Source organism: Lontra canadensis, unplaced genomic scaffold, assembly GCF_010015895.1.
Source record: "Lontra canadensis isolate GAN:19392208 unplaced genomic scaffold, GSC_riverotter_1.0 scaffold31, whole genome shotgun sequence".
Taxonomy (NCBI): Eukaryota; Metazoa; Chordata; class Mammalia; order Carnivora; family Mustelidae; genus Lontra; species Lontra canadensis.
In genome coordinates, this window is record NW_022631025.1 from 4330205 (window position 1) to 4615173 (window position 284969).

At 40.3% G+C, this 284969-nt stretch overlaps 3 protein-coding genes across 8 annotated transcripts; all 3 read right to left on the minus strand.

Annotated features, from left to right (window-relative positions):
• Nucleotides 1-4503: 4503 nt before the first annotated feature.
• On the minus strand, nucleotides 4504-155076 carry RIC1 (RIC1 homolog, RAB6A GEF complex partner 1). 5 transcript variants are annotated; one of them, XM_032866490.1, is made up of 26 exons: nucleotides 154702-155076; nucleotides 119931-120038; nucleotides 88879-88958; nucleotides 67097-67204; nucleotides 60186-60328; nucleotides 59760-59893; nucleotides 49236-49327; nucleotides 41993-42081; nucleotides 35317-35461; nucleotides 34620-34668; nucleotides 32198-32350; nucleotides 30340-30543; nucleotides 25418-25456; nucleotides 24971-25081; nucleotides 24112-24201; nucleotides 23306-23466; nucleotides 22192-22330; nucleotides 14494-14610; nucleotides 13298-14026; nucleotides 11714-11872; nucleotides 11489-11625; nucleotides 9406-9692; nucleotides 8592-8783; nucleotides 5959-6136; nucleotides 5623-5811; nucleotides 4504-4800 (listed from the first exon to the last, which is right to left on the minus strand). In XM_032866490.1, the coding sequence occupies exons 1-26, from the start codon at nucleotides 154843-154845 to the stop codon at nucleotides 4512-4514; spliced, it is 4266 nt and encodes a 1421-aa protein (XP_032722381.1). In that variant the 5' UTR covers nucleotides 154846-155076; the 3' UTR covers nucleotides 4504-4511. The 5 variants fall into 5 exon arrangements, with proteins under 5 accessions (XP_032722381.1, XP_032722380.1, XP_032722379.1 ...); XM_032866489.1 differs by having other exon boundaries at nucleotides 8592-8780; nucleotides 59760-59896; XM_032866488.1 differs by having other exon boundaries at nucleotides 59760-59896; nucleotides 154702-155075.
• LOC116872956 (heat shock cognate 71 kDa protein-like) lies at nucleotides 128244-130484 on the minus strand. The gene has a single exon (XM_032866493.1). It carries the CDS (start codon nucleotides 130432-130434, stop codon nucleotides 128602-128604), a length of 1833 nt encoding a protein of 610 aa, XP_032722384.1. The 5' UTR covers nucleotides 130435-130484; the 3' UTR covers nucleotides 128244-128601.
• A 46764-nt stretch (nucleotides 155077-201840) lies between the features above and the next one.
• Nucleotides 201841-256442, minus strand: PDCD1LG2 (programmed cell death 1 ligand 2). Of its 2 annotated transcripts, none has more exons than XM_032866495.1 (7): nucleotides 256256-256442; nucleotides 245322-245390; nucleotides 234044-234349; nucleotides 224906-225181; nucleotides 218359-218493; nucleotides 213021-213070; nucleotides 201841-202201 (listed from the first exon to the last, which is right to left on the minus strand). In XM_032866495.1, the coding sequence occupies exons 1-7, from the start codon at nucleotides 256278-256280 to the stop codon at nucleotides 202196-202198; spliced, it is 867 nt and encodes a 288-aa protein (XP_032722386.1). In that variant the 5' UTR covers nucleotides 256281-256442; the 3' UTR covers nucleotides 201841-202195. The 2 variants fall into 2 exon arrangements, with proteins under 2 accessions (XP_032722386.1, XP_032722385.1); XM_032866494.1 differs by lacking the exon at nucleotides 201841-202201 and adding an exon at nucleotides 211346-211909 and having other exon boundaries at nucleotides 224915-225181.
• Between the last annotated feature and the right edge of the window lie 28527 nt (nucleotides 256443-284969).

Below are 284969 nucleotides of genomic sequence, written 5' to 3' on the forward strand. Positions count from 1 at the left end.
AAGCCAAAATGCATTTAGGCCTCTTTATGCCTGGTTCTTTTCATCTGGAAAATATCTTAGGTAACTGAAGTATATTTTCTTATTCCTTATTTGATTTGTAAAAACCTTAATGTACTGATATATTCAAGTTTGGCTCTATACATGACCAGGTGGGATTTAGTCAAGGTGTGAGAAGCTGGTCTAACACCTGAAAAGTCGACGTAATACACCGTCTCAATTGACAGAGCAGCTTTACCAGGGTGAGGAAGTTCCCTCCTATGAAAACTCACAGCTAACCTCATCTGTGTTGAAAGCCTGCGAGCTTCCCTGTAAGGTCAGAAGAAGACCAGCAGGTCCACCACGGCCACTGCTACTGCGTACAGTACAGGGCAGTTTGACAAATGCATCCAGATGAGAAAGGACGGATTTATAGAGCAAATCCTAAGGAATCCACCAAAAAAAAAAATGTTAATACATGAATTCAGCAGTTACAGGAAGTGCTATCGATACACCGATAAGCAATTGTATTTCTACAACAAGAAGATAAATAAAATACTTAGGACTAAGCTTACAAAAGTACAGGACTTTGACACTAGAACTAAACCCTGCTGAAAGAAATCCCATGTTTGCGGATTGGCTTAATTAGGATGGCCGTATTCTCCAAACTGATCCGCAAATTGAACACAATCTCAGCTCGTATGTGCAGAAACGGACAAGCTGATCCTAACAGTCCTACGCAAATGCAAGGGACCCGCAACAGCAACTTACGAGTCACATATTCAGAACCTCCCACAAAGCAGGGACAGTAACCGAGACCACGTGGTACTGGCAGTAAGAGGAGAGATTGATACACAATCGAGAGTCCACAAATAAATCCCTGTTTACAGCCAAATGATCTTTTTTGGCAATTCAATGAGGGAAAAAAAAAAAAACCTTTTCAGTAAATGGTGCTGGGACAACTGAAGAGCCTCACACAGAGTGACCAAAGACCCCTCACTTCGCACCGAACGCAAAAAAAACCCCAAACCTCAAAATGGGTCAAAGACCTAAATAGCTAAAACTGTAAAAAATGAAAAGCTCTCAGAGGAAAACAGAGGCACAGGTCGCCAGTAACCCTAGGCAGTGGTTCCTCACATACACCAAAGCACAAGCAACCAGAGAAGAAGTTAGACTTCCCCCAAATGAAAAACACGTTTCAAAGGACCGTCCCAAAAGTCACAAGCCTTAGGAATGAGAAAACACTTGCAAATCCTATCCGATAAGGGTCTAATATCTTGCAAATCAACCATAAAAGGATAAATGACCCAACTGTGAAATGGGCAGATGATTCGGGCATATTTCTCTAAAGATACGCAAATGGCTAATAACTAACTATAAAGAGACTCGCCACCACGCAAACCCTCACCTACGCCATAATCACACCCGGCTTCCTCCACGACTCAGGCTGTAACCAAAACCACTGCCAGCAACCAGGGCTGAGGGGAGAACTCGGAGCCCGCCGCCTCCGCTAGTGCCAGCGTGGAACATGGCGCAGGCACTTGGGAATGTGCTTGGGCATTTCTTCAAAACATTAACCAGGTATGTGACCAAGCATTCTCCCTTCTAGAGAGAACTGAAAACTTCCACCTGCATGGAAACTTGTACGTGAATGTTCATGACTGTCAAACAGTAGTAACCACCCAAACAGCCCTCTACTGGTGAATGGATAGATAAAACCAGTCTATCTAGAAAGTGGAACTTAGGCTAGGAACGACTACTAATGTACAAAGATGAACCTTGAAAATGTCCTGCGAAGTGAAAGAAGCCACAGAAAAAGCCGCTGATCAAGGATTCCATTTACACGAGACGTCCCTAAGAAGGAAATCCACCGGGACAAAAACTTAGGGAACTGGGGAACTCAATCACTTTGAATCCCACCTGTTAGAGACAGGGCCCGGCCTCTGCTATACCTACACAGACCGTTTTGTTTGGTGGAAATCATTTTTATTATATTGTGAACATTTTCCATGTCCTCAAGATGGATTTCTCTTCCAGCTTCTACAGTCAGGCATAGAGGCTGCCGCCGATCCCTGATGCTCCTATTCTAAATAATACTGCATACGAGTTTGAAATCTGTTACTTCATAAGGAAAATTCTAAAAGGTGGAATTACATAATGAAAAGATTTCCATGGCTTTTAATAAACATACTTTTTGCTGTTAAAGCGGAGGTGTTGAATAAACAAAGTTCACGTAATGGTTTTATTGCCCTTCACCAAATTAGAAAAAAAAAATACACATTACAGAAGTAGCAGCAACTTTAATTACAAGCAGAGGTTGACTTCACTGCCCATAATGACTCTTGTTTTGGTGTCAGCAAATAATCTTCAAATAGTTATACTGAATACTTAAATTCATCGGTTAAAATTATGCTTCAACAGTTGATACATGAACCAAACAAGGCAAAATAAAATAAACAACAAATTACCAAAGAGAAACGTTCTGTAAACCAGCCAATTTTTCTTCCTTCAGGTCGCCCATTTCTATTACTTGGGAAACAAGTTCAGGGACAAAGACTCATTCGGGAGGTTAGCCCCAGGAGCTCAGTTAACCTGTGGGTGTCCTGCTGTGAGGCGAGATGAACCCAGCAGCACATGGAGACTGGAAAGGAGCACAGCTGTTTACAATGATAAATCATTTTATTGACTGTAAATTCACACCAAACACAAAAATAATGCTCGTTCTCCTCCTAATGGACTAGGGCAGGAGAAGTTTCAGGTTAGTTTCTGGGCTGCATGTACTCACATGGGACACATTTTTTTATAAGGTTCAGGGAAAGGTGGTTTAAAACAAAGGCTTAAATAAAGTAGCACCAGAAGGACCAGGTACCATCACCACATATCCCACCCAACCAGTTGTTCTAGTACGTGAAATTATTGCACTTGTAATGTAGAAAGTAAATGACAGTAAATTACCAAAAAATGATAGTAAATTACCAAACAATAATTTAAAAGTTTGATGAGTTTTGAACTAAGCAATTTCAAAATGGTTTTGAGTTTCCCTTCCAAGGAAACCCAGGCTAGGACAACTGTATCTAGCCATTTACTTTAAAAAGCAAGGGTAGAGGACCAAGTTTTATTTCTAAACTGTAATTGCACTATGAGAAGAGAGGCTGTTTTACATAGTGGTATGAATTTGGTCCACCTCAAGATAAACTGTTATTACAAAAATAAACAAGTTTGTTTTTGTAAAAAATAACATTGCATTCCTTTGTTTAAATTGCACAGTACAAACAAGCTATGTAAATTAATACTGATATAAGGTAACTGGAAGTACATACAGTGGGTATGTGTTTGATCTGAAGCCATTAAGGAGTATGCAGATAGGTTTTCATAATGTATGAAAACTAACATTAAGTCATATCTAGAAATACATAAAATATTTTAAAAGTTACAATGAAGAATGCATTCTTCACAGAGTGATTTTTAGTAGCCGTGATAGTACAGGATTCAGCAGTCTACTTACATAAAGGTCCATTTTTATTCAATTTACAAAAGCAATAAATAAGAAACTACATTAATTTGCACAAAACCTGTTTCATTCATGATCAGTGTGACCATTTCCATTACTATATGACCAAGCCAATAACCCTGCTTTTTCCTGTGAAGACTGCTCCCGTCTGGAAAGAAGAGCAGGCCCCATCTCCTTCCAAGAGTCAGTACTGCCGTGCAGAATCCAGCATCAAACCTTACCAATTATAATATAAGCCCTAAAAATATGGACAGTGCCCTTTGAGTCTATTTACACAAGAGTATTCACAAAAAGATACAGTTCTCTGATACAAAACAGTTTAGTGGTATCTAACAGCATAATCGAAAGAGCCCCCAGGCCTCTGCCGAGCTGATCCAGCGGGAACCAAGCCGCTAAGGGAAGCAGGCGCACGGACTCACAGGCCTGTAGCTCCCACCGAGTCGGGACTGGGATTTAATGGCTAAAGACAGCCAAGGATAGGTCCCCAACACGACAGCCACTGCTGGCCAGGGCAGGCCTCTGCCAGGAGGCCGGTGCAGAAGTCCAGCGCGCTCGATCCAAAGGGGCGCACGGGGAGCTCAGGGCCTAATGAGCTCCTGTAAGCGCCTCAGCATTTATCTTTCAGAAGCAGCCTGGACTCCCGCTGAACCAGGAAACGTAAGAAGCTACACGTCCCGAAAAGGGAGGCTCATCTAGGGCAAAACAATCCCTATGGTTTAGGAGCTACCACCCTTTAAGAATAAAACCAAAACATCCTCCTGTACAACTGTATAATACTTTTTATTCCCACTGCAGCTTAAAAAATTTTTTTATGAAAAATGATTTGATATCACGTTTTCACGGAGTCCGAGATTTCCTAGAGGAGAAAGAGTTAAAATTTAATACCACCTTACCAGAGTCTCTGAGTTCTCTCCCTGGTCCAATCGTCCAAGTAGGTCACAGTGTCCTCAGTGGACCACAGTGTCCACAGTGTCCTCAGCTGCCGCAAAGGAATACTGCCTGCGGTGACAGCCCGCCACCGTTGTTAGGACACAGAACAGTCGTAAGTCCCGTCCTGAAAAGATTCCTCCTCCTCCGCTCGGGTCGCGTCCTCCTCCTTCCGGCTGACCAGACTGCCACCTCCGACCTCGCCCTGGGGGACACTTCCGTGGCCCAAGGAGCCCCGGCTCTCCTCTGCACGGGGACCAGCGTGTTCGGGGGTCTTGCCCACGGTGACGGGCTGGAAGGCTTCGGGCTGGACCTGCTCCTCCGTGAGCTCGCTGAGCTTCTGCACTTGCGGCTTAATGATGTTTAAAAATGGCTTATATCCAGGACTAAGCAGAGGGAAAAGGAAATTAGCTCTCGACTGCCGCATTCACAGTGCTCCCTAGAGTGTTCTGGACAAACTCCTGACCACGGACACAGTGAGGGCGGAGTACTCACTGGGTACTGGTGTGTACCAGTGGTGTGGGGGGAGGGGGGGACGGGGTAGGGAGGAAACGCTTCTCAGGTGCCGTGGCCGGCGCAGGGCCGCGGCCAGCAGAGCTGCCTCACGTTTCTGAGCTCGGGCAGCAAGGCTGACGCACTTTCTCCTACTGCAGGACAGTGCGGCTCATACTGCACAGTCTGAGGACAGACGGGGTTTTTCACACTTGAAGCACCTGCATACAGGACATCTCTTCTAAGTGAATTTGGCAACTAAGGAAAAAACCAGAGCCAAGTACAGGAAACCCCAAATCCACACGTAGCTGGTGACAAGGGGCTAGAATCTGAGGCTCCTCACTTCTGTTAACTCTTAATTTGGGCTTCCTAGTAAGTGCTGTGGCCTGTTCAATTCACACATGCCTTAAGTTTTTATCTTTTCAAAGCAGGCATTTTCAGATTATTATTACCAGCAATTCCACAGAACCACAGACCTCAAGTTCCAGTCTAACAATTCTCAGAGCATCTGTACTGTGTCATTTATGTACCTGGCCGGGCTCAGAATGGTGATTTAAGAGAACAGCTTCAGAAAGGAACGTGTGAAAGCATTTTACTTCTCCCAACCTAAACAATTTCCAAATAAATGAACCAGAACTAAACCTCACTACTGTGAAAGGACAGGACCCCCCCCCGAGAACAGCCAAGGTAAGAAGCCTAAGGAGACGTGCACTTACCAGTCTGTAGAGGCCCATCGGTCTACGGCGTGCAGCCCCGTCTTTATGTTCTGCAACATCTCTCCGTCCACCTCTGAAGACTGGATGAGAACCACGATCTGGTTGATTATTGAGGACTCTCTAAGAATCAGGCCTATGACAACGCACCAGTCCAGACATCCTGCCTCCATGAAGATGTGCAGCAAGTACCTACAGGAGCCAAACAAAGTCCGAAGCTCAGAAGGCTCTACGGTGTAGAAAAGGGCGATTGTCATCAGGAAAGTAACCCCCGTAACCTATCTGCCCGAAGACCCGGAGCAGGCCCTCTGCTGCCTGGATGCTGAGGGAGGGACTCACCGAAGCTGGACCTGGGATTTGTGAGGCCCCTTACTCGCCAGCTCCATGGAGATGTGCTCCAGCTCTGACTGGGTCAGACTGAGTGTGGAGAAGTTTTCATCCACCATTGTCCAGTCTCCGTCCACCACGGAGCTACTTTCAGTCAAGTCTGTGGCTGAACCAATACTGCATTCGTCACCTGATGAAAAAGAGCCAAAACTTACAAATTAGCTTCATGCAGAAAGTATGTTTAAGAATTAGTGGTTTCTCACATGTTGATTTCTGCTCAAAATTCTGAAACCCAAATGTTGAATCAACTGCTAAAATTCCCATGTTACATTAACAGTAGTAGATATTTTTAAGAAAAAAAAGTTAGAGAGATAAGGCATTATGTGCCTTCAGATGGAAAAAGGCACTACCATCTATGTAGTAGTCTTGCTTGCCTCCAAAAAAAATCCAGCTATAACATGATCAGGCCTTTGGATTCAATTACTAATTTATGAGAAATACAGAGGAAAGTGGTAAACCATGAAGATGCAATCACCAAAATTCACATTTTGAGAAAATCATGGAAGCAAATCCAAACTGCAAGGGTTTAAAAAAAAAAAATAAAGATGGGGGGGCACCTGGGTGGCCCAGTTGATTAAGCACCTGACTTGGTTTTGGCTCAGGTCGTGATCTCGTGTCCATGAGATCAAGGCCTGCATTGGTTTCCACGCTCAGCCAAGAGCCTGCTTAAGATTCTCTCTCCCTCTCCCTCTGCCCCTCCTGCTTATGCTCTCTAAAATAAATAAATCTTTAAAAAAAAAAAAAAAAGGGTGGGGAGGGAAACTCATTTTTTAAAGAAAGAATTAACGACAATGCGTGAACCTTATCTGGATCTTGGTCCTAACCATAAAAAAAAAATTACATTATGAAATAACTGGAATTTGAATACTTACTAGATATTTGATATTAAGGAAATATTGTTAAATTCTGGAAGGATGGTAATGGAATTACTTTTTAAAGAGTTCTTTTAAAGTACATACTGAAAAAGCCACAAAATATATCATGTCTTGGATTTGGTTCAATAAGATAGGAAGGGATCAAACAAACGTGGTCATGTGTTGGTAACAGCTGAAGCTGGGTAACAGATACATGGGGGTGGGGGCAAGGCTTCCATGATACCATTATCTCTAATTTTAAAATATATTTGAAATCATCACTTCAAAGAGTTTTCTATTAAAAAAAAGTGAGCAATGGTATTACTTCACATCTCTTAGGATTGCTATTACAAAACAAAACAAAACAAAACATCCCCCCCCCAAGTCCCCAGCCAAATAAAGTACTGGCAAGAATGTCAAGAAACTGGAATCTTTGTCAATGTTGGTAGGTTGACAGTTCCTCAAAAAATTAAAGAATAATCTGGCATTTCTGCTTCTGGATATATATATACTCAAAAGAATTGGAAGCAGCATCCTGAAAAACAATCTGAATTCCTATGTTCATTGTAGCTTTATTCACAATAACCAAAAGGTGGAAGCAGCCAAGCGTTCACCAGCGGGTAGACGGATGGATACACAGAAATACGGTGTCTACACACAACGGTGCGCTGTACAGCTTTCGGAAGGAAGGAAGTTCCCCCCACACGCTGCAACAGGCATGAACTCTGAGAACACGATGCTAAGTGAAATAAGCCTGAGTCACAGAAAGACACAGACTGCACAATTCCACTTACGTGAGGTCTCTAGTCAAGTTCACAGAGACAGAAAGCAGAGTGGCGGCTGCCAGTGCCGGGGAGGGAGAAAAGGGAACTGTTCTGTGCTGGGTACGGAATCTTAGCTTGGCAAGTCAGAGTCCCGGAGGCCGGCTGCACAGCAACGTGAATGCACTCGACCCTACTGAACCACATACTTAAAAATGGTTTAAGTGGCACATATTATGTGTATCTTCTATAATTTGAACAAGAGTGACGAAAGCTGTAAGCTTCTCCATGTAGCAAAAGCTCAAGAAATGGTAAAGACAGCAAGCGAGGGCTTGGCCCCAAAGAAAACTGCAGCCGGCCTGACACTTAGAGCCCCATGACCGGACGAGCCTCGGCAACACGCATCACTCTGACGCTACTTCCGTCTGGAACTCTGCTAACCCCGTAGGAGCAGAGGCTGGCGCTCGCTTTTTGGTAAAGGGCCGGAGAGTAAATTAGGCTTTGAAGATAAAGAGGCAAAATGAAGGATATTACACAGGAACTTGCAAGAGATAAAGAAAACTTCTACAAATTTTTATCAGTAAAATAAAAAACAGAAGCAGTGAAGTAAAATTTTTTATGCTCCATGTCTACTTATGAGAAGAATAGTGTTCTTTATACAGAGAGAACATTTTACTTACTTGAAGTTCAAAGTTTGTGTTTCTGTATCATTAAAATCAAGCACACAGTTTCATCTGTTAGTGCTGGTCTGTAATGAGATTGTACCTATTTCGTTCATCTAAAATAAATATGGCAAAGTATAGTTCAGGCCAGCATGGCCTTGCTCTAGAAACTATCCTCCTCTCTAGCAGATTCTAATGACTAATTTCAAGGACATATCTGGAAAGAGTGGAGCTCTGGTTCTGAAGGGCTACAGCACAGAAACCTTCCAAAGGAACTAAGGAGAAGCGAGGTTTAAAATGACATTTACCTTTATTAGATAAAGGTGACAAGAAGGCGTCTTGCATCTGTGGTCCATGGGACGAGGCTGGGTCCATCTCATGAGGGGTGGGGCCGATGTTGCCAAGCCAGCTCTGACTTCGTTGTACATGAGAGATACCCGTGTCCATCTCAAGGCTTAAAAAAGGGTCCGCCGATTGGGACTTTAACAGCTGCTCTCCTACTGCAAGGCAGGCCCCAAAACAAGAAAGCGGAAATTCAGAAGATGCACGCACCACCATTCCCACCTCGGGAATTTTCAGCTTCTTTCCCTGCCACTCTCAAACACTGCAAGTTCAAAGCCGATTACCCCGCATCGTCCGCCCGCGAACCAGGGAAGCGGCGACGCAGCGCCATCTAACCGTCAGCCTACCTCAGCACGTCTCATCAGCACTAGACAGACGTCAGTCTGCTCATCTTGTAAGTGCTTTTCCTTGGTTCTTAAGACGAGATGCAGTTTCGAAATGCCACAGGAAAAGCTTTCTGTTTGAGTTTTCATGAGTCATAGTCGTTACAACAGTCTTCTTTGAAAGACCTCAACTAAAAATCTTTATCTTTTAAATTTTCCTCTCACCAAGAGTTTCACTTTGTCTTCTCCTAGATTAGAAGACGGCCCGAACTCCCTCCGATGCGTTTCTACCACTTCTCTGTTAATGTCTGTCAGGTAAGTCATACCTTAGCTCATCTGGAGGCTAGGACTAACCAGTTCTACAGCTCGCCACAGAAGGGAAGCGTGGCGGTTCCCACCGTCGGCCAACTTTCACCTTGTTGATAATCTGCGACCGAGTGACATGAGCCTACGTTACCTGTTCGGTATTTTCCGTTCTTGAAAGGGGAGCTGAGAGAAGAGGCTGGGATGATGGGAAGCGGCCACAGGAAGTCTCTGTGAAGTCTCTTCAGGGCCAGCACGAAGTTGTCCACCCGTGCGGCCCGAGTGCGCTCCTTGCACAGCCAACTAATGAGTTCGAAGCCCAGCTGGGCTGCAAAGCAGCCGAGGTCCTTCAGCCGAACTTCTTCCAAGAGACGCCGAGCGTGTCTCCAGAGCATCATGTCAATATACATGTTCTCGGCGCAGTCACTGTCCTTGCTCCACCTGTAAGCGGGACAAGAAAGCTGCAGAACCAGTGCTCCAGGACGTCACGTGCTTGTACGCAGCAGCGCTGCTAATGCTGAGAACGAGGGGAGCCGTCCCAGATCGAGCTCTGACCGAATGAAGACAAACCACCAGGGCGGCTGCTGAACACCACCCGGAGCATGGCAGGCTCTCAAAAGACCCTTCTAGAATGGAAATATGGAAGAAGCAAAGAGAGGAGATGGACAAAGCCAAACAAGGAGGAGGGTGGTGACGGGCTGAAGGACAGAAAGGGAGCTAGTAATGCTGTACTTGAAGAGCCCAATGGAAAGAGGTGAGGAGATCAAAGAAACGGAGAAGAGACACGCGGCAGAATGAAGTCGGCGCACGGTGGTGGGAGATGGGCAGGCGCACGAACACACGACCGGTGCTTAAAAACTTACTACGTGACGACACGTAGTCTGTCATCCCTTACTCATCTGGGCTGATACGGGCTGACTGGTTTGGTAACTGGGCCATGTGGTGCCTTCCGTGAGAGGCAGTCCTGGACGACTGTGTGGATCCAGATCTGGCTCTGCCAACTCAATACTTGTGCAAACATAACCAAGCTTACTTTCTGGGCCTCTGTTTCTACACCCACACAATGGGGTGAACAATGGTGCCGACCCTTGTAAGTCATAAGGATGAGAAGACGCGCTCCTGTACACGCTCCCAGCAGCGCCTGGCTCATACGGACGCTTCCTGCGCGTCAGTCCGCCATCGCGCTCTGCGAAGGCGCAGCCGAGAAGCTCCTGTTTGTAGTGAGCCGGGGCTGCATTTCACTCGTATACAGCCCGACTGTGTGTGTAGATGTTGGGAGTGAGGGTGGTATTTATGACTCTGATAAGAAAGTAGTAAAATGTCATAAAAGAAAATGTTCAGTAAGTTCTCATTATGTGTCAGGCATCGTAGTAACAATGAAAACAGAATATAAAAGAAGGGATTAAGGGAGAGAAAGATAAGAGCTTAGAACACCTAACGACACAGGAAGGACACAAGGACCTCACAAACTAGAGAAATTCTATTTTATAACGTTCAGCATGAATTCACGGTAACCGCTCAGGAGGCAATAACCCATCTACGGGTGATGTAGCTTTCGGTCTTCAGGATACACTTCCTCTTGGCTCTCCCACTGTTTAATGACTTCTCTAGTCAAAAGAGTCACAGGACAGTCAAGTACATGGGGACTTTTGCCATGAATTACAGTTGGAAAGAAAGATAAAACTATGGCTATAAGAAGGCTTTTGGATTACGTGCAGAATTATCTTTCCTTTTTATTCTCGTCCTCTATTAGCAGGGTAATTTGAAGTGAGCTTCTGTCAGAATGGGACACAAGAGGCATCTGGGTGGCGCAGTGGGTTAAGCCTCTGCTTTCAGCTCAGGTCATGATCTCAGGGTCCTGGGATCAAGCCCTGCATCGGGCTCTCTGCTCAGCGGGAAGCCTGCTTCTCCCTCTCGCACCCTTCCTGCTTGTGTTCCCTCTCTTGCTGTGTCTCTATCAAATAAATAAAAAAAAAAAAAAAAAAAAAAAAAAAGAATGGGTACACAAGACCTACACTAGGACAAGGGACGGAAACTATCCAAAGAATAACGAAGTGGACTCTGGAGGACAGAAGGAGAGAAGCAATTTGTGTGATCTTCAAGCCTTTTGGAAATGGAGAAAGGAGCTGTATTTGATCAAATGGTTGTTTTCCTAAGATCCAAGTTTACAAATGTCCTGAAATGCAATGTGTGTCACAGAATGCCCTCAAAGCAGTAATGGCTCATTATTCTTTTACCTTTTTCCAGAAGGACCAGACGGCATACTCAGTGTTTTCTGTAAGCTGAATTTACTAGCAGGAACATTTTCAGCGGACTGGGATAAACTGATGCTTCGATTTCTGAAGAACTCAAATCCGCCACTTGAACTGGGTTCCTAAGATTACACACGATGCGCAGAACCGTTAGAGAAAGATGCCGCGTAGGTGTCCGGCCCCGAGGGGCTGTGCAACTTCGCAACCAACCTGAGCAGTAGGTGTGGATGGAGGGGTCTCAGAGTCTCCAGAGCCAATGGCTTTAAGAAATCGCATCATGTGTCGACATAGGTCCCATTTGCCTTGTTCCAGGGCTGTGTTGAACAGAAGGGTGGCATGCTGCCTACTTACCGCTGGGACTTCCATATTCTACAAAAACAACCAAAGACAAGCATTCCTTTTACACGGCAAATGATTTGGGAAGTATGAGCAATTCTATATCTCTACGATTTCTATACCAGAGAAGGAATGCAGCTCTATCTCTATAGGGGAATGTTTGATAGTAAGAATGAAAGGATCAACAGAAAGTATCATGCAAGGAAAAGCGAGGCAAACACTCTGCCGGTGTACAATAAGGATTTTCTAAACTTTCTAAAAAAGTCAAATACCTCACATAAACCTGACCCATATTCTGTCTTCCCTGGCTCCTGGTGACCCTGCAAAGTGGTTATGTCATTCCTGTTTTACAGATGAGGAAATGGAGTTCAGTAACTTGCTGAAGACCAGCAAAAAAGCAAGAAACAAATCTACCTGATTTGCCTGACTCCCAGAAGCCCAGGTCTCCCTCTGGTGACAGTTTTTGAGGCTGTGACAAAAGCACTCTCAGCTCTGGCCAGCAGTTGGTAGGAATGCTACACAGAGTGTCCTTAAGAATCCTTTCGCAAACTTTACCACACAGCCTGCCTCTGCCCTTGGGGGGGCACAGGCAAGTTTAACTGTAATTATCTGACAATCCACGGCAAGGCTGGAATTCTGCTACAGAGAAAGTGGCCAATCCCATTGCTTGGCAGATCACTGGAAGTCCAAGTCCAAGACAAAACACAGCTGCATTTATTTTGTTTCTATTTTTATCATTCTGTGGTTTTTTTTTTAGATGAGCCAGGGAATCGGACTTTAAGGGCCATCCCACCTCTGCTGGACTCTTTCCTCTGGCTTCAGTCAGTTGTCCCGAAGCAAGTAAGCAGATGAGAAATGTGCTTCAGGCAGAGTTTAAACCAAGTTAATGGTCAGCTTCTTATATCAATGAAAACAACTTTGTGGTAATTTGAAAGTACCGCTAAGTGTACCTGTCAAATCTGTATCAGACTGAGAACAACTACAAGCCCTTCTGTCAGATATATATAATGACACAAATTTTCAGGAGTCTCAGAGAACCCATGATTTTGGCAAGAACCGCGCACTGTGAGGGTAATTACTGTGGCAGGCCCGCGCTTCCTCGGCTTGCTGTGGGGAGCCTAACATGAGGTGCTCTGCCAGGAGGACCCAGGCTTTAACCAGAGTCCCCTTGGGGATTCCTCACTAGAAGGAAACAAATCTGTTAACTGTGAGAGGCTCAAATAGTTCCAATTAGCTAACATTAGCTCAAACTCACTAATATTCAAAATAATTCTTCATTATTATATTTCCTGTGTAATATGTGCGTGTCAGTCTACGTTGTTACGCTGCATAGAACAGAAAACCAGACCGCAGAGTGCGTGAATCCTTGGAATACCATCAGCGTCAACATAGGACATTTCCTTCCCCCTCTCCTTTTGGCTCATTCATTCTCGTACTTTGTAAGAAAAGAACTGTTACCTGTAAGATAATAAGGTAAGAGGCAGCTGTGTCCAAATCCTGAGCCATCAGGCATTCCTCAAACAAGTCCTTGGGGTTTCCAACAGCTGCGAAAAGGTAATTCCACAGGGCGTATTCAGTCTTCCTGGCACAATGAACGACTGTCTGCAGGAAGAGGGGGAATTCGGTGATGAACTTGGCCACAGTGGGAAGCAGAGGGTCGGGGATGGGCTCCCGTGAGGTAGCTTCTTCTTCCAGCACTTCGTGGAGCATGAGCTCCAGCACATGAGGGAAGTAAGGTAAAGCGGCGCACGACTGGGCTAAGAGCAAGGCCTGCTCCCCAAGGTTCCTGACCAGCAGCTGCCGCAGAATGTGGTGGAGGTAGATCTGAGAGGTTCTCTCCACAACACAGTACGGGAAGAGCACCTCCAGCTGCTCCCTAGCGCTGCTCCGAGTGTACAAGGAATCATAGAGCAAAGTGTCATTGACAGCACCGAGGACTAACGCGTCTTCAAACAGAACAGCCAGTGGGTAGATATTGATGTGAAAAGGCAGCATGATCCGCTGGGACAAGAAGGAATGGGGCTTGCGGTGATCCCTGGGGAAGAGCGGGAGCCACACTTTCATCCCTGCGCCTCCGCAGCTCAGCCAGAGGGCCTCCAGGAGGTGACGCTTCTGTTTATTTGCGCGACACGTAGTCCAGACATTCTCAACAGACTGGGCGAGGACGACAGGAGGGCAGAATGGCAGCTGGAGAAGCAGAGACAAGAATCCATTTTTTCCCCTATTAAATTTGTACACTCTCAAGTTCCTTGGCATTAATTTCTTAAGTCTTTCAAATGATAGCACAACTTCTTTTGGGAAAATCAGGAGACTCTATCTAGAAACAGAATCCAGAACAGTACCCTGCCTTTCAAAGTATGTGTATTTAAATCTAAAAACAAGACAAAACAAAACCAAAGAAACCCCACAGACTTCACCAATTTATGCTACTTTCCAATTAGAATTAGCAAACAAGAATGCCTCAGCAGGAGCGCCTGGGGTATGGAACATATTATTGCTCCGGGATGTTCTTATTCACAAACAGTCTTACACCTGGAGGATTAAAGACTAAAATTATATACTCTCCCAGTTTCCAAGTCACAAGACGATACTCTCCTCTTAAGTTCTTTTATTCCTTCATCTCTGTTGCTCTACAGGACTTGCATTTTACTCACGAGTTTCCTCTGGTTGGGGTTACTGTCCTTCTCCCGGATCTGAGGGCCGGATCTGTCCCTCTGCATCATGATGAGCTGTCCTGCGAGATTCAGCATGATGCTCTCTGCATCACGAGCCTGAAAGAAAAATTGGACTCCAGCTAATGTAGATGTTTTCGGCATCTCCCCCCAACTCTGTATGGTTTACAGGTGAAACCACCACCACCGTCTCCCGAGTGTGCACCGTGTACAGCCGTATACAGCCGTTCTGTGGGGTGATGTGGACTACAAGCTGCTTTCTGGCTCGCGTGTAACAAGCTTTACCACAATGCAACTAATGAATAACGCAAGTGAACCTGAGTCAGGGCAGAGCTGAATTTTCCTGACATAACTAGGAGAGCTTCAGAAGTTCGCAGTAATGAGAGATCAGTTCGGTGACCGACCTGACATAGCTAGAGAAGGCTTACAGGGTGAGGCGGGCCTTGAAGGACGAGGACGACACATGGGAGGAAGGAAAAGGGTCGGCTCTCCAGCTGAACACCACCGCTGTGAATGACACTGAGATGGAACATTTCTTTAGGGAAAGTGAGAAAAACCTGACTAGATTAGGAATATCATGAGAAAAATGCTGGATGATAATGGGACTTCCAAGGAAGGCTTGGAAAGCCAGATTAAAAAACAAACAAAAGACAGGAAATAAGCTACTACTTACAATTCTTGAATAAGGGAGTTATTAAAAATTCTGGGTTATTCAGGATGGCTTACTCAGGAGAGACAGACATTACAGGTGTTGACGTCAGGAATGAATGAAACAGTCTGTCCTTTTGCTATGGAAAATTTCAATCCAATCCCAAAGTAGAGAGCCTAACACGTGACTGCCCATTATGCCCTCTCACCTGGCTGGAAGTTGAAAAGCTTTGTTCTAAAGCAAATCTCAGACATGAAGTCTTTTTCCACTTGTAAAGAAACAGAAACAAAACAAAAAACAAAAAACAACCTTAGGCATGAAAGGCAGGAAAAGAGAAGTAAACTAGCAGGATTTCAGGGGATGCACCTCGGTGGGTGCCAGAGGAGGTGAGGTTACCACGGGTAGAAGTTACAAGCAGAAGTTAAGGAAGGGGAAACCGAGCAGTTTCATTTCATTGACCATTAAATCTGAAGGAATCTTAAGACTTGCGAATAAAAATGTGAGCGATGACTGAAGTACGGACGAACACACCAGAATCTAAGCGTGGCTGGTCAACTGAAGGAGTCAGATGAACTTTCTGAAGCGAAGTATGCCGGGGAGGAGGCGAGCAGGGCACCAGGAGAGCACAGTGTCACATAAAGCAAGAAGGAAAACATTTCAGGAAGGAAAGGGTGACAACTCCGAAGCTACGGGATGGCGTCCCAGCGAGGCTTGCTGGCAGGCTGAATTTAAGCTGCTGTTATTATTTAGGGTTCAGTCAGGAAAACAGTAGCTACCCTACATATTCTATTTGCAAAAACAGTTACACAAAACACTTAGTCCTGCCTGCCAGACATTACTGGGACCGTGGAGAAGAAATGACAAGAGGGTCCAGAAGATTCATGGATTTTGTCATTCATTTTGGTGGTAGGCCATACCCAGGTAGGTACAGTGTAATAACTTACATTAATTTACAAAGAAGAGAAATAAAAAATAATAAAAATAACAAAATCTCCAAGCAACTGTCACAAAGCTCAAGAACTTTACTTGGAAAGAAATCTTTGGGTCCCCATTTTGCATGTAATGACACGAAAACTAAAGATATGATTACCTCTCCACAACACAAACTTCAAGGTAGGAGAAGGAAAAATGGAAATTATAAGGTGCGCACTATTCTAAGAGCTGGATGGCAGAGGGCAGAGGAGAAATGAACACACAAACCAAGAGTCAGACCAGAGAGCCCACAGACTGGCACAGAGAAAGTGGCACTTTGCAAAGACTTTCCGAGAAGCTACTGCAAGTCACCGCTATAGGACTCCTGTCCATACTGACCCCTGGGAAGTATGAAAATGGTGAATTTCACTACATTTGACATGATCTTATTACACAAACAAACCCACTTCTCTTTCCTTCAGCTGTATTCATGCATTCAACACTTACCACAACTATTACAGCACGAAGAACAGGGGAGTGCAACAGCACTTTCCAGCAAGTTTAATGAGCTTTCCAGAAACTTAACATTAAAGCAGGGACTACCTGTATCCCCGAAATGCCACATTTGAAAGAATCAAACACACCTTCTCTTACTCTAAAAATATCCTTAGTAGATGACTCTTAAACTTATGAGTTGCAGAGACAAGGAGCCCAGTCTTATGAGGGAGGCTCTCTTACTGATAAACAATTTTTACTGTTAGGGTTTTTAAAATTCTTAATATGAAATCAAGACTTGTCTTGCTGTAGCAATCCTGGTCTTCCCTCTGTGCAAGATGTAATCAATCTATTTCCTATTACATTTCAACTCACTTTTTTTTTTCTTAAATTTAAATTCAAGCTAGTTAACACGTAGTGTAGTTCTGGCTTCAGGAGTAGAATTTAGTGATTCATCACTTATATATCAGACCCGGTGCTCACTGTAAGTGTCCTCCTTAATGCTCGTCACCCGATTACCCCAGCCTCCCTCAGTGTGTTCTCTGTATTTAAGAGTCTCCTATGGTTTGCCTCCCTCTGTTTTTATTTTTCCTACCCTTTCCCTGTGTTCATCTGTTTTCTTAAATTCCATGTATGAGTGAAATTGTATTTGTCTTTCTCTGAGTTATTTTACTTAGCATAACCACCTCTAGTTCCATCCATGCTGGTACAAATGGCAAGATTTCATTCTTTCTGATGGCCGAGTAACACTCCATGACACACGCGTGTGGATGAAGTGTATGGGTGTGTATGCACACCCCACCTCTTCTTTATCCATTTATCAATTGATGGCCATCTGGGCTCTTTCTGTGCTTTGGCTATTGTTGATAATGCTGCTATAAACACTGGGATGTGTGTGCTCCTTTGAATCTGTATGTTTGTATCCTTTGGATAAAAACCTAGTAGTCCAATTATTGGGTCATAGAAGTGCATTTGCTATGTCTATTTTTAACTTTTTGAGGAACCTCCGAACTGTCTTCCAGAGTGGCTGCACTCTGCACCAGCTTGCATTCCCATCAGCAGCGTAAGAGGGTTCCCCTTTCTCCACATCCTCACCAACATCTGTTGTATCATGTGTTGTTAATTTCAGCCGTTCTGACAAGTGTGAGGTGGTATCTCACTGTGGATTTGATTTGCGTTTCCCTGGTGATGAGTGCTGTTGAGCATCTTTTCACCTGTCTGTTAGCCATCTGGATGTCTTCTTTGGAAAAGTGTCTCTTCATACCTTCTGTCCACTTCTTACCTGGATTATTTGTTTTTTGGGTACTGAGTTGGATAAGTTCTTTATAGATATTTTTTTATAATGTTCAGTTAGTCACTGTATAGTACATCATTAGTTTCTGATGTAGTGTTCAATGATTCGTTAGTTGTATAAAACATCCAGCTTTGGATACTAACCCCTTATCTGATATGTCGTTTGCAAATATATTCTCCCATTCCGTAGGTCGCCTTTCAGTTTTGTTGGCTGTCTCCTTCGCTGTGCAGTAGCTTTTTATCTTAATGAGGTCCCAATAGTTCATTCTTGCTTTCATTTCCCTTGCCTCCAGAGACTAGTCTAGCAAGAAGCCGCTGCACCCGAGCTTACAGAGGTTGCCGCCTGCTTTTCTCCTCTAGGATTTTGATGGTTTCACATTTAGGTCTTTCATCCATTTTGAGTTTATTCTTGCGTATGGTGTGAGAAGATGGTCTAGTTTCAGTCTTCTGAATGTGGCTGTCCAATTTTCCCAGAATCATTTGTTGAAGAGACTTTTTTCCACTGGATATTCTTTTCCACTTTGTCAAATGTTAGTTGACCAGAGCTGAGGGTCCATTTCTGGCCTCTCTATTCTGTTCCAGTGAGCTGTGTGTCTGCTTTTGTGCCAGTACCGTACTGTCTTGATGAGCACAGCTTTGTAATGTAGCTTCACGTCAGGAATCATGATGTCTCCTGCTTTGCTCTGCATCTTAAACATTGCTCTGGCTATTCGGGCTTTTTTTCCTGGTTCCACACGATTTCTAGAGTCATTCACTCCAGCTCTGTGAAAAATGCTGGTGGTATTTTGACAGGGACTGCACTTTATGCGTAGGTTGCCTTGAGTAGTACAGAGTCTTTTAAACAATATTTGTTCTTCCAATCCAAGAGCATGGAATGTTTTTCCATTTCTTTGTGTCCTCTTCAGTTTCTTTCATAAATGTTCTATAGTTTTCAGCATACACACCTTTCAGCTCTTTAGTTAGGTATTCCGAGGTATCTTATGGTTGGGGGCTACAGTAAATGGGACCGACTTCTCTCTGTGCTGCTTCATTAGTGGTGTATAGAAATTCAACAGCTTTCTCTACACTGACTTCATATCCTGTGCCTTTGCTGAATTCCTGTATCAGTTCTAGCTATTTTTTAATGGAGTTTTTCAGGTTTTCTACACTGAGTATTATCGAAGTCCTAGGCTCAGCAGTCCGACAACAAAAAGAAATAAAAGGCATCCAAAGTGGCAAGGAAGACGTCAGACTGTCACTCTTCACAGTCAACTCACTTCATCTGCTCTTTACCACATTAGATCTCTCCTCCGTGAAAGGCGCTCTTTTTTTTTTAACTTTTTAAATTCCAGTATACTTAACATGCAGTGTCATATTAGTTTCAGGTGGTGTATAATACAGTGATTCAGTATTTCCATACAACACCAACGCTCATCACGAGGGCATTCCTCGATCCCTACCCCCCCCCCCCACCTATCTACCTCCCTTCTGGTAACCATCAGTTTGTTCTCTACAGTTGAGAGTCCGTTTCTTGTTTTATCTTTTTCCTTTGCTCATTTGTTCGGTTTCTTAAATTCCACACATGAGTAAAATCATACGGTATTTGCCTTTCTCTTATTTCACTTAGCATTATACTCTCTAGATTCTTCTATGTCATTGCAAATGACAAGATTTCATTCTTTTTATGTATTTTTAAAGATTTTATATTTGAGAGAGAGAGTGCTTGTGAGCATGAGGTGGGGTGAGGCAGACAGAGGACGAGAGGCCGACTCCCGTTGAACAGGAAGTCTGACAGGGAACTGGATCCCAGGACCTCAGGATCATGACCTGAGTGGAAAGCAGACGCTTAATTGACTGAGACATCCAGGCGCCCCTTTTATGGCTGAGTAATACTCCATAGTGTATATATACCACATCTTCATCCATTCGTCTACCAATAGACACCTGGGCTGCTTCCATAATTTGGCAATTGTAAATAATGTTGCAATAAATATAGGGGTGCATGTATTCCTCTGAATTAGTGTTTTTGTATTTTGGGGCGTAAATACCCAGTAGTGTGATCACTGGATCACAGGGTAGCTCTATTTTTAACTTTGAAGCACCTCCATGCTGTTTTCCCCCATGGCTGCACCAGCTTGCATTCCCACCACCACTGCATGAGGGTTCCTTTTTCTCCCCATTTTTGCCAATGCTTGTTTCTTGTGTTTTTTATTTTAGCCATTCTGACAGGTGTGAGGTGACATCTCACTGCAGTTTTGATTTGCATTTCCCGGATAATGAGTGACAATGAGACACATTTTTCATGTGTCTGCCGGAAAGCCTTGCTTAAAATGAGCTACCCAGTACTACTGGTGCCACTGACTGCCCACTGTATCTGGGATATACAGGGAGTCCCTTTATTTCCCCTAATATGAAAACTTCAAACATGAGAGAGAAAACGTCAAAGTATAAAGAATAATACAATGAACCCCCATATTCTGATCATACAAATTCACAATTATTCAAGATTTTGCCACATTTGCTCCATCTACCCTTTTTTCATTTATTTTGCTCAAGTATTTTATTTTATTTTTAAATATTTTATTTTTTAAATAATCTCTACACCCAAGGTGGGGATTGAACTCACAACCCTGAGATCAAGAATCACCTGCCCCACCAACTGAGCAAGCCGGGTGCCCCTACACCAAAGTATTTTAAAGGGCGATATCGTGCCGTTTTACCCCTATACTGTGCAACTCTGAAGTACGTGGATATTTGCTTGTATAATCACAATACCAATATCACATCTAACAAAATCTACAATTATTCCTTAATGTCAGCTCTCAATGCATACTGAGTATCTCTAAGTGCTTTAATAGTGTCTTTTTATAGCCAGTTTGAATCAGGATACAAATGGGACTTGAGCACTGCATTTGGTTGGTATGGCTCTAAAGAATTATTTAGAAGAGTCTCCCCTTACCATCCCCAACCCCGCCACATTACTGACTTGTAGCTGTCCTACAGAAGGTTCTACATTGTGCTTCCTTGTGGTGTTAAACAAAACCTCTACCCCTGTATTTCCTATGAATGAAACTTGACTCTAGAAGCTTGATTTAATTCAGATTCAGTATTTTGGGCAGTAATTCCTCATGTGAACTCTAGGATGCATTTCCCCAGGAAGCATTCCACACCTGGTTTTCCTACTTGTAGTAATGCTAGTATTGATTAATAAGGCTTAGATCTGGCCACCTGATCCCCTCACTGTTAAGTTCCCCACCAACCTTTCATGTGATGGCTTCATCCGATCATGATCACTTTCTGACTCAGTTATTTCCTTAGGGGCAGCAAAATGGTGATTCTGTAATCTTACCTTCCTTCCACATCTTCTAGCTACAATTCTTTTGTCAAACAGAACTTTATCATCTGTGATTCTCTGGCTACCATGAAACATACTTTACAGAGGAAATGGGATCTAGATTTTGAAGATGAGTGGAAGTGCCTTAATAGGAAGTAAAAGACAGACTGGGAAGATAGAAATGATAGATAAATCTACATAGTTATAAATCCACATAGTTATCCTTTGAAAACAGGTTCCACACTGACACGAAACTTGGAAACCATCTGTGTAACAGAAGGAGCCTTGGAATAGGAAGTTACACAACTTCGTGGGTTTAATCAGAAACTACAGCATTATTTTCTTTCCTTATAGTTTAGTTGACTAATCATAGAGTTCTCTATATTTTATATTCAGTATTCCACTTTTTTCCTTCTCTTTCACTGCCAAGTTTAGGGTCACTAACACCCTTTATTCAGATTATTACAGTGGCCTCCCAGTTACCTTCCCTAAATCCAATTTTGTCCTACTCTGGTTCATTTTCCCTCTCATAGTTAGACTAGACATTACAAAGCTGAGATCTAGTAATACCCAGCTTAAAGCACTTTAGACTTTAAGATAAAGTCCAATCACCCTGAAGTTCTTCCATTTTTCTCTCTTACTGATAGGCCTCTGCACTACTGTTCCCACTGATCTGAGATTCCCGCTCTTTACACAGGTGACCACCTATCTTCGGGCTGTCACTTAAATGGTACAGAAATTTCTGACTGTTGGACTATTCCAGGTGTTCATTCTACACTCCGAGTGACCTATACGGCTTTCTGGCACACACATCCCAATTTTAACTATTTATGCATATAATTATTTCTTTATTGTCTGGGCAGAAACCAAGTTTGTTTAGTTTGCCACTGTAGCCCAGCATCTTCATGCAAAGCACATTTTAGACACTTGATATTTGCTGAACAAATGGTTCCCGTAGCAACTTAAAATGCTAAAAACTGAGATGAAGCTCTCCAGAGCCCCGATAACGGTAGGGTACCTGCTGTGGCATCTTCAGGGTGATTCCATTCTCTGTGCTCACGGAAGTGAGAGTGACTGAAACTACCAGGAAAGGGTGAGGAATGTAGCGTGACATGGACACTTCTTGAAGAACTTGAACGCCGGCAGTAGTACTCGGACTGCAAAAAAAAAAAAAAGAGACAGAAAGATACCACACACCTCAACATCAAGGCCAGCAAGTTTTTTTGTTTTTCTTTCTTTTCCACTACGAACAGTATAAATTTCATGCGTTTGGAGGATCCAGATGCCTTCTACCCATTATTCCCTCTGCTTCAGGTATCCTTCCAGCAGTAGACTGGTGAGGTTGAGATATCCAGAGAATACAAACGGAAATAAGGGAGAAAGAAAGGCAATACAATGTAGAAGGGAAGAAAAAAACCTAGGAAAACTAAGAAAGGAAACTAGGAAGGAAAAAATAGGAATAGTTAAGTTGGTTGAGAAAGGACATGGTTTCCATGAGAGGCTAGTAAAATTTCTTAATATCTATCTTTACAGTATTCCTTAATCACTAAGCTATTTCAGCAAATACACACTTCAGGGCTATTTACACACACGTACACACACACACACATCACAAGAGCAAAATAAAACTCAAGAGGCGTGGTCTAAATGCTACAAGCTGACCCGCCACTCAGGAGAATGCAGGCAGCACATAGCAGCACCGGGGCCGCCAGGCCCTCCCGAGCAGACCACAGCCACCTCGCTCAGAGGGAATCAAGAGAGTCTGCTAAGGACACATTGCCCAGGGCCGAAGGCCAGTGAACGCCTTCAAATTTCCCCAAGTGTCCAGAACATTAGGATAGTTAGTCACCACTTGTTTTCAAGGCTGTGAAAAAAATTAGTACCTAAGTTACCGCATCCCAAACCAGGTTTTCCCCCCAAACAAGTGCAGTAAGAGCAGCTGAAGAGGTTGGTGCAAACGATTTATTTAGGTAGCTAAAAATAACTGCGTGGACATCACTAAATACAAAGTTTACTTTTTTCACTTCTGAAACAAAGGAAACTAAACATAGGATAACTTTTGAGAAAATAAAAACGACGAGGAAGCACAATATACAGAAGCAAAAAGTGACAGTCGCACGCCACGCACTTACCCATCAGACTTCCTTTCAATGCTGTACAGGCAGATGGAACAGTCTGCTCTGAACACTACCACCACGTCCCGGAAGACACTAAGCAGCAGTGTTTCCGCTTGTGCTCTGGTGACGTGGGCGAAGGCGTTGTCCAGGTTTGATGTGCGCAGGTAGACTCTGAGCTGAAGAACAAAGAAAGAAAACTGTAAAAACAAGACACCTACACCTCAGGCAGCTAAATACTTTAGACATGCTGTTTTTTTATCTACGGACTTCCTTTCAAGTAAGAGAAGTTTAAAGATCAATCTGAGCTTTCCCAATAAATGGATAAATTTTATAATTTCACAGGGTAGCCTCATTCTACAAATAACCAAAAGATGAAGAAACTAAAATTGGGAATGTACAATTATGAGGTACTCCTTCTCAAGACCTGCATATCCAGACCTGATAAAAATAGACCAGCACTTTCTGAAAACATAAACATACAAACCAAGAAATTAATAAATCTCTAAGGGTAGCCATCCTTAGGAACATCTTTGCTTTGAACAACCTGCATTATTTACAAACTTCACAGACAATGTCTAACAGCTAAAAATCCTTAGAAAAAGTTGTCTCAGAAGTTCTGATTATCCCTTAAAAAAAACCTTCTTAAAAGCAGTAACCTGATATGAGGGTCTAATTTAGGTAAAAAAGCCAAATGCCAAATTCTTAATTAAAAAATAAAATGCTATATTCATTTCCCAAAAATTATATTTATTTAAACCAGATAGTGCTTAACATCTTTAAAGTATAAAAATCTGTTATCTCTGAGAGAAAACAAGCCTTACCTCTTCTTGACGGTCACTTATGTTATAACATGCCAGGACAATAAAATCATTCCACCAGGCTAAGCCACCTGTCACAATCATATTTTGCTCCTTAAAAGATAATTTAAAAAACATATTTACCTTCATTTATATGCTGCCAGAAATTACAATAAGTAACACACTTATAAAATATTCCTAAGCAAACAATGAGAGCTTAAATTATTTCTGCTCTATTCTTTATCCCCCTCCCAATTAAGTATCACTCTAGGCCTTTATGAATAATAATTTATATTCTATTTTGAAAAAATAAACATGTCTATCAATAATTGGGTACCGTGTAGCAGCATTATTCCCTTATTCAACAGACTTTGGTTTAAAATCCTGCTTTACAACTTATCAGCTGCTTGACTCTGAATCCTGGTTTCTCTCTTATAAAAGGGTAACAACTGTGCCCTCTCTGGGTGTTGAAGGTCGGTGAGGCCCCTGAAGCCCCGCAGGCTCCCACTACACCTTAATCCTTGTCTTTTCCTATTTGATTCTTGCAAAATCCAACTGCACATGTTTCTGTGCTTCCCACAACTTCACATCATATACAAACAAACAGGAAATGATCTCATATTCAGTGGAAGTTGATTCTGACATCTGATGAACTCAACATGGAAGTGTAAATCCTCCAGTTAAAAATAAACCAACTATGTCAATACAAAATCCTTTATCAAATATCAAGTACTTCATTAGAACTGACCTTAGATGTAATCCAACACCATTTTTCAATATTTGGTATTATTTTTTTAATGACTAGTGGCTTACTTTAGAGTTATTTCATATGTTAGTTCACTTATACTCTGAGAAATCAGTTTTTAATTTCAAAAAGACTAACCTGGGTAATGTTTCCAAAAAGTTTCCATTTTTTGGTGAGTAAAGAGTAATGTGCAAAACCAAACTTGCCAACCACAGCAATATTCTGTCCAAGTTTATCAATAGCTGAAAACTAATTCAAAGAAAAAATTAAGAACTCTTCCTTGCAAATGTATATACTTAAATTTATAAAGAACTTATTAGCATTATTGTGTCACACAAATAGACTGTTAATAAATGTTTGCTAAGTGAATTAAATGAAAGTGCTAAATTTAAAAATCTGAATATTTATACACAAGTTACATTTCACCAAATTACTGATGCTAATACGTTAACAATGTACAAGGGATCAAGTATCAAAATTTTATTATCAACACGCCCACTGAAAAAAGGCTCAATTCCCAGAATGCCTCCTGCAGCAAATACTATCCAATAAAAATTAACCCCAACAAAATAACAAGTAACTCACCCGTATAGGCCAATTGCTCTCTAGATAGGTGTTGGAAATCTACAGAAAATAATACATCAGTTTGGTAAGACTCCTGAAACATATTTAAACTTAAAGCACTTAAAGCATTAACATCACAATATAATATTCACTTTCCTGTACAACGTTTAAAGTGTTCCCGAATAGTGGGTATTACTAGCAGAGTATTTGGAATTTACTGTTGAAATACCAGTCCATATGTCACATCTCCTGTCTTCACCATTTCATTTTGAGTGGCTAGATCAGGCTTTCCTACATTGCTTTTTCTCTACACTGTTTTTGTTTATTTTAAATACTGAATATGCAATATAAACAGACTGAGAGAACCAGCCACGAGGGCAAGCAGGAACTGTAGAAATGAAGAGTTTGAGGGCCTCAGCAAGCGCTTTGTTTTTGCTTTTTAATGGAGGTATTTTTATTTCTTTTATATCTTCTGATCAAAATAGCAAAACACTGCTTATAAAATTTAAGCAATATAAAAATGTACAAAATAAAAAATGAAATTCTGTTCTATCCATTTCTCCAGGGGTAACTATTGGTTCGTCTTTACTCTCTCTCTAAACATCCATACACAGGTAAGCATCTGTCTAAGCTACTCTTTTTAACGGAGGTATTTAACCTATTCATCTGTAACAACTTTGAATTACAGATAGTAACTCTTAATCTGCAATGGAAGTAGGAAATATACCTTCCTCCTGTGTCATGTCTTACATCTCTGCACATGGTATCTTTGTATCACCCAACAAGAATTTTAAGTTGAAACATTCTTCCATAAGATATCAACATAGATAAAATTCTACCTTTACTGAGACTGACTTCTCCTCTAGCCTACTGATTAAGCAGTTTTTATGAGCACACGGTGAGTATGGCATGAAACTTATCAGAACAACAGAGAGAACAAGGAAAAAACTTCTATTCCTGGAATAAAAGAACCTCAATTTATTCGAATTCATTTTCATTGTACTCCACATATTACATATTTTTTAAAAAGGAAAGCCAAATTAAAAATCCAGTACAACGCAATCAAATCCAATAAGATTCTTTGTGTAATGTGAAGACAAAACTAAAATCGAGTTAAAAGTAATATGCTAAAAACATCTGTATTAACCTTGATAAAATTCACTCATAAAGCTATCTGTTAGACTTTACTTATTATCTAGTAAGTCAGCCTAAAATCCAAATAAAGTAACAGCTTTTGGTTCTGTTATTAGTTCTCAATCCTAGTGCCAGTTTGTAGAACCCCACCTTGCAGAATTAAGGGTAACGGTGCCATGATATGTGCTTGAAAAAGGCTTAACTCCTATCAACAGATTCACTGCATCACACAGGCCAGTTACCAAAGTCCCGGGATGGGTGGCGTCGGTTCAGAAGCCTGGTAATCTGAGGGAATGATCAGGCGGTGATAAAAGAGCTCAAAGTAGTTTTGTGTGAGCCTGTTAAGTGAATTCTCTGTTTGGATGAAGAAAATCAAAATAGTCACTTGAAGAAGGATGTCCCTGGAGTGTAACTGAGCCAGCCATCCAGAATGCTTCCTCTGACCCTGGTGCTTCCTAAGTATTTAAGAAATATGGGGCTGGGAAAAGTGTGAGCTGGGATCGCAATGCCAATGAGGATTCCAACTTGAAGGGTTCCTCAGCATAGCACCAAGGTAAAGTTTTATCAGACGGTCTACACTCTAATGAGTATCTGTAGAAAAAAAAAGTTTTTTATTCTTTTAACCCCCCAAATGTAGGAAGTGCCACAAACTTAAAATGATTTATTTTCAAAGCTTGAGTTTAAGTTTAAAACGAAGCTTTACTTCTGATACAGTTGTGTCTGAAGATGCTATGAAATGAAAAGTGAAAATGAAACATTCATGTTCCCTAGGAGGTCACATTTATGGATCTACGTGTCACCTGAGCTTTGAGCTCTACCCCTTACACTGAGAACAGGAAATGGCAGAAGTAAGGCAAGAAGCAGCTAATGAATCATGAAGACGTCAGGCCAGGACTGCATACTCAGTGCACAAAAATCACACCACGCCACGCCACTAGGAGCCTGAGTGCTAACGTACAGAATCTCCATTCTCAACATCTTAGGATTCCTCAGCCTCTTAAAAAACCTCAATCTACCTTTTTTCCTCCTTCAAGTCATTTTGCTAAAACCCTGTCTCCTACCTAGACAGACTGCTTTTGTCTGTCGCTGTGAGATTGTGAGAGCCACTCTCCCAGTACACCTGCCCTGTGCCAAACCCCGCATCCGATGCATCTGAGACGATCCTCAGAAGGCCTGCCAATCATTTATAAATGAAAGAGCCTTTACAATCCTCTGTTGACAGCCTTAGCATATTTTGTAAGCCTATATTTTTCCAAATGGTTAGCCAGTTTAACTACAAAACCAACATTTCCTAACTGTGGATGATAATGATTCATGCACCTTTCAGAAAGAAATGTTTGTATCATACGAAGTTCTGAGTGTTAAATGGCAGTCCAAGCAAGAGTGCACCCTAAAACCATGAGGGTGTTGTTTTAATTCCACATTATTTGTGCTCTGCTTGGCAACAAACTACTTTCGAAATTTTTAAAATCTGTAGCTAGGAAACTAAATTAAACACACACACACACACACACACACACACACACACAGCACCACTTCTACCAGCAGCTACCAACCCTGCTGCTGACAAGTACGTATATGTATTAAGTTAAAGGAAAGAAACATATTTAACATAGAATCTTCTGATCAGGAACCTAGTAAGTGTAAGGTAGAAGGTCTAAACGAACGAAAAATCCTGTTGTCTAGATGAGGAACGGACAAGAGAAGCAGAATTAGTTGGAGCTTATTTGATGAACTCTAAGCTGTGTAAGAATAGAAAATATAAATTGTGTAAACAAAGTCACTTTGATGGAGGATGTGGGCATTTATCCCAGACAAGAGTGTATGTTGAAGGAGAAATGAAACAGGCACCCATGTTACTTCAGGGAACCATTACTAATGGTTAAGGCCCAGAAGGTAAAGCATTAGCATTGCAGGGACACTGTAAACCACCAAACCAAAACACTCCCACGATGCTGCACTGATGCATTTGGTTGGCGTGCCAGCAAACCAAGTACAGGGCAAACTATAATGAAACGCTGTCTATTTCAATGGGCACATTCTAGGTCTTAGCTCAAGGTCAACAGTACATTACATGATTCAACACGTAATACCTAGAAGTCTTACAACAGGTTAGACTGTTACTTTACTTATAGTAAGGATAAGTCTGACACTCCTTAAGCAGGACACTGCTCTCCTATGTGCCCTTGGGCAAGTCACCTAACTTCTCTGAGCCTCAGTTTCCTCAATGTAACAAATCCAGTTGGACTACATGATCTCTATGGTCCTTCCAGCTCCAAAAATTCTATGAGTCTATTGTAACTTAACTGTTTTGGGAATACAGCTCTGACATTATTTTTATTAGTTTTAGGAAAAGGAAAAAAACTAGGTTAAGCTCGAGTCAAACAAGTTCATCCTTCTGAATAGTTCCAATATCTAAAGAACAAAATCACGAAAGAATCTTGCTCGTACCTACTTTGTCTAAGGTGGTAAACTCAGTGTGATACGCTACTAGTACAGGATACTTCAGCGATGGCTAAGAATCACAGAATCACGGAATTTTTGAGCTGGAAGGAAATTAGATTTTTGTTATTGCCTGATGGATTTTTGAGTTCCAGACCTACCTTCTTTGATCCTCTGCTCTACTTGGCTCTGGCAACACAGACCTGGCTAGGCAGAACTGGCATTGATGCTAGGTCAGTGTAGAATGAATAGTTCAAAGTATGGGGAAATGAAAATAGCAGAGGAATGGCTATAGGAGAGAAGGGAGCAGTGGAAAATTTTAGTCAAGGAGGCAGCCGATGCAGTTTTATTTCATAACTGTTACTACTTATCAAATGGTATGCACAGTTTGATTTTATGAATTTATTAATGTCAGATACGTTTTCTTTGGGTGTATACCACATGTCAGTGCGAGAGACACTCCTCCTTCAACGTTTCACATACTGACCATTCGTGTCTCTCATCATCTCCACTCAAAGTCAACTGAAAATAACATGGGAGCTGAGTGAGCTAATAAAGTAACAGCACAGAATGGAGAAGAGAGGGTCAAGAATTGTGGAGACAGAACCCAGTGAAAATAAACCAACGCAAGAGCAGGCTCAGACATACCTACAGCACTTGGGTATCAGCGGGGGAAGGAGGACACACTCAGAACTTCTGCAACTGTGTATGAAAGTTTCTCCCAAGAAACTTCAATTTATTGATTTACCCAAATTAGTTTTATTTGGTATCAAAATTCAGAATTGATGTCCACATTAAATGCCAATTTATCAGAATTATTAAAATAAACTGCTAATTTAAAAGTTATACCAGAATGAGTAAGTGACTTGGAATAAGATTTTTGTAATAATAAAATTATTAATAATAAGGTTCTAGAGTGTGAGTGCAAGTCTGCAATTTGGCTTTTAAGTCAGGCAGCTAACCTCAACATGTACCCACTAGGACTACAAGGTCAGCTGCTCGGGGTCCTAATTGGCACTGTCACTTTCCATGAAATCACTACACTTTTGCCTATGCCAATCCACAGAGCTAAATTTGTACCAAAACGGGGGCGGGGCGGGGGGCAACGGAAGTAGTACAAAGTTGTGCTCATTCAGAGGGAAAAGCATAAACTTGCAGTTTTTGGACTAGTAGGCTTAAAGCAGGTGGGGATCTGTGCTACGTCAGAGGCAAGAAGGGAACACAAGAAGACAGAAAAGCAGCAGAGAGAGGTGACAGTCAAAAAGGTTAAAGTTTCTCAGTTTTCTAAAGCAACCAAAGAAATTGGAACTCCGCTCCAGGTGCTATTCCCCCAAGGACTGAGTCAACAGTGAGCAGCTGAGACTTACCTGTACCACATGCCAATGCCGATGTCCAAGCAAAGTGCTTAAACCCTGAGACTCCAAACTGCTGTCTGCAAAGGGGCTCCTGCCCCCACCAGCCTTGCGCTCAGAGCGTGCTGAGGAACTCCTGGCACTCTGCGTTTGCGAGGCCTCGCCGCAGTTCAAGTACAATCGATCCTCCCCCTGAAGCAGCACTTGCTCCTGGTTACTCTACAGGAGGAAGAAAGGAAGCAGAGGACAAAGGAGGAAAAGCAAATAAAAAAAACCTGATATCAGATAATGGAACAAAAAGTAATACCCTGACTTGGGTTTATCATAGGAAATGCACCATGTATCTCAGCGTCGATTTTACTCGCAGACAAGACTACATAATGATCACGTGCACTGTTACATTTACAGGGAACAGGCAACAGTTTAATGATTACTTCCCAGGGCAATCAACATTTTTGTTAAAGTCTGTTTTATCACAGATGCCAAAATGCGACCCAGTTTACAATGACTACAGCAGTATCTTCATTATTACTCCAAAATGGCAATGCTATGAGAGATTTTCCATCTGAAACCTGAACAGAACTACTCATTATCTACAGGTTACAAATCAGTTTCACATAAAATACCTCACATTATGGCAAGAAAACATTATCTGGGCAAACTGTGTGTGTGTTTGCCCTGTGCCCATGGCAAGAAGCAGCGGAGGATTACGAATGGGGATACTGGACGCCAAGGATCTTTTAAACCATGGGGAGGGGGCAGAGTAGCCCCAGTCAGTGGTCCTGGATCAAAACAACTCAATACTCACTTGGGTAAATGCTTGGTTAGTGCCAAGGACTGCGCTGGGCTCTGAGAATATTCAGACAAATAAGACAATTTCTCCTCTTAGTGATGATGCCTTGGTTTTCAGTGAGAAGGTCAGCATTAACTGTGGGCACTCTACTCACTGACTATTCCATCAGACAGAAGGGCACCAAAGCCCCTCATTCTTCCATGGTAGCCCAAATGTTGTCTTGACAGAAAACTCCTAAAATCTGCCTTTAAATTATAATTTGGGATGGGGAGGGGAGAAAGAATTACTGTACTCTTGTTTTTCTGCAGATCCTTATTCTTCATCTAGAGTCATGAAGTCTCAGATCCAGGCTACTGTCATATTCTTTCTCGATGGATTGTAATTTAAATTTTAATTAGAAACTGGTTGTACCAAATATTTAAAAACCGATTGGTGGCAGATATTAAGGTATATGCTTCTGACATGTAACACATACTATTACATATTAACAATATATAATGTTAGCATATTGTTCCAGAATGATAAAACACGAGGAGTTTAAATTACAATTTGGGGCAGTGTTTCCCAAAGAAGGTTTCTAGGCATACTTTCTTTAAATCATTCTCTAAAAATTCATAATAAAATAAGCTTGGGACACTGTTTTTCATATACCAACTCCTGGGTTTTTATGATTCACATTAGGCATATTAAAGACCCTGGAGTCCTACAATAAGGAAATTTCTGCAGCCTTAGCTTCTTTATTTCGCTTATATGACAAGAGAACTTTCCCTTATCCTGTGTATATGCTACCGATTCTTCTAAGTAGTGCCTTGTGGAGCACACTTTGGGAAATTCTAGTTAAATAAAGACTAAGTTAGTCAAAGTAAATCTGTAAACACTGCTTTCCCTCAAAGTACTTGTGATCCTATTTAAAAAAACAAAAACCAAAAGCTGCTGAGAAGTAAAATTTTCTATAATTAAAAAGAAATAAAAAAATTAAAAAAATAAACAAGAAAGAAAATAGTCCACCAATTTTAGACGAATCTGATAGTCTACTATGAAGGCCACTAAAAATAAACAGTTGTAATTTAAAAAACTTACCATACAGGGGTTTACAGTGAGTACACTCTTGATAAACTGAAACAGCAGAATGCCAGGCTGTTTAACTATACTCTTGGAATCAGATTCAATTCCGGTGTTGTGAGCACCAAAGCCGCTGACCACCCAGAGGTGATAGCCTTCTGCACCCCAGCTCTTGGAGAGAACGGGAAGAAAAATCAGGGCAATGAAGTTTGTTATCCTTTCCTAGCTTCAAATATTCAAATCCTGAAACAACCAACAACAGCATTACCAATGACTTCTAAAGGTTGGAGAAACCATGAGAAGCTACACAGCCCTCTCCAGTGGAACCCACGATCACAGCTCTCTACCTGGAAGAGGGTGTGTGTGTGAGTGTGTGTGTGTGTGTGTGTGTGTGTGTGTGTGTTTTATGCAAAGCAAGTCTGTGGTGGTGAGGTCAGTGTTGTCATCACTTTGGTGAGCAATCAGAGGTTCTGAAGGATTAAACCACTTGCTAGGGGTGTCTGGGCCAGCTGGTGGGAGAGCCAGCACGTGCCCAGACAGCAGGAGCCTGGAAGTCACCAGCACCACCCCAACCTGCTCATCATGGTCCTGGATGGCTCAACCCGGCTTCCGGTCTGCAATCACTCAGATGCCCCTTTTCCTCTGTGTCCCAGGTCCCGCTTCCTCTCTCACAGTGCCTGTGCTGACATCTTGCCTTCTGGGCCATCCCAGCCGTCACCTGCCACTAATGTTACAGAAGGGGTGAGGACAAGAGTCAACCCAAAGAGCCCCATTCTGGGGCTCTTGAGTTTGGTCAGGAAGGCCTCCTCTGCCCTGCTGGACTTACTGGTTTCCTCAGATGGAATATGAGGCCCCGGGAGGGCATTTCTCATCAAAGTGCAAAAGAGCCCTTTCCTCTTGGCCTTCCTGTAAAGAGGGCAGCCCCTGCACAAGGACTCCCAAGTCTGCATCTACAGATTCTACATCTCAATCTTCACCTCAAATCCCACGAAATGCCCACTGCTCTCTGTAACTTCTCCATTAATTTAACTGCCTCTCAAATACAAAGAAATTCCTTACAGAGGAAGACCCCCCACCCTGTGTGACCCAGCTGAAACTTGACAAAGAAGCACCCAAAACAGATGCAGTCTTGTACAGAGCAAAGAACACGCCAATGGAAGTTACAAGACTAGGTTTTCATTCCAGCCTGGCCCCACTCTGCTGCAGAACCTTGGCTAAGTTATTTGGTTTTCTCTGGGTATATACGTCGACCTTTATAAAATGAGAAGGTTCAAATAAACTCTCCAGGGCCAAGTTTTTTTGTTTTTGTTTTAAAGGTTAGTAATTCACAATCTAAAAGGTCAAGAAAATAGTAGAGGGAAAATAAATTGTTGCTAAATTTCAAAAGCTTCATAGAGGTCTTGCTCTCCCACAATAAAAGTTGAACAGTTAACTGAAATGCTTACATTCTTAGTTTGTGATTAAAATACCAACTTAGTGAGGCTAATAACACTGGTTGTTATATGCCATTCAGAAGCACTGATGGGCAGTTATAGAAATAATTTATTCAAAAACTTATTTTAAAATATGGAGGTGGAGAGAGACAGCAAGTAGGGTCCTTGGTGGTGCTGAGAACCACTACCAAGACAACCATGGTGGTTTTAATTCTTCAAGAAACCCAAGATCAGAAAATGCCTTCCTCTGTGGAGCAAAGGAAGAAGGGCAATGAGTAAACCTCACAGCCACTAACTTCACAAAGATGACACACAGAAGGGCTACAATAAGAAAATGTTCTTATGTAAAGACAGGGATTATAATTCACTGTTTTCTACAGAAACTCTTAAAAATATGTAATAAAAATACTGTTACAACATTGACTTCAATTCTCCTGACAGGTATCTACAGAAAGTTTTAAAAATATGCTCAAATAATGTCCAAGCCCTCGCGGAAAAATACCCAATGAGCAGTTGACATCATGTTAAAAGAAAAAAGGCCATGAGAAGTAGATGCTTGTGAGTCACGTAAGGAACTGAAGTATGCTCTGGAAAACCAAAGGCCTGATTTGAATAATCACTATGTTCACAAAGATGACAGGGGCTTCCAAGACATATAAGCAAAACTAAAAGCAAGTAAGTACTGAAAATTGGACAGCCTGATTTTTAAACATACTTTTATCAAAGCAAGAACTGTGTAAGAGTCTGCTAAAATTAAAATAGTTTTGTAATTTTTATCAGGCCAAGAAGAGGAAAAAAAAAAAGGCAGAAGTAAAATCAAAGTTTCTCATACTATAGAAATACACACACACTTTTTTTAAGTAGGTCCATGCCAAGCATAGAGCCCATAGAGCTTGAACTCACAGACCCAGAGATCAAGACCCGAGCTGAGATCAAGGGCTGGATGCCCAACAACTGAGCCACCCAGGCGCCCCACACTATGCCAATATTTTATAGAAAGTACTTACCATAGAGTTGATCTTAAGGGGATCTTTTTTGGTACCATCAGACCTATAGCTGAAATAGAACAGAAGTGCAATTAAAAAAAAGTCTTCTATTACATATAATATTTGGCTTTAAGTTTTTAAAAACTCAAATTGATTTTGTTCCTTTAAAAACAAATAGATAATAATGCATGAAACATGAGACTGCTGGTTGATGTATCTAAGTATATCATCTACACAGAGTCTTTTAGGTCCATGATTCTCGACAGAATCATGCAGTTTGGGAAGGGGTATTCATTTTGTCAGGACTGAGGTTTACAGCACCATAAGGAGTGGGAAGAGATCTCAACCCAAAAAGATAATGCAATTTTTTATTTCCTACTAGTGACTCATGTACATGGCTTATTGCTCTTATTAGATTATAAGCTACTTGAAGGCAAAACCGTACATGATTTAGCCTCAAATCTAACATGTTACCATTTATACAGTAGGGATTCAACAAACAAATGCATTTTACGGAATGAACAATGAGTTTTAAAAGGATGTTTAGAGAATCAGCACATTCTGAATAAACTGATTCTGAACCTTACAAATTTCCTTGGGGTTAAGCATCAAATAAGGCAGAAGGATAGCTGTATGACACAAAATTTCTGTGTATGTGTATTTTCTGGGAGATAATGGAGTTAGTTATTTTATCTAAAACGTGTCTTTATTCACTCACGCAAAATCTCCTCCAAGTGTACAAATCAGCTGGGCTCCAAACACACTCCACAAAGAAAGGCCTCCGTTCTCCCAGGTCACTATTACAACACTATTGTCAGGGGACCATTTGACTAATTTAACAGCTCCTGTTTTGTTCCAAATATCTGTTAAGAAATTGTGAGAAGAGTTAAAAATAAATGATTCCTTCAGAAACAGTATTTTTACAGTCTGTATTTTTTCAAGTTGAAATGAATAGAAAGATATGTCTCCTTCAAATAATGAGATGAACCTACTCATTTAAGGTCACAGAAGGTCACATTAGCCTTGATTAAAGCAGAACAAACTCGGCTGCCAAGAAACTGAAAAGAAATGAGAACCACTTGGGGCCACTGTCAGCCTGGATAACTACAATTGTGTCATTTTACAAGTCTTTGGCTTTGGTCAGTTCAGTTTCTGTAAAATGTGGATAATGCTTCCCTTGAATAATCCAACATTAAATGTCAACGTAGTTTGCAAAGCTGGTGTTTTAAAATGTAAAATAATGTCCTACCATTATCTTCATGCTCCCCACTCAAGGAATCCAAGTTAAAATAAATTGAAGTTTAATCTTCTATTAGAATTATGTAGGTAAACTCCAGCTTGAGGACTCCAGGTGCTCATATCATCTTTTAATAATAGTAATTGTTCTTTCAATCCCATAATTTCATTGTGTAGGAAAACCCAAGTTTCCCTACTGCAGAGTTAAATGAAACATGCTAGTATTTCCTGTCAGCAATTCAAAACCAGCTATCATATCACTTTGCTTCAAATTCTTTTCATTTGCAGTATTAATACATTTCTGCTATAAAATACAGAAGATTTACTACAAAGGGGAAGCATATAGATTTTTGTCTACAGAAGACAACCTCACTTTGGCACTCCCCACCATAGTGAATAACCAGGTTATTCAGGCAGATGAAAAATAAATGAGAATATACATAAGAAACATCGTATCTTATTACTATACTTTATACTTGTCCAGGGGAGAAATTTAAAAACAAACCAAGGGGGCAACTGGAGGGGGAGCTCAGTCGGTGAAGCCTCTGCCTTCAGCTCAGGTCATGTTCCCAGGGTCCTGGGATCGAGCCCCACATCAGGCTCACTGCTTAGCCTGCTTTCCCTCCCCATTTGCCTCTCCCCCCAGCTCATGCACATGTGTTCTAATAAATAAAATTTTAAAATACATACATACACACATACCAAGAAGAAGCACAAAATCAAACTGAAGTTAAAAATGAATGCAATTCCATGTGCAAGGAAAAAAACATGGGTTTTCACTATCATAGAAGGATGTTAATGTTAACTGAAAAGGGGAGGTTATAAACAGTATACTTACTACCCCACATGAAATATACATATGTATGCACATATATGCATACCCACTTTCCAAGCATTATGCACATATTAAAATCTAGTTGCAGAGATCCATAATAAAATATCAGTGGTGGTAAACCTAATCTTCACGTGTCAGGACTACAGGAAATTTATCTAGGTGATAGCAACCTATAATGAACAGAGACTGTGATATAATCTGCGTACTGAGAAAAATATTAAAAAAGTAACCCAGACATTTAGTTATAGAGCTGAACTTGTAAGAAAGAAAAAGTTCCAGAAGCCAAAAGAAAGGGGAAAACCTACAGTGAGATTGGTTAGTACCTGGGCTGAGAGTAAAGGGCTGGAAGCAGGGAGGGGAGAAAGGCTGGAATTACAGGGATGGAAGGCTGGGATGAGCCCCAGCAATGACAAGGGAGTTGGGGACTGACATCCTCTAGGAAGACAAAGTGTCTGAGACCAGCATGAAGTCGGAGAGTCCAAAGGGAAGGTGCAGCGTGACGGAAGGACTTCCAGTCACCGTGGCTGGTTAAACTCAGCCGGTGCAGCCTGAAGGAAGCGAGCAAACTCATCCCTGCTTCAGATGTTCAGTCCTTCTACAAGCCTCCCGTAGTAAGCAGGTTTACGGCCTATGAAACTGAAGCTGGCAGAATTCTCTCACAACAAAGACCCCGGGAGTGAGAGTTGGCAGGTCACCAAAGGGAGAAACGGCATCCACGAGCCTGAGAAGGAAGAATGACCTCAAGAACCCCGCAGCGGGGGCACTTCCTGCGGTGACGACTTCCCACCTGCCCACCTGCTTGGTCTAAGAGGCAGCCCCCAGCTACATGTGACTACTAAACACGTAAACGTGACCATGCAACTAAAGAAATAAGGTGTTATTATTGTTTTTAAATTCCAATTAGTTTAATAAAAGTAGCCACATGTGGCTGCTGGCTACTGGGCAGGAAAACTAAGTATGGATTAAAAAAGAAACCATGGGGCACCTGGGTGGCTCAGTGGGTTAGAGCCTCTGCCTTTGGCTCAGGTCAGGATCCCGGGGTCCTGGGATCAAGCCCCGCATTGGCTCTCTGCTACGCGGGGAAGCCTGCTTCCCACCTCCCCCCATCCCCCCACCTGCCTCTCTGCCTACTTGTGATCTCTGTCAAAAAAAAAAAAAAATCTTAGAATACTTAAACACCTCAAACGACTAAAAATGCTGAGAGGTAAGTAAGTGTACAAAGTGCTTGTGCCCTGAATTTTTCTGCCAAACCCTGGAAGCCCTGACTTCTATTTCTGATGACTCCTAGTACGTGACAGACTGGAGAGCAAGCTCAGAGCTTGACCAAGGCAGGATACCTAAGAGAAGACACCACCTAATGGGTGGGGCTACAGAAGGCTACATTCATGGTGTAAGGAAGAATGAGAAATAAACTCTACCATGTGTAAGGTAAAGAAATAGCAAAGGATACTTTCATGTTTTTTCCATGAATGGAAAATAAAGTCCCCGGGAATCTGAAACAAGTCAGTCCTCACTCTCATATGTAATTTGTGCAACTTGTATGAGTCAAAGAAAATTGCAAATAGAGAATATAATGCAAAGGATTCCAGACTGATGTAGTACTCCCACATAATTTGCCCTAAACACACATAAATCCTCTTCGGAAGAACTCAAATTCAATTTAGGTCACAAAGCATTCAAATAAATCTGAAGGAAATTAAAAAGCTCTCAGTAAAAAAAAAAAAAAAAAAAAATCCCAAAATATATAAACAAATTCATGAGAACCCAAACTCAGAAAGAAAGGTTTCAAATACTGAGACTAACAAAGAATATAAAAACCATTTTTTAATACCTAAAGAAAAAAAAGAATACTGAAACTAGGAGCAGGATGCATACAAATTAGAAAGCTAAGTAAACACTCTGGAAATAAAAAATACAGTAATTAAAATGGACAGATGAAGAATACTAAACATAAATGAAGAGAGAACAAGCGTACCAGAAGACAGGGAAAAATTTTCTAGAATATAGTCCAGAGAAACAAAAAAATGAAAAATGTTAAAAGGCAGGTTAAGAAACCTGTAAACAGGGGCGCCTGAGTGGCTCAGGGGGTTACAGCCTCTGCCTTTAGCTCGGGTCACGATCCCAGGGTCCTGGGATGGAGCCCCACATCAGACTCTCTGCTCAGCAGGGAGCCAGCTTCCCCCTCTCTCTCTGCCTGCCTCTCTGCCTACTTGTGATCTCTGTCAAATAAATAAAATAAATAAATAAATAAATAAATAAATAAATAAAATCTTAAACAAACAAAAAAAACCCCCTCAAACGTGTAAATAGTACAATGCAAGTCTGATTAAACTTCCAGAGAAAGAGATTAAAGAAGAGGCAATATGCAGAGAGATAATGGTTGAGTATCTTCCAGAACAGCTGGACAATATGAATTCTCAGATCCAGAATGTCTGAATCTCAAACAAGATTAAAAAAAAAAAAAAAAGAAAGAAAAAAAATTAGAAAAGTCTCCACCTTCCAAATCACAGTGAAACTATCCCAAAGACAAAGAAAAAATCTTAAAAGTAAACAAAGAGAAAAAAACTCAATCTCCTGAAAAGGAAACACAACTTGACCAGAGATCCCAAGAGCAACAGTGAAACTGGATGGTACCTGAACACTTCAATGTACACACAGTAACTGTCCATCTAAAATGGTATAACAAGTTAAACCATAATTAAATTACAGGGGCAAAATAAATACATCTTCAGACCCCACCTCATCCCCCCCAAATTAAGTTTATCATCATAAAAAAACTTCACTAGAGAAAATTCTGAAGGACGTATTGCACACAGAAAATGGTCTCAAGTGGAAGATGTGAGGTATTAAAAGACATGATAGGGAAAAATACTGGTATAGATGTGGGTAATACTAAGTCAACATTAACAGTTATGTATTTAATGTTTCCTAAGATTCTGACATGAGATACCTTAGCTTCCTCCTTGAGGCTCATGAGAATTTTTATTATTGGATTAGATTTAGATGGGTGTCCTCAATTTTTTTCACATTTTTTTCTGACCCAAACACCAGAGAACTTTGTATAGTTATACAGCAATTATTCTTTTTTTTTCTTCATTTTTAATTAACATATAATGTATTATTTGCCCCAGGGGTACAGGTCTGTGAATCATCAGGCTTATACACTTCACAGAACTCACCATAGCACATACCCTCCCCACTGTCCATCACCCAGCCACCCCATCCCTTCCTCCCACCCCCCAGCAACCCTGTTTGTTTTGTGAGATTAAGAGTCTCTTATGGTTTGTCTCCCTCCCAATCCCATCGTTTCATTTTTTCCATCCCTATCCCCCGCATTTCCCTGCCCTGCCCCTCAAATTCCTCGTATCAGACAGAGCATATGATAATTGTCTTTCTTTGACTTATTTCACTTAGCATAATACCCTCGAATGAGCAATTATTCTTAATACAGGAGCATATCTAAATTTGGGAGAGGAATAGAACACAGTCTGAAAAGGGTCCCAATTATTAATGCACATACACAACGAAGTATAGTATCAAACTCATAAAACGTAGTAATGCGATTCTAACTGCCTGTTAAAACAATTGTGCAAAGGTCACTGGTTTAAAAACATACTGATGCATTCATCACGCTCATTAACTATGCCTCTCATTAAACTGAACTCACTCGGTACGAAGAGATAGAAAAATCCTACATTCCTACCCTGAAGCTAGCAGAAAATAAGACCTGTAAGTTGGTAAGTTCAATAAAACATTAACAATGATAAGAAAGATATTATATGCAAAATATACTGAGGCACAGGAGGGAAGAGCATTCTGTCTAGTTCATAAAACGAGATTTCATTTAAGCTGTATCTTGAAAGACCAATATATGTAGACCCTCTCTCAAGAATCTGCAGGTGGTTTGGTTAAGTCAGACTGCAGTTCCTAGGTCTGTGTGCAGGGTATCCGGGATACCATGAGACAATCTTCAAGAGACAATATCAAATATATACAATGATATATAGTATCTGTTAGACACAATGTAAGTTATTAGCTCAGGCAGTTCACAGCTATATTAGGCTGTGACTACATTTATTTTGATGATGTTACATCTTTGTGAAGGTGGCTTTTTAGGAGTTGTTGTAGAAAAAGTGTCATGTGAAAATCAATGTGGAACAGGAAATGTGGGTGACTTCCCAATCTGACTCCAAGGTCTGAGAAACTGTACAGTGTCCAATAAGCACAGACAATCTATTAGCAAAAAACAGTGTTTACAAATCAAAATAAAATACTATTTTTCTTTCCATTTATGTGTATTACTTTTTGAAAATGCTACTAGGATTTAGACCTAACTACCTAATAAACAGAACATCTGGTATTTCTTTTAACATAGAGGTGCTGTGGTAAAAGTATGGAGACAGTAAGAGCTGAGTAAACTAAGAAATAATGCCAGAAATATTCAGCAAAAGACCTACATGCCATCATGTGGTAGACGCCAGTGGCTGGTTAATGCCACATCTATTTCCATCCTCATTCTCCCTTGCCCACTTCTACCATAAAGGCTAGGAAAATCCTAAGGTAGCTAATGAGACATAAAGACGGCCAACCAGATGAAGTGGAAGATGGCTGGAACAGGTGGGGCTGCTGCTGAGAAACCTTTTGCTTTCCTGATCAAAAAACCAAATATGCCCTATTTCCTCCTTTCTTCTTGACTCAAACACAGGAGTAATGCTTGCAGCTCAGAAGCTACCTGAGGCCATGAAGGAAAGACCAAATGCCCGCAGCAACTCACCTTTGGATTTCTTGCTAGCAGAGAAAATAAATCCTATTTAAACCACAGTAACTTGGGTTTTCTGTTAGTTTTGGTCAAAAGCCTTTCAATGACAGACTTTGGAATTAATCCTATGAGGGTCTACTCAAGATTCACTACGGAGTTCAGAAAAAGACTGCTTTGTTTACCGATGTGTATCCACTAGTTAGAACAATGTCCGGCCTACAGCAGGTATTTCATAAGTATTTGCTGAATGAATAAACTGAATTAGAAGGCATAAAATAACAAAGGCAATGAAATCAGGTAAAAGACTAGAGCAGAGTCCAGAGAAAGACTATAAAGGCTAAAACTAGTGAGGACACAGAAGACTAATCAAACAATAAAAGGAGGATCCTTGGGAGCCTTTCTAGGTACCAGGAAATCCTAGTACGTGGGCCATGCAAAATAGTTATATGTTAACTGCATTTGACCGAGAGCATGCATCATTTAAAATCCCCAGTCGCTACCCATCCACACCATTACCTGTACATCAAAAATTAAAGAAGAAAAAAAAAAAAAAAAAGGACTCACCAGGATACTGTTTTGCTGTTAGCTCTAGTTTATGGGACAGCAGCATAGCTCCGGTGGTGTTATCTATTGTATAAACCTGTACAGAACCACTGCGAAAAACAAAAAAGCCTTTAATGAAAAAGAGAAATACAAATACAGAGAGCATTACTGTGGAACTGTTACGTTCTGCTGGTAAGAGCATAAACTAGGCTAAACCCATTTTGTAAAAGATTTGCAGTCTCATAAATCTGAACAAATGCATATTTGTAACCCAGTAAAAATTTCCCTCTAAATATATCCCAGGAATATTCTTGTCTATGTTATCAAAAGGCATGCACAATGTTCACTGTAGTACTGTGTATAAATGCCCAACAGCCGCAGCAACCTGAAGTGTCCAGCAAGAGAAAGGAAGCATAAACTGCTCTGCTCGTACAGCTGTCTAGTACAGCAGCGGCAGGCATTAAAACACACAGCCAGGATGTACACATGTAGTATAATTCTGCGTCTATTCAAAAACATTCAAAACACAGTAAATACATTTGTGGTAAAAATGCAATAAAGAACTAATGGACACACCACCTCTGGTGGAAAAGGAGGGACGTTAAATGAGGGGGACAGGGCACCTGGGTGGCTCAGTCGTTAAGTGTCTGCCTTCAGCTCAGGTCATGATCCCAGGGTCCTTGGATTGAGGCCCACATTGGCCTCCTTGCTCAGTGGGAAGCCTATTTCTCCCTCTTCCACTCCCACTGCTTGTGTTCCCACTCTCCCTGTCTCTCTTTGCCAAATAAATAAAATTTTCAAAAAAATTAAATAAATAAAGAAGAGGGGGAAGCTGGGGCTGCATCCGCCCTGGTAATGTGCTATTTCTCATCCTGGATAGTAATTTACAGATTTTCATTTATTATGTTTTCTACCCAATACCATTTTTGTATCTACACACATGGCATATGTTATTTTGTGAAAGTGGTATATACAATGATTTCATTTAAGAAATCTTAACAAGGGCCAATTTTAGGAAGGGCCAGAAACCAAAACAAAAACTTTATAATATTACTTCTAAGCTACATTTCAAAATTGACCTAATGATGATCATAAAAAATACCATTTTTGCTTATGGAACTATTTTCAGATCAAAATCTAACATTAATGTTCTGACCCACATCCAGCCAGGTCAGCTCTTCTCAAGGATCAGGACTGGGGCTCAGTAAAACACCTGCGCTAAGAGGCCACGTGAACTTACCGCACAGCTCACTGATGCTGTGGTTTTCAATCTGTTTCCTCTCTCTTTCATTCTGAATAATTTCTCTATGTTTTTCAGGTTTATTATTCTTTTCTCCTACAATGTTTGATTTGGATCTCTTTCTGGATCTTCCATACTGAATACTCAAGAGAGACCCTCTCCAGCACTCTGGAGTGCCTTCTTTGTGCCACTCTGTTGTCTCTGGCTGGCTGTCCCGAGTCCTAGCTGCTTTAGTCTCCCCAGATTTTCACTTCCCCGTAACTCAACCTAAGCAACCTGCCAGGTTCTGTCTCTCCAGCCTCGTGCCGCAGCCTAGAAACTCTCTCAAAGTAATTAAAGCTGAGGTATTCGTAGAGTTTTATTTCCTATCTTTCAGGGACCAGTGTCCTTTGTTGCCTGATGTTCTCAGACTCGAACTCATATTGTCTTACTCTTCCATATTTTTGTCCATTTTCTCCCCGACGTGGGAGAGAGAATCTGGTTTGTTATTCCAGCTTAGTCAGAAGCCAAATGCCTGGGAACAGGTATTGCTCCAGGCTACCTGCCCAATTCGACACTTTGCTGAAAGACAGCACTAAGTAGCCCACAGGTTTTACTTGTTTTTTTTTTTGCACCTGGCAACTGTCAAGAGGGAACTCTGGGTTGCTGAGCTCTAACGAGTCAGTGAGGAGAGTCCACGATTTCTAATACAAGAAACAGGAGCTAAGTCAACACTTAAAAAGACTGACAGCTAACCTTTTCCATATTCTTTAAGGCCTATATTGTTTTTTTTTTTTAATTTTTTATTTCTTTTCAGCGTAACAGTATTCATTGGTTTTGCACCACACCCAGTGCTCCATGCAACCCGTGCCCTCCCTAATACTTATTTGTGGAGCATAACAAATAACATGGAGGACAAGGGGAGATGGAGAGAAGAGAGTTGAGGGAAATTGGAGGGGAAGGTGAACCATGAGAAACTATGGACTCTGAAAAACAATCTGAGGGTTTCGAAGGCCTATATTGTTTAAATTATTTTTATTTCCACTTCTCGTTCACCCATTATAAGAGAAAAATATTTCTTCATGCGTAAGACACCACTCATTAATCTCAAAGCAAAACAAGCTCTCTCTATAATAGAGATATGGCTACAATCACAAATGACCAAATTTAGTATCACTAATACAAGGACAACTTAACCTTATTGCTACACGGTGCCACAGCAAGTATGTAACACCACATGATAAAAATGTTTAACCAGCATCTGGTCAAACCTCCCCACCCCTTTTCTTTTTTAAGATTTTACTTATTTATTTGAGAGATAGTGAGAGAGCATGAGCAGGGAGGAGAGGGAGCAGGAAACTCCCCGCTGAGCAGGGAGCCCAACGCAGGGCTCGATCCCAGGACAGGTAAGTTGTAAGACTGATCCCCTTGCAAACTGGCATCTTAGACGAAAGTCAGCTTCTTACAGAACTCGAAGGACAGCAGCTACAGTTGAGTGTTCAGGGCAATTAATCCTGATAAGAGCTGGAAGACCAGACCTAGAAGCCACTGTCTGTTCTGTCACACAACGACAATCACAAAACCTCCACCCCAACCCAGCGTCACTACCCGCCCACCAAAAAAAAAGGTCTGGTACTCTCCCAACTGATGAAAAGTGAGAGGACAGAGGCTGAAGGCTGAGATTCCACCTTCACTGCCCTGGGGAAGAAGCAGAGAACCTCTGGTGGGCTCTCCCATCCGGCCCTAGCAGCCCCGAGAGGCCGCCCTGACTGCAGGCCGTGTGGGACCACCACCCCACTGCTCCTGTCAGATGCTCACATGTCTGACTGGACTGGCTCGACAAGAACCAGCTTCAAGGTTCCAGTCATGGCTGGTTTAGAGGAACTAACTATGAGGAAACGAGACATTTAGAGTGCAGGACATTCTATAAACAACTGGCCTGAACTCTTAAAAAGTTGATGTCTAGGTCACCTGGGTGGCTCAGTCGTTAAGCATCTGCCTTCGGCTCAGGTCATGATCCCAGAGTCCTGGGATCAAGGCCCACATCGGGCTCCCTGCTCAGCAGGAAGCCTACTTCTTCTTCTCACATTCCCCTTGCTTGTGTTCTCTCTCTGTGTCTCTGTCAAATAAATAATATCTTTTCTCTTTTTAAAAGATTTTTATTTATTTATTTGACAGACAGAGATCACAAGTAGGCAGAGAGGAGGCAGAGAGATGGGGGAAGCAGGCTCCCCAGTGAGCAGAGAGCCTGATGTGGGGCTTGATCCCAGGACCCTGGGATCATAACCTGAGCTGAACAAAGGCAGAGGCTTTAACCCACTGAGCCACCAGGCGCCCCCAAATAAATAAAATCTTAAAAAAAAAAAAAAAAAAAAAGAATTGATGTTATGAAAATAAGAAAAAGGTGTATGGGTTGTTACAGGAAAAAGGCAACTACATGGAAACAATAACCAAACACAAATCATTAATTTTGATTGACTCTGGTTAAAACAAGGAGCTATAAATGAAATTTTGGTGACAACTGGCTTAGTCTGAGTATGGATTGAGAATTAGATCTTATTTGGGATGTATCATTAATTTTCTCATGTATGACAAAGACACTGAGTTATGTAAGAAAATGTTCCCCCTTTATTTATAATCCAAGAAACAATATAAATGTCCATTAAATAACAAATCAGATAAATTATGACATATTCATATACTGGAAAACCATAAATCAATCGAAAAATGATTTTTGCCACTGGCAAACAGCATGGATGAATTTAACAATGCTGACTCAAAGAAGCAAGAAGACCCAAAATGTATTCAGAATATGATTCTATTCCCATAAAGTTCAAAATCAGGTAAAACTGAATTACGCTCTTTAGGATCGCATGCAGGGGTGGTAAAACTATAAAGACAAGGAAACGATCATCACAAAGACAGAAAATTGGTTACTTTTAAGTGTGTCGGGAGATGGGAGTTGGGATTTAGGAAGTAGTGGGGCTGGCTCGCAACACTCTATTTCCTAACCCAGTTTGTGAACAGATGGGTGTTTGTAATATTTGTAAAACTGAGTATTTGGACTATGCACTTTCCTCTAAGTATGTTTTTACTTTATAATATGAAAGTTAAAAAGGATATTTTAAATCTTTAGCCAATTTATTTGACAGTAAAATGAAAGATACCAATTCCTGGAAAAATCTAACTTGTCAAAATGACTTAGGAAAAGAGAAAAATCTAAACCTTAAATTTACTTTTAAAACTGAATTGAATCAGTAATCAAAAAATTCCCACAAAGAAAATTCTAGGCTCAGATAGCTTCATTGACAAATTCAAGCAGACATTCAAACACAGAAAGAGAGGAATAGGTCTTCAATTTGCTTTGTGACACAAGCATAACTTCAATTAATTAGTGGAGTAAGAAAAAAATAACAGGCAAAATGTGCTAATAAACATAGATTTAAAAAATCTAAACAAAATGTGACCAAATCAAATCCACAAATAAGAAAAAAAATACACTTTTATTATACTGAGCTGAAATTACTTCTATTTCTGCATTTATCTCCTGAGAAGCAATATGTAGGATTCACCACTTCACAGATTATGGAGTATGATTTATAACATGTATTATTTACACTAATCAAAATATTGTGATACTCAATTTGATTTAGCTAGAAATAATACTAGAAGTATGTTCTATAGAACCACTAAGTCTCATTTTGAGGACAAAATAAAATTTCGTATTCAAGAGAGTTTTGTGGCTAAAAAAGCACTCTACATATTTTAAGGCATTACTATTAAGATTCTACTATAATCTTTTTATTTGAGCTGAAATATAAACTTGATAAAGTCAGTTATCTTATTCTTTTCTAACATATCCCAAGTGCTTAGAATTATGCCTGGTGCATGGGAGATGCAAAGATACTTGTTGAGTGAATAATCTGTACTCACTCAGTATTTTACTTCTAGAACCTGCACTGTCAGAATTAAAACAAGAAACTCATCCTATGTGTGAGCTTTAAATTTGTTCATTAAGGCACATCCACAAATTCAAAGGCAATGTCAACACTGATGTCTTAAAAAGGATTTTTATTTAAATTCTACTTAGTTAACATAGAGTATAATATTATTTTATTTAAATTTTATTTGTTATTTATTTACATTTTATTTTATAGATTTTATTTAAATTCTACTTACTTAACGTATAGTGTAGTATTAGTTTCAGGGGTAGAATTTAGTGATTCATCAGTTGCACACAACGCCCAGTGCTCATCAGAACTGCCCTCCTTAATGCCCATCGCCTGTCTAGCCCATCCCCCCACCAACTTCCCCTCCAGCAACCCTGTTTGTTCCCTACTGTTAAGAATCTCTTATGGTTTGCCTCCTTCTATTTTTATTTTATTTTTCCTTCTCTCCCCTATGTTCATCTGTTTTGTTTCTTAAATTCCACCTAAGTGAAATCAAATGATATTTGTTGGGGTACCTGGGTGGTTCTGTCAGTTAAGTATTTGACTTTGGCTCAGGTCATGGTCTCAGGGTCCTGGGATGGAGTCCTGTGCCTCCTCCAGCAGAGAGTCTACCTGTCCCTCTCCCTCTATCCCTCCTCCTGCTTATCTTCTTTCTCAAGTAAATAAAATCTTTTTTTTTTTTTAAGACTTCATATGGTATCTTTCTCTGACTGATTTTGCTTAGCATAGTATACGCCAGTTCCATCCATGTCATTGCAATTGCAAGATTTCATTCTTTTTGATGGCTGAGTAATATTCCATTGTACATGCATACCACCTCTTATTTAGCCATTCATCACTTAATAGACATTTGGGTTCTGTGTTTTGGGTACTGTGGATAATGCTGCTATAAACATTGGGGTGCATGTGCCCCCTTCAAATCAGCATTTTTGTATCCTTTGGATAAATACCCAGTAGTGCAATTGCGGGGTCATAGGGTAGTCTTATTTTTAACTTTTTGAGGAACTTCCATACTGTTTTCCAGAGTGGCCACACCAGTTTGCATTCCTAACAACAGTGTGAGAGGGTTCCCCTTTCTCCACATCCTCACCAACATCTACTGTTTCCTGAGCTGTTCATTTTAGCCATTCTAACTGGTGTGAGGTGATATCTCATTGTGACTCTGATTTGTATTTCCCTGATGAGTGATGTCGAGCATTTTCTCATGTGTCTGTAAGCTATCTGTTGTGTTCTTTGCAGAATTCTGTTGTTTTCTGCCAATTTAACTGATTTTTAATTTTTTGAGTGTTGAGTTTGAGTTCTTTATAGATTTTGGATACTAGCCAGAAAAAGGGATTTTTAATAAAGAAAAATAGGGGCACCTGGGTGGCTCAGTGGGTTAGGGCCTCTACCTTCAGCTCGGGTCGTGATCCCAGAGTCCTGGGATCGAGCCCTGCATCGGGCTCTCTGCTCAGCAGGGAGCCTGCTTCCCTTCCTCTCTCTCTGCCTGCCTCTCTGCCTACTGGTGATCTCTGTCAGATAAATAAATAAAATCTTAAAAAAAAAAAATTCTTCCTAATCCTCTTTTAAATAATAAGGAACTTAAATTTAGGCTGACTATATCTTTTCAACTTGTAACTCAAGTTATAAGTTCCTACCACTGAAGAAAAGCTCACCTTTAAAGCTCACCTTTAAAACACTCAATATCCTAAATCCTTAGATCTGTTTGCTTCAATCTAATAAAATGCATTCAGATTTTACATTAAGGCTGATTACTAAATTATGATAGGCATGAAAAAGTTTATAAGTATATTTAGAACACTTTATGTTTAAAAAATATGTAAAAATATATTTTTTAAAAAGCCCATTATTTTTGACAATGACTCTTAAAATGAAGTCATTTCAGGGTGCCTGGGTGGCTCAGTGAGTTAAGACTCTGCCTTCAGCTCAGGTCATGGTCTTAGGGTCCTGGGATTGAGCCCCGCGTCGGGCTCCCTGCTCAGCAGAGGGCCTGCTTTCCCCCTCCCCCTCTGCCTGCCTCTCTGCCTACTTGTGATCTCTCTGTCAAATAAATAAAATCTTTTAAAAAAAAAATGAAGAAGTCTCTATTAATTACCTTGCACAACCAAATGCCATGAGTCGATACTTGTTATTTACTGCTACACAAGTTCCATCAACAACATCTTGTGGCCAAACTCCATGAAGCTGCTATAATAAAGAAAAATAATGAAGGTTTTAAAAGTCCAAATAAACTGTAATCAGTATAATTTTCCTTCAATAAACAAACTGTTTCATTCAACAAGTATTCAGTAAGTGAATGAAACTATTAAGCTTATATGTTATTTTGTTTTGACTATAGAAAACAGAATAGATTCAGCTCTACCATCTGTTTTTTATTTGTCAAATCAAGGATGTCTTAGATTATAAATTCTAAGGCAAAGATCATCATGACTATTAGTTTAATAAGCACAAAAACACAGCACACTACAATATAGCACTTTATTTTTGGATGATTACAATAGTAAACACTATAAGATCCAATATAAGTACAGCTCTGTTTAAAATAAAATACTGTAGACTTTATTTAATTCCCAAATGAGCTATATAATCAATTATCTAAACATGGCATATTTATTACCTTTTTTGTAGGAATTTTGTTTTTCAGTAAAACTACAAACTATTTTAGGTGACAAAAAAAGTGGTAAAGGTAGCACTGAGCATTATTTCCCTGAACCACTGCTTAGATTAAAATTAACTGATTTCTGTAGCAAGTATTTTCCAGGTGCCCACTATTCACCCAGTTTTAGGTGCTAAGGATGTGGCAGGTATTCAAAAACGCCAAAATCTTTGCCTTCCATTTGTTAGGAGGCTGTCAAGTTAAAAAAAAAAAAAAAAGTTGTACAGTGTTGTAGAGACTGATAAGTACTACAGAAAAAAATAATAAAGCAATCATAGGAAACAGTATGGGAGAAGGATACAATATTAAACAGTTTTTCCCATGCAGGTGTATTTTGAGGAACTACTTAAGGAGATATACCAAGTACAAAGGCCCTACTGTGTAGCATTTCTGGCATATTCAGTGTAGATTGAAGAAGCCCATGCAGATGGAGTGGAGTGCAAGGAGGGAAGGAGAAGTAGAAGTAGATGAGGTAACAGATGTAAAACAAGGCCAAATTTACAGGGCTTTACAATACACAATAAAAACTTCCTTGGCTTTTCCTTTAATTTATATATAGGGAATCACTTAAGTATCTTCAATTTTTAATAAGTTTTCCATTATGAATAATACATTAGAGAAGAATACAAAAAGTCAAGACTGTACATCTCAGTAATATCCCAAAGTAGACACCTGTGGAATGAGCGAGCACTAAGGCCAAGAATTATCAGAATCTAAAAGCCCCCAACAGTGTTCCTCCTGATCAATATCCCCTCACCCTACAGAAGTAACCAATATCCAAACTAGACTGGTAATCACGTCCTTCTTTTCCTTTAGACCAAGAATATGCAATCATATGAACTCTAATTAAAATGGCCTATGTTTTTAATATTACATAAAATAAAATCATAGCACATATTCTTTCATGTCTAGCTGCTTTCCCTTAGGCACATCTGCGAGAGTCATCAAGTCACCATGTACAGCCCTGCTGTTCATGCTCACTGTAACCTCACACACGGGGCTTAGCTCACTGGGCCTCTGCCCCCCTTGCCAGGTGATTCTTTGCAGACTTGCTAGCTCTCCAAAGCCTTGAGGCACATTTAAAAAATTTTTTCTCCAGCTTTTCTAGTTGTCTTCAGTAGGTTTGTCCCAATTATTTAGTACTATAAGAGGGTTCTGAGCAGAAGAGTGGCATAATCTTACATACTTTAATACATCTGTTAAATGCATCAAAAATGCCGAACAAAATTTTTACAAAGCACCTAAATAATGCATATATATATATATATATATATACACACACACACACACACACACACACATATATATATGAAACATATAAATAGGTCATTATTTTATTTCCCAATTACCAATAGTAAACATACATATTCCCCTAATTTGTATTTTCTAACTTATTTGATAATGCCCATCTGCTTTTCATTATTTTTAAAAATTCTTAGTTTCCTGGAAAATTTTCTTTAACCAAATACTAATAAAAAATGATAAAAGCTATGGGGTGCCTGGATGGTTTAGCTGGTTAAGCAATTGCCAAAGGTCATGATCTCAGGGTCCTGGAATCAAGTTCTGCATTGGGCTCCTTGCCCAGCATGGAGCCTGCTTCTCCCTCCAACTGCAGTTTCCCCTGCTTGTGCGTGCTCTCTGACAAATAAAATTTTTTTAAAAAAATGATAAAAGCTGAGACTCAGAAATGAGTCACCTTTTCAGCTCTCAGACTTTTGTTTTCAATAAAAACATTTAAATCCCAAACATAATTACAAATATACCTTGTAAAAAAATTAAATTCTTCAAGTTTATTTTTGTTTTTATATATCGACATATTACCACAAATGTACTATTCAATACTTCATGATGTGAATAAAGATGATAATGAAAAACAGTTTTAGGAATACTAAAGCTGATACTACACAGAAAACAATATGCCCTTAAAAACTTAAAATCTAGGGCACCTGTGGGTGGCTCAGCAGGTTTAGCATCTGCCTTCAGCTCCAGTCATGATTTAGGGGTCCTTGGATTGAGCCCCATGTAGGGCTCCCTGCTCAGAAGGGAGAAGTCTCCCTCTTCCTCCCCGCCCCGCCATCCTCTCTCTTTCTCTTTCTAAAAACAAACAAACAAAAACTTAAAATCTTTTCCAGTTAAAGAGAGTACACTGAATGTGAATACTTAGCTTCTCTGACTCTTAAAGCCCCAACTTTTCAAACAGAGATTTTCTCAACAGCATAAACTGACAAGGACAATGAACGGGAGAGGAGGAAGTATGAGAAAACTTTAAAAGCCAGGTAGCATATGGATGAGTAGAATCCTTAACCTGCATTCAAGAATGTTGAGAAACAACTAAATTAACATCGTAGGATGCAAAAAAGGCTTGAGAATTGAGATTTCTCAGAAAGGCTGAACTAAAAGTAATAGGACTTTCAGACTTTTAAAGCCTCTTTAGGCAACAGCTGGGTTCCCATAATATCTTCCCAATCTGAGCAGCTAAGAAATACCTCACCTTCCCTCAAACAGAAAACTGGAGATTTTTCTTCAGAGAAAAACAAAATAGAAAACCCTAGTGGTCTCTGGACAGACCACACTGACAACACAGATAAGTGAATGCAGACCCTCTAATTTAACACCACCCTAACTTAAAACCCAGAATATTCGGCCAGCCAGATATATATTCTCTGAAAAAAATACAGGACTCAGAAGTAGCGGCTGAGACTACTTCAGGTAGCGGGAGATCAGCTAGATAGCTTATCTAACGATTGCAAACACCTACAAATCCAACGGGAGATCGAAGAGAAGAACAGCAATTCTAGAAACAGAAAATCAACCACTTTCTGAAAGGTAGGACCGGCGGAGAAGTGAATCCAAAGCGACGGGAAGATAGACCGCGGGGGGAGGGGCCGGCTCCCGGCAAGCGGCGGAGCAACGGAGCACAAAATCGCGACTTTTAAAAGTCTGTTCCGCTGAGGGACGTCGCTCCCCAGGCTAAACCGGGGTGAAGCCCACACGGGGTCAGCGTGGCCTCAGGTCCCGCAGGGTCACAGAAGGATCGGGGTGTCTGAGTGTCGCAGAGCTCGCAGGTATTAGAACGGGGAAGCCGGCTACAGAGACAGAGCCGAGGAGTGACTCTCAGCTCGGGGTTACCTTGGACCACTCGCAGTCTCGGTCAGCTCGGAGCGCGGCCGGAGGCCGGGGAGACGGGAGTAACTGGGCGCTGTTCTCTGACGGCGCACTGAGGAGTGGGGCCCCGGGCTCTCGGCTCCTCCGGGCCGGAGACTGGGAGGCCGCCATCTTCATTCCCGTCCTCCGGACTCTACGGAAAGCGCTCAGGGAACAAAAGCTCCCGAAAGCGAACCCGAGCGGATTACTCAGCCCGGCCCCTGGTAAGGGCGGTGCAACTCCGCCTGGGGCAAAGACACTTGAGAATCACTACAACAGGCCCCTCCCCCAGAAGATCAACAAGAAACCCAGCCGGGACCAAGTTCACCTACCAAGGAGTGCAGTTCCAATACCAAGGAGAGCGGCGGAATTCCAGAGGAGGAGAAAGCAAAGCATGGAACTCATGGCTTTCTCCCCATGATTCTTTAGTCTTGCAGTTAATTTTTTTTCAATCTTTTTCTCTCTTCTTCTGCCAAACTTTTTTAAACTTTTACCCTTTTCTTTATTAACGTTTTTTAACTAGTTTATCTAATATATATATATATATTTTTTTTTTCTTTATTCGTTTTCTTTTTTTAATTGTTTCTTTTTTTTTTTTTTTCTTTCTGAACCTCTTTTTATCCCCTTTCTCCCCCCTCACGATTTGGATCTCTTCTGATTTGGTTAAAGCATATTTTCCTGGGGTTGTTGCCACCCTTTTAGTATTTTACTTGCTCCTTCATATACTCTTATCTGGACAAAATGACAAGGCGGAAAAATTCACCACAAAAAAAAAAGAACAAGAGGCAGTACCAAAGGCTAGGGACCTAATCAATACAGACATTGGTAATATGTCAGATCTAGAGTTCAGAATGACGATTCTCAAGGTTCTAGCCGGGCTCGAAAAAGGCATGAAAGATATTAGAGAAACCCTCTCGGGAGATATAAAAGCCCTTTCTGGAGAAATAAAAGAACTAAAATCTAACCAAGTTGAAATCAAAAAAGCTATTAATGAGGTGCAATCAAAAATGGAGGCTCTCACTGCTAGGATAAATGAGGCAGAAGAAAGAATTAGCGATATAGAAGACAAAATGACAGAGAATAAAGAAGCTGAGCAAAAGAGGGACAAACAGGTACTGGACCACGAGGGGAGAATTCGAGAGATAAGGGACACCATAAGATGAAACAACATTAGAATAATTGGGATTCCAGAAGAAGAAAAAGAGAGGGGAGCAGAAGGTATATTGGAGAGAATTATTGGAGAGAATTTCCCCAATATGGCAAAGGGAACAAGCATCAAAATCCAGGAGGTGCAGAGAACCCCCCTCAAAATCAATAAGAATAGGTCCACACCCCGTCACCTAATAGTAAAATTTACAAGTCTTAGTGACAAAGAGAAAATCCTGAAAGCAGCCCAGGAAAAGAAGTCTGTAACATACAAGGTAAAAATATTAGATTGGCAGCGGACTTATCCACAGAGACCTGGCAGGCCAGAAAGAGCTGGCATGATATGTTCAGAGCACTAAACGAGAAAAACATGCAGCCAAAAATACTATAACCAGCTCAGCTATCATTGAAAATGGAATGAGAGATTAAAAGCTTCCAGGACAAACAAAAACTGAAAGAATTTGCAAACACCAAACCAGCTCTACAGGAAATATTGAAAGGGGTCCTCTAAGCAAAGAGAGACCCTAAAAGTAGTAGATCAAGAAAGGAACAGAGACAATATACAATAACAGTCACCTTACAGACAATACAATGGCACTAAATTCATATCTCTCAATAGTTACCCTGAATGTTAATGGGCTAAATGCCCCAATCAAAAGACACAGGGTATCAGAATGGATAAAAAAACAAAACCCATCTATATGTTGCCTACAAGAAACTCATTTTAAACCCGAAGACACCTCCAGATTTAAAGTGAGGGGGTGGAAAAGAATTTACCACGCTAATGGACATCAGAAGAAAGCAGGAGTGGCAATGCTTATATCAGATCAATTAGATTTTAAGCCAAAGACTATAATAAGAGATGAGGAAGGACACTATATCATACTCAAAGGATCTGTCCAACAAGAAGATCTAACAGTTTTAAATATCTATGCCCCTAATGTGGGAGCAGCCAACTATATAAACCAATTAATAACAAAATCAAAGAAACACATCAATAATAATACAATAATAGTAGGGGACTTTAACACTCCCCTCACTGAAATGGACAGATCACCCAAGCAAAAGATCAACAAGGAAATAAAGGCCTTAAATGACACACTGGACCAGATGGACAACACAGATATATTCAGAACATTTCATCCCAAAGCAACAGAATACACATTCTTCTCTAGTGCATATGGAACATTCATCCAGAATAGATCACATCCTCGGTCCTAAATCAGGTCTCAACCGGTATTGAAAGATTGGGATCATTCCCTGCATATTTTCAGACCACAATGCTCTGAAGCTAGAACTCAATCACAAGAGGAAATTTGGAAAGAACCCAAATACATGGAGACTAAACAGCATCCTTCTAAAGAATGAATGGGTCAACCAGGAAATTAAAGAAGAAATGAAAAAATTCATGGAAACAAATGACAATGAAAACACAATGGTTCAAAATCTGTGGGACACAACAAAGACAGTCCTGAGAAGAAAATATATAGCGGTACAAGCCTTTCTCAAGAAACAAGAAAGGTCTCAGGTACACAACCTAACCCTACACTTAAAGGAGCTGGAGAAAGAACAAGAAAGAAACCCTAAACCCAGCAGGAGAAGAGAAATCATAAAGATCAGAGCAGAAATCAAAGAAATAGAAACCAAAAAAACAATAGAACAAATCAACGAAACTAGGAGCTGGTTCTTTGAAAGAATTACTAAGATTGATAAACCCGTGGCCAGACTTATCAAAAAGAAAAGAGAAAGGACCCAAATAAATAAAATCATGAATGAAAGAGGAGAGATCACAACTAACACCAAAGAAATACAGACAATTTTAAGAACATACTATGAGCAACTCTACACCAACAAATTTGACAATCTGAAGAAATGGATGCATTCCTAGAGACATACAAACTACCACAACTGAACCAGGAAGAAATAGAAAGCCTGAACAGACCCATAACCAGTAAGGAGATTGAAACAGTCATCAAAAATCTCCAAACAAACAAAAGCCCAGGGCCAGACGGCTTCCTGGGGGAATTCTACCAAACATTTAAAGAAGAACTAATTCCTATTCTCTTGAAACTGTTCCAAAAAATAGAAATGGAAGGAAAACTTCCAAACTCATTTTATGAGGCCAGCATCACCTTGATTCCAAAACCAGACAAGGATCCCATCAAAAAAGAGAACTACAGATCAATATCCTTGATGAACACAGATGCACAAATTCTCACCAAAATACTAGCCAATAGGATTCAACAGTACATTAAAAAGATTATTCATCATGACCAAGTGGGATTTATTCCAGGGCTGCAAGGTTGGTTCAACATCCGCAAATCAATCAATGTGATACAACACATTAATAAAAGAAAGAACAAGAACCATATGATACTCTCAATAGATGCTGAAAAAGCATTTGACAAAATACAGCATCCCTTCCTGATCAAAACTCTTCAAAGTGTAGGGATAGGGGGCACATACCTCAATATTATCAAAGCCATTTATGAAAAACCCACCGCAAATATCATTCTCAATGGAGAAAAACTAAAAGCTTTTGCGCTAAGGTCAGGAACACGGCAGGGATGTCCATTATCACCACTGCTATTCAACACAGTACTGGAAGTCCTAACCTCAGCCATCAGACAACAAAAGGAAATTAAAGGCATCCAAATCGGCAAAGAAGTCAAACTATCACTCTTCGCAGATGATATGATACTATATGTGGAAAACCCAAAAGGCTCCACTCCAAAACTGCTAGAACTTGTACAGGAATTCAGTAAAGTGTCAGGATATAAAATCAATGCACAGAAATCAGTTGCATTTCTCTACACCAACAACAAGACAGAAGAAAGAGAAATTAAGGAGTCAATCCCATTTACAATTGCACCCAAAACTATAAGATACCTAGGAATAAACCTAACCAAAGAGGCTAAGAATCTATACACAGAAAACTATAAAGTACTCATGAAAGAAATTGAGGAAGACACAAAGAAATGGAAAAATGTTCCATGCTCCTGGATTGGAAGAATAAATATTGTGAAAATGTCTATGCTACCTAAAGTAATCTACACATTTAATGCAATTCCAATGAAAGTACCATCCATTTTTTTCAAAGAAATGGAACAAATAATCCTAAAATTTATATGGAACCAGAAAAGACCTCGAATAGCCAAAGTTGATGGCATCACAATTCCGGACTTCAAGCTCTATTACAAAGCTGTCGTCATCAAGACAGCATGGTACTGGCACAAAAACAGACACATAGATCAATGGAACAGAATAGAGAGCCCAGAAATAGACCCTCAACTCTATGGTCAACTAATCTTTGACAAAGCAGGAAAGAATGTCCAATGGAAAAAAGAGAGCCTCTTCAATAAATGGTGTTGGGAAAATTGGACAGCCACATGCAGAAAAATGAAATTGGATCATTTCCTTACACCACACATGAAAATAGACTCAAAATGGATGAAGGACCTCAATGTGAGAAAGGAATCCATCAACATCCTTGAGGAGAACACAGGCAGCAACCTCTTCGACCTCAGCCGCAGCAACATCTTCCTAGGAACATTGCCAAAGGCAAGGGAAGCAAGGGCAAAAATGAACTATTGGGATTTTATCAAGATCAAAAGCTTTTGCACAGCAAAGGAAACAGTTCACAAAACCAAAAGACAACTGACAGAATGGGAGAAGATATTTGCAAACGACATATCAGATAAAGGGCTAGTGTCCAAAATCTATAAAGAACTTAGCAAACTCAACACCCAAAGAACAAATAATCCAATCAAGAAATGGGCAGAAGACATGAACAGACATTTCTGCAAAGGAGACATCCAGATGGCCAACAGACACATGAAAAAGTGCTCCATATCACTCGGCATCAGGGAAATACAAATCAAAACCACAATGAGATATCACCTCACACCAGTCAGAATGGCTAAAATTAACAAGTCAGGAAATGACAGATGCTGGCGAGGATGCGGAGAAAGGGGAACCCTCCTACACTGTTGGTGGGAATGCAAGCTGGTGCAACCACTCTGCAAAACAGCATGGAGGTTCCTCAAAATGCTGAAAATAGAACTACCCTATGACCCAGCAATTGCACTACTGGGTATTTACCCTAAAGATACAAACGTAGTGATCCGAAGGGGCACGTGCACCCGAATGTTTATAGCAGCAATGTCTACAATAGCCAAACTACGGAAAGAACCTAGATGTCCATCAACAGATGAATGAAAAAGAAAATGTGGTATATATACACAATGGAATATTATGCAGCCATCAAAAGAAATGAAATCTTGCCATTTGCGACGACGCGGATGGAACTAGAGGGTATCATGCTTAACGAAATAAGTCAATCGGAGAAAGACAACTATCATATGATCTCCCTGATATGAGGGAGAGGAGATGCAACATGGGGGGTTAAGGGGTAGGAGAAGAGTAAATGAAACAAGATGGGATTGGGAGGGAAACAAACCATAAGTGACTCTTAATCTCATAAAAAAAACTGAGGGCTGATAGGGGGGAGGAGGGTTGGGAGAGGCGGGTGGGGTTATGGACATTGGGGAGAGTATGTGCTATGGTGAGTGCTGTGAAGTGTGTAAACCTGGCGATTCACAGACCTGTACCCCTGCGGATAAAAATATATGTTTATAAAAAATAAAAACAAACAAACAAACAAAACCTACAGGACTCTCTTCCAATGAGCACTGGACATAGGGGAGGAAAGGAAACAATCCAGTTAGCTCACCCTATGGTGAAGAACAGCGTCAACCAAACCCATCAAAATCCACACAGCTTTCAGTGAATCCAAATGTTTACTTTGGGTCTCTGTCACAGCAACCAAATTAATATATTAACTTATCATATATTAATCATTAACTATGAAAAGATCAAATACAACTAAAGGACAGAAGCAAATCCTCAAGTGATAGATGATGAAAACCTAAAAGTACAACTATGTTAAAGGTACAGTGAGCAAGCAGTCCAGTCTGGAGCAATCCAGAAGCTTCCAAAAGAAATTTCTTCAAGAAGATGAAACAAAGAGAACGCCTAATGTATCTGAAAGAATTGAGAAATCTACACAAACCACAGACAATTTGAGGTTGAGTTAGTGGTAAGTACATAAAAAATAAACAAAGAACAAACAATTATTAATTCCCAGTGGGAAGGGAAATGTGCAGGAAAGAAAAAATAATCAAAACGTATCACATGGCTCAGGATTTATAAAGCAATAATATAAATAATGAATAGTAATTGATCAAAATTACAGTAAGTGTACCAGGAAGATAGGAAGAATATATGAATGTGCTAGCAACAGGGAAGCAAATGGTCTTTTCCCGCAGCAGGAAGTCAATAAACCTCCTAAAAGCTAAAAATTAAAGAAAACACTCAGAGTGGTAAAGATAAATAAAATAACCAGTAAAGAAAAATAAAATGGTTGTCTCTGAGAATGGAAACTGGGGGTGAAGGGAGGGAAATAGCGAAGGGAACTATCATTTTTCTTCAATTTCTAATAAAATTTTCTACTTGTATTATTTTAAGTATTATATACATTACTTTGACTTAAAAAATTAGTTAACAATAACCCTAAAATCTTAAATAAGGAAAGTAGGAGAGGGACTTAAAAACAAAACTAAAATTAATAAATGTAAAATAAAAAAAATAAACATTCCAGAGTAAAAGTCTTACCTCTGCAGTAAATCTACTTGACACTGGTGTAATAAATCCAATTTTACCATCGTTAAACACAACAGCAAACCCATCAAGTGTGGCACAGTATTCCATGTCTCTGATGTGCACATCTGCAAAACCCAGGAATGAACCTGCTGATGAAAACACAAGTACATGAAACATGAATATAAATACAGTAAATAACGCTCTCACATTTGTGTTTGCAAACCCTGTAAGGACAGTTAAAAGGGCAAAAATAATGATCTAAGAACACCAAACTATTAAATCATTCCTTCCTACACACACACACACACACACACACACACTCCTCCTGTATAATTAATTTCAAAGTAGAAAAATCAATATTCACCTATAGCAAATATCTAAGCAGATTATATCAAACATTAAACATCAGGTTCTACCCCATGCAGAAGATATAACTACCTCTAGATGACTGCAGATCTACTGAAAAAGGTACTGTGCAAAGATTAATAGCCTTCCTTCCGTTTGTCATTCCTTCCCAGTGAATAAGATGAAGCAGTCCATCAGAAGTAGCAACGAGGAGATCTTCCAGCACAGATTGCAAACTGTAGGGAAATAAGCAATTTAGAACCAATTACCTGTTAAGCGAGCATACTGGAAAAGCAGTGAGTTATGAATATAATTGCTCTGGAGCCTATTCATAGAGAGAGGATCATGAACCAACTTACAAAACTTACAAAACTGTTATTCATCTGTAATTTAGCTGTCTAGTAGGTTCACCTATATGTAATTTGATCTAGAATCAGAAATTCTGGAAAAAATAAAAGACTGTGGGCATTCATTGTCACAAACTTGATCAACCAGTTTTCTAAAAAACTAGAAATACTGAAATAGCATATTCAAAGATGGAAGGATAAATGAAAAGCTGACAAGAAAGGACAAAGGCAAGAAAATCATAAAAAGAACAACTTATGGGGCGCCTGGGTGGCTCAGTGGGTTAAAGCCTCTGCCTTCAGCTCAGGTCATGATTCCAGGGTCCTGGGATCGAGCCCCACATCGGGCTCTCTGCTCGGCAGGGAGCTTGCTTCCTCCTCTCTCTCTCTGCCTGGCTCTCTGCCTACTTGTGATTTCTGTCAAATAAAATAAATAAAATCTTAAAAAAAAAACAACAAAACAACAACTTATGACAGGCTGACAATCTGGAGCTAAAAGCAGAGGTAGCAATCCTCTAGCCCTGGCCAACAGAACCTTCTGCAGTGATGGAAATGCTCTGTATCTGTGCTATCGAACATGGTAGCTAACAGCCCCATGTGCGGGCTGTACACCTGAAATATGACTACTGTAACCAAAGAATGTAACTGTTATATTTTTTCAGCGTTCCAAGATTCATTGTTTATGCACCACACCTAGTGCTCCACGCAATAGGTTAACTTTGTTTACTTTTAACTACTTCAAATTCAAGGAACTTCATTTGACTAGAGGCTACTTTATTGGCACCCACAGTTCTAGATCCCAGTATTTCTAGAGCATCACTGAGCCTCACGTTCATCTGCACAACAAGCATCTATAAAGCCCACACTCTATGACAGGCTCTATGCTCTGCATTAAAATTAGTAAATTATTTTTGAAATTTTGAGGTGAAAAAAAAGTTTCTCCTTTCAGAAATCTGCTTGGTTGATGAGAGGTAATTATCGAGTATGATCCCAGCACTTAACTTGTTTACAGAGATTTAACACATACTTACCTAATCGCAAATAAATGCTCACTTTGCTTACTCTTATGTGCCCAACCCTTAAGGCAGTGCTAGTTGTATTTGGTACTAAATGCTTGTGGGAGGCAGCAGAAAGGAGAAAGGGAAAGAGGAAAGGGGAATCCACGGATGACAGTGCAAAGGTACCGGCACAGAGAAAGAAAAGGGGAACCAGTGGAAACTGCTCTATCAAGGAAGCCAAGGGAGTAAGATGGACTGAAGAGTAGTCAAGAACATCAAATGCTTGGGGTGCCGAGGTGGCTCAGCTGTTTAAGCATCTGCTTTCCTCTCAAGTCATGATCCAAGGAGGCCAGCCTCAGGTTCCCAGTTTAGCGGGGAGCCTGCTTCTCCCCCTCTTTCTGCTGCTCCCTCTGCTTGTGCTCTCTCAACTGTCTCTCTCTCAAAGAAATAAAATCTTTAAAATATTAAAGTATCAAATGCTTGAATGAAAAAATGAAAAATGTGATGTGCCTATAATATATGCTATTATATACTATTAAGTATGAAGAGTATATTTCAGAAATATTGTAATCCATACTGTCAGGGGAAGGGGAAGTTTGCAATATTTTAATTCTTACAGTAAATCTTCAATCCTTTACAAATGGACTTCAATGACTCATTCCCCAAGGAGTTCAGACACTGGAGAACTGATTGTTTTCTTCTCTACTATAAAAATATTAAAAAGAATAGAATAAGATGTCCCCTTACCCAGCTCCCTTTCTTCAACTTCAGAGTATTTTGTAATCAATGAAGTTTATGAAGTTTCACCTCTGAAGTATTTATTTTTCCCCTTCAGATTATTTTAGTGTAAAATTTATATGTAGCATGTGGTGAATATAATATAAAAAATTTAGGTTTTAGATCTGCTACATGTCAAGAGAAGCAGTTGAGCGGGACAGTCACTGTTTTACCAGTGATCTTCAGTTTACAGGAGTCAGCCGAGGTTTTCTCCAACTATATCCTCCTTCTCTCCACTCCTACTTCCATAGCAGAATCACTGGATATGACAAGAACAAGATTGGGGTCACCCTGCAGTTAATTTAACTGCCTACCAGGCAAAACTCAGTACTCTTCTGACAAAGTTAACAGAATTCAGAAACTCCACATTGTCATCCACAGTGCTAGGATAAAGAAATTACTAGCTGTGAGAAGAAACAGCAAAATGTGACCCAGAGTCAAAAGAAAAATCTACCCATATAAACAGCCTCCATCAATCCCGACGTTGGAATTAAAAGATCGTAACTTTAAACTAACTATAATAAACATCATGAAGAATCCAGAGGAAACGAGAAGATCTTCCTCATTCAACTGAAAGTAAACAAACTTACTAAAACAAAGGCTGGTATGAATTGTTAAAATACTGAGTATTTCCATAAAGTTAGCAAAAAGGCCTCAGTCCATGCCACGAGAGTATGTGCCCAATGACTGCCAGTGTCACAAAGACCTAACAACTAAAGGATTAATTCCGGGCATAAGGGGATATATCAGGATTCTGTATTGATCATTAGTATCACATTTCTTCTCACGCTCCACTGGTTTTTAAGTATTTTGAAAATCACCCCTAAGTATAAATATACACAAAATATACATAAATGTATTCTAAGTTACACCTTCAGAGAGCCTCTCCAATCACTGACTTCATGGGCTTTTTAAGAGATAACCAATATGCCAGAGGTGCCTTTTTTCCCCCCTTAATTTAGGATCTTAGAAGCTAACACTAGGATCCTGAAAGCAGATTAGCATTTCTGATTAATCAAATATTATTAATGGGAAATATCTAATTCATAATTATCAATTTTGAAATACATAAATGTATTTAATGGCCTAACAAATATTAAAGGCTAACACCAGAGAAGTGGTGATTTTTTTTTTTTAAGATTTTTATTTATTTATTTGAGAGAGAGATAGTGAGAGAGAACATGAGAGGCGAGAAGGTCAGAGGGAGAAGCAGACTCCACGTGGAGCTGGGAGCCTGATGCAGGACTCGATCCCGGGACTCCAGGATTGTGACCTGAGCTGAAGGCATTTGTTTAACCAACTGAGCCACCCAGGCGCCCATAACAAATATTAAATACTATATACTACACAGGGCTTTTCTAAGTGCCAGGGAGGAGGATATGGAATAAACTGTGGTATTCACTAGTATGTGTTATGTAGAATTGGAGAAACAGATTAAGAGTTTTAATTATAAATTATATTAATACTTCTCACCTTCTAAACATTCTCGATCCTCAAATAATGACAAATGTTGGATGCTTACCACTAATCCTATTCTTTCTTCAAGCAAAAACTAAAATATGGCAAGTTATGCCTATAAGCAATAGTTTAATCATTAACTCTAATTCCATATGACTTCTATTTTTGGTTGTGGGCAGGAAAATAATTGGTCATAAAGTCCAAATAGCATGTCTTCTACCTCAATGCAGGATCACACAGCTGATCTCTAATCACATTTCCAAAAAGTATGTATTACAGGTGTTAATAATAATACTTCTCTAAAATGCAATTATTTTTCTCAAGTTTTGAGAAAAATCTTAGAGATTTCCAGTCATCTAAACTTGTATATTAAAAAGTAGCACCTGGGGGCGCCCGGGTGGCTCAGTGGGTTAAAGCCTCCGCTTTCGGCTCAGGTCATGATCCCAGGATCTTGGGATCGAGTCCCGCATCGGGCTCTCTGCTCAGCGGGGACCCTGTTCCCCCATCCCCCACCTGCCTCTCTGCCTACTTGTGATCTGTCAAATAAATAGGTAAAATCTTTTTTTTAAAAAAAGTAGCATCTGACTAAAACAAACAAAACTTAGTACCTGACAAGTTAAACTTGTACCAGAGGTCAGGATTTCTTTTTTTTAAAGCCTCTTTTTCTATCCCATCCCCATGAACTCTACAGTTTTCCAGCGGGTGGAGGCAGAAAGCCACGCTTGCGCAGTGCGGTCCACAGACATTCCATATTCCTTATGTTGCAAGTTATACTCCCGAATCTCTGTGCTGAAACTGCATCTGAGGTAAAGAGCAACCTTCTGACCAAAGTGATCACAACCCAAACGCAATCCTCTGTAAGCCTGACCACACTGAAGCAAATAACAAAACATTGTTTTTCTTTGAAGAGAATACATTAAAAGATAGACTAAATAAGGCAAGAGCCAGGCACTTGCACACAGTTTTGATATGTACCAGTAACTGTACTGTATTCTAACAAAAGAAATGGTGAAAAAAGGCTTTTCTTAGAACTGTGAATTAGAATTTAAAAAGGTGAGTATTACATTGATACAGTTCAATATATTCATATATGGCATCCATATAATTCAATATTTAATAAGACCCACGAAGTAAAAAGTCTTTTTCCCCATACCTGTGGCCTAGCCACTTAGTTCTCATGCCTGTTTCTTACACATTTTTCCAAAACAATACATATTCTAACACTACACCAAGCTCCCTTTTAATATTTGCATTATTATATAGAGTACACTTTGCTTTTTTCACAACATATTTGGGAAATTTCTTCAGCGAAGAGTGCCCTCAGGGCCCCTTGGTGGCTCAGTCGGTTAAGTGTCTAACTCTTGATTTTGGCTCAGGTCATGATCTCAATGTCGTTAGATCAAGCCCAATGGGGGGCTCTGCACTGCACTATTTAAGAACCTCTCTCTTGGGGCGCCTAGGTGGCTCAGTGGGTTAAGCTTCTGCCTTCAGCTCAGGTCATGATCTCAGGGTCCTGGGATCCAGCCCCGCATCGGGCTCTCTGCTTGGTGGGGAGTCTGTTTTCCCATCGGTCTCTGCCTGCCTCTCTGCCTACTTGTGATCTCTCTGTGTCAAATAAATAAATAGAATCTTTAAAAAAACAAACAAAAAAACCTCTCTCTACCTCTCCCTGTGTCCCTCCATCCCCATAAAAGAAAAAAAGTGCCATCATTTTTTTCTATAGATGCATGTTGTTCGCACTGTATAGAAGTAAGAAAATTTATTTAAACAGCTCCCTACTGATTGACATTTAGATAGTTTTTGATCTTTCGTTACTGTAAATAATGAAAAACCCTATAAGCATGTAATTTGAGATATTTGTAGGATTAATTCCTAGAAAGAGAAATGCTGGACAAGGACCATGAGCACATACAACTCTGACAGACCTTGCCTAATCAATTTCCATCCACACTGTATAAATTAACACTCCCACAACCAATGGATAAAGTTTTCCTCATCCTGATCTCCCCAACAGTATGTTACCTAACTGTTCATATGTATAAGTCATTTATTTAATCTCCTAATGGAGATGTACTATGTAATGTATTAACTGGAATATAGAAAATGAAAACTGTTTATATTGCGTCCATTTGTTCTATTGTCTTTTTCTCACCACAGGAAATCTTTATGTGTTGTGAAAACTGGCCTTTTGATATATTCACTGGAAGTTATTTCCTTGTTTTCACAGTTTATGCTGTTTTTTTTGATACTTCTGAAACACACTTACGGTGTTTTTTTCTCCCCCCCAGTTTCTTTTTTTTTAACTTTTATGTAATCTAATTTATCAATGTTCCCTTTCATAAGAAGTTATCTGTAGACATTTGGGAAGAAGATTTTAATGACTCCTAGCAAAATGAATTTTGAATTAGAATACCTCTTTTGGCTAGTATTTATCATTTTTTTAAAAGCAAGTGTTATCAATAAAGATAAATACTGGCCATTTTGATGCACAGAAGGCTGGAATATCACCATTATAATTTCATGATTATATATGACTGGAAACAAAAACAGTGAATGGTTCTTGGAGGTTCAATGCTAACTCTGGATTCGGTTAAAAAGAATTGTTAAAAAAAGAAAAGATACTGTAGTAAAAAACTTTAAGTTAAAAAATATACTTGTAATAAGATCTACACATCATAGACAACTAAAATGTCAAATGCAAAGCAATTAAGGAAATAAAGCCAAATTACACACACATTTATTTTTTCTACCAATGAATATAAAATAATTTTTTGTATTTGGTATTTCTGGGCTTCTTATCACAAAACCTTTATTCATACGGAGATCAGAAAGCTTAACTTTCAGGGCACCTGGGTGGCCCAGTGGGTTAAAGCCTCTGCCTTTGGCTCAGGTCATGATCCCAGAGTCCTGGGATCGAACCCCGCATCGGGCTCTCTGCTCAGCAGGGAGCCTGCTTCCCCTCCTCTCTCTGCCTGCCTCTCTGCCTACTTGTGCTCTCTCTCTCTGTCAAATAAATAAAATCTTAAAAGAAAAAAAGAAAGCTTAACTTTGATCCAAGTATCCACATATTTCCCAAAATCTTTGAAGGTTTTGGAAACAAAGGCACTTTTTCTTTTCCTCAACTTATGTGATTTTTATCAGTATCATTTCAAGTAATATGCACTATGTTGTGTCATTCAAACAATTTCAGATTTTACCAAAAACTATAAATTTCTTAATAAAATTATGGTTGGTATACTCAACTTATAGGCTTTATGAAATAACTGAAGTATAATAATGTATCATCTAAGGTTTAATCAAGAATTTAGAGCTAAAAAAAATTATCCTCAGTGGGAAAAAAAAAATCAACTTTCCTATTGGTCATGTGATTAACCAACTTTATTATATATTGTCAACACAAAATGCTAAATTTAACAAAGTACTATACCTCATGATGGGTGCTTGCAAATCCAGTATTTTCCTCATTTCTAAATTTAATGCTGGAGCACACTGTTCTTCCTTAAAATGGGGCGTCCCCTTCATCTGTGGACTTCCTCTAAAAAAATAAATAGCAAATATACCGTATTAAATAGAAAGATATTGAATTCTCCACTTTGTGACTCCTATATACCCAATCAGATAGAGTAAACATAAACAAACTTACAAATCAGGCATTATTAATCCTTTAGCTTCTCAAATGAAAAACAGACTTAAATTCCATTATAGCAGAGATATCAATTAGACAAATGAGTCTAACCAAGGTAATTTGTGTTGGGGAAGTAGGAGTAGAGGGAGAAGAGCAAAGAATCTTAGGAAACACACACACACAATAAAAGCAAATTCTTAGATAACCAAGAGACATTTTTTTCCCCCCCAAGAGACATTTTTAAGTGACTGATGGCTCTTTCTGAGGTGGGCAACTATGGGAGGTATATAACCTTCCTACCCAGGGCATGTCTTAAGTGATCCAAATCCTCACCTCCTCTTACCTTACACCACCCCTCATCCTTGATTCCCCTATCCTTTGGGAATATATCAGAATTAAGGTCAATTCCGGCATGCAACAGGAAATATTTCATATAAACCTTGGTAATAAACAGCAAAATGGCTAAATCTGGTAGCTCCCTCATATCAAATGGCTAACCAAGAGTGGTTATTACATCAATGGCAACATTGCTGAGCTGCCACACCCAACCCCTCCGAAGGACTATTCAATAGTTTTGGAATCTATCTCCACGTGATGTGGGACCATTCTTTCTCAACATCTGTGCTGGGGTTCAACGGCTGTCTCTTCCCTTATTATCACCAATTACTTACTCTTTGCAACAATGACTCTGACATTTCTCCCTCCCAGTCACCTATACTATTAAAATTAAGTGTCAACAGTCTAACATGTTCGACAGCCTTTTTTTTTTTTTTTTTTTGTTTTGATACTTGTCTGCTTACTTTCTGGTTTTAGATTATTTTCCATGTATAAGTTTGAGGCACTTTATCTTTTCTGCTACACCCATGACCTGGAATATTTGAGTCCCTCTGTACGCCTGAATGGCTAAACTGGTTAAAGTTAAACCGCACAGGTTCCTGTTCAATTAACGTGCTTGCTGTGAGAGCCGCCAAGGAGGACCCTGGGAGTCATTAGCTTACAGAACTCCTATCTGGACTGCTAATCTCACACACACACACACACACACACACACACACACACACACACACACTATAATGAATTTCCTGAGACATTCTTCTTACACGTCTAGTTTTCAAGTTATTTCTCAAAGTAATGCATATACATAATTTAAACAAATAGTGCTAGAAAGCTCATGACAAAGGAAAAAAACAGAAGTATTCTTCTATTAGGACACAACCAGCTTCAGTACTTTTACCATTACCTTCTTCTATTTACCCTGATGTTCTTCCATAGTACCTTCACACTGTTCTGGCATCATTATTTAGGTATTATCTACTAACTTCTCATTCTCATTCTCCTTCCCCCTCCATCCTCCTAACATAATTATACAAAAATTTTTTCACTATGATGGTTAAATAATTTTTACTTCAAGAAGTATTGAGTGATTAGGGGCACCTGGGTGGCTCAGTTAAGAGTGTGACTCTTGGTTTCAGTTCAGGTCAGGATCTCAGGGTCAGGAGATCAAGCCCCATGTCCAACCCCATGCTAGGTGTGGAGCCTGCTTGAGATTCTCTCTCCCACTCTGCTCCATTTGTAATCTATCTCTCTCTCCATACATACATACATACATACATACATACATAAATGTATTCAGTGATTATATTTCTTTTCTTACATAGCTTGTTAATTTTCCTGAACTTTTACTGCACGCTTTCATTTACTTGGTTTTCTTTAAACTTACACCGAAGTCTTCTCAGACTCCTTAACAGTTCTGACAAAAACAATATATAACATTCTACATAGTCAAACCTGTCACATAACCTATTATTTCCTTTTTCCCCCCAGGCATCCCTCCTTGGTGCCCACTGTCCTCCTAAGTGTAATGCACAGCTATCATCTCAATATTCTCCTTTGTCATTTCTTTGCTTCTCTCCTATGAGCCCTTATTTTATTTTTTGCATTCCTCTTACTTGGGTCATGTATTATGGCTTCCTGGAAGGGTGTATGTGGTATACATTTATAACTTTCAAGTCTAAAATGTCTTTATTTTGACACCTGAGTATTTCGGTATAAAATTTTAGGCTGCACATCCCAACACAAAACAATGCTCATGCAATGCAATTTACTACATCAGAAGATTATTATAATCAAAATATGCATTACAAGAAATAAAATATTATGCAGCCCCCCCCCAAAAAAAGGAAATGTGGAAGAACACTTTCAACTTCTTGGAATGATCTCCAGGATCTCTTGTGGAGTGAGAAAACTTAAAGTGCACAACACTATTTAATCTACTATATCTGGACTACAGCACAGGAAATACAAATGTTTAAGTGCATGTGCTCATATTTTTAAAAATGAAAAGGATGGCCAAAACTAGAATGAAAATGGTTATCTCCAATGGAAGACAGAATACAGGGTAAAGAATGCTACATTTTTTTAAACTTTGGGACATGAAAATATTTCATGTAATAAACCAAATTAAAATTAAAATCAACAAAAAAACCCCCAATCTCTAAAAACAGAAAAGAAACCTAATTGCATATCAAGCTAGCAGCACAAATAAGCAAACTTTATTCTGTACTGAGCAAACAGCATAAATAAGATTTCAAATAGTATTGTGTGCACTCTTGGTGGGAAATCTCCTAAGGATCCAAATCCTCAAAGAATCAAACTGTATTTAGTAGTAATATTGTTACAATAATAGTGATATTATTTTTGGAATTCCTATGTATACAACAGGATAAAGCAAATAAGAAATTATGTTTACATTATTAGGAACCAAGGTTATCAATAAAATATACAAATATAAAACTAGAGAACTAAAACGTTAACTTTTAAAATTTTTAAAAATTTCAAAGCTTTTAAAACCTTTGACTCTTAGCTTAATCTTTAATTTGCATTAAAGGTTTCAATATTAACTCACAATAAAATTTTCTCTTTGTAAAATTTACTTTCTATCTCTTTATGCTAAAAAGCCCTAAAAGTAAATACAACCAAATAACAATTAGCATCACGTCCTGGTCTTCAAAATGCCATTTTGCACGGAAAGAAACCAAAGCTCTTTGGAGGGCTGACTTACTCCGAGACAGGGTCAAGATATGTTAAGATGAGCCTTGGGTCTGACAGCAAGGATGTCATTTAAATACCACCATTTTTATGGGCTCCCCCACAAGATAAAGATGTGACAATCTGATTTGAAAGAATGACTGAAATTGATAAGAACTCAAAAATGTAAAAACTCCTGCAGCTACAGCAATACTAAAAACACTCATTAGCTGGTGACCTCTGGAAGTTCTGAGAACACAACTCATTACTGTAAGAAAAGGTAAAGTGGCATCTCTTCTGTTTTTCCTAAATGGACTACATTTCAGGGTAAACATCAAACAGATAATGAAAGAAAGTTCTTTTTTACATAATGACAGTTAAGGAATGCAGAAGGATTGGTAGAATTTTTTAAAAATCACAATTTTGTCATCCCCATCAAAACAACAAATCCAGGGAATTAATAAAATGAATAAATCCACATAAAACCATTACGTAAAAAGCACAAACTTAAGACATATCTACCAAATGCAAGAGATTCTGGTCTGAAGAAACCAATTCCTAAAAAGACAGCCTTGTGTTAAAATAAAGAAAACACAAAGTTTTGACGTTATTAATAAATTATTAATTTTGTTAGATATAATAAGATTGTAGCTTTATTTCTTTAAAATGTCTACTTGTTACTGATTAATCTATTTAGGGCTGAAATGATACGGTATCTGAAATTTGCTTCAAAATACCAAAAGCATACAAGCATTGGGAGAGACAGATATTGGTAACTTCTGAATGTGGGAGATGGATTTAGGGTTTACCACTGTACTACTCTCTCTAGTGTATGCTTGACAAATTCCTTAACAAAGTCTCAACCCAATGTATTTCTTTCAGCATTTTAAAGGCTTTCCACCGATGTCTTTTAGACTTTTAAATGTGTGGCTTGGAATTTGAGGACATTCTTATTCACAGACTATTTTTGATGTTTTTCCTATCTGGAAGATTTTAGTACTGATCTTTGATTTCTAGCAGGTTCTAAAATTTCAGAACATACTTTTTTATAAGGATGTGAACTTATCACTGCTTGCACGGAGCACCTACAAGCTGGTCTTTAGTTCGGGTCTGAGAAATTTATGTGTTTGTTTACTTAACATACTAATTTTCCACTTCTCTCATCTCTTTCTGGAACTCCTAATTCTCCCCTTTTTTCTCTCTTACTGGTGGAGTTCCTCAACTATTTCTTCCAAAAGCTTCACCGAATGTGAAATTTCTTCTTTTGTCCTTTTCCTTCCAGGAACTTTCTCACCTGCCTTCCCTTTCTTTGCACAGCACCATGTTTCTCCTTTTAATTAAACACCTGTCTGAGGTTGCAAATTATCATTTCCTCAAAGTGGCTTTGTTCCTGCATTGCCTGCTTCCTTTGAGCTTCCTTTTTTTCTGTTGTATGTCTCTTTTTTACACTGGAAGCTTTCCTAAGATGACGAACAATCCATCCCTGGCTGTTCGTTCATGTTGAACAGGTTAACAAAAAAGAGCCAATTATAAGCTCTGTGTTCAGGCTGGGCTTGTCAACTGGTAATGGCCAGCTGGTACTTTTCTTGAGGTCTTCAAATATCAGAGCCTGTTGGGTCAATTTTCTGGACCGATTTAATTACCCCAGGAAGGATTCCTCAATCCTGCCTGGGATATTTAAGCATGGAAGCTGGCAATTCTGGAACCAAGCAGGGGAAGAAAGCTTGACATCTTACTGTTCAGTATGACAACTTTCACCTAACCCCCACCTTTAGCTTAGCATCTCTCCTTGCCCTACTGTGTCTGGAATCCCTCTGGCTTAATTAAACAATATGTTTTCTGTCACCTGTGATGCAGAAACATAAAACTCCTTATTTTTTAATCAGTTTTTTAAACCAATCCCGTTTATGGCCCCAGGCTCACTGTTATGTTCTCCAGTACTACTGCATTTAATTCCTGAGTCTCTCCATGGTTTTGCAGATCAAACGAGTTGCTTTTCTTTTTCTTCATTCTTGTATTGTTCAAACTGAAGTACAGGTGATACACAATGTTAACATTAGTTTCAGGTGTACAAAACAGTGATTTGGTAAGCGTATACATTATGCTGTGTTCACGCCAAGTGTAGTTACCATCTGTCACTGTACAGTGCTAACCCAATGCCAATGACTATATTCCTGATGCCGTGCCTTTATCCCTATGGCTTATTCCCTCCATAACTGGAAGCCTGTATCTCCCACTTTCCTTCAACCCATTTAGCCCACCCACCCCCAGGTCCCCCATTCCTTGGTAACCATTAGTTCATTCTCCGTGTTTATAAAGCTTGCTTTTTATCAGCCTCATGTAAGTAACCCTAGGCTCTTTGGTTTGATATTCTTCCTCCTCCAATTTTTAGCCCAAGGGTTAAAGATGCTTCTAACTTTCATTAAAGAGGGAAACAGTATTTCAACTTTTTATTCTGTTGGTTATTTTCAAAAAGAAGGATGAAAAAACCTTATCATGACCTTCAAACTGGAAGCACTCTACTTTCCTTTATATAAATACTTTCATTTATTATAGAGCTAAAGTATTCTAAGAATTTTAAAAAAATTTAAGCAAATCCTGACTCCACAATGACTCCCTTATAAAATTAGAGATAAATTTCACATGGAAGTTTCCATGTCATCTTCCAAATATAATAAAATTTAGTAAAATGTTAAGAATTCATCAATTAAAAATCTAAATTTCTGACAGAAAATATCATTACTTAGCGTTCAACAATAATTTGAGAGTAGAGAATCAGACTTCTGGAAGGGAATCATGGAAGCTGAGACTGGAACAATTAAACCAGGTTATAAAAAGCCCTGTCAGGAAATATAGCAATAAACTGAGCATTTACTAAGTATGGTTTACAAAATGTTCTGCACACATTATCTCAACTGAATGTTTATAATCCTTTGAGACAGGCATGATTTTCCCCCCTTTTTCCAGAAAAGAAACTAAAGCTTAGACATATTAAGAATTTTGTTCATGGTCATAGAGTAAGTGAAGGAACTGACATATGAACCTACAGCTTCCACTCCAGATCCTAGGCCACTGAAAACTACTAGAGAGTCGAGGAGACTAATAATAACTTCATCTGCAGAAAGAAATAGACGGTGGATGGAGTGGGGAGAGGGAGGAGCATCTGTAGATTATAGGAGACTGTCAATAAGAGTACATGAGGGAGGCCTAAGATCGGACAGTAGCAGTAGAAATGACTTTTCAGACTTTACCCAAGTTATTTTTGAAAAGAGATAATAAAATCTCATGAGAATTACAGTTCTTGCTTAGTAACAGAGGCTTGTCAGAGACAGACAGGTACAATCACACTGTGCCCATATCTGGCCGTCATTCAAACTACTGACAAATAATATATTCTTCACTCCTGGGCCGAGAGAACTGTGCTTTTCTGTCCACTTAAAATTGTTTGGTCATGTGATTGACTTTAACCTAAATAACAAGGGGGAATTACTTGCTCCACTTCTAGGCAGATGCTTTAAGAACCAAAACTGGTACACAATGCGGTTTTATCCTCTGTAACAGGGACATGGTCTATGTCGATCATATAGTATACTACATCAAATAACTAACAGTTAAGACTATGGTCCAGTAAAACTCAACAAATTAATAGTTCTTGATTACTGTTTGTGTGTGATTTTTATTAACGATGTCATCTGAGGAGAAGAAAGAAAAAGAACGAAGAAAAATGAGCACACTTTAAAGAGACTTGTGGGACACTACAATCCAGACCAACAAAGATGTAATGTTTGTCCCAAACACAAGGCAAAAGAAAGGAGCAGGAAGAATATCTGAACAAATAATGATTGAAAAACAAACAAAACAAACAAACAAACCCCACAAAGATAAAAATCTAACCATCCAGTAAGTTCAGAAAACTCCAAGTAGAATTTGAACATTCTACTTGGTTCTCCTGCCCTACATGGTCATCTGGAGAGTGGCTTCTATCAGAGAATCTTTTTTTTTTTTTTTTTTTAAAGAAGAAGTACCTGAAACAGTGCCTTGTATGGTGCAAGGCACTATTTTTTTTTTTTTAAGATTTTATTTATTTATTTGAGACAAAGAGAGAGAGAGCAAGATCAGGGAGAGGGACAGAGAGAAGCAGACCCCCCAGTGGGCACGAGTCCAATGTGGGGCTCGATCCCAGGACACTGGGATCATGACCTGAGCAAAAGGCAGATGCTTAACCGACTGAGCCACCCAGGCACCCCGAGAGACAAAGAGAATCTTGAATGCAGCAAGAAAAGTGAGTCATACACAACAAGAGATCCTCAGTAAGATTAGAAGCCAGTTTCTCATCAAAAACCAAGAAAGCCAGAGGCAATGGGATGACATACCTCAACCAAAAATTCTATACCCAGAAAAATTATCCTTCAAAATAAAGGAGAAATATATTTTTCGTGAATTATGTTTCCCAGCTTTCATTCTAATGAATGCAAGGCATTCACGTCAACAGGTGGCCTTCAAAGGGCAATAAAAAATGAAATGCTTCCATAGGGTAGGTCAACTAATCAAACTTCCCACAGCCTTGAGGAGGAAGCAGCTTCCCATGAAACTGACAAAAATCAAAACTCAAACTACGTGTACTTAGAAATTTGTCACAAAAATTACAGAGAAGTCTTAAAAGAAAAAAATGCCTTTGATTTATGTCAAATAGGTTTTGGACGACTAAATAAGGTGATGCTGTCACTACACAATGAAACTCAACGGGCATTTATTTCAACAAACTCTATTATGCAGGATATTCTCAAATACTTTCAGTGCCAGCCAAAGAAAATAACAGTGTGGTACACAACCTCATGGGTTTGGGAGATGGAGGGGATGGACAGGAACTTTAAGAGTACAGCTAATTATACAGTGTTTCTCCTATCAATGTAACTACCTAAGTCTGATCTTTCAAGTATAGCTCAAATCCTAAGTACAAAACTTCCCCTCACAACCTAGCACTTTGCCTGAATGCTATTATCACTTTGGGGGACATTCATTCATTTGGCATTTGCTGCTATATATAGCCATTATCTCTAAATAGTTCTCTCGTCGCTTGCACCTTACACCTCTCTAGCACCCTGTACAAATAATAACCGGAGGCATACGACAAGTGTTTGATAATGACGATGAAGAGGAATCTCATTTCAGATTTTCAAATCCTTTTTCCCCTCATTTTATTGAGGTATAACTGACATAGAATCTGTGTAAGTTTAAGATACAAAACACAATAATTATAACCTATCACTTTGTGATGAGAACTTCTAAGATCTGCTCCCTTAGCAGCTCAGCTTTTTGAATCTTAAAATGATTTTGGAATGTGCTACACTTAATCTAGTAAATTCCAGCAATCCTAGATGAATTCTGGGACCAAGAAGCTTTGGTTCTCCAATCATAGTTATGGAAAGGCTCAACAAGATTTCTTTCCTCACACTCCTACCTCATGTGTTACCATTTGTAGTCAACACAATTCTTTACTAGAATATCAATAATCAAAGTATTTCTGGATGAAATAAAATAATGGTATCTAGATGTGGTAAAACACATTCCAATAAAGGAAACAAAATTGTTCGAGTTGATTCATGGGCAGGTGTCCACTTTATTATTTATTATAGTAATAGAGGAACTAGTACAAAGGTAGCCCTCCAGGAACAATAAAGAAAATTGGAGAAAATAGAGATAACAACTATACTGAGACACTGGATAACAGGAAACATAAGACTGTGAAGAAAAACAAAAACAAAAGTAACTTCTCTAATAGAAGCCACTCTCCAGATGACCACAGAGGGCAGGAGAACCCAAACACAACATGACAGTCTTGTTATGTTCAGGGAAGTAGAAGCAGCCATTTATGGAAAACAGTACCAGCAGCAGAAGATCCAGAAAAAGGCTCCCCTCAAGTCTTTGTGAATACGAAGCTGTGTAAATATATGGTGAGACCCCACACTGCCTGCCAATGAATAACCACCAGCGTTTTCAGCTGCAAAGCTCATGCAGGGTTGGGAGACATTCCAGTTCTGACCAGCCAGAGGCCAAAGACCTTGTTTAAGGACTAGGACATTCCATGGACAGCTCAGAAAGGCTCAGCTAAACTAGAGTAAAGGCTGAAGCCACCTTAAAAACATACAAATAACCCTCAAAAGGATCAAGGAGATCAACAACTTAACTGCCATTCAAAATAATCTCAACATTGCCTAGAGAAAAGAAAGAAAACTCAGACACTCGATAATGCCACACAGTTTACATCAACCAATCTAAAATCATCAGGAAAAAAAAAAAAAAAATAAAAATAAATAAATAAAATAAAATCATCAGGCATGTGGTATGACCCTGCAATTCTACTCCAAGGTTTTTATTTACCCAAGAGATACAAAGCTTACTGCCCAGCAAACTGGGATTGGAATCCAAAAAGGCAGATAAGGTTCAAAATTTCACTTTTCATTGTTTCTTTGTTTTCATAAGAACATAGTCATGGATTATCAGTGTAAATTTTTTTTAAGTGCTATGAGATTGTATATGAGGAATCAGTTATTTCTCGGGTACAAGGGAAAGTAAGGGAGTTGAGAGGAAAGCTTTATATGTTTGACTTTAGCTCCTCAACTACCTCAAAGTGCTCTGTTATGTAAACCACACAGTTGGGGAGGCACACCAAGTAAATAGCAAATGAACACAACCATTACACAGGAATTGTGCTTTCGGTGTGCTAAAGGTAGGGGAAAATTAGGTTTTAAACGCCAGGCCAGAGTTTGGCTTTTGTTTTGTGGTAACGGGACAGCAACAAACATTTTTTTTTTAAATTTTTTATTTTTTATTAACATATAATGCATTATTAGCCCCTGGGTTACAGGTCTGTGAATCGCTAGGTTTACACGCTTCACAGCCCTCACCATAGCACCTATCTTCCCCAATGTCCACAACCCAACCACCCTCTCCCTACCCTCCTCCCCCCCGGCAACCCTCAGTTTGTTTTGTGAGATTAAGAGTATCTTATGGTTGCAACAAACATTTATAAGGGATTAATATCCCAAACATGTAGAGAACTCTTAAAACTCCACAAAAAACAAAAACCAAACAGCCTCATTAAGGACTTCAACAAAGAGAAAAACTCATTATCACTAATCATTAGGGAAATACAAATCAAAACAAAAAACAAAAACTTAGAAAGTGTTGGCAAGGATGTGTAGGAATTAGAATCCTTGTGCTCTGTTGGGAATATAAAAAGATACAACACTGAGAAAAATGTTACAGCAGTTCCTCAAAAAATGAAAAATAAAATTATATATAATACAGAAATTCTACTCTGGGATATAAACCCAAATAAACTGAAATCCGGGTTTCAAAGACATGTGAACACACCTGTTCATAGCAGCATTATCCACAACAGATAAAATATGGAAGGAACCCGAATGTCCATCCACAGAGGAATAAGTAAGCACAATGTACTGCAGACATTCCTCAGAGACAGTGCGGCTTCAGTTCCAGACCCCCATAAGAAGCAAATTTTGCAAAAAGCAACTCAGATGATTTTTTTTGGTCTTCTAGCACGTATACAAGTTATATTTACACCATTCTGTTGATTTTTCGGTATGCAAGAGCATTATGTGTAAAAATACAACGAACGTACCTTAATTAAAAAATACCTGATTGCTAACAAAACGCTATCATCTCAGATTTCTGCAACTCAAAATCTTTTTGCCGGTCACGGCTGCTGACTGAACAGGGTGGCGGTTGCTGAAGGTCAGGGCGGCTGTGGCCACTTCTTAAATCAACAATGAAGTTTGGTGCATCGACGGACTCTTCCCTTCATGAAACCTTCTGGGCAGCCTGCAATGCTGATAGCTTTTACCCACAAAACTTTCACAATTGTGGGGTCAAACAAACCTCCCAAACCCACCTGTTGCTCTATCCACTAAGCTGATGCGACCTTCTAAACCCTTTGTTGTCATTTCAACAGTCTTCGCAGCACCTTCACCCAGAGTAGATCCCACCGCCACAAACCACTTTCTCTGCTCATTCGTCAGCAGCAACTCTTCATGCATTCAAGCTGTATCCGGAGTCTACAGCGGGTCCGCCCCATCCTCAGGCTCCACTTCTGATTCTGGCTCTCTTGCTATGCTATCTCCACCACTCCTGCAGTGACCTCTTCCTCTGAAATCCTGAACCCCTCAAAGTCATCCATGAAGACTGGAATCTACTTCTTCCAAATTCCTAATAACGCTGACATGTTGATCGCTCCCCATGAATCATGAATGCTCTCCAGGGCGTCTAGGACGGTGAATCTTTCCCAGAAGGTTTTCCATTGACCTTGCCCAGATCCATCCAAGGAATCACTACAAACAGCAGGTAGAGTCCTGCGAAATGGACTCCTTAAGGAAGAAGACTTGAGTAAGAAATAAAACAAAGAAAAACAGAGACAAAGACTCTTAAGGTGTCTTAAGACAACCACCAGGTGGTTGCCAGAGAGGCAGGCACAGGTGGTTGCCAGAAGGGGAGGGGGGACGGCGGAGCGATCCAGGGGATGGCGGAGCGCACTTATCCTGATGGGCGCCGAGTAACCACTGCTGAATCATTATACTGCACTCCTGCGCACCTGAAACTAGTATAACACTCTGTTATACTCCAATAAAAAATAAACATAATTAACTAAAAAATTTTAAAAAGACTCATTTCCAGTTGAAATGACTCCTTGATCCATGGGCTGCAGAACAGATGCTGTTAGCAGACATGAAAACAACGTAAATCTCACTGTCCGACTCCATCAGAACTCTGGGGCGATCGGGTGCACAGTCAGTAAGTGATGATAATGTGAAAGGAATCTTTTTTCTTTTTTTCCTTAGGCGGGTCTCAACAATGGGCTTAAAACATGCAGCACACCATGCTGTGAACAGATGTCCTGTCCTCTAGGTTCTGCTCTTCCGTTCCCAGAGCACAGGCAGAGGAGTCTTGCCGTAATTCCTAAGGGCCCTAGGATTGGAGACATGATAAATCAGCACCTGCTACACGTTAAAAGTCACCCGTCGCACTGGCCCCGACCAGACGATCAGCCTGTCCGTGGAAGCTGTGAAGGCAGCACTGACTCCTCCTGTCCTGCCGGGGAAGCCCTCGATGGCACCTTCTTCCCGTGGGAGGCCCTCGCATCCCCCCTGAAAATCTGCTGGTCAGTGCAGCCGCCTTCGGGAACGATCTCGATCTTCCGGATCTTCCGGATCTTCCGGATCTCCTGGTCACTTGCTGCAGCTCCCACGGCCGCGCGCACGTGCTGCTTCGCCTTGCGCTTTCGTGCCACGGACGCGGCTTCCTTCCCGAAACCTCAAGCCCGGATCTCCGCTCGTGTCAGGCTTCGCTCCTGCAGCTGCCTCCCCTCTCTCTGCTGCACAGAACCCAGGGAGTCAGGGCCTTCCGCTTTGGCTGAGGAGAATGGCGTGGCTGGCTGGACCTCTTCTCCACTAAACGTTCTCTGTATCAGCAATAAAGCTGCTTCACTTTCCTGTCGGTCGTGTGTTCACTGAGGTAGCACTTTTAATTTCCTTCAGGAGCTTTTCCTTCGATTCACGACTCGGCTAACGGCATCAGAGGCCTCAGCTTTCAACGTGCCTTCCTCACCGAGCTTTAGCCATGTCTAGCCTGTGGCTGACAGTGGGAGGCAGGCAGCTTCTCCTTCCAGCTGAACACTTACAGGCCACTGTGGGGTTATTAACTGACCTGATTTCAATATTGCTGTGTCGTAGGGAATAAAGAGGTCAGGGAGAAAGGGAAATGACTGGTAAGTAGAGCAGACAGAACACACACCGCACTTATCACTTGAATTCACCATCTTTTACGAGCACAGTCCATGGCACCTCAAAACAATTACATTAGTAACATCAAAGGTCACTGATCATACATCACCATAACAAATAATAATTAAAAAGCTTGAAATATTACTAATTACCAACATGTGAAGAGATATGAAATGTACAAATGCTACTGAAAAGAGGATACTAATTGATGTGTTCAACACAGGGTGCACAAACCCATAATCTGTACAAACATACTATCTGTGAAGTGCCACAGGTGCCTGTATATACATATAACGGAATAGTATTGAGCCTCAAGAAGCAGGAAATTCTGAAATATGCTACAACACAGATGAACCTTGAGGACATTATACTGAATGATATAAGCCAGTCACAAGTTAAACACTGTATGATTCCACTTAGATGAAGCATAACTGTATACTCAGAAAATGGCTGGGATGGTAAATGTTATGTGTGTTTTACCACAATCAAAAAAATGGAAATAAAAAAGTTTACTCATAGGATCTTTCAAAAACATTATCTTTCCAGAAAGTACTGATGCACGTTGTTAGTGTTTTTATATTATTAGAGACAGATGTTAAACTGATTTAGAATAAAGTTAGTACAGACCTTTAAAAAGAGTATCTGAGACAAGAATCCACATTACCAAGTCTGTTTTGAAAAATAAATCTGCTATCAATGCAAAGGATGGATTTCTGTAGGTAGGAGAAAGAAACTAAGAGAAGAGCACAAGTTAGTAAATAAGCTTTTCCAAAAGGCGAGAAGTAGGGCCTCTGCTGAGACAAGGAGAATGAAACAGCGAGAGGCAAATTCTAGAGACACTGAAGAGCTATCAGTCAATACAATACAATTTGATTACCAAACAAATATGAGAAGGAAATAAAGATTCCAAGGTTTCAACTGCCTACAACTGCAGAAATGATCATGGTAACTGCAAAAAACGTTAGAAAAGCAATAGCATGTTTGGCTTCCTCGGAGAGGAGAAGGTGAGTTAGGCTGAGATGCGGTGAATCTGAGGCTGCCTGCAGGGCCATCAAAACAATCTGTCCTGGAAAGGTGAGCATGAAGCTCCAGAAAGTAGTACTAAATTAAAGAAACAGATCCGGATCTATTTCTTTAATTATACTGAATAATTAAAGTCAGGGAGATTGTGTAAAAAGGAACTCAGAACAAACCCCTGGGGAACACTAACGCGTTACTGGAGGTACTGTACCGTAATTTATGGTGCTGTAATGATATCTTTATGAAGTAGAAGGCATTCACTCTATTTTTCAGATGAGTAAAATAAAACTCAAAAAAAGAAAGCAACAGGACTGATCCTGAGAGCTAAGGAAAGCCACAGAAATTTTTTATGTAGGAAAATGGCAATTAAATTTTATATTAGAAATTTATTTAGGGGAAAACCATAAAATATGTTTAAGACAATATACAATAATCCAGGAGAAAAGAAACAAAACCCAAAGTAAAGTACTGTTGCTAGGGACTGGGAAGAAATACAGACATGAGGGATACAGAAAAGGTTGAATAAGAATATACAGAAGGCAGAATACACGGGACATGATACAGCTGGCTGCTGAGGTTACTGAGCAGGAAGAATAAACTCCTTACAAAAAAGAGAACTGGTCATAGGCTTTCCCAAGATTAAGTTACTTAAAAATAAGAATATAATTTTTCATATTTTTACACTTAGTAAAACGTTTCCCACTTCTTTTAGTATTATTTATTTTTGAAAAAGAGAAAAAGAAAGGGAGAGAGACAGCGTGTGCGTGCGTGTGTGTGTGTGTGTGTGTGTGTGTGTGTATGTGTGTATGTTCATGAATGGGGGGGAGGGAAGGGCGGAGGGATTAGGAGAGACAATCTTAAACAGGCTCCACACCCAGCCCCGAGACTGACAGGAAGGCTGATTTCACCACGCTGAGATCGTGACCCTGAGCTGAAATCAAGAGTTGGATGCTTAACCAACTGAGACACCCAGGTGCCACTCCCCCTACTTCTAATTTAATCTGTAAATTATTAGGTAGAACCTAAATGTATTCACAATAATATCACTAACTTTCTTAACTACTGAATCTCTCCAATCTAGAATGTTTTTCCCCTGGTATGTTTTGTTTCCTAGTCTGAGATCTTTTCAAACGTCATAATCCATTTTCCTACTTTATTTTTCTCCGCAGAAACGTTATCAGGTGATGACGTACTTGTCATATTTGTCAAATTTGTAATGTATTTTCCTTATTTATCACCATCTACTAGAACAGCGCAAGCTCTATGAGTAGGGTTTGTCATCTGTTTTTTCCCCCTTTACCCACTGTTGTATTCCCAGTATCTACAACAGTTCTGGAGCATCAAAAAATTCAAAATTTAAAAGAAAAGATGTATGGATAAAGAATTTTCTTGAAAGAAAGAGTATCCTCATCACTAGGCTTTTTTTTTTAAATTTTTAATTTTTTAAATTTCTTTTCAGTGTACCAGAATTCATTGTTTATGCACCACACCCAGTGCTCCATGCAAACCGTGCTCTCCATAACACCCACCACCAGGCTAACCCAACCTCCCACCCCCGCCCCTTCAAAACCCTCAGATTGTTTCTCCAGAGTCCACAGTCTCTCATGGTTCGTCTCCCCCTCCAATTTCCCTCAACTCCCTTCTCCTCTCCATCTCTCCATGTCCTCCATGTTATTTCTTATGCTCCACAAGTAAGTGAAACCATATAATTGACTCTCTCTGCTTGACTTATTTCACTCAGCATAATCTCTTCCAGTCCCATCCAAGCCTTTATATATTTATATAAAAAAATTTTTTTTTGTTTACATTATCACATTCAGAAAGCCTTCGGTCTAATAAAAGCTATGTGACTTTCTGATTTGACCAGAGATTTTTAAACTTCTATAATTCTTTGCATTCGGGTACCAGTGTTAGAAGTGTGGTCAACAGTGGAATAGCTTTCAGTGCCCAGAATTTATACATTAACTTCACTATCTTATTATTAAGTGCTCATGTAATTATAATGTAAGCTAATGGACACAAAATATGTAATACACACCTATATTTACAGAATGTATGCATATTGAAATCAAATTATACAATGTAATATTTTGAGTAGATCAAAGGGAATAAAAAAATGTTAGGATAACTAACATACTTCTCAAGTTTACAAACTGAATTTATAACAAGGTACACTGTTAGAAATAACACTTTAAATCAAAAGAGCCTTAAGGGGAAATAAAGCAGTTAAAGTTTATTTTCCAGAAAACACTAAAAATTTATTAGCAAAAAGGAAGTAACAAATGTTGAGGGAAACTTTCACATCTCTACTTCAGCCTTTTTCTCCTCTAAATGTGATTAATTTCAGTAAATGTTTCTGCCCCTTAAATGTTCCAGAATTTTTCAAAGGGTAAGCTGTATTGAGGTTAGAAACTGTTAACCTCAATGAGCTATCCTCTACCTGCTGCCCAGCTGACACTACTTCATTAACAGCTAGTAAGAAGTCTCAAAATCTAATATAAGCTATGCTGGGTCTATGAAAAAGGAAATGAGAGGTTTAAGGTTTGTTTTTTTTTTTTTGAAGATTTTATTTGAGAGAGTGAGCAAGCACCGCATGCGGTGGGGGCAGGGTTGGGGGCAGAGAGGAGGGAGAAGCAGGCTCCCCACTGAGCAGGGAGCCTGATGCAGGACTCCATCTCAGGAGCCTGGGATCATGACCTGAGCTGAAGGCAGATGCTTAACCCACTGAGCCACCCAGGCGCCCCAAAAGGTTTGAGTTGGTAGTTGTTCTGGAGTGTTTCTCGCCGCCCCCCCGCCCCGGAGATAATCTCTATATATTTAATATTTGATAATTAAATGTACTGAATTTTAGTATAACTTTTTTTTTCTTTTAGAACTTTGTCTTCTTACTAGTGGCTGGTGTCTGACAAAAGAAGTTGACAGTAAGAGCGGAAAGACAGAATAAATGAAAAAAGTCTCTGCTCTTAAAGTATACATTATGATGACATATTAGTTGAAATTATTTTCATTATGATAAAATTAAATATGACTCACAGTTTCAAGAACTACTACACTTATATTTAAATATAAACAAATCAATACATCCTAATGCTATACACAAGTTATTTCTGATTTATCCCTGGCAGGGTTTCCTCCATAAATTTCAATGCAAGTTCCAAGGTATGAAAGAATAGGCCAAGGACCTTTAGTGGACAACTCTGTCCAACTGTCTGTGTAGCTGACACGAATGGACATTTTTATGCAGAATGAAATGTATAAAAAGATCAAACAAATGAAACATCAATCAAAGAGTAAATGACCTTTGAGGCATAAACGGTCATTTGGTAAGACTGCCACCATTGTTGAAGGCTGACTCCCAACATGAACGGGAAGGATGCTGCAAACATCACTATGTGGAAACTAGGAAAGATCACAGGACATTTGACCTGTTCTCAGGCGGAGCATACTGGAAACTGATAAGCAGTCTAAGGTTAAGAACCTGTCATATAATACAGGGACGCTGAGATACTCCAGAAAAACTCATGTGATGAACTCATAAAATTTAGAGAAGAGAAGCAAGAGACAATAGTGTCTCTACAATCGAGAAGAGGAAGACTAACTACTGGCCTCAAGTACACGACTGTTCACAACTGCTACGCGTAAACCATTCCAGATCATTTCTCTGGTTGTTAATTCACTCCTCCACCCAAACCCTCAAGAAGCAGATGACCAGATGGGCATAAATAGGGCTGAGGCAGTAAAGTATTGGTGGGTAAGAGTGTATACATGGCAGCAACAGCACTCACGTCTGAATCACCACCATGCCACTTGCTAGTGAGCGACCGCTGCTGAGTTGGCCGCTGTGCCGCAGTAGTTGTACCTAATCACCTCACAGGGTGTTACCAAGATGAAAGGAGTCTGAAAAAGTGCTCAGAACAGTGTCCTGAACTGCGTTAAGTGCTCCCAATGGCACAGATGACAATGATACACTGTCAAAACTAAACATTTTTTAAAACTCGCCTCAAACCTGTGTATGAACCACTTTCCCAGTTTTGAAAAACATGTACTCCTATAATCCTCCAAACAACTGAAGAAAAAATATTTTTATTCCCGTTTTATAAATAGGTCCTACAGAAAAACTAAAAAACTAAGCAGACTAAGTAACCCAACTAGATAGCAGTCCAGCATTAAAATACACAACAGGCTCATTCCAATTCCCTGTGCTATAAAACTGTTTCCTATAAGGTATTTTGTTTGATTTATGTAGCAGTTACTAGAATTTAAACTGGGAAAGAAGTACATTATCAAGTCAAACATTAAATATTATGTAAATACTAAAAATATTGTGAATAAAAATTGTGTAAATATTTTAAAAATATGTAAATATTAAAAATAAGTCACTTAACATATACTATAAATATATAATTTACATATTAAATCACTTCTTATATACTTATGTATATAAAATCACTTAAAATATTAGAAATGAAGTAAAAATTTGGTGAAGGAAAAAGTATATTAATAATAGCATTAAGAACAGCAGCTGTCCATTAATTTTCCCACATACTAGTCAGTTATCTAAACATTTAATATGCATGATCTCATTTAATCCTATGAAATAATTACTACTGCTACCTCATTCTACAGATGAGGAAACTGATTTTGGAGGTATTAAATAACTTGACAGAAGTTATCTGGCTGAGAAGAGAAGAGTGGACATTCAATCCCAGGTCTACATGAGGCCAAAGCCTAGCTCTTTGGCTAAGGCAACACACTACTCAGGCCATATGAAGGCCAAACACATTTTACTGAGCCACACAGTGAAACCTGTGATCATTGAGCCCAAATTTTTAAAAAATACATTTCTTTAGTTCTCTAGTCCAACATACGTCAAACACAGCAAAGCTCATGCACTGTCTGCACTACTACTAGTAAAGGGGCATCCTCTGCAGTCTTAAAATCAGAAAGTAGAAACTCTTTTTATATTCTCTGCAACACAGTGAGTTTCAAAGTACCATTCCAAATCACTGTAAACCTATGAAATCATGTTAGTGACTTGAAAAATGGAATACTAGTATAATTTATACTACGTTATATACTATACTAGTATAAATTAAGCATATTCAGGAACATGTCTGAATAGAGCAAAATGGGTTCAAATATGCTAGTTCAAAATGTACAAGGTAATTAAAGACACTAATTACAACAGTTCTTCAAAAGGCTAACAAAATTATCACTTAGAGTGAATAAGCATTATATTATATATTATCCACATTATATATTTTATATATATATTATATATATATTATTATACTATAATAATATATTATATTATCCAACATTATATATTATCCACAAAACTGAATTTAGAATTTATAAATACATCCTATCAAAATGTCCTAACATTTTAAACAGTACAATTTATATATTGAAAGGGTTTTTGCATTAAAGATTTTTATTAAAAAAAATCAAATTAGTACAAAAGATTTCCAAAATTCAACTTACACCTCAACTAATACTAGATTACCAAAACAAGTGGCGTATGACATCAAGAAAATCTAGATAGTTTCTTAAAATCTATGATAAAGCGTCCAGAGTTACATTCTACATGGCCTACATTAGCTTTTCCCAAACTGTTTTCTCAAGAATTTTGACAAGTATTAAACAATTTTCATAACACAATTTTTAAAAAATATTTTGGCTTTTGTTATATTTTTCAAATACATTTTTATTATTATAAGATTTTATTTATTTGACAGAGAGAAAAAACACAAGTAGGGAGAGAGGCAGGAAGAGAGAGAAGGGGAAACGGGCTCCCTGCTAAGCAGGGCTCGATCCCAGGACCCTGAGATTATGACCTGAGCTGAAGGCAGAGGCTTAACCCACTGAGGCACCAGGTGCCTGCAAATATGTTTTTTAAAAAACCACACTGAATATAGTGTATGCAAATCAAAAATTCTGGAAAATTCAAGAGTTGAAAGAAGATGAAAAAAATCACTACAGTTCTACCATTCAGGAGCAATTATTATAAATATATACTACTCTATTTTTTTAAGAGAATATTTGTTTTCTTTTGCAAAGTTGTGGTCATATTACATATATAATTTAGTGTGCCTCATTTCTTCACTTGGCATTTAATATGGTCAAGTTCTCAAGTGTGTAAATTTTTCTAAATATATTTAATGACTGCATAGTATGTGGGAATATACCATAGTTAACTTCCATACCAAAATTCTGTATTATCACACTTCTATGTATATCTACTATTGGAAGCATGTAAGAACATATTTTGATAGTCCTCTGCTAGCACAGTACTTAAAAAAAAAAAAAAAAAGAATATTTTTACATATTGGGGCACCTGGGTGGCTCAGGTCATGATCCCAAGATTCTGGGACTGAGCTCCATGTTGGGCTCCATGTTCAGTGGAGAGTCTGCTTGAGGATTTTCTCTCTCCCTTCCTCAGCTCACATGGACTATGCTCTCTCTCTCTCTAAAATAATTAAATCTTTAAAAAAATTTTTTTAATTCTTAAAAAAAAGATTATTTTTACATTTAAATATGTAGGTTTCTAAAAAATTTGTATTTAATGTTTTGAGTTACTAGTGTTTTGTCTGAGTTACTAAATAAAAATTTTCTCTTGTTTTTGTTAGTTGTATTTCCTCTTATGAGATCCCTTTCACCTATTTACCTTTTGAAATCTTTGTGTTTCTTAGCAATTTATATGTCTCCCTAAGATGCAGTTTATAAAAAAAATTATATAAAATACTTTATGAAATAGAAAAATAGTTTTTAAGTCTTGGTCCTATTTACTGAGAAAATTTTCCACAGTTTGTTACTTTTTAACGTTGCTCTCTCTTCCTATTAATTTTCAGAAATGTAAACTTTCTTATATTGAAATCTACTTTCCCTCTAATTTCTTACATACCCAATAAAATCTGGCCATCTCCACCATCCATCTAGAAATGCGATAAAGATTCATTTATATAGTCATCCAGCTTTAATGGTTTGAGGTTTCTTAAAAAAAAAAAAGGGGGGGGTGCTTGAGTGGCTTAGTTGGTTAAGCGTCTGCCTGTGGCTCAAGGTCCTAGGATGGAGCCCTGCAGCAGGCTCTCTGCACAGCGGCAAGTCTTTTCCCTCTGGCTCCCTTCACCGCTGCTCATGGTCACTTGCTCACTCTTTCTTTCTCATTAAATAAATAAAATCTTAAAAAAAAAAAAAGGGTATGTTTTAAAACTGTTATGTCCTTTTATTTCAAAAGTTCTTTCAATAAAACATTCTTTTATTTCAAAAGTGAGGCAAAAAAGTTAAGGAAAAGAATGAAAAATATATAGAACAACATAGTTTGAAGATCAAAGTCCTTGTTCCTTCAAGTTCTATCCAAGAGTTAACCACTGTTTGGGGTACATATTTTCTTCTATGCACATACAAAAATATACAGAAAAAAGTACCTACACCTTTCCTGACTTTTCCTCTCTTCCCTCATGACATTTTTAGCTCCTCCCTCATAATGCTGGATTATATTAGTAGTGATCCTGAATGTCCAAGAAGGGATCTATAGTACATTCACCCAAGATTCTCAGACTTTTTTATTCTTTATTCAATTAATGACAACTCAAAGAATTGGTAATTTTTGAATACTATTTTTAAAGTACTGGCTTGGCTTTATTTTATTCATTTCAGACAATGCAAAACTGGAATGTTATTATGAGTACAAAGAAGCAAACCAATTACTAAAAGAATGAAAGACAACAAACTTACTTGGGATACACTGGTTCATAGAGGTACTTGTCCCCTCTTGTAGATGTAATATGAAAAAACAAGATGTAGCCATATGCAGTCTGAAAGATAAATTTTATTTGCCATGAATTAAGGGTAAGGCTATGACTAAAAACCTTAAATTTTATTTTTATATATTCTCACTTGAAAACACTTCTCTCGTGGGAACCCTCTTTTGAACAGCTATAGTCTATTCCATTTAAAAATGGCTTTAATATAATCCATCTTGTTTAATATAACCCATGAAAAAGAGCTTTTATATTTTAATACTTCATAATGCCATTGAAATCAATAGTTTATAACAGATTGTAGACTTTAATACTCTAAAATACTTATAGTATTCAATAGCAGACGATTATTTTATGAAATATACATAGCTTTTTGAACTCTGCAATATGGCAAATATTTTTTCCTAATATTTTAAAACAACAATGTCACCAAACAGTAGTATTATGATAAAGTTCAAAGTTTACACAATAAAACTTCAGAATAACATATATATATATTTCAAAATCAATCAATTGGCCTATTTACTATAAAATATACTGAGACACAGAAGATAAACAGAACCTTCATTTCCAAATTTGAATACCAGTTAATTTTTCTAAGTTGACAAAATACTTTTAAAATATAAATTGTACTGCAACATTACATAATCATGGCACAAATCTGTCAATTGTGAGGTTCAACCACTTTACATTTGTAGAAATACACATAATACTATTTTTAGCTGTTTCTAACCATTTTCAAGCCTGAGGGAAGTGGCAACTGTTTGGCCCAAACTACTAAATATTAATACTAAACTCTTATTTTAGAAGCAGGTAAGCTTTATCCAAAGTACAAAGAAAACAGAAAAAAATTATTCAACGTTTCATATTTCTTTCTAGTAGTTGCTTCTGTTCTTCACTTAAAAGAATGCCAGAGGAAAAACAATTTCTTCAGCAATCAGGTGTTTTGTTTAAGCTATAAACTTTACTATTTCATAATGTATTCCAAAATTCTAGTTTAATATATTGGGACACAAAACAAAAGAGGCTGAGATCATCATTCTAATTCCTCAGGTGCAATTTTACCTTCTTCAAATGTGGAGAATCTGGGACCAAAGGAAAACAGATTCAAATGAAACCATAACAGATATCATAACCTCTACACAAAGTAGTGACTTTGAAATTTGTAAACTGTACTATTACTTTATATGGCTAGAAAAGTAAAATAATATGGTCCAGGATTTACATAAATAACATACAAATGCTGTCTGGGAAATCAGTCACTCAAGGTCAAAAGTTCAACATTTTAGAATATCAAATGCTAATAATATACTCATAATTTTAACAAGTGCTTAGAAGATTATAATGCCAGGGAAAATAAAACATCATTTTACAGCAGTATTTAGAAATTTTATGCACAGGGTGTACTAGAAAAAAATTACAAATAATGGCTTGATTTACTATTCCAGCATTTTGTATCAATCTTTACTAGGATCTATAGCTTCACATGTATATAAATGCTATATACTTCCAGATCTCACTGACCTTTTCCTAAACAATCCTGTCCTCAAACAAGTCTGTGAACAATTTTAAAAGTTTTGGTAATAGATGATCATCCTTAAAAAGTAGCATCTTTGTTGTTAACTATACCAAAACTGTTATTATGTAGTGTTACGATGGCTTTTCTCTTCCCACCACCAAAATACTGCGAATACACATACAAAGACTGCTTCTTCTAATATGCATACCCATTGTCTGCCTCTTGCGCTCTCTCTTTCTCTTTCTCCCCCAAACACACACACACACACCCCTAATCTTAAGAAAATGAAAAGATAAAGAACCTCGGAGTCCTCTTTCCCAGTATCATCCAATATCTCAATTTTTTTTTCTTCCTCCAGGACTTATTTTACTAGATTCTGTGGTTGTAATTACAAAGGCCTAGAAATTTTTCTAGGCAACTTGAATGACAAGTCCTTATGTCTCTTTCTTTTGTATATCAATAAATAAGGGTCACAGACACACAAGGATAAAGGTTATCAAGAGGATAAGAGAAATCACAACTTCAATAGAGAATGGCACAGACTTGTCTCTACTAATGCCACTTAGCAAAAAAAGAACTTTCTAGAAACAATTTAAAGGGATATTAATAACGCATTAACGATTCAGAGAGGGATGAATATTCAGAGAAGCTTTTTTTTTTTCAACTGCAAATTGCAAACAGATTTGAAAAACCATGCAAACTACCTCGGATAATTCCACAGTTTATTTTTTTATTGTTATGTTAGTCACCATAAAATATACACTAGTTTTTTGGTTTTTTTTTTTTGTTTTTTAAAAGATTTTATTTATTTATTTGACAGACAGATCACAAGTAAGCAGAGAGGCAGGCAGAGAGAGGGGGGAAGCAGACTCCCTCCTGAGCAGAGAGCCCCATGCAGGGCTCGATCCCAGTACCCTGAGATCATGACCTGAGCCGAAGGCAGAGGCTTTAACCCACTGAGCCACCCAGGCACCCCTGTTGTTTTTTTAAGATTTATTTGATAGATAGCGAGAGCAGGAACACAGCAGGGGATAGGGAGAGCGAAGAGCAGGTTTCCCGCGGAGTAGGGAGCCCGATGTGGGATGTGGGGCTGGAACCCAGAACCCTGGGATCTGACCTCAGCCAAAGGCAGATACTTAACGACTGAGCCACCCAGGTGTTCACATCATTCGTTTTTGATGCAGTGTTCCAGGATTCATTGTTTATGTATAACACCAGTGTTCCATGAAATATGTGCCCTCCTTAATAGCCACCACCAAGCTCACCCCGCCTCTGAAAACCCTCAGTTTGTTTCTCAGACTCCATAGTCTCTCAGTTTTGTCTCCCCGCCTCCCCAATTTCCGCCAATTCACTTTTCCTTTCCTCCTCCTAATGTCCTCCATGTTATTCCTTATGTTCCGTAAGTATGTTAAACCATATGATAACTGACTTTCTCTGCTTGACATATTTCACTCAGCATAATCTCCTCTAGATCCATGTTGATTCAAAAGTTGGGCATTCATCCTTTCTTATGGCTGAGTAATATTCCATTGTATATATGGACCACATCTGCTTTATCCATTTGTCTATTGAAGGGCATTTTGGCTTTCTCCACAATTTAGCTATTGTGGACATTGCTGCTATGAACACTGGGATACATATGGCCCTTCTTTTCACTACATCTGTATCTTTGGGGTAAATACCCAGTAGTGCAATTGCTGGGTCATAAGATAGCTCTATTTTAATTTTTTGAGGAATCTCCACACTCTTTTCCAAAGTTGCTGCACCAACTTGCATTCCCACCAACAGTGTAAGAGGGTTCCCATTTTGCACATTCTCTCCAAAATCTGTTGTCTCCTGCCTTGTTAATCTTTGCCATTCTAAATGGTAAAAGATGGTATCTCAATGTGGAGGAGAACATAGGCAATAAACCTCTTCAACATCAGCCACAGCAACTTCTTGCAAAATACGTCTCCAAAGGCAAAGGAAACAAAAGCGAAAATGACCTTTTGGGACTTCATCAAGATAAAAAGCTTCTACACAGCAAAAGAAACAGTACAAAATAAAGAGACAACCCACAGAATGGGAGAAGATATTCGCAAATAACACTACAGACAAAGGGCTGATATCCAAGATCCATAAAGAACGTCTCAAACTCAACATCCAAAAAACAGATAATCATGTCAAAAAATGGGCAGAAGTTATGAACAGACACTTCTCCAATGAAGACATACAAATGGCTAGCAGACACATGAAAAAATGTTCATCATCATTAGCCATCAGGGAAATTCAACTAATTCCACAGTTTAAAGAGAAGAGTTTGAAATCTGGAGGTGAAATGATATTATTTATCATTGTCATCATCATCATCACTATTATTATTAACATATAATGTATTATTTGTTTCAGGGGTACACAGGTATGTGATTCATCAGTCTTACACAATTCACAGCACTCACCATAGCACATACCTTCCCCAATGTCCATCACCCAGCCACCCCACCCCTCCCACCCCCCTCTACTTCAGCAATCCTCAGGCTTGTTTCCTGAGATTAAGAATTTGTTATGGTTTGTCTCCCTCTCTGGTTTCTTCTTCATTTTTTCCCCTCTTCCCCTATGACCCTCTGCCTTGTTTCTCAAATTCCACATATCAGTGAGATCATATGACAACTGTCTTTCTCTGACTTATTTCGCTTAGCATCATACCCTCTAGTTCCCTCCATGTCGTTGCAAATGGCAAGATTTCTTTTTTGATGGCTGCATAATATTCCACGGCATATATGTACCACATCTTCTTTATCCATTCATCTGGTGATATCTAGGCTCTTTCCATAGTTTGGCTATTGTGCACACTGCTGCTATAAACATTTGGGTGCACGTGCCCCTTTGGATCACTACATTTGTGTCTTTGGGGTAAATACCTAGTCGTGCAATTACTGGGGCATTAGGGTAGCTCTATTTTCAACTTTTTGAGGAACCTCCATGCTGTTTTCCAGAGTGGCTGCACCAGCTTGCATTCCCACCAACAGTGTAGGAGGGTTCCCCATTCTCCGCATCCTCACCAACATCTGTCATTTCCTGACTTGCCAATTTTAGCCATTCTGACTGGTGTGAAGTGGTATCTCATTATGGTTTTGACTTCTATTTCCCCGGATGGCATTATTATTATTAACTGCTTGTTTATATTTTGCTTTGTTGGACGTTTGGGAAGTTTCTCCTTGCTACTCAAAATTAAATGTATTTTAAAAATTATTTTATGATTGATGCATGACATACATAATATAAAAGCAATTTTCTGTAAACAAGAAGAATTTAAATCCAGCTGTGTCCTGATGCAAATCAACTACTACATAAAACTAATGCTTCACCTGTAGGAAGCAATCCCAGTACCTTCCTCTACCATTTTCCAATCAAGGATCCCACTGGACATGAATTCACCACATACTTCAGATTTCAAGTCATTGTGCATTTCTTCCTTAGGACATGGTACTTTTATCATGAAGAAGAGGAGATTCATGCATCTGGGCTCAACGACCTGAGTGATGCATCACAAAGATTTCTATAATAATTAATAGACAAGGATTTGATGATTTAGAGATGCATCTTTTATCCCAATATACTGTCATGTTAGGCTTCAAATAAGGCTGAAATAACAGATTAGCACTATTTTTTTTTTTTTTTTTAAGATTTTATTTATTTGACAGAGAGATCACAGGCAGGCAGAGAGAGAGGGGGAAGCAGGCTCTCTGCTGAGCAGAGAGCCCAATGCGGGGCTTGATCCCAGGACCCTGAGATCATGACCTGAGCCGAAAGCAGAGGCTTATTAACCCACTGAGCCACCCAGGCGCTCCACTATTTAATTCTTTACACTGGTTTGTAAATGGTGTTTAGCATTTTTAGCTTTATTTATTATACATGTTCGAATACATAAAATTAATCACACAAATCCTACCATGAAGATAATTACCTACCACTTCTGTATAGTATTTTAGATTCTATACATTCACACACGAATATATTTAAAAGGGAAATGATAAAAACAGCTATAAACCACACAAAACTCAAAAATAAGTGATGAATCTTTTGACATGAATACTCAACAAAAATGATCACTTCTAATACTTACTACAACACTTTTATACCAGAGTACTAATTTAAAAGGGAGGGGAGTGGCTTCTGTTTTCAACCAAGATGATGGATGAAGGTGAAGCCAATTTATGCTCCCATCTCAAAACAAAAACCTGCATAAAAACCCGGAAACAATGGTTTTCAAAACACCAACATGAAGCAATGAGGCCAGTGATCCCTGAGAGATGAGACACTGATAGGAGTTCTGTAATTGCCCCAGCTTACTCCCTTGGACAAGTTTCCAGGTCTCAGCACTGAAAAGGGGAACTAAAGCAGAGCCCGGCAGACTCCCTAACCTGAGACAAAGCTGAGAGCCCAAGAGGAATAAGGCAGCTACAATTCATACAAAAAGTACCAGAGAGGAGAGAGCTGCACACAGAAAAAAATCCAAGAGTACCATACACAGGCATGTGAGGAAACAACTCAAGGCAGGAGAGAAGCCAAACCAGAAGGATTAGTAAAGAGAATAGCGCTCCAACAGTCCTGAGAACAGTGCTGTCCCACAGTCAGACCGAAGCACTCATAATTCATAGTAAGAATGCTCAGAAAAGTAGTCCTCAGGTATTCCTGTGGTAATCTTAGAAAGGTATGGCCTCAGTAGTGGGGAATCATTAGCTTCACTGAGTGCTCTTCAAAACCCATATTACAAAGCTTAAGACATGAACACATCATTTTCCAAGTAATCATCACTTCATACCAGAACAAAACTCAAGATTTATAGGTCCACAAAAATATCCATCACACAACAAAGTAAAATAACGATGTCTGGCATCCAAACATTACCACATATGCAGATAAGCAGGAAGACACGAGACACAATGAGGAGAAAAACCAGTCACATCAAGAATGATCCCAAACTCAATTAAATGTTAGAACTAACACAAAGCGGTATCAAAACTGTTATAACTGTATTCCACATGTTTAAAAGTTTAGGGAATAAAGAAAACCTAAACCATTTTTAAGAGAGTAAAACTAAAATAAGAGATTAAAAATACAGTAGATGTGACTAATGGCAGTTTAAATGCTGCAAAAGAAAAATCCACTGGTCATAAAAGCCTGACAATAAAGATTTTCCAAATGAACACTCCCCCCCCCCCCCGCCCAAAAAAAGCTGAAAGCTGAAAGAGCACTAGTGAGTTGTGGGACTTCATGTGGCCTAATATACGTATAAACAGAGTCCCTAATGGTAGAGGTAGAAGTTAGAAAAAGCAGTTGTAGTAAATTTAATCCAAATTTCATTTGTTTCAGTTAAACTTCTTTAAAAGCTAACTGACTATATGAACATGTATGTTGTAGTTTTACCATATGTAAAAATAAAATGGGTACAATTTATGTCCCCTGACCCCAGCAGAATTAATCCAGAAATCAGTAACAGATTTCTGGAAAACTCTCAAATATTTTAAAACTAAATAATATGCTTTTAAGTAATTCATGGATCAAAGAAGACATCAAAAGGAAATTGAAAAAATACAGTCTGCTAAAATTTGTGGGATATTGCTATGGCAGCACTTGAGGGGTAATTTTAAAGCCTTAAAGAGCTGTATTAGAAAAAAAGAAAAATCCCAGATCAGTGACATTAGCTTTTACCTTAAACTAGAAACAGATGAGCAAATGAAACCCAAAGTAAATAAACTAAAAAGAGGAAATACCAAGGTCAAAGTGGACATCAATGAAATACAAAACAAAAATAAAATCAATGAAACCCAATCCCGTTTTTTTTTTTTTTAAATAAGATCATTAAAATTGATACACCTCTACTCATATTGGCCAGGGGTGGGGAAGTGTGTAATAAGCACTATCAGAAATGAGAGAGGTGACATCACTATGGATTATAGAGTTATTAAAAGAATAAAGAGGGAGTATAAGGAATAGCCATAACAAAAAGTTTACAACTTGAATGAAAAGGACAAATTTCTTGAAAGACAGAAACTGCCAATGCAAGTACCTTATAGGCCTATTGACTRTCTATTCAAGAAACTTAAATTTCAACTAAAATCCTTTCCACAAGAAAACTTTATGCTCAGATGGAATTTGGTGAATTCTACCAAATATTTAAGAAAGAAATACCAATCTGACACAGACTCTTCTAGAAAACCAAAGAGGAGGGGACACATCCTATCTCATTTTCTGAGTTCAGCATTACCCTCAAACCAAAACCAGAGACATTACAAGAAAAACTACAGACCAGCATCTCTTATTAACATAGATGTAAAACTTCTAAACAAAATTTCAGCACATAAAATTTAACAATATATTATCAGGAAAAAACATCATAATTAAAAGGGGTTTGTTCAGAAATGCAGGGTTGGTTTAACATTTAAAAAGATCAATAAAATGTTATTTCACATTAATAAACCAAAAAAGAAAAACCATATGATAGTCTTAATAAATTCAGAAAAAGAATTAAACTTCCTATAAAGCATTCCTAATTAAAAACTGTCAGCAAATTAGCAAGAGAGGAAAAACTTCCACAACCCGATGAAGGGGATCTGCAAAACACCTAGAACATCCTCATCTTTAATAGTGAAACACCAAATGCTTTTCTTCTGTTCAACATTGTACTGGACAATATAACTGGTAAAGTCAGGCATGAAAAAGAAATAAAAGGTATCGAAGTTAGGAAGGAAAAATGAAAACTCTCCTTTGCCACTGTTATCTATGCAGAAAATCTGATGCACCCTACAAAACTGTACCAGAGTGAGTTTAGCATTGACTGTGATACACAAGATCAATACAGGAAAATCCAGTGCATTTCTACATACATAAAGAACAACCAGAAAATTAACGTGTTGTGTTCAACAGGATCAAAAATAGCAACTACTTAGGAAGAAATCTAGCAAAAGATATGAAGTGGCTGTACACTGATAATAGAACACTCAAGTTAAAAATATCTCATTAAATCAAGAGATTTCTCTTGTTATAGGTCAAAAGGTTCAATAATGCTAACACGGTAACTCTCCCCAAACGGATCCACAGATTCAATGCAATCTCAATCAAAATCTCAGCAGGCACTTTCCTCAAAACTGACAAGGTTAGGGCGCCTGGATGGCTCCATCAGTTAAGTGTCCAACCCCTGGTTTCACTCAGCTCATGATCTCAGGGTCCTGGGATTAATCCCTGTGTCAGGCTCCATGCTCAGCACATAGCCTGATTGTCCCTCTTCCTCTGCTCCTCCCTCTGCTCTCCCTCCCTCTCTGGAATGAATAAAATCTTAAAAACAAGCAAACAAAAAACGCCTGTTTAAAAAAACTAACAAGGTTATTCTAAAATTCATATGGAAATACAACATCCTACAACAGTGAAAGGAATTTTGAAAACAAAGTATTTGGAAAACTAACACTATGATTTCAAATTACAAAGCTAATCAAAATGATGCTGTATTAACAAAGACAGGCAAATAAACACATCATAGAATAGAAGCAATTATAGACAAAAACATAGATATATGTGAACAACTGATTTTTGACAAAGATGCAAAGAAACTTAGTGTAGAGGCAATAACCTTTTAAACAAATTGAACTTGGATCCATACCTTGCAACATGTACAACATTACCTCAAAATATATCACAGACCTAAATATAAAAACCTAACCTAAATAGTAAACTCTCTACAAGATGGGCAGCTTAGTTGGTTAAGTGAGTCAATTTTAGCTTAGGTCATATCTCAAGGTCATGGGACCAAGCCCCACTTCGGGCCTTGTACTCAGCATGACTCTGCTTGGTATTCTCTCTCTCCCTTTGCCCCTCCCTGCACTGTCCCTCTCTAAAAATAAATAAATCTTAAAAATATATGTGTGTGTGTGTGTTTATATATATATGTATATACATATACACACACATATATATTATATATCTATAAAAGAGGATATAAAAATATGAAGCATAAAATAAAAAAATCAATGAACTGAACTTCATCAAAATTAAATACTTCATTCAAAAAACAATGCTAGGAGAATGAAAAGACAAGACACCTATTAAGAGAAATTTTTTATAAAGTACATATGTAATACAGGACTTATACCCAAAATAGATTAAGAACTCTAGGACTCTGACAATAAGAAAGCAAAGAATCCAACCAATAAAATGAGCAAATGATCTGAATACACGTTTTACCACAAAAGACATACAAGGCCAATAAACAAAAAGATGTTCAAAGTCATTTTTCATTAGAGAAATAAAAATTAAATCTATAATGAGATACAACTATACACCCATTAGAACGGCTAAAATTAAAAAGTCCTACTGTACCATATGTTGGCAAAGGGGAAAGAGATCTCACACATTGCCGCGAAGAACACAAAATGACACGGCTACTTCAGAAAAAAGCTTGGCGTTTCCTTCGAAAGTAAACATTCACTTATCTCGTGATTCAGTGATTTCACTCTTGGGTACTAACAGACCATAAAAGGAAATATAGGTCCACATAGATATTTGTATGTATGTGAATGCTCATAAGCGGTTTGCTTGGAATAGCCAAAAACTGAAAACTCAAAGCCCAGCAAGAGATAAAGGTCAAACCAGTTGCAGCACATCAGTAAGGCAGAATACTAATCTGTAGTGACAGAAAGGAAATGAGTGGTTGAAGGGAGGTGGGTCACAGCGGGGGAGGAATTTAAAGGAACAAGGAAACTATCTTGATTGTAGTCATGGTTTCAAATGTTATCCAATTGTACACTTAAAACATGTATTCACTGTATAAATTGTACCTCAATACAGCTGATCTGGAAAAAAGAAATGAAAGTGATAGTACTTACAGCAGCATTTTTTGCTCTCCCGCTGATTGTCAGACAGGGACTGAAACCACTTGGATCATTAAGCACCAGGGGACTACAGGTGAGACCAGGAGAACTTGACCAAACCCAAAGCAAGTCACAGAATACGAGTAAACAAATGGTTGCTTTAAACCAAGATTTGAGATAATGGTTCAATAAATAGTACATGTGAATAATAATAATCCTACCAAACAGCATAATTTAAAGAAAGACTAAGAACATCAAGTTATGGAAATGAAAACAAAATTCAGAGAGATTCAGGAGAATTGCACAGTAATCACTTCTAAAACATTCTAAAAATGAAAGTGAAAAAAAGAAATGAATAGGGGCTGTGTGCAGGACTGGGCTCCTCCGCACCTTGCTATATCCCACTCTGTCAAAATACTTGCTTTCAGCTGTTATTTGGTGACTCAATACATTCACATGCTGGGAGGGGGAAAAAACCCAACCATACAACAGGAATTCTGAATTAAACTGTCTTTCCCTTATTCACAAATAAGTTACGTTCTAATTCATGTTACACTCACTTTCAGGTTGTTACACTTCCATTTAGCTAGGTGTGAGGGGAATAGTCAAGGTTGAAGGAGAAAATAGACTTGGAAGGGCAGGTTGCGGCCAGATCCCAGGAAGTCCCGAGAACCAGGCTAAGTGTTTGGAACACACTTTGAATGCAACAGAAAGCCACTGAAAGGTTTGAAAATAAAAGTAAGAGCTCTGATTTAGAAATAGGTGTGCATAATTAAGATGCACTCTGAGTGGAGAAAAAAAGAGCTAAAAGTTTTTAGCTGTAGGCAATCTAGGTAAGATATAAAAAGATCTGCACTGAGGTTATGGCAGTAAGAAGAACAGAAGAGCATGGTAGCAAACTAGAGACAGGACTCAGCACCATACTGGTGACTGGATGGGAGTGCACAATCAAAGGACTCCAGTGTTTTTTCCTGTTATAAAACACTGAAAACATATGCCTAAAGATGCTGGACTACTATGTGTTAGAGTCCAAAAATTAGACAGTAATTAAAAGTCATTTTAATGCTCCCTGTGCCTGGCCATCTACTATCTAAAATTCAGGAAAATTTTAGGGATAATTATAGCCTGGAATCATGTCTACAAAAATGATATTTCTGAAATTCAGAGAAAACACTCTCCCCAAAAACATACATACCAATTTTTAAAATGGTAAAGGATTTTCTCTCCCACACCCCATTAAAAAACAGTGAGATTTCTTTTTAAGGTACCAGTTGATAAGGAAGTGACTATGGTTCTGTTGGTGATACAGAAATAGAATTTTGTATTAACTGACAAGTGAGAGCGCACAATGACAATACTTGAGTGGGGAAGGTCAGGCAGTAAGGAAAGTACACAGGGTGGCTGCTCTGGCCCTGACTTGATTTGCAGAGTTACGTGGTATTGCTCTACAGATCATGCAACTGTGTATCGTTCCTTACACATTCTATCAATGACATTTTGTGAAAGCAAGTTTCAAAGTACCTTGTAGGTTCCACTTCATTCCACAAGAGCTAGAAGGATTAAACAACCAGGCTAATAGTGAAAGGCAGTAAAGAAGAATTAAGACTTTGGACCTCTAGAACAAGGCTGCATGGCTTAGAATTCCATTATCAGACATATGCTCTTAGGTACACGGTATCTGTGATCTAGGGCATATTACTTAACCTTTCTTAGCTCAACTATATGATGGGCAAAAATAATCTACTTTAGAGAACTGTTATGAAGAATTAATTTGAATACACATAAGGCATTTAAATAGAGCCTAGCACATACTAGACACCCCCAAAATTTGCTACCATAACTCTGAATCTTCAATAGTTAATTTATAATCAATGTATTTCACGTAAGAGGCTAAGAAAATGTATAATACATTTGAGGACAAGGACCATCAAAATCAGTAAAGCTTCAGAATCCAATCAAAGTTTGGTTAACTGGAAAGTTCACTTACCCAATACCCATTCCATGATTGTATACAATTAACTTTTTTATTTTCATTCATTCTAGAGAGAGCGAGCGAGCAAGCACACATGCAGGGGAAAGGACAGAGGGAGAGGAAAAGAATCTCCAGCAGGCTCTCCATTGACTGTGGAGCCTGAGGCAGGGGCTCAATCCCACAACCCCAAGATCATGACCTGAGCTAAAATCAGGAGTCAGACACTTAACTGACTGACTAAGGCACCCATGTGCCCCTAATATTATTTTCAAATTCACCTTAATAGATTATCTTTTAGTACAAATGGTTATTTACAATGAGTGCCTGTCTTACTGAACAGAATACAAAAATATCAGTGGCCTTTCTAAACTACTACCATATGACTGATGAGAAGTTCTCCATCTGTTTTAGCCTACATTACATTGTAAGAAATGAAAATTAAGGGGCACCTGGGTGGCCCATGTGGAGCCTGCCTGAAATTCTCTCTCCCTCTGTCTCTCTTCCCCCCAGCTCAATCACCTGTCGCTCTTTAAAAAAAAAAAAAAAAAAAGGAAGAAGAAGAAAAGAAAAATTAAAATAAAATAATCTCTTTGGAAAATTAAAAATAATATCTTTTATAGACAGAGGCAAACAAAAAGTTGGACAACTGAAATGGTTTACTTTAAGTTAACTTCTGGATCCTGTTAAGATAGAAAGACTGAACCCACATTCTTAATCGCTCTTCCTCCTCTCAGAGTACAGTTGCCAAAGCGTGTGCTGGATGAGTCTGGAGGTAACCAGGTCACCAAGATCTCTTGAGTTCTTGTGGGAGAGAATACATGCTAAGGGACTAGGCAGAGGGAAGGCTTCGCTGTTCTTTACTCCTTGAGGCACTCAGCAAAGATCTGGGATTTCAAAGTTCTCTAAGGAACGTAAAATGCAGAATCCCATGGTTACTCCCCCCAAGGCTGTGACTGATCCTGGAAGTGGACACAGGCTGTCCACATAACCCTAATGACTTCAGGAGGCTTAGGGTAGAGGCTGCAATGGTGAACTGAACCACTCCCACACCTCCGGGTCTGAAAAAGCCATTAGCTTCACAGCCCCCCCACCTACACACTGACCACCAGAGAGTAGAGGAGACTAATAATAACCCTCGAGAGAGAACAAGACTTTAAGAGCTTGTCTGCCTCTGCAAGCTGTCATTTTAGCCAACATCTGGGGGTCTGCACTGTCAGAGAGACGCACATGAAAGCCTGACCTCTATGGGTGGCTGATGGAACACAAGAAAGAAAGTACCATTTATACTGGAAGCTCTGTTAACAAATGAAACAGCTAAAATATATGGATCCTACTGATGAGCCACACAAATGAGAAGAATGGAAGCAAACTATGGAGAAAAAATTGAGGGTTCTCAGGAGGTACTATGAGAACATAAACAAGACTTTTCAGAATTAAACATTTCCTACCAGGAAAATCAGACAAATACAAAGAATAAATGATAAAGAATAATCCTTTATGGGAACCAAAGCTTTTACTCCTGAAGATTAAAGAGAAACAATTACATGATACAAAACAAAGAGATAAAATCACCACTGGAAATAAGACACATGAAGAACAAACTCAAATTGATACTTATTTAGAGAATAGGAAAAGAAAACTCTCTCACTACATCTGAGATTCAGGTTGAATAGGAAGGTGGAGGGGAGGGGGACAGAAGAAGACAGTGTAATAGAAAAGGGTATGTATTTACAGATAACAAGCAGAAACAACTGAATTTTAATCAAAAAGAGAAAAATCATACAGAGAAAAAGATGACGCGGTTACCTACCAAGGAGGGAGAAAAGATTATCACTAGATTTCTCACCAATAACACTAGAAACCAGAAGACATTGGAACAATACCTTATGGCCAGAAAAAAAGAATCTCAAAACTAAGACTCCTACAGCTAGACAGGATATCCTTTACTGTGGTTAAAGAATGGAATGCTCAGATAGTATTTACTTCATTTAATGTATGAATGCCTACCATATGCAGAAAACACTCTTGGAACCTGGAGTTACAGTGAAAAGAACACGCAAACTAACATGGAATATTCTAGGTTAAAAAAATGGATAAACACAGGCAATCTGCAGAAACAAAACTACAAAGGGCTAATTCATACATCAAGAGATGGTGAAACCTCACCAGCAATGAAACAAATGGAATTAAAATGACAAGACCATTTTTCATCCATCTAACTTAGACATTAAAGCAGGAAAACAGGAATCTTATGAAAACTTAGGAATAACTCTGGAACGGATACAATTTTGCTGAAAAATAACTCGGCAACATTAATTAAGAAAAATAAAGATATATCCTTTGACTACTACTACATAGGGAAAATTGCCCTAAAGAAATAAATGTACCAACACAAAAAGGACGTATGTATAATAATGTTTATTGTATCACTGCTTGTAGTTGCCAAAAGTCCATCAAAAAAAGAAAGAGTAAATAAGAAACCTCCACACTGTGAAATATTATGCAAATAATAAAATTATTAAGTTAGAAGTGTATATACTAACCTGGAAGAACAGTCATAATATACTAAGTGGAAAAAAAACAAATTACAGAGTAATGTGTAAATCAAGATCCCAATTTGGGTGTAAATTATGAAAAATCTTATACCTATTCATCAACTTTAAAATCCACTCATCTGTAAGTTACGATGGTATGCAGTCCAAATCAAGTTACAGAAAAATGTTGAAGTGTGACAATGTTCATGATACAGTATGTCAAAAAAGCAGATTACAAAACTATATGATTGCTTTTCATAAAGAATGTTTTAGATAATCCTCTATATGTGAGGCTTAGATTTATCAGATATGCTCCCCATCAATAAGTGACATAAGCGCTTACAGTAACATCACTTTGTATTTAAAGATAAATAGACTTCAACAGCTTTCATATTCTAATTGCTATTAAATGAGTATCTCCAAATATTCATAAAAAGATATATGGATATAAATAAAAATTAACGATTATCTACGACTGTTAGAATTTTTGGTGATTTTTTTCTTGTGTTTCTCAGGTTTTCTTCATTAAACATGTATTACCCTTATAACTTAAAAATTAAAACTTAAGGGATGCCTGGATGGTTCAGTTGGTTAAGTGTCCGCCTTCAGCTCAGGTCATGATCCCAGGGTCCTAAGATCAGGTCCTGCATTGGGCTCCCTGCTCAGTGGGGAGCCTGCTTTTCCCTCTGCCTGCCACTCCCCCTGCTTGTGCACACCTGCTCGCTCGCTCTCTCTCTCTCTTTTCACACAAATAGAATTTTTTTAAAAAATTAAAACTTCCAAAAAATCCAATTCTTAAAACTATAAAACTCCTAGAGGATAACAGAAAATCTAGGTGACCTTGGATTTAGATACAACACCAAACGTTTAGATACAACACCAAAGGCATGATACCAAAGAAAAGAAGAGATAAACTGGACTTCATTTGAAGTTAAAAATGTGTGCTCTACCAAAATCAGTCAGAAGAATACAAAGACAAGCCATGAAGTGGAAGAAAGTACTTAACAAAGACATACATGAGAACGGACGGGTATCCAAAATAAAGAACTCAAAAAGTTCAAGAAAAAGAAAACTACTCAATTAAAAACTGGGCCAAACACCTTCACAGACACCTCATCAAAATGCACAGACAGCAGATAAGCATATGAAATGATGCTCCACATCATAAAGTTAATCAGGAAAAAGCAAATTTAAAGAATGAAATATCACCATATGCCTATCACAGTAGCCAAAATCCAAAACATTAATAACACCAAATACTGATAAAGATGTGGAACAACAGGGACTCTCACTCATTGCAGATAGGAGTACAAAATGGTAAGGCTACCACGTAGGACAGTTTGGCAGTATCTTTCAAAACTACACATAGTCTTACCATACAAAGCAACAAACACACTTCTTGGTATTTACCCAAAGGTGTTGAAAATGTATATCCACACAAAAACCTGCAAGGAGATGTTTACAGCTGCTTTATTCATAACTGCCAAAATTTCGATGCAACCAAGATGTTCTTCAGTAAGTGAATGGATAGAAACACTGCAGTGTACCCAAATAAGAATATATACGGCGGTGGGGCGCCTTGGTAGCTTAGTGGGTTAAGCCTCTGCCTTCGGCTCAGGTCATGATCTCAGGGTCCTGGGATCGAGCCCCGCATCAGGCTCTCTGCTCAGCGGGGAGCCTGCTTCCCCCTCTCTGTGCCTGCCTCTCTGCCTACCTGTGATCTGTCAAATAAATCTTAAAAAAAAAAAAAAAAAAAGAATATATACGGCGCTAAAAAGAAATGAGCTATCACACCATGAAGACATAGAGGAACCTTAAATGCATATTGCCGAGTGAAAGAAGCCAATCTGAAAAGGCTACACCCTGTGTAATTCCAACCACAGGACATTCTGGAAAAGGCACAATTAGGAAAACAATGAGAAAGATCAGTACCTGCAAAAGTTACAGAAAAAGGGATCACAGGTAGAGCAGAGGATTTTTCAAGCAGTGAAACTACTCTGTATATACACTGGTGGGTACGTCATTATATCTGTCAAACCCAGAGAATGTACAACACCAAAAGTGCACCATAATGTATACTATGGACTCCCCAGGTGATAATGGCGTGTGAAAGTAGGTTCCTCAGTAGTAACAAAGTACTACTCTGGTGGGGGATGTGGATAATGGAGGGGAGGGTTATGCATGTGCTGGGGGAGGAGATACCAAGAAAATCTCTATGCCTTCCCCTCAGTTTTGCTGTGAACCTAAAAATACTCTAAAAAAATAAAGTTTATTCTTCATAAACTCCACTTAACAATCTTTTTTTTTTTTAATTTATTTATTTGACAGACAGATCACAAATAGGAAGACAGGCAGGCAGAGAGAGAGAGGAGGAAGCAGGCTCTCTGATGAGCAGAGAGCCTGATGTGGGGCTCGATCCCAGGACTCTGGGATCATGACCTGATCTGAAGGCAGAGGCTTTAACCCACTGAGCCACCCAGGTGCCCCAACGATCTTTTATGTACTTTAAAATTCATGAGCTAAAACATTAATTCATGTCTTATATTATACAAATAGAGATGATAAATCACTTGGTCCAGGTCAGCATTTTCTCAGTATATTTAATATAAGCCGCAAGCTAAAATTACATTCATCGTAACATCTCCACAAAGTTGTAGATAAAGACTCTAAACAGGAGTGCCTGGGTGGTTCAGACAGTGGAGCATGCAACTCTTGATCTTGCGGTTGTGAGTTCGAGCCCCACAATGGGTGTAGAGATTACTTAAAAATAAAATCTTAAGAAAAAAAAAAGACTATAAACAATAACTATGCCAAATAAAAAATGGATTCTCAATAGCCAAAAAAATAGAGGGTTTTCTCTGTTCTTCTGTATATGCATTTTATCTCTATAAAATTTTTTTTAAAGATTTTATTTATTTGAGAGAGAGACAGTGAGAGAGAGCATGAGCAAGGAGAAGGTCAGAGGGAGAAGCAGACTCCCCTTGGAGCTGGGAGCCCGATGCAGGACTCGATCCCAGAACTCCAGGATCATGACCTGAGCCGAAGGCAGTTGTCCAACCAACTGAGCCACCCAGGCGTCCTTTATCTCTATAAATTGAAGGAAGGAATAATTTCTTCTACCTTCTTTGTTTTTTTAATACTTAGTGCAGTGCAAAAGGTTGATAAATTAATGTGAAGTTATTTCTGCTCTAAAAAGAAAGCTAACAAGACTAATTTTCTCTTTACTAGGACATAGGGACTGTTTCTAGTTACCTGTTCCTGGCCCACGGGTAATGAGGGCAGAGGGAACAGTGGCCCATAGTGTAAGAGCTCTGTAAGGATGATGTCTGGGGATAGAGGTTATGTATTGTTTGGTGTGCATATGAAAGGCGCACTAAAAGGTGAGTCTTTTACTATCTCTAGAAATTGCCTGGCCTTGGGAAGGGCTATCCCTCCAAGGTCCACAAGGCCTCAAGATATCAAAGCATCATATATATAGAAAAACAAAAGAGAATAATACAGAGAGAAAACAAGTTCTCATAAATTTTACCTTTAAAAAAATCTAAATATAATGGTAATGAAAACAGAGCACAAATTTTCTTTGTAATACAAATCCACTAAAAAGAATGAAATTCTTTTTATGTGGATAAAATTCTTGATTAACTGGGGTTTAAAGTTAGTGCTCCCCCTCATCAAAATTGACTATAAAGTTTCTTCTATTAATTACTGGCCTACAATGAGATCTTACATATTCTATTTGAAATTTTTTTCACATAAGTAGTGCCAAATACTGATACGAATCCCTGAGCAAATGATTTTAACTTAATATAGTCATCAACTGGTAGGTAAGTATGCAAGTCTACTAGATTCTTCTCCTGGTGTTTGCTTTTTACCATGACATTACGTGGTAGATTAATCACTTCCAACTGAAGGCTGAGTGAAAACACTCCTCATTTGCACAATTAAATAGATTATGAAACATGGACATCTTCTTTGCAATTGCATCAAGTTCTGAAATATGCTATTGGAACTGGGTATAAGCTCAGAAAATATATCTACTGCTAATTTTTGTTGGAAATACATACCTCAGTTTTTAATTTTTGACAGCAGGAGAAATAAAAAAGCAGCCTGACGTTACCTGTGATTCAAACAATAGTAGTTGTCACCAAAATGACTTGATGTATAAATATAAATCTCAGATGTGAATCTCACATATAAGCACTGATTTGTAGTTCTGACTGAATTCAGGTGGAAGCATTACCAAGTTTGCAGCAAAAGTTATCTGCCAGACTAGTCAGTTTCTGGTGAGTAAGTGAGTGTCTGATGAGTGGTTCTTCAAGTTCAAAAAAATTCAAAATTAGCCCCAATGGTTAAAAAAAAAAAAAAATCACAATAAATCTTTACCTCTGATTGCTAAGTCATCAAACATTCACGGAACTGGGCAGGTCAGGATCTCCAGCTTCAATTTTTAGCAACTTAAAATGGCCATGGGCATTCAACACCTCCATGTGCATTAGCTGTGTAAGCTGTCCAACTAAGCCTTTTTCTGATCCGCGTGTATTTTTGTCACTATCACTTAAAACACACCTTAGTGGACTCTACTTCAGGTTGTACTGATTATCGTTTTCTCAACTTCTTTAAAATCTTTTCACCTGAAGCTCTCCCATACGTGTTATTCACAGGGAGTAATTCTCAGTCATTTCACACTCTACACTGACTATTCAAATAAAATGAGCAGTACTGTAACATTCCTCAATGCATCAAAAACCGACTAAACTTATTTGGTTGTACCTTCATTTTCATTTTTTATTTTTATGAAGATATTCTTCAAATATTCCAATTTTTCTATTAATTTCAGTGAGCTGGGAATACTGCAATAAATACTAAGTTGGATAATGCCAACTCTTATTGTATTCTTTTGGCTCTGCTACAGGGTCACAGCATAATTGAAACAATAATTTCCCATCCAATCCAATAATAAATTAATCTATACTCCAATGTACTTTAGAAGCATGACATTCAAGACCTATTTTTCTCTTCTTTTGTTCTTTTGACATTATAGGTCTGCACTAATAATAAACATTACACAGGATGTCACAGTATGGCAGTATGTGTGGCACCTGAAACATCTCATCCATAAACATGTCACTCTAACATGCACTGAGCACAAAAGAGAAGAGATAGAGCACCATGGATGGCTGCTGTAGGACCACCTGACTCAGTACTGCAGCCTGAAAATGCCAGAGAAGTGCTCTGAATAAATTAGCATTTTCATACTCCAACATTACTTAAGGACAAGGAAATTTAAAATTCATATAATGGGAGATACACCTAGATAACAGCCACATCAGTAAAACTAACTAAGAAAATAACCTGAGGGCACCTAGGTGGCTCAATTAAAGGCCTGAATCTCGATTTTGGCTCAGGTCATGATCTTTGGGTTGTGGGATCAAGCCTCCTGTCACCTCTGCATTGGGTATGGAGGCTGCTTAGGATTCTCTCTCTCTCCCTCTCCCTCCTTCTCTTTCCCCCACCACCCACCCAGGCTCATACTCTCTCTCAAAAAAGGAAAGAAGAGAGAAGGGAAGAGAAGGCAAGACAAGACAAGACAAGGCTACCTGCATACTGGCAAAACAGACTTTCCACAGTTAATCAGACAGAGGACACATCAAAAAGAGCAGGAGGAGCAGAAACTCCATTGGGAACCAAACTCCTGGGGAGACTAAGCACAAATGGGAGGGATACCACAAGCATGGAGAAGGGAGAGAAGCAGACCCCAAACCGTGAACTTCAAGCAGAGAAGAATTGCTCAAGGAAGAAGAGTCCCCAAAACATTTGGTGTGGAAACCAGCAGGCTTAACTCCAGGTACTTTAAAAACCAGCAGACTTAGCTCTGGAAAAGGTGGAGGGCAACAGGAACTGAGTCCCCACCCTTAAAGACCCAGCATAACAAACAAGCTGGAAGAGGTACAGACAGCACAGAAGCAGCAGTTGGAAAAAAGCCTGGGGTATACACGAAGCATATGTATTTACTAATCTCAGAACACACACCAAGTGACAGGGATCTTCAGAAGACTTGTCCAAGAACAAAAGAGCTGGTGGGCACCATTTCTCTATCCCCCACCCCAGCTTAGAGAATCTGACACTAACAATAACCAAGCATGAACACTCGTCACTTCCCTTGCTAATACCACACCCAGCCCCATCCAACCCACCACAGTGCCTGCCAAGACATACCCTCCAAACAATCCAGCAGGAACCAGCACCACTCTAAATTGAGGCCTCCTCTGGAGAGAATGGAATATAAAACCATACACACCAGTGGGATTGGAGCCCTGGATGATGCACTAGGACAGACATTGGTTTGACTACAGGTCCTGCCCACAAAGGAAAGCCCCTCAGGGACACACAGGGAGAGTACCCCTTAGTCTGGTAAGACTGCGGACCCAGCAGATGGGCTGAGAACAGCATCTGGTCTGAGAGCAGACACCACCCAACTACAAGCCCATGGCAGCCCAAGAATGGCCTTTTAACAGCGCAGGGACCAAACCTGCCCCGTGTACCCACACAGAAAACTCCTGTGAAATGCCTGCTGGCTCTGGTAAATAGGGAACACTGTGGTACAGGGCACCACAAGGTCTCTTCTTCCTATGGCCACTTCTTTGAAGATGGGGAGACACAGATGACTTCCCTAATACAGAGAAACAAACACAGAGAGACAATATGAGGAGACAAAAGACTATGACCCAAGTGAAAGAACAGGACAAACCCAAAGCAAAAGAGCTACATGAAATGGAAATAAGCAATATGCCTGATAAAGAATTCGAAGTGGATCTCTGTCAAGTAAATAAACAAAATCTTAAAAAAAAAAAAAAAAAAAAAAGAATGCCTGGGTGGCTCAGTGGGTTAAGCCTCTGCCTTCGGCTTAGGTCATGATCCCAAGGTCCTGGGATCAAGCCCCACATCAGGCTCTCTGCTCAGCAGGGAGCCTGCTTCCCTTCCTTTCTCTTTGCCTGCCTCTCTGCCTACTTGTGATCTCTGTCAAATAAATAAATAAAACCTTAAAAAAAAAAAAGAATTCCAAGTGATGGTCATACTCACTGTACTTAAGAAAAAAAAAAAATGGAGAATCTCTGCGAGACCTTCAACAAAGGGATAGGAAATACAAAAAAGAGCCGATCAGAGATGAATAATCAATAACCGAAATTAAAAATACCCTAGAGGGCTTACTGGAAAAAAAATACCTTAGAGGGAATGAACAGTAGATTAGAGGAGGTAGAAGAACCCATAAGTGACCTGGAGTCCAGAATAATGCAAAGCAACATAGCTGAGCAGTAAAAAGTAAAAGGAACAATAAAAAATGAAAATCTGTAAAGGGAAACCAGCAACATCATCAAGCATATTAGCATGCAATTTATAAGGATCCCAGAAAGAGTAGAGATAGAAAAAGGGGCAGAAAATTTATCTAAATAAATAATAGCTGAAAATCTCTCTGGTTTTTCAGCAGAAACTGCTGGCTAGAAGAGAGTGGCATGATATGAGTCCTGAAAAGAATAAAATGTGGAACTGCGAATATCTACCCAGAAAGGTTATCATTCAGAACAGGAAAGAGTTTCCCAAACAAACAAAAGTTACAGGAGTTCATCACCATTAAGTCAGCTTCACAAGAAATATTAAGGAGAATTTTTTGAGTGAAAAGGCAATAATCAGCAGTAAGAAAATTATGAAATTCCACAGGTAAATACAAACATAGATTAATCATTTAAAAAAAAAACCTGTGCAGCAATTAAAGCACAAAATCAGTAATATCAATTATACCCATAAAATTCAGTCATGGAATATACAAAATAAAATGATATGAAGTATGTAATCATATAAAACATGCACAGAAGTAAAAATTCAGTGCTTTTAGAATGGGTTCAAACTTAGCTGTCATCCGCGTAAGATGCTATATATGAACCTAATGGTAACCACAAATCAAAAACCTTTAACATACACACAAAAAGTGAATGAAAGGGTGCCTACGTGGCCCAGCTGGCTAAGTGGCTGCCTTCGGCTCCGGTCATGATCCCAAAGTCCTGGGATCCAACCCCACATTGGGCTCTCTGCTCAGTGGGGAGCCTGCTTCTCCCTCTCCCTCTGTCCACTACTCTGCCTACTTGTGCTCTCTGTCAAATAAATAAATAAAATCTTAAAAAAAAAAAAATGAATGGAATAAAAGCATATTGCTAAAGGACATCCAACCACAAGATACGAGAGCAAGGGAAAAACAGACAATTAGAAAAACAACCATTAAACAAGTAACAAATGCCATTAAGTATATATCTAATGATAACTACCTTAAATGTAAATGGATTAATGTTCTAGACAAAAGATATTGGTTGACTGAATGGATAAAAAAGTAAGGGCCATCTTTATGCTGCCTAACACTTACTTCAGACCTAAAGACACACGCATATTCAAAGGGAAGGGATGGAAAACATTTACACGCAAAGAGAAATGAAAAGAAAGCTGGGGAACCAATACTTATATCCAAAAAAAAAAAAATAGAATTTAGAATTAAGACTGTAACAAGAAACAAAGGACACTACAAAATGATACAGGAACAATCCAACAGGAGCATGCAACAATTTTAACTATTTATGCACTCAATGTGCGAGCACCAAAATACATAAATCAACTAGCAGCAGACATAAAGAAAGAAATCAACAGTAATATAGTAACAGCAGAAGACTTTAACACCCCACTTGCATCAATAGACAGGTCACCCAGACAACTCAACAAGGAAACAATGGCTCTGAATAACACACGGGATCATATGGACCTAAAAAAAATACTCAGGATGTTCTATCCAAAACCAACAGATTACACATTATTTTCATGCACATGTGGTATACCTCCCCAAAACAGATTACACATTAGGGCACAAAACAAATCTCAATAAATTTTCAAAAGACTGAAATCATATCATGCATCTTTACTGACCATAAGGGAATGGAACTAGAAATCAATCACAAGTAAAAATCTGGAAAGAACAAAAAACAAGGAGAAAAGATAACATGCTACTATACATTGAATGGGTCAATAAAGAAATCAAATAAGAAATGAAAACCTACATGGAAACAAGGAAAACTGAAGATAAAGAGCCCAAAATCTTTGGGATGCAGCAAAATTCTAAGAGGGAAGATTATAGCAACACAACCCTACCTCAAAAAACAAGAAAATCCTTAAACTAACCTTAAAGGTAGAGGAGAGAGGAAAAGAACAAAGAAAACCCAAAGCCAGCAGAAGAAAATAAATAATAAAGACTAGAGCAAAAATACATACACAGACCCCCACATGCACAAACACCTGTACAATAGAATAGGTCAATGAAACCAGGAGCTGGTTCGCTGAAAAGATAAACAAAATTGGTAAACCTTTAGCCAGACTCATTAAAACAAGAGAGAGAGAACTCAAGTAACTAATATCAGATGAACGAGGAGAATTAACAAGACACCACAGAAATACAAAGGATTTCAGGAGAATATTATAAAAAATTAGAGGCCCACAAAGTGAATGACCTAGAAGAAATGGATACATACCTAGAAACATATTAATCTTCAAAATGAAAGCAGGACAAAATAGAAAATTTGAACAGATCAATTACCAGCAAAGAAACTGAACCAGTAATTAAAAAACTCCCAGCAAAAAAAAGTGCATAAAGCTTCTCTGGTAAACTCTACCAGTTAGAGTTAATACCTATTCTTTTCAAACTATTTCCCAAAAAACAGAAGAGAAACAAAGCTTCCCAAGTACTCTATGAGGCCAGCATTACCCAAATTTACTCCATGAGACCAGCATTACCCTGATACAAAAACCAGACAAAGATATTACAAAGAAAGAAAATTACAAACCACTATCTCTGATGAACACAGGTGAAAAATCCACAACAAAGTATTGGCAAACAGAATTCAACAGTACATTTAAAAACAAAACAAAACAAAAAAAATCACTCACCACAATCAAGTGGGATTTATTCCAGGGAAGCAAAGGTAGTTCAGTATGCTCAAAATCAACATGATACATCACATTAACAAGACAAAGGATAAAAGTCCTATGATCATTTCAATAGATGCAGAGAAAGCATCTGACAAAGCACCACTTCCATCCAGGATAAAAACTCTCAACAAAGAAATTTTAGAATAAAAATACCTCAACATAATAAGACAAAAACGTCCATTCTCACCATTTTTATTCAACATAGTAGTCAAAGATCTAGCCACACCAATTAGACCAAAAAGAAAAGAAAAAAATCAAATTAGTAATGTAAAACTTTCACTATTCGCAGATAACATGATACTACATATAGAATATCCTCAGGACTCCACCTACCAAAATACTACTACAACTGATAAACGAATTCAGTAAAGTCATGATACTAAATTAATATACAGAAATTTTGTTCATTTCTATACATTAATAATGAAGTAGCAGAAAAAGAAATGTAGAAAATAATCCCATTTACAATTACACTAAAAAGAATAAAATACCTAAGAATAAAATTAACCGAGGTAAAAGACTTATACTCTGAAAACTATAAAACACTAATGAAAGAAACTGAAGGTGACACAAATGGAAAGATATTCCATGCTCATGCACTGGAAGAACCAATGTTGTTAAAGTGTCCATGCTACCTAAAGCAATCTACAGATTTAATGCAATACTTATCAAAGTATTAACAACTATTTTTCACAGAGCTAGAAAAAAAAAAAAAGGCACAATTTGTATGAAACTGCAAAAGAACCCAAATAGCCAAAGCAACCTTGAAAAAGAGGAACAAAGCTGTAGGTAATCACAATCCAGACCACAACATATACAATGAAGCTGTAGTAATCAAAATAGCATGGTTTTGGCACAGACACATAGATCAGTATAACAGAATAAAGAGCCCAAAATAAACCAATAATTACATGGTCAATTCACTTTTTAAAAAGAACATACAATAGAGAAAAGACAGTCTCTCTTCAGCAAATAATGCTGGGAAAACTGGACAGTGACGTACAAAAGAATGAAACTGAACCACCTTCTTACACCATACACAAAACTAAACCCAGAAAGGATTACAGACCTAAATGTGAGACCTGATCATAAAATCCCTAGAGGATAACACAGACAGTAATTCCATTGAGTTTGGCTGAAGAATCCTTTCTCTAGATTGTCTCCTCTGACAAGGCAAACAAAAGCAAACAAACTATAGAGACGAAACCAAAATACAAAGCTTTTTGCACAGGGAAGGAAACCAGCAAAACACAAAAGCCACCTACTGAATGGGATATTTGCAAATGATGTATCTGATAAGGGATTAGTACCCAAAATATATAAACTTACACAACTCAACGACCAAAAAACCTCCAAATAATCCAATTAAAAATGGGCAGAGGACCCGCACAGACATATTTCCCAAGAAGACATACAGATGGCTAACAGGCACATGACAAGATGATCAACATCACTCATCAGGGAAATGCAAATAAAAACCACAAGGAGATATCACCCTATTACTGTCAGAATAGCTAGAACCGAAAACACAAGAGCTCCTACTTCTGAAGTCATTTTATGAACAGTCATGTGCCACCTGAGCCTCCAATAAAAACAAAAACAGACAAAACAAACAAACAAACAAAAACACAAGAAATAACTGTTAGTGAAGACACAGAGAAAAAGGAACCATCATGCACTTTTGGTGGGAATGCAAATTGTTGCAGCTACTGTGGAAAGTAGTATGGAGGCTCCTTAAAAAATTAAAAACAGAAATCCCATCTGTTCCAGTAATTCCACTACTGGGTATTTACCCAAAGAATATGAAAATATTTGGTAAATACCTGAATATTCTTTGGGTAAATATCACTTACTTGAAAAAATATATGCACCCCTATGTTTACTGAAGCATTATTTATAACAGACAAATTACGAAACAACCCAAGTATCCATCCCCAGATGAAAGGAAAGAGAAGTGAGGTACATATATATGCAATAGAATATTACTCAGTCATAAAAACGACTGAAGTCTTGCCATCAACAACAACATGGATGGAACTGGACAGTAGAACGCTAAGTGAAATAAGTTAGAAAAAGACACATACCATATGTTTTCACTCATTTGCAGAATTTAAGAAACAAGAAAAAAAAAAAGAACCAGACTCTAAAATAAAGAGAGAACAAACTGGTGGCTGCTGCAGAAGAGTTGTGTGGGGAGGATGGGTGAAATATATAAAGGGAATTAAAAGTATACTTGTTTTTTTTTTCCCCCAAAGATTTTATTTATTTGACAGGCAGAGATCACAAGTAGGCAGAGAGGCAGGCAGATAGAGGGGGAAGCAGGCTCCCTGCTGAGCAGACAGCCTAATGTGGGACTCAATCCCAGGACCCTGGGATCATGACCTGAGCTGAAGGCAGAGGCTTATTAACCCACTGAGCCACCAGGCTCCCCAAGAGTACACTTATCTTGATGAGCACTGAGAAATGTACAGAACTACTGAATAATTTTTTTACACCTGAAAATAATTAACACTGTATATTAATTACATTCCAAATTTAAAAACACATTAAAAAATAAAATTCATAATTTTCAGATGTCAAAAATATTTCTCTTTGACGTTTTCTTAATAATTTAAATACGCTGCACTATTTTTAATTCATTATCCTTACAAAAACAGGCAGGAGAGTAGATTGGTAGGTAGCTTGAAGTCTGCAGAACTCAATATTTTGATAATGTGGATCATTTTCCGATGATTAGCCTGGACAGCACTACATAGCATAGACTTAAAAAAGGACAGAAAGCAGAGAGGTAAGTTAATGTAGAAGTTAGGAAGACAGGCATACCTCTGAGATGTTGTGGCTTCAGTTCCAGAACAAGTTAGTAAAGTGAATTTCACAATAAACAAATTAGGTATTCCAGTGCGTATACGAGTTATATTTATATTATACTGTTGATTTTTCGGTATGCAAGAGCATTATGTGTAAAAATACAACGAACGTACCTTAATTAAAAAATACCTGATTGCTAACAAAACGCTATCATCTGAGATTTCTGCAACTCAAAATCTTTTTGCCGGTCACGGCTGCTGACTGAACAGGGTGGCGGTTGCTGAAGGTCAGGGCGGCTGTGGCCACTTCTTAAATCAACAATGAAGTTTGGTGCATCGACGGACTCTTCCCTTCATGAAACCTTCTGGGCAGCCTGCAATGCTGATAGCTTTTACCCACAAAACTTTCACAATTGTGGGGTCAAACAAACCTCCCAAACCCACCTGTTGCTCTATCCACTAAGCTGATGCGACCTTCTAAACCCTTTGTTGTCATTTCAACAGTCTTCGCAGCACCTTCACCCGGAGTAGATCCCACCGCCACAAACCACTTTCTCTGCTCATTCGTCAGCAGCAACTCTTCATGCATTCAAGCTGTATCCGGAGTCTACAGCGGGTCCGCCCCATCCTCAGGCTCCACTTCTGATTCTGGCTCTCTTGCTATGCTATCTCCACCACTCCTGCAGTGACCTCTTCCTCTGAAATCCTGAACCCCTCAAAGTCATCCATGAAGACTGGAATCTACTTCTTCCAAATTCCTAATAACGCTGACATGTTGATCGCTCCCCATGAATCATGAATGCTCTCCAGGGCGTCTAGGACGGTGAATCTTTCCCAGAAGGTTTTCCATTGACCTTGCCCAGATCCATCCAAGGAATCACTACAAACAGCAGGTAGAGTCCTGCGAAATGGACTCCTTAAGGAAGAAGACTTGAGTAAGAAATAAAACAAAGAAAAACAGAGACAAAGACTCTTAAGGTGTCTTAAGACAACCACCAGGTGGTTGCCAGAGAGGCAGGCACAGGTGGTTGCCAGAAGGGGAGGGGGGACGGCGGAGCGATCCAGGGGGGATGGCGGAGCGCACTTATCCTGATGGGCGCCGAGTAACCACTGCTGAATCATTATACTGCACTCCTGCGCACCTGAAACTAGTATAACACTGTTATACTCCAATAAAAAATAAACATAATTAACTAAAAATTTTTAAAAAGACTCATTTCCAGTTGAAATGACTCCTTGATCCATGGGCTGCAGAACAGATGCTGTTAGCAGACATGAAAACAACGTAAATCTCACTGTCCGACTCCATCAGAACTCTGGGGCGATCGGGTGCACAGTCAGTAAGTGATGATAATGTGAAAGGAATCTTTTTTCTTTTTTTCCTTAGGCGGGTCTCAACAATGGGCTTAAAACATGCAGCACACCATGCTGTGAACAGATGTCCTGTCCTCTAGGTTCTGCTCTTCCGTTCCCAGAGCACAGGCAGAGGAGTCTTGCCGTAATTCCTAAGGGCCCTAGGATTGGAGACATGATAAATCAGCACCTGCTACACGTTAAAAGTCACCCGTCGCACTGGCCCCGACCAGACGATCAGCCTGTCCGTGGAAGCTGTGAAGGCAGCACTGACTCCTCCTGTCCTGCCGGGGAAGCCCTCGATGGCACCTTCTTCCCGTGGGAGGCCCTCGCATCCCCCCTGAAAATCTGCTGGTCAGTGCAGCCGCCTTCGGGAACGATCTCGATCTTCCGGATCTTCCGGATCTTCCGGATCTCCTGGTCACTTGCTGCAGCTCCCACGGCCGCGCGCACGTGCTGCTTCGCCTTGCGCTTTCGTGCCACGGACGCGGCTTCCTTCCCGAAACCTCAAGCCCGGATCTCCGCTCGTGTCAGGCTTCGCTCCTGCAGCTGCCTCCCCTCTCTCTGCTGCACAGAACCCAGGGAGTCAGGGCCTTCCGCTTTGGCTGAGGAGAATGGCGTGGCTGGCTGGACCTCTTCTCCACTAAACGTTCTCTGTATCAGCAATAAAGCTGCTTCACTTTCCTGTCGGTCGTGTGTTCACTGAGGTAGCACTTTTAATTTCCTTCAGGAGCTTTTCCTTCGATTCACGACTCGGCTAACGGCATCAGAGGCCTCAGCTTTCAACGTGCCTTCCTCACCGAGCTTTAGCCATGTCTAGCCTGTGGCTGACAGTGGGAGGCAGGCAGCTTCTCCTTCCAGCTGAACACTTACAGGCCACTGTGGGGTTATTAACTGACCTGATTTCCATACAGTTGTTTTTTAGGAGATTGGGAGACCCACGGAAAAAGACAGGGAAACAGTGGATCAGTGGAACAGTCACAGCACACACAGTCACAACATTCATCGGTTAAGTTAGGTGTCTTTGTGGGCACTGTTTGTGGCATCCTAAAACAATTTCAATAGTAACGTCAAAGATCACGGATCACAAATGACTTTAACAAATATAAAAATAATGAAGTCTTGAAATATTGTGAGAATTACCAAAATTATCAAACCTTCAACTTATAAAATATGTAATAACTTCAATGCACAATAATGCAAAGCATACTAGAAGTTATGCCTTTACAGTAAATGGAATCTACCTAATCTAATCTCTTCTTTCCAATACACACCAGCTGTGTAACTTTGAATAAAACTTACTTCCTCAGCTTTCAATATAACTTCATATATGATGAAAGACAACTGTATGGACTTCAAGTGTCAATTTAAAATTTAAATGCAATGATCCACATGTAGTGATTATAATAGTACTTACATACTAGGTGCTCAATAAATATTAATATATATGACTGCTATTTAAATTAGGTGATAACAGTCCAAAAAATGACAGCGACAAAACACAGATGTTAAAGGTAAAATTGACCAGATCTAAGCACATTAATGGAACAGAGAAGAAATGCAGAAATAGATCCAAAAGGATATGAAAATTTAATGTGACAAAACACATAACTACTATCATTTTTGTGAGACATCCTTAAGGCCTGCCTTAAAAAATAAATTTGGAAGCATCGCCATGAGAATAGAGGTGAAAGCTTTATGATTTTGGATTAGACTTCAAGGACAAAACAGGAAAGTGAAAAGAATAAAGAGAAAAGGATACAGGGTACTATTTTAGGGAAGGGAAGAAACAGAAGAATCACAAAAAGATACAATTAAGAATACCAATAGAAGAATCGTTACAGCAATTCCTATCACGAAAGATAAATACTAATGGGTGGGAAAGACCGAAATGAAGTCATCTAAAATAATCAAATTCAGATGCAATGTTATGATTTCATAAGAAAACACTATTAAAATTTAAAACTCTACTTACTGACACAGCTATCATGGTACTATCTGGCCTCCATTCAGCTTGTTTGTAGGATCCAAACTGAGATGATGATTTTTCAGGTTCCTTGTAGGTTACAATTAACACACTAGGCTGGAAGGAAAGAGATTTTATTAGTATCCCACAAAAATATATACAAAACAATTTAAAATAATTTATCATGGAGTACTCTGAAAATCTTTCATTAATTCTAAATTAAGCCCTAATTAGCCCAAACAAATCAACTAAAAAGAACCAAAAGGAAAGATGATCTGAAAAGGACTGTATCTATTAAAGTTATTAAATTGATAGCTAGTAACTTTCAGAAACAGAAACAGGCAAGATGGATTCTCTAGTGAATTCTACCAAACATTTAGGAAGAAATTATACAAATTCTCCACAATCTATTCCAGAAAACAGAAGCAGAGAGACTACTTCCTAACTCTTTCTGAGGTCAGCATCAGTCAAAAACTAAAACCAGACAAAAACATTACAAGAATATAAAATAGCAGACCAATATCTCTCATAAACATAGCTGTAAAAATTCTCAACAAAATATTAGCAAATCTAATGCAACAATGTTAAAAAGAATTAAATATTACAACCAAGTGGAATTATTCCAGGTATGCAAGGCTGGATCAAAATGCAAAAATTAATGTAATCCATTACACATCAACAGGCTGAAGAAGAAAAACCACATGATCACACCAATACACAAAGAAAAAGAACTTAACAAAATTCAGTACCCATTCATGATCAAAACTCTCGATAAGCTAAGAATAAGGGGAACTTCTTCAATCTGACAAAGAATACCTACAAAGAACCTATAACTAACATTATACTCACTGTTAAGAAACCAGAAGCTTTTCTGCTAAACTCAAGAACAAGGTAAAGAAAGACACTCCCTCTCACCACTCCTTTTCAAAATCACACTGGAAGTCCTTGCTAATGTACTAAGAAAAGAAAATAAAAGGTAACAGATTGGGAAGAAGTACAACTTTGTTTATATATAACACAACTGCCTACATAGAAATCCAAAGGAACCACCAACAAAATAACATGGTGATAACAATTATTAGTAAGGTTACAGGATGTGATGGTCATACAAAAATCAATTGTTGGGGCACCTTGGTGGCTCAGTGGGTTGAGCCTCTGCCTTCAGCTCAGGTCATGATCTTAGTGTCCTGGGATCAAGCCCTGCATCAGGCTCTCTGCTCAGCTGGGGGCCTGCTTCCTCCACCCCTCTCTCTGCCTGCCTCTCTGCCTAATTGTGATCTCTCTGTCAAATAAATAAATAAAATCTTTAAAGAAAAAAAAAATCAAGTTTATTTAACAGCAATGAACAAGTAGAATTTGAAATTAAAAACACAACAGCATTTGTATTAGCAACCCAAATATATTTAGGAATAAATCTAATTAAATATGTAAAAGATCTATATAAGGAAAACTACAAAACTCTGATGAACAATTTAAAATGAACTACATAAAGGGAGGGATATTCCAAGTTCATGGATGGGTAGATCCAATATTGTCAAGATGTTAGTTCTTAGAACTAGCACTACAGACTCAACACAATCCAAATCAAAATCACAGCAAATTATTTAAGAGATAGCAACAGGATGACTCTAAAGTATATATGGAGAGGCAAAAGACCCAGAATGGCCAACTCAATATTGAAGGAGAAGAACTAAGTTGAAGGACTTGATGCTACTTCAAGACTTACTATAAAGACACAGTAATGAAGACAATGTGGTATTGGCCAAAGAACAGAAAACAGATTAACAGAACAGAGAGCACCAGAAAGAGACCCACATAAAAAGAGTCAAATGATCTCCAACAAAAGAGCAAAGGTAATAAAATGGAGAACACGTGGTGTTTTCATCAAATGGTGCTGAAACAACTGGACATCCACTTTCTGGTAGTATAAGAAGTTCCAGAGGGTCATCTTGTACTTTCCCTGCCACTGTCCCAGAAGCAGCCATTTTTCCAGAGATCTCTGTTTCATTTTTATTAGAGAATTGTATTTAAAAAAAGATCTGCAGGCACCTGGGTGGCTCAGCTGGTTACGTGGCTCCCTTTGTCTCAAGTCATGACCCCAGAGTCCTAGGATCGAGTCTCACACTGGGGTCCCTGCTCAGCCAGGAGCCTGCTTCTCCCACTATCTGCCGCTCCCCCTGCTTATGCACTCCCTGTCAAATAAATAAACTATTTTAAAAAATAATGAAAAACAAGATCTGGAAACAAGATGAATATTGCTAGTGGGGTGTCACTGCTTCTAGGTCCTCTCAGCAAATACAGTAGGAAACATACAAACTTATACTAAGCCATATATGACATTATATCTCTACATTTCTTCCCACATATACGTATGTACATATTTACATACAGAAACACTGGAGGATAATCAAGCACAATGTGGCTTATTCTAGCCTTTGTCCCTTAAGTGTAACTTTTCTTTGTTATCATTTCATACAATTAATTTAGCTCTTTGTTCAACTCTACTATTTGCACAGACTAGTTTGGAACTGCTAAGTATATTCCTATAGTAGACAAATTTACCAACTAGAATACAGTTTTTATGCTACCCTCTTTTACATTAGCATTTGTAAAGTGTTACATAGGTCATTCCCTTAAAACCTTTCTTTAATCTCTAAAAGCAAAATTCAAAAGTTTCTAAGAAGCTAGCAATAACCCAAATACATTAAAATTGCTAGAAATCAGTTGTTTGTACTTCAAATATCAATTGAAAATCAGTATCTTGGCAGGAGTGACATCAGCAAGATGGGAGAGTGGGAGAGTAGGAAGCTCTGGTCTCTTCTCCCCCCCAACAAATACATCAATTCAGGAACAATTCACAGAAAAATTCCCTTTGGTGAGAAATCCAGAATCTAATATCTGAAAGGTACCTGAAGGCTGGATGAACACAAAATCAGACTCACCAAAGCTGCTAGGGAGATATGGGACACCCTTCTGCCAGAAGCCCCACCCCCAATACAGGATAAAACCCTCCACCTCCAGCTTCTTCTTGGGAAGGAGAAAAGCCTGCAAGTCCAATGCCCCAATTTTCTGGGGGTTGCCCAAAGGGAGCGAAGAGGGTCTCCTGCCTTTCATGAGGCATTGATAAGACCTGGCTAATCTAGCCACCAGGGAGACTGTGACAACAGAAATAGAATTTGGGTAGCAGTTCCCATAGCCCCTCCCCTGACTCAGCACAGAGCTAGTGGATGGGGGTGGGGGGGAACAGCTGCCACTTTCTCCACAGGGAGAGAAAGAGCTGGATGGAGCATAGAACAATCCACATTTTCTGAAGGACACCTCAGGAATGGCTTTAGTTCATTTGTTACAGTGCATTGAGGGGATTCAGCATACCTTAGACACTTGGGAGACACAGAAAAAAAAAAAAGAAGAAGAAGAAGTGTGTTGGACTAGCATGAAGGGTTGAGTGGTCACCAGAATCTCTGGCCAGACTGACAGCGGGGTGGGGAGGTGTCTTCTAAAATATTAGACCAGTCCATGAAGAGTGGGCTGTAATTGTTCTGTCTAATGCACAGACACCAAAAGTCACTCAAGGAAGATGAAGAAATAGGTCAATGTGTTCCAAACAAAGGAAAGAAGATTAATCTCCAGAAACAGACCCAAATGAAATATAGCTATAAGATTTACCAGAAAGAAAATTCAAAATAACCATCATAAAAATGCTGCAGTTGAAAGAACAATGGATGACCAAAGTGAGAATATCAACAAAAAGAAAGGAAATATACAATAATAACAAACAGAAATCATAAAGCTGAAGAATAGAACTTTAATAAGAAATTTAATAGAGAAGTTCAACAGAAGACTAGATCAAGCAGACGAAAGGATCAGAGAACTCTAAGAAAGGTCACTGGAAATCATTGAATCACAAGACCAGTAAGAAAAAAATGAAAAAGAATACAGAAAGCTTAAGGAACCTATGGGACACCAAAAAGCAGACCAATATATGTACAGCAGGAAAAGAGAAAGAGTAATGCCCTGAAACCTTATTCAAAAAAATAATGTCTGAAAAATTCCCAAATCTGGGGGAGGAAATGGACATACAGATCCAAGAAGCCCAGAAAAACCTAAAAAAGAGAAATTCAAAGAAATACACACTGAGAAAAATTAGAATCAAACTGTCAAAAGTAAAAGCAGTGAGTGTTTTGAAAGCACAAGGAAAAGGCAACTTGTCATGTACAAAGGAACCTCGTAATACAGGAAGTGGGTTTCTCAGCAGAAACCTTACAAGCCAGAAGGGTGTGGGATGAAGAGCTGAAAGAAAAAAGCTGCCAACTAAGACGAGTATATCCAGTGACGTGTCCCTCAAAAATGAAGGCAAGACAGTCTTTCCTAAACAAACAAAAGCTGAGAGTGTTCATTACCACTAGACTTGCTTACCGGAAACCACATTAGGTTTAAGACCCTACATAGGCTGAAAGCGACAAGATGAAAAAGATACTCCATGCAAACAGTAACCAAAGGAGAAGTCAGAAGGTTAGATCAACCCAAACTGACTTTAAGTCAAAAAAGTGTCAAAAAAGGTAAAAGACGTTATATGATAAAAAGGTAAATTCACCAGAAGACCTAACAATTATAAATAAGACACACTAGTATATTATGTGTAACATCAGAGCATCTAAATAAACAAAGCAAGTATGTGCAGAACTGAATAAAGTAGTAAACAGCAGTACAATAGTAGGGCTTTTCAATACCCACTTCCAGGAATGGATAGAACATGGAGACAAAATCTACGAAGAAACTGAAGACTAGAACAACACTACAGATCAAATGAAGCTAACACGTATATGCAGAACTTTCTGCAAACAGCAGAACACACATTCTTCTTAAGTGTATATGTAACATTCACCAGGACAGATCACGTGTTAGCTCACAAGTCTTAAATTTAAGACTGAAATCAAATCAACTATCTTTTCTGCACAATGGAATGGAACTAAAAATCAACAGGAAAAAAAGGGGGGGGAGGGAAGGAAAGAGGGAGGGAGGGAGGAAAGGAAAGAAGGAAGGAAGGGAGAGAAGAAGGAAAGAAGGAAAAAAAGGAAGGATGGGAGGGAGGGAGGGAAAGAAAAAAAGAAAGAGGAAGAAAGAAAACTCACAAATATGTGGAAATCAAACACACCCTTGAACAATAATGAGAGTCAAAGAAGAAACCAGAAAGGAAATTAGAAAATACCTTGAAACAAATAAAACCTAAAATACAACATACCAAACCATGGGATACAGCAAAAGCAGTACAAAGAAGGGAGTTTAAAAGCAATAAATCTCTATATTAAAACAGAAGATCTAGAATCAAACTAATTTTATATACCTCAAGGAACTAAAAGAAGAAACCAAGTCCAAAATCAATAGAAAGGAAGAAAATTATAAAGATAAAATCAGAAATAAGTGAAATAAAGGATAGTAAAATAATAGGAAAAAAAAAAGTTTTTTGAAAAGATAATACTGATAAAACTCCAGCTAGACTTACTAAAAAAAACCACACACACACACTCAAAGAAATATAAAATGAGACATTACAACGGATACCAGAAAAATACAAAGGATCACAAAGATAAGTATAAACAACTCTATGTCAGCAAACAGGAAAACACTGAAGAAATAAGAAAATTCTTGGAATACAGAACTTATCAAGACTGAATCATGAAGAAACAGAAAATCTGAAAAGACCCATAACCAGTATGCAGATTAAATCTGTTAATCAAAAACCTCCCAACAAAGAAAAGCCCAGGACCAAATGGCTTCACTGATAAATTCTACCAAACATTTAATGAAGAATTAATGTCAGTCCTTCTCAACTCTACCAAAATACTGAAGCAGGAGGAACACTTTCAAATTCATTTTATGAGGCCTGCAATACACAGATACAAACCCAGATAAAGGCACTACTGGAAAAGAAAATCATAGGTTACTATTTCTGACTACAGATGCAAACATCCTCAAAGAATGAGTAGAAAAGTGAATTCAACAGCACATGAAAAAAAAAAAAAATACACCACAACCAAATTTGACTTATATTCTTGGGATGCAAGTGTGGGTCAATATATAAAAGTCAATTAATATGATACACTATGTTACCAGAATAAAGGATAAAATTCATATAATCATCTCAATAGATGAAAAAGTATGTGATGAAATTCAACACCTTTCAGAAGAAAAACTTTTAAACTATAAATAAAAGTAAAGTACTTCAGTGTAAAGAAGGCCATTTAAGACCTATAGCTTAAATCATACCCAACAGGGAAAACTGAAAGAGTCTCCTCTAAGATCAGGAACAAGTCCAGGATGCCTAACGCCACCTCCATTCAACATAGTACTTCAAGTCCTAGCCAGACCAATTAGTTAAGAGAAAGAAATAAAAAGCATCCAAGTCTATGTCTATCAAAATCACAATGGTACTTTTTACAGAAGTAGAAAAAAAATTCTTAAATTCATACGGAAGCCCAAAAGACTCCAAACAGTCAAGTCAATCATGACCAAGAACAAAGGTAGAGGCATTACACTTCTTGATTTCTAAATATACTACAAAACCACAGTAATTCAAACAGCATAGTTATGGCATAAAGACAGACTCAAGCCGATGTAACAGAGGAGAGAGCCCAGAAATAAATCCATAAGAGCAGGTCGACTGATCTTCAACAGGGTTCTAAGTATACACAATGGAAAAAGTATAGTCTCATTAACAAATGGTGCTGGAAAAATTGGACAACCATATGCAAAAGAATAAAACTGGACTTTAATACCATACACAAAAATCAATTCAAAACGGGTTAAAAACTTAAAGTTATCACCTGAAACTATGAAAGAATGTCTGATTCCACTTATCTAAATAGTTAAATTCATAGTGTCAAAGTGAAATGCTGGTTGCCAGGAGTTGGGGAGAGGAGAATGGGGAGTTGCCAATCAATGACAAAGTTTCAGTTAAGCAAGGTTAAGTTCTAGAGATCTGCTGTACAAAACTGTACCCATAGCTCAGGATATATTATACACTTAAAAATCTTAAAGAGAATATCTTGTTATGCACTTGCATCGCAATAAAATTTGTGTGTTAACATAAATAATAGTTTTTAATAACTTTACATCAAAAAGATAGGCAGTGGAACTATTTTACCATGCTTTTAAAGCCCAGTATAATAGACTATGGCTAGATTCTCCTATCTACTTCCAGAGTCTGTTGTGACATGTTATTTTAACTGAAGTATTAAAAAAAAAATCCAATTTTACACAGATTTATAGTTGAGACTTCTTAAATAATTGTAAATATTCTTTGATACTACACCAGAACTTGACAAAGCATAGTTCTTTAAGAATTCATTGTAGTGTGGAATCTGAATCCTTATCAATAAAGTTTTTACACTCTGTTTCAAAACCAAAAACAAAAGTACTTTGGACAGTATTTACAATAGATAAAGAGAAAAAATGTACTTAGGAAGACTATATGGAATTCATTTTAACAATCTAGAAGTGAAACCTTAGTCTCAAAGGGAAATTTAGAACAGCAAACCAATTTCTAAAAAGAACACAGTTGGAGAATTTATGCTACCTGAACTTAAGAACTATTAGAAAGTCATAGTAACCAAGTCAGTGTACTATTGGCATCAAAACGGATCAATGAAAGAGAATCACTGCAACAATCTAGAAACAGAGAAGTCAAACGGAAGGTACAAAGTCAATTCAATGTAGGGAGGATCATTTCAACAAATGGCACTGTGACAATAAGATAGCTTATGAAGAGAAAGAGCTCTAGTCCATACTTTGCACCATATATTAGTTCACAAGTTATTATAGAAAATCATCTATGGCCTTGGGCTAAGGCAAAAATTTCTTAGATAAGACATAAAAATTATGATTCAAAAAAAAATTTAAATTAACAAGTCCTTACAAAAATTAAATGTCTCTCTTCAAAAGACATTGCTAAAAAAGAAAACACACCAGACTAGAAAAAATATCTGCAAATTACATTTCTACATCAATGACTAGTACCCAGTACACAAGGTTTTTCAAAGATTTTATTTACACTTACACACATGCACGTACACGTGCGTGTTGGGAAAAGGGCAGAGAGAGAGAGAGACTCCTCAAGCAGACACCCCACTGAGCAAGGAGCCCGACTCAGGACTCAGTCCCAGGACTCTAATATCATGACCTGAGCTGAAATCAAGAGCCAGCCTCTTAACCAACTGAGCCACCCAGGTGCCTCATATAAAGACAATTTTTAGAACTCAGTAATTAAATAACCAGTTTTTTAAAGGAGGCAAAAAATTTAAACAAAATAATTACCATACTGAATTTTTTTTTGCCAATTTTAAATACAGTTTTATTTAAGACATTGCATTTTCCACTTAACAATACAGTGCTTATAAACTGCAATGTTTATTTCCTTTCCCTGTGCACATATTCCATATTCAAGTATCAAGAATGCCCAGTTTTTCTGCTATAGCAGCTCAACGTTACAACTGCCATGGAATTTGCTACAAATTTGGGTCCTTTGAATATTGTGTGTGGAACAATGCTCAACCTATTTATTCTCAGGTTGGTTTAGTCAACCTCTTCAATGGTGGTCCCAGAGGAGGCAACCACCAGAGGGAGGAGCTCCACCACCAGGGAAGCCTCCAGGCATTCCTCCTGGCATGCCCCCTGCACTCTGTTACAGCTTGGTGATGATGGGGTTGCAGACTTTCTCCAACTCTTTCTGCTGGTGTTCAAATTCTTCCTTCTCTGCAGTCTGGTTCTTATCAAGCCAGTTGATGATTTCATTGCACTTGTCAAGAATCTTCTGTTTGTCTTCATCATTTATCTTGCCCTGAAGTTTTTCATCTTCAACAGTTGCTTTCACGTTGAATGCATAAGACTCAAGTGAATTCTTGGAAGACACCCTGTCCCGCTGTTTCTCATCTTCAGCTTTGTACTTCTCAGCTTCCTGGACCATGCGCTCAATATCTTCCTTGCTCAAGCGGCCCTTGTCATTAGTGATGGTAATCTTGTTCTCTTTTCCTGTGCTCTTATCGACGGCAGAGACATTGAGGATTCCATTAGCATCAATATCGAAAGTGACCTCAATCTGAGGGACACCACGAGGAGCAGGAGGTATGCCTGTGAGTTCAAACTTTCCAAGTAGGTTGTTGTCCTTGGTCATGGCACGCTCACCTTCATACACCTGAATAAGCACACCAGGCTGGTTGTCGGAGTAGGTAGTGAAGGTCTGCGTCTGTTTGGTAGGAATGGTAGTATTACGCTTGATGAGAACAGTCATGACTCCTCCAGCAGTTTCAATGCCAAGAGAAAGTGGAGTGACATCCAACAGCAGCAAATCTTGAACATTTTCAGATTTGTCTCCAGAAAGGATGGCTGCCTGGACAGCTGCACCATAAGCAACAGCCTCGTCAGGGTTGATGCTCTTATTCAGTTCTTTTCCATTGAAGAAATCTTGGAGAAGTTTCTGAATCTTGGGGATACGGGTAGAACCACCCACCAGGACAATATCGTGGATCTGAGACTTGTCTAACTTGGCATCCCGAAGGGCTTTCTCTACAGGGTCCAGGGTGCCACGGAACAGGCCAGCATTTAATTCTTCAAACCGGGCACGGGTGATAGAGGTATAGAAGTCGATTCCTTCATAAAGAGAATCAATCTTGATACTGGCCTGGGTGCTGGAAGAAAGTGTACGCTTAGCACGTTCACAAGCAGTACGGAGGCGACGAACTGCCCTCTTGTTTTCACTGATATCTTTCTTATGTTTGCGCTTGAACTCTGCAATAAAATGGTTGACCATTCGGTTGGCAAAGTCTTCTCCACCTAAGTGGGTGTCTCCAGCTGTGGACTTAACTTCAAAGATCCCATCTTCAATAGTAAGGATGGACACATCAAAAGTGCCACCTCCCAAGTCAAAGATCAGCACGTTCCTTTCAGCTCCAACTTTCTTGTCTAGGCCATAAGCAATAGCAGCAGCAGTTGGCTCATTGATGATGCGAAGCACACTGAGACCAGCAATAGTTCCAGCATCTTTGGTAGCCTGACGCTGAGAATCATTGAAGTACGCAGGTACTGTGACAACTGCATTGGTAACAGTCTTCCCAAGATAAGCCTCTGCGATTTCCTTCATTTTCGTCAAAACCATAGAAGACACCTCCTCTGGATAAAAGCTTTTTGTCTCTCCCTTGTATTCTACTTGGACCTTGGGCCTGCCAGCATCATTCACCACCATGAAAGGCCAATGCTTCATATCAGACTGGACAACAGCATCATCAAATCTCCGTCCAATCAGGCGTTTGGCATCAAAAACTGTGTTGGTGGGGTTCATCGCAACTTGGTTCTTCGCAGCATCACTGATCAATCGTTCAGTGTCCGTGAAGGCGACATAACTTGGGGTGGTCCGGTTTCCCTGATCATCGGCAATTATTTCCACTTTCCTGTGCTGGAAGACACCCACGCAGGAGTAGGTGGTGCCAAGATCAATGCCAACTGCAGGTCCCTTAGACATGGTTGCTTATGTGTGGGCCTGGCTCGGGCTGAGAAGACAGCAATCCAAAGATGTAGTCCCGCGTTCAATGAGACCGTACCATATTGAATTTTAACACACAAGTATTGATGTGGAGAAGAAAGGCAAAAGACAAAAAGCCCTCGAGAGAGGCAGAGTGAACTTCCTCTAGGAAACTACCTCAATGTTAATAATTTAGCTTAACATTAGCCCAACCTCCAGGGTCCTGTATGTTTCCTTTAACATATAAAAGTTCCTTTGGAAACTTCCTTTATCTCTACTCCCCAAAATATAGGTTAGTAATCACCCTCCAGGCAGATGGCCCACTGATACACATCTGAAGGGTCTCATGACTAAGGTTTTACTCGACAGTAGTAAACGATCTCTTTTGACCATCTAGCCCCTCAAGGTCCTAGAAACCTGGCTTGCAAATTCCTTAGAAACTACGCTCTCCCTAACCCCCTCCCAACTTGAAAGTATATAATCAACCACTCCTCACGACCCCCGTGCAGCCCTTTCCGCCTACAGGTCCTGTCCCCATACTTTAATAAAACCACCCTTTTTGCACCAAAGATGCCTCAAGAATTTTTTGACTGTTCACTCCAAACTCCAACTTTTTAAAATATTTATTTATCTGAGAGAAAGAGAGAGAGAGAGAGAGTGTGTGTGAGCGCGTGAGCACGGATATGTGTATGTGATGGGGAGAAGAGAAAGAGGAAGCAGACTCCCTGTTGAATCCCAGGACTGTGGGATCATGACCTGAGCCGAAGGGAGACGTTTAACGGACTGTGCCACCCAGGCACCCCCAAACTCCAACACGTTCACATCAGTACCTACGAAACCATACTGATATAAATAACTGAGTAAATCAGAGTAAAGGGTGAGCTTCTCCTTACATCAGAATTCCAATTATTAAATGTGTAAGTTAAAAGGACATAGAGATTTATCCTTAGGTAAACACCACATAGTAACAGCTGCAGACAAGATCCAGCGATGGATGCTAAAATCAGAAAGCACAAGTTTCAGGGAAAAACAGGATATGCACAGTATCTCCCAGAAATTACTTTTTAACTACAAAAGACAGTAACTTTACAGTGAAGAAATCTCAGACACCACGTGATCAAGGTCACATATCAGCAATAACCACATATATGAACACTATGAACTCTGTGATACGATACACTAAGGAGAACATATTTTTCTGGTATTTTTTCCAAAAATACTTAAGCTTATCCCATTCATGAGAAAATAAACCCAACCTGATAGATTCCACTAAATAACTAATCACTACTCTTCAAAGAGATCAAGAGGTCATAAAGGACAAGGAAAAACTTAAGAATATTACAGAATGGAAGAGACTGAGAAAAAATAACCACAGGCAATGTGGCATAGAGAACAGAAGTCTAGAACACACAGAGAACATCAGGAGAAAAATTAAGGAAACTGTCAATGAGATCCATACTTTAGTTAATAATACCGTACTGATGTTAAATCTTCCTTATAATTAGTGCCACATGAAAGATATGCAAGAACAAAAACAAGTACATACTCGATGATTCCACCTTACATAAAACTTAGAACAGGCAATCCAGTCTGTAGCAAGAGAAAGCAAGGGGATGAGTGACTGCCTGGAGATGGAGGAAAATGGGAAGCTGGGGTGATGGTTTGATGAGTGTATACAAGTCACATCTAATCAAATTTACACTGTAAACATGCAATTTATTTCATGTCAATTATACCTCAAAATGTTTAAAAAGTTAGACAAGTTATCTTGGATGGTCCTTTTAAAAACTGAAAAGAAGAAAAACACACTTAGGGATACCTAGTTACAATCTGTTGTAAAAACCTCGAAGAAAAGCCTGAACTACATAGAAGGGAGGAGGGACAAAAAGCAAAGAGCCTGATGTGGGGCTTGATCCAAGGACCCTGAGATCATGACTGGAGCTAAAGGCAGAGGCTTTAACCCACTGAGCCACCCACATGCCCCTATACTTATTTTTCATGATTTTTGATATCTTTGACCAGTTTATGTGAAAGATTTTTTAATGCTGGTGACAAAGACATTAACCAACTCAATCAGAAACGCAGATTTTAAAATAGGTTTTGTAATTATCAGTAATGACAATTTGCCTACTGAATTAATAAATGTAGAAGAGTTGAATAGTGATATTTAATCACTAACTTAAAACCACATTTGAGCATTTACTACTAATTTTTCATTTCTTAACATTTCAATACTTACACATTTTATAAACTTTTCATTTCTAAAAGTAAGTAACGTATCTAATTTGGGAGTCAGAAAGCAAAGCAAGTCTGAGATTTTTACTCTGCTTGCACCTATATCAAAACAAAAGAATAACGTGGGCTTATAAAACTAAATTTTTAAGATTATTTTATTTATTTATTTATTTGACAGAGAGAGAGAGAGAGAGATATCGAGAGATCACAAGCAGGCAGAGAGCAGAGGAAGCAGGCTCCCCGCTGAGCAGAGAGCCCGATGCGGGGCTCGATCCCAGGACCCTGAGATCATGACCTGAGCTGAAGGCAGAGGCTTAACCCACTGAGCCACCCAGATGCCTCTAAAACTAAGTTTTTATATGAAACAGAAACAAGTGGTCTTCAGTCTCCCCTCTCCTCTGGTGACTGACATTGTGCACAAACCTCAGTACTACTTTGACTGTAAGTAGCAGAAACCAACATGTTTAAAGGCCCCCACATCATTGGCTTTACCAAAAAGACAATCTAGGCTGCAATTCGGTCCTTACAGCGTGCTTCTGGTTCTAAATACATGTAGACCCAGAGTCGTCCGTTAGGTATTTCCTTATAACCCATGACAATAGAGAAAATAGGGTCCCAAGATTATGTATGAATCTTTTTGTATAAAATTTCATGCTATTAAAACAGATCCTTACTAATTCTGTTACAGTGACTAATATCCTAAGTTTTATATTCCTTAAATATCCCTAAGAATAACCACATTTATAAATTCTTAGTAATCTACCACTTCAAACAGTTGTTTCCAGAGACTGCTGATTTTAAGCTGATTTTTACGTCTAAATAAGGTATTAAAAAAAGTATACAGAACAAAATGAACACTGGCAAACCCACCATCCAGCTACAGAAATGATTCACTATCAATAACTTGAAGCCCAAGTGCCCTTGCCTGATTATATGCAACTGTAACTCACCAAGATATAATCACTTTCTTCAATTTTGTGGTATCCCCACTCTTCTGTAATTCATTCACTTCCTGTACTGAGTATACCACAACTTATTTGCCCTCTTCTTGATAAAAACATTTGAATTTAGAAATATGACTTTTTTCTGATTAAAAAGAAATTCCAAAATGAGAAATGTTGGGGTGGGGAGGGGTCCTCTGACCATACAAAGTCCAATTCAATGCACTGTGTAAGTTGAAAAACTTGATAAATACAACTGTCACTATTGTTATTAAACTAAGGGAAGTATGCTACATGTATGTTCTTAATAGAACAGTGTATCTATAATGTTTACATGCTTCTTAGTATTTTTAGTTGGGTTTACGGTAACAGCCATACTTGGTAATTACCTGTAAAAGACTCAAGACCGATCTTTTAAATTTTATATGACATCCTGTTTTCAGAAATAGCTCATCAGAGATTACATAACAATTTAGGATGTTCTATTAGCTTCCTAGGGCAGCTATTACAAATACCAAAAATTGGGTGCCTTAAAACAGAAATTTAAATCCAGGAGTCAGCTGGGCTGTTGACAGCTCTAGCAGTAACTCCTTCCTTATCTTTTTTTTTTTTTTTTGGCCTACAATCCTTGGCACACCTTGGCTTATAAATGCATCACTCAGGTCAAGTGGCCATCTTCTGCCTGTGTGTCTTCACACTGTCCAGCTTCTTTCACTTTGCATAATGTGCTAGGGTTCATCCATTTTATACCATGTACCAGTACAGTCTCCCTTTTATGACAGAGTAATATTCCCTTATATGCACAGAGCATGTTGTGTTTACCCATTCATCTGCTGATGGGACATCTGAGTTGTTTCCACTTTTTAGCTCTTGTGGTAAGTATTGCTATGAAGTTCATTTCTGTTTGAACAAGTTTCTCTTTGAACACCTGTTATCAACTGTTTTGGGGTATACACTTAGAAATGGAGTGGCACCTGGGTGGCTCAGTTAAGTGTCTGTCTTTGGCTCAGGTGATGATTCCAGGGTCCTGGAAGGGAGCCTGCTTCTCTCCTCCCTACCCCCCCGCCACCCAGCCACCCAAGCCCGCTCATGCTATCTATCTCTCAAACAAATAAAATATTTAAAAAGAAAAAAAAGAGAAATGAAAATGTCTGGTCATATGATAACTCTATGCTTAACTTTTTGAGGAACTATCAAACTTTTCCACCAGTAGCTTCAGGATTTTGTATTCTCACCAGCAGTTCATGAAGGCTCTAATATCTCTGCATCCTTATCAACACCTGTTACCTACTGTCTTTTTGATTGTAGCCATTCTAGTGAGTGTGAAGTGGTTGGTACCCTGTGGTTTTGATTTCCATTTCCCTAATGACTAAACCATGTTGAGAACCCTTTTATGTATTTATTGGCCATCTGTATATTGTCTTTAGAGAAATAACTATTCAAATCCATTGCCTATTTCTTTTTAAACTGGGATCACCAACTTTTAAAGAGGTTCTGCTTCAACATTTGAAATTTTAAGTTGTTTACTGGAATTCTTGTGTTTCTATAGTAAATTCATTATACACCGTGATAACGTTCCCTGGCCAGCTCAGAAAAGTCTACTTAGCCCACATATCCTGATAAGGAATACAACATAGCGGCTAAGAATACAGACTCTCAAGTCTGAATGCAAGATTCAAATACTGGCTCTGCCATTTACTAGCTTTATAAGCTTGGACAAACTACTTCTCCTGTGCTTCAGTTTCTACATCTTTAAAATAAACATCATAGTACGTACTTCCTTGGATCTCACTGCTGCAAAGATTGATAATACAGCATTTGGCAGAGGGCCTGGCACTCAGTAAGCACTATAAATATTTGTTGCTATTTCATTATTTAATATTTTAAAATCCCATTAAAAATACTACTGAACAAAACTCCCAATTATTTCCCTAAGATAATTTATGCAAAATTCCTGCTTAAGATACCAGTATATTCCCGCTAGCGCTTAGGCAATGACAACAAGATCAGTACCAACTCTGTGGCAGTATACAGCTTAGATCAAGGCAAACCACCAAATGCCTAGGGGGAAAGAAGGGCAGCAGACATACTATAAGTGGGCACAGGGCACTTTCTGGAATGACAAAAATATTCTCAACCTTGATTGGAACGGTGGCTATATAAGTAAATACGCTTGTCAGTTTCACTCTATGTAAATTTTACCTAAACAAAAAGAAGTCCAAAAGTAAATAAATAAGCCATCATTTCAGTATAGTGAGAGCTGTTTACAAAGGCAGGAAAGATTACTAATATATGTTAAATGATTTTCAAAAAGGCTTTCTGTTTGGTTGTTGACAGTCCATTAGGTATTGTTTTCAGCGCAGTTTCTTCTATTGATACTGTGTTAGTAATGATGAGCAATTTATTGCTTCCAAATTCCTCCACTTCCAAAATGCTATTTTCCTTCAGTATAACAGCTAATAACCGCAGCTCGTGTCTCAAACTCAACACCACTGCTCTTAGCGTTAAACTCAGATGAGCAACAGCATGTACACAAAGAAGGTAACAAACTTCAGCTAGTTCCTTCTCTCCTATATGAAATGAGTAATACTTGAGAAATGCATGATGCCCATTTTCAAGCTCCTGAAATCAGGCTGTTTTCTCTCCCACCCTGTTACTATTCTATATCCTGTGGAAAATTACCTCAATTAATCAGTGCTCTTAAATGGAAACACCTTTAAAATTAATTTCATGACTACAGTGTCCATAAAGTAGTCCCACTGGATATATCTAAACTTAAGCCTTTAAACATAATTTCCAATTTATAAGAAATATGAAAAATACACAAAAACATTAAAATTTAGACAAATCCAGAGTGTGGGGGTGGTCTACAAGGAAAGTGGCCTAATCTACTAAAAATAAAATAACACTGTACTGAAAAATGAGAGCAGGAGAGAAGACTATTCTAGGCTAAGCAACTAAAAAGATGTAACAACCCAATGGAATGCATGAACCTTGAGTACAGCTGATCCTTGAACACCACCAGGGTTAGGAGAGCCAACCCCCACAGCTGAAAATCTGCATGTAAGTTCTGACTCTTCAGGGTCGCACACGCGCGCGCGCGCGCACACACACACACACACACACACACACAGGAACCAAACAGCTCTGTCTCCCAAATGGCAAGAAGGCAACAAAATTAAATCAACAATTACATCTGCCTGCAGAAAAAAAGTTAATTTTTTCTAAATATATGACTGAAAATGGACTATTTGTGTCAATTTTACCCCATTAAGTCAAGAAAACAAAATCGCCTACCAAAAGTTAAAACACAAGGACTTAACACTATGGCAGAGCGAAGATGCTGGAAAATCTTCCCCCAAAGAACCACCATACAACTGTCAAAACAACCACTTCAAATATCTCGGAAAGGCAAATAAAATTTTAAGAAACATTTATTCATGAAAAACTGTTGAACTTCAGCTAAGAACGATGGGAACAGATGATGTTCTTTTCATGACTGTTCCTATTCTCTCCCCAAAGCTTTACTGGAAAGCAGCAGAACCACAGTATGGGGCTGTCCGTGAAGCAGCAGCAACTCTGTTAGGGGTGGGCTGCCCTGACATGGAGCAGAGGGCATCGCACTGTTTAGCACTGTCAGTAAAAATAGCAAATTCCTTGGAAGGTTGACAGTGCTGCTAGCCAAAGGATGCAGAGCTGCTTCGGGCAAAATCTTCCAGGGAGATCCTGGAAATGAGAAAGCCAGAGAGGGAAGAGAAAAGCCCACCACATAACCCTAGTTCAATCTGAGACAATATTTCTTCCTTATGAAGAGGAAAACCCAAAGGACCCAAGCCCTCCACTCATCCCTAACAGAGAGGCTGTGTAAATGCACAGAGAAGAGCAAAGAAAGGCCAAGCTCCCCCACACATCACTGGCTCAACGGAAGGCTATTCCCAAGAAAGTCACAGAAAGGCCCAGCAGGAAGTAAAAGCTGGACCTGACACACACAAAAAATGTCCTGAACTTTGCAAGCACTTCCCAACACACAGATTAATCAACAAAGAACAGAAACCTACTAGCTCAAGATGTTTCAGGTAAACATAGACGCAACCCATAGGAACCCACAGGAAACCAAAAATAAGAAAAAATAAAGCAGAGAAGTCAGTCAGTGGCTGCACATTGTAGGGGAGATTAATTTTACAAATTAAATCAGATACGTCATTAAAAAACAATACTAGAACACAAAATCAGCAACAATAACCCTGAGGAAACAAAGTATCTAAAATGTCCAATTATAAGCAAAAAACTGAAGATCTACAAAGAAACTGGTAAAGTGTAACCCAGACTGATGGAAAAAGAAACTATCTCTGAGTGAGCCTAGAATACCAGACAAAAATTCACAATAGTCATGATAAATATATTAAAGAAATAAAGAAAAATATGGCAATACCTCAAAAAGTGGGGAATCTCAATAAAGAGCAATAAAAAAGAACCAATTCTAAAAATTCTAAAATTTAAAAGTATAATAAGTGAAATGAAAGCTTCATTATACACACTCAACAGATTAGAGCAAACAAAAAATTTTTAAAAATATATAGCCATACAATGAATACTGTTACACTGAAAAAAAAATTATATATATATATACATATATATATATATCTCCATGAAGATAATTCAATAAAATTATCCAATCTAAAAATAAATTCTATCTATAAATTCTATTGAATAAATTCAATCTAAAAATAAAAAAATAATTCAATAAGATTATCCAATCTAAAAAACACAGAGAAAAAAGTCTGAAGTAAAGACAGGATCAGATGCTGTGGGGCAAGTCAAGTAAACTAAAATGTTACAAGGATTAAAAAAAAAAAAATTGAAGAAATAATGGCTGTGAATGCCCCAAGTTTGATAAAAGACATTAAGCCACAGATTCACAATGTTTGAAGTGGGATAAATACCTACATACATACACCACAAACTATTGAAAGCCAATAAGTAAATGTTGGAAGAACAAAACAACAACAACAACAACAAAAAGACTGATATACACAAAAGAACAAAATAGGATTAACAGCTGACTTCTCACCAGAAACAACGGAGGCCAGAAGACAATGAAACAAAATATATAAATGCCAAAACAACAAACAAAAAAACCCTGTCAGTCATGAATTCTATATCCAACAGAATTATTCTTCAAAACTGGAGGCAAAGAAATTTCCAGATAAACAGATTGAAAATTTGCTGCTAGCAAACCTGCCTTACAAAAATACTAAGCAATATCTCAGAAAAAAAAGAAATGACATCAAATGGCATGCAGAAAAAAGTTAACAAGCCTGAGACTGCTATACTAAAAAAGGCCTGAATAGAAGGTTGACCCTTAGCTGGCATCTGGAAACTTGGATTTGGGGAGGGCTCCTACTACTGTTTAACTGATACAAATAGCTAAATGTGCCTAAACTCTACAAAACACACGGCTTATGCTAAAACACCTGTTTTCCTTCAGGGCAGGGATAGGTAGAAAGGCCCCAGTAAAATCCTTTGGGTATGAGTCTATAATGAGCTTCCCTGGTAGTCAACACTGCTCATATACAGTCACAAAAATCTGATGCTGAAGAAATAAGCACATCTTACATGACTGCACTGAAAAAGACCTATTGAAAGCTTGCACCTGGTTCCAAGAGATTATCCCCAATGAGACTTACCTTTAGCAAATTTGCTTTGTATCCTTGTGTTGAAACAAATAAGAGACATGAGTAGGACTATATGCTGAGTACTATAAACCTTCCTAGCAAATCACTGAACCAGGTGGTAGTTTGCAGGCGGGGGCGCTATTGACGCAGATGGTAACTCAAATCCAAAGGAAGAAACACAGAGCTAAAAAAAATGTTAAATACACACATAAATATAAATACACATTTTTTATTTTTTTCTTTTAGTTTTGCTAAAAAATATCAGGGTTTATAAGACAATAGTTTTTAAAAATATGATTGAACCTTGAGTAATACAGATTTGAACTGTGAAAGTCCACTTACATGCAGACTTTTTAAAATAAATACAGTAATACATCTTTTATTCCTTACAATTTTCTTAATATTCTTTTCTCTGAATTATCTTATTGTAAGAATACAATATATAATACAACCTACAAAATATGTGTTGACCAACTGTTATCAGTAAGGTTTCCAGTCAACAGTAAGCTCTTAGTAGTTAAGTTTGGGGGAATCAAAAGTTATACATGGATTTATGATTGCACAGGGTCAGTGTCCCTAATCCCTGTGTTGTTCAAGGACATTATATAATACACCGTATTTCCATATGTTTACAACATACACAGATGTAACATATATGCAATATCTCAAAGAAGGTAACAGAAAATGAACAATGAGACACAAAATAAGTGAACAGATTACTTGAAGAGCACTATGAACTAAGTGGACCTAATACACATACAGATCACTCCACACAACAGAAAAACACACGTTTTTGCTAAGTCCACATGGAATATTCTCCAAGATGGGCCATAAATTGGGCCACAAAACAAATCTTAATAAACTTATGAAGACTGAAACAATCAAGAATATTTTTTCTGATCACAACACAATGAAACTAAAGATCAACAACAAAAAGAAAACTGGAAACTCACAAATTATGTGGAAATTAACACATTTTTTAAAAAATTTTTTAAAGATTTTATTTATTTGACAGAGAGAGAGAGAATGCACAAGCAGGGAGAGTAGCAGAGGGAGAGGAAGAAGCAGGCTCCCCCATCAGCAGGGAGCCCATTGTGGGCTTGATCCCAGGACCTGGGGATCATGACCCGAGCCAAAGGCAGCTGCTTAACAGACTGAGACACCCAGGCATCCCTAAGAAACACATTCTTAAACAACCAATGGGAAAGGAAAAAACTCACAAGGGAAAACAGAAAATACCTTAAATGAAAACACAAAACTAAAATGTATGGGATGCAACAAAAGCAGTGAAAAATGGGAAATGTACTATTGTAAATGGTTTTATTAAGTGAAAAAAAGGTCTCAAGCCAATCTCACGTCTTACAGGAATACAAAAAGAACAACTTAACTCAAAGCTAGAATAAGGAAATAGTAAAGATTAAAGAAGAGAGAAATAAAATGAATTAAAAAAATAAGAGAAAATTGGGGAACCTGGTGGTTCAGTTAAGCATCTGCCTTCGGCTCCATTCATGTGGGAAAGAGCCCCACATTGGTCTCCCTGCTCAGTGGGGAGCCTGCTTCTCCCTCAGCCTCTGCCCCCCATCCATGCTTGTGTGCTCGTGCCCTCTCCCTCTCATGCTAAGTGAATAAATATTTTTTTTAAAAAAAGAGAAAGAGAAAAATCAAAGAAATCAAGAATTGGTTCTTCAAAAAGATCAAGGAAATTATGAAACCTTAGCTAGACTAAGAAAAAAAAAAAAGACTCAAATAACCAAACTCAAAAATGAGAGAGAAGATACTATGAACTATATGCTAATAAATTAGATAACCTAGGTGAAATGAACAAATTCTTAAAAACACACAACCACCGGGTGCCTGGGTGGCTCAGGGTGTTAAAGCCTCTGCCTTCCGCTCAGGTCACTATCCCAGGGTCCTGGGATCAAGCCCCGCATCCGGCTCTCTGCTCAACAGGGAGCCTGCTTCCCTTCCTCTCTGCCTACTTGTGATCTGTCAAATAAATCAATAAAATCTTTAAAAAAAAAAAAAAAAAAAAAAACCACACAACCAACCAAGACTTAATCATTAAAAAAGTAGAACCCTGAATAAACCTGTAACTAATAAGAAGTCTGAATCAGTAACTGAAAACCTCCCAAAAAAAGAAGCCCAGGACCACATGGCTAATGGATTCTACCAACATTTAAAGGAATATTACCACCAATTCTTCACTCAAACTCTTCCAAAAAATTGAAGCTGGAACATTTACTAACTTATTCTATGAGTCAACATTACCCTGATACAGAAAAGAAAAGAAAACAAAACTATGTACAGGTCAATATCCCCAAAGAATACAGATGCAAAAATCCTCAACAAAACACTAGGAAACCAAATTTAATCCCATAAGAATTATAAACTATGACCCATGTGATTTATTCCTGAATGCAAGGATGATTCAACACATGAAAATCAATCAATGGAATGCACCACATTAACAGAATGAAGGAAACACACGTGACCATTTCAGTGAAATCAGAAAAAGCATTTGTCAAAACTCAACACCTTTTCATGATCAAAACATTCAACAAACTACAACCGAAGGAAACCACCTCAACATAACAAAAGCCATGTTTGAAAACCTATGGCCAATATTACATTCAGTGGTGAAAAACTGAAAAGCTTTTCCTTTAATGTCAGGAACAAGACCAAGATGCTCACTTTTACTACTTCCATTTTAAATAGGACTGGAAGTCCTGATCAGAGCAGTCAGTGAGGAAAATAAAAGGCATCCAAATTGGAAAAGAGTAAGTAAAATTATCTCTGGTCTCTAGTAACATGACCTTAAGCGCAGAAAATCCTACACTCCACATACAATTGTTAGAAGTGATAAACTTAGCACAATTTAAAGATATAGTATCCATATACAAAAGTCAGATGCATTTCTATGTAATAATGAACATCCAAAAATGAAATTAGGAAAACAAATCCACTTAGAGTAGCATCAAAAAGAATACAGCATACTGAGGATTAACCTTAACCAACGAAGTGAAACACCTGTACATTAAAAACCACAAAAATGTTGCTGAAATAAATAAAGAAGATGCAGATAAATGAAAAAGACCTCTGTTCCTGAATTACAAGATGATGTTAAGATGTCAATCCTACCCAAGGCAATCTTTAGATTCAATGTAATCCCTATCAAAATCTCAACAGCATGGGGGGTGGCAGGAATATAAAAATTCACCTTAAAAATTTGGGGCGCCTGGGTGGCTCAGTGGGTTAGGCCTCTGCCTTGGGCTCAGGTCATGATCTCAGAGTCCTGGGATCGAGCCCCGCATTGGGCTCTCTGTTCAACAGGCATAGGGGGAGCCTGCTTCCCCCCCTCTCTCTGCCTGCCTCTCTGCCTACTTGTGATCTCTCTTGCGCTATCAAATACATACATACATACATACATAATATGGAATCTCAAGGGATGCCAAATACTCAAAACAATCTTGTAGAACGAAAAAGAACAAAGTTGGAGGTCTCACACTTTCTGAATCAAAACTTACTATAAAACTATGATAATGGGGGCGCCTGGGTGGCTCAGGGGGTTGAGCCTCTGACTTTGGCTCAGGTCATGATCCCAGGGTCCTGGGATCGAGTCCTGCATCGGGCTCTCTGCTTGGCAGGGAGCCTGCTTCCTCCTCTCTCTCTGTCTGCCTCTCTGCCTACTTGTGATTTGTCTGTCAAATTAAAAAAAAACCAACAACACACAAAAACTATGATAATGAAAACACAGTACCACACAGGCATAAAGACTGACATACAGAACAAAATACAACAGAGAACTCAGGAATAAAGCCTTGTATGTACTGTTAAAAAAAATTTCATAAGGATGCCAAGAACATTCGGTGAGAGGAAAGAATAGCCTTTTCAACAGAAAGCACTGGGAAAACTTGACATCCACATGAAAAAACAAAATTTGACCCAAAAACTAACTCAAAATGGAGCACAGACCTAGAAATAAGAGATAAAACTGTAAAACTCTTAAAACACAGGATAAAAACTTTCAGACATTGAGTTAGGCAATGATACTCAACATCCCTTGCTATTACATAAATGGAAATCAAAACCACAATGAGATACCACTTTGCACCCATCAGGATGACTACCAACAATACGACAAAAAAGAACCAGTGTTGGTGAGGATGTGGAGAAGCTGGGACTCTTGTGAACTGCTGGTGGGAATGTAAAATGGTGCAGCTACTGTAAAAAATAATATGACGATTTCTCAAAAAATTAAACGCAGAATTACCATGCAACCCACATATTCCACTTTGGGATATATTCACCAAAGAACCAAAAGTAGGGGCCTGAATACTAACGTTCCAGCAACATTACTCACACGAGCCAAAAAACGGAAGCAACCCAAGTGTCCATCAATGAATGAAAGAATAAACAAAATATTGACACACAATATTATTCAGCCTTAAAAAGGAAGCAAATGTTAGTATATACAAGAACATAAAAGAACCCTGAAAACATGCCAAATGAAATAAATTTGTCAATAAAGGCCAAATTCTGTGTTTCCACAATGGTGGAATTCAGAGAGACAGAAAGTAGAACGGTGATTGCCCAGTAAGAGGACAAGGGAGAATCAGGGAATTATTGTTTAGTGGGGATGGAGTTTCAATTTGGGAAGAAGAGAAACATTTTGGGAATGGATGGTGATGGCTGCACAAAAATGTGAATGTACTTAAAGCCACAGAATTATACATTTCAAATTATTATAAAGGTAAATTTGTTATGCATATTTCACCACTTTAAAAAACTGAAAAGTAGGGACACCTGGGTGGCTCAGTCGGTTAAGCGTCTGCCTTCAGCTCAGGTTGTGATCCCAGGGTTCTGGGATCAAGTCCCATATCAGGCTTCCTCCAGAGCCTGCTTCTCCCTCTTCCTCTGCCTGCAGCACGCCCTCCCTCTCTTTCTCTGTCAAATACGTAAATAGAATCTCAAAAAAAAAAAAAAAAAACCAGTAATAAGCAAATCCAGTTATGGAATGAATAAGTGACAGGGATAAGTACAGATAAGGAACATAGTCAATGATACTGTAATAGGTTGTAAAGTAGCTACACTTGTGGTGAGCATAGCATAATGTATCGAGACGTTGAATCAATCACCTTGCTGTACACCTGCAACTATGTAACACTGTCAAAGACACTCAAAAATTTTAAAAAGCCATGAGAGTAAAAAGGAGGCTGAAAAAAATTGCTATATTTTACCAGAATTCAATATTAACCTGAGGTGTATGTAATGATATACATATGGTAACCACCAGAGAAACTGTTAATAAAATAAATCAGAAAAATATGGTCAAGAAATCAAAGCATCTGGGTGTGTGGGTGGCTCAGGTCATGATCCCAGGGTCCTGGGATAGAGTCCTGCATTGGGTTCCCTGCTCAGTGGGGAGTTGCTTCTCCCTCTGCCCCGCCCCACTGCTCCTGGGCAAACTTGCAAATAAACAAAAAATTTTTTTTTTAAGATTTTATTTATTTGACAGAGAGAGAGAGATCACAAGTAGGCAGAGAGAAAGAGGGGAGGAAGCAGGCTCCCTGCGGAGCAGAAAGCCTGACAGGGGCTCGATCCCAGGACCCTGGGATCATGACCTGAGCCAAAGGCAGAGGCTTTAACCCACTGAGCCACCCAGGCGCCCCAACAAATAAACAAAATTTTTAAAGGAAGAAAAAAAAGAGAAATTAAAGTAATTAAAAGAGTAACAAGTAAACAAAGGACATGAGAGATATAGAAAACAAAACACCTAAAGAGCTAATATAACCCCAACCTATTGGTAATTACATGTGAACGGACTAAACACTCCAATCAAATGGCAGAGATTACTAGACTGGATGGGGGGAGTGGGCAGGAAACAACAAAAAAAGCAAGATCTAAATAAACTTTGTTCATACAAGACTTATACTTTGATTCAAAAATGTCATTAGTCTGTGAAAGTAAAAGGGCAGAAAAGGTATGTCACACAAGTGGTAACCATAAGAAAACCGCGTATTAATACACAACAAAATAGACTTTATGAAAAGAAACATCAGTGGAGAGAGAGAACTAATACTGATAAAAAGGTCAATACAAAAGGCAAATAAAACCATTATAAATGTATACAAATGTATACAAACCTGACTATGCAGCCCAAAAATATATGAAGCAAAAACCAAGAGAACTGAAACAGAAAACAATTCAACAATAGAGTTGGAGATTTCAATCTCTACTCTCAATAACTGACAGAGCTAAACTGAACATTAACAAGGATACAGAAGACTTGAAAGACCATGTCAACCAATTTAGTCTACCATTTAGAGAGCACTCTGCCAATAGCAAAATATTCCTTACAAGTGCACATCAAACATTTTCCAACACAAAGCATATGCTAATCCATAAAACAGGTCTTAATGATCTTAAAGGAATAAAATCATTCAAAATATAGTCCCAAACAACAATGGAATTAAGTTAGGAATCAGCAACAAAGAATTAGGGAAATCTTCAAATATTTGGAAATTAAACCACATACTTGTAAATAACCCATGAGATGATTCAATGAAATGATTAAATTTTAAAAATGATTCCTTTTTAAAAACTGAACTGAAGGGGCACCTGGGTGGCTCAGTGGGTTAAGCCGCTGCCTTCGGCTCAGGTCATGATCTCAGGGTCCTGGGATAGAATCCCGCGTCGGGCTCTCTGCTCAGCGGGGAGCCTGCTTCCCTCTCTCTCTCTGCCTGCCTCTCCGTCTACTTGTGATCTCTCTCTGTCAAATAAATAAAATCTTAAAAAAAAAAACTGAACTGAAAATAAAATTGGTGCACAACAAATATTTATTATTTGTTATATAATAACAAATATTTATTTTTAAATAAAGTAAATTTTATTTATTTAATAAATATTTACTTATTAAATATTTAATATTATTTATTATATATAAATAAATATTTATATATAATATATAATACATAGTATATACATATAATATATATATATATATATTATATGGGGCAAGATGAACAGACAGTGCACAAGGGATTTCAAGGGCAAGGAAAATATTCTACATGATATTACAATGACAGATTTAAAAAAAAAAACAAAACCCCATTAGGATCCCACTGAATCTGTAAACCGCTCTGGGTAATACTGGATCTTAATAATCTGTGATTATGGGATTTATTTCCATTTACTTACATCTCTATTTTCTTTCACCAATGTTTTATAGTTTTCAGTATACAAGTCTTTCACCTTGTAAGTTTAATCCTAAGTATTTAGTTCTTTTTGATGCTATTGTAAATTGTCTCCTTAGCTTCATTTTTGAATGTTCGTTGTTATTGTATAGCTATACAGCTGATTTCTGCATGTTGATTTTGTGCCTTGAAATTCTGCTGAATTTATCAGTTCTAACTATAAAAACTGAGGGGCACCCAGGTAGCTCAGTCGGTTGAGCATCCAATTGTTGGTTTTGAATCAGGCCACGATCTCAGGGTTGTGAGATCAGTCCCATGAAGGGTTCTGTGCTCAGCACAGAGTCGGCTTCAGATTCTCTTTCCCTCTCTCTCTGCCCTTTCCCCCAGTTGCACATGCACACTCACACTTTCTCTTCCTCTAAAATAAATAAATCTAAAAAACAAAACAAAACAAAACAAAAAAAACACCTATGAGAGTAACTTTTGGCAAGGTTGCAAAACAGCAATACACAAAAATCAATTTTGCACCTATATATGTATAACAATCTGAAAATGAAATTAATAATTACATCTACAAGAGCACAACAAAAGACAAATAAAATTACTCGAAAAAAAAATTAACAAAAGACCTGTGCATTGAAAACTACAAAATACTGCTAAGAAAAAATTTTTTTAACCTAAATAAATGGAAAGACACTGCATAGCACATTCACAGACTGGAATATTCTATACCATCAAGATACCAATTCTCTCTACTGATCTATGTTTTTAGTGCAATCCCCCTGAAAATCCTGATTTTTGTTTTATTTTTGTTTTGTTTTTTTTGGGGGGGTTGAAATTGAAAAGATCATTCTAAAATTTATACAGCAATACAAAGGATCTAGAATATGCAAAATAATTTTAAAACAAAGTATGACTTTTACCACCCAATTTCTGAACTTGTTATAGAGCTACAGTGTGATGCTTGCAAAACAGACATACTGATGAATAAAAAAGAGAACAGAAAACTCAGAAATAATCCCTTATTGTTACAGTCACCTGATGTCTGCCAAAGGTGCCAACGCAATTCAATAGGAAAGAATCTTTCCGACAAATTGTGCTAAGACAACTAGATCTATATGTTAAAAAACAAAAAACAAAACCCAAAAAAACTGAACTTAGATCTTTACAAACAAAAAAGTCAACTTAAAATGGATGACAAACCTATGTATGAGAACTCAAATTATAAAACTTATAAAACATAAGATGCTATGTCCTTACATTGGCCAAAGGTTTTTTTTAACACATAAAAAGCATGATTCATAAAGAAAAAAAAACAACAAAACCTAGGCTTAATCAAAACTAAGCTTCTATTCTCCAAGACACCACTAAGAACCTGAAAATCCAAAACCCTTACAACTCATGAAGGCAAAAACACTCCAAATAGAAAAGGGGAGGTGGGGGAAGAGGACCTGAATACATATTTCATCAAATAAGGTAAACAAATTACTAATAAGCTCCTAAAAAGATACTAAACATCCTCAGTCATTAGGAAAGTACAAATTAAAGTCACACTGAGATACCACTACAAACCCACTAAATTGACTAATAAAAAAGACCTAAAACAGCAAGTGTTGAGAAGGAGGTGGAGAAACAGAAACTACTTTGCTGGTAGGGTTGTAAAATTCTAGCAGCACTGTGCTATAGTTCGGCAGTTTCCTAAAAAGTTAAACATCAACTTACTATATGACCCAATAGTTCCACTCCTCAGTATCTCCCCACAAGAAATGATATATACTCTTGCAAAGACATATATACAGTTGTTTGTAGTGGCATTACCCATCATGACCCCAAGACAGAAACAACCAAATATCTATCAACTGGTAAATGGATTTTTAGGATGTGGTATAGCCACACAATGGAATAATACTCAGCTATGAAAAGGAGTACCACAAAAACAGTACGCTAAATGAAAGCCAGACACAAGAGACCACACATTTTATGATTACCTTTATAGTATATTTCTACAAAAGCCAAATCTAAAGGGACAAAAAGGCCAATTGGCTCCTGGGGCTGGACTGGGAGCAGAAGTTAAATCCAAATGGGCATGATACTTTTTGGGTTGCTATAAATGTCCTAAAACTAGACTGTGATGATGGCTGTACAACCCCATAAATGCACTAAAAATCAGTGTACATTTACAATATACTTCTTTTACATTTTATGATATACTTTATTTATAATGAAGCTGTTAGAAAATTAAACCACAACAAATTCTACTGTATACCCACAATAATATTCAAAATCTCATTTGTAAATGTATGTATGATCTATTATGGATATAAGGCAAATCACTTGGGGAGATAGGTTTGAGATAGCAACTCAAAATAAAGCAATTATAATGACTTTAAAAAAAAAAGGTAAGATACCTTGATTCCAACCGATGCTTGATAATCAATAAAATATTCTTAATTAAGTAATTCACTTTGTGGCAAGCATGAATTCTAGACTATTTTTACATACTTTTAAACTGTAAATTTAATCTAATTTGATAAATTGCATATTTAGCAATAAATACAATGCCTTAACACGGCATTTCCTACACCACCATTTTAGGGGACAGTCACTGTACTATTTAATCATATAGTGAGATAATAATTTTTCCAATTCTTCTTCAATCTTTTTGATTTAGGTAAAGAGGAAATCTGTGAGTGGTGCTAGCTTACCTCTAAACACTTCTCATGTATCTGCTAACTGCTCCTTATAAGAAAAGGGCGAGAGCCTTTGGCAGGAACCTAGATTTTCATTACATTGTTTTCATTGTTTCCTCATACAGTAACCCTGTATTCATCAAAGGGGTGCTAGCTTTCCATTTATTGTAAAGATAAAAATTACTTTGAAAGAGAATTTCAAGTTTAAAAGTTACAAGTACTATAAGGATAGGGCAAAAGTCATGAATGGAGCATGTGAAGGACTTAAATACAAGAAACACTGCTTCCCATGATGTAAGGCACCGAGTCCACATTAAAATCAGAATGAATGTTAACCTGTAATATGGATCGCATGGATGATTCACAAGCACCTGAAGAAGATGGGTGAAATGTCTTTATTTAAATGTTTATACTGCTGCTTTTCTGGGGGAGCACCCTTTCCACAGATCACTCAATATAAACACAGACTGGGAGCCAGGAGTTCAACCGGTGGTTATAAAACTGCACAACAGTTTAAGTTTTGGTAGAGGACCCGTTACCATGTAGCACTCTTCCTCCCTAGCTTACAGAGTTATCACCGGCATACAGCACTGCATAGGTTTATGTACAGCATGTTGTTTGATGCACTGGTGTCTTGCAAAATGTTCACCACCAGAGTGTTAGCTGACTCCTGCACCCCCTGTTTATCCTTTCTTTTCCATAGTGAGAACATTGAAGATCTACTCTCTTGGCAACTTTCAAGTATATAAAACAGTATTGGGAACTAGTCTCATTATGCTGTACATTAAATCCCCCGAAATCACCTTACAGCTGAAGTTTGTACCCTTTGAACAATTCTCTTTTGGCCACACCTCCTAGCATTCTCGTCTATCTATGCATTTGGCTTTTTTATATTCCACAAATAAGTGCCATCATGCAGTATCTGTCTCTAATTTTACTTAACATAATGCCCTCAAGGTCCATCCAAGTTGCTGCAATTGGAAAGCTATCCTTATTTCTTGTGGCTGAAGAATATTCCATTGTGAATATATACCAAATCTTTATCCATTTGTCCACTGACACTTAGGTTGTTTCCCTATCTTGGCTACTGTGAATAACACGTACTACTCTTTTCTAATATAACTGAACTGTATATACACATATACTTTTCTAATATAACTGAATATAATAAAAAATACTTAATTCACTTTCATTTAAATAACCCTCTCTAAAATAACTTTTTCTGACTTTAACTTGTAATTTAATACTACTATGTTTATTTTTATTACATGTCAACATTTAAAAACCTTCCATTTATTAAACCTTTTAAAAAAATTCTGTGCTATGCATAGGATACCCTAAATTATTTTTAAAATATTTATTAAGCATATGCTTTTGTACAAGGCATTATGGGTAGTACGAAAGATCATTTCTGCCCTCCAGAAACTTAAAATCTAATTGGAGAATTAAATCATGTGTGCAAAACTTATAATACAAAGATTAGTTCACCAAAAAAAAATGAACCTTTCTGGTTATGGTAAATAAGGACTCAGAGAAAATAGGATTTCTACAGCAACTAAAGGACGGATGATATTCTGATAGGCAGAGATGGGGCAAGTGAGCATCCCAAGAGGGGAGCGTATCTGATAGCAAACTAAGGAGTTTGAACTTCATTCTTTAACCAACAAAGAACCCTAAAAGACTTCCAAGCAGTGAGTTCACACAGAAGGCTCTCTGGAGGCAGTCCACAATAGAACAGAACTGAGAAAGTAAGAAATGGGAGACTGGGAAAATCTAGGTACAAACTGAATGACCTTCCTGAGGTCCACAGGTAACCATATACTTAATCCCACAATGTGGCTGCTTTGAACATCTATTTCATAGTTCTCTATTACTAGCATACACCAACAAGGACGTAAGTTACTAGTTAGGTTTACTCAAAGACACATAATCAATTTCATAAGCTCAGTAATTATTTGCATATTTCAGCTCTTTATTAGCAACCTTCACAGTGATAACTCACAAAATTCTCATTGATTATCAATACACTAACATCTTTGGATAAAGTGTTTTGTTACGTTTTACGTGCCCCTTCATTCCCTTCATACATCGCCTATTTATGCAATCTTCCATAGAAGGTGTTCAAAAATACTTCTAAGGGTAATTTATATATATGAAATTATGACCTGAAAATGGAGATAAGACTAATTTAGAATTACAGCATTCTAAGGTATCATTTTGTGGTTCACATACGTGGACTTTAATATTTATACTTCAATAGCATATTAGAAAAATAATTCTAGGCTCTCTAGTATGTACAAAACACAATCTCCCACAACACCCATAAATGGGTTAGTCATAAATCATAACATGATTTAAACAGCAACTTCAGTCCCAAAACTGAAACTAGTCCTTTCACAATATCCTTAGCAGAAATAATGGTCAACTGCTCCGTCAATTAAGTCATACCTTTACCACCCCAACCTAACATAACAATCTAACATAACAACCTAACAACCTCAACCATTTTTTAAGCATCCTTTTTTGGGTTCCAGAATATATGGATGATCCCTGTTGTAAACTCCTAAGCAATTTTTAGAACTTCTAAGTAGAATCACAAAGTAGAGAAAACAAATTTACAACATGTTACAATGAAAACAAGTTACACCTTCACACTAAAAATGCTTCTCTCTCTCCCACTCCCCCTGCTTGTGTTCCCTTTCTCTCTGTGTCTCTGTCAAATAAATAAATAAAATCCTAAAAAAATTTTTCACTAAAAAAACCATAAAATGTACACAAGTTAGAGATTTTACTGTAATGTTTGTATAGTCTCACGACTAATCAACATTTTAAACATAACAATTCTTTTGGACATCTGAAAAAAAAACAGCTTAGACTATTAAATGCACATTTTCTCTTTTTAAAAATTCATCCCTAAGTGACTTAACGAAGAGAGACCCAACAAAATTTCAAATAAGCAAATCCCATTATATCTTTACCTCTTCATGCAAGTCTCTCCTTGTCTCCACATGTCCTCATAGCAGCTTTTAAGACCTCAACTCCATAAAAACCCTTCTTTAGATCTTCCATGTTCACTTTATTCTATAAAATTACCTGTATGTATAATATCTCTCCAAAAGCAAAGCTTTCATCTTCTCAGGTGAACATTTTAAACCAATTCACTCTACTGCACAGTAACTGATAGCTCCTCAATTTAGCTAGAGTTGCTTTCATCTTTAAAGGAAGTTTGCTAACTGAAATTGATTTTAACTTAGTTTCTGTAAGTTTAGAAATTAAACAAAACGAAACCCAAAAAACTCTGAGTGAAAAAAATCTCTTCTAGTAGAAGAGGTTCAAAGCTGGAATCCGTCACCTGTTTATCATCATCCCAGCTATATAATCACGGACTTTAAAAGCATCTGATCCAATCTTTTTTTTTTTTTAAGATTTTATTATTTATTTATTTCTCAGAGAGAGAGAGAGAGAGAGAGAGAGCGCACAAGCAGGCAGAGACAGAGAGAGAAGCAGGCTCCCCGCTGAGCAAGGAGCCTGCGGAACTCCATCCTACGACCCCCTGGGATCATGACCTGAGCCGAAGGCAGCGGCTTAACTGACTGAGCCACCAAGGCGTCCCTAAAATCATCTGATCCAATCTTCATTTTCAAAGTGATGAAGCTGATGCCAGGGATCAAGGTTAACCATAAAATCTACAGTAACATGCAGCCTCCCCTGAGGTATACCTGCATTTCATTTAACCCGATACTTGTGAGCCCACAGAGTCCCTAGACCTAACTGCACATTGTGTCTTAATGGTAGTGATCCCAGGACTTCCGTAGAAAGTAGGTATCTATATGTGTCGGATGAAAGCTTAAAGGAAGGAGTAGTAGTTGTTTTAAATTCCATGACTGCCTAATTTACATAATATCCAACTGCAAAAGCAAAAAAATTTTTAATAAAATATCCCTAAGAAAGCTGAAGTATATTTTTGTTTCTTTTAAAGAATGATAAAGTAACCTACAGGCTTCTGGTCTATTCATCCTTCATACTAAGTTCTGCCTAAACTTAAATTAGGTCCACCTTTTTAAAGATAGTTAAATTTCAGGCTGTTACATTAGAGTATAAATTCATACTAAATTTAGAATACAACTTAACACTGAAGTTCTAATTTCTTTTTCTGCATGCTACTTTAAAGATAATACTTATATATGCCCAAAGAAATAAAAATTATTATGCTGGCTACACAACGTAAATGAATTAGTATCTCATTTAAAAACCAAATGATATACAATATACATATTCAAAAACGAAATCAAGCACCAGACTGAACTGTCACACTGCTGGTTATGTAACAACCTCTTTTGTCTTGATACATACTTAAAAATTAAATCGGCCCAAACTTAATGGCAGTCTGATTTACAGCCTATGACAGCCACATAAAAAGATACCAGAAATATCTAAATCCCGTCATCACTTCTACCAGGGCTGTGTGTGAGAACAGTCAAGGGCTTTATGTAAGTATTCAAATGGTCAGTAGAGACAGTTGAGGGTTTTCACTAATTTAACTCAAGCCAGTAAAGCCAGTGTGCCACACAGATGTAATAAAGCCAAGGTCACAACCTATTTCCACGAGGACAAGTTAGCTATAAAAAGGGAAAACTTCACTCTGACGTCGGTTAGTACCGCCTTCTTTGGGGAGGGGAAAAAAAAAGAACTTTAATTCCGTCGCTTTTATAGACTGACCTAGAGCAGCGTTCCCGGGAAATGGAGAGTATCCCATCCACCACTTATTTTCGAGGTCTCCCCCCACCCCCGCTTATCTACTCGGTAATTAGATACACGAATGAAATACCAGGACTCGCAGAAAGCAAACACAGAACTCAGTTTCATGCTTGTCCCGAGTCTGATTATTTCCAGGTGTTAAATACCCGGGAGCAGCGCGGACAGATTTGAGTTCAACTCAAGCTCCTCCGAAGCCCCCAGTAATTCTCCAACGCAGAGTCCAAGAGCAGCAGAGAAGGGCACTAGCCGGAGAGTGGGCAGATGTTTGGGGGTGAAGCGAGGAGCAGGACAAGCAGACCCTTGGTAAAACTAAAGACTCCTGGCTGCAGCTGCTGGAAATAAGTTCTCGCAGGCCTGGGAAGTCTGGCCCTGGGTGAAGCCCAACAGGCTTTCCCCAACTCCCGAACCACCGCCTGGAAAGCAGGGGAGGGCTGGGAACTCACAGCTCCCAGGTTTCTATTTGTGGAAAGTTTAAACAAATTCGCTCCTCGGGGAATGGGGGAAGGGAGCGGAGGGCAAGTCTGGGCTCGGCCGAAGGAGCGCGCGGGGTGTGCGCGGTGCGCGGCCGCCGCTCCGACGCGGGGAGGCGCACGGCTTTTCGGCTGCCGCCGCCGCATCTGCCCGCGAGCCCCGGCCGAACGGGGAAGCGGCCGCGAGGAGCCGCGGGTCCGGCGCCGAGGGGCAGGGGCGCGGGACTCCGGGTGGAAGTTAAGGGCGGGACCGTGCCGGGGCGCCGGGGAGGGAGCGGCAAGAGGCGGCGGGCGGCTCTACTTACGCGGCTGTACCAGATGCTGAGGCGGACCGGAGCCAGCACGGCGAAGAAAGTCCTCTGGGGGTCGGACTGAACGTGGAAGGGCGCCTCGGCCGGGGTGCCCAGAGGGCACAGCAGCCTCTTGGGCCAGCCGCTCAGGAAATACATGGTCCGCGCGGAGCCGCAGACGCCGCGGCGCCCGGCGGCCCCCGGCCCCGTCCGTCACACTCAGCGGCCCGGGGCCGGACGCCCGCCTCCCACACCGCCACCGGCCGACTCGGCGGCGTCGGCAGCGGCAGCTCGGGGCATCTGCCCGCTGGCCGGGCCGGGCCGGGCCGGGCCGACGCGAAGCTGAGCGACGAAGGAATCCTCGGGCTGACGGGGCCCACTGTGGGGGAGGTAGGGGGAGGAAGAGTCAGGATGGAGAGGGGGCGGGAGGAGCGCGGAGGCCCGCCCCGGCCCGGCCCCACCCCTTCCTCGGGCCGCACGGGCGTCACCACGCCGCGCCGCGTGGGTCGGGCAGGGGAGGGCTGTCGCGCGCACGCGCATTGGAGGCTTCTCCCCTCCTCCTCGCTCTGCTTTCTGAAGCTCCGCCCCAATCTTCAAGAGCGGCCGCCGCGCTGCGTCAGTACGCATGCGCTTTTGCCCCCTTCTTGCCCCTTTGAGCCTCCCACTTGCAATCTGGAATATTTTGTTTGGGCCGGGTGGGCGGGGCAGCAGCCTGAGACTTACACGAAAGTGGGCCGAACTGGGCGAGACGCCGCTGCGGGGTGACTGGGCCGGCGGAGCACGCCTCATGCCAGACCTAGCCAAATTTGACTTCTTTTCACGGATTGGTGAGGCCCGTGGGGCGGGGGCTGGGAGGGTTTGCGCCCTGATCAAGTCACATGACTTTCCCTTCCGCCCCACCCCTCCACCTCCACCCAGGTGCTGGGTGGTGGGGTCCTGCGCCCCTTGAACCTCTGTTGTGTGCCAAGGTCTGCAGTGAAAGCTCGCGATAGAGTTCCTACCCTCATGGAGTTTACAGCCCAAAGGGGGACTTTATTTAATCCGTGAATAAACCACCTACCATGAACGTGTCTCAGATTTTTCCTTCATGTTTCCAAATCTAGCGTGTAATTTTTGAATTCAGTTTATATTCATCTGTGCCTTTGTCAACCACAACGTTAGACAAGGCAAGACAAGGCAAGGCTCTCTCTTTTTTGCACCCTCAGTAAAGTATATGCTGCAAAAGACCTGGACATAATTTCTGAGCTGGAACAGACTTTAGAGTCTCTGTAGTTGGTTGTTTAACTTCTCGACCCCAGGGATCACCTTAACAACTGTTTCTTTTTAAGTATTGACCCAGCGATTACCTTTGGATAGGAGGACGGTGTGAATGGGGATGGAGTGTAGGGCGGGCCTAGAATAAAAAGCTTGCTTCTCATTGTCCGTTCTTTTTGTTCAGTTTGCATTTTTCCACATTTTTTTAAATTAAAAAATAGTTGGATTAACCTAGGTTTAAAGCAAATGTTACATTAAAAAGTAGCAACATAGCAGAGGAAGAAACAAAGTAACTTAATACATATCAGATGTAGCCTTGCAGCTGGTACTCATAACAAAGAATGTAACTTAATTTTTTTAAACATTCACTGCATTCCCCAGAAGGCGATCAAAGAACCCAGGATTCCTCAAATCAAAGCTGAAACTGCCTCACCTCTCACTGGCCTCTTGTGGTCAGCCTGTGTCTCCTTCCTGGTGTTTTTTTGCCAACATCCAACAGAGCAGCCTGGCACACACTTAGAATAGTAAACTCTGAAAATATGTGTCAAATGAAAATTGGAAGGAAAACCCTGATCCAGCTGAAGTACACCATCAGACAAATAAAGAGACCCTGGGAGGTTTCTTGATTTAAAAAAATAAAACTAGAACAACAACAGTGTTGCATCCTACTTTTATCTGACTTACTCAGATCCAGCTATACTCTTGGCAGAAAGAGAAAATGAATCAGTTACAGTGCAGCAATTCCTCTGGCCATTTTACTGAGAATGTATTTGTCCCAGCTCCCTTTCAGAGGGACTTTGTGCTCGTGTGCCTTCTGAGAGCATCTTACTGCACACATGTGTAATATAAGGAACTTATAAGTAATTTTTTTTTTTTGCACTCAGTTTTAACTTTACTTGCTGAGGTTATTTATTTATTTATTTATTTTAGAGAGAGAGGGAGAGAATCTTAAGCAGGCTCCACACCCAGCGCAGAGCCTGAAGTGTGGCTCCATCTCACAACCCTGAAATTATGACCTGAGCCAAAATCGAGAGCTGGACTCTTAACCGACTGAGCCACCCAGGTGCCCCTACTTGCTGCCTTTAGAATCTAATTCCCTCGCTACATTCTTGTGGCACTTAAGGTTTACAAAGTATTTTCAAAATACATGACTTGATTTAGTTCCACAGTAAACCTTCAATGAGGGTAATATTGGTGTGATATTTATTCTCATTTTCCTAATGAGGAAGCAGGACCAGTGTGTTGGAGGAGCCTGAAAAGAAGTGCTCCTTTCTGCAGAGCCACTCGTCTTGAGACTTGATTGAATTGAACTCTGCTAGCGGCTGGAGGCAGTGAGGGGCTAGGGGCTAGGTGAGTGCCATATTTGATTCTCCTCAAGCCCTTACTTAAGAGTTCCACATTGTGGTAGAAACCTTATGAACTGACTTTTCCAGCTTTCAAATATCCTATTCTAACCTTACTTTGTAAAATACACTAGCAAGTCTATGCCCTCGATCTTCCTTCTTCTATTTCAGCACCATAACTCTCTAGCTAAACTTTACAGAACTCTAGTCTGAGCTAAGACTAAGTTGGTCAATGAAAACTAACAGGTATGTGTTTTCAAACGAACAGACTTTTGTACAAGAAATAACATTGATAAGGGTGCACAGAAACAGAAGTACATTTATAAACTGTTGATGGGAGTATAATTTGGTGCAGTTTTTCTAAAGTGTAGTTGGAATTACATTTAAAAATGGAGAGATCTTTAAGCATACATATCCCTGGCTCCAACTATTTCTAGCCAATGATTATTTTCTAAGGAAACAAACACTGGTATGTAGAGTTCAGCTTTAAGAATGTACCCCACAGGGGTGCCTGGGTGGTTCAGCTGGTTAAGTGTCCAACTTTTGATTTCAGCTCAGGTCATGATCTCAGAGTCGTGAGTTTGAGCTCTGTATCCATCCCTACACTGGGCATTGAGCCTGCTTAAGATTCTTTCTCTCCTTCTCTCTCTCTGCCCTTCCCCTCATCTCCCCACCCCCAGCCTCACCTGTGTACTCTCTTAACTGTGCGTTCTCTCTTAAAAAAAAAAGAAAGAATGTGCTCCACAAAGGTGTCACTAAAAGAAAATAATCTAAATGTCCCCAAAAGGACAGTAATTATAGTACTTTCTTAGAATGGAATATTTTGTAAAAGTAAAAAATTATGTTGGAGAAGAGTAATCATAGAGAAGTATATTTACAATATATTATTAAGTGATGAAAGCAAATTAAAGATGAAATGTAAAATACCCTGTTTTCATGGGGAAAAAAGTGTATGTGTGCCTAGGGAAAATAAATAGAAGACAAGCACTAATATATTATTTACCCCTGATTATGGGTGCTGTTTATGTTCTCTTTGGGGCTTTTTTGTATTTTCTACATTGTCTGTCATGAACTCACATTACTTTTGTAATGAGGAAAAAAGTTATGTGAAACAACTAAATTGATAATGATTGATAAAGTCCCACTTGTCCGGCTTTCAGTGGGGCCCACAGTGCTGGCAGATCAAAGGGAGTAATGCAATAACGTGGAGTTTCAGGCGTGGTCCCAAGACTAGTCAGAGGAGGATTACGAGGAAAGGCTCTGTGGGACCCCAGACCAAAAGTAGGCTCTGTGGACTTCACACGTTCACAGACTTGTGACAATGGCACAGAACTGGGACCGGATTTGGGTCGCAGATGCACCACTCTGGATGTCTGGGGACCTCCATAAGAGACTATGAAAATATTCACTGAAGATGATGTGCTTCAGTTTATGCCTCTTTAATATACTTCTAACATTCATCTTTATTACACTCTCATAATGTGCAACTGCTACATTTGCTTCTGGGCTGGACTCTTGATTATCGCTTATCCTGCTTGGAAGATGGGTGATGAATATCTGAGCACAAACGATTTGATGTCTGAGTCTTGCTTTGGAGCAAGGAGCCTGGGGGTGAGTAAGAGAAGGAGTTCTATATGAAAAGGGTTGGGCCATGAGTTGCTCATCTTGGAAGCTAAGTGATGGATACTTGGGAATTCACTGTGTTACTTGCTCTCCTTTTCTATATGGTTGAAATTTTCAGTAATAAGAAATATAAACATTTAAATTAAAAAGAGCATCTACTAGGTATTTACCCCAAAGATACAAATGTAGTGATCCAAAGGAGCACCTGCACCCCAATATTTATAGCAGCAGTGTCCACAATAGCCAGATGTCTATCGACAGATGAATGGATAAAGAATGTGGGGTATATATATATACACAGTGGAATGCTACTCAGCCATCAAAAAATGAAATCTTGCCATTTGCAAGGATGTGGATGGAGCTAGAGGGTATTATGTTAAGCAAAATAAGTCAATCAGAGAATGACAATTATCACATGATCTCACTTATATGTGGAATTTAAGAAACAAAACAAAACAAACAAAACAAAACAAAGGATCATTTGTTTTGAAAAAACAAAACCAGATGAAATCAGAAAGGTAGAAAAACCATGAGAAACTCTTAATTATAAGAAACAAACTGAGAGATGCTGGGGGCATGGTGCATGGGGGCATGGGGTAACTGGAAAATGAACATTAAGGAGGGTACATGAAGTAATGAGCACCGGGTATTATATAAGACCGATGAGTTGTTAGTTTCTACCTCTGAAACTAATAATACACTATATGTTAATTAATTGAATTTAAATAAAAAATATTTAAAATAAATAGCTTAAAAAAAATAAAAAGGGCATCTCAGTAACTTGAGTCACATGTAACCAACCAATCTGCCTTGTTTCAAATCTTCCCAACAGTATGAAATATGACTTGGAATCAATTAACCATAGGGGCAGGATGGCTTTTTATTAATGGAACTTCGTGGTTGTAAACAAAATTCTGGGCTGGAGATGAACGCAAACTAGAAAATACAGTGAGAAAGCCTATTGTTCATAATCCAGCAAAATGGAAAAAGAACTACTATTCCTCCCCTTCACTTTGGTCTTCTTAGAAACTAAAAAAAATTGTTGGAAACAGACCTAAATTTCACTCAAATTCACCAACAGTAACAATAGTTCTGTTTGACTATGCCTCAACCAGTTTTTCAGTATAAAAAATGCCATACCTGAATTTTCTGTGTGCATGTTTTACTAAAATAGCAGGACGAGTTGGAAAGAGAAATTGTTTAACTCCATAGGATGACATAATAAGAGAATTCACCATAATTCTAATTAGATCTGTCCCCCCACCTCTCTTTCTGTCTCCTCCTCCTTCTTCCTATGTATTCAGACAAACATGTCTTCACTAGTCTGGACAAAAATTCACAGTTATTGTGTTATCCCTTTATATCTCAGGTTTATCAGTGAGCTTGGAGTCAAATTTAATACCCACTTAAAAAAATCCATTCCAGTATCTAGTAATTTTTACTTCTGTCCTATTCTCATCCATTAATTGTTATGTTGTCACTAGGTTTAACCTGACAACTTCAAGAATTATAAACCCCAAGTGAATACAAATTAGCAGTTTCCATGAAAATGTTTTATCAAACTAAACCTTAACATTAACTGTATAACATCATTGTTTTATGGCAATCCAAAATGTTATAAAAGGGCAGCACTGTCCTAATTATCTTGTAGTATGGTTTATATTCTTTTTTTTCCACTTAAAATATTTTTTATTTTATTTTCAATTTGGTTTATATTCTTTAATTGTGGTAAACACATAACATAAAATCTACCACCTTAACCATTTCTAAGTGTTCAGTTCACTATCTTAAATACATTCATAATTGTGAAACAGATCACCAGAACTTTTTCATCTTGCAAAACTGAAACTGTATTCATTAAACAATAACTTCTCTTTTCCCCCTTCCGCTTACAAATACCATTGAAAAAAAAATTTTGTTTTTTACTACTTCAGATTCCTCACATAGGTGGAATTGTAGGGTACTTGTCTTTCCATCACTGGCTTATTTCACTGAGCGTGATGTCTTCAAGGCGCATCCGTGTTGTAGCCTGTGACAAGATTTCCTTCCTTTTTAAAGCTGAATAATACCCCCTTGTGTCTGCGTGTGTATATACATACCACATTCTGTTTACCCACTTATCCATTGGTGGGCAATTGGGTTGCTTCTACATGTTGGCTCTTGTGAAAAATCTGCTGTGAACTTTGGTGTGCAAATATCTGTTCAAGTACCTGCTTTCAATATATACCCAGAAGTGGAATTGCTGCATGCAGTTCTATTTTTAATTTTTTAGGAACCTCCATGTGGTTTTCCATGGAGGTTGTGCCATTTCACCATCCCGCCAACAGTGCACAAGGTTTCCAATGTCTCCACATCCTCCCCAGTGCTTGATATTTTTCATTTTTATAAAAGCAACCATCTTTGCGGGTGTGAAATGACAGCTTGTTGTGGTTTTGATTTGCATTTCTCTGATGGTGAGGGATATTGAACAACTTCTCACATACTTGCTGGCCACCTGCATGTGATCTTTGAAGAAATGTTGTTATTGCCTTTGATATTATGACATGTCAGCAGGTCTGCACTTAAAGATGTGTTCTTGAGCTTCTAAGGTGCAGAGGATGTAATTTCAGTCCAAACAAAGTTAATCCTTATGCTGGAAGAATGACAAAACTTTTACGAGGATGATATCAGAGTCAGAATAGGTTTTAAATAGTATCTAGTCCAGTTTCTAGATCCAACAGGAAGATATATATTTTTTAAGAATTTTTTATTCATTTGAGAAAGAGAGAGCGTGCACATGAGTGAGAGCCTGAGCAGGGGGGAGGGGCAAAGGGAGAAGCAGACTCCCAGCAGAGCAGGGCTTGGAGGCGCCCCCCCCATCCCAGGACCAGGGGATCATGACCTGAGCCAAAACCAGATGCTTAACTAGCTGAGCCCCCCCACGTGTCCCTAGGCTGCATGTTTTTAAAAGAAGGTCTAGAGGGATAGCCATCAAGATATTGGTAATCATCATCTATAGAAAGTATAATTACAATGGTTTCTACTTTCTTTTTTATTGTTAGCATGCCCAAAGTTTTTCTTCTATCACCGGAAGAAAAATCAATGTTTTTTTTTTTTTAGTATGCTAATTTGTTATTGAGGAGCTCAGTTTTCACCGGCATCGAAATTACCCAGAGACACATTTAAAATGCAGATTCCTTAGCCAGGTCCTAAGCCAGGAGATAGCATTTTTAACAAACATCCCAGTGATTCTCGTGCTTACTAATAAGGTTGATAAAGAGTTGATTAGGAGTAAAATAGTGGAAGTAACCCCTGTTGATACTCTCTGAGCATGCGCTAGAATCTCTGCACAACACCCCCCCCCACCCCCGCCATCTCTCCGCGGCCCTATCAGCACCCAGACAAGTCAGAAAGTGCCCTGCATTCCTAGTTACCGTGAACGGAATCCCTTCTCTGGCAAACCTGAATGATCCTGATCTCCTGATGAGAGAGCTGTCTGAAGGATGCAAAACCCTGATGATGAGACCGGATGAGACGAAGTGGTTCGTGTGACCTGAGGTTATTCAATAGCAACCATTATGGGTGAGCTGAGCCCATCATACTAATTGACTGCCTGGCAACCCCATGAATTTCACGGTGCACTGTGGGCCCTCGCAGCTCCACTTAACTGTTCCCCAACGGTAGAATGAAGATGATAATACCTATCTAATCAGATTCCACTTTTTTTTTTAGGATTTTATTTTTTTAAGTAATCTCGACACCCAGTGTAGGGTTCAAACCTACAACCCCGAGGTCAAGAGTCACAAGCTTTACCTACTGAGCCAGCCAGACACCCGAGATTGTCACTTTTTTTTTTTTTTTTTTTTTTTTTTTTTTGTGCTAGAAACCAAGAGCTCAGAGTACTTCATGCCTTAGACACAAAGACCTTCCTAATGGTTGGTGCAGTTTCACAAATGATAGTAACTAGTATTCACCCAGCCCTTATTGTGTGCTAGAGACTGCTCTAGGCACTCTGCATTAATTTTTATCCTCTTAATAATCATATGAGGCAGCTATTATCCCTACTTTACAGATGAAGAAACTGGGGTTTATAGAGAGGCCGAAGGTTCACAGACATAGGAAGTGGTGAAGTCCAAACTTGAGCCCAGAAACCCAACGTTTAACAACTTCACTCTACTGTCTCTTTCCATAAACTTATATCCTCACTTACTAAATATACATAATAATTTATGTCAGGGATAACTTATTAATTAAATTTTTTAATTCCTAAGAATATTTGTTTCTCACCCAACTCTTCATGCAAAAAAAAAAAAAAAATTACTCCTCTAAGAAAATGCATGAGATCAGTATTTTCACATTCACCTGGAGGATAACATCCTTTGTAGCTTAAGCAAAAACAAAGACAATAATTTATCCAAAGGGTCATGTGAATTCCTGGAAATAAACAGTGCAAGGAAGAGAGAGAAGGAATTACATTACCCAATTATGATGTCAGGGGCAATAAATTAATCAGGAATTAACCTTTTAATAATTGGATGGTATTAACAACATTAACCCACCCACCTCATTCAATATATGATTCACCAAAGGAAGACTCTCTCCCTACCCAAGTGACTTCCTAAAAATACCCAAGGTAACACTGCAGGCTCTGACTTTCCTCCAAAGGTCCCTAGGGTTTGACTGTTTTCTTGCCTTCTGCTGCACCTCCTGTTGCTTCCCAGCATAAGAGGATCTTCTTCTGCGGGACTCTGAGAAGGGGACACAGTGCCCCAATTTCTCCCTTCTACCTACACTTTCCCAGCCGTAAACAAGCTCATTGTTCTCAGAGGTTGTCTCAGGATTCCTCTATAGCAAAGAAAAAATGGCAAGAATGCTTTTACCTTAACCAGGTAAGGGGCAGCACTTTGGTGTAGACCAGCCTAATATGTGGATTTGAAAAGGAAGTTGGCCATTGTCTGTACTTATTTTGCCTTGACTTCCCATGATATGGTAGATTAAAAAAACAGTTTACCTGTTAATGTCTGTTGAAAGGCAATGAGGGGTTACTCAGCTCCGTAGCCCAGATCTCTGGTGAAATCACGATTTGGCTAAAATGTGGCAAACATATTGGGATGCTTCAAGACTCAAGGGATGGGGAGTGGGTGCTAAAATCCTCTAAAGATTACCTCAAAATACCCTATTTTTGCTCATATGGTTCCCTCTTGTGGCTAAAGTACTCACTAGAAGAAATATTCATGAAAGGTTTTATCATCCTCTATTAAAAAAAAAAAATTCCATTGTTGAAGTATAGTTGACATACAATGTTATATTAGTTTCAGGGGTACAACATAGTGATTCAACATTTCTGTACATTGCACTATGTTTCCCATCATAAGTGTAATCGCCATCTGTTACCATACAATGTTATTACAAATTGGCTATCATCTTTATCCCTTTAATCTACAGATTTTATAAAAATAATGGGCATTTCATGGGGGCACCTGGGTAGCTCAGTGGGTTAAGCCTCTGCCTTTGGCTCAGGTCATAATCTCAGGGTCCCGGGATCCAGCCCCGCAGGGAGCCTGCTTGCCTGACTCTCTTCCTACTTGCCATCTCTCTCTCTCTCTGTCAGATAGATAAATAAATAAAATATTTTAAAAAGATAATGGGCATTTCTAACTTTCTTCATCATGAAAGCATTAATAACAATACCCCCGATCAAAAGTTTCAAAACACACTTATTCAGAACATTCCACAAGCATATAATAAATTTTAAAGTTGTCCAGTTCCAGGCAAAACTCTATTAATGCAGATGCGAAGTTGAGTATATGAAATAAAAAACAATCAAAGAATTAAAGACATAAAAAAATTAAATTTTGAACACAACAGTTAACACTTGATATCACCATTAACCTTAATAAAGCAAGAGTTTCCCATGCTTATGTTAGTCCCTGAAAATGTATTTAAGTACCACCAGAAGTCCAGTTTATCAACAAAAAGCATAGAGTTACAAGTAAAGGAACTATCCTGTAAGTGTAGTAAAGTTGGTAAAAGACCTAATTTAATATGAAACAGTATATAGCATTATTATATTTAGGCCATATGTTACCTGTAAGTTATACCTCCTCCGAAATTATATCTGTACTTTTTCCTCTTCCATTTACTTATAATTATATCCTCAGTGTTCCATGGAGAGCATGTTGACATTTCTATCTTGTTATATTATTCCAGTTATTAATAATTGCATTTCTTGGGTTCTCTTACTTTTAATGAAAATTTGGAGAAATAGAAGTTAAAAAAGGACAGAGCAAAAGGAAATTTCTGAAAGAATTCCACCCAACCAAGCAGTCAAGTAACCACCAGGGAGTCAAGATTCAATAACCCTCCAAAACATTTCTCTCCTGTCTCACAGACACCATCACCTTCGAGAACAGGGAACCACCTGTGAGGAGCTTCCCCACACTACACCCCCAGCAATGCAGCATCTCTTCTAACTGGGTTCTCTTCCTTCATAGGCTCACCCTCCTTTACTCTTTACCTTCATCTTTGTTCCCCTGGAGGCTGACTCTGAACAAGAACACACATACAGTTTATTTTGGGGGTGACGTGAGGCAGTGCCTGCAGGGCCAGTAAGACAAGGTGGGAAGACAGCCAACAAAGGGGTGTTTTCAAGCCTGGTTAGCATGATGGGTAATAGGTGCTTAGTCCCTCTGAGGAATTCTGGGAACTAGTGTAGAACCCATGTCTCTGAGTTACTCTCCCTGAGAACTGAGGGAGCTCAGATTTATACAGTAACTCTGATCAGTCATTCATGGAGGACTGCTCCCAGGAGGTGTTGAATCTCTACATACTCAGCTTCCGTGCCCACAACTGGACTTCCAGCCACTAGAAAAAGCCATTGCAAGGTGGTGCACCTGCTGGTAGTTGATAAAGCCCCAAGAAGACCCAGTCAGGGACCAAAAGCACCTGCTTCGCTGGTGTCTGAGATTCTAATCTAGTACAGCGAAACCTGTGATCAAAAGCCAGGGCTCACAGAACTGGGAAAAAGATCAAAGGCTCTGGGGACAGACTTATTGGTTTCAAAATCAGGGTTCTTAGCCCCTCTAGGTTTCAGAACTCCACAGAGAATTGTTGTGGGATTGAAGCATGCCATTCATGTAAAAGCCCCCAATGCTGTGATCAGCACATAGTACCTCTTCCCCAAAAGGCTAGTTATGAACATTTTTATTAACCCCTGATCTCCTCACAGAGACCTAAAGTCAGACACGACCTGAAAATATTCTGCTTGACCATGTTGTCCAGAAGTTTCCATCTTGATACTGCCATGGCATTTATGTTGGCATCAGTGAGCAGAACTGACAGAATTTCTGGGTTTCAGTCCAACTACTGTAGTCTTGAAGACATGGCCAGACAGAGCCCTGAATTCTCATCAGAGAGAGGAGAGGGTTGTCTCAAGATGAATTGGTCTCAAAAGGTCACCAAAGAGTAGATAGACACCCCCCGCCAGCAAGCAAGGGACAGGTTCTGGGACAGGCCCACTATGTGGTCCACCTTACCCCCTCCACACTATTTTCCTACCCAGCCACTCAGACAGTCTTTAATTATTTTCTATGTTTATGAGAAAAAGTAGGGGAGGAAAGGACTAGTACTTCTTATTCTCCATAACAAGTTCCAACACAAAAACATAACTGCCCTTTCAATAAGCAAGTATTTTTGGAATTCCTTAGTTCAAATGAAATTACATGGTTCACATTGCTCAAAGCATTTTTTTTCCAACTGTTTTTCCTCCCCAGTCAGTGAAGACCAGACTTTTGGAAAAGCTAAAACTTCCATTAAAGTTCAGCCATGCGGGATATAAAAGCTGGGTGGGTCCTGCCCAGATTTTTCTTTGCTGCTAAACATCTCTACCTAACTGACAGCAAGCACAGATTTTGGGAAGGGACGCAGATGGTTATAGAGAGCCTTATGTGACCACGTAAAGACAACAACAAAAGCAAACTTGGAAGAAAAAATTTATATTTTCTAAAAGGCAGGAAAACACTAATTTTCCAATTCCTAAGATAGTATCTGAAACACAAAGTTTACTTTAGTACAGTGTTGTATTTCTCTAAATTGCTCATTGATTGAAAATATAATTGAAAATTATAATTGAAATTACAAATTTCAAAAAAATGTTTACTGATGAGTATTTACAAATCCTTGATGAAAAAGTATTTCCTGCCTTAATGAAAATAAACATGTCCTCCAGAATGGGCACTGGAAGGTGAAGCTTCATGTGGAGAGGGATGTCTGGGTCGTATACCCCACTAGGCTCATCCGCCTCTTGGCCTGGGGTGGAAGGTGCTGTTTTTCTGCTTTAATATTGACCTAAGTCAGGGCATAGAGTGGTTGAATTCCAAGAGCACTTCCCAATAAACTTCCTGTACCCTAATCTCTGTCTCAGAGTCTGCTTCCCTGAAAATCCAATTTGTGGCAGTTACCCACAGCCCAGGGCCACATACCCAGACACCTTAACTCAAGTTAAGACACAAAAAAAGTAAAGAAGGCGAAGGTCAAAGCAGCCTATTATCATCTGTCTGTGGACCGGTCTTTGCTCAGTCGATTGGTGGCTTTTTCCTCTTTGCAGAAGGAAGTTTGCCTGTCTGTCTTTCGAGGTCTCTGAAAAATAACCATATCAGAATATAACCCAAGGAGTATAATATTTATAAATCTGTGGGTTGTGGGGGGCATTTTGTTGTAAGCTATCTTATGAATAGCCAAAATAAATTAGCAAAAAAGAATAGAATGACTTAAAAGAAATGAAAGAAGTACTGAAAACACCTCACTTTGTAAAACATACACTCCTAGAAAAGGGGACTATGAATCACATTTTGGTGAATTAAATTGTATTTTAATGTTAGTAGTGGAACATACCATTTAAAGGTTTCTATGACAAATAGTTTGGCAAAGGAAAAATTATAAATTTAAATCATCGCCTTCCAATTTGTTATTTTATGGAACTAGATTTTCTTTTACTGAAATGATTTAAACTAAAGTATTTATTTGTAGTTTCTTTCACTAAAATACAAGTTTTTGTAAACATATGTGTAGAAGCATATAGGAATAATCCTGTGCTTAAATAATTAAAACTACATTAATTATAAAATAAAAGAAAGTATTTGTTATTTAAAATATAAAATCATAGCAAAACATCTACTATAAAATTACATTCAACTCTAATTAATTACTCTTAGTCCAATAAGTTTAGATACAGAGGGAGAAAAAGTCACTTCAAGTTATATATTGTTGTAATATCCTTGAGAAGATTAGCCAAACTTTGCCCATCACTGGAACTTTGTTGTATTATTATTGCTCAGAATAAATGCATTGACAAAGACATCATTCTCTCCCTTAAATAATTTTAATTCTTCTTTTCTTTCTAAGTAGGCTCCACACCCAATGTGGGCCTTGAACTCACAACCCTGAGATCAAAGCTCACATGTTCTTCCAACTGAGCCAGTCAGGTGCTCCAAATAATTTGAATTCTAATGTTATGTTTTGGCAGTGGATTTAAACTCCATCTAGATGAATAGTCAAGAAGGGAGAAATGAAGTTTAAGAATTTAGTCTCCTAGGGATGTCTGGGTGGCTCAGTCGGTTAAGTGTCTGCCTTCGGCTCAGGTCATGATCTCAGCGTCCTGGGATCTAGTCCCGCATCAGGCTTCTTGCTCAGCAAGGAGCTTGCTTCTCCCTCTGTCTGCTGCTCCCCCTGCTTGTGCACACACACTCTCTCTCTCTAATAAATAAAAATGTTAAAAAAAATTTTACTCTCCTATTCTGCCAAACAGTGTTCTTGTCCCCCTTAGATCAACAGTCACAGAGCAACCATGGATAATTTGGTACCAGATTTGGATAGAGGATTGAGAACTTGGCCTTAGCTCAAAGCCCTTAATTCACATTTAAATAAAATGAACATTTGGATGCAGTGCTCAGATTTAGTTAAGTTTATATTATCAAGATCCAGGAGGAAATCAGTCCTGAAATCACATCTATTTGCAGTGGAATGAGTAGTTTCCTTTGGAGAATAATAATAAAGGTATGTCTGTTATCGCAAAGCTACCTAAATCTGCATGTATGATATCATCAGAGGTAACAGGCACAAGTACATAGGTCAGGAATGTCCCTAGGAGAGGAGGAAAAGCATGTACCCAGATCCAAAATGCTGACATGTATTCCTTTGAAAAGAGTTTCAGATGTGTAAGGATATTGTTAAAAATAGACTTCTAGAAAACTACTAGAACTGATAAATGAATTCAGTAAGGTTGCAAGATACAAAATCAATGTGCAGAAATCTGTTGCATTTCTATACACTAATAATGACATAGCAGAAAAAGGAATTAAGAAAACAATCCCATTTTAATTGCACCAAAAAGAAGAAAATACCTAGGAATAAACTTAACCCAGGATGTGAGAGACCTGCACTCTGAAAACTACAAAACACGAAAGAAACTGAAAGTGACACAAACAAATAGAAAAATATTCCATGTTTATGGGTTAAGAGAACAATTTTTTTTTAAGATTTTATTTATTTGTTTGTCAGAGAGAAAGAGAGACAGCACAAGCAGGGGGAGTGGCAGTCAGAGCGGGCAGAGGGAAAAGCAGGCTCTCTGCTGAGCAAGGGGCCCCATGTGGGACTTGATCCCAGGACCCTGGAATCATGACCTGAGCCGAAAGCAGTGGTTTAACCAACTGAGCCATCCAGGCATCCCAAGAGAACAAATATTGTTAAGATGCCCATATTGCTCAAAGCAATCTACACATCTACTGCAATGCCTACCAAAATATCAATAGCATTTTTTAGAGAACTAGAACAAATAATTCTAAAATTTGTACAGAAGCACAAAAGATCTCAAATAACCAAAGCAATTTTGAAAATGAAGAACAGAACCAGAGATAACATAATCCCAGATTTCAAGATATACTACAAAGCTGTAGCAATCAAAACAGAATGGTGCTGGCAGAAAAAGAGACACACAGATCAATGGAACAGAATAGAGAGCCCAGGAATAGACCCATGATTATATGGTCAATTAATCTATGACAAAAGAGGCAAGAATACACAATGGGAAAGACAGTCTCTTCAACAAATGGTGTTGGGAAAATTGGACAGCTACATGCAGCTGGGCCACTTTGTTACACCATATACAAAACTAAAACCCAGAATAGATTAAAGTCCTATATATGAGACCTAAAGCATTAAATTGCTAGAAGAGACCACAGGCTGTAATTTCTGATATTGGCTGTAGCAACATTTTTCTAGGTATGTCTCCTGAGGCAAGGGAAATAAAAGCAAAAATAAACTATTGAGGGTTCATCAAAATAAAAACTTCTGCACAGCAAAGGAAACCATCAACAAAACTGAAAGGTAACCTACTTGAATGGGAGAAGATATTTGCAAACGACATATCCAATAAGGGGGTAGTTTCCAAAATATATAAAGAACTTATACAACTCAACACCAAAAACCAAATAATCCAATTTAAAAATGGGCAGAAGACATGAACAGACATTTCTCCAAGGAAGACATACAGATGGCCAACTGACACATGGAACAATGCTGAACAACACACTTCATCAGGAAAATGCAAATCAAAACCACTATGAGATATCACTTCCCACCTGTCAGAATAGCTAAAATCAACAACATAAGAAATAAATGTTGGCAAGGATGTGGAGAGAAAGGAACCCTCTTGCACTGCTGATCGGAATGTAAACAGGCCCAACCACTGTGGAAAACAGTGTGGAGCTTCCTCAAAAAATTACAAATAGAATTACCAGATAATCTAGGAATTCTACTGTGGGCATTTAACCAAAGAATATGAAAACACTGATTCAAAAACATACATGCACCCCTATTTTTTTTGCAGCATTATTTACAATAGCCAAATTATGGAAGTAGCCCAAGTGTCCATCAACAGATACATGGATAAAGAAAGTGGTGTATATACACAATGGTATATTACTCAGCCCTAAAAAAGAATGAAATCTTGTTATTTACAATAATATGGATGGATCTACAGAGTATTATGCTAAGTGATATGTCAGTCACAGAAAGACAAATACCATAGGATTTCACTCATATGTGGAATTTCTGAAACAAAATGAAGAAAAAAAGAAACAAATAAAAAAACCTGATTCTTAACTACAGAGAACACACTGTTGGTTACCAAAGGGGAGGCCGGGGTGGAGGTGGGGAGTGACGAGGTGAAGGGGATTAAGAGCAGTGGATCATTATGAGCACTGAGTAATGTATAGAATTGCTGAATTACTATACTGTACATCTGAAACTAATAAAGCATTATATGTTAACTATACTAGAACTAAATATATATGTACATATGGGCTTCTAGGTTACAAGTCACTTCACTTCTCTAAGCCTCTTAGACTTCTCATGTGAAAAGAAAAGAGACATTCTGTGCCCAATAAAGAAAGTGGAAGTGAAGGAGTGGCCATATTTCCTCATGCTGAGGAGGTCTGTTATAATTCCTCTTACTCCTGTAGGATCTTCTTCAGCTTCTCCAACTCTTGGGTTAAGCGTATGTTTAAGTCCATGATGAACGTACTAGAGGTTTAGAAGTGTTGAGACGCTAATGCAGAGTCCAGCCTATCCTTGTGGGTTCCAGTTTGTCCTTGCTTACCCCACTTACATCCTGACAACCCACTCTGGGGACTATTACCAAGATGCAGTCCCCAGTGGAGGCACTGGAAGTGAGGATAAATGAGGCAGAAGAGAAAGTCAGTGATATGGAAGATAAAATGATGGAAAATAAGGAAGTGGAAAAGAAGGAAAGAGAGGCAACTACTGGATCATGAAGGGAGGAGACTTAGAGAACTCAGAGATTCCTTAAAGCAAAATTATATCTGGATAATAATTTGGATAATAAAATAATACCTGAAAGATGAAGAACAGGAGAGAGGGGCAGAGTGTTTATTTGAACAAATTATAGCTGAGAACTTCCCTAATCTGAGGGAAGGAAACAGGCTTTCAAGTCCAGGTGGCACAGAGAACCCCCCTCAAAATAAAATAAATAAATAAGTAGGTCAATACTTTGACATATAATAGTGAAGCTTGCAAATTTCAGAGAGAAAATCCTGGAAGCAGCTTAGAATAAGAGGTCCTTAACCTACAAGGATAGAAACATAAGGCTGGCAGGCCAGAAAGGACTGGCATGATATATTCAATGTGCTAAATGGGAAAAATAGGCAGCTAAAAATATTTTATCCAACAATACTGTCATTCAAAATAGAAGGAGAGATAAAGTTTCCAGGACAAACCAAAACTAAAGGACTTTGTGAACACTACACCAGCCCTGCAAGAAATAGTAAAGGAGCTCCCTTGAGCAAAAGGAAAGCCCAAAAGTAACAAACACCAGAAAGGAAGAAAGACCATCTACAGAAACAGTGACTGTACAGGTACTGCAATGGTACTAAACCATATCTTTCAATAATTACTTTGAATATAAGTGGATTAAATGCTCCAATCAAAAGACATAAGGTATGAAAATGGATTAAGGGGAAAAACCCAGGACCCATCAAAATACTGCTTATAAGAGACTCATTTTAGACCCAAAGATGCCTCCAGATTGAAAATGAGGGGGTGGAGAACCATTTATCATGCCAATGGACATCAAAAGAAAGCTGGAGTAGCCATCCTTATATTAGACAAACCAAACTGTAAATCAAAGACTATAATAAGAGATGAAGAAGGACACAATATCATAATAAAAGAGTCTATCCAACAAGAAGATCTAACAATTGTAAATAGTTATGCCCATAACTTGGGAGCAGCCAAATATATAAACCAGGTAATAACAAAATTAAAGAAACACATAGATAATAATACAATAATAGTAGGGGACTTTAACACCCAACTCACAGCAATGGACAGATCAATGAAGCAAAAAATCAACATGGAAACAAGGGTTTTGAATGACACACTGAACCAGATGGATATCACAGATATATTCGAGCATTTCATCTAAAGCAGCAGAATACACATTCATCTCAAGGCCACATGGAACATTCTCCAGAACAGGTCACATACTGGGTCACAAATCAGGTCTCAACTGGTACAATAAGATTGAGATTATGCCCTGCATATTTTTGGACCACGATGCTTTAAAACTTGAAGTCAACCACAAGAAAAAAAATTGGAAGGAACACAAATACATGGAGGTTAAAGAGCATCCTCCTAAAGAATGAATGGGCCAATCAGGAAATTAAAGAAGAATTAAAAAAATAAATGGAAGCAAATGAAAATGAAATCATGACAGTTCAGAATCTTTGGGATGCAGGAAAGATGGTCCTAGGAGGGAAGTATATAGCAATACAGGCCTTTCTTAAGAAGCAAGAAAAGTCTCAAATACATAACCTAACCTTACACTTAAAGAGCTGGAGAAAGAAGAACAAATAAAGCCTAAATCCAGCACAAGAATAGAAATAATAAAGATTAGAACAGAAATCAATGATACAGAAATTAAAAAAAAAAAAAAAACCACAGTAGAACAGAACAGAACTAGGAGCTTGTCTTGGACAGAATTAATAAGATCAATAAACCCCTAACCAGACTTATCAAAAAGAAAAGAGAAAGGCCCCAAAGAAATAAAATTATGAATGAAAGAGGAAAGAATACAACCAACACCATAGAAATACAAACAATTATAAGAATATAGTATGAGCAATCATATACCAACAAATTAGGCAATCTGGAAGAAATGGATGAATCCCTAAAAACATATAAACTAACAAAATGGAAATAGGGAGAAACAGAAAACTTGAACAGACCCATAACCAGCAAAGAAACCGAAGCAGTAATCAAAAACCTCTTGACAAATAGGAGTCCAGGGCCAGATGGCTTCCCAGCGGAATTCTACCAAACATTTAAAGAAGAATTAAAACCCATTCTTCTGAGGCTGTTTTAAAAAATAGAAATAGAAGGAAAACTTCCAAACTCATTCTATGAGGCCAGCATTACCGTGCTACCAAATCAGGACAAAGAACACACTAAAAAAAGAGCACCTCAGTGGCTCAGTCAGTGAAGTGTCTACCTTTGGCTCAGGTCTTGATCTCAGAGTCCTGGGATTGGGTCCCGCATTACGCTCCCTGCTTAGTGGGGAGCCTGCTTCTCCCTCTGCCTGCCACTCCCCCTGATTATGTGTGCTCTATCTCTTTCTCTCTCTCAAATAAATAAAATCTTTAAAACAAACAAACAAAAAAGAACTCACCAAAATACCCAAGACCAGACAAAGACCTCACCAAAAAGGAGAATTACAGACCAATATCCCTGATGAACACGGATGCAAAAATTCTCAATAAGATACTAGCTAATAGGATCCAACAGTACATTGAAAGGATTATTCACCATGACCAAGTGGGATTTATTCCTGGGCTGCAAGTGTGGTTCAACATCCACAAATAAATCAATGTGATTCACCACATTAATAAAAGAGAAAATAAGAATCATATGATCCTCTCAATAGATGCAGAAAAAAATTTGACAAAATACAGCAGCCTTTCTTGATAAAAACTCTCTGCAATGTAAGGGTAGAAGGAATAGACTTCAATATCATAAAAGCCATATACAAAAAACCCACAGCCAATGACATCCTCAACAGGGAAAACCTGAGAGCTTTCACCCGAAGGTCAGGAACATGACAGGAATGTCAACTGTCACCACTGTTGTTCCACATAGTGCTGGAGGTACTAGCCTCAGCAATCAGACAACAAAAAGAAATAAAAGAATCCAAATCGGCAGAGAAGTCAAGCTTTCACTATTTGCAGACAACATGATGCTCTCTGTAGAAAACCCAAAGGACTCCATGAAAAAATTGCTAGGACTAATACAGGAATTCAGCAAAGTTGCAGGATACAAAATCAATGCACAGAAGTCAGTTGCATTTCTATACACTGACAATGAGGCAGAAGAAAGAGAAATCAAGGAATTGATCCCATTTACAATTGCATCAAAACCATAAGATCCCTAGGAATGAACCTAACCAAGAGATAAAAGATCTGTAGTTTGGAAACTATAGAACATTTATGAATGAATAAATTTATGAATGAAATGGAGGAAGACAAATTGGGGAAGAAATGGAAAAACAGTCCATGCTCATGGACTGGAAGAGTAAATATTGTTAAAATATCTATGTTACCCAAAATAATCAACACATCCAATGGAATCTCTATCAAAATATTTTTCACAGAGCTAGAACAAACACTTCTAAAATTTGTATGGAACCATTAAAGACCCCCAATAGCTGAAGGGATGTTGAAAAAAGAAAACCACAGCTGGAGGCATCAGTAGGTGCTTGCTAATACCCCCCATGGGTATTTAGAAGGCAGGGTTGAGATACACTGCATTAAGGACATATGAAGAGGGGAGTGACAAGCTCAAAAGCAGACTCTAGAAGATTTACAGTCTTAGATGAAGTGCTGCTTACCTTTATCTAACAATTTGAAGTTTGAGAAAACATCGTAACTACTTAGTTCAAAGTTGAATTTAAGTAAATTTCCACTATTTTAAAAGGAAAAAAAAAACCAACAACAACAAATATTCTGCGTCCCAAAATAAGTATTCTCTACTTTTAGGGGATACGATCATTTACCAAATGGGTATAATTCACAGTGAAAACAGCGGTGACTTGTGTTAGAATTCCCCTAAGGGGACACCAAGCTCAGAACAGTGAGGCACCGTTTGGACACTAGATGGAGCTATGGGGTGTGATTTCAAGGAAGTAGGTAGAGTTTGAAGGGAGGGAGAGGTTCAGAAACCATCTGCCACACAAAGAGATCACGAGTAGGCAGAGAGGCAAGCAGAGGGCGGGTGGGGGGGGGACAGGCCCTCTGCTGAGCAGACAGCCGGATGCAGGACTCGATCTCAGGACCCTGAGATCATGACCTGAGCCGAAGGCAGAGGCTTAACCCACTGAGTCACCCGGGCACCCTCTTGTTTTATTTTTAAATGCTCACCTCTAAGGGTGCCTTGATTATGTTCCCTGCCCTTGGGCTTCTTGTAGGGTTTCCTCAGGGGATAGCACTGAAAACAGAGTTGAGGACAGGAGGAGAATAGGGTCAGGGTATTTATTTCCCCAGCTCCTTCCCTGCTGGGCTGTGGGTGCATCTAGGAAGGGTTCCAGCATCTGTCCAGGGGCTCCTTCTGTACCTACAGCTCTCTCTCTCTCCCCCTGGGTTCAGGTGACCCCTTACACCTTAAACCCTTGGGGCCTAGGCATGGTAATGATTCCCCTCTGTAGCTAGCCCAAGGGTGGGCATGGCCCCCTCCTCCATTGGGTGCATGACAGGGACAGGTTCCCTCCTCTTTCCTCTCTGCTCCCCACTCACCCTGTTCTCCTAAAGCAGTCAGTTCTACTGGTTTCCTATGTTGGCACGCACAATATAAAGGAATCTACAGATTCTTATTTCCTTTACTTATTCAAATTGTAGCACATGATATACCTAGTTCTGCACTATGGTTTGTGTGTGTGTATGTATAAAAAAATATTCTAGAACTCAATCTTTAGCAATATATAGAGCTTTCCCTTACTGCTTTTTCATGGAAGCACTATATTCCATTTTATGGGTTTACAGTCATCTTTTAGCTAGTCTCCTCTCAAGAGACATTTAGGCTGTTTCCAGCTATTTGCTCTTACAAACGTTGCTTTAAGAAATAACCTTGTAGATGGGTCGATCCTCCTTCTTTTATATATAAGGAAAATGAAACAGAAAGATATTAAGTCAATTGTGTGGGGTTAGCTCTGGGCAGAGCCCATGTCTTCACAGTCTCCAGTTAGCAGGATGAGACTAGAGTCACCCGCACATGGCATCTGAATTTTCCCGTGTCTCCTCAGCCACCCACACAGTTTCCTACGCATTTCAACTCTTCTTAAATTTCTATGCTTATGCTTTCATTCCCAGGAGAGCGGTTCCAAGAACAGACTCTGGCGTTGCCATGCTAGGGAATGTTTCCTGCTTCAATTTGAGCTGGCAGTGCGATGTTGGACAAGTCACTTAGCATCCCAGGGTCTCAGGTTTCCCATCTATAAAACGTTTCCTACCTTATGGTGCTGGAAAGAGCATCTGTGCTTGAAGCAGTGCCCCGCATATAGAAAGAGTTGGAATAAACCCTCTGACGAGTGGTGTTACGACCATTCCTTTGAGTTGAGGCTATGCTTCCACGTTAGCGTTCAAGTGTAACACGAGAGAGCTAGCGCATTGTGTCTCATCAGCAGTCAACCTTTTCAACTGGGATTACCTGACATGATCAGATCGTCCTTGTTTTTTTTTAAGTCGATTCCTTGCCCAGCATGGAGCCCAATGCAGGGCTGGAACTCACAACCCCGAGATCCAAACCTGAGCTGAAATCAAGGGTTTCAGATCCCCCGAGCCACCCAGGCGCCCCTGCTTCTGAAGATCAGATGTGGGTGAGGTTCAGCAAAATATTAGGGAACTGGGGACCTGACATGGATCCTAAAAGAGAACGGAATTTCTAAAGATAACCATACCCCTTTGCAATTTCGTTTTGATTTTGTTGCTCACAGGTACTTAAAACAGGGAGGCCCGCAGATGTGTGTGCTGCAGGACAACCTCTTCGAGTGTCTTCCAGTTTTCACACCAGACTCACTGTTCCCAAGCCCTCTAGCGCCTGCCACCCCTTACCAAGCCCCATCTTCCCCTCACTGTCTCGCAGCACATTTGGGTGGGTCAATTTAAAAAATCTCAAAATCATCCTTGACTGCTGCCTTTGACATCTTTTGTGGCAAATTTGTTCGCAAGCCCCGTAAGTGTATTCTTCTCAATAGTTTTTGACGTTATTCTACCCGTTTCTGTCTCTGAGACTAACCTTCAAGGAGACTCTTGTTATTTCTATCGACCACTCATCCTAACCTTAACCTAGCCCTGTTGCTTAATTCATGAAATTTATAATCCAGAGAGGGTCAGACATTAAATACACAATGACACAGACAATGGGTTCAGGATAACAGGGATGTGGTTTTCTAGCCTCCCTGTGAATGGAAGGAAGAGTACAAACCCAGGGTTGCAGGTGTCTCAGAGGTCAGAGCTTTCTAGCCTCGGGGATGCATTATCGCCCTTGCTTTGGAAAGTCTCTGGGATGATAAGAACTGGGGTTGCCAGGCAAAAGGGAAAAGAGGTAGCCTGATGCTCAGGAGGAGGAAGAATGGGATAGGGAATGGGAGGGAGTGGACTTGGGGGAGGTTCTGTGAGAGTTGGGGATCTGTTTGCCCCTTTGCACAATGCTCAGACAGGATGAGACCTCTGGTGCAGGGAGAGCCAGGAGGGGTGCCTATGATGACCTGCCCTGGCACCTGGGCCCCAAAAGCAGTGGCAAGAATCCTTAGTGGTGGGGGGCGCCTGGGTGACTCAGGGGGCTAAGCATCTGCCTTCGGCTCAGGTCATGATCTCAGGGTCCTGGGATCGAGCTCCACATTGAACTCCCTGCTCAGCGGGGAGCCCATTTCTCCCTCTGCTGCTCCCCCTGCTTGTGCTCTCTCTCTCGAATAAATAAATAAACAAACAAAAATTAAAAAAAAAAAAAAGAATTCCTAGTATTGGACTTGTGATCAAGAGAGGACCTTTGCTGGAGCGTATCTGCAGCCTGCCAAGGGTAGTAGAGACCAACAGATGCTAAAGGACGGGCCGGAGATGGGTAGTGAGAGGCACCATAGCTAAGAGACCAAAGTCTAGGCACTTGTCCATTTTCATGGCCCTGCGTCAACCCAAGGGTCTGAGATGACCCATTCTGGGGTTGTGGTGGTAACTATAGTTTCCTGCATACAAGATAATAGAGTGCTGATTTTGTGTCACGAGCTTGATTCCATGAGCCATTCCTAGAAGGCCAGACAAGCTAATTCTTGTTCTTCTCTTTTTTTAAAAGGAAATATGCCAACAAGGAGAGACGTATTTTTAAAGCCACAAATGAGTTGTGTTACCACGACCATGGGTCTCAGTTTCCTTCTCTGTAAAAGGTAGGGGGACGGGACGATGTTGAATTTCCATTCCAGCTCTGCCATCCCAGGGTTTCATGTGGTCTCATCCAAGAACAGCGCTGTTCATATGGCACCTTGAGGGTTTCTGGTTTTGCCTGAGTCATGTCAGTTATGTTCCCCCCTGAGAAAATGAAAGCTGGTGGGGTTTATGCACGTCAACCAACAAAGTTTTTATCACTCATGCTCATTTCTTGAAATTCTTCCTGGTGTTGAATTGCAGTGAGCAGGAAAGCTGAGGCAAGAAGTTGTGCTCTCGGGAGCACATGACCTGTCTCTGTTTGAGGCCGATCACGTGAAGCTGACACCCAGAAGATCTTCTCTTGTCATAGCCGAGGAGGGACGGGGCAGCAGTCCTCAACCTGAGCGACTCTTCATGCTAAATGAACAAGAAAACTCACCTCCGTGCCCCTAGTAATGCAGGCAGAGTGTTGGCCTCCATTGTGTCCCATTGGATAAGGAGTGCACAAGTCTGCACAGGTGAGCAGGTGGCTTCTCCCAGGGATCTCAAGGAAAGGAGTGGTTCAAAGATGCAGCTCTTTTGAACTTCATATTCAGTCACTCAAGGCGACATGTCGAGGGATGGAGGTAGACAGAAGGAATCAGTGTAATTTTCCACTTGGGAAAATGGACTGAGATGAGGCTCTTGAGTGTTCTGGCTGCTGATGGACAGACCTGGGCTGCCTGGTTCTATGATGGCTTTGCCACTTGTCAGCCCTGCAACTTCAGGCAAACCACTCTCTGTCCCTCGTATGTGAAATAGGGAAATACGGTGTCCAGCTCGTGGGAAGGTTACAAGGACTTAATGATGAGGATTTTAGGAGTTGGTATTTGTAAGGCACAAAGAACAGTGCCTGGTGCATGGGTAGGGCTTGGTGATGGTCCTTGCCGTGAGGCCAAGCCACACGTACCAACTCCAGCAGTTTGGGTGCTTAAATCAAAGTTTGAAGCTTCAGAAATCAGCCTCAAGGCAATGCCAGTATCACAGAGTAAGACATTCAGCTGTCTACTGTGAGGTGTCCAAGGAAGTGAGATCTCTTCCAATGTCTTCTGAGAACCAGGTAAAGAACTCAAGAAAGAAGAGCTGGGTAAGAAGGAAAAATGTCGTGGACATTCAGAAGAAACGTCTTATCAGTAATAAAATAGCCAGAGTTGACCTTTATCAAAAGGATACACGGGAATTGCCTGATAAATAATGTGTTGGGATTTCTCTAACTTCTCCCAAATGGATTTTTCTGTGTGTGTGTGCGCACGTGCACGTACGTGCTCGTGCACACCAACCATAAGAGATATCCCAGTATCTGAGAAGGTGCTTGAAGCTTTCCTCCAAAAGGTAGAGACAGCACACAAGTGTGTCCAAACCTCTCCAATCTGTTTTAAAACAGGAAGTCATGTTATAGATCAGGAAATGTGCATCCTTATCCAGGGGAAGTCATGATCAGCAGTCACATGGTGTCTTAATTTTTGGATCTGACATTTCACATTTCCAGATGAGTTTCCTTCCACTACTGCATTGCTCCCCTGAGGTAAGAACATAGCCTGCATCTGACCCACCAGTGAATATGTGAAGGTAGCTTTTCCTATGCTGATTTTCTCTCTGACTTTTGAAAAGCTACAGCAATATATGGGTCAGGTTGTGCTAGTTGCTGGCATTCAAAGGGACCTTTCTTTTTTGAACTCCTTGACGATTTCCACATTTTTCTAAAATGAGCATGTGTTTTTTAAGACCCGAAAACCATTTTTGTTTTAGATTAACAGTTGCAACATGGCTTATTTTCTTAGGAAAGTAAAACAAGAAATTAACTAGCCTGCCTTCCATCTAGAAATGACACAGGGAATAAGTATATGAACTCAGCATTTTTTATTGCTTTAAAAAGAGGAAACTTTGTATGTACTCGGTTCTTGCCTCAAGAAGCCCCCGGTTGTTGAGCAGCTTTTAGTGTTAAGTGTTCGGGTGGTGATACGTTAGAAAGATCTCATCTCTATTCTTCTTGACAGTGATTGTATGTCATCCGATCACAAAGTTCATCCTAGATAACAAGAACAGAGAGTCCCTTGGTCGGAAAGATATGCCGTAAGAGCTGTCTGGCTCTTTCTGATTATTTGCCACACTGGCTGGAGGCAAGGAAATCCGGGATTAAATTCTGATAAGAGATAAATGGCGATCTAGAGACCTTACCCCACATTCCTTTCTCTCTTTCTCTCTCTCTCTGTGTGTGTGTGTGTGTGTGTGTGTGTGTGCGCGCGCGCGCGCTGAATTTAGGTTTTGTTTTGAACATGTTATCCTGAAGTCACATGGTAGCCTACCGTACTCAAGATTCTCAGTTCCCCTTGCTCCAGAACCATGCCTGTATCTTCAGAAACTGGTCTGAACAAGAAGAAGGTGATGTAAGAGGCAAAGTCCAGGTTGGGTTTCTGCAAGGTATCAGTATGTCTCCCAGAGGAATCTCTTGCAGCATTCCAAAGTGAAATTCTGGATATTGACTGAGGATTCTTAGACCTTCACCCTTCCTTCTTTTATCAGCAGTGGCCGCTGTGCAAGTCCAGCACCGACTTCATTTCATAGAGCAGCACGTGATCCCAGGAAGATAAAAGAGGCCTAAGTCCGAGCGCCCACTTCTGGAAGCTCACAGTCTTGCCAGAGCAGTGCTCGCGTGGAAACAACGGAGGAACTCTCACAAAGCGGATCAAAGGACCCCCCGCCCCCTGCCCTGGTGAAAAGACTGCATGGAGATGTTCCTTTGCCCAGGCTGGACCTTTCCCCACGAAGCCCAGAGTCTTTGCGGTCAGAGGAGACTCAACGTTCACAAGCTGGGACCTCCGCCTCTGTTTCTGGCTTCAGCCCCTCTAGGCAATTCATGGTTTTGTCATCACCTCTTCTTGTCCTCAGGATGTTTTTGCTGTAGAAACTGCTGCTTTCTAAAGCTTCTGAAGCTTATGAGCAAACAGTATCTTCGGTCTCCCTCCTCTCCCCCTAGACTTGAAAAGACATTACCAGTCAGGAGTGCTTGCAGGCAGTCTGTTTCTTTGCTCTTTCTGATGAGTTTTCTACAGGCGCTGACTGCAGCCTTTCCATCTCTTTTCACTAATACCTGTTATAATCCCTTTAGTAAGATGGGGCTTGCAGGACCTGGTCTTTCCAGCAGCACATTAGCAAATTCCCAGATCTCTTGCTCATGGTTCAGCTGATTTACCCTGAGGACTGAATGAAGTTATTGTCTGTGCTTTCCTCTCTGTAGCTCTTCATTTCTTTCTCTCATCATCCCTTCATTCAAACGTGTTACTGAATGCTGAGCCGTGACAGGCACTGTGCAAGGAGATAGAAACCAAGAGATGAATGAGACCCCACATCTGGTAGAAAAGACCGTCAGCTCCTTTGTGTGATCTGGAAAAAGTCAGCCCTTCCTCCTGGTGGAGGCAGCTCTGTGCCGGGGCTCAGGGACAACAAGTGGGAACAGAATGGATTTCAGCCCCTTCCTGCCTCCTTGGCCAAGGACCCCTGTATAGGGCGTAACCTGAGCAACCCTGTACTATGAACAAGGACATGTAGACAGTATATTATGGTACAGTGTGATGAGCACAGAGGAGAGAGGACCTGACTGCCTGGTAGGCTGGAGAGCTGGGGAAGGTTCCCTGGGAGAGGTTACATTGTGAGCTGAGCCGTGAAGGAGCTCATCTGGCGAAGCGGGGTGAAGGGCAGAGGGAAGATGGACAAAGCCACACAGGTCTAAGAGCTGGGCACGTCTGGGGCTCTGCAAGTCACTGATGATGTCCAGAGTGTACAGCAGGTGCGTGAGAGTGGGGGAGACTTGACAAAAATTGAATCTGGAAGACACTTTAACAACGATCTAAGCTAAGACCCAAACTCTAGGCCCGTGCTACTCCAAGTCTGGTTCTCCTTAGGGCAGCTTTGGCTTCACCAGACACACTGTGAGAACTGTAGAATCCTGGGTCCCACTCCGCCTGCTGAATCGGGACCTGCGTTTTAATCAGCTCTTTGGGGAGGGGGTTCAGGGTGGCTGTGTAGGAAGATCCTGAGCTCACCTTCTTTCCCTCTGAAACTGGTCTGAAAATTCCCCACTGAACTGCTCCCCACAACAAAGGATAAAAGGACAACATCAAGATGGATAGAGAGACAGAGATATGGTCTCGGCTAAAAAAAACACCGACCTATTTTGGGGACATCCAATGGGGGGATCTCACCCGTTGGGGGCTTCTCCTGGAGGAACAAAGGTTGGTGCCTCCCATCAGGCACCCCAGCTCTTGGGATCTGTGCCAGAGAGACAAGCTCGCCCAACCAATGGGACCCAAAGTGCTCTAGAAAATGAAGGGTCTCCTTCAAATGGCTTGTGTGTGGGTGGGCTCACTCACCCAGGATCCAGTTCAAAAGCGCACATTTGAAATTCCCTTAGGCTGTACTTAGAGGAGATTCATCTGCTGGTCCGGGGACATTCAGGGATAGTGGAGCCTCTCCCATGGCAGAGGTGCCAATGGGTGTCATCTGTGCACTAAAAGCCAGCAGCCCCCGCCAACCAGATAGAGGCTGCCCCTTGTTCACCTGGTCCTGGTGGCCAAGGCCGCGGGTGGGGCACGGATCCTGAGCTAAAACCATCAAAATGCCAGGTGTGGGCCAGGGCACTGCACAGGCAGCTTACTGAAACGCAGCCCCGGTCTTCATGTGAAAAAGGCCTGTTTTCTTATCCTGGAGCTTCAGCCTGAGAGACAGGCTTCGGGGTTGCCACACAGCTAGAGGCTGTGGAGGTACTCCCAGAAAACGTCTCAGGAGACACCATCCTTGCACACCCCCTTGGCCCTGTGATAGCTTGGTAAGACCTCACAGGAAGGAGCTTCTCCATTTATCTGGAGCCCTGGTGTTTGAAACTATTGCCCAGGGACACATCCAGAGCTCCCAACCTGGAGACCAGAAGGGCTTAACAACCGTGGCCTCTGCATACTGCAAAAGCTTCTGTGTGTGGGTCTGACTTCCAGTCAGTCTGAAAGCGGCTGCTAGTGAGATTTCTCCCCTTGGAACACCGTTAACAGCCTAGACTTACCAAAAATAAACCAGGCCGTTTAGATAATCATAAAGGTTCAAGAGACAACTGAGAACGAGGACAAGGATGAATAAGAAGTTTCATCACCCCCATGAGGCTGTTCCTTCAACCCTGAAAGAGACAGCTGTTTCGGCTCTTCTGCAGAAGCACAGCATCAGGCAAAATGAAGAAACAGAGAAGCCATTCTAAATGAGAGAGAAAGACAAAACCTCAGAAAAAGACCTTAATGATAGGGCTGTAAGTGGTCTGCCTGATAAGGATCCCAAGTAATAGTCATGACAGTGCTCGCTGAGCCCAGGAGAAGGGAGGAACAGAGCAAGGACTTCAAGAAGGAGACCAAAAAAAGAGAAGAAAACAACAAGCAGAAGTCACAGGGCTGGAGAGTACAATAACTGAGCACAGCAGACTGGATGAAACAGAACACACTGGTGAGTTGGAGGACAAGACACGGAAACCCACTGAGACAGAGCAGCAAAAAGTAAAAAGAACTTTAAAAAGGAAAAAACAAAAAAACAAACAAAAAAACCCACAAAAAAAACAACAAACCTCAGAGACCTTGAGGAGAAGAGGGAGGGGGAGCGAGGAAGGACATGTATATATCCATGAAGATATCACATGCGTCAATGGATAGGTCATCCACTGACAGAATAGTAATAAAGAAACATCAGCTTTAAACATTGCATTAGACCGGATGGACTTCATAGATACATGAAGAACATTCTATCCCAAAGCAGCAGAATTCTCATTCTCAATTACGCATGGAACAGTCTCCAGGACAGATCACCTGTTCGGCAAAACAAAACAAGTCTCGACAAATTTAAGAAGATTGAAATCTTGTCAAGCATCTTTCCCAACCATAATAGTGAGAAACCAGAAATTGATCATAAGAAGGAAGCTGGGAAATCCACAAATATGAGGAGATTAAACACCGTGCTACTGAGCAACCACTGAGTCATCAAAGAAATTAAAAGGAGAAATTAAAAAATACCCAGAGATAGATGAAAATAGAAAAATGACATACTAAAATCTATGGGATGCAGCAAGAGTTTCTAGGAGGGAAGTTCATGGCAACACCAGTCTGCCTCAAGAAACAAGAAAAATCTCAAAGAAACAACCTTACCTTACACTTAAAAGAAAAAGAAAATGAAGAATAAATGAAACCCAAAGTTAGCAGAAGGAAGGAAATAGTAAAGATCAGAATGGAAATAAATGAAATAAAGACTAAAAAGATAATAGAAAAGGTCCACGAAACCAAGAGCTGGTTCTTTGGAAAGATAAATGCAATTGACAGAAGCTGTTAGCTAGACTCACCATGAGAAGAGAGAGGGTCAAATAAAATGAGGAATGAAAGACCAGTTACACCTGACATCACAGAAATACAAAGGATTGTAAGCGACGGCTATGTCAACACATTAGACAACCTAGAAACATACACTCTTTCAAGACTGAATCAGGAAGAAAGAAAAAATCTGGACTGATTACTAGAAAGGAGATTGAATCAGTAATCAAAAATCTCCCAGCGGACAAAAGTCCAGGACAGGACAGCTTCACTGGTGAAGTCTACCAAATAGTGGAAGAACGTTTCGCATCTAGCCTTCCCCAGGAGAAGTTACATGTGAGCTGAGCCGTGAAGGAGCTCAAAAGGGAAGGGGGCTGAAGAGCAGAGGGAGGATGGACAAAGCCACCCAGGTGTGAAGAACCCGGCATGTTTGGGGCTCTGCAAGTCACCGATGATGTCCAGAGTGTCCAGCAGGTGCACGAGGGTGGGGCAGGCTTGACAAGAATTAAAGGTGCAAGACACTTTTGGCAAATGATCTGAGCTAGGACCTAAACAAACCCAATCAAACCAAACCCAGACTCAGATACAGAGAACGGGTTGAGTGTTGCTGGAGGGGAAGGGGGTTAGGGTAAGGCAAAATGGGTGAAGGGGATCAAAAAGTACAAGCTTCCAGGGGCACCTGGGTGGCTCAGTGGGTTAAAGCCTCTGCCTTCAGCTCAGGTCATGATCCCAGGGTTCTGGGATCGAGCCCCACATCGGGCTCTCTGCTTGGCGGGAAGCCTGCTTCCCCCCGCCCTCTCTGCCTACTTGTGATCTCTGTCTGTCAAATAAATAAATAAAATCTTAAAAAAAAAAGTACAAGCTTCCAGTTATAAAATAAGTTCTAGGGATGTAATGTACAACATGGGGCATAGAGTTAATAACATTGTATTTAAAAAATAACTCTTAACTTTGTATGGTGACAGATGGTAACTGGTTTATGAAGGTGAACATTTTGCTACATATACGAATGTCAAGTCACCATGTTGTGCACCGGAAAGTGATGTAATATTGTATGTCCAGTATACTTCATTAATGATATGGTAAAGCTCTCCAGAGGTTCAAGGGTGCATTAAAATTTGAGGAGCACTGGTTTAGGAAAGAGCTGCTAAGAACTAAGGGTTTGTTTTGAAGGTGTATTCTCTAGATATTGTCTGTGGTACTTCCCTTTACAATGTCACAAATCTAGCGTCAGTGGATTTCCCATCCAGGTGCTTCAGTGCTATTAACGACAGTTCAGTCATGGATAACTGGGCCTGAAGAATTTAACTCTTCCAGAAGCACCAGCAAATTGAAACAGAAGGAAGAGAATGCAGGCTTCTTGGCTCACCTTTTCCTTTTCTCTTTTGCCTTAACTACCTAGGCTTGCTTTATCTTGAGCCTTTGCGAGGGAGGTGCGGAAGTAGACACCTAAGTCTTGCCAGCACTAAGGATGGACCGATAGAGAAGCCTTCGGCCCGGAGGTGATGTCTGTGCACCATCCTGGAGCCAGTGGAAAAAATGGAAATAACCCTAAGAAAGATCCTAGGAGGAAAGGAAGGCGAGTGTCATCTGTACCCAGCTCTCCTAATCTCTTCCGCCTTTTCCCTTTTACCCATTCATTCATGCAATTGTTCAATTATTATAAGTAGATATTGAGCACCTACTGTTTGTCAGGCACTGATATCTTCACATTCCTAGTCACTACAGAGCTCTCTGCACACTTTTTCAGGTCTCCTGAGAAATCCCTTTCCAAAGCTTCTGCTGTCTTTCCTGTGCTAGACTTTTCTCCTTCCAGCCCCAGGTGGCTCATGGAAACCAAAGAAACGCTTGAAGCTGGAAGGCTCTGGGATTTTTGTTCTATGCTCAGTCCTCTGCGTGGGGGCTGCCCTGATTCTTTTTCTCCAAGAGGAATCCTTGGTGGGGGGGAAATCCAGGCTCAAATGAGGTTTCAGCATCTGTGGGAGGTTATTCCTGCAATTGGCTGAGGGACTGGCTCTGGTTTTATGTGTTTTGGCCACTGAGGTGTAAGAGTGGGATGTGTGGGGAAACATAGACTCATTTCCCTCAAAAGAAGAGTGGGTTGAAGAGTAAATTTGAGGTGCTCAGGAGGGACCTTTGGAGAGGCAAAGCAAAAGAGAAGTAATATTATTCCCCTAAACTGTTTCTGGGAATTCAGCATAGAAATACCTTAAGGTCATCACAGTCTCATCACTCAGTGATGGAAAATCATGTTACCATAAAATAGAGTTGACAAAGGAAAGGTATAGTTGGTGGTAGGGTGGTATTTGCGTTGGCTTTTAAACTGAATTGTGCAATGTGACTGCAGAAAGGCCAAGTCAGGTGCTTACCCTGGGCTGGTAGCTTTGCTTACGTGATATCTCTACCTCCTTCCCACAGGTAGCCGGTTCCTCTAAACCCCTGGGTGCGGGGTAGCCAAAGGGGAAGGCAGGGGAAGAAACATGCAAATAGCAAAGCCCTACCCTGGAACCTCCAGGGGCAGCTTTAATTTTCAAGATAAAAAATAACAGTTGGGCTCAGTTATACAGGAATCGATGAAAAGAAAATATGGTCTAGATCTCTTCATCTCTCTATTTCCTTCAGAACACCTGTAGTCATTGAAGATTGCTTTAGGCAGGCCTCTGGGTTGCTTGAAATAAAATGGGAAAAAAAAAAGACAAAAAGAGGAAGAAAGTAATCTGCAATTAATTGATAGGTGCAGACCCCCTCGAGGGTCAAGTGGTGGGATTTATTTTGGAAGGAACTGAGGTCAGACTGTTGTAATTCAGAGTGAGATGGTAACAGTTCTTCTCCAAGTGTGGTCTGTGTCTCCAAGTGTGGACCCCCCAAAGGGTCCCAGGTCTGCAAAAACCTGTGTAGCCAGTGCTTCCTGAGTGCGACCAGAGGGACAGCAGTGAATATCGAATGGCAGAACGCAAATGTGCCTTTACACATAAACACGGTTTTGCTTGGGAAGCAGGATGGTTTTTCAGCTTTGACTGTTGGGGCCAGATGAATAGAACAACGTGTATTGGGAAACAACGGATTGGTGTTGATCTCCCAGGCAACTGCTGGATGTCCTGGGATGGACAGATGTGGTCCCTTTACTCCTCTTGACCAGGGAAGCTTAGTTGCGTTTGCTGATGATGGGCCTGAAACTGCCTTTCGCCACTTCTTTTTCCTTTGTGGCAGTTGGCTGAGTGGAGAGGAAGTGTCTGAACTTGAGCCCGGGCAGCTTGGTTTCAGTTACAACCAGAAGTGAGTGTCCAGTGGAGAGAAAATCACTTATGTGTGTGTAGAAGTAGTGAACCTATCTCCCAATATTGTACTTCTTAATTATGTCTTGCTTAGATGATCTCCAAAATACATTTTCCTCTGCGGTTTATTTAAGAAATTTTGGAGTTAGAGAGCAATGTATTTGGGCCCCAGGACTATTGCCTAGTTGCCAGTTGCATTACTTTGGACATGGGACTCTCAGCTTCCATTTCTCAACAGAAAAATGAGGATAATCCTATTTATCTCTCCAAATTGTTCGAAGGGGTTAAATTTAATGATATACGCAGAGCAGCCCACATAGTGTTTAGCACAGCAGACTTCCCTGTGGATTCCTTCCTTCTTCACTTTCACCTGGGCACCAACTAACCAAAGCTCAGTGAATGATTAGCCACTAGTATGGTCATTCGTCTCAAAACCTACATTGTGGGACAACAGAGTCTGCTCAACTAGCAGTGAAAAGCCTCGGATTTTCAGGAAATAAGCTCTTAACAGAAAATCGCCCTATGTAGTGAGGCGCCCCAGCTTAAACTGGGGGCCAATATTTCATGACATCTTAATTGCTGGAAATAGGAAGTTGGGGTGTGGCAGTAGAGAGAAGCTGCTATTTCTTCTTTCTTTCTCTCTTTCTTTCTCTTTCTTACTTTCTTTCTTCTTTCTTTCTTTTATTTTCTTTTTTTGAAGCTGCTATTTCTAAGTTGTCAGATTTTTTCCCCCCAGAAAGAACATTCTAAATTTACCTTTGAGGTTGATTCTTTTGGGGCGGGGGGAGACTTAATAATTAGTTTAATTACATAAATGTAAAACCAAGATCCTAACTGGAATGGCTTTGGCTATTTGGCTACATGCTAATGGGGGTGAGTACGGGAGTATGTTATCCTTACTCCTCTCAACAATGCTGGGGGGCAGGAGATTGGTTATCTAACCTGTGAGGAAACGGGCTCAGAGAGGGGCCAGTCTGTGGGTGTGTCCCTAATCAGTGGCAGAGCGGCTTCAACTCAGGCCTTTATCTACAGGTCTCAAGGCAGGCTGGTAAAGGTCATATAAACCCAACTAGGAAACTTTATGAAATCAGTCTCCGTTTCCCCCTTTCCCCATGAGATTTTGCCACGTGCCTCCCCAAGGTGGTATATCTCTGCTGAAGTTAGCTGCTGTTAGTGAGGGAGAGTGTTTCATTATCCCCCAGTGTTTTGTGGTGAAAAGTCTGCTTTTACAGCATGCTACGTCTCTCATTTGCCTTCCTCTGCCTGAGACACCAAAAGAAAATCCTGAGGAATTCTAGCTCCTCAGCCTTACTGGTATTGCCAGGGGAGCGGAGGGTGGGGTTGGGGGGGGGGTTGGGCAGTGGTGGCTCCTTAATTCTGTAAAGGAATGCCTGAAAACATAAAACCCTACAGACAAATGTATGGCCCCAGCTCCTGACTGAGAGGTTTTGTTGGACATCCCTCCAGTTCTTCCAGGATCCCTGTTCCCTCCCTGGGTGTACTGTCCTCCATTGACCAAACCAGCGGTTTCTAGCCAACCCCTCCCCACCCCTTCGTGACTGCAGGATAAAGGCCCCATCATGGGTTAACCAACAACACATACCCCAACTGCTTTCCCCATTTGAGTCATCTTATGACATCTTTCCCTGTATATAGTAAACAACTATGTAAAATGTCAGAAAGACGACTTCTATGATCTGCAAGTCCCTTGAGGACAAGAACGGTGTCTTACTATCTCTGTCTCCCTTGTGCCTAGTATATAGTGCTTAGCACTAAATCTGTGGTAAATACATGAAAAAGATAACAGTGTGGTTTTCCCATGACTACATCTCCCAAGGAGAGCCCTGGACCCTACATTCCTAAAAATGGCCCTTTCTCCCAAGTCTTAGTTTGTCGCCTTGGTTGAGTTAATCAGTAGCTCCTAGGGAGCTTCTTGAAGTCTAAAAAGGCTTCGAGGCCTAAAGGAAATAATCTCAGAAGGTGAGTGTTCAGGCAGAAAGATGGAGACGTGCAGGTGGTGTCGGTATAGTAGGAAGGACAGGGACTTCCCGGCATCCCTCTTCACCCGCCCAGACACAACCACTTCCTTTGCCTGCAGTGACTGATCCTATCTGGATGCAGGTCTCTGAGGTAGTAGGACTCCTGGCTGGCGCCTTAAAACCAAGCCCTCCGCTCTTCCTCAATCCTGATGTTATCCTCCAGGTAAAAGGCAGATATTTCCCACCCTTTAATTAGTCTCTCATTTGTGTCATTAGCCTCACTCTGTTCCTAGACACAAGGAGTGCTGAAAACAGGATGTTTGGGTTTACAAACAGAGTTTAGAGGGAAAAAGTAAGAATATTGAGAAAGGAATATGGCTGGGCGCCTGGGTGGCTCAGTTGATTAAGTGTCTGCTTTCTGCTCAGGTCATGATCCCAGGGTCCTGGGATCAAGTTCTGCGTTGGGCTCCCTGCTTGGTAGAGAGCCTGCTTTTCCTTCTCCCTGTCTGCAGCTCCCCCTGCTTGTGCTCTCTACCTCTCCCTTTCTGTGCCCCCCCCCCCAAAAAAAGGAATATGGCAAGTTGACATAGTTCTCAAGGAACCATGCCAATGAGGTACGGAAACTGGGCTCATCTGATGATAGATTGGTTAGAATATCTTGGTAGAGGAAAGTTCATTTGAGGATAAGATCTTGAGAGTCATGCTGCTGATGGAAGATCCTGGTCTGTGGTATGGCTGTGAAACAGAAGTGAAACTCCACCCTAGAACCAATGCATCAGATGGGGAGAGCTGGAATCCATCTCATTCTACCATCACCCCCTCAACTCCCACCTGACCCTGAAGGAAGTTGAGTGACTAGTTTGAACAGTTACAGATCTTAGGATAAAAAGGAGACCTTATGAGTATGGCTCCTTCGGGAATGTAGTTCCAGGATGTGTGAATATTTCCAACAACTGGGAGATGAACTTTGGTGAGTAGCTCTAGTTGTTAGTGAGTTCTTGCCAGTTCTAGGTCAAACTCTACTTCAGTGTAACTCATACCTCTTGAACTCGGCTTTCATGTTTTCCCTTGATAATTCTTCTTCAGGAGAAATACACCCAACTCCCTTATGTATTCCTAATCGACAATGTTTTCCAGCCCTGTCACTATTTTGGGTGTCCCACTCCAGATCTATTCCCAGCAATCAATGTCCCAGTTAAGTAGGGCCGAGAATAGAACAAAACACCCTAGATGCAGGCTGGTCTAGACAGAGAAGTTGCATCAAAACTATTTGTTCACAGTCCTAAACAGTATCCTGCTATCAGATGTGCTAAAGTTCTTAGCTTTCTAGCATTGGATTTCCATTCAACCCCCATTTGTGGTTACAGCACATATGTACTTTATGAATATGATGTTACTCATCATTTTACATTACGTCCTGAGATTTTTTTCACATTCACTGCTATCAAAGCAAGCTTCTTCCATCTTCGGTGCCCACACACCTGAAAGAAAGACTTCATACTCCATCTCCTTGGTCTTGACTTAGTCAGACTGTGATCTTAAATTAGAAAACTCTTGCTTACCTGACTGACTATTCTCTCTGCTTTCTTAGTCTTCAGACAGTACAAGCTCACCTTCTTGTCCTTATGTGGGTTGCTAATTAAGACAGAGGTAAACAGAAAAAAAGACAATTTTTTAAAATAGATGCTTTGTCAGTCTGAGCTCTTTCCCCAACCATATTGATTGATGTGTATGCATATCAATGCAACTCTTTGTACGTGCTGGGATAAAAATGAAGATGTTCTGTGTTTATGGCCTCTCCTTGAGCTACTCAATTGGTAACCCTACTTAAAAAGAAATGGACAAGTTACTCTCCTTCACCAAACCTGATTTGCCCTAGCAGTAGATGAGAATGTTTGCACTATTTGCTTTACCACTTGTCAGGAAGGCTCAGCTAGATATTTGAAAATGCTTTGCAAATCTTAACGAGCCACAGAAATCAAAATGATGGTGATATTACTACTCTCGAGTCCAATTGGTTCAGGCTCTATTCGTTTCCTTCTCAAACCTGTTTGCAAGGCTGGAGAGCCACCAGTTCCCGACAAAACACCATGATTGGATTTCTGATGGGTCCCTGCCTCCCTGTCAGACCCGCCTCCCCTGACACCTCACTTGGATCCATACTCAGATTATGATTCACTTGTTTCCTCCTGTTGCCATTTGCAGATTCTGACCTGGCTGCCTGTCAGGGCTTGTGGCATGACTCCCAGTTCCCATGTGACAATTCCAGCTCTGGATGGACTCCTCAGCTCAGGGCCCAGCTGCCAACACCCAGGGGCCCTGAGTTTGTGAGAGGCATGGTGAAATGACTGAATGAAAGATGAGTGATGGCTGCCTTCAGACCCATGTCTGCCCCTTCACCTGTGTTTTTGGTCTCTTGTGGACAGACAGAAAGACAGATAAATAGACCCACAGATAGGTAGGTCAAATGAAATGCCATATACAAAAGCAAGTATTACACTTTCTTATCCATTTTGCCCTCATTCAGGGCTGATTTTCAGCAGATACTGGTTACTAGATAGAACTAGTATACAGATACTAGATAGAACTATCTAGATAGAAAATAGTCACTGTCCCAAGCGCCCTGAGTGACCCCCACCATCCTGACCATCTTGCTGCTTCCCCAGGTTCCCCAGATATCCCCCTGGCCACCACTCAACAACCACCCTCCAGAGGCTTCCCCAGCCTGTGGTCCATTGCCACTGCTGGGCGGGTCCGCGAAATTTGCGAGTATCAGCCTTGCCTCCATTATTGATCTATTCCTTACTTGTCACTAAAAATCTTCTAGGCCCAGTACATTTCTCATTCCCTCCCTAGTCTTGTGCTTTTTCCTCTCACCCACTCCAATTCCTTGAGTCTTATGGTCTGTTTCCTCTCATCAGACACTTAACTGTAAGTGGCCTTTCTTTTTTTTAATCATGTTGTTAGTCACTATACAGTACATCATTAGTTTTTGATGCAGCGTTCTGTGATTCGTTGTTTGTGTATAACACCCAGGGATCCATGCAACAGGTGACTTTGCTTTTTCTACAACTTCTCCCGTGTGGATTTCTCCAGCCCCTTGAGAATCCCTGAAAGTGTGGGTTATCTCATAGAGAACGTGTGCCCCTCACATCTCACATGGTGCTGACTTGGCAGCGGGGTGGTCTAAGACCCCAACATGGACTCTGATGGGTCCCTGGGACTAGACCAGCGGCCTTTCCCCCAAGATGGCCCTGAAAGGGAGAAGATGTTGTTGGGGAGTCCAATGAACCCCTAATCTCATTGATGAACACTCAGAAAAGTGCAGTGTCTGCCAGCCTGGGCTTGAACTTTTCTTCTTTTTTTAGTGTTCAACATTTCATTAGTGGCCTATATATAACACCCAGTGCTCATCACCACACGTGCCCTCCTTAATGCCTGTCACTAGGTCACCCCATCCCCCCACCCACCTCCCTCTGTAACCCTCAGTTTGGGGTTACATGAGATCACGAGAGACTCTGGACTCCTGCTCGAATTTTTCATTTCACCTCTCAGGGGGACCAAGCTAGAGATGGTGGGACCGGCATTTCCCCAAACAGCTTCCAAATGTCACATTCCAGCACCTTACACACACTGTTCTCCCCTTCTCTTCATTTTTAGACGAGAACTCAAACAATGTGTGTGTTTTGGAAAGACCCCTCTCACTCCCCACCCCTGACCTGCCTGCCCCCAGGAGGGTGGTTTCTGAGGTCAAGTCCCCAGGGCGCAATGCCGAGCGGAAGGGAGGCAGGCGCTCACCCATCACATGTGTGTGTCACACGTTCTGTCACAGGCCCGTCATGCGCTGTGTGCAGAGGCCGGCATCACACCTGACTGAGCGGGCAGGATGCTGGCAACCTTCGTGCCTCTGCGCACTTTCACTTAGTCAACTTTTCTTTTAGTTTCTTTTTAGCGTTTCTTAAAAACATGGGTGAAAATGTGCCCCTGACATAAGGGAAAAAACAGGGGCTATGCTCATAAAATTGTTGCCAAAAATACTATAATATTTGCCATTCATGCAACCTTTTAATTTTCAAGAGATAGACACTGAAACTCCAAAATTATTTGATTTATTTATTTGTGAGAAAGAGAGCACAAGCAGGAAGAAGGGCAGAGGCTGAGGGAGAAGCAGGCTCCTCATTGAGCAGGGAGCCCGATGTGGGGCTGGATCTCAGGACTCGGGGATCCTGACCTGAGCTGAAGGCAGACACTTAATTGACTGAGCCACCCAGGTGCCCCTAAAATTTCAAAATATTTTAAAAAAATATTTTAAATTTAAATTAAATAATTTAATTTAAAACATCAATTTTATTGTTTTTTCAGATTTAAAATATAAAATGTTGGGATGTCTGGGTGGCTCAGTGTGTTAGGCATCTGCCTTCGGCTCAGGGCATGGTCCCAGGGTCCTGAGATCCAGCCCCACATCGGGCTCCCTGCTCAGTGGGGGGCCTGCTTCTCCCTCAGCTTGCTGCTCCCCCTGCTTGTGTTCTGTCTCTCTCTGGCAAATAAAATAAATAAATAAATAAAATGTAAAATGTGTTTTTTAAAACCTTCCAAATACAGGAAGAATATAAAGAAAATAAAAATTGACCATAATCTCACCACACTGACAGAGACAGAGACTGTTATTACCACTCTAATTTCACAGTTGAGACAGCAAAGGAGAGGAGGAAGGAAAAAAGGAAGGAATATAGGATTTTAGATTTTCTTCCCAAACATGCTAAAAGCAGGACTTTGTGGAAGTAAACTCCATATTTTTTTTTATTGACATATAGTTGATATATAAAATTCCTTAGTTTCAGGTATACAACATAGTGATTCAACATGTACATACTTTATGAAAGGATCACCACAGTTAAGTCTAGTCACCATCTTGTACTGTACATAATTATTACCCTATTATTGACAATATTCCCTATGCTGTGACTTATTTGATAACTGGAAGTTTATACCTCTTCCACCCCTTCCCCTATTTTGCCCACCCCCTCACCCTTCCCCTCGCACCCACCAGTTTGTTCTCTGTAACTATGAGCCTCTTTCTCTTTTATTGTTTGTTCATTTGTTTTGTTTAGAATCCACATATAAGTAAAACCATAGTTCTCAAAATCTCTGATAGAAATGACAGATATTTCATATTTCTATTAATACACTGCCAGAAGTACCGCTGCTATTTCCAAGTATCACGGTGTTTCAACGGTCAATAAGCAGAGCGAGCTCTGGCTTCCGTATCATGATATACATCTATATTTTAACATGGGATGCTTTGCAGAATTGTGTGCACAGGGCCATGCTAACATTCTATCTTTCCAGTTTTAGTGTAGGTGTTGCCAAAGGGAACACTTAAAATAATACTTTGCAAAAGTGCTGTACAATACCAAAAATTTTTGTAAAATAGAGAAAATTATATCATACCAATTATTCCATATTTCCATATGATCTTTAAAACGGTCATTTTATGACTAGATAGTAGTCTGCATTCCAAATACAAATTACTATGACTAACTCACTTGTATTTTGTTTGACGGTTATTTCCAGTTTGGGGCCATTCAGATAAGACAGTAATTAGTACATTTTTTCATATAAGACACATTTTACTTCAGTCTGTGGATTCCTTTAGAAAAAAATCATTAGAATGGTATTTTGGGGTAAAAGTATAAACCTTGACATGGTTCTTGCTACATATCCAAGCATATTTTTTTTAGTTCATTTTTTTAAACTTTAACTGAGTATAGAGTTATATACTTTGCTTTTTTTTTCCTTACTCAGTGTTATGGCAAAACTTTTTTCTAAAAAATCACACATCTAGGGGCACCTGGGTAACCCAGTGGGTAAAGCATCTGCCTTTGGCTCAGGTCTTGATCCCAGGATCCTCGGATGGAGTCCCCCATCAGGTTTCCTGCTCTGTGAAGAACCTGCTTCTCCCTCTCCCTCTGCCTGTCTCTCCCCCTTCTTGTGCACGCTCTGTCAAGTAAATAAATGAAATCTTTAAAAAAAAAAATCACATATTTATATTTGCAATGAATGTCTCTATATCTTTAGCTTTCTATATCTTTTTGGATTATTTCAGATTTATAGAGTATAATTACTTAAACAAATGGTATGACAAATTGCATGGTCTCTGATCTATAGACAAATACATCTCAAAAAAATTGTACTGATTTATATGACCACTACAATTTATGAGTCCACCAATTTAACAACATATTCTGGAGCAGTGTATGTTATCAATAAAAAGGATTTCCCTGGGTGGCTCAGTCAGTTGAGGATCTGCCTTCAGCTCAGGTCATGATCCCAGGGTCCTGGGATTGAAACCCAAGCAGGCTCTCTGCTCAGCAGGGAGCCTGCTTCTACCCTCTCCCAGTCCCCCTGCTTGTGTTCCCTCTCTCACTGTCTCTATCAGATAAATAAATAAAATCTTAAAAAAAGAATTTGCCAATGTTATGATTGAAAATGCTTCCTTAAATTTTGTTTTGATTTAAACTTTAAATTACCTATAAGTTGAACATTTCATGTGCTTTTTTTTAAATACAATTATGCTAATATTTTATTAATTCAAAAGATGTGCTGAGTTTTAAAGCAAAGGGGATGAAGACCCTGGGAAGTTGCCTGATTTGACAAGCAGTCTGATTACATTTCTTTTCTCTTTTTTCTTTTTACCTTTTTTTTTTTTTTCTTAAATGTGGTTATACTACTGTTCAATCTGTACAACCCGGAATTCTGGGCATTAGCTGCTTCCTCAGTACTTCTTGTAGCTGTTCTAACATGGAATTCTATTTTTATAGGACAAACAGAACGGAGAGGAAAACATGCTATTTGGAGTTTACTTCCCCTAAGAGGAGCCTGCTGTTGAGAATACAAAGTCGTGTTTGACAATAGGTCAACAAAAGGTAAGCAGAGGGAAGAAAGGGTAGAAAGAAACCGGATCCTGATGTCATCGTTAGACCCCTGTGCCCGCCCACACCTTTGGCTGTTTGGTGACATAAGCCAGTGCATTCTGTTTTTTTAATATAAGCCCATTTGCATCAGGTCTTCTTCTTTTTTTTTTTTTTATTTTTTAAAGATTTTATTTATTTATTTGACAGAGAGAGATCACAAGCAGGCAGAGAGGCAGGCAGAGAGAGAGGAGGAAGCAGGCTCCCTGCTGAGCAGAGAGCCTGATGTGGAACTCAATCCCAGGACCCTGAGATCATGACCTGAGCCGAAGGCAGCGGCTTAACCCACTGAGCCACCCAGGCGCCCCAACATCAGGTCTTCTTTCAATTGCAACCAAATGATGCAACTGATACAACTTCTTCTACAAAATGCATTTAAAAATTAATTTATTTTATTCTATGTTCTTGGCCAAAGCAGTTCCCTATTGCTATCTTCTTGTCCAGTTAATCAATAAATATATATTAGGCTCTTGTTATATGGGCAAATGTCACAAAGTTTAAGAATGTTCCTTGTGCTGCAGTGTAACTGGAATCCATTGCCTCTGTATTTTCCTCTCTCAGGGAATATATCTCCATTTACCTATATAGGTTTTGGCGCAGGAATTGGTTGGTTCTTTACCTCCTGTTCTTAGGTCCAAACCTCAGTTCCTCCAGCCAGGAAGGGGCTGGAATTCAGCAAACTGTATCTACCAGATTCCCTTGCCAGCTGACTTCGTGTAAAGTTCACTAGATAGGAGGCCCTAGGGGATGGGAATGCGGGAGGCGGAGAATTCCTTCCTGTTTCCAGTTCCTGCACTTGTCACTTTGGTAAGCAGCCCAGGCCAGAAAGTTAGCTGCTGTCTGTAGCTCTAATATTTGGGTTTCTTTGTTATCTACTTTTTGCTCTTTCTACCTTCTAATATCTTTATAACCAATTCCTAATATTAAATCCATTCCGCTTTCCTGACCAGACCCTGGCTGGTAAAGGACTGGATAGCAGGAGTAATCCTAGGAAACAGACTCTGAAAAGCAGGATGCTGGGCTGGATTTGCTTCAAACTCAGAGCTGAACTCTTTACCGGTAGAAAATGGGAACGGGTAGTCAGCATACAATGGCACTGTGATTCATTACACTAGGGGCTATCCAAACTGTTGATGTCAGCAGGAGGCAGGGTTTTGGAGACACACTAATGGCCCAGAGCTTACAGCTCAAAAGCTCAAATAGTCTTCAGCACATCAGAGGGCTTCTGAGCCTGCCCTGAACACATCTCTTATTCCTTTTAGTTATAGGACAGATGTATCTAAACAATCAGACCCAAGTCCAACAGTCACAGACTGGCCAAGTCTCACATGGGAAAGCTGAGGCAGGAATTTGGAAGGATAGGACCCTGACGACTAGGAACAGGAATGTTGGGCGGACTTGGACGAAGCTGAAAATTTTGACCTCCAGTAATGCCTCAATATCCCTGAGCTTCCCTTGGAAGAAGCCTCTCATTTTCTATTTGCTGATACCAGACTTCCTTTGCTTTGGAACCTGTAATTAGCTCAGATGAGACAGTCCCCTTGCGTGGAGACCCCCTATCCTTTTCAAACCCCACCGCTCTCAGCTCTCGTGGTCTTTGGGCTTTTGTTTAAAGTAAGATCCCAGCATACTCAGGGGGAGAAGGGCAGAGTCTTGTTCTGGAGGAGAAGGCTTTACTCCAAAAGAATTACATGATTTTGTTAAATTTATACTAGAAGAAACCTAACTAATCTACACTGAGATGGACTCTAAGGGTATCGGACCAAGGAAAACAGGATACAACATGGGGTTGGGGCTAAATGTAGGTAACCCTGATATAATCTGCTCTTCATAGGTTTTTGGACTTAATGCTCGGGTAGATTGTTACAGCAATAGCCCCCAGGGAATCATACCGTTGTGTGGATCAGGCCCTCACGTAAGTCCCTTCCACATTGATTTTGGCCTAGCTATCTGACTTGCTTTGGCCACTGAGACATTAGCAAGTGTGATGGAAACAGAAACCTGAAAACTACTTGCGCGTTGGGATTGGCCCTCTTTTTGCTGTTTTGGATCAGCTTCCATACTGGAAAAAAAGCATGGACAGACCTCCTGAAGGTGCGTGGCTCAGCCCACAGCCAGCACCAACTCCAAGACATGGGAGTGAGGCCACTTCAGACCAGCATCCTCCAAGCAATCCGTCAACTGATTGCAAATGTGTGAGTGAGCCCAGCTGATGCAGAAATGAGTCGCCCCTGCTGAACCCAGCTTGAATTGCTAATGTACACAATCATAAAAGCATAGTGAGAAACGTAAGTCATAAGGTTTGTTATACAGTGGAAGCAAGCTGAAATGAATGTAGGAGTTCGAGCAGCTGGGAGTGGTCTGTTTATTTAGTTGTTTTGGCTGAAACCTGTGCTCAACAGTGACATTGAGTTAATAGAATTTCTGTGGAATAATGTACAGGAAGGATCCTAAAGGCTTAAGGAGTTAGGGATAATGGAGTAATTTATCATATGTAACCTGTGCATCTTTCCTCACCTTCAAAGGGCCCAAGGAATATTCCCTTCACCAAAGCATTGAGAAATGCATTAGTGAGGGAGCCCCAGCCACCGTGGACACCTCCAGGTGGCTGTTTTCTGCATGCCAAGGGTGCTGGAAGGATATGCTGCCCCTGAGATGGGCTTCCTGTTTTCAGTGGAGAGGACATGATCCCAGAATAGTAATCAGAATTCTTTACTTGCAGGAAATCATCAGTGGTGGTTGGCCCTAAGAATGAAGTTGACGGCCAGCCTACCAAAGCATTACTTGATTTATATAATAGAAATCTGACTTGAGTTTTCACAATTGAGAATCATAGCTTCTTCCCCAGTTCTCAGAAAGGACCCTGCAACAACACCGCATACTGTAGATCTTCCTCAAAGCCATCCCCAAAGGGACTTGAGGTCATTATGAAGGTGTCTGTGCACTGGGGGAAATGGAAATACCCAGGCTTTTCAGGGATTCCTAAATACTACTCTGAAACGATACTAATCCTTAGGAACCCTAAATGTCACTGTAGGCCACTAGTCAAAATATGGGCTTAGAGCAGTCAGAGGATGAAGAGAGTTTGGGCCCAAACCCCACTCATTATGATATGTGACTCATGCATTCATTAAAAATGATACTTAGGAGGACTAGTCAGCCACATGGGTGGGAACCCGTGGTACAATGACAAATTTAGGGGGAAAAAAAAAAAAAGACAATCACAACTATGGCTGAAATCGTGTACATGTCTGGACAAGGACCAAACGCCAACAGCAAAAACGAAAATACTTGTGTTGAGATGATGAGATCATAGGTGATTTCTGTTTGTTCGGACTTTCTCAATTCCTCAAACTCTCCCAAATGTTATTTTTGCTTCTTTTGTAAAAGGTACTTTTTTCTTTTTTAAAGACACACAACTCCTCCAGTTCTTCTGTTTTTAAGGATTGCTATTACCTTCTTTTTAGCCATTCATATTAAGGTCACAGAAAGTAAGAAAATTACATGTAACCGTTCTCTTCCATATTAGGATGTGTCTTAGAGTCAATCGTGCCTGAGGCAGCTTGCTGCAGCATTAGCAAAATCTGCTCCCTCCTCGCCCTCCAGGAGCTCACGGTCTAAGAGGAAGCTATCACATGAGCCCCAATCCTCATGGCTCCAGACTAGAGAGAGAGGCCGCTAACCTAGGACTCTGCTGAGCTCAACAATGCACACATCTGGGTACGTCATAGGTCAACTAGTGCTCCGAACTTCCTGACTGCAGCACACAGACCAAATTTAACAGGATTTACCAGTTGTCGCGGCATGCAGTTACCGTTCCCCTCGATGACACACACAAGGGGATCCCACAGCATTTCTACAGTGCCAGCCATCAAAGGTCTTGACTCGTGAGTGTCACTGTGTCACAGACAGGGAAAGAGACACTGAAAGATGGAGTTTAGAGTCAGAGAGACGGCCAAGAAAGGAGCCTTCGTTTGGGGCTTTGACCATTATGGGCACCCATCTTTGCATGTACGTCATATTAGCGTTTTGGTTTTTTTTAATGTATGCCATTGGCTTCTGAGGTTAAAAAAAAAAAGACAGCATTTTTAAAAGGGAAGATGGAGTTTAAAAAAAAATCATTTAGTATGGTGCCATTACAGGTTAAAACAAATGCTTTGTGATTTAGATCTCACAGAAATACTCAATGGCCTTTCTCCACAAGTGGAGTTGTCCACTGTGTACTTAAATGCTTTCTGTTAATTAAAATAACTCAGATTCTTTCCAGATTCCACTAAACCATACTATACGCCAATTATGGCTTGACTTTGTTTAAAGTTCTGTGAGTTCATGGACTCAATAGGCTTTTCTGGAATCAAGAAGAAACAGATAAAAGCAGATAAAAATAACTCTATTGGCAATGGGTCCATTTCTGCAACTGAAAATTTCCACTCATCTCTGCTTCTGGAAATCACTTTGGAAAAGCAGGGGGGGAAATTCCCTTTGTTTTCGGCCTGGCAGCAAGAAGGAGCCTCAGAACACTCATTGGGGTCTACGATCCAGGGTGGTCATTTCCTAAAGTGCTATCGTGCTTTGCTTAGAGTCACAGCTGTGGAGATGAGCGCCTGGATCTGGGAGGGGTGGGGTGCCTGGCTTCCTCAGCACACGTGGCCTGGTGCTGCCTCTCTCTTGTTCAGAGTCCAGAAGCTTCTTAAGGATGTCCCATCAGGTCACCCCAGCTCCTGAAACCACAGGTTCAAATCTGGGGAGAGAAGTCCACAAATAGGAAAATCAGTTTTCTGTTTAGAAAATATATAAGCTCTCAAAAATCAGATTGGAGTGAGAGACTGCCAAAGCAGAAAAGCTCATGTATCTGAAAGCAGCATAGTTCCTGACCTTTTGTCTGCACCACTGCCTCCACCACTGCCTCTACCACTGCCCTGGGTCCGCGTCTCCAACCTCTCTCTCCAGACCTAACGCAAGAGCCTTGTTCCACGCTTTCTCCGGCTTGTAGTCAGCTCGGTCCATGGGCTCACCTGTTCAAAACCTTTGCTAGTTCTCCACCACACCAGACATTTCCACCGTTTCTTTCAGACTCATTCTCCTCTCTGCTCCACCGGGCTCAGGTCCCAGGAGGAGGACGCTGGACTGCTCACTGGGCTCTCCTCTCCCTAGCTTCCACTCCATGCTTCCCCCGCAGGCTGGAGATAAAGAAGACTGCAACGGGCAGCACAGTGAGGCTGGGGCGTGCATGCTTCCGCAACCTCCAGACAGGTTGCGGACTGGCTTTATCCTTGTGGGTGGCCCTCTCCCACTGTTTCTCACCAGCCTTGTGGCAACTCCTTCTTCCCTTTTCCCCTTCAGGCCTGGGGTAGTCAACTCTTCCTTGTTCTTGCCAGTTCCAGGGTGTTCAACCTTCCTAACCGGTCTCCCCCAACCTTCCTCCTGTCTTTGTAACTAGTAAAAACTTAGAAGCGTGCCTCAGTCACTCCTCCTGAGTGTGGCCTCTGCTTCCGGCTGAGACCTGACTGAGGCACTAAGCCTGAGGAGTACAATCTAACCTCTATGCCTGGAACTCCTGGCTCATATTATGGCCCGGACGGTCTTTCCTCTTATCTCCCCACTGGCTCTTACCAGGCTAGGAGCCCATGCTTTTTCCCATGGATGCCCATGTCTCCTCCCCCTGGTCTCTTCCATCTAGAATAGTCTGCTATTTCCATTCTTGCCTGGTTCAAATGTCACCTCCTCCATGAAAACTTCTCTCTTCCCTGATTATCCCCAGCCTAAAGTGATATTTTTTTCCCATCTCTGAACTCTCATGTTGTATTTGTACTTCTTGTAAAGCCACAGAAAACTATAAAAAACTACACTGACTTCTGGCACAATTAAAAACTCATGAGCCCAGGTGGATGAAGCTGTTAGTGTCTCCTCCTCCAGAGAACACCTGGCCGCTGTGTGGCAGGAAGCTGGACATGGGGTGGGTGCCTCTGGGGATTCTGAGGATATGTAAATAAGGTGGGCTTTGGGATAAAGTGATAGTTTGAGAGCTACGTGATTTTCTGTGCACATGTGCACCTTAGAGGCCTTTGCAGGAACCGACAGTAGGGTGTTTATATCCCTCACTCTAGTCTCACCATGGTTTTAATCTACTTTTGTGAGGTCATAGAAAATGTATGTACTGGTCTCTGCCCCAGGTTCCTGCATAGAGTTCCTAAAATCCTTGTAATTTCCTATGAGATAAGAGCACTAGGAACATCTTTTGTTCTAATGTTCAGCCTTCACTTCCTGATGGAGTTCCCAAATCCCTTGAAATTTCCTGGATGATAGCACTGTCTTTTGTTGTAAAGAGGTGACTCTTGCTGAACTCCTGGATGGGGGCTGGTCACCAGAAAGACCAAGCTATGATTAGTAGCTTGGGATTTTCAGCGCCATTTCCCACTCTCCTCCCCATTCTCCAGGGAGAGGAAAAGAGCTAAAGATGGAGTTAATGATTGGTTATGCCCATGTGATAAAGCCCCTATGACAATCCCTAAAGTAGGGCTTCCGAGAGCTTCTGCATGGGTGAGCACATGTTGGTGCTGGGAGAGTGAGGTGTGCATAGAGCATGGGCACCCCACATACCCTGCCCTGTGCATTTCTTCCATCTGGATGTTCGTCATATCACTTCATAACCTTTTATAATAGACTGGTCAACAGTAAGTAAACCATTTTCCTGAGCTCTGTGACCTACTCTAGCAAATTCATCGAACCCAAGGAAGGGACAGTGGGAACCTCAGATTTTTAGCTGATTGATCAGACGTACAGATGACCACCTGGACTCACCCTTGGCATCTGAAGTGGGGAGTGGAAGTCAGGGAGGGCAGTCTTGTGGGACTGAGCCCTTCATGAGTAGGATCTCAGGCTATTTCCAGGTAGATAGTGTCAGAGCTGAGTTAAGCCACAGGACACCAAGTGGGTGTCACAGAGAATTTCCTGGTAGAGAAGAAACCCCATGCATTCATGTCCGAGGTGTGTATGCAGTAGTAAGAGTAAAGGAGACACACGAGAGGACTGAGCTTTCCCCCACTCATTGCATACAAGTATTCCATCTAATATTTCCTTTAGGAAGGGTTATCATGGGAAAAGAAAGAAAAGGTTGGCGCCCACTGAAGAGAAAAGGGGAACGAGGCACCTGTGCCATAATGGGTGAGGAGGTTGTGGGCAGTCCTCAGGTGGAAGTTCCTATGGGGAAGACAAGAGTCTCATGCAACAGAAGAAAACAACAAAAACCCAGATATCTGATCAATTGCTAGAGGGTCTATAGAAATCTGGCTTCTTTAGTCTTAGCCCAAATTACGCCAACGAGAACAGAATTTTGAACACCTTATCTCCAATTCCTGATCGTAAGAATCTTGGAGTACTACTGCTGGGCTTCATTCATCTTTACACTTCCCACACAGCCTACTTGAGAGTCATGCAAATAGCAGACATGACGTGTTTCAGATGGAATGAGAGAATGACTAGCACTATACTGGGAATCACAAGACCTTTCATTTTTCTATTGTTATTTCATTCAAGAAAGTCACTTAACACCTCTTAGCTCAAATCCTGCCATCTGTAAAATGAGGAAGTCAGGTTACATGGTTTGTAACTGCTAACGAACCATGTCGTGACGACGAGGATAACTTTTTTAAAGGAGCATGATATGTATCTATGGTATCAGAATCGACTCCTGAAGTTATACTGCTTGACAGCTTGGTTGCCGGTGTGAGAACAAGAAGCCATGGGACCAGACCTGATCTCTTACATCCTTGGAGTATGTATCTACTCCTTCTAGGTTCACTAGGTCAGGAACCTCTGAAAGGCAACTAAGACACTGGTATGTGTCCTTGAAAGAGGACTCCCTAAAGCTGATGAGGACCCAGTGGAGAGTTCTATACAATGCATTTGATATGCTGGGATATGAAAGAGGTGATACATAGAATGACAGATAGGACAGAGATCCTTCTTCGTCTAACATGCACTGCTGAGTACTTAAAAATGATACACTGGGACATTTAATAATGTATTCAAGTACAAAGAAAATTCAGGAAATATAAAAGAAGAAAACAATAGAAGCTTCCGTCATGTAAAGACAATTATTATGGGCATTCAAGTATTTTTACTTCACTTCTTTGGGAGAAAGGGGTATGGTGGTATATTAAAAACATTTTTTAAATAAAGCATTAATGATATGATAAGTATATATTTGTATCTTACCCCTCTTTTCTTTTTGTTATTTAGAAAACATTTCCCCAATGTTTTCATTCCTCAGAAACAGAATTGTAAATGGGAGTATATGCCATATTGAGTAGAGGTTCCAGTTTTCTCCTGTTGTATTAGTCAGGATGAGACTTGTTTGTGCTGCAGTAACAAACAATCACTAAAACTCTGTATAATAAACAAAAATTTATTCCATGTTCACTGAGGATCGGCAAGGGACTCTGTTATTTGTAGTTACTCAGAGACCCAGGCTGAGGAAGCAATCACTACCTCAAATGTTGCTGGTTACCACTCCAGATGGAAAAAGAAAATATAGCAAAGCATAAGCTAGCCCTTATATCTTCTACCCAGAAGTAACACATGTCACTTATGCTTAGGTTTGGTTGACCAAAGCAAATCACATGACCACACCTAACCACAGACTAATTGTAGAGAAGTCCAATCCTATCACATACAGAAAAGTGAGAGATCCAGGAACTCTGTGAAATTGCATTAAACATCATCATATCCACCATGGAGAAAAATGACAATGAGCTGTCTCTTTGGCCACACTGAGTTAGATCTGAGTCTTTTGATTTTATTACATTAAAGTGAAGGCCTTGAAGTCTCATCTGGGGAGACTGAGAAGTCTGGATCTGCACAAGAATAAGAATAGGCAACACCTCTCCCAGAGCTGCCTAGAGAGTTCAAGGCAGAACCATGAAATGGAAAACCCGGCTCTACACAGCTGTCGCCTGAGCTAGTACTGCTGGGCACTCCCACATGAATCAGGTCTCATGTCAGTCTCTGATCAACAAAGCAAAACCACCAAGCTCTTCCCTTCTTAAGTGGGAAGGGAGACTATTTATCTGAGCAGATGTCTCGTCAGACATGTGTGTCCCAAGACTACATGCAGTAGCTGAATGTGACTAAAAACAGGGGGGTCAGGATGCCGCCCGCACACCTGACACTGTCCCCACACCTGACACTGTCCCCACATAGGTGGCTTGGGGGTGAGGCAGAGCTGGGACGGCAGAGATGTGTGTGGGAGGGTGAGAGCCCTGAGGGCCCTGAGCTGGCTGGATCCCTGTGGGTCTCTGTCCTCAGACTTTACGGAGCTGAGATTGGAGCTGGGGGTAGCGTTAGAGCATTGAGAGCAAGACCGAGTACATTCAGTGTGAGAGAAGGCACAGAGCCGTGGAGAACTTGTGGGTCAGGGGTCAGCACATGCTTTCTGTAGGGCTGGATTGTGAAATATTTCAACTACGGGCTGTATGGTTTCTGGCACAGTCACTCGACTCTGCTGTTGGATGCAGAGGAAGGGGTGGGGGGAAAGCTAGAGGACAACATTAAACATGGCTGTGCTTCAATAAAATTTTGCTTACAAAAACAGGAAGTGTTTTGGCCCCCTGGCTGTAGCTCACCACTCCTTCTGAGCTGACACGTATCAGTGGAGAGCAAAATGTTCACTTTGGCCAACCATCATTTCAAAGGCAGCTACTGAAAGTACAACACATCCCAGGATGTGATAGGCTTTGAAAGGAAGAAGAAGACACTGCACCTGCTTTCTAGAAATGTGTGACTCAGTCCTCTGGGGACAGCAGATCCTACTTGCTGTAAGCTGTTACATAGCATAAATGTTATAATTAATATACTTTTCCAAGATTTTATTTATTTGAGAGAGAGAGAGCGAGTGAGCAGAGAGAACACAAGCAGGGGAAGGGGAAGAGGGAGAAGCAGGCTCCCTCCGCAGAGAGCCCAGTGCAGGACTTGATCCCAGGACACTGAGGTCACGATTGAGCCAAAGATAGATGCTTAACCGACTGAGCCACCCAGGTGCCCCTATACTTACTTTCTTTTAATAAATATATCACATATAGGACATCAATGTTTATAATGTGGTCCTCTGAACCTAATTTTACTATACCCAATGCCTGTTTTCTCAGGATAAGAAAAAAACCAACTTAACAGTAAGTGACAAATCAGGGGGAAATTTATAAAATATATCACAGGAAATGGGTTACTATTAACTCTAAGTGAAGACATAAGTAAAAAGATGGACAAAAGATGCATAGACAGTTCCCAAAAGAAGATAAAACCTATACATTTATGAAGATGTTTTATCTCACTAATAACTTTAAATGCAAAATAATGATGGGGTTGCCCGGGTGGCTCAGTCGGTTGAGCGTCCATCTCTTTATTTTGGCTCAGGTCCTGATCACAGGGTTGTGAGATTGGGCTCTGTGCTGGTCGTGGAGCCTGCTCTAGATTCTCTCTCTCTCTCTCCACCCAGCCTTCCCCCCAACCCTCTGCTCACACTCGCTCTAAAGAAAGAAAGAGAGAGAGAGAGAAAGAGAGAGAGAGTAAGCAAGAAAGAAAGATGAACGGTTCTTAATTTCTAAATTAGCAAAATTTAAAAACAGTAACATCCAGCATCGGGACAGGTATAATGATTAAACTAGCTCTTTCATATATTGCTAGTACAAATTGGTACAACTTTTTAGAGGGCAATTCAGCAATACCGTTTGAGAGTCTTAGAAATACCTACAGGTTTACCCTAGTAATTTTGCATCTTAGAGTTTACCCATGGTAATAATCAGAGATGCACGCAGAGATTTATGTATAAGGCTATTGTGATAATACTTAAATGACAAAAACATAAAAGACTATGAGGTAGACATGATATGTCCAGCAAGAGGGAATTAGTTAAGATAAATCCCAGTCCATGTATACAATAAAATATGAAAACTATTAATTATACTTTTAGCACATAGGTAATACTAATGACATAAAATTAAGTTAAAAAAACTATACCAAGTTATATATGCATTATAATTTAATTTTATGAAATTTAAATACAGAAATATGTTAGAAATTAAAGTAATATTAAGTATTAACCATGGTAATCTGTGTGCAATGGATTATAAATTATTTTTGTTTCCTTTATGCCTTTTTATTTTTCATTTTTGTTCTGAAAAAATGATGTAATTTGAAAAATGTTCTCAAAGTTTTGACCTGCCCAACAATTAAAATTAAGCAAGATTTATCTTTCAGTAGTGAGATAAATTTGGTCAAAATCAGTTACCTTTTACATTTACTGCAGAAGAAACTACAAGAAACACAGACAAAGGAAGAGTCAGGCAGACAAATCATTTCCAAACCCTTCAGTTAAGTTCTGTCAGAGAATTTTGGTGATAGTGTTGTTCTGCCCCCTCCATATTTACTCAGCTATTCATGATTCCAAAACACATCAGGTGCAGGGTGCCGAGGCCACACACATCCTTTTGTTGCTGAGAGAGGCAGTGAGCTAAGCAGAAATCCTTAAATAGTGAGTCTGGGGTGGCAGGTTCATGGCTCAAGGGGTTTTAGACAGAGCCCTGGCCCCTCGGACAAATCTGTGACCAGGTAACAGAGAGTCACTTACTTCTATTTTTTTAAGGCTCAGGGAAGTCTGACAAATCCACTTACTCCAGCCAAGACTGCCCCCTTCACATCTTGGTGGCTGTGATGATTAACTTTTTGTGTCAGTTTAGCTCAACTATTGCCATCAGGTGACCTTACATAAAGCAGATTACCTTCTAGAATGTGGGTCGGTCTCAGTGAATTAGTTTAAGAGCAACCAAGGTTCCCCAGAGAAGGAATTCTGCCTCAGACTGTAGTATAGATATCCCACCTGAGTTCCCAGCGTGAGGGTCTTCTCAACACATTTTGGATTCCATATTTCAAGTCTTAGTGAACTTGCAGACCGCAAGCCTGCCCTACAGATTTCATTCACACTTGCCAGTCTCCAAGTGGTTCTGTGGTTCTGTTCCCTGGGAGAAGCCTGAGCCCTCCTCAGCAACAGGTATCAAGTTTTCTTGGCAACCCATACAGGGGCCCCAGACCCATCTTCTTTCCATTCCCCAAATCAGTATTTCCATGTCCTGTTTCCTCTTTTTCTTGGGGGGATAGTCTCCAAAATGCTAAATTAGTTCTCCATAAAGAGTTAACAACTGGTAAGCAACTTTATAGGGAGGAACTTAAAAAAAATCTGCTGAAATCTAACACATTGGTATTTGTCTTGACAAAATCATAAAACTTTATGCTAAGTAAAAATGAGCCATTTTTTCCTTTAATATTCCACCACCATTGATCACTGTCAATTTCTACATTTGAACCAACCCACAAATAACTTTGAATGCAAATGGAACACATCAAACACAACATAATGTGTCAGCATTACCCAAGTGTTAAAATATGTAGGTACATGACAGATAAATGTCATGTATCTTTGTGTTTTATCTGACAAACACAAAACCGTTTTTTGCATAAGAGCATCTATTCCAAGTTTAGCAAATTATATGGCCAAGATCTATGACTTCCCCCCACCCCTCACCCAAAGCAGACATCATTCATCAATCACCACACTCTGCACCTAGAAATGGTCTCCCAAACCATCCTCATCTCTGCCCTAGGCACCTCCTGAACCTGACAGGGGTCTGTTTGCCCTCCTCTGATTTTGGTCCAACCTTCTAGGTTTTCAGTTTTACAAAACTAAAGCCCAGAAAGGGGGTTGATCTTACCTAAAATTGTATGGCTAGCTCACAGAAAAACTTGAATCTAATTCTCTTGATTTTTAATCATGATCTCTTTTTTACAAAAAACAAATATTTCAGGCACAGAACAAAGTATAAGAATAATATCATCAACATCTGCATACCCACACCCGGAATGATATCAACATTTGTGTGCCCACCCTCAGAATATCAACATCTGCATGCCCACCCCCAGAACGATATCAACATCTGCAGGCCCACCCCAGAATATCAACATTTGCATGCCCACTCCCAGAATGATATCAAGATTTGTGTACACACCCCCCGAATGATATCAAGATTTGCATGCCTACCCCCAGAAAATATCAACATTTACATGCCCACCCCCAGAATAATATCAACATTTGCATGCCCCCCCAGATTAATACCAAGATTTGCATACCCACTCCCAGAATGCTGTTTGCATCTGTATGCCTACCACCCAGCTGAAGAGGTTAAAATTGGTGTTTATAATTTCCTTGCTGTTTTTTTACTTTCACTTCACATGACTATGTCCATAAACACTATGTAAAGTTCTTTGTCAGCTTTTAAACTCTGTAATTGCCAGTATACTGTCTATATCTTTCTGAAATCTATTTTTCCTCTCAAAATCATACTTCAGAGTTTTCCATCCCCAAAATACATCCAGTGCTGGTACTTCCATTTTAGTTGTTATCTATACACTCTATTCATCTGTTCTCCTGTTAATTCACATCTGATTATTTCTAATTTGTTACTCTTATAAATAATAGTACAGGAATATTCCCATGTGAGTCCTCTGTGGTGCATACCTAAGTGGTCGTGACCTCCTTACAGCATACCCCGCATTCTCAGGCAAGTGCCAGGGAGGGGTGAAGAAGAGAGAGGACGAGCATCATTCTCTCACCTCCTTGACTCTCCCTTCCCCTCCTTGACTCTCCCTTCCCTTGACTCTCCCTTCCCCTAGTACAAAGGGTGACTATATGTAATCAGTTGGGGGAGAAGGGAATTAGTCTAATTTCTTTAATTTGACTCTTGGCCAAGATATTTACTTCATTTTGAATTTCAGATACCACTAAAAAAGGGTATGAGATTTTTCTGTTTATAAGGAGATGTATTGTTAAAATGGTTGTGGTACCCTGTTAATCCAAAGAAATCACTCTATAAACAGTACAATATTCACACCATGTGGGGGCCATAGGATGGGACATTTGAAATGGTTGTAAGCCTTTGAGCATCCCTCATTCCTCAGACAGACGGTTCTGCCTTCGTTACCCAGATACAATACTTTCTCTCTAGGACAGAGGCTGCAACTGGTCATTAATAGGCTCAATTAGCCTACGGAGATGTTTTATTTGCTTTGTTTGGGATTTGAAATACTTTCAGGACATTTTATATAAAGTTTTGGATTTCCATCTTCTCGGACAGCCTTAGGCTAGTGCTAAATTGACAGCACTAGCCCTCCATTTTGTCACCATTCCCGATCTGGTTAAAGAATGTCCTTTTTCCTCACTTCAGCACCTGCCTGGCCCTGTGGGCATCTGACTTTACCACCTCTGCTCTTGGGACTTTTCACTCTATCCTCCTCACACTCAGCAACTGAAGGAAACACTTACACAAAGCCTGGAGCTCATGAAACTCAAGACAGATGCTGAGGCCGCTCCCAGGGAACGCTCCTGCAGATCAAGAGGACCGATCTATAGGAACACAGGAGCGTTCTTTCTCAAGAAACAGGTGTTTCAATTAGGATGGCCAGCATTAATCTGAAGCTTTTTTGAGTCAAGAAAATCTCGCTGCTGATTCAGAGAAACGCAGCACAACTGGACCTCAAGTAGAGTCCAGGTCTGAGCAGCATTTGCTCCTTGGGACAGGTATTATGGTAACGGGTGTATTTCACGAGTGGCTTTCAGGGAGGTGGCAGCAGGTGTGGGGGGTGGGGAGAGGGCCAAACTTCATCCCTTCCAGTCATACTCTGTGCTCATGAGTTGCCATGTGTCCTGTATTAGCCAGACACAGATCCCGGTATTAAAAGTTTTCTAGAGTTGTTTTACGGTTGGTGTCTCTGGAATTTTATAGATACATTCAGCCGAATTCTCAAATGACCAGCTCTGAATATTTTGAGTAGCTGACAACAAGGTTATTTAGAAATTTCTGTGAATTGCCTATAATTCTGGTGAACTCATGAATTCATGTGTCCCATCATGTGATTGCTAGATTACAAAAGGAGGGTGGCTTTCCCAAGAAAGTTAGAAATACCCACTGTGCAATATGACCCAGGCCTGTGGGTCCCCAAAACAGCATTTCCCCAGCCTGAGTGATTTTAGCAACCCCAATTCTCCTGACCTCCACGTCACATCTACAAATTCCAGCTCCAAGCCGGTCAGCCTCACGGAGAGCCTTCTACTCCTCCCCCAACAAATTCTTGACCCCAAGCAGCCAGCAGTGTACTTAGTAATCGTTGTAAAACCATGAGCTGTTGATTGCTTTGCTGTTGAATATCTTCCCTTGCTGTTAAGTGTTAACCGTGTTATTAAGTATCTAAGCCCAGATGTCCTGTGCAGCCGCCCTTAGGAATAGAGACAGACTGAAGGCTCTACGACTTTCTATGGCTGTACCCAAACACCCTTTTCTTCCCAAGAAGGGTGTGGAATGACATGTTCGTAACAACAGCTAGTGGAAGTGCCATCCAACAGGAAGGTTCTGTACAGGCTGAAAGCATCCCGTTGCTCTTTGTGCATACACAGCACAGGGGCTATTGCTTAATTCAAGTTGGGAGACAAAAAGGTAAGAAAAACCATGACTACTCACAGCTCTGTCCACTTCCCTCCTTATGGCGGCAACAGATTTTTTTGTTGTGTCTGAAAAAGAGAAATTCCAGTGATGGAATAAGAGTAACGAGAAAAGTATTCTGCTTCTAGATGAAAACACAGCAGAACAAAGTTTAATCCAAATAAATCACATGCAGAAGTCCAAGTGTGAACTGTGGCTCGAGACCTCGGGCTGAAGGACAGACAAGGGAGAATTGTGCCCTTAGGTGAAAACTGCAAACAAGGCAATCCTCTACTTTCCGTTCCTTCCTCAGTCACTGGTCCCAGGCACTCCAAGGCTGAGGGACTGATGATTTGGATAATCAGCCCAGGAAACTTCCAGCTGCAGGAGTTCCTCTCCATTTTCTGCTTTGCTCTTCACTTCAAGAGGTCGGACCAATTAATTCACACTACGGTGTACATGACAGATAATATTCCAAAGCAACTCGGGGGGCAGAAGCACAAGTTCACATAATGGGATGCCACTCACCATTGTTCCCCTGGTTTCTTCTCTTCAACCACTGACATCACACATCCCCCCTCACTCTGATTTTCTTTGAGCTTGATGCCCATGTCCTGCAGTTGCCTGGATTCCTGAACTCAGGGAATCCCTAATTCAGCTTTTGCTCTGCACACCAGCTTTTTAGGAACTCCTTCATGACAATACTGGACCTGGACTTTGAGGACCTCCACTTTTTAGGAACTCCTTCATGACAATACTGGACCTGGACTTTGAGGTCCTCCATCCAGCATTGCCATCTCCTCTAAGAGGATTCACATTTGAAAAGAGTCTAGGAGTTAACCCACAGAAATTGCCCTTACATGGTGGAGTTTCAGGGCAGTGCTCTCTAAGGCTTGGGGTTAGTGCTGCCATTCTGTGGTTCTTATGCAACCTTTGGCCAACATATTTGGTCTTTGGTTTAAATCCCTGTAAAGTTCTGGCTCAGTCTTTTAGGGCAGTGCCATTCAAAGTGTAGAGCTCATGGGTTAGTGGTGGTAGGTGACCTACTGCTTACCAACCCACAATGAGACAGTTACAGAGATCTAGTGTAAACCTTTAGAAACTTTTATAGTAATTCTTTTACTGTGTTTTTTTCCCTGATACTCATTGAAATGTCATATATTTATTGAATCCAGTAAAAGCAGGGCTAGTATGTCTTTTTATTTTACTTTTTGGTAATCCCATTTTTAGTATATATATTACAAAAGCATTGACCCTAGCATATTAGAAATATAAGAATAAATGGTTCCTTACCCTAGAGAGGTTGAGAAATACTGTGCGTAAGATCCACAGGCCTGTCCTAGGTATCTGGTCTCTAGATGTCTAGGCAAAACTTTGTGGATTCTGTTCTTGGCTTTCCCATTGGCTCAACCAACAATCAAGCCCCTTGATTCTTTTGGGTTGAAACTCTCTCCTTCCATTGCTCAAAATAATACTATTCAGATTGAGCCAATTTTTCTTAAGCACTTTGGTAACAAAAAGGCCACAGATTTTAGTGTCTGACAGACCTGTGTTCACACCCCAGCTATATGACGTTGGGAATATTTTCTGAACTTCCGTTTCTTCATCTGCAATATACACTCTACTTCTTGCCTCAGTTTTTGTAAAATTAACTGAACAGGAATTTGTAAAGGGTCTAGCTCAGTGCTGTTCAACAGAACTTTCTGCAAAGATGAAAATTTTGTATATTTTCTCTGTCCAGTGCAGTGGCCTCTAGCCCCATTGTCACTATTAAACATTAACAAGGTGTAGGCACTTAAGATGTGACCAAGGAATTAAATTTTTATTTAAAATTTATTTAATTTAAACTTAAATGACCATATATGGCTATTGTACCATACAGAGCAGGTTAGCATGGCTACCTGCATATAGTAGGCTCAATGTGTCAAATATTATTGAATATCTACATATGTCAGGTAATGTCTTAGACAGTGGACATGTATTAGTGAATAAGAGAAACACAGCCCTTATGCTTATGAATAAGAACTTGATATTATTTTTACAACAGAAGTTGCCAGATTCTTCTCCAGAACCTAGTGAGTCACCTGGAGTCCTGAACCTCTGAGGGCTCCACTTATGTAGAGATGGTAAGCAGAACCTTTTATGGACTGACCCCGGCTGCCCTCCCCACACATCATGGTGTGCAGAGCTGGGCACTGAGACATAGGTGCGTAAATGGAGCCAAGGGGCCTTCTCGACAAACAGGGCTGAGATTGCCACCCCTTTACTTGACTCTCTCAGATAGATTCAGAAGTTCAGGACAGCACCGGCCCTAAGAGGAGCTCAAGAGAAGGAAGTTAAGGGATGCCTGGGTTAAGCCTCTGCCTTTGGCTCAGGTCATGATCTCTGTGTCCTGGGATTGAGCCCCGCATCGGGCTCTCTGCTGGGCAGGGAGCCTGCTTCCTCCGCTCTCTCTGCCTGCCTCTCTGCCTACTTGTGATCTCTCTCTCTGTCAAATAAATAAACAAAATCTTAAAAAAAAAAAAAAAAGAGAGAGAAGGAAGTTAAGACTGACATCTCAGGCTTAACGTGAAGGCCTTGAGGCGAGGAGGCTGGCTGGGCGCAGTGGTAGTTAAAGAAGGAAGCCCCTTCGGCCTTATCAGCTCTTGAGGGTCTTGCTGTGGGAGCAATGGCAGAACAAGTGAGGGGAGCCACAAAGTTGTCATGTTGGATCATTCTGGTCTGCGTTGGGATCTGGACCAGCAAGACTGGGGGATGGAGAACCTCTTTCCCCAGAGGGAACAGAGACGCACACGGCAGGAGTGGGAATAGGAATAGCAGCAGCTCAAAACCAGGGGAGGCAATTGCATTTGGAGCCCAGGGTATTAAAAGGGGCCCTAGATATATAAGGGTGTGCTGAGTGTATTGAAAGAAGAAGTAGGTACTACGGAAGCATCTCACAAGGGGATTTGCTGTAATGGGTGTGACAAGGGGGCAGAATCAGGGGAGGCTTGATGAAGTGGCAGCTTCACTGAGATTTGAAGGATAACAAACTTCGGTGAACAAGGAGAAAGAAGTACTTTAAGAAGAACAAATGCTGAGGGTTGCCAGAGGGAAGGGGAGTGGGTTAATTGGGGGATGGACATTAAGGAAGGTACATGATGTTATGAGCACTGGGTGTTATATAAAACTAATGAATTTCAGACCTGTACCTCTGAAACCAATAATACATTGTATGTTGTTAATATAAAAATTGATGTTGAACAAAATTACTAAAAATGAAAGATAACAATGAATTAAAAAAAAAGAAGAAGAAGACGACGACGAGAGAATGTTGCCTGAGAAAACTCAGAATTGAAGGAAGCCATGGAGGAGGTCCAATCATGGAGACATGGTAGACTAGTGGCACTTAAAAGCCTGTTCCAGCTAAAAGTGAAAATAGACTATATCGGAAGTGGCAGGAGTGGATGGAGGGAGACAGCTCGGAAGGTCCTGTTCTAGTTCAGGTGAACTCCAATAGGGACAGCGAGGTTGGGTCGATAAGCCACGAAGAGCTCATTCTCATGTCACCACCCATTTTACAGGTAGAAAAGCCATCTCAAAGAAGTTAGGTGACTTGTACAAGACCACGGAGCAAATACATGGCAGCACTGGGTGCAGACCTAGCCTTCTGACCCTGGCTTGAAGCTTGACTAACAGTGCCAGCCATTCTCAACCTTTTTCCATGACACATGACTCTGTGTGCATGGCAGATGCATTTCCGCATGTGCGCATGTGTCTCCCATGAGAGAAAGCAGAACTCAGTGCATGCGAGTTGTGGGGTGGGGGTGAAGAGTGGGTATTATATAGGCAGCCATGATTTTACTCTGGCTCATTAAAAACAAAAAAGGAACAATTTGCAGATTTATTCGCTTAACTCTCGTTAGCAACAAGGGTCTCCCACCACAGTTGGCACCCGAGTCTTATACCCAGCTTGGAGCTACAGATATCCTTGCCCCTTCTTGAGACTGGGATGAAGGATGAGGGGAAGAAGTTTTTCTTCTCTATCTTGAGTATGACCCATTTCGTTCTTCCAAAGAGAGTCAAGACAGAAAACTCTTGCTCATTCCTGAGGTGACTGAAGGGTTGTCAGGCCCCAGGCCTGGAACTAGGTATAAATCTGTTTCTGAGGGGTGTGCATGGGAGAGGAGAAAGAAGATGGCAGAAGACAAGATTCTAATGAGGGGCATCTACCATGCTTCTCTGGGGTCACAGACTTGCAGAAGTGATCTTGTTTAGTTAAAGTTCTATCAGATGCTGTAAATCCTCCTCTATGGTGAGATGCCCTTCCTCTCCATTTCTATAATTTCTCTCTTTCTTTTTCTTTTCCCCTTCGTCCTCTTCCTCCCTTCCTTCTTCACTTCTTCCTTCCTCCTCAACCCTCATCCCCCTTTCTGTTGACAATAATACGTCAGATTTTATAGTAGAGGGTTTTGTGGTTAGCACACAAGTTGATGCATACATAGGGCAATGGACAAACAGAGCACGAGAGAGAGTATCAGAGCAGGAGCAGAGAATATCTTATGGCAGAAGAGAACACAGAAGTTAGATTATAGATGTAGCATGACAACAACCTAAAGGTCCCCCGATTCTCAAAGAGTGGCCACACCAAATTCCTATGGAATTATCTCCACACGTCATTTCTTTTCTATAGACAAGGCCATGTGTAGACTTTGGGAGGAGCTCATTGGGTGCTGACAAAGGAATAGTTTAGGAAAGTACCAGACAGTCTGCAGATGTTGTGGCCATGGTTCAAATGTTGCACAACAGGAGTGGATGGGTGACAATAGGACAGGCTAAGGAGGGACTCCTGAAGCTGCTGAAAGACTTCAGGGCACCATCAAAACAGGCGCTTTTCCTGTCCCCAAATGGCCTCACACATGTTTCTCCTTTCCTTACGAACCAGGGCATTCAGATTCCTGGGGGTTTGGGGGAAGGCTTAGCTCAGCCTTACACCCAGTTGGGGGAAACGAGTGATGAGAACTGAAGGAATCCTCTGAAGCGATCGTGGTACCCTCCCACCCACGAACTCTGACACACAGCCATCCGCATTGCCAAAATAACACTGATCTCATGAGGCTAATGACACTTCTTAGCTCAAAGAACAAAGCAAACTATTTTAGCACAGGAACAAAACATTCCTTTTAAAACAGCATGGGGATTTCAGCTCACTGAGGACTAGAGCCATTTTCTTCTGGGGAAAAATCATCAGGATGGGCCCTCTGAGCCCAAAGTGATGCACGAAGCTTTGAGGAGATTCGTGGGAAACTGGGAAGCTGTAGGCCACTGGAGAGAAGCAGAGCCCCACATTGCAGACACCAGTCCATTCAGTTACCTTGAATAAAACTCAGGTACTTACCTTTTCTAAAAGGAAGATTTTGGAAGAGCTGTTTTCTTAGGCCTATCATTGTAGCTACGAAGATCAGAACAATAATGAAGGAAGGGATGAAAACATGAAGCAGCCAGTTTGAAGAGGTGTCAGGTTCTTTGCCACCTGGATGAAAGAAAAGCACCAGAATCCCATTACATGGTAGCTTAGAGGTAAACCAACAAGTTGGCCCTCTGAGTAGATTATAACCAACACAGCCAATGTGCAGCGAGCATTTATTCCATGCCAGGTACTAATCTGTGTGTGCTGCGTGTACTAGTTCATTTCCTTCTCACAACACACTAAGTGGCAGGATTTGCAATGACCCTCATTTTCCTGATAAAGACAGTGAGGTGCAGAGAGTCTAGGAAACTTTCCCAAAGTTACACAGTAAGAGACAGAGCTAAGATATAATCTAGGCTGTCTGGTTCCAGATTCTGTGTTTTTCATCATTCTGATACCTCCAGCCATCTATCTATCTACCTATCATTATCAATTTTGTTTCCAGTAGGATAGTCCCTGAACCCAAACATGTCTTCTCTCTCCACTGTCAAGCACTCGCAGTGCTCAGAAGCCATGAAATCATTCAATTTCAAGAATTAACAGGATCTTTCGGGAAAATCTAATATTGTAGATAGTGTTAATGTACAAAATCCAGTCATTCATACCTCAGTATGAATTACTACAATGAGGTGTTTCCTTGGCTCAGCTAATCAATGTTCTGGCACTGAGGAAAATGTGAGTTTAGTAGAGAGGTGGATGAGACGAGCAATTTTGGAGACCAGGGAAGGTCTTGTAGAGGAGAGCTCTGGGTATCTATAGATTAGAATAAGGGCTCCAGACTGACAATGGGAAGGACTGGAGGGAGCCTCATAATAGGAGGTAGAAGAGTACCCAAAGTAAGCTGTGCTTTTTCCAAAAGCCTGAATTTTGCCCTGTGGAGTAAGTTATATAGAATAAACACAAAAGCCTAATCCAGGAAAAACCTGGCAAAACTGCTGGGGAGGAAGGGCTCAGTCCTGCCAACTGCCTTCCCTCTCTCCCATCTCAATACCTTCTGAGAATCATTGATTGTTTTAGCTGAGAAGGGATTAGACATCATTTAATCTGAGCCTCTCATTTTAGAGCTCAGTAAGTAAGGCTCAGAGATACTCAATAATCTATCTGAGGTTATCACTGCTAACTAAGTGGCAAAGTCAGGGTTGTGAGCCTGGATCTGTTTGATCCAAAGCTCAGGCCCCACAGGTATTTGTCTCTACTGAAAACAGTGTGGGGAACAGTAAGGAAGAAAGGATTCAGAAGCCCTGCTCATCTACACGTTGGATAACCCACACTGACTACAGCTGCTTCTTTACTTTTTAGGAAATGCTTACTAAGAACCACTGCAGTGGCTACGTGAGTCAAGGAGCTCTGGGACCTTCAGAGTCCTCACAGCAGGAGAAATCCCTGCCTCAGCATCACCCTGCAAACCTGTGTCCATGCAGGTTCCTTCAAAGCCCCTTCCACGTACATAAGCTCTATCCATCCCTGAAGACTTGCCAACAATGAACATTGGTGTGCTCAACCTGTAAGGATTTGGAGTGCAAAGACTTCACCTGAGTCACCTCTGAATCCCCTATAGAGCCAAATACCATTTACATGAAAGATGTCGATAAGGATTTGGGGTGATAAATTAATCATCTGTCTACCTAGTCTGCCTGGCCCAATCTTTCCTGTCCTTAGTTATCTTGTGGCAGACTGATGTTTATCCCTTAAATCCATTCTCACTGTCTTCCCTATTAGGGCATTAGCTGGACACATGGCTCCTCAAGACTACATTTTGGAGCCTCCCCTGCAGTTAGGCATGGCCAACCATGAAAACTCAGTTCAGGTCATGGGTCTTCTGAGTCTTGGCCTTCAGATAATGGATAGGTCTTCCACCATTCTTCTCCCTTTTGGAAACATGGATGTGGTATCATCCAGCTTTGACAGTTCCAAAGAGACAATATTCTACAGAATGGGGGAGCAATAAGATGGAAAGAACCCAGAAGGAATAGAATATAGATACTTCCCTGCTCTGAGTCACCTTCTATCTCTAAATATTACATAAGAGAGAAATATGTTCCTGTCTTGTTGGAGTCATATTTTGAGGCCTCTCTGTTATGGAAGCCTAGTCTATACCCTAATATATATTCTTATAGATTATTTTACAATAATTACATGTTACTTAACAATGATATGATGATGCAATGGAGAACTATGTTTTATCCTTGCCACAATCCCACGCACTCTTCTTAGAGACACTATCTTTTTCCCCGTTTCCACATTGAGTGCTGAGGACTTTGCAAGCATGTTTCATTCAATCCCCACAATCATGCTCTAAGGTATCTATCATTATTCACCCTTATTCTACAAATGTGAGACCAAGTTCTAGGATATCTCGGTTATATGCTCATGTTCTCAAAGCTAACAGCAGCAGAAAGAGAATTTAAAGACTCTTGAAGACGCCAGAGAGTCCCCGCCAGGTCTTTTGGGAAGGCTTCACTTCCTACCCCACAAGAATGTTGTTAGAGTTATTTCCAGTCTCCAATTTCATTACATGTCCTCATGAAAATGCAACAAGGCTGGCCAAGCAGAAGAACCCTTGTTTCAAAAAGAAAATGGCTTCATTGACCTTTCATTTCTGGTTAAAAATTAAGATGTTCAGTCACATCCTAGAGTCACTGGAGCACCTCCCATCACCACACTCTCATTGCTGTATTTGCTTTATTCATTGACTTCTGAAGAAGTATGTGGTGGGTCACAGAAGTCAGCAATGAGCAGCTCAACTGATGAGAATGAGTAGAAAGGGGACAGTCATAAGGCAACTTAAAAATCCCTTTGAAAATTAGATGTGAGGAACCGTGGGAGGATGTATGACTTTGGTCATTTGTTGCTGGTATTTGGACCACAAACTAGGGGATCATTTGACTGCTGAGATCTGGCAGCCCACACAGTCTGGAAGCTGGGATAATGGGACTGGGATTATTATTTTTTTTCCTTTTTTTAAAAATTTTATTGCTTATAAACATATAATACATTTTTATCCCCAGGGGTACAGGTCTGTGAATCTGGGACTGGGATTATTAAGGCTCATCTTCCAACCCACTAATCTATCATTTATTGAACACTTAGAATAGGGAGACTGCTCTGTTTTTGCTTTCATCTGGGTATAAAGAAGACCCATGTGAACAATTAAAATACATGGAAAGTAAAATAGCAACGAACGATAAAAGACATATATAGTCACAAACAAAGTCATGGTACATGTAATCAGTCTTAGGAGGAGAGATAAGGTAAAAACCTCTTGTGCGCCGGAGTTCTCTAAGCTGCTCTGGAGAGAGGGTGGGCTTCAAGTTGGTGAAGAAGGTGATTATATTTTATGTGGGAGAAACTGCCTGAGCAAAGAAATCACGAAAGTGGGAGATGTGCAAACAAGTTCAGAGAGCACATGGTGAGGAAGTGGAGCGGACTAGAACCGAGGAACAATGTCAGTGGGTAGAAGCATGGATATAACTCTAAGCATCTTGGTAGAAATGAAGTCATAAGAAAAGCCTCATTTTTAGGGTCAACTTTGAGTAAAAATAGTGAACTAGGCAAGTTGGTCTTTCAAAATTTTCTATCTTTTTCTATCACAGTGACGATCCCCAGACTTGTCACCTTATGAAAACTGAGCTGTAACTAATTCATACTAGAACTTTAGAGGCATTTAAATGCTAACAATCACAGGGGGATTTATTTTTCTTGGAATTGCTTAACTGTCCTTTGCTGTGTGGAATCTCTTGCCTAGTTAAGTGCAAGCCAGTACTTTGGATGGAATGCGGTTTTCCAGAAGGGTCAGGGAAATAGGGGCCTGGGTAAGATGAATTTAGAAATAACTAGAATCTAGCCTTTGCACCACTGATTGCATCAGTATTTTTTTCTTTGTGGTGGAGAAGTGAAAGGGCACACTGACCATACCTCTGGAAACCTTGAACTAGTGAAAAGTTACAGATGAAGTAGGGTGGCCCTTCTTTCCATGGAAGCCAGCATAGCTGACCACAGACTCAACAGCTTGTGGGTCTACATCAGCTCAGGATCTTCTAGGATATCACTCATACATGCAACTGGCGAAGAGATAAGGAGACCTTTGCGCAGCTAGAGATCTTTCACCCATCCTTGCCAGAGTGGTATCCACGCAACCACCTCCTGACATGGCTCCTGGGCTCCAGTCAGCTCCCCTTCCTCACCACGTGAGTCTCTGATTTTTGTGACCTGCATCCTCGATAATAACAATGAAAAGGTAATTGCGAGCACTGTTCAGGACAAGGCAATTAAAGGCTCAGTTCTCTCAGGCCTGGAACTCAGAGTCTCCAGTCCTCTCCCCACCTCCAGAGAAGCAGACTGTGCCATCTGAAGTGCTGAGTGAGAGAAACCTAGAATGTCCGGTGGATGAGAGAGATCTCAATGACCAGTTATGGCTTGGGATCAACTGTAGCAGCAGGAACTGTAATCTGTTCTCTGAACTCTTGCATATGAAATCTTTTGAAGAGATCATGGCTGCCTCCTAGCCTGAAGGCTTAGTCACAGTGGACTTAATGTAGGGTTGTAGGGGAACTTGAGCATGCAAGGGACAGACTGCTGTAGTCCTACCCCACCGCCTCTCACTTCACCTCTAACTTCAGCCATGGCTCAGCAGAAGTCTAAACGGATTTCAATCACCTCAAATGGCTACTTTGCTTTCTGTCCTGGGATGACTCTGACAGTGCAGATGCTGGGGTGGGGGGCTCACTCAGCACACATGCATGCATAGCTCATGGGGGAATGGACTGTGCAATCCTGGACACTACTGTCAATCTGTAGGGGTGAAAGCAGATGACCTCCACCTGACGTGCTCTGAATGAGCATCTGAGGAGGCCATCTGTACACTTCTCAGGTGGTCCTTGGGTATCTGGGCTCCGTTTTCCCAACAGCAACAACTTTGATAATGTATCCTTATGTTTACTTTTCCTTCTGCTCTGTCCGAATCTCCCCAACCTCTCCTTTTTGCTCCCTGAGGCCGCCACTTAAATACTTAGATGCTACACAAGCTCCTATCACACGCTCTGTTTTGTCTAACATGAAGGGCAAAAGGTGAAATACAATGACAACACAGTAAATTTTCTATAAAGTCATATTTAAGTAGTGCTAGGGACTGTCCTTTATTTGGAGATTATGTCCTTTGCTGGTATGGTAGGAGAATACTGAGTCCCCTCAAAGAGGTCCATGTTTGAATCCCTGAAACCTGTGAACATGTTATCCCACATGGGAAAAGGGATTTTGCAGATGTGATTATATTCAGGACCTTGAAATGGGAAAGTTAACCTGAATTATTGGGTTGTGGGAAGGCATCCAATGTAATTAGAAGGGTCTTTATAAGGTGGAAGAGTGAGACAGGAGAATTAAAGAAAGATGTGAGGACACAGAAACAGAGGTCTGAGGGATGTAGCTTTTGGCTCTGCAGGGGGAGGGAGGAACCATGAACTAAGAAAGGCAGGTCTCTAGAAACTGGGAAAGATGAAAAAAGGAACTCTCCCTTAGAGCCTCTGTCACCCTATCAACACCTTGGTTTGAACCCAGCACAGCCCCTTTTGGATTTCTGATGTTCAGAAGCATAAGTTAATTAATGTTGTCTTAAGCCCATGAAGTTTGCAGTAATTTGTTATAGGAGCACTAGGAAAATTATGACGTGCTTGGTGATAAAATGACCTCTTATGAAAGAATTTTGGTACTAGATATAAGTTGCTCTTACTTAGCAAATAAATGGTCTTATTCGGCAAATAAAAAATAGTCAGACTCCCAAAATCGTGTGAAATTGTCCTGGTGTCTGAAGATCTAAAGGGTGGGACTCAGCATACTCAGCAAAAGCTCTGATTTTACAAAAGACCAGTTTTCCTTGGAATCCCCATAACCACTTGATTATCAGCAAAGCCAGCAAAGTAATATTCATCCTGCTGATTCCTTGCATTGCACCTGAGTCATAGCGACTCGCTTTTGTGGATATTTTCTGTTTCCTCTTCAGATCCATTCTCTACACTGCCACACTGTGCTCTGAGCTCTGAGAGGTTGACCTTTATGGAACACATCAGTGGACTCCCTTGTTTTCTGACTTCTAGTGGCTTCAGCCAATGGGAGGCACCAGCAGGAGATTGGGGGGTGGGAGGAGGCGGAGGCTGGGGAGTTCATTTACCCAGCTTCCATCACACAGAGTTGTTACAGGTGGCAGAGTCCCTCTGTTGGAGGCCACTGTTCCTGTCAAGGGGCACTTTCCCTGCAGCTCCCTTTCCCAGGATTCAGTAATCCCTCCAACAGTGGTAACTGCTTCTCTGACTGGGGAAGCCCCAGGGTCCTGCAATATGCTTACTAGCTTCTCTAAATCCTGCCACACCTTCATACATAGGTCTTTCATCCCTCTGTCCTCAAATGACTCATTCTGAGTGTGCCATCTATTTCCTGCCTAAACCCTGACCGAGGGAGTTAGGAAGGGGGGAGCCACTCTTACCACTCTCACCATATTCAATGACGGCTGAAAAACGTTCGTCCATGTTAGCATTCCAGAACACACAGCTGACGTTCCCTCCAGGGTGCAGCTTGAGGCGCAGAATGCTGGTGACCTGGTAGAGGCCATCAGCGGTCTTGATGTGGCTGGTGTTGGCAGGAACACTGATGTTTGACCAGGATACTTCTGCCAACGGATAACCTTCAGCCTGGCAGGTGAGCTCTACCTCATCTACCCCCGGGATCCTAAGTAAATAAGTGTTTATTTTCTTGTAGGAAGCTGGATAATAAAAGAAGAAAAAGAAATAATCTTTCTTTTCTGGTTCTGAGACGGCTTTGGACTTGATAACATGCGGAATGAATAAAATTATCATTATCGATACTAAGTAATAATGGCCTTACTTTTTTACACATTTCTTTGTCTCACATAGAACCCTATTTACACTGAATGATATAATTCTTATAACAAAAATGGCATTGTTGATAGTCCCAATTTTTGTTGGAAGTAACTGAAGTGAGATTGAGAATTCTTCCCAGAGTCACGGGGCTAATAACTGGGAGAGTCGATGTTTGCACACCGGAAGTCTGATTGCACATCTCAACAGTACTTTATCCCACCACACTCTGTGGCTTCCTGTATTATTCCAAATTATCTCACAGCTGAGGACTGGAGAAAAGAGAGGGGGATAAATAAAATCACTTGATTACCCCCACATTCTTGGTTTATTTGTTGCTGCTTCTACAGGAGAAAATTCTCTTCCCACTTTCGCTCTTTCCTTTCTTCTCTGTGAGATTAGGAGGAGAAAAAATAAAGACCTAGAGTCTGTCTATAAGTAGTTTGACTATATCTATTACTTGCTTCTCCTATCCAAAACACACACACACACACACACACACACACACACACACACACACACACAGTGAGCCACACACACTTGTGGTACATGCTGAGTGAATTAATCAAACATCACTCCCTGCCCTCTAGGAAACAGATCTAAAATAAATACAAGTGACATTGAAAGCAATAGGAAGACACAAGGACAAATTGTCCAATTATTTTAGATGATAGCCTAAAACAAACAAATATTGACAACACATGCAAATACCAGGGAATACGAGAAGTAACCTGTTGATTTTTCAGTGAAGGGAAGAGGAAATGCATACTAGCTATCATTAGGTAGGAAATATTTAAGAAACAGAATTTTGATACAAATTTTGATCGCATATATGGCACAGGGGTGACAAAATTATTTTTTTTTCTTAAATTGTTGGGAGGAGTAGAAATGAGCACACCCTTTGTGAAAAGCGATTTTAACTTAAAATCACGATAACAGTGAAGTACTAAGGGTTTTCTAGGTGGTCAGCTTCGTGCCCTGTGATTTTACATCCTGCGGAGGGGAAAGGAATGTTCAGGCCCCTCTTCACAATTTTTGCCCCTTTGTGTCCCTGTGTTAAGAGTTGCTAATTTGATTAGTTATGGTCAAAGATGCTCAGTGGGTCACAGTTCACTGGACTGGGTGACTGAGTCTTGAAGCACGGTTCACAACCCACAGCCCTCTCTTAAGTTCTTGCCTCCATGTAGGAAAGCATACTCAGCTGGGCCCATTGGCTGGCCTAGCTCAAAAAAATCTGATATCTTCCCTGTTCATGGTTTCCCACCTTCTGCTATAACTGGATGGGTGAGGTGAAGTTTCTTACCCATGACGCTGGATAGATGAGTAACTTCAGGGTCTTCTGCAAACCTGAACTCCAAGCTAAGATGAGGGTACAAGAAAAAAGAGGCCCCAAGTCATGTTCTCCAGTGTAGACCACCAGAGAAGCCCTGAAGCTGGGAGAAGGGAAAGGAGAAAATCATGTGCTCATCTGGTTATGAATTTAAAAAATGGAGTTCATTTCCCATTTGGTTATTGATTCTTGTACGTATAGATTAGAGAGGAACAGAGGTGAGTGGCTCTAAAATCTGATTCTATCTCTTTAACATACATTACCTCATTTAAACTCTGTAAGGACCCTAGGAGTTAGGGAAAATTCGTTTTCCTATTTTATAAACAGGGAAACAGCTGGAATCTGGGGTGGGGTGGGGGACTTGAACTCATGCCCTTCATGGCTACATTATTCTGAATCATCATAAGAGGAATCTTCATAAGAGGATGATTGTCTATGTAATAGCAAAATGTTTGGGGATGGAGCAACAGACACAGGAAGGGCGGGAACTTAGGGGTACACAGGACTAGTAGAACATGAGGAGAATCAGGTTTTGAAGCAGCCTAGTGAGGACTTGAACTGATAGACTTACCAGTCTCCTTTAGGCCAATTTTGATCTACCTCTGGCAATTTAACAGTATCTGAAGCATGCATTTTGAGGACTCACTTATCTTTCATTTTATTTTTCTATACTATTTCCCCTTGGTTTGATGTCCTCTTATGATCATTTATCCTATTACAGTGCAGATTATTTCTGTAAGCGCTGGGGTCTTTGGGGGAGGGAGGGAGGGAGAACAAATGGATGCAATGTGTTGCATATGAAGGTCTGGCCCATTCCTGCAGGGGAGCTCAGAATAAGAAGCTGCTCTTGGGGGCCATGTTGAGAGGTGATTTCATCGGTAGGAGGGTCAAGAATCAGAAGGGAGGCTGAGTCTGTAACCTGAGATATACAAATGAGGGAGAAGATGAGAGAGATGTTCAACTAGAAGAACCAGCAAGGTTGGGAAAAGGGATGGGCGCTTACAACCTGCATGTATACAATATTAAAGATGTCTCCACAGCCTTGTGCAATTCGGGAAGTGGGGGGAAAGGCATCATTATCAGCCACACACAATGGGGAAGCTGCACCAAGGGGGCTATTCTTAGGAAAAGATGAGTAAATTTTAGAATTTCAGAGCTAAAAGTGATCTTCCAATTCAAATGAGTCCAACTTCCTACTCGGCTGTTGTTGGGTATAAGTTTCACACGCTTCAATAGGCCAAGATGGCGCTGTTTACACAATTCTTCTATTTTCTTTTTTGTTTACTTTACCTGTTGTAATAGAGTTGAAATCTCCAAAAGATTGTGGATCTATTTCTGCTTTTAGAGAATTTTTTTGTGTTTTTTTTTTGTGTGTGTGTTGTATGTTCTGAAGTTGTTGTTAGACATGGACACATTGAGGACTGTTAGGTCTCCCTCTCATATTGACTTCTTTATCATGATGAAATGTCCCTTTTTATCTTTAATAAAGATAAAAGAAATAAATAAATAAATAAAAAACAATAAATAAAATAAAGATTACCTTTTCTTTTTTCTTCCTTTTTTTTTTTTTTAAAGATTATCTTTTCTGATATCGGTAAGCTGCTAGATAACTAACTTTTGGCTAAATACATCTATAAATGGAAACTCCTCCTGCTAGGAGCGGCCATTACCATGATTAGACATTAAGAAAGCTAAACTTTCACTGGAAAGATCATTCTTCTCCCAAGTCAAACTTTGCCTCTTGGCAGCTTCAACTCCTTGATAACTGTCTGGTTTACTAAGTCAATGTATGAGCTACATAGTAGTTAAGAATGTGGTTAGATTAGGCTTGAGCCAAGGGCTGGTTACATGACATTTAAAGCCCTCAAGTTTCTCCTTTTATAACCAGGTATCATAATACCTATCCTTAACAGAGGTGTTAGGGTGATTGAAAGAGCTAGGTGCCTAGAGCATAGTAAAAATTCAATTAATATTAGCATATGATCCTTTGGGTATTTGAAGGTAAGTGGCAAGATTCCATATAGTCTTTCCCTTCTGGGTAAAACATGCCTATTTTCTTCAACCATATCTCACAGGACAGTTTTTAGACCCAGTTCCACATACCAGTCTTTGGATTCACTTTGTTTGCCAATGTAACATGATCTGTATTCCAGATTTTACCTAAGCAGTATGAAGTGCAGGATGACTAATTACTTCCACTTGTTGAGCACATTTTAGGCCCACATAGGGTTTTCATGCAGCCTAAAGTCATAAATGTTATTAAATGAATGATCCAGGTGCAGCTTTGTTGGCTATAACAACTCTGTGGGCACCTGCAGACTGTCTCCTGGTTGACTCAAAAGCATCCATCACCCTTTGTCAGCCTTGAGTCAACACCTAGCAGCTATTGAGTGTGTTACAGTTCTGGTCAACTACACCACCATTCATCTCACATTTTACCAGTTTACGCACAAGATGTGTGCTGTGTGGATCCTGGGCCTGTCTGCCCTCAGATCCATCCCGCAAGTGTTCTGCTCTGCTCTGCACTGTGTGAAGGCCGACTCCTGCAGGCCGTGTCTCCCAGGCTCCTGACAGCCCACAGGAGGCACAGTGGAGGGCAAGTCTGGAGGGCAAACAGGAGGGAGAAGTTACGGTGTTTCCCCCCAATGCCCTATGCTCCACGAGCCTCTCCAGCAGCCCCCACAGCTTCCTTCCTCCTGCTGCCGCTGGATGGGCCTGCTGTGGTTCTAGTATCTGCTCCGTGACTCTGGCCGCTGAGCTCCATCAGCCCTGCCCTCTTCCTCTCCCTCCCCCTCCAGTCCAGTGCAGGCAGCAGCTTCTCCTTATTGCTAATTGCTGATTTGCCTCCCTGTTCCCCCTGATTAGTTACTCTGTTCTAGTAAAAGAATTTCTGTTTTCAAATTTAAATTTCTGCCGGTTTGAATGGTTTCTGTCTCCCTGGTCGTCTTTGACTGAAGGATCCCTACGCGACTGGCCACTCTGGCATCTCTGGAATAAAGATAAGCAGCAGGTGGTATTATCTGCTCTATCATTGTAAGATTGTAATGAAGGTGAAAAAACGTAGTTTCATACGCCTTGGTCTTACAGAATGTAGGCAGGTTTCTAGGAATCGCTGAGGGAAATCTTTTAGGCTTGCTCCCAATTCCTCGGTCAGATGACCTCGGAAGGAACCTCGGGTTACACAGCTTGTACTCCCCAGGAGCTTTTGCCCACTGCGGAATTCAGAACGTAATTGTCCCAAACTCCAGCTTTCCTTATTACCCTTCTGTTTCCCCAAAGGAGGAAAGGGAGAGACTTAGCCCCATCACTAAGTGCTTTAAGCCAATGCTTTCTCTAGGTCCAGAGGCCAACTGTCCCTTATCCTTTCAAGGCTGCCCTGCTTCCCTTGGGCTGTTTCCTCTCCAGGTCCTTTGTCATCCCCTCCTCCGGGTAGAGGCCATGGTGAGAGAAAATGGAAGCCTTGTTGCCTCCTTCCTCTGCTCGCTCAAGTCAAACTCCCATCTAGCCTGGGCCTTTTTGTGGGTTTGAAAGACTTCTGTGAGCCTCAGTCCACTCTGGGGGTTGGCGCTCTCCCATCCCCCTCCTCATTTCCTACTAGGGCTTTGGGGGCCGGTTTGGCCCTTCTGTTCCCAGGACTTCTGTGTCTGTCTGGGATCCTTGGCTCAGGCCAGTTCTCAGCCTGCGGGCTCAGTCCCTGGGCTCTCTGGCCTCTTCTCTTCAGCCTCACTCCCTACCCTCTTTCAGACAGGTTCCTCGTTACAGCTGCCTGTCAGAACCCTGTGATCCTGTGTCTTTTAGACTCTCTAGCCCTTCTACCTAGTACTGTTTTTCCTGTGCTTTTAAAAAAGTAGTTCTCTTTTCACTATATTTAATATCAACTACTGCCCAGATATCAAAGTAGGTGCTATAAACCTGTTTTCAAGTTGATGCCATAGATCAGGCATTTTAAGGAAAAAGCACATACTTCTTCCTGTCCTGTTTTATTGAAGCAGATCCTAACTGAGGCACCGGGTCTCCCCTGATCAGGATAGGATACTCTCAGGTGATGGTCTTCAACTTTTCCTGTTTTTGCTTGCATTCCTCTTAAAGGCTGTGACACAGTATGCACCATCTCACACATTTATTAGGTAGGTTCTTAAAATCTTTTCTAAGTGTGTGTACTGGAAAAATATATAATGTTTATCATTTTATAAACATTATATATTTTAAGTAAAACAATGATTTCCCTCTTACATATGTACCTAATGCTGTCTAGATATCAAAGGAGGTATCTTTTATACACCGCCCCCATCCTTGGAAAAATACATATACAAATTCTCCTGTAGGCACCTGGGTGGCTCAGTGGGCTGGGGCCTCTGCCTTCAGCTCCGGTCGCAATCCCAGCGTCCTGGAATCGAGCCCCACATCAGGCTCTCTGCTCAGCGGGGAGCCTGCTTCCTCCTCTCTCTCTGCCTGTCTCTCTGCCTACTTGTGATCTCTGTCAAATAAATTAAAAAAAAAAAAAAGAAAAAAATTTCTCCTGTAGGGGCACCTGGGAGGCTCAATCGGCTAAGCATCAGCTTCAGCTCAGGTCATGATCTCAGGGTCCTGGGATTGAGTCCCAAATTAGGCTCCCTCCTCAGCAGGGAGTCTGCTTCTCCCTCTCTCTCTCCCTGCGTGTTTTCTCCCTCTCTCAAATAAATAAATAAAATCTTTTTAAAAATTCTCCTGTAATGGTCAGAGCTTTAAACTATCTCTTTTTCACACTGTTTCATTCCATGACCTTCAGCTCCCATTCCACTTTTTCTATAGGGTTCTATCCAATCTCAACATGTTGTATTGGGGATCCTTATATTTCTGTGCAACAACGAAATAGGTATAGCTATTGAGATTAATTTTTTGCTTGTGATCACAAGGCTTCAAGTGTTCAGTTTCCTTCTGCACTGAAATCTAATTTCTATTATCAGAACACCTAAAATCAAAAAGTAAAATATTATGAATATTGATAATGTGATTAAAAGATAAGCGTTTTCCTTCTCCTAATGTCCTCCATGGGTGTGATGCATAAACAATGAATCTTGGAACACTGAAAAAAAAAGATAAAGGTTTTCTGGAAATGTATCCCTTAAGGGGACGGGTGGGGCTCTCTTTTTCAATTTGTTCATGTATCCAAGGATGCATATGGTTGTTGGAATGAGGCAAGACTAGCCTCAGCTCTATTTCAATTTTTCCATTTTTATGACAAGAAAGGCTAAGGAAACTTGCTCATACGAACAAGTAAGTGGTTGTGGGAGGAGTTTTGTTATAGAGATGTCATTTCATGCTCAAAAGCCTTATGATTTATACGGCAAAAACAAAAACAAAAACAAAAAACAACAACCCCTACTTCATTTTTTAGCATCAGCCCTTAACTATATTAGGGCCTCCTCCAGCTTTGCTGAAAACAGAATTTGGCATCACCTGTTCTGCAGAAGGATTTGTTAGTCATTAGTTTGGTAAGGTATCAATATTTCTGATTAGTCTTTTGTTTAGCAAGGTAGAGTTTTTCTACACCCCGAGGCAACACACCACATTGGTGAGAAGTACACTTCTTATGAAATGGAAGAAGCCAATGATAAAAGAGGAAGTGTTTTAGGGGAACCCCAAGAGACTTGCCTGGAAGCCTAATTCTCAGGCACACTCAGTTTGGGGAAAGAATACGTAGGGAAGAGGAAGAATTAGAAACTCATTTCCTAAAATTGCCCGGGCCCCTGCAAACCCTCAGAAAATCTTGTGATCCCCATATACCATCGTTTGAAGAGCAGCAAGGATTTAAACAATAAATAATTAAGATTTAAGGAATACACTGGTCTGCAACTGAGCCATCTCTGCTCTAGGTGATGAAGCTGGCAGCGTGGCATCCCAGGAAGGAGGGGCAGCCCTCAGCTGGAGAGGAGTTGAAGGACTGGCCCCAGGTTGCCCAGAGACCCTACAATGCATTATAGCATTCAAGCAGAGGTTAACAAACACGGAGGCAGTACACTAGCAGTGCAGACACTGAATTCATTACAGGATCGTGAGAATGTAGAGACTGCTTTCCTCCCATTAATTGAAATCAGACAAACTTCAAAGTTCTGGAGTTCATCCCGGTTGTGGGTACAGGAAATGCAATTAAGAGAGAAGGCAGTTACATCCAGGCTAATGACTCTCCTCATGACTTACTGAGAGCTGAAGGGAGAGGAGGTCTTTGGACCAGCTCTCCAGACACTCAACACATGTCAAGAACCATGCTCACTTCTTTAGGTTCAGTATCTTTTTAAATTTGTACAGTAATCCTCTGTGGGAGGTACTACTATGGTATCCTTTTACAAATAAGAAAAATCTGTGATTGTAAAGGTGAAATAACCTGCCCAAGATCACAGGTGAAAACATTTACCCTCATGTCTAATCCTCCCAGTTTATCCTTCCTTGTACCAGATCATGAGGTCACAACATTGCTACCAAGGTCCATGGTCTTTAGGGTCCGAAGTCTATGGACTTTCCAGAAGACGGTACAGATCCTCTGAGGCTTACTGGGTGGGACTGGGAGGGGACAGAGAAAACCCAGATAAGTCAGTGTGGGCTGAAAGACACAAGCTAGGAACAGAACCAAGTCTGTTCTTTTGTATTTGTTAGAAGGCTTTCCCAAAATGGCCTTTTCCAAAGTAAACACGAACTTGAAGATTTCTTCAGACTTAGGTTCTTGGCTTGTGTTGTGGTGAGGAGAGCCCTCAGTCTAGAGGAACTGGGACGGCATTGGACCTGACTGGGTTCCCCAAGCCCAGCACCCTTCGCTTCTTGGACTTTGGCCGCTTCATTTGCAATACGTGAAGCTTGGACTAGAGCAGTGTTCTCCAAACTTTTGGGACCGCGTCCCACAGTGAGAAAAAATATTTTACATCATAATCCAACACACACGCACACACACACCCCATCTCTGAAACAAGAGTTCCACGAAACGACGTTCAGCCCTATTATGTGATGCCTTCTGATCTATTCATTTTATTTGGAGAAAGACACCCACCTGGTTGCTACTCACTAAACCCATGCTTTATTCCATGAATGGCCAGCAAACCATGGTTTGAAAAACTCTGGACTAGAGGAGTAAGTTTCTCTTAAAGAGGAGCTTAATGATCAAGCCAGTGTTGTTCCTTGGGGGAACTGTGAGCAGGCAAAGCTTATCTTTGGCACCCTCCCGGCTTTCAGGGACCCCTTTCCTGCCTTCCCTCTAGACCCACATCACTCCTGCAGCTCCTACCCTGACGTACCCTCACCTCAGCTACCTTATACTCAGATGTTAGGAAAATATTTCTGGGCAGGTGCTTCTGTTTTCTCTGATAGCCCCGTCTCTGTGCAACCATCCTCCTGGTTTTTGCTTGTGCAGATGCCTCCACAGATTCCCGCCCTGGAAACTACTCACCTTTGACTTTCAGAGTCAGGTACTTGTAGTCCCAGGCAAGGCCGTAGATGATGAGGCAGCGGTACTGGCCCGCGTCCGTCAGCTGCACTCGAGGGATGTGGAATGAGGCCTTCCCCAGGGGCAGCTGCTCTTCCAGCAAGCTGGCTCTTTCACTCTGCAAGGATGTATAGTTTTCCATCTTCTGCAAACTGGCCTTTAAGTTTTTGAGTTCCACATGACCTCCAGTGTCAAAGTGACACTCCAGGGTCACATTGCTCCCATAGTCTACTGTGTACAGTTCCTTAGGGGCCGTCACTGTAAATAAAGCTGAACAAAAAACAAGGCGTTCTCCCATTGTTTGCCTTCACATCTCAGTTCTGTACAGAGTGGGAGTTGAGGAGGCCCATCCCACCCCCGTGGTCCGGGAGACACCTGTCACGAACTGGGCTGTCCTTCAGGCTCCTTTCTCTCCTGTGCCCTGTCCTGTCTGGGCAAGAGTGGAACTCTTGATCCACTGTTTTGAGCTACTTCGCTCCTCTCAACACGCCCCACCTGTGTGGCTGATTATTGTCTTCTCGCCTCTCACCCAGGCTCATTTTCTCTGTATGGATCAGATTATATCAACCCTGCCAAAGACGACCTCCTCTCGTGACTGGGAGTAATAATAATTATCATCTGTTGAGTTCTTACTAGGGGTTAGTCCTCTGCCAACACACAATCTCATTGAGTTTCCCCAGAAAGCCAGCAAGGTAGAGCCATCCTCTTGTTAGAAAATGAAACTGAGGGGCACCTGGGTGGCTCAGTGGGTTAAAGCCTCTGCCTTCAGCCCAGATCATGATCTCAAGGTCCTGGGATAGAGCCCTGCATTGGGCTCTCTGCTCAGCGGGGAGCCTACTTCCTCCTCTCTGTCTCTCTCTGCCTGCCTCTCTGTCTACTTGTGATCTGTCTGTCAAATAAATAAATAAAAACCTTAAAAAAAAAAAGAAAATGAAACTGAGGCACAGGAAAGTAGCCTGGATCTAGACCCAGGTGTGCCCTTAACCACCGTGTCACATCAGCCCACTGGACAAAGTTCTTCTTTTTTGTCAGTAAGGAGAAAGGAAGAATAGAACTAATATTTAGTGTATACCTACTATGCACCAGGCACCATGCTAGGCCTCTATAACTACATCATTTAATCCCGAAAATACAACCATGAAATATGTATTATTATTACTGTTTTACAGTTGAGGAAACTGGCTCAAAGAGGTTCACGCCAGGACATACAGTTAGTGAAGTTAAAATTTGGAGCCAGTTAGATGTTTCGCTAAAATTCTATAGTTACTGCAACAGTATTTCCCAAAATATGAGGCAAATACGAAGCATGCAAAATAATTTTATTTAAGGTAGAATTAAGGGCTAAAGGGAACTGAATTATTCAGAGAGGAATTTATTTCCTCTTTAATCCTGTTTCAACCCTTCAAGTAACATATAATTTGCAACTAGATTCTCACACCTCCAATAATGGCTATTTCTCCTTTTAATAAAAGAGAAAGTTCCCAGGCAGATGCTGTAGGTATCGGGGTAGAATTTAGTAACACTGCTTTCATCACATTTATTTTTGCTTATATCCTCTGTTTACCAGTAACAGTGATCCTTGTTTTCCATTGTTCTCAAAGAATAAAAGCTGAGTTGATTTTAAGGAATTCTATAAAAACAACGGCATGAAGAGTGGTAAAGCAAAGTAAAACTAATGAAGGTAGTGTATGCATGAAGACACTGTGGGAAACTGCACAAGGTTATGTCACCTCCATCATTAGTGAATGGATATTCATTATACAGAGGTGTGGCAAGATCTTAAAGTAATTTCTGAACGATGACAAAAGACTAGATCAAATTATATTTAGGACAGCTTGCTTCATTCATTCATGTAATTAGTCAAGACATCCATTCAACAAATATTTGTGGCTTCTAAGCATATGCTATTCAAGGAGATTTTACTATTACAAAAAGTGGTACAGTAAGAGCCTGGGGTCTAGTGACAGAGCGACTGGGGTGAGATTATGAGCTCTTTGATCTTGAATATGTCATTTAGCTCTGTGAGTCTCTGCCTCTTTATAAATGTGCGAGATTAATATCTGCATCTAAGTACTGTGGTGAATGTTAGACAAAATGGCACATATGCAGTGCCTTATTTGGGCAGGGGATAGGCAGTCAGCAAACACTGGTTCCTGTCTTTTGTACCCTGTTAAAATTCTTAGGAAAGTGGTAATCTGTATATGCAACATAGGGCTGTAAGGACCTATTTAGCCAGGGAGACTTGGCTAAAAGCCATTTTGTTGTTTGTGCAGTAAAACTTAAACTGACCCTGACCCCTCCCCCGAGAGGAACTTACTTAGAAGCAAGTCTGGGGAACCAGTAAAATATGGTCAGCTAGCTCCTAATAACAGAGCCCAGAATACAAGGCCAGGTCGGCCAGTTCTTGATAACAGAGCCCAGAATACAAGGACGAGTCCAGCCAGGTGGAGACATCCAATCAGTAAGAAACACACATACTTTTCCCCTAACCACCAAAGAATGTAAACCTCACAGTTTGGGCGCCGACCTTGAGCACTAATTCTGACCAGAGTAATAGGTTGAGTCAAACAGCTACTATAGGGTAAATTGTAATTCAATTGGCCACCTGCGTGTGACCTAACATGACTACAATCTCATTGGCCACCTATGTGTGGCCAGACTTTTGCTCTATAAAAGGTAGTCTGTAAGATGGGGAGGGGTCGCCCTCTTTGGAGGTGGCCCTGACCGGTCAGTCAGTCAATTCTTGAGCCTGTGAGCTGGGGGTGGTGGCTCTCTTCAGAGACGGCCCTGGCCAGTCAGTCTGACTTCTAATGCTTGGCATAGAATAGAGCTTTGCATAACTTTCACCTTGTCTCAGTCCCGTTCCTCTGACCAATCAGTCTGACTTCTAACACTTATCATAAAATAAAGCTTTAAATAACTTTCACTTTGTCTCAGTCTCGTTTCGTTTAATAATGGACCTAACAAGGGCCATTCTTTTTTTTTTTTTTCTTAAGGAATTTATTTATTTGACAGAGACAGATCACAAGTAGGCAGAGAGGCAGGCAGAGAGAGGGGGAAGCAGGCTCCCTGCTGAGCAGAGAGTCTGATGTGGGCCTCGATCCCAAGACCCTGAGATCAGGACTTGAGCTGAAGGCAGAGGATTAACCCCCTGAGTTACCCAGGCACCCCGAGGGCCATTCTTTATTAACTGTGATATTTTATTAACCAGGACAGCCCATTCCCTGACCATCCTGGGCAATTGATTTTTTCTTGAAAGATTTTATTTATTTATTTGAAAGAGCACAGTTTGAGGGGGAGGGGCAGAAGGAGAGGGAGACGTCACATTGCAGGGCTCCATCCCAGGACCCTGGGATAACGACCTGAGCCAAAGGCAGACGCTTAACTGACTAAGCCACCCAGGAACCTCCTGGGCAATAGATTTTAAAGTACTAGTAAATTCTGGGTTTCCTGTTGCTTAAATGGTTCACATTGCAATTCTCTTCTGACATGAGTCTCTCCTCCTACAATCCTGCAAGACTTTGAAGGTAGTGACCAGGCTGAGTTTGTTTTGGTATCTTCAGCGCCTAGCACACAGTACCTTCCACTTAAGGGTTTGGCAAATGGCAGCAAGAGGGAGAAGTAAGAGAGGATGAGCCTGACCATACTCACTTCTGTCTTCCTCTCATCAAACTGCAACTTGCCCATGTGGCACAAGCTGGCTGGCATTCTTAAGCATCACACAGCACACTTGGTAGTTACGCCCAAACTTGAGCTTTCTCAAGAACAAGTGGGTGAGTTTACATTTTGCCTGCAAGTCCTGTTTTCACCACGACTAAAACATTAACATGCCTTTCTGACAGATTTGCAGTACAGGAAAGAATTCACATCTGCCAGCAGGCTGGGGCTGGGGCAGGTCTAGAACATGAGTGCTTCTCGGTCAAACACTACTGATCACGCCCGCATTTGCCTGGACAGGTTGAGAAGACTGTGAAATGACACATGTGAATAGAGAGTCGTGCTTCGGAATTTCCTGCATGATTCCATTCATGAAATCCACTCGTAATAACTCTCACTCTGGGTCTCTCTAAAAGGACCTCTTAAGGGTAGATCCCTTTCTGATGGGGGTCACCTCCAAACATTGAGTTATTAAGTCCTCTTTTAACCAAAACAGAGCTACCTGCTACCAAATCCACTCTAGCCCGAAGAGGAATATTTACTTACTCATTCATCTAATACATAAGCAACCATCTTCTGTGTGCCAGGTTCAGGAATTCACTTTTTTTTTTTTTTTAACACATGATACAGCAGGAAGCAGGGAAGATAAATGGGATTTGCAAGTAAATTCAGTTGCTAAGTCTGATATATAAGTGTAAGAGGACCTTGGGTGTTGCCTCTATTGAATTTATTTAGCAAATTTATCTACCGCACTTAGGCTTTCTTCTCATGAGAGAGAGAAAATGTAACTTCCTCTGGAACTCCCCATAGCAGACAGCAGAACTCCCCTCTTTACACTCTGGGCCTTTGACAAAAGTCCATTTTCTGCTTGCTTCTTTTCTCCTCTGCTTTGTGCAGTGTGTAGGGGTTGTAGGTATAAAGCATGTTACCTCTTAGGCAGGTGATATTTTTCAGCTAATGTTCATAAGAGGAAAGAGTAATTAGCAAACCTGAATCAAATATCTGAGTAGCTCAGAAAACTAGAGGACTAATTGTTATTTGGTGTAATTTTTCTCAATTAAATCTTCCAAGATGTGCAAGCTGAGAGCTTGATTACCCCATAAAAACGAGGAATTCAGGAAATGCAATATGCTTTTAAGATCCTAAATTATTCTTACTTGATGTAAATTACAGAGGCAATAAAATTACAGTTGCAAACAACTGCATGAAGACATGTTTCTCAAGCCTGGATGCACATCACAGTCACTAAGCAGGGTGCCTCAACTGTGGCCATTATTGGAATCACTCGGGAGGCTTTTTAAAAAAATACCAGGCCCCACGTTGGATTCTTTAAATATAAATTTTAATCCTTTTGTGAGGCCAGCATCCATTTTTTTTTAATATTTTATTTATTCATTTGACAGACAGAGATCACAAGTAGGCAGAGAAGCAGGCAGAGAGAGGAGGAAGCAGGCTCCCTGCTGAACAGAGAGCCCAATGTGGCGCTCGATCCCAGGACCCTGGGATCATGACCTGAGCCGAAGGCAGAGGCTTTAACCCACTGAGCCACCCAGGTGCCCCAGCATCCATTTTTTTTTTAAAAAGATTTCCTTGGAAGCTTCTAATATGCAGAGTATTCGGAAGCATTGGTTAGATAAGCAAAATACCTGCACAGGCAAATATCTTTTATGATCCTGCCTCAGCTTCACCTGAAAGCAATCAAGGGATTTCCAATCTCAGGCCCGGCCTTAGGCCTAGAGAAGCAGACTCCACCTTTTAACAAAGCGGAGGTGGTTCATGTGGACGTCACTGTCTGAGAAGCATTCTTTTAACATGAGCCTGCACTTGGGCTCTCACTGGGAAGCAGAGTAAAACCTCAACATTTATTCAACACAGTGAGGCAGACACTGGGCTAATCTTTACTTCATCATCTCCTTTGATGTTCCCCAAACTCTGCAAGGCAGGAGTTATCATGCCTATCTCATGGAGGGTGAAACTTAGGCTTACAGAAGTGATTCAACTTGGCCAAGGTCAAGAGTGGTAGCTCATGGAGTTGTGTGTTGTGTGCTCTCTGTGTCTTGAAAGCCCATACTAAAAACTCTACACATACGACAATGTATCCACTGGCGTGTATACATTACATCCATGAAGGAGATAGATATACTTTTCAACTTTATGGTAAGGAAAATATAATTTGGTTTGTGTGGGCATGTGCGTGTGTGTGTGTGTGTGCGTGTGCGTGTGTGTGTGTGTGTGTGTGTGTATTTCTGGGTTCTTTATTCCATTTGATTGAGCTATATGTCTGTTTTTATGCCAATACCATGTTGTTTTGATGACTGTACTTTTGTAATACAGCTTGAAATTAGAGGTTATTATATTAAGCTTCAACCTAGCATTGAACTCCTGAAGTTATGAGACAAAGGAGAACATTGGAAAGTTTCTGGAACTACAAGATTAAGCAGACAAAAGCAAAACAAAGCAGGTTTTCCCATTCATTTTGGCTCCCTGAGTAAATTAAAGGGTAACACATTTGGCCAGGGCATGAAAAATTCATACATGCATTTTCTTTAAGCAAATGAAAGCAGCTGGCTTCAGGAATGCTGGAGCCTTTCTGAAAGTTCTTAGGGAAATTGTCTTTTATTTGCAATCAGGAATCTATAGGAGTCAGCACCTGTCACATCTCCAGAAACACAAAACAAATCATTTGCATTACCTCCCAAGATAGCTTCCCCTTCAAGCTAATTTTATACTTTTTTTTTCCATTTAATAACAGAAGTTGAAGTTTTTTCAGACTCTGTACTTAATGAACTTGAAAGGTGGGGTCTGCTTGACACCACAGCCTTGAGAAAGCTCTAGTTGTTAGTTTAGGATAGAAGCCTGCTCTGGGCTCCTGACTCATCTACTCCTCTTTGTAGGAATACTGCATGGGGACATGTCATCTCTTAGAAATCCTTTCTGCAGCCTGATAGTTCTGCTTTGTATACCTCAGGGATCTGAAGAAGTAGTTTCAGAGCCTGAAGATAGGTTAAGTGGAGTGACCCAAGGTGTGATCCCCACCCCAGAGTGACCTCAAGTGTCACCATGGTCATGTGACCCTCTGGCTTTTATCCCTCCCTGGAGGATGAAGGAAGAAGGAAAAATATGAATAAAAGGAATAATAATTGGAGCTACTTTTCCTCCAAGGCATGACAAAATACAGAAATGAATATTTCCCCTTAACCGTGTCTGGGTTACAAGATGACCTTAGGTTTTGAAATAAAAACATAAGAAAAAAAGAATTACAACATTACAGAAATCAGAAGAGTGTGCTATGAGGGAAAACGTACACGCAAAGAACAGAATGCAGAATGGAGTCCAGAAATAGACCCACGCAAATATGACCAATTGATGTTTGGCAAATTCAATAAAGAAAGGATAGTCTTTTCAACAAAAGAGGCTGAAGAAACTGGACATCCACACATGGAAAAGAAAAAGAATTACCTTCAACCCATACTTTATATCTTCTGTGACAAGTAACTCAAGATGGATCATAACCCTAAATGTAAAATGTACACCTATAAAGTGTTTAGAAGAAAACATAGGAGAAAATCTTTGAGATTTTCTTTGAGAACTCTCTGAAGAGTTCTCAGACATGATGCCAGAAGCATAGTCTGTGTAAGAAACAAAGATAAGCTGGATTCCACCAAACTTAAAATCTTTGCTGTGTAAAAGACACTGTTAAGAGAATGAAAAGATGAGCCGCAGACTGAGAGAAAATACTTGCATCTCACACATCTGTTAAAGGACTTGCTTCTGGATTATACAACGAACTCTAAAACTAAGTAAGAAAATGAATAAACCAATTAAAAATGGTCAAATAGTTTGAATACAAACTTCACCAAAGAAGGCATATGGATATGTCCGTGTGAAAATATGCTTATCTTCACTACATACTAGGAAAATGCAAATTAAGCCACAAAGAGATACTTCAAGACACCTATTAAAATGACTTTATAAAACACAAAAATGTCAATACCAAGGGCTCCCAGGAATGCAACAACTGGAGTGCTTGTACTTTGCTGCTGGGAGAGCAAAGAAGTCCAGCTACTATGGAGAGGTTTGCTGGTTTCTTATAAAATTAAGTATATACTTACCACATGACCCAGCGATCCTACTCCCAAGTATTTACCCAAGCGAAATGAAAACATATTTTCTAACCAAAATCTGTACATTAGCGCTTACAGTAACTTGATTCATAATTGCCCAAAACAGGAAACAACCCAAAAGTCCCTCAGCTGGGGAATGAATAAGCAAAATTTGGTCTATATAAGGGAATACTACTCAGCAACAGAAAGGAATGAGCTCCTGATATTATAAAAATATGGGTAAATCTCAGTTGCCTTATGATGGGGTGCATGGGTGGCTCAGTCGGAGTATCTGCCTTCAGCTCAGGTCATGATCCCAGGTCCTGGGATTGAGTCCCACATCAGGTTCCTTGCTCACTGGGGAGCCTGCTCCTCCCTCTCCCTCTGCCTGGGGCTTCCTGCTTGTGCTTTCTCTCTCTCTCTAATGAATGAATGAATGAATGAATGAATAAAATCTTCAATTGCTTTATGCTAAGTGAAAGAAGCCAGAAAAAACACGTCTCTAGGTATGTAGCAGATAATCCCATTTATGTGATTATCTGGAAAATTTAAAACTATAGGACAGAGAATAGATCAGTGGGTACCTCGCTTTAAGAGTTGGGGAGTGTTTTGTGTTTGTTTGCTTGGCAAGTGGTGGAATTGTTCTGGATCTTGACTGTGGCGTTGTTTATATGATCACGTGTTTGCCAAAAACTCGTAGATGTTTCTATTAAAAAGACTAAATGTTGCTCTATGTCAATTTGAAAATAAATAAATGTTTAAACAATGAAATGAAAATGTATTCTGCCAATTTTCCTCTTCAAACTTTAAGCTGTTCGATAGACAACAGAACAGAGCACCCATAGACAGGCAAGTAAGGAAAGGGTTCATGATGAATGTTTTATGTGGGTCATACTCAGAGTCAGCCTTCATCACAGTCTTTAGGAAACACATTTTTTTCAAGCATTAATCTAGCAAGAAATGATTTTTTTTAAATAACTGTAATTTCTCTCAATAAAGGACTGGTTAAATAAATTACAGCATGTCCAATGAAATATATAGATTCACTTTAAAATGAGCGATATCTGTATTTGCTGATTCAGAAACAATAAAGAACATATTTTGCTGAGTGCTTACTAATATTTCTTTTAATAATATTTAGGAAATTTTTTTAATGGAGAAAAGTGTAGACAGTAGAGTGTTATGGGGTGGAGGTTATATAGGACTGGGGCAGGGGAATGTTTTCAGGGAAGGCTGGTACAGGTCTACCACTTGACATGGGTGACTGGTTACAAGCATTCACCTTATGGCAACATGATGGTTTACACTTGTTTCATGTGGTTTTCTCTGCCTGTGGCATCTTTTACAACATAAAAGTTTAAATAAAAAAAAAATTTTAAAGGATACCAAATCAAAGAAAATGAACTCCTGCGAATCCATTACCTACCCCAAGAACCAGAACATTAATAATGACATACATCTACTTCCTCCACCAAAGGTAATCAGCATCCTGAATATTGTGTTTATTAATCTTTGGCTTATTTTCTAGCTCTATCATATATATATATACACACACACACACACACACACATATATATACTGCTTATATCATATCATTATGATATGCATATCACATGCATTATACACATATATTATACATATATATAGATATATTGCAATATATATAGCTATAGGTATGTATTGTTTATAAAAAGGACATTGTACTATATGTTGTATTCCGTGTTTGATTTTTTTTGTATTTTTTAATCAATATTATGATACTAAGACTCTTAAATGTAGTTGCATATTTTTGCAATTAATTTATTTGAACGCTGTATATTTTTCCATTCTGTTCATATACCACAATTTATGCATTATCCTGTTGATCAATGTGGATTTGGTTGTTTTGGGCTTCTTTTTTGGAAGGATTAACAATGCTATTATAAGCATTCTTTTTAAAATTTAAAAATAGAAATTTACATAGAGAAGGTAATAAAGAATTATACTGATTCAGTCCATATTATCTTTTTTTCTTTCTCAAAGAGAGGGAGTTTAGGGGTGAGCAAGTTTAGGGGTGAACAAGCGCAGTGAGGGGGAGGAGGCCATCAGGGTGGCCACCCTGAGAACTGCGGCTGTCCTCAGACACCTGATGCTATAGCCTGATGCCTTCAAATGCTTTTGAAAATAATTCTTATATCTTAAAATTTTATTTTTATCATACAAGTATAATTTTTGTATATTTCTTTTAATAGACAAGTAAGGGCATAATACTTCTTTTAATACACAAATAAATGTGTATTTCTTGTTTTTTAAAAAAAACAGAACACCTGGGAAACATACTAGTTAAGATTGTCCTTCTTGGGGAGCCTGAGTGGCTCAGTTGTTAAGCGTCTCCTTCGGCTCAGGTCATGACCTCAGGGTCCTGGAATCGAGCCCCATGCGGAGCTCCCTGCTCAGCGGGAAGCCTGCTTCTCCCTCTCCCACTCCCGCTGCTGTGTTCCCTCTCTTGCTCTCTCTCTCTCTAATAAATAAATAAAATCTTAAAAAAAAAAAGATTGTCCTTCTTAATCCTCATCCTGGACTGCTCCCCTTCCCCAGAAATAAACGTTCTTATCCATCCTCAGACCCTTTTGTTACATTTTGCCGCTCAGGTAGCCTCTATGAGAAACCTTGGAAGTTAAAACTCCTTAATTAGGGAGATGGGAAATGATCAGACTTACAAAAACCAAAAATACCCCTGAGGAGAAAGCAGTCCAATTTAGACAGGTAATTAATATTTGTTTGAACGGATATCATCTGCATAATGTACAGTGGAAAGCAGAGAAGAATTCTAAATTTGAGGAGAAAGCAAGATACAACTTGTTTATACTTTCCTTTTGGTTAATTCTCTCTTTTTTAAAAGATATCATTTATTTATTTGACAGAGAGGGAGAAACCGCTCGATCTCAGGACCCTGGGATCATGACCTGAGCTGAAGGCAGACACTTAACTACTGAGCCACTCGGGCACCTCATCTTTTGGTTAATTCTTCAGCAAACTCCATCATACATACTTTTTGGTTTTGTGAACATCCAGTATCAACATTGAATATATGTCTATAGTCAAACTTAATTCCAAAATCCCATTCCAAAGCGGGAAGATTAGGGGCTGACTGCCATGCTTGTTTATCAACATCACCTTGCCCCGTAAGGCAGAAAGGATGTTAGTTGTGTAGAAAGCTTGCCTGTGGCGTCTATTAACTACATAATCTTGGGTAAATTAAATAACTTTTCTGAATTCCAGTTTCCCCATCTGCCCAATGGTTATTGTTTCTGTAAGACAGGGACATAGGCAAGCACAGGCCACCTGGGCACCATTCTTTTTACTGTGCACGTAATAGAGAGTAATCCCACTTCCTCTCAGAGAAAGACTTCAGCCTGAGGACCCCATTCTCATCATCGGCTTCAGCTGGGGACAACTGCTTACTCCTCTTCCTCAGACCCCCTCCATTCGACCGTTCTTACCTGCTGTCCGATGAAGCTGCATTCCCACGCTCAAAATTAGCAGAAGGAGGAACATGGTCTGTACCCGATCTGAAACAGACAATTGAACGTCTCAGCGCTTCCTACAGTTTTGCTGGGTCTCGTGGTTGGGTGACTTGCTCATTCCTGAAAACAGGGAAATGACACATAAACAAGCCCCAGAAGGAAAGTTTTAGCTTCTCTCCCAGGGTCTCCGTTGTACTGAAGTCTACTGCCTTCTGGTCATCTTGGAGGCAGCAGAGTCATAGTGGACCCCCAGGAAGAGAAGTTCAAAGTTGTTGCCTGGAGGAGATGGGAGACGAGGTAAGAGGAAGCAAGGTGTTCTTCATCGATCCAAATCAGAAGCTCTTCTTCCTTTCCTGACTGTGAACCTGTTCTCGTGAGTCACCCACACTGGTAATTATCTGAGCCCCTTTGTCTCCTCCACAAAACCTCCCATAGTTTTTTCAGTAGTGGGTCCTTGAAAACCAAATGACTGTCAAATGAATAATGCACACCAACTTCTTCAGGTGGACTTGAACTCTGGGAGTCAGATACTCAAGGACAGCGCTCACTAGAGCAGAGCGAGATTCTCAATAAACACTTGATATGTGCCTGAGCAGGAGAGCGTCAGGCTCTTTTGAGTGTTGTGATCAAGTTTGCCCATTATTCGAACTACATGTTATTAAGAAGTTTAGACAGGAAGAGCACAGAACTGGCTACACTGAGTGGGTGCCTGACTTTGGTCCTTCTAGCCCTCCTACACTACTACCTTTGTTCTCAAATCCAAGGACTTCTTGTGGTTGAGGCAAAAGGGACAGGATATATCACTGTGAACTAGTCTGTCTTCAAAGAGACTTTCAAAATTTTATTGGCCATGGAACCATTTTTCCAAGGGAAATTGGTTGGAGCCATACGTCTAAGTCAGATGCTTCTCTGAGTGTGATGGAAAGCCAGCAGAAGATCTGGGATCAGGTGAATGACATGATCTCATTACATTTTCAAAAGAGGACTCAGCTTTGGCACAGACAATGGAGACTTGGGAAGGACAGTGGGTTGGACAAGATTAGAAGCAGGATGATCAGTGAGGAATGTTTTCACAGAGATGATAGTTTGGTTTGAATGGTGGTGCTGGTAGAGGTGAGAAGTGGTCTGTAGAGAGGTATATATTATATACAAATATGTATTTGTTCTTCAAACTTATTTTTTCCAACAGCCTTCTTGAAGTATAATTGACATACAATAAAAGAGTGTGTGTGTGGGCATGTGTGTGTATATATTCATATATACTTAAAATACAGACAATTTAGTGGTACAACTCAGTGGTTTTCAGTATATTCACAGAATTGTGAAATCCACACCACTATCTAATTTTGGATTATTTTCATTACCCTAAAAAGGAACCCACTACCCACTGATGGTAATTTCCCAATTCCCCTCCCCTGTCCTTCCAATCTCTGGCAACCACCAATATACTTTCTGTCTCAATTGTTTTGCTCATTCTGGATATTTCATAAAAATGGAATCATACACTATGTGGCCTTTTGAATCTAGCTGTTTTCACTGAGCTTAATATTTTCAAGATTCATTTATGTTGTAGCATGTATCGGTATCTCATTCCTTTTCATGATTGAATAGTATTTCATTGTATGAATATACATCTTGTTTATCCATTCATCAGCTGATGGACATTTGGGCTGTTTCTAGTTGTTGGCTTTTAGAATAATGCTGCTATGGACATTCACGTACAAACTTCTTTGTAGACATGTTTTCAGTTCTCTTGGATATGTAGGAGTGGAATTGCTTGGCTAAATGGTAATTCTTTGTTTAACTTTTTGAGAAACTGCCAAAGTGTTTATCAAATACATAATGTGCAAATACGTTCTCTCATTCTATAAATTGTCTTTTCAGTTCCTCGGTAGCATTCTTTGAAGCACAAATATTTTAATTTAATTTTAAAGCACAAATTAATTTAATTCTGATGAAGCCCAATTTATCTATTTTTTTCTTTTATTGGTTATGCTTTAGGTGGCATATCTAAGAAACCATCGCCAAATCCAAGGTTACAAAGATTTACATCTATATTTTCTTCTGAGTATTTTATAGTTTTAGTTCTTATATTTAGGTCCCTGATCCATTTTGAGGACTTTTAAAAAAATAATAATTGTTCTTTTTTTAAAGGAGTTTATTTATTTATTTGACACAGACAGAGAGCACAAGCTGGCAGAGTATCAGGTAGGGAGAGAGGGAGAAACAGGCTCCCTGCTGAGCGAGGAACCTGAAGCGGGCTCAACCCCAGCACCCTGAGATCATGACCTAAGCAGAAGGCAGTCATTTAACCAACTGAGCCACCAAGGTGCCCCAATAATTGTTCTTTTATAGTCTAAATCACCATAATTTTAGCCACTAGAAGTCCCTTCAAGGTAGCCTCTATTTGCTTTTCCCACATTCCTATTAATCTTGGGAAGCTTGTTTGCTTTCTGCACAAGTTGCCTTAAGCTGATTTCATGTCTCTGCTGCCCAAGCATGCAATTAACCTTTCTCTATGAAGTCCTATTTTTTCTTCCAATTTTTTAAAAACTAGGAAAAAAAAAAAACAGTTTACCCATTTCTCCTACCCCCTTAACCCCTACCTCTGGCAACCACCGATCTGTTCTCTGTATCTATGAGCTTGGTTTGTTTATTTGTTTTAGATTCCACACATAAGTGAAACCATACAGCATTCATCTTTCTCTGACTTATTTCGCTTAGTGTAATAATACTCTTGAGGTCCATCCATGTTGTTGCAAATAGCAAAGTTTCATTCTTTTTCTGGCTGAGTAATATTCCATTACGTGCACACACATACACACATGCACGCAGGTTGATTCATATCTTGGCTATTGTAAATAATACTGCAATAATACTGCAATAGACATGGGGTACATATATCTTTTTGTGTTAGCATTTTCATTTTCTTCAGATAAATACCCAGAAGTGGAATTGTTGGATCATATGGTAGTTTTATTTTTTATTTATCATTTTTTTAGGAACCTCCACACTATTTTCCACAGTGGCTGTACCAACTTAGAATCCAGTGTGCATAGGGGTTTCCATTTCTCCACATCCTCACCAACACTTGTTATCTCTTATCTTTTTGATACTAGCCATTCTAACAAGTGTGAGGTGATAACTCATGGTGGTTTTGATTTGCATTTCCCTGATGATTACTGATGTTGAGCATCTTTTCAAGAACCTGTTGGTTATTTGTCTTTTTTTGAAAAATATCTATTCAGATCCTCTACCCATTTTTATTTTGACTGTGTGTGTGTGTGTGTGTGCATGTTACTATTGAGTTTTATGAGTTCTTTAGGTATTTTGGACTAATATTAACCCTTTATCTGATATATGATTTGCAAATATTTCTCCCATTCAGCAGGTTGACTTAAATTTATTGATGGTTTCTTTGCTGTGCAGAAGCTTTTAGTTTGATATTTTTTTAGTTTAATTTTTGCTTTTGTTGTTTTTGGTTTTAGTTGGTGTCAGATTAAAAAATCATCACCAACTCCAGTGTCAAGGACCTCCTCACCCAGGTTTTCTTCTAGGACGTTTTTGGTTTCAGGTCTTAGATTCAAGTCTTTATTTTGAATTAATTTCTGTGCATGGTGTAAAAGAGTGGTCCAGTTTCATTCTATTGTGTATGGCTGTCCAATATTTCCAACGTTATTTATTGAAGACTTTGGAATATATTCCTTAGTTACTTCATTTTGCCTGACTCTCTGTGTTTCTACACAGTAGATGAAACAACTCCCTCTCCCAGCCTTGAAGAACTGATCTTATGTAGGAAATGAAACTTGATCTCCAACCGTGCCTCAGTTCTTGGTTGTCCTGCAAACCTTTGTGCTTATCTAAGCAGTCGATTTTATTTTTAATAGCTTCCAGCAGTGGAGGATATGCCAAGACCTGTCAGTAGCCCAAAGAGGAGGATCTTAGCGCCTAGATTCAGGTTGGTTGAAAGTCAGATCCTTAGGCAGCAACTTGTGATATATGCAAATAATACAGTCCTGTGGGCTGGAACTGTAAGTCCTATTGGCTACCAAGGCCAGGCAATCTGGAGGTGTTCTCTGGGGTTGGTCACAAAAATCTGGGTTCCAGATGACCATATCATCTTTCTTCTGGATCATACTGCTGAGTGGAAGCAAGGCAGAGGGAGAGCACCAAAATGGCGTCCACAGCCTATGTTTCTTAAGAGCAGCTCCGCGGGCCACTAAATGTGTGCAAGACCGTAGGGCTACCCCTCAGGCTGAAGCTCTAGGAGAAGCAAAGTGCTAACTTTAAACTGGAGAAGATGAAGAAAAACAGATTAAGGAGCAGAAATCAGTACATGGTTTGAGACTCTAGTCATTCAAATGAAGATGTTTAGTAAGCAGTTGGATAATAGTCTAGAGTTTGGAGTAGAGAGAAATTTGGGAGTCCTCAATGGCTACATGTTACTTAATGCCAGGGAGCTGCATGACATCACCACAAGAGACACACGAGAGAAAAAGCATCCAAGGATTGAGATGTCGGGGATTCCAATGTGTCTCTGGGAGGGACGGCACTAGCAAAGAAGATCAAGGGAAAGGGCAAAAATGGAAATTAATCAAGTCTTTTATTTTCTGTATTCTGATGCTTGCTGATCCTGCAGGGTTGCCCCTCCCAGGATTAGCCAGTTCCTAGAGATAGTAAACAACTCACCCCGGGGAGGCCTTTCAAATGCAAATGAAGCAACTGAGAACCCCTAACTTCAACCCACTCCTTTACCGCCCTAACCTCCCCAGGGCCAGGTACCACACAACAAGGGACAGCCCCTCTGTTCCAAATCCTGATGAGCTATTTCAAACTAGACAATTGAAGCCTGCCTACCCTGCCTTGCCCACTCCTTCTTGTGGAAACCACAATAAAGACTTCTAGCCACATTTCCCCTTCTGCTCTGCCTCCTGTCTGACCCTGATGCCTCCCTGTGTAGCCCCTAAAGTGTGGCATGCCTCCTTCTCTCTGGGTCTGAGAACAACAAACTTTTTTTTTCAATAGCAGTTATCTCCTGATCTGTTGGCCTTGCCATACCTCAATTATAATGAAAGAGCTTAAAAGGCAGTGCCATAAAGAGCGAGTGCTCGGTTGAGCCAAATGCCGCTGAGAGCTGCCATTAGCAGCGTGGAGGTCATGAGTGAGCCTGCCAAGCAGGACATCGGGGGATTTGTGCAGATGAGAGCCTGTGTAAAGTGGAGAGAAAATAAGGGTAAGGGTGCAGAGACAGGAGAATACAGGCAACATTTCAGAGAAGAGTGTTATAATGGGAGCAAGCAATGAGGCAGTAGCTAGAAGAGACTGTGAGGTCCACAGTAGGCTGTAGTCTTGTTCTCATTTTAGGGAGGGACATACCAGTGGGTATCAACTGGGAGCCCCATCAAGTGCTTTCCATAGGGAAATGCTGGACCTTAGCTGGACTTGAAGACCCTGCTCCTTACTGAAATGCAAATGTACCCAGACAAGGTATCATCCTAATGCTGCACTTGCCCAGCATCCTTATTTCTGGAGCTCAAAACAAGAGCGTGTAACATGCTCTGGCAACAAAGGATGTCTGGCTCAACCCTGCAGGCTGTAACTTCCCTCTCTTCTTTGCCCATCTGAGGGGACTTTCCTTGTACAATGTCTCCTTTGGCCAAGAGAGAGATAGACACTGTTAGGAAGGTACTTTCCAACCTTCTAGGGGTAGTATCTTCTGTGCAATGGCTAAGATCTCATACTCTAAAGTCAGACACATTTGAGCTCAAATCCTGGGTCTAGAAATTATGAGCCTTTAAGACCCTGGGCGCTTTATTAAAACTCTTTGTACCCCCTTTTCCTATAAAGCCAATAATAATAATAACAGCCACCTCAAGCCAGAATCTTGCGTGTGTCATCTTAAACGTATACATCTCTCATCTTGAAAATCCAGTCCATCCCCCAGTCCTGTTAATTCTGTGTTGGGATACTTCTGGATGATGCCTTTTCTTTTTACAACCCCACTGTTATCACCTTAATTCTTGTCATTCCTCCTTATATTGAAGCAGAGCTTCCTGCTCAAAATCCTTTGATGACTCAACATTTCACTGAGAATAAAATCCTAAGTCTGTCTAGTAGCCCAGGCAAGAGAGACATTTGCCTTGCGCCCCATGCTTTAGAAGACCCAAGAATGGCCATGCCTCTCCCTGCAGCGTGAGGCATTTGCAGAACTGACAGTGTCCTCTGGAGCTCTTGACCCCACCACCCATTGCAGTCTGGGATCCTGGGACTTTGGAAATCTCTAAACGGCCCTAAGCCTGCTCCCAGGCCTGTGGGCTTCTTCCTCAGATCCACTGTCCAAGGGCTGACCTTGCTGCCACGGTGCACCTCCCCACATCCAGAGACTTCCCTTGCTCTCTCTGGTGAGACTGCCTCGTGCAGATTGCGGGAGAAGCGCCTCTCTCTCCAGCATGCCCAACTCTCCTCTTTCCCAAGGCACTCAATTCCACCTAACATACCATATAATGTAGTCATTTATATTAGATTACATTTATATTAGATTATCAGCTGCTATTTTACGTAAGAATAGAATCACTAAAAGGACTGACATCTTTGTTTCGCGTACTACTATCCTTCAGTCCCTAGAGCCGTGTCTGGTAGGACGTTGGCACTCCGATAATACTGGCTGAATGAATGAGTCCTTTACCTGTAGGCAGAAGAATCTCCTGAACATGGAATTACCAAATGTGATTATGACACTCCTGCTGAAAAGACTTCAATAGCTCCCACTATTTATAAGGCCTTAGCGTGGACTACACAACCCTTTGTGATCTGGTCCCTCCTGCCTCAGTCACAGAAATAATACATGTGCTCTCCATGACTAGGTCCTCACAGGGGCTCTGAGTCTAATCTCTCATATCTGATCTTACTTTATCTTGTCTAATCTTATTTTCTATCTCAATTTCTACTTGAGCTCAAAGAAACTGTCCTGCGTCATAAATATTTCCTTAAGTGGCCTTACGTTCTTCTGCCTTCAACACAAGGAGATAAGCCTTTCCTAACTGCTCTCAGCTGTTCCTCTTGCCTTAATTGTTATCTGCTATTAACTAGTGTTAATAGCACTTACCTCCACACTGGTATAGTAACTGATTACACATCTGTCTTCTGTGCTAGAACAAGAGTTCTTTAAACTATGTTAGGTCCTTATAACAATTTTCTTTTTCTTTGTGTGGGTTTGCGTGTATATGTGTGTGTGCGTGTGTGTGTGTGTAGTGTGTTTCATGAGTGTTTATAACTGTTTATAACCAATTACGACTGTTCTCTGAATGGACAGATGAATGAGTGCATGCATGGCAATTTAGTATCATACTCTGAGACTGCTGGCCCCCAAGTTGACTCCGTTGTCTATTGGAGAAACAGAAAACTTAATTTGGTTAATAATTTTGGCCCCAAGTAAGAAAGAAATTTTCATCAGTTTAAGTCACTGACAGTGGAATGGGCTGCTAATGGGGTGGGGACATCACCCGCGCCCTTAAAATTGCTTGAGCGAAGGTGCATGTTGAAGGAAGTGCTTCCATAAGAGATGGGAGATTAAAAGAATATCTCTTTAGTAGGATTATTTACAAGGTTGTCTCCCCAAAGAATGTTCCCATAGGTACCCCAAGCCCCTCACCAATCTCTCTCAAAAGGCCAGTCCATCTCAATGAGATCTTTGCCCTCTGGGTGCTTTAGGAAAATGACATTTTCTGAAAGAGCAGGTTCTGGAAACCGTCAATATTAGGAAAGTATGAATTCTTTTCTGTTCATGCTGGCAAAGCCTGAAAGAGTTTATTTGGAGAACTTATAGAGTACATTGCCAAAATTAAGTAACTCAAGGATAATTTATAAAGCATCCATGTGTAAGGCTCTCCTTTGGCCAAAAGAGCATAGAGATGACTTTTCACCATGAGATGAAATGAATGTGTTCAAACAACCATGCCTCCTCTTCAGTCTCGCCTTTTAAAATTCACCTTGGTCTGGATGTAAGTATCTTACTGTCCAGGGCTGCATGGCTTTTTGTTTTTATCTTAATTGTATATTCCTTACGTATGAGCGGCTTGGGCCGGAGCTTTCCTCAGACCGGATGCTCATTGTAGCTATCTGTTCTCAGGCACGCTACCCTCAAAGGGGTACATTGGAACATGAGCAGAAAAAAATCAGTTTTCAATCACATAATCAGTTTAGCTGAATTTCTTTACTTCCAGATAATTCTTAATTAATTTCTGGGGAATTCTTAACAATGTTGCCCATGAACACACCCTAGCAGTTGAGATGTCATCGTGGTATAAAGCAGAACAGAATAGCATCGATAAAAGATTCAAGAACATTTTCTGGTGCGTCTACGAAGAGTCATGAAGGGTCTCTCACTCACAAGTTCTCAGTCTTGAGAGAGAGAGGAAGCAAAAGCTACTCTTTAGATTGGTGAAAAGTCCTGCTCAGATTGCTGCCCTGCCTTTGCTCTCCCCCCGGCCACAAGGGAAGCTGTTTCTTTTGACAGTGTGGTCTCTGACCTAGGCCTTAGAAGACAAGAGTCTATTTAACCTCAGTTCATGTTTAACTTAAATTCAAATTGCATCTCAACTCTTTAGCCAACAAACACTATGCCCCCACTTTTTGCAAGTCTTCAAGTTAGGGAATCAATTCAAATCAAAGTGGGGAATCAAGAAAAGGGTTCAAGTAAGAAAGGGTTCCTGCCCTTGAAGACATGATGTCATAGTCAGAAAGCTAAAATTCTGTACACACGAAAAATGGTAAGAAGTGATGTGAAAGGTGTTGCATGAAAATGCCCAAACTACGGAAGCTGACTGGTGGAAGGATACTTCTAAGATGAATGGGCTTTGGAGAATTGGAGCTACTCTTGAGGGCCTGAAGAAATGTTAGAAATAATCTCAGAGGTTCACACACACAGAGCTTGTTGAGGTGGACTGGGAGTAGCATATCTACACTGGAAATACAGGTTGAGCCGAAAATGTCAAGGGCTTAATGCCAGGTAGAGCTGCCAGGAAGAGATAGTGACAGTTACTAAAAGGAGTATTTAAAATAGATTAAAGCTGGTAGGGTTTTTTGGTTCTTTTTTTTTTAATCTTTTTTTCTTTTTTTTTTTTTTTTTATAGAACTGAGGGAGTGAAATGGAATGCCAGTCATTCAATTCGAGGGTCATGGTATTAATCCAAATATTTGGTAAAGTCCCTGATTCAGGGTCAGAAAAGGGAAGAAAGGCAGAGGAAGGAGAAACTTACTACAAGGCAATTCACAAAACAATTGACAAAGCAATTAACAAGTGATCATCCATTCAGGAAAGAAGGAGAAGCAACAAGTGGACTGTGATTTTGAGACCTGACCATTAAAACCATACCGACGCCACAGCAGAAGGGTGAGACGAAGAAAATATTAGATCAGGAGCCAGGTTTTAGAGCTGGGTTCTATGGAATGAATTGGTTTTGAGTCATGAAGGAATTGAAACAATACAAGAAAAATGAAATCCTAAAGTTTGGGACACAATTCAGTGATAGAGATAAAGATAAAAAAGTTATTCCAATATGCAAATGTTAATTGACATTGGGGAATGAATCAACTTTCTTATGGGGAGACTATAAAAACACAGGTTAGAGAAAAAGGTCTGAAGTCTGACAAATGCCCCCAAATTAGGAGAGCGGGCATAGGAGACAAGAGAAGAAGGCAAAGAAGAAATGGTCCTAAGACTATGAGAAGCTTCCCCCACTATAGTGTCTCAGAGCCGAGGGAGGAAAACTCTAAGCAGCAGAGGGGTTGATAACAGAGGTCTGGAAAATGAGAAGGGGAACAAGCCCTTAGAGGGGTTAGAGAGGGCTGGCTGGAAGGCATTGAGCTGACTGGGGCTGGCTAAACTTTCAGATTCCCTCATGTCACCTATGCACTGTGCCAGGCACTTGGGATTGAGAGAACCTGAAAGGTGCAGTCCTTGCCCAGGAAGAGCTCTGGCTGAATGGAAAGGCTCCCACACAAGCGAAATATGGGAGAAGACACCTGGAAGCTGCAGGTAAGGAAGAGCTGCTGGTAGTGAGAGTTCAAGTGGTGAACAGGCGTAGACCACTTCTGCTCTCAGAGCAATATGGTTCATCCACTCCTCGACTCTCGGGCTTGGAAGGGAGCTTGGAGAATAGCCAAGCAATTGGCGTTTGACTCCTGAGACCATGTCTGATTATTGCTGACACTGAGCATTCTTGCTGTGCATTCTGTCAACGGCTATCTGTGATTCCATTCCACAGAACCATGGGAGTTCAGCGTCAGAAGGCCTTATTTGTACGGAATTTCACTCAAGCTGCTCCTTTCAACCCTCTCCCATGAGAATCCACAGTCACCTCTTTTCTACTATCTGCACCCAGGCAGTGAGCAATGAAGAACAGAGGCCGCAGGTTTCTCTCATTTAGCTAAATTTGCTCTAATCAAATCATGTTGTTGTTTTTTTTAAGTAACACAAGTTAATTTAATTGTAGGTGCATTTTTGTTGTTGCTCTTCTGTGTTTTAAACAGCTTATTCTTAGAGCATAGCTTGTAAACACTGGCTCACCTGGAATGGCAACTGCCTGCCAAAGGGATAACCACAAAAGATGTCTATTGTAAAAAAAGACACAAATTTTTAAGTTCCAATGATCCTCCCCAAATCGTAAGCTGAGAGACAATCTCAAGATAGTTCGTTTCTTTTTCCCTGCGCATTTATTACATGCAGAAAAAAACAAACCCTCATCTCCTAAAACTTTCCTACACGAGTAATAAGTAGACGAGCAAGGAGGAGAAATCCCACTGTTTTGGAGACAGCCAGAAATGAGCTTGTTGGTGTCTGTGAGCACATCTGCCAAGGCCAATTTCCTCCTGCCCGCAGTGGTGTGGAGTGAAAGTCTGCCCGCACTTACCCAACCGTGGCGGCCTCATCACCATCTGCAACACCGGCTCAAGATAAGAGAAAGTCTCAGCCTCCTAGATACTCGCAGCAGAAGTTGGTACCTCTCCTCAGGGAAAGACGCAAAGGACAATACAACAAACAGTTGCCCTTGCATCAGATCCCCTCCTGGAAGCCAACAAACAGCCAAAACAAAATAAAACAAAGCAAATGTAGGTTATGCCTTGCGCACTACAACAAGCAGTAACTCCAAGGCAGGACTCCTTCTGGCTGGCAGAGGGACGTACGAGGATGGGTCATGAAAAACCGTCACTTAAGGTACTTGAGGCAAGGGAGGAAAAGATATCCTCTCCATCCAGCTCAGGCTTCCTTGTAACATGAGGGTAATTCAAACCAAAACTGGCTGTGAGGAACTGACCGAAGCCCAGCCTCCTGAGAAGTTTTGGTTTTGCTTTTAAGCATGGCTTCTTGGCCCTCGGGTACTCCTTGAACCATGTCCCTGGGGAAGCAGGTACAAGCATAGGGGTAGGAGGGGGGTGGGAAAGAACGCCAGCATGTTCTCGCTCTGCGCCTGGAACCTCACACAGGTACCTTTGTGAGCTTCCCAGTGCTGTCGTCAGGAGTTATCACAGACGGGGGGGCTTCAAACAACGGACACTGTGCTCCCAGAGCTCTCACATTTCTGGAGGCGACAGACGTGTGAAAACAGGCCACATGCCCTGTGAAGGCTTCAAGGAAGAATGCTCCCTTGCCTCTTCCTAGCTTCTGGCAGATTCTGGCAAGCCTTGGCATTCTGGGCTTGTAGCTGACCACTCCAATCTCTGTCTCCATCTTCACATGACCTTCTCTATGTGTATCTTCAAACATCCTTTCCTCTTCTTAGGACACCAGCCTAATCCAGGATGACCTCCTCTTAATTAATTACACCTGCAAATACCCTACTTCAAATAAGGTCATATTCTGAGGCTCCAGGGTCTCATAAATATTTGGGGAACACTATTTAACCCACTATGGTACTCCATTTCTTTCTTGGAGCAACGTGTGGTCTAGACACCATTAGGCCCATTTTACATATGAAGAAAGAGTCGAGGTTGCATGGTTGCATTTGAACTTAGGCCACTGTGATCCCACTACATTGTGAGGCTTTTCACTAGTAAGACTCAAAGCAGGTGCAAGAGAAGGCCAATTTGGACCCAAGTCTGGATGACCAACCCTGTTCCTACGCCCCGTCCCCTCGGGTTCATAAGGATGGGATGAGCAGGGACAGGGCTCTGAAGCGCAGATAGGACCCGTTTTTTTAGCCATATTTCTTTAATGTTTTCTTGTCCTCTCTCCATGCCTTCCCTTTCATTGGTTTTCTTCTGAAAAAGTGGCATTCTCCTTTCCTCTTGTTCTTTTAACTGTATCCCTCAAACAAGAGGGACAGAAACTTGTATTGGCTATAGATGGGACTGGCTGCCACCCCAAGGATGGGGCTGTGTCTGTGGGAAGCCAGCCTTCCCCTGGGGACCTGCTTCTCCACCCTCAGCTCCAGGTAGGCAGTGGCAGGGCGGATGTCTGCTCTTCCCCGACCTTCTTCCCCAGCTAGTTGATGGTCTGAGGAGTGGGCTGTGTCCCCTGTGTGGCTCTCAAGTTTACTGTCTTCGGGACCCCCACAGCACCCACTGGCGTTCCTGCTTGTCTTGAAGAGAGGGCCTCACTCCCACGGTATGCCTTCCTCTGTCTGGTCTAAGCCCCTCCCTCTCTGCCTACTTCTTCGCTCCCAGCTCTTCTCTGCGCAACTGAGGCTTAGGAAAACAGACTCGCCTCAGATGGGGGAAGGCTCGGGTGTTTTGACAACAGCACCCCAAAACACCTCAAACTGGAATCTCAGCACATCTGCTTGCCTCCTAAATCCATACGCTTCGACAAAACACCAGCAGGATAGACGCCAAAGTGTTAAGAGTGGTGTTTCTGGGTGCAGTGCTTGCAGGTGATTTTTTAAAGGTGCCTTCTTTTACCTTTATTTCCCAAGTAACTTGCCATGGACACAAAGGACTTCTGTAAAGACACAGAAAAATAATCCTTTAGAATCAGTAACGGACAGGACAGTTCAACTCCTAAACAATAGCAACAAGAAAACATTTTAAGAATTTGGCCAAGAGCTTATGTCTGTTCCCAATTTATTTAATTCAGTGCTGTTCCCTTTATAATAAAAGATCCTGAGGAGGCATAGCTGAATTGTGTGTGTGTAGGCGCGTGTGCACGTGCAGGGGTGGGTAGGATACAGACCACTACGTGTTGCACTGATGCTTGGTAATAGAAAATCAGGATCCAGGTCATAAATAATGCAGTATGAGCAGCACAGCAATAACCTCATCAGGGTACACCACCAGCCTACAAGGCCCCACCCAACTGTTTTGTAGAAGGGAAAACTGATGCAAAGAGAGATGGTACATCTTTACCAGGATCACCTTGTGAATGCAAGGCAGAAGTCACTTCTATCCTTTCTTCCCCAGATATTTTCCTCCAAATGCAGTGTATGTAATGTGATGTGATGTGATGTGATGTGATGTGATGTGATGTGATGTGATGTGATGTAAATGTTCATGGAAAGCCCCTGGAAGAGTCCTTGTCAAACAGCAGGAGCGAAATCAGCATTAGCTAGTGCAGATTCAAAAAACAAGTCCAATCCTTCCCACCCGGCTTCACATTATAGAGAAAAATAAATAAATAAAATAAGAGAACACAGCCTAAGATGAGAGAGAAGTGCAGCCAGGGTTTTGGGGAAATGAGCCAAGATCAAGACGGGTGAGAACTGCGAGGAAGGAGCAGCTTATCTGGAACAAGTCTAAGCGCCTTCCCCAAGGACAGCAGCAAGACAGCTCCTTCTCTGCTCCCAGAGAACCCAAATTCTCGGGCTTATCTGGAATGTGATGACTAGCAATGATGGCTAGCCCCCTCTCTTGAAAATGGAGAATGTCATGGGTAGCTGGAGGCAGAGAGGGGAGAGGAGACCACCTGGGGGCCATCCTGAAAACCACCCTTCCTCGACCCATGATCAGCCCAGGGACTGGAGGTCAGCCTCTGGAGATCCTACGGAAGTGACCCACGTGGCTTGGATCCCATGGGCCCCTGCCTGTGAAGGAGGGCATAGCCTTCCCCTGAGGAAAGGGAGGGTGCGGATGGGAAGGGTGTTCTGGCCAGAACAACAGAGATGGATGTTTGTTTTTAGAAGCAAAAAGGTCAAGGTTTGGTTCATTCCTGAAAGCAACTCAGATAAAAGGGAGGTTTATTTTAAATTGAATAGGTTGATGTGAGTTACTGACGAAGTACGCTTCCTGCCCATCTCCTTCCAGGTGACTGCATAGGGAGAAACACTTGGAAGACAGCTTCTTGTGGAGAACAGTTACTGCAGTCACAAAGGTCAGATTCAGTAAGGGGGGTCTCTGAGGTCCAGGGCCAGGAAACGAGGGCTGAGAGTGGAAGAGTGGCAGAGGCTGACCTGGTCTACTAGCCTCTCTAATGTACGATCAAGATACGGATTCCAGAGACAAGGAGGACATTCTGGGGACCTGAAAGGAATGTGGACTGTTCTCTTCCCCTCTCATCTTTGGGGGAAAGAAAGGGATGCTGGATATCCTGAGGTTTGAGAGTGCTCTTAATAAAATGTGACACCTGCTTCTTGCTTGGAGTTTCTGAAGGGGCGGGGAAGTTTCCCTGAAGTACACCATGCCTGGGGATGGGAAAGGCTGTGGGGACATTTTCAGGGATGAAGAAAATAGGGACACCCCTCATCTCAGGCCCTGGAGCCCTCAGTGACCATCAAAGACTCCATGGCTTCTGTTTCCTCACGGGGCACAGAAGGGAACTAAGCCACAGGCATTGGGGTCCTAGGCCTGTATCAGAGGCCACACTTACTGGCCTGAACCACACCCAGCCTGGGGTATTTGTCTCTCCCACAGCAAGATAGCTGAACCAATGTTTACCCTGTCCTGGGAGTAAGGGGAAGACTGAAAGGGATATGAGATGGGAATTTCAAGTGGGACTGGGCTCTGGCAGTTCCCTAAAAGTTAAACCTAGAGTTACTATATGACCAAGCACTCCTCTCCTAGAAAGGAATATAATCAAGAGAAAATGAAATACATGTCCATATAAACATGTGTGCCCCAATGTTTGTAGTAGCATTAGTCATGACAGCCGCAAGTGGAGCAAACTCAACTGTCCAGCAGCCGGTGAATGGATAAGTCCACGCTGGTGTACCCACCCAGGGGAACAGCAGTCAGTCTCAAAAGTGAATGAAGTACTGATTCAGTCTAGAGTGTGGATGAACCTCGACAATGTCATGCTCAGAGAAAGAAGCCAATCTCAAAAGATCACATACTGGGGCGCCTGGGTGGCTCAGGCGCAAAGCGTCTGCCTTCAGCTCAGGTCATGATCCCAGAGTCCTGGGATCGAGCCCCACATTGGGCTCCCTACTCTGTGGGAGGCCTGTTTCTTCCTCTTCCTCTCCCCCTGCTTGTGTTCCCTCTTTCGCTGTGTCTCTCTCTGTCAAATAAATAAGTAAAATCTTTTAAAAAAAAATCACATACTGTATAATTGTATGGATATGAAATGTCTATAATAGACAACCTCTAGAGACAGAATATAGTTAGGGGTGCCCTAGGACTGGGACTAGGAGGGGATGTGGAGGTCGGACTACTAAAGAGTATGGGGCTTCATTTTGGGATGACAAGAATGTTTTAAAATTGATGGTGGTGTTTGCTGCACAATTCTGTCCATATACAAAAAGCTACTGAATGGTGCACTTTAAATGGGTGAATTGTATGGTAAGTGAATTATATCTCAAAAACTTGTTAAGAGAACTGGAACTGAACTGAGTCACAAGTGAGCTGCAAATTATGAAACTGGACTGAGATACGATGAAGCTCACTCTCCACCCAATGGGCGGGGGGACGGGAGGACGCACGGGAGGTAGAGGCTGCTTCAGCCCTGTAGCCCACAGAAGCTCGTCAGAGAGAAATGGAAGAAGGCAGCAGAGGAGAGAGATAGCAGCCCTGACTAGAATTCTGGTCCTTGTTCTAGTTCCTTCTGCTGTCTGGCCTGTGGTTTCAGCATTAGGTTTGCTGGAATTTTGCTGGAATTCCAAAACGATTAGGCTTGGAATTAGTTTTGGAAATTTGAAATTCCAAAATATTTTGGAATTTTTGCACAAGTGTTACATCAGACAGTTGTAATTACACAGAGGAGCAGAGGAACCTGAGATTCCCTCACTGCTATATGCTGATCTAGGCCTGGCCTCAGCTGTGGTGGTTTGGGGGAGAAGGATAAGGTAAAGCTAAGGACCTAAATAATCTACATGGATCCGAATGTTTCTCCTGTTTCCTGGTCCTGACTCATCTCTGAGGGGAGAGAGGGAGGCAAGACTGCTGGCCCCAGACATTGAGGCCCGCTCTAAGATGCAGCAGGTATGGTCCCAGTAACTCAGGAAGGAAGGTTCCCCAAAGCCAACCTGAAGTGGTTGGGGTGGGTTTTTCCTATACCAGCCAAGAAGCTCTTGGACACCAGCTGGGCATCTTACAATTCAAATCAGTTCTGACCCAACTACCCAGAGAAGATATCAGATTCCATAGGTTGAGGGCTCAGTCCTACAAGACTGACCCCACTTCATGTGCCAGGTCCAAGTCCACGCTGCTACCCAGACTTCCGATGGAGCAGTTACTGATTGGAGGTTCCCATGACCCCTCTCGGAGTTTGGTTAATTTCCTGAAGAGGCTCACAGAGCTCAGGAAACCTGTTTACTCACTAGATTGCTGACTTATTACAAAGGACATTAAAAAAAATACTAATCAACAGCCCGATGAAGAGATACAAAGGGTGAGATCCCAAACAAAGGCCCTCCTGTCCTGGTAGACTTTGGGCCCAGCATAGTGGCATGTGGAAGACTTCTGATTCCCCAACCTGGAAGCACTTTGAACCCTCTCGTTTTGGGTTTTTATGGAGGCTTCATTCCGTAGCCATGATTGTTTAAATCAATGGCCATTGGTGATTGACTTAACCTCTGACACCTCTCTCCTGCCAGGAGGTCAGGGAGTTAAGACTCCAAATTTCAAGCCTCTAATCACATGGTTGGCTCTCCTGGCAACCAGCCCAAACTTAGGTGCATCCGAAAGTCACTTCACTGACATAACAAAAACATAGCTCTTGTCACTTAGGAAATTCCAAGGGATTGCAGAGCTCTGTGCCAGAAACAGAGACCAAAGACCAAACGTCTATTTCTTTTAGAAATCAGAAATCATATAGCCCTTTCATCCAAGGACTCCCTAACCGTTGCTCATTAGGGCTACAACATGGCCCCAAGACTGAATGGAGGAGGGAATCTTCTCCTCATTCCTGGACCGACGTCCTTTGCCCTTAAGATTTTTAAAAGAAGAGGCAGTGCTTGGATGAAGAGGAGGGGATTCAACGCCAGATAAAGGAAATAAGAAGTTCTCATATTGACTCTTGGTTTCAACTCGTTAAAAAAGAAAAGAAAGTGAAATGATGATTCATCTTTTCAAATGCAGTCAGAGACAGGAGAAGACAGCTGACTCATGTTTTGAGGACTCTGACCCGGATCAGTTTTTCCCAAACCTGGCTGCACATCAGAATCCCCTGGGGAACTTTAAAAGCCTCGAGGTGCCTGGGTACTACCACAGACCTTCTGATTGAAAATCTCCATGGTTGGGGTGCAGAAATAGGCATTTTGGGGGAAACTTTGATCAGGTGATTTTGATGGCTCCAGCGTACCCTAACTGATGGCTCAGCATTAGATAATATCACGGGTTGATTACTTTGGTCACCCCTATCCTTATGAAGAACAGTGAGTAAAAGGGAGGAAAGGAAGGTGAGAACCAAAAACAGTGGCCATTACAATATGTATTGGACACTGGAGCCTGTCTCTCATCCTGAGATAGAGTGTTGGTGGTTAACAGTGGGGGGCAGGGGTAAGTGCTACAATAGGAGTAGCCAGTAGTCCATGTATGGTATACAGGGGACTCAGTCATTTTAAGCTGGGAAGTCTAAAAGTCTTGTTTTACAAAAGAGGAAACTGAAGTCCACAGGAGTTAAGCGAACAGGTGAACAGGGAGAGGCTGAAGAGGGTTCCGAACAACAGGGGAAGAGGACAGAGCCCTACTCCTTCTCACATCTCTGCACCTTCTGCTCCTCCCTACAGATAAAGGGCAGGTGAACTGGGCTTGGAGCAGCACAGGAGTCACGATCAGAGACCCTGTCCCAATCTGTTTCATCTTGTGCCAGCCATGGGGGCTTGGACAAATGATTTTCTCTCTTGGTACCTGTTTCATTATCTGTAAAATAAGGATAAAACTAAAATGTCGAATACTGTATAGATTAAATGGTTTGATACATGAAGAGCGCTTAGAACAGGGCCTGTTAGCACACAGTAAGTGCTCAATAAGTGTTATTTATTCTTACGCTATTACCTGATTGGTGTGGTAAACCCAAGATCATATTTGTAAAAATATGATTAAAACCTAGCTCATGTTCCCCCCTCAGAATTAAAATATAGAAAGCTTTGTTTTTTAATTCCAAAATGACACCCTGTATCATTATAAAATATATTTTAAATTAAAAATTAGTAAAGATTGGGGCACCTGGGTGGCTCAGTGGGTTGGGCCTCTGCCTTCGGCTCGGGTCATGATCTTGGGGTCCTGGGATCGAGCCCCACATTGGGCTCTCTGCTTGGCGGGGAGCCTGCTTCCTCCCCCCCCCTCTCTGCTTGCCTCTCTGCCTACTTGTGATCTCTCTCTCTGTCAAATAAATAAAATATTTAAAAATAATTAATTAATTAAAAATAGTAAAGATTACCCAAATAACCATACCTGAGATAACCACTAATATTTTGGTGAACATAATTTTCTATAGCTCTCTGGCCATATATATATATATGAATGTAATTTTAACACATGTCATTATATTAGGATGTTGTTCATTGAAGTGCTTTTATCACTCATCAAAGATATTGTAAGCATCTTTCCATATCAGTAATTATAGATCTCGTGATTTTTTGTAGACTGGTGAGTATTTCGTTGTCAGGTACATCAGTATTTGAGCTGTCATTATTGATGGCCACTTAGGTTATTTCTCATATTGTTGATATTACAAAAAAATGGTGCCATAAATGACCCCACCCAGTGAGCTCTGGGCCCTTGTTTGAGTATTTCCTTGGGAACATTTGCTCTAACGGTTATCTCTGGATCAAAGGATATACACCTGAAGACACAAGTCCCATTGGAATAATACATATTGTGGAAAAACAGCCGGGCTAGTCATATGGCTTAACGGCACTTACAAAGCCACCAACTTGTATTTTTTGCAGCAACTCAGGACCTAGCTGTGGGAGGGCAGTGGGCAGTGGGCAGTTTGCAGGAGGGCAAATATTTAGAAGCGTCCCTGCCCACAAGTTTCAAACATGTTCCTATACCAGCAGGTAAGTTTTCAGACCTGAGAAAGAACTCAGTGGGAGAATTTACTCATCTCGTTGGGCTACCGCGGCCATGCAATTTCTTTGAATATCTGGCTTTTCCAGGAAATCAGATAGGGAAGTTCATTTGGTTGAAAACGTCACTTAACTTTTGAGGAACTTTCTGAGGGTATAATGTCCAAGGGTATTTTACTCCAATCGTGTTTGAGGAAGATTTTTCCTAAGGTTCCTCATCACCTGGCCAATAACCCGAGTATTTTCCTTAGCAAATAAAGCTGGGATGTGCAGCAAGAGACATGAGTGGTGACCATATGGCTCAGCACCTTCTACGGTCCAGCGACTAATAAAAGATGAATCGAGTATGCGAAGGGAAGCGACACAGGCTGGACCACATCTAGACTTGGTCAGTTCACACTCGCTCTTCTTACAGGTGGAGGAAAGTGAAGAAACATCTGGTCCTTCACCCTAAACCAGAGGCCGGCCACTCCACTAATTGCACTCCAGCCTCTTTTCCTGACCACGTCGGGTACGGTGGAACATTCCATCACACTGGTTTGGTGTGGAGGAGGATTAGACAGAATGAATGGAATAAGCAGCTACTACCTGTAGTAATTCCTGGCTGGAGGGGAAACAGTAATATAGGCTAACATTCACAGAGGTCTAAATATTGTCAGGGCAGTTCCAAGTGCTTTATGTGTATGAACTCAATTAACTCTCACAAGAACCCTATAAGGTAGGTGCCTCATTAGTCTCATTTATAAATAGGGAAACCAAGGCATTTATGGGTAGACTATTTGCTGGAGGCCATATATTGAGTAAACGAGAAAACTGAGTGAACTCCCATAGACTAGCTCCAAGTTCTTCTACTTACTATCGCTCCTCCTCATGTTTGTAATAATGGGCATCTATCTTCAACTAGACCCTCCCAAAATGATCAGGATATATATATGTATATATCCTTAGAGAAGCCAATGTGAGTTCTTCAGCCTGTTAGTCAAAGTGAGAACTCTTTCTTTTTTTTAAGATTTTTAAATTTATTTGAGAGAGAGAGACAGAGAGACAGGGAGAGAGAGAGCATGAGCAAGGTGAGGGGCAGAGGGAGAAGCAGAATCCCCACTAAGCAGGGAGCCCGGCCATGGGGATCAATGCTAGGACCCCAGGATCAGGACCTGAGCTGAAGGCAGACACTTAACTCAGTGAGCTACCCAGGTGCCCCAAAGTGAGACCTCTTAAGAATATCAAACCTGACAAATGAAAGAGGATTGAATGGAGCCCTTCCTGGCTTGGGGTTAGAGAAGAGAACAGCATCTTTAGGGGCAGAACCATGGGGATTCTAGTGGCAGAATCTGACAGTGATGTATTTGAATTAAAAGTAGAAGGTACGTGGGCATCTTTGCTTCTACTCTCTGTAGGCTCTGGTTACTTTACTCTTCCCCTCCTGTTCCCTTGGTCTCTTTCTCATAGGCTATAGCTACTTTGTATCCAATAGATACCTAGGCATTATTGATCTCTTTCCCATGCAAACACTCTGTGTGTATATCTCTATGTCCATATAATCTACTTATGTATATATACATCCATATTTCATTCATGCAAATATATATCTACAAGTTGTTAATTTTCTAAGTGTTATTAAGTAATCAAATTTAACATTTTACTCCATATACAGTATGTCTAAGGTCATTAAATTATGACCTCACTGCTCTATAAAACAGGAAGAGAGTTGAGTCAAATGAGGTACCCAAGGCTGTCAAAGGTCCAGCCAGAGGCCTGACCCATGACATGATACTTACAGTGAAGTACAAGAGATTCTGGGGTAAGTGACCAAAAAGAGCAGACAGAGTTAGCAAGTGTGTGTGGTGCATTGGCTGGGAAGGAAGGGAAACTGAACTGGCTGGGCGAACTGGCCTGAAGAGAGGGAGAAGTACCTTTCCATTATGGGTACAGCAGCCAGGATATTCACTCCCTGTCCATACCCACACTGGGCAGTCAATGTCTCTTCTCCCTTAGGAGATTTAAGGATAATCATGGAACTTAACTTGCCACTTGCAAGACATTTGCTACGTCTTTTCAATAGATGTCTGTGTGCGCATGTGTGTGACATTATTCATTTCCAGTAAGTTCTTGAAGTTCAAACCAGAGCACCCTCATAACCATTCTGATTTTGAGGAAGCAGTGTCCTGCTGTACTTCCCTCTCTCCACGTTTACCCTTTGGTTCCCCAATGGTAGCTCCTCTCTTTGTAGGCACCAAACTGGAGGTTTCCCTGACAGTCCACAGAATTCCTCGGTATCTCTCTTTCATTTAACCCAGGAGAAATATCAAAGAGAAACGTCTTTCAGAGCTCCATGACCTCCATTTGCAAATTGTTCTTAGTAGCAGTTTGGGTTTTCTGGACCCACTTTCTCTAAAAGTCCCAACTGTCTTTCCAGCTTAATTCTCTTATTTACCCAGAAACACCAAACCTCTTGAGAAACAATACTTATGCTTTCTTGGCAATATAATGAATCACTCTTGGAACAAGGAGGGATCTAGAGCCTAGGATTCTAGGACTATATAGAATATCCACCAAGGATTTAAGGTCTTTAACATACAACACAAGAGCACAAGTGAAAAGTGGGCCAAGAAAAGGGAGGGAAATAGGAATAACATCAAACCAGAGGCTCCTCTTCTCCTTGGGCACAAGCCAGGAATGTATGCTCCCTGTCAGAATATACGGGCTTGCTGTAGCTGGGCTGCCATCTGCTTTTTTCCAGACTTATGACACCCATCGTCTGACTATTCTCCCTGCTTCTATGCCCCTTCAATGCTTCGTCTACACCACAGCAAAAGTGATCTAACAACTCAAGCAGAATCAATCATTTTCCTCCTGTAAACCTTCAACTTCCCATTGCATTTAGAATGGAAACCAAACTTTTATCATGCACTCAAAGTCCTGTATGGCTCATGTTTCAATTTCATACCTTCCTCCCTACCTCACTTGCTACTCTCCTATCACTCTGGCTGTGCCTATCTATCCCCTGATCATGTCAAGCTCAGTCCCACCTCAAAGCTTTTGTGCAAATTGTAGCTCCCACTGAGAAGTATACCAACTTTTGTGCAGCACAGTTTAAATGTTAGCTTTTCAAAGAAGTTCCTGCCCTACTCACTGTGTTTAAAATCAGTTCCTGACTGTTTAATTTTACTTCGGTCTCTTATTCATGGGTCTTGTTGCCCTTGATGTGATCATGCATTTGCTTATTACGTATTTCTATCTCCACCCCCAGACTCTCATCGAGATCAAGTTCCACAAGGCAGGAGCCATGCCATGTCTGTTCTATTGTCTCTTACACCTTCAGAATCTAGCTCAAAGGTTGATATGTAGTAAATACTCAGTAAATATCAGTTGAATGAAAAAATAAAATTGGCTCTAAGCTTTCCAAGCCAACAATGGACATTTAAACAACTAATAATATTTCCAGGTTGGGCGGTAAAACAAAACAAATTCTCACTTGAGAAAACACAACTATGGGGTGCCTGGGTGGCTCAGTGGGTTAAAGCCTCTGCATTCAGCTCAGGTCATGATTCCAGGGTCCTGGAATAGAGCCCCGCAACAGGCTCTCTGCTCAGCAGGGAGCCTGCTTCCCTTCCTCTCTCTCTGCCTGCCTCTCTGCCTACTTGTGATCTCTATCAAATAAATAAATAAAATCTTAAAAAAAAAAAAGAAAACACAACTATTTTGGCATCAAGATCAAAGTGACCTTTTTCTTAGTGTACTTAGAAAGTACACTGTGGAATGAAATGAAGAACGTCCTCATCTGTATTTTTAGACTATACTCAATGACCAGTTTCAAAAAGTTGCTTTGTTAAAATAACTGCAGTAGAGGCCAATAACATTATAGCTATTTCAATTCAATATATCCTTCTTGCTGGGATACCAGGATCAATATGGTTTTGTCTAGATGATCAGCTATAACCCACACTGATATCTCTCCCTCCAAATTCATATACACCTCTTGTTTCAGCAGACTATATATCCCAGCCTCCCTTGCAAGGGGTATGATCGTGTGATAGATTTCTAACCAATGGAATGGGAGAGGAAATTATGTAAACTGTCTCCAAACTTGGCTCATAAAAACCTTCCATCAAGCTTCTCTATACTTTTCTAGCTTAATAAGCTGTAAGAAGACCCCCCCACCCCAAGGGAACTTTGGAAACTACATATTGAATATAACAGAGCCATTAACCATCTGAGTCCCTGAATGGCTACACAGAGCAAACTGCCCACCTAGGTGGATACTGACTCTGTCCTTTTGTTTATAGAAATTTTACATGCCTAGAACATATATATTCTTCCACCAACTCATATTCAGTATTTATAATGTGCTTGAGGTTTTTTCTTTCTATGTATTAACTCATAATTATCTTAACAGCTTTTTTTTTTTTAAAGATTTTATTTATTTATTTGACAGAGAGAGATCACAAGCAGGCAGAGAGGCAGGCAGAGAGAGAGGAGGAAGCAAGCTCCCTGCTGAGCAGAGAGCCCGATGCGGGGCTCAATCCCAGGACCCTGAGACCATGACCTGAGCTGAAGGCAGCGGCCCAACCCACTGAGCCACCCAGGCGCCCCCTTAACAGCTCTCTTAAGTGAGATATTATCATTGCCTCCATTATACACATGAAGAAGCAAAGTTAAGTAACTTATCCAAGGTCAAATAAATAGGAAGCAGTAAATCCAGAATTCAAGCCCAAACAGCCTAACTCTAGAGCCCCTGGTCTCACTCACTCTACTATCCTATTTTCTTTTCTTTTTTTGGGGAGGGGGGGTAGGAAAGGGGCAGAGGGAGAGGGAGAGAGAAAATCTCAAGCAGACTCCATGCCTGGAGTAGAGCCTGATGCAGGTCTCAATCCTGAGATCATGACCTGAGCTGAAATCAAGAGTTGGACACTTAACCAACTGAGCCCACAGGTGCCCCATCCTATTTTTTAATAGAGTTTTATTATACTCTTCGTTGATATAGGTGCAAACTAACTAAATAAACAAGCCAAATTTTAGTCTTTTCTGACATGTATGTGATTCCTATAACCATTGGAAAAACTCTAACCATTGGCATGTATTATTGTGGGTCACTAAAGCAGTCTCTTCACCAGTGTTTGATACATGTAGGTCTAACAGTGTAATCCTGAGATTATAACCTTTTGTTTCTTCTGGGTTTTTGTCCCCCCTGCCCGCCGCCCCCCAAGGGAGATGGAGGCAGTGAAATCCTTGGATAAGACTGCATGAGCTGGTGGGAGGAAGACGATGGAGTAGAAAAGCACCAGGAGTCTGTCTCACCATCTGGACAATAATTACATTGACAGAATCTGTCTGATACAGCTATTCAGGAACTCTGGAGTCTATGGAAGTTTTGCAATTTGCAGGGGAAGGCATGGTAAATTGCAGTCAATTCTGATACATTTCAGCTCCTAGCACAATAGCAGCTGCCATTCCCCACCCTGAGTCTTGGGGCAGGAAGCTAGCTATGTACATGTTCCTGGAGTAGCTCACACACAGCTTGTGGGAGCCAGGGAAGGCGAAAAAGACCCTGTCCTCCCAATACTGAGGATCTGTGCTCTGATCAGTGATGGCTGGATCAGATCACAGAGGTACAGACAAAGAGGCAGTGGCCATTGTTGTTGTACCTCCTCTCCTTGCTGCAATCCCCTCCACCTCCAGCTGAAGTGACTTCCAGGGGTCGTAAAGGGTCAGCACCCTTTTCCTTACTCCATTCCCATCATTTTTCTCTTTCTTCCCTCTGGGGAGCCAGACATTAAAGACGAGGACATTTGAAACAATGGCATATATTGGAAAAAATGTAAAAGTGACTGTATATGGCCAAGGAAAGGAACAGGTTCAGGAAAGACCAGAGAAGACCTTAAGTTTACACCTTAGTTTGATCCTTGGTACAGAGACAGCCTACAACAACAACAACAACAATAACAATAATAACAAAGTGAAAATCGTAACAAAGCAGCAAACTCAGAGGAATGTGGAGAATTTGATTTCCAGTTACATTATAATAGATTCAAATGTCTTGTTTTCTATAACAATAACAACAAATAAGGCATAGAAGGTAACAGGAAAGTATGGTGCAAAGAAAAAAATAAATCAACATAAGCTATCCCTGAAAAAGACCTGATGGCAGATCTACTAGATAAGAACTCCAAAACTCTTAAATGTGCTCAAATAACTAAAGAATGACATGGAGAAAGTCAAGAAAATGATGTATGAACAAAATGGAAAGATGGTAAAGAGAGAGAAAACCTAAGAAGAAACCAAAAAGAAATTATGGAGCTGAAAAGTACAATACCTGAAATGAAAAATTCACAAGAGGGATTCAAAGGCAGATTTGAATGGGCAGAAGAAAGAATCTGTTAACTTGAGAATGAGACAGTGGAAATTGTCAAGTCTGAGAAACAGAAAGAAAAGACATTGAAGAAAGGTAAACAGAGCCAAAGGGACATGTGGCACCCCATCAAATGAGCCAGGACCTGCATCATGTGAGTTCCAAAATGAGAAGAGACAGAGAAAGGTGCAGAGAATATATGAAGCAATAATGGCTGAAAACGTCCTAAATTTGATTAAAGACATGAATATAAACTCCAAGAAGCTCAATGAACTTTAAGTTCTGAACTCCACTAAGATACATTATAATCAAACTTTTAAAAGACAGAGAAACTTGAAAGCAGCAGAGAGAAGCAACTCATCACATACAAGTGATCCTCAATAAAATAACTAGCAGATTTCTCATCAGAAACTTTGGAAACCAGAAGACAGTGAGCTGATAGTTATTAACACTAGACTTGCTCTGTAAGAAATGCTCAAGGGAGTCCTGTAGGGTAAAATAAAACAATAGACAGTAACTCGAAACCAAATGAAGAAATAAAATCTCAGTAAAGATAAATATACAGGTAATTATAAAAGCTAGAATTATAGTAACAACATTTTGTAATGCACTTTTTGTTTTCTAAATGATTTAAGAAATTAATGTGCTAAAAAGAATTATCACTTTATGTTATATAAAAGGTGTAATTTTGTGACTTCAATAATCAAAATGGATGGGGACAACGCATAAAGGATCAGGATTTTTGTATGTTATTGAAGTTAATGTGGCATAAATCTAAATTAGAGCATTGTAAACTTAGAATGTTAAATGTAATCCCATGGTAATCACAAAGAAAATAGCTATAGAATATATATGTACAAAAAAGTGAGAGAGAGAAAGGGATTTAAACATCTCCCTACCAAAAAAAAATTAACTAAACGTGAAAGAAGACAGTAATGCACTAAATGAAGGACAAAACAGCTATAAGGTTTATAGGAAATAGAAACATGACAAAACTAAGTCCTGCCTTATCCATAATTACTTTAAATTTAACTGAATTATGGGGTCCCTGGGTGGCTCAGTCATTAAGCATCTGCCTTCGGCTCAGGTCATGATCCCAAGATCCTGGGATCAAGCCCTGCATGGGACTCCCTGCTTGGCAGGAAGCCTGCTTCTCCCTCTCCCACTCCCTCTGCTTGTGTTACCTCTCTCACTGTCTCTCTCTCTGTGTCAATTCAATAAATAAATAAAATCTTTAAAATAAATAAATAAATTTAAATCAATTAAACTTTCCAATCAAAAAACAAAGATCAACAGGGTGGGTAAAAAACACATGATCCAACTATATGCGGTCTATAAGACACTTTAGCCCCAAAAGTCCAAAGATGGAAAGTAAAAGGTTGGAAAATTTATTCCACACAAATAGTAACTCAAAGAAAGTAGGGACATCTATACTAATATCAGACAAAACTAACTTTAAAACCAAAAAGTTTGTGAGGCAAAGAAGGACATTATATATTAATAAAAATCTAATTTGCAAGAAGATATAACACTTATAAATACATTTACAAACCTAACTACAGACCATCAAAATATATGAAGCAACAACTGACAGAACTGAAAGGAGAAATCTTTTTATAATAATATCTGGACATGTCAATACCCCATTCTCAATAATGGATAGAATAAACAGTAGGTAAATAGAGGACTTGAACAACACAACAAACCGACTAGATCTGTCAGACATATACAGGACACTGTACCCCACAACAGCAGATTACACAATCTTCTCAAATGAATGTCATACTATAGGTATAATTGTATGATAAATATCATCAAATACCTTCTCTGACCACCATGGATGAAGTTAGAAATCAATAAGAAATAAAACTGGAAAATTCACAAATTTCTAAAAACTGAACAACACCCTCTTAAACAACCAACGGTTCAAAGAGGAAATCATAAAGGGAATTAGAAAATACTTAGGAATGGATGAAAAAAAAAAAAAAACTACAACAAACCAAAATTTGTGAGGGCAGTGAAAACAGTCTTAAGGGGAAACTTAGAGCTATAAACACATTAAAAAGCCAGAAAGATCTCCAATCAACAGCCCAACTATATATAACTTAAGGAACTAGAAAAAGATGAGCAAATTAAACCCAAAGCTAGCAGAAGGAAGGAAATAATAAAGATTAGAGCAGAGATAAACAAAATAGAGAGTAGAAAACCAACAGAAAAAAAAATAAATGGAACCAAAATTTGTTTCTTTGAAAAGAGCAACAAAATTGACAAACCTCTGGCTAAATGAACTAAGAAAAAAAGAGATTTGAATTATCAAAATCAGAAATCAAAGTGGAGACATTACTCCTAATTCAACAAAAACAGAGGGATTATTAAGGAGTACTGTGAACAACTATATGCCAACAAACTGGATAACATCCATGAAATAGATAAATTCCTAGAAATAAAATCTACCAAAACTATGCCATAAAAAATAGAAAATCTGAATAGAACTATAACTAGTAACGAGATTCAAACAGTAATCAAAACTTTTCCAACAGGGGCACCTGCGTGGCTCAGTCAGTTAAGCGTCTGCCTTTGGCTCAGGTCATGATCCCAGGGTCCTGGGATCCAGCCCCACATCAGGCTCCCTGCTTAGTGGGAGTCTGCTTCTCTTTCTCTCTCTCCCACTCCGCTTGCTTCACGTGCTCTCTCTCAAATAAAAAAAATAAAATCTTAAAAAAAAAAATCTCCCAACAAAGAAAAGTCCTGGACCTGATGGTTTCACTGGTGATTTCTCCCAAACATTTAAAATAAAACTAATACCCATTTTCCCATATACACAAATAGCACATAGGCACATGAAAAGATGCTCAGCATCACTAATCAAAGGAGAAATGCAAATCAAAACCATACCAGATACCATCTCAAACCCTAGAATGGCTACTTCCAAAAAACCAGGAAAATAACATGTTGGCAAGAATGTGTAGAAATTGGAAACCTTGCACATTGTTAATGGGAATGTAAAATATATAGCCACTGTGGAAAAAAAATGTGGCAATTCTTCAAACAATTAAAAATGGGATCATCATATCATCCACCCATTCTACTTTTGAATATATATGCAGAAAATAATTGAAGATAGAGTCTCTAAAGAGATATTTGTATGTCCATGTTCATGACAGCATTATTTAAAATTGCTAAAACTTGCAAGCAACCTTAGGAGCCGATGGACAGATAAGCAAAATACAGCATATGCATTGAATGGAATAGTATTATTAAGCCTTAAAAAGAAAAGAAATTCTGACATGTGTTACAACCTGGTTGAACCTTACAGACATTATGCTAAGTTAAATAAGTCAGTCACCGAAAGACAATTACTGTGTGATTCCACATAAAAGAAATATTTTAGAGTAATCAAAATCATAGAGACACAAAGTAGATGAGTGGTTGCCAAGGGCAAGGTGAGGTGGGGAATAGGGTGTTATTATTATTCCCTAGGTATAAAGTGTCAATTTTTAAGATGAAAAGGGCTATGGAGATGGTGGTCATGATTGCACGACATGAATATATCTGTACACTTAAAAATGGTTAAGATGGTAAGTTTTATGTTATGTATATTTTACCACAATTTTTAAAAAGTAATAGCATTATGGAGAAAAAAAAAAAAAAGATTGCATGAGTTAGGGTGTGTATCTCCCAGTGAGGATAGGGAGAAGTGTTGAACTGATGATTTGCCCAGATATTATCTGCATGGTAGAGAAATGTACCCATTTATTTGTCTTAGTATAGCAATCCAGGTACCACAGCTTGGAAGAGATTTGAAATAGAACCCTACCACATGTTTTGATCTTTGAATCAGTATGATAATTGAATTAATATATTTACAAAAAAGTTTTTTTTAAGGATTTTATTTATTTATTTGACACAGAGAGAGAGATCACAAGTAAGCAGAGAGGCAGGCAGAGAGAGAAGGGGAAGCAGGCTCCCTGCCTAGCAGAGAGCCCGACGTGGGGCTCCATCCCAGGACCCTGAGATCATGACATGAGCCAAAAGTAGAGGCCCAACCCACTGGGCCACCCAGGAGCCCCCATTTACAAAAAATCTTGCTGCTATAGTAAATTTTGATGATGTATCAGATGTGAAGCCCAGAGCCTGCCAGATAGCCCACGTGTGTGGCAAGGCCTCAAACCACATCCTCTTTTTTGTCTTTATGGCTCTGATGGGGTTTTGCTTATGGCAGTTTAAGGGCCAGTGGAGTAAGGGGTTTCTTAAAAGGCAGAGTTTATCAAAGTGTGGTCTGGGGACTAAATCTGGTCTACTCTCTGTTTTTGTAAATAAATTTTATCAAAACATAGCCACACTCCTTTGTTTACATATTATGTAAGGCTGCCTTTACACTATAATGGCAGAGTTGAGTAGTTACAACAGAGATCATGGGGCCCACAAAGCTCAAAATATTTACTCTCTGGCCCTTTATAGAAAATTTAAAAATGCCCACCCCTGTTATAAGGCAGTAGGGAGAAGGAAGGATAAAGGGATAGGTTGGAAGCTCATTGTGGGGGTCTTAAATAGGGAGGCCAAGGTGTTCAGAGTTTATCCTACACTCAGTGAGGAGCCACCAGAGTATTAAGAAAGTGCTATGATGACAGAAGTATGTTGAAGGAGAATTATAGTGGCTTTATTATAAATGTTGAGAAAATGGGGGCTAAAAACAGAAGGCAGGGAGCATGATCAGGAGGAAGCTGTTATTATTCACACTGAAGTAGTTAGGGTCTGGAGGAGACACTGTTAGTTGTCTGTCAACATTCAAACCCCCACCTTCCATGGTGGCAAGGCCCTGACTTAGTTAAGGTATCTATCCTCCTGTGACACAGAGAAAGATGATTTCATCCCTGACTCCTGAGTAAATCTTTGCCAACAACTGGTTTTGGGATGGGCATGTGACCAGAGTGTGGAACTACCACAGCTGTCATGATAAAAGCTTGGGCATAGAGTCAACCACCCAGTAGAGTGGGGCCAAGAGAATTACAGAGAAACAGAGACAGAGCCATTCTACCTGTATATTTCTTGCTATTTAAGATAATGGTCTTCCTATTGCTTGAACAAATATGAACATTCTGATGTAAAGGCCCAAAGGGTATGGTATGAGAGAGTTCACAGAAGAAGTAGTTGGAACAAGAGATCTGTGAAAGGGGATTAGATCAATATTGAAGCTCAGTTATGGGGAAAAGAGAGGAGTAAATGTGGTCCTGATATTTTGGTTCTGGTAACTGGGAACCCAAAAAAACATTAACAGAAATGGGGAAATGATAGATAATACCCACTGTCTTTGTTTTAGTCAAGTATTGTCCCATGAGGCCAGCAGACATCCCAGCAGGGAATTTGCTTTGCGTATTGTTACATGACTCTACTCAACTCCAGATGTGAGAATATGAGATAAAGTTTATTTGCTCTTACAATATTGTGGCTGTGAGCAAACATTCTAGGAATGCAGTTACATGCAATATTTATTTTTTATTATAGATGTTTAAGTTAAAATAGAAAGGATATATCATTTTATAGTGGTTGCTAAATTGGAATAAAATCACTTCCTTGTAGAATTCAAATATCTATTTTTTCAGGGTGAAAGACCAAAATATTTTCCTAAAATTAGAGTGCACTGGATTTATAGTAGAAAAAATTCACTTAAGCATACATAGATAAGTATAACTTAATTTCCTTGTTTTTAAAAAATATATTAAATCCTATATTCATCTGCTTTTAAAATAATGCATGAGGAGAAGATATCCAATAAAAAAGTAAGTGGTGAGTATGCTTTCATACTTATGAAGAGACAAACACATTCAGAGAGGAAGAGACTAATAAAGATTTGGGGTGAAAGTGGGAAGGGAAAACAGTAGGAGAAAGAGATGCAGTATCTTTTCATTGCATAAATTCCCCCAGGATGGGAGCCTTGGTGCCTGCCACAGCACGGCGAGGGCGGCAGGTGAAAAAAATCACAACTTCAAGTGTTGTCTTGGCCAAGAGTAAGATTTCAAACCCTTTAATACTAATTTAACAACATTTTCTAGACAAAAAAACCCCAAGGACAAAGCACATGAATTGATCAATGCTACAGAAGAGTCCAAGGATAGATAAACACGGGAAGAGGTGGTATCAGTACATACCTCACAGAGATTTTTAGGAAGACTGATTGGATCGATACACACAAAGCATGGAGAAGATTGCCCAAGATGCAGTAAATATTTTTAAAAATCTTAAAACTATTTATTAAATCTCTTTCATATGTTCTAGTGCTCTGATATGGCACTAGAACGGATGAAACCACAAAAATACTACATTCGGGTTAAGACCAACGAGGCACCAAAATACATTAAAGAACTTTGCAAAGCCTGTGTGTGTGTGTGTGTGTGTGTGTGTGTGTGTGTGTGTGCGCGCGCGCAAAGCCTTGATAAAATAAAACAGCTTCCGCGCGCAAAGCCTTGATAAAATAAAACAGCTTCTGTGTCTTGTCAAAGACCGGCTGTTTGATCTTTGGGTGGTAGAGTATAATGGTTGAGTTCAGACTGCTTTAATTACTTTCTGGTGCTGCAGTGGCTTTTCAAACACTGTTATTTTTGTCTTTTGTTTTGGGAGGAGAAGCTGTGCCCATAATTTATGATAGTATGTTTCAGTCCTTGTGTTTTCAAGGGTACTTTAGACCGTGGGCTCATCTCTGTATTCTACATAGAGTCTAGGAGATACAGTATGCACTGAATGAATGTTTGTTTAAACAAAGAGGACAAGTTCTCACTTATGGGCTCAGTTCTGTTTAGTGAGAAACCAAGCAGGGTCATTGTTTTGCTATCTTTTGTTTTCAATCTGACTTAAGAATAGACAGAAATTTTTGACTTGAGGTGTAAAAAGAGGAATGCTCTCCACTAGAGAACAGTCTGTTCTGAAATTACCAAAATGTGAAGCACCTTTCCTTAAAAACAAAGCATAGCTATCCAAAAATAAACATTTTCTAAATTGTCCCTAAATAAGTTACACTCTTATGTAAGTAATTCCTGTTTTGTGGTAGCTTAGCATTTACTGCCTTGAGAGGCCCAGGTGAATCAAAAAGGGATCAATGCCAGAATTTTAAATGTGCAAATTGAAAAAGAAAAGAAATTCTACTTAATTTTAACATAATGAAAAATTCCAAAATCATTAAGATGATCAACTTAGACCTTCAGCCCAGCACAACTTTAATTCAGTTATTTTACTTTGTGGAAGGAAAAATTAAACATTTCAACTTAAGATTTTTTTAATTAAAAAATACAATTTTAATAATAAATACAAAATTAATTTTGATTTATTAATTTTTAAATATTTTATTTATTTGAGAGAGAGAGAGTGAATACACAAGTGGGGGTAAAGGCAGAGGGAGATGGAGAAGCATACTCCCTGCTGGGCAGGGAGCCCTATGTGGGGCTCAATCCCAGGACCCTGAAATCACCACCTGAACTGAAGGCACATAATCCACTGAGCCACCAGGCGCCCTCGAAAATTAATTTCAATTAAAAAAAAATGGTTTTACGTAAGAGACTCTTAATCTCGCAGAACAAACTGAGGGTTGCTGGGGGGAGGGGGGTCCGGAGAGGGGGTGGGGTTATGGACATTGGGGAGGGTATGTGCTGTGGTGAGTGCTGTAAAGTGCGCAAACCTGGTGATTCACAGACCTGTACCCCTGGGGCTAAAAATACATTATATGTTTATTTAAAAAAATTTATAATAAAAAATATATATATTAAGTTTTAAATTTCAGAATAACGTATTAAATAGTTTAAATAAAGCTTAACCATTATATCATTAAAAAAATGGTTTTAAAGTCATCCGTAACAAAACCAGTCTGGTTAGATTTATAGTTCTTGGACCTTAAAATAATTCAATAAATCATTTCTTAGCATTGATACTATCAACACACACACAGATTTCACCATGCCTTCTACTAAGCACATTGGAGATAGTCTCATTTAGACCTCACTCCATTTGACCCAAGGAAACAGGCTCGCTGAGGTTAAATTACATACCCAAAGTCATAGAGTTAATAAGCCTGGAACTTGACTCTGACTCCAGGTCTCTAAAGCAACCTCTCACTCTTCCCAAATACACGTACATTTCTCAGTACAGCTAGATTTTTTTTTTTTTTTAAACTTCCATAGTCACTGGGATGAGGCAACTTTTAGAGCAGTGGTGGGTACAAACACGAGTTTGTTGGTTTTGTCCCTGTTTTTCAGTTTTCTCCTAGATGCCTGAATCATTTTTAGTCCAGTTTTAAAGTCCCCACCTTCTTCAGTGTCCTAGAAAGAGATCATTTTGTTTGCTTTTTTATATGTTAGCATTTATAACTTATTTCAACCTTGCTAAGGAAACTGGTTGATAGAGGCTACTGTCAGTCATGTGTTGTTGCTGATACCAGTTTTTTCATTATTCAGGCTTGATGTGGCATTTTAACTCTCAGAGCAAAAAAAGTTCTTCTAATCAGTTTCACTTATGTAAATTTTGTTGTCTATTGAGTAACTTCTCTGTGATCTTGTTTTTTTTTTTGTTGTTTTTTTTTTCATTTTTCACAACTGCAGAGCATTGAGGTGAAAACAGCTTCTGTGTCTTGTCAAAGACCGGCTGTTTGATCTTTGGGTGGATAGCCAAATCTTCCCATGGAGAAGCTAAGATATTGAAAGGGGAAGCCCAACTTTGGGGGATTTTGATAGTCACCAATAACCCCCCAAATGCTGGCCAAAACTTTCACCTTGCAGTTTTGCAAAAACTTCACTTGGGTTAGAACTCAGTTCTCAGACTGGGTACATATGTTAGGATCATTCTTGCAAGTTTCCCCAAGATCTATATGTTTTCGTTATTTCATATCTATGGAAGCATATTTCATGTCTATGACACCATAAACAAGGATTGATTTGGTTTATTCATTTTTAATAATAGTATCGTTTATCACCATGTGGATCCAGATCCACACCGCATAAATCAGAGTCCATAAATAAACTGATCATGCTTCTCCATACTCGGAGCTATGCTGGGAATGAAACCAGTGGAAAATAGGGAAGAAGTAAATGAAAGAAAATAATTCAGTACAGTTGAGTTCAAGTCTAGATTAAAAATCCAGAAGTGGTTGAATTTAGTTATTTAAACTCCCTCACCTCTGTTATATTTGGTCTTACACATTAATGAGTTATCATTTCCAGTTCCTGGAAGGCAAATAATTGAGCTCAGACTTTAAAAATTGTAATTTATCTAGAATAGGTAATATGTTCAGAGGATTCAAAAGTCAAAAGGTGGGGCGCCAGGGGTGGCTTAGTGGGTTAAGCCTCTGCCTTCGGCTCAGGTCATGATCTCAGGGTCCTGGAATCAAATCCCGCATTGGGCTCTCTGCCCGGCAGGGAGCCTGCTTCCTTCTCTCTCTCCACTTACCTCTCTGCCTACTTGTAATCTCTCTCTCTGTGTCAAATAAATAAATAAAATATTAAAAAAAAAGAAAAAAGTCAAAAGGTCCTACCAGTAAGTCTCCCCCTAGGAATCCAATATGCCACTCCCACTTGTGCTCTCTCTCAAATAAATAAATAATATCTTTTCAAAAAAGCTTCTTATGAAAAAAAAAAGCTTCTTATGCACCTTTCAGATATACATTTTTGCATAAATAAGCAAATGTGTACCTATATTTTTTTCTTTTCAAAAAATGCAAAATTTTTATCTGGAAGGATACACTGTGTACATAATACACAAATTAATTATATAAATAAATAAATTAATTAATTAATAATAAATTAATGTATAAATTAATTATATACAGATAGCATATGTATGAAGTACAAAGCAAGCAAAGTGTCCACAGTATAAATGTTGTATACATTATTAATATAACATGCAAAGTGAGCATATTGTGATCTTCTCTACCTTCTTTTTTTTAGCAATAAATGTATCTCAGAGATCTGTTTCATATCAGTACTGAAAGAAGTTCCTTATCTGTTTATGTGGCTATCGAATATAGTATTCTCTTGTTTGGATTCTGCTGCCCCATTCATTCAACCAGTTCCGTATTGATGGACATTTGGGTTATTTCCAGTGTTTTGCTACTATAAACAAAGCTGTAATGAAAATCCTTACACATACGTCATTTTTTTATGTATGAGAATATAACCGTAGGGTAAATTTCTGTAAGTTGAATTCCTGGGTCATGTATAATTTTGACAGATATTGCCAAATTATCCTTTTCAGAGGTTGCACCAATTTATATTCCCACTAAAATGTAAGGGATCGCAGATTTTCTTCTACCATTACATTAATCGTGTATATAAATAAATAAATAAGTAAATAAAATTTTTAAGAACTGCTCTCCACATGGTATAGTCTGAATGTTTGTGTCCTTCCCCTCAAACCCACATGCTGAAATCCTAACCCCCAAAGATGATGCTATTAAGATGATGGGGCCTTTGGAAGGTTCTTAGGCTCTGAGGGCAAAACTCTCATGAATGTCATTAGTGTTCATATCAAAGAGACCCCACAGAGATCCTTTATCCCTTTTGCCATGTGAGGGCATAGCGAGAAGGTGCCAGTTACAAACTAGAAGGAGGATCCTGACCAGAATACAACCATGCTGGCACTTTGAGCTTGGACTTCCCAGTCCCTAGAAAGGTCAGAAATAAATTTGTCTTTTATAAGTCACCTGCGCTGTGATATTTTGTTATACAAGCCTGCATGGACTAAAAATGAACACCATCAGAGGTAAGCATCTTCTCCACTCTCCAAGGTCCAAGCTGACTCTGGCCTCATTGGTGAGTCCTACATTATAACATTTGCTGTCCTCTCCTCTCACTGCCCTGAGATAACTCCTTAAACTCTCATATTCTCTAGCACTTGAATTATTACTTTTCTTGAATCTATGTATCATGTTTTCAGTTAGACAGTAAGTTCCATAATGACAGCAGCCACATTTAGTATCTTTGACTCCGCAATGCCTCGTGAATGCCTGGCCTGTAGAAGTTGTCCAATGAGGAACTGAGACACATTGAGATGTTTGTAATGGAACTGTGAAAAATATGAGTGGAATTTCAGATACTTTCAATGTCTCAGCTTTGCCAGGCGGGGGAAGGGATATCAACTCTTAGGTTACAAAGGAGAGCGGAGGTAGAGGGGAATACATGAACAAAAATCAGATTAATATGTTGAAACTTGCCAAAGCCTTCTGATAAACCCATTTACTTCTTTATCTTGAGAATTTTCCTCTCTCAAAATGTAGGCACTTGGAGCACTGTCCTAACTCAATTTCACCACCATTGTAGTCATCCCAGTGATTGCAATGCACTGAATTTGAGAGTGTGCGATTCTTTGGCTGGTTTCCAGGACGGAGATTATGCAAGATTAGACATTTACTTGTTTTTACCTCCCCTTCAACTCAGACACTGCTGCCTATAGTCTTAGACCTAGCCTTCTATTAGGTGTCCCTTTTGCAGTGAAGAGGGTGTTACCATTTCTAACCTCCCCTCCCCTGCCCCATCATCCCCTGGTTTGCCATCTAGCCTGAAAGGCTCTGATGAGGGACTGAATCCTGAGGCCTGGATGTGATTTCACTCCACACAACAGACTGCTGCCCGTCTCCCCAGCTTTGACTCTCCTTTTCTGCAAGAGATCCAAGGAGGCCACACTGGTGTGGAGGTCAGGAATCTGTGTGTATCGGTTTCTTGGGATGGAGATGGATATTCTGAACTTCCAGACAATCCAATTCCACTTTTCTATACTACAGAATGTGCAATACATTCATAAATCAGTGGAAAATGGAGCCAAAATATGAACTTCACGATAATTAATAAGAAGTGTACATTTCAACCATTTTGGCCACTTACTCTCTATTCGAAATTACGTCAAAGTCTTATAAACATTACTTTTAAATGGCCATTTTGTGTTTTTCTGTTGAGGGAAAGATGTAAGTAAATAATCAGCAAGAATTACAATAAAAGTATTGCTTGGTATATCTCATCACAAGCCCATCGCATTAAATGAGAGAATATATGTAATCCCAATGTCTAGCATGGAGTACATGCTCAATAAATAGGGATTGTCACAACTATCAGTGATAAAACCCTACCACTAACAACTGTTCAAAATTTCTTCAAACTTTAATTTCTTTTAAAATATAAATAATTCTGGAAATAATTACAATAAGGATAATTTGGCTTATTATATTAATTTCCTTGAAACTCTGGGGACCTGGAGCAGGGAAAAATTATAAAAATAGAATGTATCTGTCTTCACGAATTTGGCCAGCAACAGCAACAGTGCAAAAGTTAATTTTGAATTCTAACTTTTAAAAGAGTAATAATTTATGTGTTTTCTAAAATATTTAGATAAAAATATATTTGACCCCCTTGCAACAGAGAGTTGCATGCTTGTAAAAAGGACTGGACTAAAACTTTAATGAAAGCTTACAGTTCATTTTCAGGCTTCTTTTCCTGTAATATGAGCCCCCACCCCTCCAATGTCACAGAATTCCAGCCAGAACCATGGCCACCAGAGTCAGCCCGGAAGACTTGTCAGAAAGGTTATTCTGCTGCCTAGCACTTATTTTTATCGCTTTGATTCCAGCAGCTGGCACAAGTATCATGTCATCATCTTTTCTACAGAGATACTCAGTCTTTCTTGAAAACATCTAGAATCCAACTGTATTCTTAGGAATAGTTGTTATCTTTTGAGTGTCTGATTCAGAGAAATGATCACAAGTCTCTTTAAAGTGAGCTTGCTGACTCAGCAATTAAGAGTCCTATACTTCTTTGAATGACAAACCTTTTCATATTTGTCTTTTCCTATAAATTTTTTTATGCCCCCCCCCACCCCAAGACCAGGCCTTAATCCTTTCCTTGACTTCATGCTAGACATCTCACTTCCTTTTCAGAATGTGAAGACGGGACATGTCCAGCTTTATAGGCATTGGCTTGCGTATCCATGTTTACTGATCTGAGAAGAGTCCTCTCTGAGAGGAAAGTCCCTTTGTTTCCTCAGAGCCGTCTTGGGGACCACTCCTTCTCTCTCATTCTCCCTCCCTCCGATCTTCAATTTGTACAACGCAATTTTGACTCTTTTCTTGGTATTGTCCTAAAAGAAGCTATAGAGTAAGAAAGAAGGAAAGTTTCCAATACACTCTTTCGAAGAAAATACTTTTTTTCAGCATTTTTATTGGCACAGAACTAAGAGAATGCCACATAAACAGCAGCCGTGAAGGTAAGAACTAGGAAGGTAGCTACGGATATTCCCAGGAACTTTGTCCATCGGGACGTTACACTGGGTGTTGTTTTATAAAGTCTAGAAAACAAGACAGTGGACAGGCTGGTGCACCAAGGACCAAAATAAATAAGAATATTTTATTAAATTAATGCAGGTGTAAACAATGACAATTAAAATGTAGAACTAAATAGCCTCTCTGCCAAGCCATTTAGAGTGAAACACAAGACAGGGGGATAAAGTGCCTTCCAAACCCAACACCTAAGAGACATTAACATCTAGGAATGGAGTGAATAGAGCATAGTCTGGCTCACCCAGAATCCTCCTTACACTTCACGCAAAGGATATCGTCACGCAAACAAGGGATGCTGTACAGGTGGACAGGAACAAAAAGACAACAGAAGGAGTTCTGTCGGAGAATCTGTTTCCTCAGCCTCGACCGGTGGCAAAACAAAGGTTCTCTTTGTCGATAACCCAGGTAAATGGCCAAGAGAGCAGGAATATGCTGGAATATGCCTCCTCCTGGAGGCATGGGAACCTCAAAGCCTTTGAAATGCAACATCTTAGATCTACGTAGTGATGAGAACTGGTAGGACTCAGGGGTTCGGGCACAGCTCATGGCCTTTTCTAGCACAGGTAGGAGTCAACGTACATTACTGAAATTTCCAA

Excerpts from the sequence above, each read along its gene's own strand:
- LOC116872956 (XM_032866493.1), bottom strand. The coding sequence starts at position 130,434 with ATGTCTAAGGGACCTGCAGTTGGCATTGATCTTGGCACCACCTACTCC.
- RIC1 (XM_032866488.1), bottom strand. The coding sequence starts at position 154,845 with ATGTATTTCCTGAGCGGCTGGCCCAAGAGGCTGCTGTGCCCTCTGGGC. Across the intron at positions 6,137-8,591 it reads GTCACCTTTATCTAATAAAG|GTGACGAATGCAGTATTGGT; the intron begins GTAAATGTCATT and ends CTTTTTCATCAG. Across the intron at positions 4,801-5,622 it reads CGATGGGCCTCTACAGACTG|TCCTGGATATAAGCCATTTT; the intron begins GTAAGTGCACGT and ends CCCTCTGCTTAG.
- PDCD1LG2 (XM_032866494.1), bottom strand. The coding sequence starts at position 256,280 with ATGGTGATGAGGCCGCCACGGTTGG. Across the intron at positions 234,350-245,321 it reads GCAGCTTCATCGGACAGCAG|CTTTATTTACAGTGACGGCC; the intron begins GTAAGAACGGTC and ends TTTTTTGTTCAG. Across the intron at positions 213,071-218,358 it reads AAATCTTCCTTTTAGAAAAG|ACACAACAAAAAAATCTGTT; the intron begins GTAAGTACCTGA and ends TCTCTTTTTCAG.